This window comes from Hetaerina americana, unplaced genomic scaffold, assembly GCF_022747635.1.
Source record: "Hetaerina americana unplaced genomic scaffold, ioHetAmer1.1.p SCAF_4, whole genome shotgun sequence".
Taxonomy (NCBI): Eukaryota; Metazoa; Arthropoda; class Insecta; order Odonata; family Calopterygidae; genus Hetaerina; species Hetaerina americana.
Window position 1 is genome coordinate 48,393,975 of NW_027286985.1, and position 267,223 is coordinate 48,661,197.

The following is a 267,223-nucleotide window of genomic DNA, read 5'->3' on the forward strand; positions in this document are numbered from 1 at the left end:
GACCAATGTTAACATTTTGTGAACTACAAAGAGTGGTTTGGGGTGGGGGGGGGGGGGTGAATAAGAATGACCCCACAAATTTTCTCTATAAATCTTTGTGCATGGGAAAAGCTCTGGATAAAATAAATTCATTCCCCAAAAATTACCTTATGCAAGGTGTACATGAGCCTTAGTATAATAGAGTGCTTTCACAAGATCAATGGATTCTATAGGGATGCTTCCCATGTATGAAATCACCCAATGATAGACTTTTAGTCAGCATCATGTGCAGATCAGCAAAGTTCCTCATGGATATAGAGCCTAAGGAAATTTACAGAACACACATACTCATATTGATATTCAATTCTTGAATGGCATGTGACTTCTTGGTATGGAAAAAAGGATGTTTTATTATTGTTTAATGTTATATAGGTACTCCAATTCACTATTCCACCAAGTTGAAGTCACGTGTTCACTCAAATATAATTTCCTTCTAATTGATAGTGGGCTTCAGGTGTCACCTGCACATTTAACAGGTGTACTTTTGATGAATTACAAAAGAATGGGGCCAAGAATGGACCCCTGAGAAACATCTGCCTTAATTTTCTTTGGGCAGATATTAGTGGGGTGAGAACCATTCACTGCACTATAATTAGTAGCTAACATACTGGGACCTTTCACTCAGAAAAGGTATCAGCCAGCTGCATGCATTGTTACAAATTTCGAGGTATTTAAGTCAAATAATTTGGTGATCAACACAATCGAAGACATTTTTTAAATCAGAAATCTCCATCACTGTGTTTTTCAGTTGTTTCCTGGAGGATAAAATTCATGCATGTAATGAAAAATTGCTGTTGCTGTACATCTGCCTGTTCTGAATACATGTTGATGGTCATTTATAATATTGAAAGTTGAAAAAGATATTTGAAAAAACTGACAATACTTATTTCTGCTTTAATGCATTTTGGGAAGGCTATATGTAGATTGCATGAGTGAGGATAGAAATATCTGCGGTGGATAGGCCTTCAAAAGGGACATAATTCTATTGGAGATAGATCGACCTTGAGAGATTCTGATGGAGATAGATCAAACTTGCATTTTTTATAAATTAAGAAGCAGGCTTCAAGACCTTAAGTTGGCAGAACTTAGTGATGATTCAGGGTAAGAAGTTTCAGGCTGTAAGAAGATGCAGCTCTGAATGTAAGTAATGAATTTTGTGTTGGAGTGGTTGGAACGGGGTTTGGGAGATCCCAAAAACTATGCATCAATGATTTCGGCAGAAATTTAAGGAGTGTAAAAAGATGATCACTTAGTTAAATCTGGAAGAAAATGAAACCCTCCTGATAGCATGACATAGGTTTCATTAGAGTTCAAGTGTGGATGCAAGGTTTATCACCACTCTCTGATTAGTCCAGCACATTGTCTTGTAGCTTGGAGGGAAGGGATGAGGGATCATTTTTTTGGGGGTGCAATTTGAAAAAACTCGAGGTAATGGTAGGAGTGGGCAAGAATGGGTCCTAAGGCATTATGTAACTGTGAGGTGTGTGACCTTTCCTTAGAAACATCATATGAATAACAGTGGGTGAAAGGAGGCAAGTATGAGACTATGAGAGCAGTTTTTGCCACCTTGTCTGGCGAACGACGCTGTATATAAGTGGTGAGAAGCGTGATAATATATTGAGGAAACAGTTGGGATCAGGTTTGGAGAGGAAAAGTGTATGAGGGGAGGGTGGCTAAGCGTAATGTAATGAAAGTCCTTCGTAGAAGTTCGAAATGATTTTTTTAAATCCTGGATGCGTTTCATATATCATACGTGGCTAGAAAATGTTGTTGATGTTAATCATGTATTTAGAGTTTACAGCTGTCACATACGAAAACTATAAGGAATAGTTTTGAACTGGCTAGTTATTTTATATTCCTCAGGATGAGATAAAAATTTTAATACCTAGTATTATTTTACCTAGTTGAAATGTATTACGGCGGTCGAAAAAAACAATCATAAAAAGGAAATAGATGGGTATATTTGCCAGAGCTAGAAGAAAAACGCCTTGCCATTGAAAATATTTGAATATCCCGGGTCACTAACAAAAAAAAAGCGAAATGCGTTTGCATTGTTTACATATATTTTCGCATATAAGAGGTGATTTTGATATGCTAAATTCCTCTGGAATGTGAAAGTACGATGTAATTAGTATGATTTTTAAGTTCGGGAGATGAGTTGTTCTTTGATATAAAATGAGTATAATGTTGTTCAGCAAAAAGTAAAGCAGAAATACAAAATGCTTCGTATTAGGGCTTTAAACGAAGATTCATCTTCCGAAAGTGAAGACGATGCTACACAAATCAATACGAAGGAGGCCCTCGTGTGTTAATTTTCTTGATTTACATATTTTATATCGTAGAAATGAGTCCCAATATTAATTTGAATGAGTTTCACATTTTCAGGAGGAAAAAGCTATTGCCTGCTACAATGATGCCTTACAGTTTTTACGGGAGAACAAATATAAAGATGCTGAATTATTATTGCTCGAGTTGTTGGACAGTTCATTTCTGGCCGATGTAAGATGCAAATGGTTTTAAGGTTTTTTTATTTTTCAAAGTCTTGGGCTTAGTATGAGCACGTTAACTGTATCAAATTATGACATTAAATTTTATCAGGTTGTTCGACCCAGTGATACAAAAGGCCTATCACAGCCACCAGTATTATTGAAATATTTATGCTTGAAAAACTTGGGCGCTGTTTTATTTAAACAAAATGATCTGGAAAAGGCGTTGGATTACTACAAACAGGCGCGTAACTCAATCTCTTTTGACATCATGTTGTTTAAGTCATTTATCTATCTCACCGTTTTAATCCATATTAATAAATTCTTTATTTACAATATAGGCCCTTGAGCTCGATGACACTGACGTGACTATTTGGTTCAAAGTTGGAAGTGTTGCTCTGAAGGTGCTGAATTATGAGCTTGCCGGTGTTGCTTTTCAAGAGGGATTAAGATGTAGCCCAAATCACTGGCCTTGCTTGGATCAGTTGGTCACTGTTCTCTACGTTCTGAATGACTACATTGGTTGTCTTCACTACATTGCCAGAGGCTTACGAGCTGATCCAGAATTTTTAAAAGGGATAACTCTTCGTGATGAAATTTTGAAGGAACAGCCTTCAATTCTTCGAGACTACTGTTTATTTTTTCCCACAGAGTAAGCCTTCTATAAGTGTATGTGTATGGTTGGAACTAATGCACGAATAATTTCAATTCTGGTTTACAGTATGTTTTACTATTAGGCATTAAGGTTATTTTTTGAGGAATTAACTTCATGCTTCGATGCAGTAAGCATAAGCAAGAAATACTTAATGCATTTTATTTTATGAACTAGATAGTACCAGTCCATGCGTGTGTTCTTTTGTGCTCCTCATGTCATTGTCACATTATTTGCGTCTTGGTGTTTTGCTGTAGTCATTACATTTGTCATGGTTTGGGGAAATGGATTTGTGGGCTAATTCCTTCTTGAATCATGTGTCCCTAAACTTGACTGTTTAATTTTTATTTGCGATGTTAATGGCCAATATTTTGAAGCTCTATATCCCTTGGCCTTCTCTGCTCTTGTGTAGGATAAAAGTAATGAGAAATGACCACCCAGTTTAGCACCATCTTTTTTCTGAGGTATCCAAGAACCCGATAGTTTAAATTTCATCAGTTTTTACCAGTCTTAATTGTTCATGTAGTGCATAGTGCTATTGCCTGGCTCATAGAAGGTTCATAATTAGAAACATGCTTGCAGTTGTGCAATTTGCCGATGAATAAATGCATCATTTAATAATTTCTGTACTTACTACCTAGAAACTCTGCATTTAATGTTTTTATGGAAAAATTCCTCCCATCTGGTCTGACGCCATAATATCATTGCATTTACAGTGTTCTTAGTTCGTGTCCCAGCCCTGGCGGGTCCTTTTCAATTTGGAATTTGTGACATTTCATTTTGCTCACCAAGCCACATGGTCCTTTCCTTAGTGGCCTGTTTTACCTGAGTATGCGTTCATAGCAACATGAAATACTTTGTTTAAAAAAATAAAAGCATTACAAAGTGCATTGTATGAGAAATTAGTAATTTTTATGAGAAAACAAATTAGCACTTTTCCACAAGTTTATTGGTAACTTACTATGTGTTACGTGGAAATGTGCAAATTTGTGTTCTCATAATGACAAATTTCCATTCCATCTTGCTGGAATCTGTTGAAGTAATTTTAACTGAATAGTTTTTGGCAGTGGCACAATTAAAAAAAGTCGGCGGCCTTGTTTAAGGGCATTCCGCTAAGTCTTACACTGCTCTTCTCTGGATAGCATCCTAGCATGTGAACTGATCAATTAACATATTTTCCTTTCAACCTTAATGCATAAATTTGAATTCCTTGGTTGAAGTTTTTTCTTCCATTCTGTTAGACATGCTAAAGGTTTGTATAATTTAGAGATAAATATCAGGAATATAGCATAGGGGCAACTTATTGGATGTGTAACTGATTGCTCTTTGTGAAATGATGATGGTGCATGTGGCATTGGTCCCTTAAGAATCAGAGGCTTCTGATTCTCATGGGACCAATCATTACGTGGCTGTGGTGGGAGAGTATATTTCAGATTTTTTTGGCGGCATAATTTTCTGTAAGAGAATTAGTTCACCCTTCCATATTGTGTTAATAATCACAGGATTAGGTAATAACTTGAAGGCCACTTTTTGGTAGAAGATGGGTTAGTATTTATTGGCTTATCAGGACAATACTAATTGTCCGATTAACTATCACAATCAAATCACCACATATCTGTTACAAGTATAATATAATAGTAATAATGTTACTAACATCCAAAGTTAGGCAAAGGTGTCAACCCTAGGGTTTACACAGTTATTGAAAGTCTATGGGTATCAACATTCAGATTGAGGTACCATCTGCTGTAACCCACTTAAGACGGTGGCAACACAGTATTTGCAGAAGCTAAGGCTACCTCATGCAATGGCTTTGATTATGGGCTTTCAGAAACAACCTACATTGCAAGTGATGGAAGTAAACAACAGTTTGTGATTTCAAGAGATGGGAAGTAGGAAGAAAGGGTTTTTTTTCTCCCTCTTGGGGATGGAGGTTCCTTTTCTTCCTCTTCTGGTCCTGTGGACTTGTTTTCTTGCTGAATATACCCTATCCCATTCCAAGACCTTCTACATAATTGTTAGCAATGTATGTGTATTCAGTGTGATGCTATCCCCTTATACCATTCTAATACTTGACCATGAACCTGAATTCATGTCCAGTTCTTATCAATTATAAACAGAAGCCTTCTAACTGGTTGTTTATTATATTAATTTTGAGCTATCTTCTCCTCATAATCACCTTCTCCTCTGTATAAGTCTTCTTTTGAGCACCAGCCTAAGTTTTGGCTGCGAAATTGACCTCCCAGATATCGTAATGGTCTTTGTTTGTCTGATGAAGCTACTTCTTTTGGATCTTTTATCCCTCAAGACATTTAATGATGTGAATTTCTCTGCCTGAGGTGTCTCATGAGAGGGCAATATTTTTTTTTACTATAAGTCTTGAATGTTGATGATTCTCTACACATTTATTAGGGTTGGCCTGAAATGCTTCACTGTTATCTATAGATTTTGCTGGAGTATTTTTCTGGTAGTATGGTTTTCTGATGTAATAATTGGTATAGTAATTTGATATTGAAATATCTTTGTCAATAAGTGTTTGGTGTGCTCCTAAAGGTTTAACATACACAATGGAGTTAATGTTCATCAAATAACCATCTAAATCTCTTTTTATTTCATAAAAGGAGGTACCAATCAGCATATGTCTAGTCAATACTAAGAGCTCATGCGGTAGATTTGTTATTATCATTAATCACACTTAGTTATCAGATAATGGCCGCCAATGAACTGCCTATAATTGTATTTCCTAGAACCAAGTAATTTCTAGATGTGTTAGAAGTTTACTCAACTTGTCCTCGATCAAATGGCAGTGAACTGTGACCAGTTTAAAGTTCCTCCTTTCCTTCTGAGTCGATTCAGATAGCCAAAAAATCTTTTTGACAAAGTTAATGAAGTACTACTACCTGTCAATTTTTCGTTTGCCAATTAGCTCATGGTTTTAATGCTGGATTCTTTCTTTTCAGAAAAGTATCCTTTCATTGTTCCAAATATTTCATAATTTTGAATGTCATTATTTTTCATAATGGTGATAGTGGATTAAATATTACTCATCTCTAATTAATTTAAATGATGAATTTATGATTCATATTTAATTAAATTATTTAATCAGTTTTATTTATAGGTGGTGCTTGATTTACTGTCAGTTGGAATTGTTAAGCTTTTACAAAGAGAGAGTGTAATACTTTGAATTCATAGTGTTTAAGATTATAGCCCTGGTACTTTTATTGCGTAAAAAAAATTGTGATATGATAGAAAAATAACTTTCCAAGCATGTTTTGACCAATAGATAAGTGCCATGGAATTTAGCCAAGGTTCATCATTTCATTAATTATATAAATTTTGAGTTTTTTCAATCCAAAATATTCTCTGGCATATAACATTTCAAGAGTTCTAATCTGCACTCTGTATTGTTTATTCCAGTTTTGCATTTTGGAATAAACTACTAGCTGATGGCAGATTTGAATGTTCATTTTTATTACTCAATCTCCTTTTCCAAAGAATTATTTTTTCTAAAAGAAATATAATAATTTTAAATCAATATTACTCTGACTCTTTGACATTTCTTAATTTAATTATTAATTTGTAATTTTAATATTTTGTAAATATTTCAACCTGCACTGCTTCCATAGCTATAATTGAGACATCAAATGTTTCTTCTACACTTGAAAGTGATAGATTTCCATTTCCTTTTTTTTTAGCAAATATGGAAAGGAGTGGTTGGAATCAAAATCAACAATTGATGCCCAAAGTGAGGCTCAGACTATTATTGATGAAGCTTTAGAATTGAGGCAGTTGAGGAGGGATGCATTCAATGAGAGGTGCTTGCAGAAAAAAACAATAATTAATGCTCCAATGTCTATGAATGTTTCATCATGGCTGGCTCTTGGAAGATCCATTATTTCTCTCTATCAACATATAGTTAATTCACCTGATCCAAATGTTGTAAGTATCACATGAATAATATTAAGTAGCTATTTCCTTGTGTGATTAAAGTTGCATTTAGAAGTCATGAAATCAATATTACACTACTTTTTGTGTTAATTGTAGAAGGGAAGTAAAAGGTTAGCCATGTCAATACTACATGAAGACAAACCTCAACATTAAGATTATTTTCATTAGGAAAAATGCCTTGATTTTCTACTAACAATTGAAAACCATTATGATATAATGGACGTAGTGCTTCTTCCTTTAAACTCATTTTCTTTTTTCCACCCAGTGGTTCAAGTTATAATTGCCAATTTTAAGCCGTAGAAACTAACAAAAAACTTGATTTGCTTGCTAAAACTGATGAAAAAGAGCAAAATCTTAATCATGGAAATATGTTGCTAGACCTGGAAAAAAACCATGTTTACTAGTAAGATCAGCTAAAATAAAATAACTTAAAGAGGTATGATTTCATGGGGGTTAACTTGTTTTAAGAATGCCTTTGCATAAAGATGCCTTGAATGCATAAATATATTGTGGAAACAGAAAAGAAAGCATTTGCAACGTTTTCCACTTCATCCTCTTGTCTTATGACACTTTTGACAATGGTTGATAAATTACATGAATGATGTTGTCATCAATTTGAATAGTTAACTGAATCTTTTATCGCATAACATGTTGCTATCTCTTAGTAGGCATTTACTTTTCATTATTATCATTTTCATTCAATTATTACATGGCTAATTAGAAGGATTTTTTTAATAAAGAAATGAGTTTTTGTAAATATATGTTTACTTACCAAAATGGAGAACAAAATTGATTCTTCATGTCAGAATGAACTATCCAATCCCTATATTTTTATGTAGTATATATTAAAGTTAACCAAGTTCAAATGAACACCAAATTAAAGAAAGCTGAATTTTATTGTATTTTAAAGAGTAGTCTCCTGGTAAAGGTAGAATTTTAATGTATCCATTACCTAAGTACTGCCATGTTCCGAAGCCCTACCTTCATTATAAATAACATTTCTGAGCCTCATATTACAATAAACAGCATCTAAAATTTAGATAATTGAACATTAGTGGACTAAATATTATAGACACTTGTATTTTATTCACAGCTACCACTAAACAAATGATTGATAAAAGACAAAAATAGGGCACCAAAAGTGTTTTATGCATATATACTATGCTCAAATTTAGTATAAAATGTATTATTATCAAGTTTAAGATTTTATAAAGTATTTCGGAGTTAATATTTTAACTTATCAATTTTGTGTATGCAGTTTCCTTATGGTGTATATTTTCCTTTTTGGATTCTGCCACTTCACGTATTAATGGAGACTCTTTTTCTTTGGCAAGACCCTCAGTAGTGCAGTATGTTTTGTATCAAAGGACAATATGGTTAATTCGTCATCAATGAAGTCATTAGTAGAGGACAAGGGCACTACTGGAGGAGATCAACGAACTGAAGACTGCAATTTAGATGAAAACAAGGAGAATAGTAGCATGCCTGCTCAGGACGAAGAAATGTCTGAGCTTTCTGGTAAGTGTCATTCAGTTATAGGTCTTTCCTTTCAAAGACTTGTTCATGTGGGTATCTTTTGATACTGATACTAATGGCACTCATACTTACTGATATTCAGTGCATACAATCAGGGATTTCATTGAGTATTGCAACAATTTTCAGTAATGGTTAGTATAAGTCAGTGTAGAAAGCAAGAATATTGTTTTCTAACTTTGCATTTTGATGAGGTCTCTTATACACTTCACATTAGCTAACTACCGCCCCATTTCCATAGTCCCCGTTTTTGGTAAAATTTTTGAAGCTATTATGAAAGATCAAATATGTAATTTTTTTGAGTTAAATAATCTCTTTTCCAAATCCCAGTACGGCTTTCGATCTGGGAAATCTACAATTTTGGCAGTAGAGTCCATAGTTAATTATGTCATTAATGCATTTGAAGAAAAGGAATCAGTCTCAGTGACACTATGTGATCTTAGTAAGGCCTTCGACTGTGTTAATCATTCAATATTACTAACAAAGCTAGAATATTATGGTATTAAGGGTGTTGCACTGAAACTAATGAAGTCATATTTAGATGATCGCCACCAATTGGTTGAACTTGATGGCTGTCGGTCTGCAGCTCTTAAAGTAAAATGTGGTGTACCACAGGGCTCTGTGCTTGGCCCAGTACTTTTCATTATCATGATTAATGATTTGCCCTGTAATATGAATCCTAGATCTGTTTTATATGCTGATGACACTACTTTTGTGCAAAAGTGTCAACATCCAGAAGATGCAAAGTTACGATCTAGCGCTACCCAAAAACAGGCTAAGGAATGGTTTGATGTTAATCATTTACAATTAAATACTAACAAAACTCAGCATATTGTGTGCAGTCTTAAATCAAAAATAACTGATATTGAAACTGCTAAAATACTAGGAATTTATATTGATACAAAACTTAATTGGGAGACTCACATCAGTCAGACCTGTAATAAACTTAGTAAAGCTGTTTATATGTTAAGAAAGCTCAACTTTATCATTTCAAATGAGTATCGTTTAACACTTTACCATGCCTTCTTTCAATGTCATTTGAATTATGGTGTTGAGTTATGGGGTCATTCCCCTCATGTTAAACAAATTTTGCTACTGCAAAAGAGAGCTATTCGCTCTCTTGCTAATATACCACCACGTGATTCCTGCAAACCTTTTTTTATTAGGTATAGAATCATGACTGTATTTTGTTTGTATATCTTTAAGGCTCTGATTCATGTGAAAGTTAATCTAGAAACTTACCAATTAAGATCCAACCTCCATAACTATTCCACAAGAGGTAAATCGAATCTAAATACTACTTATTGTAGATTGTCATCAACTTACAACACATTTCACAATATGAACATACGACTGTATAACTATCTGCCTACTCAGTTGAAATCAGATGGTATCCAGAGTTTCAAGAATAGGGTATATACCTGGTTACTTGCTCACCCACTTTACTCATTGGATGAATTCTTTTGTGACAATCTTCATCACATTTAAGAAAGTATGTTTATATGTTAAATAATACTTATATTGACGACATTTAATATGGTTGTACCATTTTTAAAATGAATAAAGTATTATTATTATTATTCTCTACAAGGTATATTCATTCAATGTGGGTGCATGATTAAGAAACAGCATGATGGATATATGGGCTCAAGACCTGCTTGTACATTATTGACAAATAGCTTAAGAAGTATAGTTGGTGGTGAAGAAGTTGGAAAAAGTTGCATAGCATATTGTTACGAGCAAAAAAAAGCAATTAAAATACATCAAATTTCTTTTTATTTATTTGATCATGGATATTTTTATTCATGGTAATAAATTTTAAGATTTTTTGTTCAGGATTTTTACATTTATTTATAATAGGGTCATCAACATACAGGATACAGTCAGTAGGTATGTTACTTGGTAAGTCATTGATCATCAGGAGAAATACAGAGGACCAAATATAGACTCCTGGGGCACACCGTTTTTTAGTCGCCAAAATTTTGACTCACAGCCATTTACTTCTACCATTTGTTTACGGTTTTTTAAATATAAGGTCATGAATTTTACTGCCGAGCCCTGGATGCCAAATACTGCAGTTTTAGAATGAGGATTTGGTGGTCTACACAATTAAATGCTGAAGTTAGGTAAAAAAATGAGAGATAAGCACAGCCTATCTTCAAAAGCACACAGTATTTGTTTTAAGATATATTCAACAGCTTGCTTGTATGTTGAGAGTATTTTCACATTTTGCTCATTCAAACAGTGTTGCCTTATAATGTTATGTATAATAATCATGGTGAATAAAATGTAAGATTTTAGGAATGTGATAATTCAGGGGTAGAGCATTGGACTACTGACCGGAGGGCCCAGGTTCGATTCCTGGGCACCTTCAGCTCCACCCGAGCTGCATGATTTTTCGGTTGCCAGAACTTCCTGGGAAACCATAGGTGGCACAGGGAAAAGATCTGGCCCTGATATGTGAATCTCACATGCCATTGAGCTTAGTATTGGTTGAACTCCACCATCACCTGTCAACTCAACCTTTGGGTTGATAACTGTGTTTATGGTTTAATTAATTTACATCAAATACATGTAATGTATAAATAATAAAATCTATTATGTATCATACATAAATAATATACATACTAGAAATACATGGTGTTGTATATTTGTATTGAATGCGTTAGTTCAAAAGTTTTCATACTTTTACAGATTTCTTTACTGAGTAATTATTTTGTCATGTGGTGAGATAAATTTTTTTGTCAAAAAATTCTTATTGTTCACATATTGTCTAATCTTGATGGTCTGCCATATAAGGAGAATTGTTATATAGTAATTAGTAGTGAGTTAGTTTAATGTCATAAGATATACTGAAGGACTAATTGTCAAGAGACAAATATGTATTATAAATCACCATTTTCTTTATTGGTACTCACTCATATTGACTTCATTAGAACTCCCTTTCAACCCTTGACATGTTTTGAAATGGCCATGAATGAGACTACCTACAAGTATTGTATCAATTTTGTGGTCAGTTATTTGTGCTACATCAAGTGCATTCGTTTTGTCAATAGATGGTGAGAAGGGGATGGACATTGAAGAAGGAGCTGCAGAGCAACAAGGTGGGACTGGAGTGCAGACATGTGGGACAAGAAGAGGTCCAAAGAGGAGAAGGAGCCCAAGTTTTGTCGAAGAGTGGATGTGGGCTGGGAAGCGTAGGTCAGCTCGTGTCAGGAGTACGGCAAGGAGAGAGATTGAGAGGGATGAACCTTCCCTGAGAGAGGCACTCAGGAGACTCATTCCATCATCCCTAGCGTATGTGTTCATGATTATGACTTTTCTCCTTTTCTCTTTTGCTCTACTGCCTGTTGGTTTAGGCAACTTTTGGAACAAATAAAAGTATTTTATGCTTATATTGGCACCAAGAAAAGTAATTCTCCTAATCTTGGTTACCTTGTGATTTCAAAATTCATGAGACCAAAAAAGAGTTGGGATTCCAAATATCTGGGCTTGAAACAAACAAACTTGCATATCAACCTTTTGCTATTCCATATTTGACTGATAAAATTACAATGTACCTTTATCTGTACTTAAAGTATTAGGTAAATTGGGCTGACTAGCTTGTAATCAAATGTGTTCACTATATTTGGAAAGTAAGTACTTGCTTCTAAAAATATTTAGCAGAGTCGGTGTCTGTTTCTGAGTTTATGTCTGTCATCCAGAAATGAAAATGACTCTCATGGATTCATGGATGTAAAAGAGTGAAATTTGGACTGCTGTCCTCTGGGTTGAACCCACAAAAGTAAAATAACTAATATTTTCAGAGTATACCTGTATTTTGAAAATATTGTATTTTTCTTTGGTTATGCTCACTCCTGTTACAATGGCTTTGGTGTATCATTCTACATGGAGGGCTTATGGATCCTATTTCAAGGTCATCCAGCATGTACATCCTCCAGGACCATCTTTCTCATAGTGCTGGGTCATGCTTGCTTACATTCTTACTTAATGTTTTTCAAAGGAGATGAATTTGTTAACTTTTGCTGTGTTTGATCCTCTACAAAGTTCAATTGTTTCTGGCTCAACCTTGTGGAAATTCATGTTAATGAAATTAAGAATACAAAGTAACTTTCCACTGTTCTTTATTAGCGTACAACCGGTTTCAACGCTCAAGCGTCATCATCAGGTACAAAATAAATCAGTCGCAGTTCACTTATATACTAATCATGAGGGAGAGGAGCGGTGGGTGAGAGAGGGGGGAGAAGGAGGCGAAAGAAAATGGAGTTGCGATCGGCGTTGATGGGGAGGGGGGAGAGGGGTGTTAAGCATCAGGACAGGTGCTTGGTTGGTTTACAGTGGGGTGGGGTGGGGGGGTTTGTCGGGTCTATCTGTGAGGGAAAGGGGTACTTCCAGGATTGGGGAGAGGTATTCAAACAGTAAATCGTTAACCACATGACCCGTTTTTAAGTTCTTTTTGATTTCAAATTCTTCCCACTTGGCCATCCTCATTCCTTTTTCACTCTTGTGTAACAGTTCTGGGTTGAAATCACTCCCATAGTTTTCTTCCCATAAATGTTTAGCGAAGTGCAATTGTTTGAGGTCACAAGTTCTTAAACAGTGTTTGTGTTCCTCCGCCCGTGTCTTTAATGACCTCCCCGTTTGACCTATATATATATAGCACTACAGTCCCCACAAGTTAACTTATACACACTCACTCTACAAAGTTGTTCGATTTGGATAATGTTTAATGACAATCTCCCATAAACATGAATAGATCCTTAATTATATAACAGATTCAGAGGTTACAGTATTTTACAATAAATTTAAGTTACACTAGATTGACAAATCACAAAAGTGAATTAAAATAAAATTTGGTTACAAAGCACTTTTTATTTTTTATGAATACTTCCACATTACCCATAATTTTTTTGATTTCTTAATCACACAAATTATTCTGCCTTAGATTAGTTTCTCAATGGAAGGCCTGTGACTGATTTTGCTGTTGATCGCTATGAAAATATTATGTCTTATTCAAGCTCATAGAATTATGTCATCAGTACTATGGCAATATTTGCTGGACATTTTGTTATCTGTCACAAATGTGCAAAAAAAGTTCAACTTCATTATCTTTGTTTTGATTTATTTGATTTGTATTTGATTTGCTTTGATTTTGGTTTATTCAGTGCTGAAAATAGGTGTACATTTTACACGAGCATGCATAAGATTACATGATACATGTATGATGTGGAGTTCAATAATTACTTGTTAAAGCATATGGCAGCCAAAACAGTGCATATTGAATTATAGAATAGAATCAACTAGACTGAAACTGCTATTGAAGTACATTAAATCCTCTAAGATACATAATGCATTTAGAAGGAAAAATTTAAGGCCCTTAATGTCTATACTTATTTGACTTTTCTCCTGCATTAAAATTTTATCTATAGAGAAAATCTGTTGACTCTTTCTTATAGCCTGGATAGCAATACTGAAGAAGAGAACCACCCAGTTAAGTCCAAGCAAGTAAAGGAAAACTTTGTTCATTTAATGGATGACTCTATGGATACTATGGATCTTTATAAGTTATTTGAGTGCAGAGATGGAAAAAGTGCAGGAGAAGATGGAAAGCCTACCAATGATGTAGAAGGTGGAGGTGATGATGCGGCAGACTGTGAATACTTTGGCAGCCAAAAAGAAAAATCTGATGTTATGAAGTTTGTTGAAGAATGCAGGTCAGTGGAATCACTAGTGAGAGAGAATTCCAAATGGATAACAAAGAGAATGAGTGAATTATATCAAATAGATGTAGGATTAAGTTACTTTAAAATAATCACATGATATTATTGTTTTGTTCATATTTCTATCTAGTTGCAATTAACAGTACTATTTAACTTTTGATGAAACTAATGACAGTGACCCTAGTGATACTTACTTGAAGCAAAATCTTTATACCTTGAAAAAGCAAATTATTTTAACCAAATCATCTTATGCAATACAGCCATATGATCTGTAGAATGAGAATAGCAATTTTCACTCAAAATGTATACTTGTGTGAAGATGACATTCCCAAGCTGTCTGAATGCCTATAGTTATCTCGTGGTTGTCATTTATTATTTACTCCTGATGGTATAATATTTTCAATCAATAATTAATATCATAAGACTTTTAATGGGTGTAACTGCTGTGACAGCTTTCTTGGATCTTGTATGGAGATAATAGATTATATGCTTCTTTTAAAAAAGCAATTTTTCTTTTAATGTACAATCAGGTTGGAAGATGGAGTACTGCCAATTATTAAGAGTTATGTGCTTAAGTTGATGAGGATGGAGAAAATAAAATGGCCTCTTTCCCTCATTACATTGTATATGGAATCTTATGAATTGATGAGGTATGTACAAGTAATCATTTTCATATTCTTTAAAAATTTCCTATGACAATTACATGCTGGTGTTGTATTGATCTATTCATGAAATGTTTTTACAGAGTTTTGGATAAATAAAAATTTTCTGTTTTGTGTATTTTGCTGTTATCAAATTTTTTTTGCCTAAGAAATGAATAAATCATTATTAGGGTAATAATTTAAGATTTTAATGTCTGAAAGCATGGTGGTTGTTGTATCATTGATGTATCATTGAGATGCAAACATTGGAAAGTAAGGTCTTCAAAAGATTAGTTGTATTGATGCAAGAGAAGTCAAATTTCATTTTTAATGTATTTATTCATTCACAAAACTGGACTGTTGCAGCTACAATGGTCAATGCAAAATTACCTCATATGTACATTAGGCAAAATGATGGTAATAAAAATTAATGAGAAAAATTTGATTGATTTGCAAACAAGCTGCAGAAGTAACAAAAACATGCTTGGAAAGTTGAAACAAAAGTTATTACCATTTCAGTAACGCAGATCTTGGCCATTGTTAATTGCATCCAGGCTCAATGGGAATGATTCTCATGCATGGCGAAGCCCAGTGGGATGTGTTAGGTACTAAAAGCAGTAAGTGGAGAATTTATAGAGGGGAATTTTGGTTACTCGAATTGGATTAAAGGATAAATGAGTGAGCTACTGTCTTTAAAGAACTACTGATTGCATGTGTATTTTTAATATTGTTGTCAAATATCTTGGGAACTGGCCCTAGGAATGTTCTTAGAACTGACCTGGCAAATCTCCTACTGGGAGGCAGTAGTAGCATGGACTAAGACTCAATTAAGCTCTTTGTCATTCCATGAAGACCTCATGAGGAAACAACCTTGTGGCTCACTTAGAGAGCCACCAACAGTGATCAGGTCATCATTGTTGGAAAACAAATGGAAAGGTTAACCCTCGGTGACCATTGTTTTCATGCCAGAGGATTATATAGTCCATAAATATGAGCAAAAGAGGTTTGGCAACACAGCTCACATAATTATGGAGTTTATCCTTAGAGATCTGGGAGATACTAAATTTCCTAGAAGCTAGATCCCACCTAATTAATCCTTTTTGGTCCTTTCAAAGTCACACGCCTAGAAAGTTTCTCTTAATTAAATGAAGAATACAATGTGTCTTTCCACTGTCCTTTATTTGCATACAACGGGTTTCAACACTCAAGCGTCTTCATCAGGTACAAATTAAACAAGTCTCAGTCCACTTATATACCAATCATGAGGGAGAGGAGGGGTGGGTGAGAGAGGGGGGAGAAGGAGGCGAAAGAAAATGGAGTTGCGATCGGCGTTGATGGGGAGGGGGGAGAGGGGTGTTAAGCATCAGGACAGGTGCTTGGTTGGTTTACAGTGGGGTGGGGTGGGGGGGTTTGTCGGGTCTATCTGTGAGGGAAAGGGGTACTTCCAGGATTGGGGAGAGGTATTCAAACAATAAATCGTTAACCAAATGACCCATTTTTAAATTCTTCCTGATTTTGAGCTCTTCCCACTTGTCCATCCTCATTCCTTTTTCACTCGGGTGTAAGAGTTCCGGGATGAAATCACTCCCATGGTTTTCTTCCCATGATGTTTGGCGAAGTGTGATTGCTTGAGGTCACAAGTTCTAAAACAGCATTCATGTTCCTCCGCCCGTGTTTTTAATGACCTCCCCGTTTGACCTATATATATAGCACCACAGTCCCAACAAGTTAGCTTATAAATGCTACTTTTATTTTGTGTACATATGTTGTCTTTAGTGGTACTCAAGAATGATTTTTAAGTTATTAGTATAGTAAAAAGCTATTCCCCACCCCACCCCACCCCACTGTAAACCAACCAAGCACCTGTCCTGATGCTTAACCCCCCCTCTCCCCCCTCCCCATCAACGCCGATCGCCACTCCATTTTCTTTCGCCTCCTTCTCCCCCCTCTCTCACCCACCCCTCCTCTCCCTCATGATTGGTATATAAGTGGACTGCGACTTGTTTAATTTGTACCTGATGATGACGCTTGAGCATTTAAACCGGTTGTACGCAAATAAAGACAGTGGAAAGATACATTGTATTCTTCATTTAATTAAAATGAATTTCCACAAGGTTGAGCTGGGAACAATTGAATATTTAAAGTTTCTCTTCTCCCAACCCCCCCTAAATAACTAGGGTTAGCCTCTCAGTTCCCAAAATATTTGAATTGGATAATAAAAATGTTATTTTCTTAGTTGTCTGTTTATTTGGTTAATTTTATTTTCAGGCGCCATTTTCCTCATCCTGATAGTTATAACCCCAATGAAGACCCAGTATGGGTATTTACAAGTGCTCAAACATCTTTGCTCTATGCTGAACTTTTTATGAGAAGATATTTCGAGGCTCGAGACACTCTTCTGCATACGTACGTATGATTAAAATTTTACTATTCATAGTGATAAGAGAAATACCAGACATTTGACACTTCAGTATGATTCCTCTTCTGAATGAGATTGCAACAGTGCAATACATAGTTATTGTTGACACTCTTTCTCTTAAACATATTGATGAAATTAGCTATCAATGTTGCAATAATTGTGATTGACATGATTGCCCTCTCATTCAGAGTAATAGCAGTGGCAGGAAATTGAAATTTACTATTAATTCCGTAGATGTATTTTTATTTTGTATTATTGCTTTAATTTTTTGGTGGATTGTTTGCAGTTTTGTAATTTTGTGTCACGCCCACACCCACACAAACTGTGTCATTCAGCTAAAGCCGATTATTCTTATTTGAAATAAAAATAAGTTTTGAGAGTACATCTAAAATCATATTTTTCAAAAACTTGTGTACAACAGGCACTGCCATAAAAAATTACTAACTATAACTACACACAAGTGAAAGAGAGAATGGAAATTTGAAGCAAATCAAACGTTAGTCCTTCTGAATGCAATGGGGAATGGCATAACTTGGTGGAACTCCTTAATGATGCGTAAGAAAGAAAAACTCTGCCAATCCACTAAAATATAAATTTACTGTGGCCGGTTTATACAGCTGAAGCTACTCTGTATTTAAACCAGTTACTGTAAATTTATATTTTTGTTGAATAGTACAGTGTTTTTCTTTCCTATGCAGTTCTTCTGAAGAAAATTCACCTTGGCAAAACTAAACTTCTTTTTAAATACTTATCTAAGGTGCAGGTAAGGATGAGTAAAATCAATGAATAGTTTCATATAAATCAATAGCACATAAGCAGGCATGCAAGTAGGATAATTGTGAAAACAGTGTACTAATGTGTTATAGTGCAGTATTTTTGTATTTTGTTCATTCAAACAAGTGTGCCTTGTTATGTAAATATTCAGATAATCATTGTGAATATAATATAATATATACATGATATATATCTAACACATTTGATACATAAATAATACAATCTAAAGTGTATTATGCATACATAATGTAGTGGAACCTCGCTTAATGAGCTCCTAACATAGCGGTGCTCATAGCCTAATTTGCATAATATTCAAAAGTATTGGTGCTGAAAATGACTTGCTTAGCGGGGGACTGTGCGCATAATGAGTGATGAGGAGAGGGGAATTCCTGCATTCATTGTGCGTCTGCTACTGCAGTTTGTCTTTATCACTCGTTCCGCTCTAGCATCTTAGCATTGTTAGTGATAACACATTTTTCCAAACTTGTGTTGAAACATAAAATTAGTAATTTTTATAGGCAAAGTTTAATAATATTTTGTGCACAGTTTTAAAAATGACCCCGAAGAAAATTCCTTAATAAGAAATCCGTAAGGGAATAAAAATTAGAGTAAAAATGAAAATTAAAATCATTGAAAATTGGTAAAAAGGTATGAGCGTGGATAATATAGTACGCGCATCAACAATTGGTCGGCATCAAAGATTGGCCTTCTCTTGAAGAATGCAGACAGGACTTAGGAGATAATAGTTTCAAATAGAAGGACTAGAGTATCTACGCTATGGTTACATATCCTCAATGATGTTGAAAGGTTGCTTCTCATATGCATAGACGAAAATTAATTGCAGTGCGACCCTTTAATGAGAATATAACTTGTGAGAAGGGGAAAGTGATTTTTGCCATCCTTAATAATCAGATGTCAGGATCGTCAATGGCTGAACAAGTATTTAAGGGGAGCCGTGCGTTGTTCAAGAAGTTAAAGAGAAGAACCATCATCCACATTGTCATGAAGCAGAAAGCTCTGAGTCAAAGGCAGCAGAGAACTTCAACAGGGACTTCAAAAAGTTGGTAGATTCTGAGGGTTGCCTGCCACAGCATGTTTTTAATTCTGACAAGACGGGTCTCTTCTAGAAGAAGATGCCAAAGGAAAGCTATAATTGTATGTGTAACAGTAGAGGAGAATACATTGCCTGACCACAAGCCAATGATAGGCCATCTTATGCCGTCTTTTGAAAATGAAATACCCGCTTCCTAATCATTCAGAAACTCCACGAGCCTTCAAGAAGTGTTAAGTGCAAAACAGAAGGCTAAATGTGATATGAAGATCACAGGAAACTGTTGCATTATAACATGTATATGAGCATTAGAAATTTATTAAATGATAATCAAGAGTTGCATTTTTATGACATTTTGAAGCATCAGCAAAAATGAACATCTCTAGATAGTTTTCTCCTGAAAAGGAATTAGGTATGTATCATGTATAGTAAACTATTTATTTTGGTTCTTTTTTGCTTTTACAAATCGTGTTTGCATTCCCTTCATTTTGCGAAAGAAGAAAAGATGAACATGATCCATGGTCCTAAAATATGTGGGTAAAAATTTTTTTAATAAGCCTGCCACGTAATTAATTTTTTGTGACATGGAATGCATTATCATATTTTAAATCAATTTATAGGCAGAAAGTTGTTTCACTACGGAAGTGTTTCGCTTTACGTGAAAACTCCCGGAACAAATTATGCTCGTTGTGCGAGGTTCCACGATACATATAATGAAAAGACAGTTTTGTATATATGTATTGCATGTATTAATTAACAAGTTTTCCTTCTTTTATAAATATCTTTTTCAATAATTGGTATTTTTTGGATCATCATTCAAGGTATTCTTCACTTGATCCAGGACAAGTGTTGGCTGAAGATTTGGCAATGGTTGCTTTTGTATCATCCAAAGATTGGCCAGAGGAACTCTCTCAAGTACCTGATAAAGATCCTTGTTTTATTAAAAGTGAAAGTGATGAGGCAAGGGAACCTATGCAGACAAAGCCAGTTCTTGTAGATATGTTCTTACGTCTCCATTGGTTAGACTGTCATATTTTCCTCAATGAAGGAGACATATCATCAGCTATTCATTCTTTGAAGATAGTAAGTAATTAATTTTCATAAAATAACATAGCTGTAAATGCCGAGTAATATCATGGCAGATGCTTATGAAACTACAGTAAATTGATCACAACTCTTGTTCTGATGCATTAGCATTACCATCAAATCTGCAGTTGCTTGAAATAATAATAATATTATAATAATTTTTTTGCTTGACCTGATAATAATGGTAACATATTGAAACCCGGATCATGACTGTTTTATTTTGGTTTTCTGAAAGTTTGCATATTAATAATTTTTAATGGGATCCTACTAAATGAATGAACAGTATAAATTAACTGTTTCATTTAATTTCACATACCTTACTAGAGTTTTCATGTAGTTGCTAATTTACATTTGTGAAAACGTTTGGCTTTCACCCCCCTTAAGTTCTAGTTTACATTCAGATGCACTTAAACTGATTTACGCCAAGAATATATTCCTGAAAGTTAAAATCTAACTGGTGCATTCATAATTATTTTAGCAATAAATTGAAATTATCTGTGACTAAGAATTAACACCAGTAAGGCAGAATATTCAGCAAAGCTCCCTGAAGTTTTCTTCCTAAATTCTTGGGGATTGATTTAGGATTGCAACATAAGGCATATGTTTAAGAGTGTACATGGCCTTCCCACTCTTCCATTTTAGGACAGACTGTGTTTATAAAATTATGATTGTAAGTTATGGAAGAAAAAATTATCTTTTTTTATTAATTTCATCCCTTAAACCCCTGTCCATGCATTCTCCTTTTGCTTTTGTCTCATGCATACTATGTTTGATACACGGTCTTCTGTTTCTGAGAAATCCAATGTTTAGTCTTAAAAATCTCTTCATCCACATTCATCCACAACTTTCTTGGTCTAATCCTTAATCTTAATCATTCTCTCTTCTCTCATATTCTTGTTTCATGATTCAATTATGATTCATTCCCTGAAAATGACCAAATCAGGATAGCATTCTACTTTCATATTAATTGCTGGAGCATCCAATCGACATTCATTCATGACCCACCAATTCCTCACTTTATTGCTCATTTTTTACCCCAAGCACACTGCAAGTGCCAAATACCCACTGCTCTTCTTTGCTATCGATGCTTATCCTGGAATAACTAAGGTTTACTTCCATGAAATAGTGTAGAGAAAGGAGATAGCTTCAGGCGTCACTTTGTGGAAACGATACATATTGCAAAGGAAACACTTGGTTTTTCCACATAAAATATTTATTCACGACCTAGGTTTCGACGCTCAGCGTCATCTTCAGGTGAAATACAGGCCAAAATCTTTCTTTATATAACAGAAGGAATGGGGAGGTGGGGGGGGGTGTGTATGGATGTAAGAAAGGAAGAGGAGATGGTGGGGGAGGGAAAGGAGCGGGATTGGGGTATTACTGAGAAGGAGGAGTCAAGGTTAGTCTCCGGGGGGGGGAGGGGGGGGGGGAGGTTAAGGAAGCATGGTAGGGAAAGGGTTGCCTGGCGGGGGTCCGCCTTGGGGTTAGTGGAGATAGGACAAAGAGTTTGGGAGTTTAAGGTTGAGGAGGGGTGACCGGGAGTTACATAGCACGTCGTTCACTATATTATATAACAGAAGGAATGGGGAGGGGGGGGGTGTATGGAAGAGGAGATGGTGGGGGAGGGAAAGGAGCGGGATTGGGGTATTACTGAGAAGGAGGAGTCAAGGTTAGTCTCTGGGGGGGGGAGGGGGGGGGAGGTTAAGGAAGCATGGTAGGGAAAGGGTTGCCTGGCGGGGGTCCGCCTTGGGGTTAGTGGAGATAGGACAAAGAGTTTGGGAGTTTAAGGTTGAGGAGGGGTGACCGGGAGTTACAAAGCACGTCGTTCACTATATTACAGGAAGAATTTGCTCTTTTCAATATCTCCATATTTTCCAAAATGTCCAACCGGGGGCCTTTTCTTTCGAAATGGAGAAACTCCACGCTGAAATCACTCTTATGGTTCTGGTCAATCAAATGCTTGGCAAATTGAGATTTTCCATTACCGTTCTTCAGGCAGGCCTGGTGCTCCTTCACACGTTCACGGAACTTCCTTCCCGTCTGGCCTACGTAGACGGCGGAGCATTCACAGGTTAGCTTGTACACTCCGCTCCTTTCCGATTTTGGGATTTCGTCTTTGTTATTTGCGAGGATGTTTCGCAAGTTGCGTCTATTGTAAAAGGCTGGCTTTATCCGTTTTTTTGGTAACACTTTAGCAACCGAGAGAGAAAACTGTCCTAGGAAGGGAAGCCTGCGCCACTTGGCTTCTGAAAAAACATTATGATTGAAACCATATATTAACAGCGTGCTTAGTTTTTTTCTTTTACACTGGTATAAACGGTCAATTAATTGGGGCGTGTAACCATTGCTGTGCGCTATCTGTTTAATAATAGACAGTTCTTTCGCAATATTGCGCGAAGACATGGGCACGTTAATTACTCTATTAATCATTGCATGAAAAGAAGACAGTTTTTGAGAAAAGTGGTGCCTGGATGTGGCATGGATTACTTGATCTGTGTAAGATTTTTTTCTGTAGATTGCAAATTCCAATTTCTGAATGACTCTAGTTACTACTAAGTCTAGAAAATTAAGAGAGCCATTGCTCTCCTTTTCTAAAGTGAATTTAATGGATTTGTTGATTGAGTTAATGAACATTAAAAAATTGTCAAGTTGTCTCTCCGATCCTGACCATATACAAAAAACGTCGTCGACATAACGGAACCAGCGGTAGACGTTATTCACTAAGGAGTTGTGGTGAGCAAAAATGTCTCTTTCCACCTGACACATAAAGATATCGGCTAATAATGGAGATAGGGGTGACCCCATCGCCAGCCCTTTTGGTTGTTTATATATTCTCCCATTGAATTTAAAATAATTTTGCGCAACACATGTTTTTAGACCTGAGCACACTTCACTTATAATGGGGAACGGAACCGCCTTCTGTATGAGGAGGTCTTCGGCGAGCTGAACGGCTTCTTTCACAGGAACACTGGGAAACAGATTCACCACGTCAAAGGAAACCAGGATGCATTTAGGAGGGAGGACCACTGAGGATAAACGGTTGGCTAAATCTGAGGAGTTGACTACCCCATGTTTGGGGGAGAATTTGGAGTGCTGCCTAAAGATGTCATTGAGTTTCCTAGCTAGGAGATGGTTCGGGGCTGTAACGTTTGAAACTACTGGCCTTATGGGCACATCAGGTTTATGCACTTTAGGTAGTCCGAAGAACCGGGGAACAGAGGGATTCATTTGCACTAATTTATATACATCACTCGGTTTAAACAAAAGCTGGCAGGATTTGATGGTGTCCCTACAATACCTTTGGAATTGGGTAGTTGGATCCTTAGGTAATTCTATGATATTATTTTCCTTGATGAACTCTTCGCACTTCCTGTTGTAGCTATTCTGCTCCATCACCACTACTGCGTTGCCCTTATCTGCTTTTTGGACAATCAGATTATTCGTAGCTAAACTACGTCTGATTGATTTTAGTGCCGATAAATCGGAAGGGAAATTTTTTCCTTTCCTAGACCGGGATTTTTGCAAACATTTTTCTATTTCACGCGCCACCAGTTGTTTCTCACCCAGGTTTTCTTTACTGAGAGCTACTTCACAGTCCACTGCAAGGCTCTTCACCTCGTTGACCGTAATAGGGAGGTTGGGGACGTATTTCAACCCTTTCTCCAACATGGCTGTTTCGTCTGGTTTAAATTGGTGCTCTGATAAGTTCACTAATCTCTCCCCGAATTGGTGATTACCAAGAATTGGTAAGGTACTATATTTACTGTTAAAGGCCGACTTCTTATTTTGCACCAAGGATTTGAGTTTCTGAGAGATATTACCTCTTTTTTTATGGGCGATTTCACTGGCTTTTTGCCTGACCATGTCGTCAAAGCAGAGCCATTCGGTCCATTCCAGCTCATGGGTTAATTCAAGGTATAGCAGGAGTAGATAATGTGATATGGCGTCCCTTTTTACATACCACTCGTGGAGTTCCCTTTTAAGCCAGGCCCGTCTTCCAACTCCCACCGCGTAGCTTCCAGCGGAAGACCAACTCTCCTTCCCTTTCAGGCTGATGTACTTCGGGAGGACACCGAGGACGATACACTGGCTATTGAAGAATATATTCAACGATGCTATTCTGTATTTGATCGATAATTTCCTGTAGAGAAATGCCTTTTTCGCGTTACAAGCGCACTTGATAAAGGAGATAGCTTCAGGCGTCACTTTGTGGAAACGATACATATTGCAAAGGAAACACTTGGTTTTTCCACATAAAATATTTATTCACGACCTAGGTTTCGACGCTCAGCGTCATCTTCAGGTGAAATACAGGCCAAAATCTTTCTTTATATAACAGAAGGAATGGGGAGGTGGGGGGGGTGTGTATGGATGTAAGAAAGGAAGTTATTCTGTATTTCACCTGAAGATGACGCTGAGCGTCGAAACCTAGGTCGTGAATAAATATTTTATGTGGAAAAACCAAGTGTTTCCTTTGCAATAGTGTAGAGAAGATTACATGTTAATGTAATGTCATCCATGCTTTTTTGGGCAAATATTCTACCAACCACTATACTATTGGTATTTCCATGTCTTTTAATCGCTTCATCTATCCTGTTATCTGATGGAAGTATGCTGCATAGGTATAAAAATTCTTTGAGTTCTTAATTTATTTTTTCATTTACATTCAGTATGCAACCATTCTTCCTATTTTCTCTATCAAAACCAACTGCAGTGGAGAGATAATTATCTGGCATCCCATTATCCAATGGGCTGACTACCCATTTCTCCCAGCAAAAGGCATTCCATCTACTCCCATTCTGTCCCCTCCTGCCACAATGCTTTTGGCTGATGGCATTTAATTCACTAGAAAAAAATATCTTTTGACAAACTCAAGCAATTTACTTATGTAACTTACATGTTTAGAGTTGCACCCTAAACAAAGTTTCAAATTTTAACCATCTTAAGCTTTTGTCTGCATCATAATGACCCCAGTGAGTGACTGCATATGTTGTTTCAACTAAGTTAACTCATTAATATGTGCTCAAGAATAATTTTAGAAAACAATCAGTGCCTAAAATAGATGTGAAAACTTTGAAAAACATGCAATGATTTCTTTCCAAGACTAACATCACCAAATTTTCAATAATATGGAAGGTTGGTGTCCTTGATCACTATCTTGGGGAGAGGGTTGTGGTAATAAGGATTAGAGGTAGACTTCCCTGACAGGCAGTTCAGTCATTTTCCATCAGACCCAGATGGAATTTCTCTCTGCCAGTGTTCCCTGATAAATATCTATTTTTGCAGGTAGCATGAAGTGTAAATTGCACCTCCTTGAAACACATGCTGTCAGAATTCTGTGTGCGCTAGGGAAATAGTATTGCATGAATTTTGTGACTGATGAAACAACTGTTGACATTTTTCAGATGGTTAAATGGAATGAAGCATTAAATTATGAATATTTTAAGGCTAATATCCATATGAAAAGATTTTATACTTTTCCTCTGGTTTTATTTTAAGATACAATACAAGGGCCTATGGTTGGAGGATGAGGAAATTCGGGATGTTGAAGGTGAGGGTCAGGGTTATTTGAGTAAGGGAAGAGAAAGAAGCGGAGGTGCCATGGCTATGGCGTGGCATGGGGTAGAGGGGTATGGGAAGGGTCGGGGTGATCAGGTACATTGAAGGGTTGGTTTTGTTTTCCCATTAAGGTTAGTTCCTCTGAAAGGAGTGGGTAGGGTTTTGGGTGCAATTACTCATCACAAACGATCATTTTGGGGTCTGCCTAGTGCCTTCTTATCTCAATTTGCTCATTCTCATTTAATCCTATTGGCTGGATGTGTAGAATTATTTTTTTTTTAATTCTGTGAGGTGTTTTGCATAGAGGAAATTGGCATTTTGATTTCTGTGACTTCTAGTATGTTCTTTGGCTTGTGTCTTGAAATTTCTCCCCATTTGATCAAAATAAGAGATGTTGCAACTGTTACATTTCAATTTTTAAATGTCTGATTTGATAAGTATTTCCTGTTTTTCTTTGCCATTAGTTTGGATAGATTAAGGGCTGGGTAAAAGGCTGCTTTGAGTGAGGTAAGGAGGTAATTGGAGGTCCTACAGGAGATATCTCCCAGGAATGGGATCAAACTCCTCTTGAAGTCTTTTGATTTTATGGACTGAGAGGAAGAAATACTTATGACTATTGCCTTTTGCTTTTTCCAAGGCATTTTTTTCAACTAGGTTTGGGTTTTACCCATTGTTGGATAAGTTTGAGAAGGATATTGAAGGGTACTAATGAAATAGTGTGATGTGGGAGAACGGTGGAAAAATTAATTTTAGGAGATTAACGGTTGAAATGTAATGAAATAATTGACTTTGTAATTCCACACACTTTATTTAAAAACACACGACCCAGGTTTCGACGTTGAACGTCATCATCAGGTGGTCCTCATAGAAGCACGCTGGCTATATATACCTTCTGATCATAGGAGGGGGGGGTTGGTCAGAGAGGGAGGTCGGAGGGGTAAAAAAGGTTACAATGTAGCTGGGAAGAAAAGAGAATTACATTTTTGATTTAGAAGAGTGGTAGGTCTAGGAGTGGGGAGTGGGAGGGATACAAAATTTCGTTGGCAAGATCATCTTTCCAACGGACACATTTCAAAATTTCTAACTGCTCCAAAGCATCGAGCCTTTGACCTTTTTCTTCAAAATGAATAATTTTTGTCACAAAGTCACTTTTGTGATCACTTTCGATGAGGTGTTTTGCAAAGAGGGATGTTATGTTCTTATTTTTTACACATGTTTGGTGTTCTTTAATCCTTTCTTTAAATTTCCGTCCTGTTTGTCCAATATACTTTGTGCTACAATCCGAGCACTTTAACTCATACACTCCACTCCTCTCGTTTTCGGGGACTTTGTCCTTAGTGTGAGAGATCAGGTTCTTAAGGCATGAACGACTGTAAAAGGCACATTTAATTTTTTCTTTAGGTAAACTTTTAATTACTTTTTGAGAAATAGTCCCAAGATATAGTATTCTCCGCCATTTGGCAGTGGGATCTTTTACATGTTCGGGGTTGTAAATGTGGCTTAAGGCTATTTTTGTAAGTTTATTCCGGTAAAGTTTATTTATTAGATCTTCTGAATACCCATTGTTTACTGCTAACGTTTTAATTACATTAAGTTCCTTATTTACATTGAATTTTGACATAGGGATAGCGGTCAAACGGTGGATCATTGCATGAAATGCCGAAAGCTTTTGGGTGAAGCAATGCCTTGAAGAGGAATTAATTAATTGGTCTGTATACATTTCTTTCCTAAAAATGGAATACTGTAACCCATCTTTGTCTTTAGAAATGGATAGGTCGAGGAAATTCAGGGAACCTTTTTCCTCTTTTTCACACGTGAATTGTACATTAGAATTGATAGAATTTAGATGTGCTAGAAACTGATCTAGTTGCCTATCAGAACCTGTCCACACACAGAAGACATCGTCTACATATCTTAACCAACAAAATACATTATTAATGAGAGGGTAGGCTGAGGAGAACAAAACTTTTTCAAAATTGTCCATATACATATCGGCCAGGAGTGGGGACAAGGGCGAGCCCATGGCTAAACCATTGGGTTGTTGGAAATAGGTACCATTAAAAATGAAATAATTTTGGGAAACACACGTCTTAAGTAATGCACAAAGTTCACTTATAACTGGAACTGGGATGGATTTCCGGATGAGGATGTCTTCGGCAAGGTTCACCGCTTCCATGGGTGGCACGTTGGTGAAAAGGTTGCGTACATCAAAGGAAACAAGCATGCACTTTTTCGGGATGACCTTTTTCATAAGTTTGTTCACAAGGTCCAAGGAATTCACTACACCATATTCCGTGGAAAATTTGGAAACCTCCCTGAAGAGTACATTAAGCCTTTTCGCTAGTATGTGGTTGGGAGCTGACATATTTGATACTACAGGCCTGATCGGAATCCCATTTTTATGAACTTTAGGTAGCCCGAAAAACCGTGGTGCTGAGGGATTCATTTGCACTAGTTTCAACATTTCACAACTTTTGAATAACGTGTTACAAGATTTAATCACTTTCTTAATTTCTTGTTGAAACTTGGGGGTTGGGTCTGAACGAAGTACTTCAATGTTATTGTCCCTGATGAAGTCTTCGCATTTCGTGATGTAGGTATTTCGTTCTAATACAACCACTGCGCTCCCTTTGTCTGCTTTCTGGATGATCAAATTTTTCTCTGTCACTGAATGTTTAATGGACTTTAAGGCCTCGTACTCGGTAGAATACTTCATCTTTTTTACTCCAAGTTTTGAGAATTTAAGGAGCTCCTGGGAAACAGGAGTTGCCCTTCTGAAGTTGCCCTTCAGAAAGAAAATATCGCGGTTAAACAAGTTGTTTCCCAGGAGCTCCTTAAATTCTCAAAACTTGGAGTAAAAAAGATGAAGTATTCTACCGAGTACGAGGCCTTAAAGTCCATTAAACATTCAGTGACAGAGAAAAATTTGATCATCCAGAAAGCAGACAAAGGGAGCGCAGTGGTTGTATTAGAACGAAATACCTACATCACGAAATGCGAAGACTTCATCAGGGACAATAACATTGAAGTACTTCGTTCAGACCCAACCCCCAAGTTTCAACAAGAAATTAAGAAAGTGATTAAATCTTGTAACACGTTATTCAAAAGTTGTGAAATGTTGAAACTAGTGCAAATGAATCCCTCAGCACCACGGTTTTTCGGGCTACCTAAAGTTCATAAAAATGGGATTCCGATCAGGCCTGTAGTATCAAATATGTCAGCTCCCAACCACATACTAGCGAAAAGGCTTAATGTACTCTTCAGGGAGGTTTCCAAATTTTCCACGGAATATGGTGTAGTGAATTCCTTGGACCTTGTGAACAAACTTATGAAAAAGGTCATCCCGAAAAAGTGCATGCTTGTTTCCTTTGATGTACGCAACCTTTTCACCAACGTGCCACCCATGGAAGCGGTGAACCTTGCCGAAGACATCCTCATCCGGAAATCCATCCCAGTTCCAGTTATAAGTGAACTTTGTGCATTACTTAAGACGTGTGTTTCCCAAAATTATTTCATTTTTAATGGTACCTATTTCCAACAACCCAATGGTTTAGCCATGGGCTCGCCCTTGTCCCCACTCCTGGCCGATATGTATATGGACAATTTTGAAAAAGTTTTGTTCTCCTCAGCCTACCCTCTCATTAATAATGTATTTTGTTGGTTAAGATATGTAGACGATGTCTTCTGTGTGTGGACAGGTTCTGATAGGCAACTAGATCAGTTTCTAGCACATCTAAATTCTATCAATTCTAATGTACAATTCACGTGTGAAAAAGAGGAAAAAGGTTCCCTGAATTTCCTCGACCTATCCATTTCTAAAGACAAAGATGGGTTACAGTATTCCATTTTTAGGAAAGAAATGTATACAGACCAATTAATTAATTCCTCTTCAAGGCATTGCTTCACCCAAAAGCTTTCGGCATTTCATGCAATGATCCACCGTTTGACCGCTATCCCTATGTCAAAATTCAATGTAAATAAGGAACTTAATGTAATTAAAACGTTAGCAGTAAACAATGGGTATTCAGAAGATCTAATAAATAAACTTTACCGGAATAAACTTACAAAAATAGCCTTAAGCCACATTTACAACCCCGAACATGTAAAAGATCCCACTGCCAAATGGCGGAGAATACTATATCTTGGGACTATTTCTCAAAAAGTAATTAAAAGTTTACCTAAAGAAAAAATTAAATGTGCCTTTTACAGTCGTTCATGCCTTAAGAACCTGATCTCTCACACTAAGGACAAAGTCCCCGAAAACGAGAGGAGTGGAGTGTATGAGTTAAAGTGCTCGGATTGTAGCACAAAGTATATTGGACAAACAGGACGGAAATTTAAAGAAAGGATTAAAGAACACCAAACATGTGTAAAAAATAAGAACATAACATCCCTCTTTGCAAAACACCTCATCGAAAGTGATCACAAAAGTGACTTTGTGACAAAAATTATTCATTTTGAAGAAAAAGGTCAAAGGCTCGATGCTTTGGAGCAGTTAGAAATTTTGAAATGTGTCCGTTGGAAAGATGATCTTGCCAACGAAATTTTGTATCCCTCCCACTCCCCACTCCTAGACCTACCCCCTCCTATGATCAGAAGGTATATATAGCCAGCGTGCTTCTATGAGGACCACCTGATGATGACGTTCAACGTCGAAACCTGGGTCGTGTGTTTTTAAATAAAGTGTGTGGAATTACAAAGTCAATTATTTCATTACATTTCAATATGTTATGCAAATTCCACAAAGTTACGCCTGAGACAACAAATTAGATTAACGGTTCTTTAATCGGAGGGGAAATACATAGCTTTACATTTTGCATGCACTAAAGTATCTACATAAATTGCATTGTGTTACTCAATTAAAGGGGCATTTTCCATTAGATAAACTCGGATCATGTTGATTCAGATGGAGTGCATGAGAGGGCAGGTTTTGTAGCTCACTTGTTCCCATCCCTTATGAATAAAGGGGGATTAATATAAGGGATTTTTAAGGGCATAGGATACATTGCTTTTCTATTGTCTAATTATTATTTAATTTTTTATAGGTTTTAACAAATTTGAAGTCTAATTCGGATTCTGCTGAGAAGGATGGAGATTTTGAAGTTAAATTAGTTAATACCAAATATAATAAAATTATAAGCAAGCCAGTGACAAAGAAATTGCTGCTGACTTTAGAGAGGTATTCTCACAGTATTTTAATTTCTTTATTCCTAATGTTTATCCACAATTATAATGTTTAACCATTTGTATGCACATATTCTCATTTACACTGTATTTGTTGTGAAGGTGGAATCCAGTTTTCTTTTTACATTTCTGAAACATATAAAAGCCATATTAAAACGTCACTATTTTTAAAAAGTGAACAGTTTTAAAATGATTTAGCCTCACCTGTAGTTTATCACATATGGTGCTCTTGGACTAATGTGACACTTTTAACTCCATTTTTCCAAAATTAGTTGTGATCAAAGTAATCCCAAAAAATGATTTTATCATAAAGTGGAAAATTTGAATATATGTATGTATTAGCAAAGAAAATATGCTCCCCAGTCATCGATAACATCTTTTCAATAACACAAGACATTCAAAAGTAATTCCAGCCATTAACGTAATATTTTGCTGCATTTAACATATTATTTATAGAGCCTCGCATTGTATTTTACATTTTTAAATTTTTCACTTTTTATATTCAAAAACTCATGGTGTAAATTGCCATCAGCTGATATGTTACAGTAGTGAAATCTATTTAGCTCTGCATACTTCTTATCTCCCTTAATTGCATCCAAAATGCCTGTTATTTCCCCCCCCCTACCTTGCTTTCCTAGCATTCTTCTCTCTATCATTGCCTTCCTCCACATCCCAATCTCTCAGTATATCCTGTATGCACATGTTCTGCCTTCATCAAATTTATTCCAACCACTTTTAAAGCAAATTGACCATAGCTGTTGACACATACTAAAACCTTAATCCAACCTCCTTCTCTCTACTCCTACCATGCTTAGGATTTCATGATTTCTTTTCTTTTCTGTCTGTTTATTTTTTCCAATCTTCTCCACACCCAAATCTTGAAAGCCTATGCTTATCTTCATATCTCAAGGAACTAATTTCCAAGCAATTCCAAACTACACTGCGTATTAAAGTTTTCACAAGATGAAAGAAGACCCTTTGCTTTTCCACGTTAAAAGTTTTATTTACGACCTAGGTTTCATGACAGCATAACATCTTCAATTGCAAATAAAACTTTTTATGTTGAAAAGCGAAGTGTCTTCTTTCATCACGAAGGATTTCCACCATGTCACACCAGAAACTGTATGGTTTTCACCAGTGTTTTCTTTACATCTTTATTCATGGTTCCTTCAACCTCTACCTCTACAAAATCTTCCTTACGTAATTCAATCCTTCTTATAATGGCCTTACTACTTTGTCCAACTTCTTTTAAAACACTAAGTAGGTAACTATTCTGTTTGTGCTAGTTTATGTCCACAAAAATTAATATTTATCTTAGCCTTCATATTTCTTGAGAATCTCATTAATTTAATTTCCTTGTGATTAATTTTCATGCCATATTTATCACGCTGACTGTGTAATGTACTTATCAATGCTTATAACCCTGTGGCTGGATGGCTAACTTACACTTGATTATCCAAAAATCTAACTAATTTGATGAGTTTCCCTCCTTCTTTCTCTCCTGCCTCCAGCCCGCCCCATGCCTCCTCTACTATTTCATCTACATTTACAGTGGAATCTCACTTAACGAGTTTCATATGCAGTCCTTCTGAAGAAAATTCACCTTGGCAAAACTGAACTTATTTTCAAATACTTATCTAAGGTGTAGGTAAGGTTGAGGATAATCAATGTATAGTTTCATATCTTTCAATAGCAGGTATGCAAGCAGGAAAATTGTAAAAACATAGTGTGCTATGGTGTTATAATGTAGTATTTTGTTCATTCAAATAGGTGTGCCTCGTCATGTAAATAATCAGATAATCATTGTGAATATAATATTATTCCTTAGGCTTCTGCGACGTCTATCTGATGATGGATCCACATACAGGTCTTGCAATGAATCCAAAATCTTCCAGAAATCATTGTTTATGGTTCAGATATGGGTCTAGAGGATAAATTTCCCAGAGATGCCCTCTTCATTTATGTAGAATCAGATGCAGATGCTGGAACACTACAAGACTATATGAAGTCTTCTTCTAAGGGCACATGTCTTTCTGTCATATTTCAGGAACTTGAGCTTGGAAAAAGTTAAAGACTTGTTTGAGGAGGGGCAGTATTCTGAAGTTGCTGACATTCTGGAGACAACCTTTCATTTATTTTCCCAACATCAACATTCCAAAGGTGGTCAGCAGCCATGGATTCCTAATCAGATGGTTTTAGAAGAAGGAACTATTCCAGACAGACCAGCTCAGCTGGCAATGTTTCTTGATGCACTTTGGCAAATGAAGGAATATTCGGTATGGGAAAAAATCTAATGATTCTTTTATTCTCTTTTTAAATAATTTTTCCGCCAACATATAATTTCCTCTGAATATTTATGTAATATCACAAATAGTAAAATGTGAGTTACACCTTTGGGATGGGAAAACACTAATGTCAATACCACTGCTACATATAAGACCTTTGCTATGTATTTACTGGGTATTGGTCAGCGCACATAACCTGCTAAAAGTGTGACTTTAAAAAGATTCATTTAAATGTTAAAGTGGACATTTAATAGAAAATAATTAAATATATCTCAATGCAATAAAATCTGACTAGTATTAGCAAAACTGCCTCTCAGTTCATCAGCCTTGCTGAGTGTAGTGCACATTTGAGAACTTTACTTTCCAATGTTTACATTATTCTCATTTCAACAATGTATATTCTTTTATAACGACTCTGTGATATGCATTTTATTGTTGAAATTGGAGACCTATCATTCTTTTCTCCCATTCATATTCTATCATAGCCTTTTCTCAGACTGATTGAGAATAAATGAGAGTAGTGACATTTAGTCATCGGGAAATAAGCCTCTCTAAGGGAGTAAACATCAAGTACAAATCCTGGCTCACCAGGTTGGGGTGGGGTGTAGGGCTAGCAATACCATTCTGTAACAAGCATTCTTGCAATGAAACTTTTAAATGTGCCTTTTATGGATAAGGAGAGATTCTCAATATATCAACCTGGCTACCTGATGAGGGCTCTGAATAAATGGAAATCAGCAACCTGGAATTTGAAAACAATGGTAAAACCTGGTAACATGATGGAAATTACCAATGAAATATTGAAATATGGCCTGGATGTTATATCTATCTAAGTAGTGAGATAGACATGATTAGGAAATGATAGAGTCACTGCGATGGATTTCATGGTATTGTAAAGTGACCCTAGCCATAGAATTGGATTGTATTAGACTAGGTTCATAATCAATTTAAAGATAGGGAATAGTTTGATAAATTTTGAGCCACTATGCGATAGACTATGTAAAATAACTTTGAATGGATAAATACCGTATTTCCATGCCCATAAGATGCCCTTTTTTTATTCGAAATGAGCTCTAAAACCAGTCTGCATCTTATGGGCTGAGGGTATACAGGTCTTCCTTTTAGTTGCCAGTCGATTCCGTAGGAAAAATACTATCAAGTAATTTTTCCTTCAACAGGCATAGAAAATGGCTGTATTTATTACAAATTTCGATAATAACACTGTTTTGAACCAGTAATAAGCAAATAGAGCTATAATATTTCCTTGACAATGCTTCCCAAAAAAAGGTTCCCAATTAAATTGTAAAGTATATAATGTAGAATGTAGTTTCATGTCATATGTGATACTGCTATGAAACGTTAATGCATTAGGCTAATGGGGATGTCAGCTCTCTCTGCTCAAACATTGTATCTTTCACAGTAAACTCAAGAGTCTAGCCGGCATTAAGACCTATTTTGCTAATGTTTCTCTCCTTAAATCTCAACCTTTGTTTATAAAAATAAAATTGAATAATAAGAGCCTCATAAAACTTGTTGTGACATAAGGATCAAAGGCATCGGTCATATGCAAGAATGTTGGAGAAACATTAAGGAAATTTGATAGGAAAATAATTAGGAGACTTTGTGGACCAGTCAGAGAAGGACAGATGTAGAGAATTGGAATCAACTTGGAGATTGATAAATGAATTATTAGAAGGAGAAAATAAAGTTGTTCTCCAAGTCATTGTGACTGGCATGGCTGGGCCACATTGAAATAATGAATGAACACAGAATATCCAAATTACTGCTCAATAGCAGTAGGCGTCAGGAAGAGAGGATGACCATGGAAATGATGGCTGCAGGATGTTTAAGATCTGAGGGTAATCATAGTTGCAAGAAGTACAGTTGAATGGAGGCATATCATAGAGAAAGCCAAGGTCCACCCAAGGCCAATAAGTTAAGTTAGTTTATGCTTAGATTTAGTTGGAATAACCATGTTGGCCCTTATTTAAAATTCTTTAGGTTTTTCAGCAATGCTTTTAGAAAAAAAAGTAAACTGGGCTTTCATTTTGGGGAATATAAGGGTCAAGAATGGAAGTGACTTGAAACCTTAAAGGCATTTGATAATACCTTGCAAAGGGCAATAGTCTTGGAGAGAATAGGCTCTTTATCTTCTAAAGATGCTGTATATTGTGCCTGTTTTAAGACTCAGATTTACTTTTCCAGCGTTGTTTTATGTGGGGAGAAGCCTGTTGCAATGAAGCTCTGGGTAAATACATCAATGCTGAGGATGAGCCTGAGCAGCAGAAATGGGCTAACACTTTGGTTAAGTTGTTTGCTGGATTAGAATCATGTATCGACAAAGCTGGACTCTCAGTCTGTAAGTTATTTCAAGATTTTATCTTTGATCTATCTGTTATGTGGAAACACTTTGTTTGTTTTAATGACCTGCAAATGTAAACTATATGCATTCCTATTTATAAATACATATATCATAAGTAAACTGTTGTTTTGAATATTTGGTTTACTGTGTGGTGTACAGGTTGCCATTAATGCATATTGCAAGGGTAGTTTGAAAGGTTCTCAGAATCACCACCAGATGCTAGATCACCGCTAGTGCAATGGGTTTCTGCATAGTAATAGGTAACCCTTTAAGAGTAAACACCTAAAATGTCAGTGCTTGGGAAGAGATCCGTGGTGCGGATGCCTTTCTGTTGTTATTCCCTTGTAGTGATTTGTGAAGATGAAAATAATTGAGATTTGAGCAGTGATTAAAAGACTCGTAAAGAAAGGTATGAAAGCAAAGGAAATTCATGCCAACTTTCAGAACACTCCGGGAGACTCTGCACCTTCATATTCAACCATTTCTAAGTGGATATTCGAGTTAAAGTTTGGTTGGGACAGCTGAGATGATGACTTGCGCAAAGGTCGACCAAAATGTGCCACTACCCCATAAATTTTTGCAAAAGTGGATAAAATGGTTTTGGAGGATCACCGACTGAAAGTGCAAGAAATTGCTAAAGCCATAGGGATGTCATCTGAATGGGTATATCACATTTTAACAGTTGACTTGGATATGAAAAAATTATCTGCTAGATGTGTGCAGCGACTCTTGATGCAGGATCACAAATGTATTATAATGGAAATTTCTGAACAATGTTTGACCTGTTTTAAGAGCAACGAACAAGATTTTTGGCACTAGTTTGTAAATGAAAGTTGTGTCCACTACAATACCCCAGAGACAAAGCAGTGGAAACATATTCCAAAGAAACTGTGGGAGTTACCACAACAGTAACTTTTAACGTAGTCATCTGCTAATGTGCATTTCAATGCAACAATTTCAGACTGTAAAAATCATTCGCCTTGACTGGGATTCGAACCCAGATCCCTCAATATCCAGTCGAGTGCTTTAGCCACCTAAGCTATTAAGGCGTCCTCTTGTTGCATTGAAATGCACATTAGCGGATGACTCTGTTAAAAGTTACCGTTGCGGTATCTCCCGCAGTTTCTTTGGAATTTGTCAAGGTATAAACAGCATAAGTGTTTAAAAGTTGGCTTTAACCTCGTGGACTGTGGCACGTTGCACGCGACTACGAATGCCTGTGACATTGTATGTACGGTAATTCATCACAACATCTTGTTCCTTTAAAAGCCCCAAAAATTTCAGTTTAAGAGGATGCCTCGATAGCTTAAGTGGCTAAAGCACTCGACCGGATATTGAGGGATCTGGGTTCGAATCCCAGTCAAGGCAAATGATTTTTACACTCTGAAATTGTTGCATTGATTATCAGTGGAAACATATTGATTCACCACCGCCAAATAAAGCAAAGGCAATACAATCAGCTGGAAAAGTGATGGCTTCAATATTCTGGGATGCAAAAGGGATTCTGCTGATAGACTATATTCCCACTGGTCAAACAATTACTGGACAATACTACACTAACCTCCAGGACCAATTACAGCAAAAGATGCATGAAAAAAGGCCAGGTTTGGCAAGGAAGAACGTCATCTTTCATCACGACTACACACAAGTGTTGTTGCCATGGCAAAAATACGTGAACTAACATATGAATATCACCACACCTACCTTATTCACCTGATTTGGCTTCATCTGATTTCCATCTCTTCTCCAAAATAAAGTTTGAGCTGAAAAAACTTAACTGGTTTTATTTTCATGAATTCTCTTTTTACAAGTAGTTAGATATCTTCTGTGATGATTCTTTGGTTGTCACAGTCTTAGCAATTCTGTAAATTAATCCTGCGTGTACAATTTCTTCTGCAGTAAATGGATTGAGCAGTAATAAACTAGCTCGGTTAGTGCAGACTCTTACTCAAGTAGTTTGTCATCAGCTTACTTCAGATAATGTATATGAGCTTCCCATTGAAACAATTACACCATGGATCCTTCTTCACCACATCATAGCATAGTGAGTATTTATGTTTGGTTTTCATTTACTTAAGCCATTTCATTTTCATTGAAATGTTTATTTCTCTTTCATTATAAATTGGAGCATTATATGGAGTAAATTTGAACTCACTTTGAAGTACTCTGCATTGTCGGGTTTCACCGCGTCGTTGTTTGATTCAGACAACAGTTTCGCCGAAGTTGCATTCGGCGTCTTCAGGTTGAAGACGCCGAATGCAACTTTGAACCCGACAATGCAGAGTACTTCAAACCACCGCCGCGAAAACCCACGCAGCCTTGAACTCACTTTGTTATTGTATATAGCAAATGCTTAACATGCAATGGACAAGTTATTAGATTTGGAATTCGTGTGCCTTAAAAAATTTTGATGATACATCCAATCCATTGCTCACTGGTACAACAGGACTTTTTAGCTATGACCAAGAATTTTATATGTTTTGGCCTAGCATAAGCTGCATTACTCTCAATGGATGAATATTTTTCTTACTGCTTCTATTCTTGTTTTTTAATGTTCATTTTGCCTCTACGTTTGTATCTTTGCCTCTTGATGAAGTTTTTTTTATCTTGAATATTTAGTGACCAATAAATTGTTATTATTATATTATAATAATGGCAAGATCTTTAATCTAACATTTTTTGTCATTTTTGCATACAAAATGAATTCTTATTATCATAGAGGACTTTGTTTTTTTTGGGTTTGGTCAAGTGATTTCATAAAATTATTTTGTCCTAATATGTATATCTATTCAAAAATGACTTATCCACAGCATGGCATCCATTGTGATGAGATTTCTCCAGCAAGTTGACTTTTGTTTCTGTGAATGAACTATTCTATTAAATAATCAGAAACTTTTTCTTTGATGTGAATTTAATAACTGTAGGTCTAATTTAATGTCTAAAAAGAGAATGCTTCTGTGTTTGACACTATACATCACTTACCTACTCAACCTTGGGTGTAGAGTTTGCTTGGCCTTTGGCTTCTGTCATCGCTCATTTGATTTTTATGTTTGAAGAGTGGCTTGCTTTGGACTACACTGATATTTAGGGTTGCCATGGTGTTGCTTAGCTGACCCCAGCACACTTTTGAACTAATGAAAATAATGGAAGGCTTTATACACATTTGCGTGGAAATTAGTGTTTTGTTAAAGTCTCTGTGAAGGCAATGAGATAGATCTTTTCTTTTCTTTGATGTAAACAAATTTCTATTTCATCAGACAGTTTACGTCAATTTAAACTGCTTTTTGTTCACTTCGAACCCCTGCCTTTCCTTGAATCATCATGTATCTGATAAACTGTAGAATTTCTTGTAATTTCCAGAAGGTTAAGTGTGTGCAAGTTTAAACTAATCCAAGTTATACCCAAGAAGTAGATATTCTGTTTTCAATCTTATTACTTTCTTCACCATTGAATAGGGAAAGTAATGTTTTCAAGAAAAACTTTTACTTTAGAATTTCAATGGGAATACAAACAAATTCTCCCATTTGCGAAATGATTTCTATGTTTATGATAGGCTTTTTGTGGCACAAAAACTAAAAAACTATTACCCTGAGCTGGACAAAATTTTATATATTAAACTTTAATTAAGGGAAAATTAACTCATTGTATATGGTTAAAAATCACCCCTCCCCTGGAAGTGATCATTTGGACCTTTTTCAAAATATGTTCGTGATGCTGCCACTAAAAAAAACTATTTAAGTGTAAAAGGATATCTGAAAAATTTTTTTTCAGCATAAAAATTATTTTACAATCTGAAATCTTTATAATAATTGGTATACAAATAATAGCTTGAGTATGCGTTTCACTTTCAGTGCTGAGACGAAAGAAAGAGGTAACCATGACAAAGCAGTGAATGCAGAGGAGGAGGAGAAGAAGTTGCCTCCTGCACTCGAAGAAATCCCTGCATCCATATTAATTCTCTTTACTGCTCATATTTACTTGGGAAGGTATGTTGAACCTTGATTTTAATTTTTTTGACCATTCAGAAGCTTGTTGTAAACTCGTTTTAAAATTGAAATTTTCACTGGGCTATTGAAAATCTTCGCCACATCATTAGTAAATACTTGGAACTATCACAAAAAGAAATGGTGGATGGTGGCTCTTGACCCTCACCTATTCAGAAAACCTGAAAGTACTATTACCCAGACTTATTCAGCAATAAAATGCACCCAGCGGTAGCATTAGTGATGTAAGATGTACTGCATAGTTACTATGCAATCTCAGAAAAGGCTTAATTGGGTTAGTAGTTATTATTGCTGTTATGCGGGTAATTTGAAAAGTTCTCCAAATGGAATAGATATTAATGGCTTACCTCAGCGCAACTTTTTTATTGTTGAAATATAGTCTCCCTAATAATACTAATCACTTGGTCCAGCAATGTTCCAATGTCTTGATCCCATCTCAAAAATTAGATACCCTCAGGCCTGCAAAATACCCATCTAATTTGGCTCTTAGTTCTTTGTTTGAAATGAATCTCCGTCCACGGAGGAAAATTTTGAGCTTTGGGAAAGGATGGAAATCTGATGGAGCCAAATAGCAGGTGTGGCAACAATTCATATTTTAGATCACGTATTTTTGCCCTGGCAATAATACTTGTGTGTGGGCATGGCAAATCTGGCCTTTTTCATGTTTCTTTTGCAGTAGTTGGTCCTGGAGGTTAGCGTAGTATTGTCCAGTAATTGATTGACCATTGGGAATATAGTCTATCAGCAGAATCCCTTTTGCATCCCAGAAAATTGAAGCCATCAATTTTCCAGCTGACTGTATTGCCTTTGCTTTCTTTGGTGGTGGTGAATCAATATGTTTCCACTGCTTTGACTACTGATTCGTCTCTGGGGTGTTGTAGTGGACACAAGTTTCGTTTATGGTCACCAACCGGTGCCGATAATCTTGGTGATTACTCTTGAAACAGGTTAACCATTGTGCAGGAATTGCCATTATAATGCATTTGTGATCCTGTATCAAGAGTCGCTGCACACATCTAGCAGATAATTTTTTCATATTCAAGTCCACCGTTAAAATGTCATGCCTAATAGTGGAGGAGGCAAGGCTTCCATGGTCGTTATCTCATGTAATCCTTGCAAATCAAAAGTTACAGGACCAGCCCAAGTATGATGAAGCATAGTAAACATAGAGCAAGTGACTGATAGAATATTACTAGTAGAAGTAAAAGTGGAACCAAAAAACTTGGTCATTGTTCAGATATATGTGTCACCAGGCAAACATAGAGAAGAAAAAATCAATAGGGTATACAGTCAGTTACATCAATACATACATCAATCAGTATACAATCAGAGGATATAATCGAGGGGGTTTCTGGAGGGAAACATCTGATAGTAATGGAGAATTGAAATGGGATAATGATGAGGAATTGGTAGGTGAAGGAAGGGATGGTAGTGAGGTTGGGGATTAAGGTTTAGGAGCAAATGACCTCAGCGAGAAAGTAATAAAGTTCTGCGGAAGACAGTGATTAGTCATTACCAACACTTGGTTTAGACACCTCAAAAACAAAGGATATACATGGAAAATGCCAGATGTCTCAGAACTGTATAAGTTAGATTATATTATGGCTAGGCACCAATTAAGGAACAACGTGATCAATTTGCGCAGTATCCTTGGAGCGGATGTGGACTCTGATCACAATTTAGTATTTAGTATGAGTCAGAATAGGGAGATGTGGACGGGGGTGGTGTTAGTGCTGGAGGGGAAGGATGCACATGTTTTCAAGAGCACACTTGGTACACAATGGGTTAGGTGCGGTACATCATTTAACAAAATGTAAAAGCCCCAAATGACTTTTTTTCGAGCATATTTATCCATGGGAGACAGCCTGACAACCTTTGTGGAAGTGAAAAGAAGGGGTGTGAGTGCAACTTGAGGACCTCAATACCTTCTTTTTTATTTTTCTTTGTCTTAATCATTTCAAAGGCTGTTCAAAATCCATTATGATGAAATTCTTGGTTTGGTTATTTTTAGGTGACTTGTAACTTTCTTTGTAGAAAAAATTCTTCTCCTATTCTCTTTTAGGCGGTCCTGGTGCTGTCTAAATGAAGGTGCCTTGTTGTTTCACATACTGGATACAGTTACTTCAAAACTACGGTTGCCATCTTTGGCCCCATTTCGAGATTACCTCAACCAGAATATAGAGCAAGTCCTATTTTGCCTGTACTCTCACCCAAGCAAAAAAACTAAGGTAATGTTAAAATACATATGAAATTTGATTTGATATAATAAAAGCCACTCTTCTTTTCCTCCTATATCCATTCTCAGTTGTATAAGTCCTACGCTATTTTGTAATATGATTTGACAGTTTATTGAATTAAGGCATGCAGAGTATTTAATTTTTTTTCTTTGCATGAACATAGGAATCTGTATATAAGCAAGCAAAATCTCCGTGATTGGCAAAGCTTTCTGATGAAAATAGTTTTGCATTTGTTTTGCTTGATGCACATAAATATAAGCATCGTAATTGTGTGTCATTCGCATGTTTTGCTACTAAAAATAGTGCCCTGAAGGTGTTTTTGCTCATTTAATGTGACATCTAAAGATAGTTGTGGCTTGGTGAAATATTTATAATGAATGCATTAAAATTAGTTTATTATTATAAAAAGTAAATTGTTACCAATGAATATTTGTTTGTATATGTCATTCTTGAATGGCAATGTGCTAAAAATACTCAGATGATATTGCTGGCTATGATACAGAGAAAAATTCTTCCCAATATTAATTTTTCATACTTTTTCTACTTGATACCAGTATCAAGCAATCATACCTTCGGGTATTTCAGGAAAATAAAAACTAGGTATATTTTCAATAACTTTAGTGGTCTAAGTGTTTATATTTTATGTGAACATGTCTTGAGAATTATGAAAGATAAACAATAAATCTTATAGGCCCTTTAATAATATTTAGTAAACTTAATTTCATATTATTATCATTATATTTATTTAGATACATATTCATTTATTGCCTTTATTAGTTTAACTTTTTGGCTGTTTTATTCCTTCATCTCTCCTGGTTCTGTTTTACTCTTCAGGCTTGTGTCTTAAAGCTTGCATCTATTTTATATCTTTTACTAGCTTTCTTACCCGATATCTCCGTAAGACTACCTACTGTTCCTTATCATTTCTGTCATCAGCAGTCTGTGATTGAAACGTATAACCAATACTTGCTCGTAAATGTTTGTTAGAGGATATGGAACAATCTGGAATACTGGAAATATTCCCATGAAAACTAAACAAATTTCTCGAAGTTAGATAGTGGATACTGAGTAGTAATGAAGTCACATTGTCCTGTGAACCAGGGAGTTTCCAAAGCCATCACCAAGATTTAAACCCTCTAATTCTGTACCAATGGCTCCTAACAAAGGCTTGTTTCATATTATTTATACATATGCACTTCGTTTTGGTTCCTAACTCTAATAGAAAAGGTAGTACCTCCATATGTAGTTGATGACATTTTCATCATTTTTTGTTTTGAAACTTAGGAGTGCTTTTTCAGATTTTGTCACTTCATTCTCATTACATTGATTTTTTAATGCTTTGCTTAAGCGCTACTCCAAGTACCCTAGTTTTCACCACTGATACTTGGAAAAACACGTGTATTATTATTATTATAAAATGAATAAATAATATGTCTCTCTGAAAAAACAATGTTTGTCTCTCAGAAAGACTTCTTCCTGTTTTTAAAATTTTGTTCTAATTACTCAAAAAAATATTTTTTTCCAATTTTTACAGGCACGCTACTTAATTGACCATGGGGTTCCTCCCTTGCCGCTAACATGGGAGCGTGCCAAACAGGTTTTTGAATGCCTTAAGCCAGATGCCTTACCAGAATTTGACTCTTACCAAGTAGGCTCCATTTCTGTGGAAGTAGAACAGCTGTTTCGAAGAATAACTGCCCTTGTTCCACCGGAGTGTGACTCAAGTGAGTTTAGTGCAAAAGATGTTGTCCATGGAGATTGTTTCAAAATTTTGTAATGTGTCATTTCTTGCATTATGGTTAAGTCTGTGTATCTGAAGATAATGATGCATCACAACCTAAGTGAGCAAATCATGAAGGACGTGAGAAAATTTAGTAATATGTCACTCTCATTTTTTGCAAAACCAACAATCACAGTTATTAACCTAAAGGCTGGTTTGATAAGGGAAGGTAGAGATCATGTAGGCAGATCACAGTGGCATGTGAAATTTATACATCAAGGTAGGGGGGCCAGTTCCTTTCTCTGTGCCATTCTTGGTTTCCCAGGAAGATCTGCTACCCAAAAAATTGTAGTAGTAGTATTTAGGGGAGGCGACCGACTGCTGAGGTCATTTGCGCCATAGGGGATGGACAGGAAAGGATGAAGGGTGGAGAGAAACCAGACGTCGGCATTAGCCTACTCTTTACGAAAGGCGCCAAGGGGTCTGCAGTTTAACATCCCATCTGACGGACGGTGTACTCACTCAAAGTGCCCTCCACAAAGCACCTCAAGTAGGGATCGAGATACCTCTGAAAAATATTCAACACAGCCGGGATTTGAACGCGGGCCCTCTGGGTGGCCCAAAAAATTATACAGCTTGGGTGAAGCTGAGGGTTCCCAGAGGCACCACATTTGGTAGGACATAACAAAATATACTTTGTGAAACAATAATTCTGGTGGAAATGTCATGAAGAATTTTTATAATAAAATTCACTGTTGTCCAATTCATATACTAATGTGCCAAAATTTGCTTTTGACACAATCATTGGTTATGCTGCTCTGAAAAAAAAAATTGAATTTCCATACCCTAGCCATCTCACATTGGTGTAATCTACTTAAATGTAGCACATTTAAATTCTGGTGTACCCACGAACTGAGGACACAATTAATAATACGTATTTGCAAAATTTTTCTATGGTTAATTATTTTGAAATTATAACCTCCATTTTTTTTCAAAATTACTTTTATTTGCAAAGAGTCATATCATATGACTATATTACAGATAATGTTATCGTCATATAGTATATATGCTGTGGATTTTTATGCAATTGGCAAATGTGAACTATCCTGTTAATATAACATTTATTTGATCAAAGAATGGTTTATAAACCCCACATCGTAAGTAGTTCTCAGGTAGTTCTAATTTTTTTCTTATATTACCCAGTTTTACTTCATTAGGAAAAAATTGAACTTGAGGATATAATGTAAATAATTGTAAATCACTACTCTGCACATTCAGTTATGTGATTTCTGTTGATCACTAACAACTCAAGAACTAACTTTTAACCTGTGTGTAGTGGATACAATTTCAACTTCTCCGGAAGCTGACTCCTAAAACTCCTTTACCATGGCTTTTATATTGACTTTGAAGTTCTAAAACTATTTTATTAAATCCAAACTTAAAATTTCTTTACTAACTATGTGTATGCTTCAAGCAATTTAACTTGGGGCATGGCCTGATTAGCTAGTTTTATCAGAAAAAGCAACAGAAGTTCTAAGAAGCTTTTAATAATGTGCAAAATGAAAGGAGTTCTGTAAACTAACCTTAAATTCTTAATATTTAATGTTCAAGGTTTATTTTATCCAATATTTTCTTTCAGCTCAATTAATGGAGAAAATGACAGATTATATAAATGGGGACAGGAAAATACTTCCCACCAGGGAGGGTGAGTCTGTACCGTTTCCAAAGGAAGTTTCCAGCATATATTACCTCCTGGGTGACTATTACTTTAAAAATAATGAATGGGTAAGAAAATATTATTTTTAATAAGTTCTTGAATAAAGTTTTAGCTTCAAAGGTTTCACTTAAATATCAGAGAAGAGATTACATGGCTGCTACTCACCAAAAATTAACCAAGCAATTTTTTATCTAATTGTTTATCCTGGCTTTATACTTTTTGTTCAAAATGAACGGTTGCGATGGATTACTAAACTGTTATGGAAGTGTGCCTGTGTCCATGGTGATGTTTGCTAATAGGGGGCCCTGGTGTCTTCAGAACACTTATCGTCAATTTTGTGGGACAACTTTCACTGCTTTAAGGCATTTCTCATGTGTTTGCTTTAGCCTCAGGATGAACATTCTTACCCAAGCCAATTCTTCATTCTTCAAAAACTAATGTGTACACTTTTTTAGGTAACTACAGACTGTTTTGAATGATCATCTGAGGAACTGGTCTATTTATATATTTTTGAGATCTTGTTTCTAAAGAGTTAAGTAAGATAATTAGAAAAAATATGACACACATCCAGATTATAACTGTCACAGAATGTGCAAAATTTGGAGCTTAGTGTTCTTGATTAATTTATAATGTGCTTGTTATATACCAGTTATTAAACCATTGCTAATACTCATGAAATAGAAATTTATATCCAAAGCCATTTTATGGGTTTATTGCAATTTTTAAGGATTGCTCCGACCATTTTATCGCTGGAATAAATGTAAAATGATAACTCTTCTATTAGGAGTTCAAATAATATATTATCAAGGAGTCAACTCTGTTGAAGTATGAGGTATGATTGTACTTATATTTTTGCAATTCCTAGCTTCTCGTACTAAATGCTTCCACCATAAATAATGTTTTTGAGCATAGAATTTTGAAAATCAAAATCTGCCAAATTAGAATAGGCATCAAGAAATCATTGTGTGTTAAATCTATACATATTTGTTCCTTTTGAATTTTTTCAGGAAAAAGCAATAAAAAATTACTTGCTTGATGTGTGCATAAATCCATTGCGTGTTGATTCATGGGCAGGAATGGCCTTAGCAAAAGGGAGTCAGCTGGAAACAAAACTGAATTCTGTGAGTAGAAATGTAAATTAAGGAATTGTAAATCATCACCTGGTGAATATTATGAATGGTCCTTTTTTCTAAACATTGATTAGATAATTTCTGCATGTAACATGTGAAGTTCTGATAACTGCAACCATGTCAATAATAATAATTCTTATCATCCCTAGTGATGATACCATATCATACCATAATACACATATCATACCATAATGATTAGTTTACTACCTAAATATTGGATGAATGAATTAATGTGGTAAATATACTAGCTAAAGCTGTTGTCAATTAGTAGTATTTTAATTATAACGATTCTATTACTATGGTGTAAAGTTTACTCTATTAGCCATTCAATATTTGTAAAGGAAATATGAACTTCTATTCAGGAAGTAAGAATGAAATAGAATTTTGAGACAAAATGGATGTCAGGAGCATAATAAAAGGGATTTTCTAACCAGGAAGACTGAGGGGTAAATTCTTTGGCTAAATAAATAGGCTTGTTGGAAAGAATGGAGTATAAGAAAATCACATTGGATGGAAAAGACTATTGGGAAGCTGTCAACTAATCTGAAATCAAAACACTAATGAAAGAATGTTCATTATTGACATTAATGGTATTTTTATTATTACATGATTCTTTGTTAGTGCTAGTCAAAGCACAAAAATTGAAATTAATGTGCATTTGTTTTGTCACCCAATAGTGAAATGCAATTAGTTTCCCTCCCAGGTAGCCATTAAAGTATACAACCATTTGCCATCTGGCATAAACAATTCCTCTTCTACAGAATAATTCAAAAAGAAGCTTAAACAATTTCTTTTAGAAAAGGGCTACTACAACACACAAGACTTTCTGGAAGAGTTTTCTGGACTTTGAAATTTGTTATATACATTCTATGTTCTTCTGGTAATGTGCCATGTTTTCATATGACCTATCCTACATTTTATGCATGTAAAATATTTTAATCAATAGATATTATTATGTTATTTTCCTTGCAAGAATTTGCACTTTCATTTCACTTGGCAGAAAATATTCATCCATTTCATGTCCCTAGTAAATTGGTTTCTGACCAGTTTTTTCTGAAGTAATTATTCCTATTGTGTCAAATATTGGACTGATTGCATGCTTCTCTTTTTGCTAATTTTCAGTTAAAATAAAATAATGTATGCTAAGCTCCTAATGTGCAATGATCTATTTCAGTGCGAAGTTTTAAAGAGTGAAAATGAATTTTTACGAAATGCTGCAGCTGCCCATAGATGCTACCGCCGAGCTGTTGAATTGGACTATACTCATTCCCTAGTTTGGATTGAATATGGATCATTTGTTTACATGATACACTCATTTTGTTCCAGATTGTTGAAGCAGGTATGACTATTATTTCTTGGTCATGTTGTGACTGTAACAGTGTAGTTAACTCGCAGCTTCAGGTTTAACTCTTACTCTGCCCTCATTGATTGATCAATCAATTTTTGGGGTAAGTATAGATATTTCTTAAGGTTTTCTGAGGGCAATTCGAAAAGTAAGGTCCCCTATTTTTTTCATGAAAAATCAGATTTATTATCAGCTTTGTGTACATCTTTGGAAAGTGACTCATGGTTGAGGCCGAGACTTTGTGGAAATCCATTGCGAACAGGAGTTTCAGAAATAACTTTGCAGCTTCCACATAAAATAACTTATTTATTTTCTACTAGTTTCGCTACACTGTAGCATCTTCAGGAACATACAAAGAAAATATTCTTTTTTCACACATATATATACTAGTCCAAGTTGGTGTGGGTTGGGTGGGTGGGGGGGGGGGGGAAACTGACGCGCTGCCTGGGTGGGGGTGGTCAGAGTGGGTGAGAGTGGTTGACTGTGAGTAGCGGGGGCTAGGGAAGGATTATGGAGGGACGGTTATTCGCAGGGGGGTAGATTGGCCGTAGGCGTCATTAGGGATGAGTTGTGGAATGTCCAGGAGAGGGGAATGGAAGGGAAAGAGGTGGTCGTTTGTTAATGTTTTCTTCTCCCTTAAGGCGGTTAAGATCTCCAATTGTTCCTTAATGTCCAACCTCTTTCCTTTCTCCTCTTTGTGTAGTAGCTTTGGTATGAAGTCTGCGTTGTGGCCTGCGCTGATGAGGTGAGCTGCAAATTGGGAATTCCCTTTTTTGGTACTGAAGTCCCGCTGATGTTCCGCTGCCCGGACGCGGAGGCTCCTTCCCGTTTGTCCTATGTAGGATGCCGCGCAGTCCGCGCACTCCAAGCTGTAGACTCCACTTTGGTCCAACTTGTTAGTGGAGTCCTTCACTTTGGGGAGCAGGTTCTTCATATTGTTTTCACTGTAATATGCCGGTCTTATGTTAAGGTCCTTAAGGAGTTTGCCTATTTTTCCGGAGGTAGGACCTAAATATCTAATACGTCGCCATTTTTCTTTTTCGGTGGGTGGAGGGGGAGTGTAAAACTGTTTTATGGCTAACTTTTTTCGTTTTTTGTCTAATAATGTGTCAATTAATGTCTCAGTGTAGCCATTATTGATAGCTATTTGTTTGATGAGGGATATTTCTTTAGTGAGTTCTTCGTTAGACAGTGGTATGCTGAGTGTTCATAGCATGCTACACAGAGCACTCAGCATACCACTGTCTAACGAAGAACTCACTAAAGAAATATCCCTCATCAAACAAATAGCTATCAATAATGGCTACACTGAGACATTAATTGACACATTATTAGACAAAAAACGAAAAAAGTTAGCCATAAAACAGTTTTACACTCCCCCTCCACCCACCGAAAAAGAAAAATGGCGACGTATTAGATATTTAGGTCCTACCTCCGGAAAAATAGGCAAACTCCTTAAGGACCTTAACATAAGACCGGCATATTACAGTGAAAACAATATGAAGAACCTGCTCCCCAAAGTGAAGGACTCCACTAACAAGTTGGACCAAAGTGGAGTCTACAGCTTGGAGTGCGCGGACTGCGCGGCATCCTACATAGGACAAACGGGAAGGAGCCTCCGCGTCCGGGCAGCGGAACATCAGCGGGACTTCAGTACCAAAAAAGGGAATTCCCAATTTGCAGCTCACCTCATCAGCGCAGGCCACAACGCAGACTTCATACCAAAGCTACTACACAAAGAGGAGAAAGGAAAGAGGTTGGACATCAAGGAACAATTGGAGATCTTAACCGCCTTAAGGGAGAAGAAAACATTAACAAACGACCACCTCTTTCCCTTCCATTCCCCTCTCCTGGACATTCCACAACTCATCCCTAATGACGCCTACGGCCAATCTACCCCCCTGCGAATAACCGTCCCTCCATAATCCTTCCCTAGCCCCCGCTACTCACAGTCAACCACTCTCACCCACTCTGACCACCCCCACCCAGGCAGCGCGTCAGTTTCCCCCCCCCCCCCCACCCACCCAACCCACACCAACTTGGACTAGTATATATATGTGTGAAAAAAGAATATTTTCTTTGTATGTTCCTACAGTGTAGCGAAACTAGTAGAAAATAAATAAGTTATTTTATGTGGAAGCTGCAAAGTTATATCTGAAACTCCTGATCTTTGGAAAGGTTGAGCATTTAGCTATTTTTCTGCATAGTCCCCTTGACGATCAATCACTTTTTGCATCTTAGGAAGCAGCTCTTTAATACCAGCGTCATACCTTTCTCCCTCTGCATCGCGAAGCCAACTGATGACTGCTTCTCCAATATAAATTCATCGCCATTTAGTGGAAGTGTACCGTGAGAAGTGTATGGACATCAAAAATGTGCGGAAGTGGTGCAGGGAGTTTTTTGATGCCCGGGATAACGTCAGCAGTGAGCGGTGGTCAGGGTGGCCGAGTTTGCTGGAATCAAAGGTGGCTCCAATTGACAAGATGGTGTGCAATAACCAGAGAATTACTCTTCATGAGATAAAGGAAGGTCATAATGAAGAGTGTGGCTAATTCTCCATGCAGAATATTGTGTCGGAGGTCCTCAGTTACAACAAGTTGTCTTACCGAAGGAGTGTGTTTGCATCATGACAATGGACGTCCACACCAACATGTACGTGTCACATCAAATGATCACCCTACCCAATGAATTTGGCTGGGCTATCATTGACCACCCTCCTTACACCCTGGGCGTTGCCCCCAGCAACTATTACTTGTTTCCCGCTCTCAAAAAACACCTTGGAGGATAGAAATTCAAGTCAAACAAGGAAGTACCAGAAGCAGTCGTCAGTTGGCTTCGTGACGTGGTGGGAGAAAGGTACAACGCTGGTATTAAAAAGCTGCTTGCAAGGATGTAAAAAGTGATTGATCGTCAAGGCGACTATGTGGAAAAATAGCTAAATGCTCAGCCTTTGGAGGTGGGATGTTGAAGACAGTGATAGAGGGGAGAACATTAGGCAAAGGAGGAAGGGGATGGAACAGGATAGGTATGTTGAATGGAATGAAGGGAGAAAAGAAGTATGCGAAATTGTAGAGGGTTTACCTCTGGTGTCCAACGTTAGGTTGTTTTTTTTTTGTAAGGAAATGCAAGTAAATGTGTTGTTGTGCAATTTTGTTGGCTGTGTCTATCCAAATGTTACTTTAACCGGTAGGATACAAATGATGATAATGATGACAGTAACAATGTTGATTATAAGCATCATTAAATATGATTTGATTGCAATTCATTTTAGTAAAATAATTTATCCTCTGGGAAAATATCATTTAATATTGGTACTCTTATTTTGGAATTGTTTTGCATGATCTATTTGGGAGAAAATAGGTAATCATTCCATGTAAATAAAAAAAGATATGCAAACAAAATCCTTTTAAATTATGGGTTAACTGTGTTTGCATTGTAGAAAATATGTGGTATGTATTTCAAAATACTTTAGATAGAATTCTGCAACAACTTTAGAAAATACTAGTTGGCAAATTCTAAATTTTTAGCATGTTATTTTACATTATACTAATTTTTAATCTCTATCTCTCTCCGTCAAAAAATAGGAAACTCACAGCTTGAGTCTAGAAATGTTTGAGTTTCTGGAAAAAGAGAAAGAAGAAATGTTGGACCAAGCTTTCAAGTGCTTTACTACTGCCAATCAGGTTAGTGTATGCTTTAAATATTCACCTTTCACTGTGTTTTCACTGTCTTAGTACAAAGTTAAGGAATATTTCTATGAGAAAATGGATTAATGGATTAAATGGATAGTATAAATGTTTGAACTTTTTCTACAGTTTTTTCTCCCCTTATCTTCCAGCTTTCAAACCTTTCAAAATCTCATTGGTTCAGCTGTGTAACACATAAATCCTTATTGCTTCAAACAGTTCATTTGAATTGAATTAGTGTAAGACTCAGGTGCAGTGCTAGACCCAAGTGCTACATATTTTTGCAGTGAGTCTCTGTTTTATGATGTTAATCAATTCCATAGGGCTGATCATCAAGTCAAAATATTGTAAAATGAAGTCAAAAGTATTTTGATTGCTTCTTATATGTTCTGGATGATCTATTTGGTTTTATAAATACATATTTTAAAGTGTGCTAATATAGGTCAAAAAATTAGAAATACTGTAAATCGTCCTTCTGAAAAGAGTCATTAATATTTGAGGAAACACCAATGTTAAAGTTTTATACTGACAGAGTAAAATTTAGGGGAAGAAATTAAGGTACCACTCTATTTTTTTCAAAAATATATGGTGTAAATGGGAGTCTTCATAGAATATGCTTGCTATCTAACTTTTCACAATTGCATCAGGAGAAATAATTTTCCTATCTTGCTGCTTCTGAAAAAAACATGAGAACTGTCAGTAATTTTGTTCAAAAAGAGGTATCCCAAATTAAATAAATAAAAATTCTGGGGCATGCGTTATGGAATCTAATAGTCATATATTATCCATTTTGTTTTTTGCTAAAAACATGGAATGAACTGCTAAATTGTATGAGCAATAGATGTTAAGGGATCAGATTGGTGCCGAGTCTATTGTACTGGATTCCCAGCCCAATGTCTCAGGTTCCATTCTTTGTAGTAGAAGACTTTTTCAATAGTTATCCCTGCCCCTCCTATCAATTTTGTTTTCTATTTTTCCCAGTTTGAATGTATTGGCAAATTGGAGTGGTAATTCTGAATTAAACCTCAAAATAATCCTATGGCTTCTGTATGTAGCATTGCGGTTCACTTATTTATTCAGTTTAAACATATCCGGTCCAGTCTCCTGAGGTGAAAGATGATGATGATACAAATGCAGTGACTTCAGATTGGGAAGAAGTTCACTTGCCTGTGCTTGGGAATGACATTTTATCTGCCTTAATTTTGGAAGTGAATCAATTTGATAGCTAATGGTGGAATATTCCATAGATTTATGGTTAGCTGTGAAATGAGTCAATAATGTTCTACAAGCATGCACATATAGAGTATTAGCACAGTACTAACTCTTTAAGTAATGGATGTATGCATCCAACTTGAATTAGTCATGTTTATCAAATAAATGAAGGTACCTTCATTGAGCAATGGACACTATCACCCAATTCTTAAATCTGAAGGTTTATTTGATCGGCGAGAATTGAGTTCACCTGGTATTAAACCTTACTGTATGTAAAATTCAAAGAGTTGGGGACCTGTGAAATGTGAATTCCCAGAATGATTTCGTTATCATCAGTATTTCTATCTTAAGATTGGGTTGTTGAAGCCCTCCATTTTTCCCTCGTCAGTGTTAACTCCTTTACATATTCTAACTAATCCATTTCACCTCAGGGTGTGTCCAATTCATGTAGTTATTCTTTGCCTTAGTGTTCACCAAATTGTTCTTTCCGCTGCTTCTCTTCTATATACTTCCTTGTTCCTCATATTGTATTTCCTTTTAAGAAAGAAATTGCGTCTTGAAAATCTCCGTTTTGGTGAAGCTAAGATTATCTAGAGACTTCCCATGCATTTGAAACTAAGAACTTTTGGTTCATAGGTGGATGCTGCATCATTCACTACGTCACAAATATTGAAGAGGAGTAGGTGGCAGCTCTCCTTTATACAAATCAGAGTAGATTCCAGCAGTCACTTATTATACTACAGATTTGGCAGAATTTTCTTCAGTGTTTATAATGTTTTGATAATGGAAGAGCAGTGATAATTTAAAGTATTCACCACTTTTGAAGAATTAAGATTCAATTTGACCATTTGTTCAAACTGCATCCACTCCCATAGTGATCGATTCTATTTATTTAATATTCCATGTTTTTTTCTGTATTTCTGCTGTATTACAATAAAATAGAATTCAAATATGTAGATGAACTAGATTGTAGATCTAAATATCTATTTTGTGAAGCTGTACATCTAAATTGGATTGTTCTTTTCATCGAGAACATGAGTATTGCAAGCTGACCCCTCACGTTTGCGACTGCATATTAAGTCTCACTCTGAGTGAGCTAGCAGAGTGTTCTTAATATCAAAATCAGCATCAACAACATTAGAATGGAAGAGTGAATATCAAATTTTCATACTTGGTGTATTGTTACTCAGCCACACAACTCAAATCACTGTAATCATGGCTTGGAATCAATCATACCTAAAGGGATATAAACAATCAGGTAGAGCCAAGAATAATCTGCTAAGATTTAATAAGAATATATTTTCACATGTTAGATGAATCTGAATAAAATCTAACCTATCAAATTTAAGGGTTCATGCCGTGAATATCATTGTAAACTTTTTCAGTTAGCCTGCATTATTTTGTTCTTGATACTTAATGAATAAGGTGGTGGAATATATGGATAATATTGTTCGTAATTTCAATATTTTTATTACCTATGGTTTTTGTGAACAATATTTGAGTAGTGTTATTTTTAAACCTGCAGATTTGGTATCGGTATGGAGTAGAGCATGGCCTTCAGGATGAGAGGTGGCTTCATCACTACATGCTCGGAAAGATAGCTGAAAAAAGAAGTGAATCTCCATCAGTTTATCTTGAACATTACTGCAAGGTATAATAATTTGGAATATGGTTTGGATTCATTGGTCCATTTGCAAAGTTTTTGGAATGTGGAATATTTTGTGGACCACTGTTTCTCTCGTAGCACAGTCAACATGACCAGGAGTGAAATATGATGCTTTCATTCTGCCATCTCTAAATCCTCTTTCCAATTTTTTTCTCTGTTATGCTATATTTTTTACTTTAGTTTCACTATTTAAATAAATTTTTATTTTAACTGTTAATCTTGACAAGAGTCTATCATATCAATTTTCAACGGTGGAGAATAAATTTCCATGCATGAGACTGTTGGAAATAATTATACTACCTTGATCAAAAAGTTCCCGGAATAACCACCGTGTGGCGCTACCATCGTTCCGATTTGAGTTCTGTTTTTTTTGTTAAATTGGTACATCTGTTGTTGATATTCCCTTTAAATCTTAGTGTCTTGATAACTTGACATTTGCAAAAGTTACGGTCGGTTTTCGGTATGTCCATCAGTGCTTCCTGCGATTTTTCCATTACTTCCTCTCGGCTGCTAAAACGCGTTCCCCGTAATGGTTTTTTAACTCGATTGAACAGAAAGAAGTCACAGGGAGCCAAATTAGGTGAATTCGGTGGCTGTTGGATGGTATTTGTTGCATTTTTCGTCAAAAAATTACGAATAATGATAGCACTGTGCGACGGTGCGTTATCATGGTGCAAAATCCACGAGTTTTCTGCCCACATTTCTGGTCTCTTTCGGCGAATTGCTTCACGCAAACGTCTCATAACGCCCAAATAATACTCTTTGTTTACTGTCTGGCCTTCTGGCAAAAATTCATGATGCACTACACCGTTGTAATCCATGAAAACCGTCAGCATTGCCTTCTTTTTTGACTGAAAACGACGTGGTTTTTTTGGTCTCGGCTCATTTGGTGAACGCCATTCACTTGCCTGATGTCTGGATTGCGTGTCGTGCTCATAAACCCACGTCTCGTCTCCAGTAATGATCCTTTTGATGAATGTGGGATCGGATTCAGCCTCGCAAATCATGTCTTTTGCGACGTCAACACGGTCTCTTTTTTGCATGAAATTGAGGTCTTTTGGCACCAACTTTGCTGCTACACGACGGAAACCCAAATCATTAACCACAATGTCTTGGGCGGATCCATAGGCAATGTTCAAGTCCTCCGCTTTTTCTCTGATGGTTAATTTGCGGTTATTGACCAACATTTCTTTTACTTTATCAATTTTTTCACCGACTTTCGATGTCGATGGTCTGCCACTGCGTTCATCATCTTCGATTGACTCACGACCACTTCTGAACCGCTCGTGCCACTGGTAAACGACCGTTTTTTTTAGAGAATCGTTGCCGAAACACTTTTCCAACATTTCCAACGTCCGTGCGCCACTAAATCCGTTTTTTACGCAAAATTTAATACAAGTTCGTTGTTGCAAATTTAAATCCATTTCTGAAATTGTAAAAAATCGCCAACACACACAGAGATAGATGTACTCTTGGCTACGTAACTTTTGCAAATGTCAAGTTATGACACTAAGATTTAAAGGGAATATCAACAACAGATGTACCAATTTAACAAAAAAAACAGAACTCAAATCGGAACGATGGGAGCGCCACACGGTGGTTATTCCGGGAACTTTTTGTTCAAGGTAGTATGTGCCAATCAAAAATGTTTATTTGTTATTAACTCTTTAGAATGTTAGATTATGTATGGAAAAAAGAACACAATTCATCAAAATATTATTTTTTAAATCCCTGTGATTGTCAACATTCTGAAATCATATACTCAGCAGTGATTGATGTTTGCCTTCCTATATTGTGAATATTTAAAAAAATATGTATAATTTTTATCAACCAAAACATTTTAGGAATGTCAATGTATTTCTTGGCTTCATGGTCAAGATTAGCCACTCCTAATGTATACCATAGTATTTAAATTTAACAGTTAGTTAAAACTCAATATAAAGAAAGATAGTACCATAATTTCATTCAATTGACCCTGGTTTCTAAATTCACATCAGATTGTTGCTGGTGGGATATAATTATAAAGATGGCTCTTGATAGGGCACTTAAGTTTTCCAATCAAAGCCCAATTTAAAGAAATAAGCTGGTGAAAATGAAAAAACTTTTACTTGAGAATTATTTTTACTATGGATAATTTATATAAATAAATAGCTTTGAGCCTAGCTTTCAATTTGCTTTACTACATTTTTTCTCTATTAATTCTTCCTCCTTCCAGATTTTGTTCACTATTTCATGCATGCCCAATTCTAGTCTGATATGACATATTGCACTTACCTGCAATGCCAGTTTTACTTGTTAATATTTTGGTACTCGGTAACCTCTTCTATTGGTTAGATGTCTATTTAGTTTTATAATTATTAAGTTACGGCGTGTTTAAACAGCCAGTAATGGCTGTTTTTTGTGTAAGTAACAAATAAAAAGCAAATAACCTAGACCATTACTTGGTAGGAGTATCCATATGCAAATTGTTTGACAGAAAACCAAGTACACTGCATAATAATTCTAAAAACACTTGTTTCTTGGTAAACTCCATAATTCAGAAAATGGGAATATTTAGTCATTCTATGCACTTAAGTGTTGTCCTACAGAGAGTGTATCTGCTGATATAACTAATTATTTTTTTCATCCTTCTAACAGGCAGCTGAATTTTTATATCAATGTAATGCTAATTATCCTCGGAAAATTTGCTACAACAATCCTCCTGATTATTCCATGGAATCTCTTGAGGTGTGTATGTATTAAATGTTGTATAATGTTGTCATGTTTATGTGCCTGTGCTCTGCAGTTTGCAATAACATTAATAGTGAATTAAAAATTTAAATTGAATGGTAGAAGGCATATTTGCGACTTGATCTATAGGGGTTACCAAATATTAATACGCATATGTGAACATTACATTTAGATGTAAATTAAATTTTATGCACCTGTCTGTTGGGAAAATCAATTCATATCATAACTTGTGTTATTCATAGGAGGGTGCTAGTATATAGTACAGAACTATATTATTCTTATAAATATTGTTTTACCCCTATAATGTCAATGATTACATGCATATTTTAGCTTGGTAGACATCCTGTGGTATTAAATTATGATATTCATTTCAAAGGTTCATTATCGTATTCATGCAAGTATACTGAAATGGCTTGAACAGCATGAGGATAAAGCATTACCCAATGACCTGAGGAATGTTTTTGAGAAGCACATATCCGGTGCTTTGCAGAGCCCTTTTGCTACATTTAAAACTAAGGCTGCATCTGCAAGTGCTCCACCTACAGTTGAAGATAATGATGATGTGTAAGTATTTTCTCATTTAGCAATTTCATAACAAACTGTATACATTGTATTATCAGACTGTTTGGTTCCATAATATTTTGTTAACATAAAATCACTTCCTCTAAGTTTTTTTAGTAAAGATAAATCAAACTATGTCTTTCTAATATTATTAGTTAATGATTCATTGTCCTCTCATTATCCTAGTCACGGAATAGGATGTTGTATGGTAAGAAGGGAAGAAGGAAGTACTCAGAGATGAAGAAGAGACTTGTTTTAGAGTAGGATGATGAGTTAGGAGTCACAAAATATTTATTTGGCAGCTGTGTCCATCCAAAACCTATCTTAACCCGGTAGATTACCTTAAAAAAATAAATACTTGTGCATACACGTATGGGCAGCACTATTGAGAAAATGACCATGTTCCTGGGACCTTTAAAGTTGTATATCCATTGGAAGCCCTGAAGTTGACTTTTTGACAGTGGCTCTTTATGTGGTGCTAATTTCTGCCTTCTTCATAAATATTGATATATGTAAAAGTTAGATTCTTGACTTAGGCATTGTTTCCACATTATAGTTGAATATCCTGTGATTGTTTAGGTTAAATACATAAACATTTTGTAGTTGTCGAGCCATGCCTTTGAAGGATATACTTCTCTATTTTTTGTGTTCTCACCATGCAGATGATTTGGCATTGTATTTAAAATATTTGGGTATCATTATTATCATCATTTCCATGGCTAGTGTACTAAGGAATGATGATAACTTCACCTAATGAATTTGAATTATTTTATTTTTTGTAATATTTATTGGTGCACTTCAGAAAAATTGACGTGGTTACAACAGAAGAGGCTGATGCTGAAAACATGGAAAAATCAAGTAGGAAACGGCTTGCTGGAGACATGTCCAATGAAGTGGATAGTGAACCTGCATGTGGAAACAAAACCCCAAACATTCCATCTGCTGTGAGTTATAGCTGTGTAATACTTAATTATTTAGTTTCGAATATATTCAGCTGAGAAGTTTTCCTTTTTGATTGAAATACTATTAATAATTCTGATGTAGTTCAACTGAAGTTTCAGTGATTCATTCGCTGAATTCTTTCTATCTTAACTTAAACAACGGTAGATTAAAAGTTCATTTTCTGTTAATTGATTGCATCTTAGAAATTGTTAAACTCATAACATATGGATTAATCTAATTCCCTCGCATAATTAAAATTCTTGCATTATTTTAAAATGCCTTGAATCTTGTCCCTTTCTTTATTTGCCTCTCAGGATGCAGCACTGATGCAGGATGTTATTGACGTGATAGATTCTATTGTTGGAAAGGTTGTTGAAATGGACAAGGAAGCTTCTTTGAGGCCAACAGAGGCAAAGAAGTTGAGTAACCCCGTGGACATCCCAGCTGACTCTTCTCTACATGGTGAGGGCAAGGGATGTAAACTGAGGGAAGCAGGAAATGAACAGGAGAAGAAACCCAAGGGGGAAGAGAGCAACTCAATGACAGTGGCAAAGGTTGACCCCCCAAAGCGAAGAAATTCCCAGGAGAGTGCAACATCGGTGGACTTAGGCACTGGGGGAGAGGATGGAAATGATGACGACGGTGATGAGGAGGAAGAAGATGAGGAAGAAGAGGAGGAGGAGATGGTCACAGAGGCGGCTGGAGCATCGGAAGGTGGCAACAATGTCGGGAGTGTTCCCATTTCCTCATCTGCATCTTCGGACTCTTCCTCAACGTCATCATCTTCGTCCTCCTCATCATCATCTTCGTCTTCGCCTTCATCCTCTGCCTCGAATGAATCTAGTAGCTCCTCGAGTGAAAGTGAATCGGAGGAGGACCAGTCAAGCAACACCGACTCCAGTAAAGTGACCACTTCTAAGAAGAAGGCATCGGTGGCGACTACTCTGGAGAGTAAGAAGAGTTCTGGTGAGAGAATTAGTGCAGCTTTAATGTCAGCCCAAGGGGATGTGCCCAAATTTGATGGAAAAAAGAAATCAAGTCATGGGAACAATGGTGAGAGGTTATGTTAGAATTTTTTCTGATTACTAAATATTTTTATGCATATGGCCATGACAGTTGGCAATAAATATTTGCCATGGAAAAGCAATATTAAAAAAAAATGCAAATATGTCTCTTGCCATTTTCCAACAGGTGTAATGACAGGTGTTAATGATGGTTTCATCAAATTTTGGCATATAATTGTAGCATGCCAATAATTTCAGTGTTGTCTTGTACAGAGAAGGTTTTTGTCATTCAATTTTAATTTTATTTCCCTCCCCTAAGTAGTGAAACAAAATTTCTGTTATAATGACTACAATTACCAAACTAGGTTATGTTTAACTTAAGGGTAGCTTGTACTCCACAAACTTATATTTAAATAATCAGTAATGCAATGGATCTGAAATCTAAGGCACGTACATGAGAGCTTTTTGAATAGAAATGAATACAGCTATCTTATAAAAATAATTTTCTGTATTTAATTTAATTATTAGCAGATGACTCCATTAAAAGTTACTGTTGTGGCATCTCCCGCAGTTTCTTTGGAATTTGTTTAATGTGTATTGTCAATTTTTAATGACACAGTAAGAGTATATGCACTGCAGCACCCTGATGAAGATGATCAATAAAATTAATTGCTGAAGATTGCCACTTTAATATAAGTTGATTTGCATTGCTGATTAGAATGTCGTTAAAAGTCTAGTGAGCCTAGGAGACTACTTTATAGTTTTACTGAACCACTCACAACTGCTATCATTCATGATTTGCCATTGGTGAAACAGAACTGAAAACATCTCCACTATGTTAAATCATCTAAGCTTATTCAGTTTCCTAATGTTTAAGGTGTATAGCTTGCCAAATCTGTATGTATTTCACAGTATTAGTTGACCATTGCTATTTTATTTTTACTATGAAATGGATCCCCCTTTCTTATCAGTGTGTAAAGAATTTTGATGAAAAAACGTGTTTCATCAATGTTTTATATCTATCGTACTGGCTTATTGTTTTTGAGATCTGGCATACTCTTTGTTTGCCAAAACCCCATGGTTGCTGAGACCACAGTGCTCCAAATAACTTTCTGTTAATTAAATGAAGAACACAATCTGTTTTTCCACTGTTCTTTATTTACATACTAAATAAAGAACAGTGGAAATATACATTTATGTTCTCCATTTGATGAATATGAACTTCCACAAAGTTGAGCTGGGAACAATTGAAAACTTTCTGTAAATGTGAAATGAAGTTTCATCCCCTCCTATTTATTACAAATTACAATACAGATACATGGGATGTCTCCCACAGTCGGCAGGTGGAATTACCTGTTGGCTCATGATCAGTTGCCTTAATAGCCGAACCCTCTGAACACTAGGCCTCAGTTCTTCAATGTAAAGATCAATCTGCCTACCTTAGACCCTTCATGGTATTACAGAACATTTAAGTGCTGGATTTCCTCTCTTTAATCTCAGATAAAGCTGTTGCTGAAATGATGGACCGGATTAGTTCTTGACCAATTGGGTCATGACTACCATCTTCATTTACCAATACTGTATTTTCCAGCCCATAAGATGCAATGTGATTTTTCAGGAAAAAATTTACAAAATATACTTGGATCAAATAGAAAAGGATCAAAGGATTTGTTACATTAGAAATTAGAAGCTCTCTCAACATCTATTTATTGTAGAATCCCAGAAATTCATTATCACGGCTGCTAAATCATTTCCGCAATTTTTTATAGGATTGTCACTTTCCTCATTCACAGTGTCAACTTAACTTTCATCTAGTGCTTGGTATTTTCATTTCTCAAAAAGATATTATTATAGTCTCCCTTTTAACTTTCTGCCCGGACTATTTTCAGCCAATCACAAATAAGCACTAGAAATCAACAGCCATTTCATTCTTCCTAATGGTACGACATCATGAATTCGTGGCTTATAAATTTTCGTTAAAATTCAGGTGGCATATTTTCACTAATGATCTGGTTTGAATGTACAGATCATTTCTCTTCAAGAATCTCTAGGAGCTTCATTATTCCTGATTATGTGGCTTACGTATCAATACATATACTGCATCGAGGCCCCAGTGTCGATATACTCCTACTAAGAATTTTAGGTTTAATCTTGCCTACTTTTGTATCTCATTTGAAATTGGACTTAATGTGCTGATTTCAGTCTATATCTTTGGCCAGAGTGCCACACAATTAAGCTGTACCCATCAAATGATAGTCGAGCTCCAGCCAGTCCTTTTGCCTTTTATTGTTAATAAAAAAGTGGAATGAGATGATACAAAAAAATTTGTCCTGATTGTAATGAACTTTTGATTGTTATATTATTTTGAAATTTTTAACTTATCTTTAATAGCACCAAATATTTAAGCAATTTGATGCATTTAATGGAATGTCAGTATAATGTGACATTTATATTAAAATTTTCTTGGATTTCTATGTTATCAAGATTTTTTTTTCAGATGAGAAACAGCAGGTGGATTATGAGATTGGAGATCACTTTGATCTTATAGAGCGGTGTCTTTCTGCCTTGGAAGAATGTGTGCATCGTTTTCCACAGCACTATAAATCAGTGTATCGAATCACACACTTCTACTTTAGATCGAAGAAACACCGTGATGTGGGCCACTGTCGTCACCTTTTACTAGGCCCAGCCAATCCCCCTCTAGGCTATGAAAATCATTTTGGTGGAGCTCCTTCCTCTTACTCTTCAATTCCCGCAGGCGGGCAAACCAACTCTTCAACATTATCTTCCAGTAGACAGAATGTGCCTGGACTTTTTGCTGATCGGAAGAACAATAACTTTTTCAATGTAAGTCTTTGTTTTTAATGATTGGCTTTTTGGCGTGACATACTCAGTCGTTAGTTTTATATTTTTTTTTCTGAGAGATCCAAGCTATTTTGTACATTGTCTAGATAGTAAAACATCATTCAATTTTCTGCTTGATATAATTTTGTGATTCATTTGTGGTTTTGGTCGGAAATAAGTTATTGCTGATCACTGTTTAAATTCATTTCCATGAACTCTTATGAAGTTTGACTTTTTGGTACAGCTTTATTTTGATCAGCTCAAATGAAAAAAATACAAGTATGTACCTTTTGGTTGACTTCTTTCATTCTTCCTTTATTGGTAGCCATTGTGGTTAATATAAAAAAAGAGGGCATGGCTTCATTTTCAATTATAAAAAAGATTATTTTACATTGGACTTTGTTATGTTAGACTCAAAATTCTTGATTTGCTTACACAATGCTATTTTTCAAAAGACCTATTTTCTAATCCTATGCTGCATGGTGAAGCATTGTTCACACTCAACTCAGAGTTTGTAAAAAAAATAAAATAATTTTATTTTATTACAAGTGTGATACATTTCCATTTGAAGTAGACAGATTCAATTTTTTCACCCATCATTTGAGCTAAATACATCTTTTGGTGTTTATTGAAATATTTTATTTTGGGCTTTTCATTACTTGTAAGCTTTTGTATATCAAGATTTGGAGTACCCCTGATGCTGTGGTAATTCTCTTAAATGTTTTCTGAGCTCTTGCGAAAACAATAGTCGCATCTTAGGCAAGTAATGGTATTTTGCGGGACTCTTAAATGGCTTTCATTAATTAATGGGTCATATTTGTCCTCTCATGTGTCATTAGCCCATGGTAAAAAGAAATCAAGTGATAAATAAGGATTGATACTTTTTTAGTACAAGAGATAATGAACCAATATTGGAAGGGTAGTGTTGTGGCTGCACATTGATTTGGAGTGGGGAGAACATCACATAGCACCTGAAAATCAGTCAATTAACAAAGTCATTATGGGAATTAACTGCCATATTCTAATAAAAAATGAGATACCTGCCTCTGATCACTGCTTAACATTAATTTTCAAAACTGCAGCTCTTGCTCTTGACTGACTAACATTTCCCTGTGACTAAAAGTTTAAAAGAATCTTGCCATCCTCACTTTATTTTTACTTAATTTTCTGAATCTGCATGGAAATATTGTTTGTTAATTCAACAGTCATTAAGTATGATATCTAGTTTAACCCTCAAGCAATATGCATCATGATACATGCTCTAACTGACATTTTAAAAATTTCGACTGTGAATTAATTAAGGGATATTAAACTATGTGCTTTAATTATAAAGTGCATGATATAAATATATATATACAGGGTCGCACCCAAAAGTGGTAGGACTGATTTTTTTACAAGAATTTTATTGACGATATACTTACATCGACTTAATAATCTTCAAAGTATGCTCCTGGAGCTGCTACACACTTAGTATAACGTTGCTCCCATTCCACGCTGGAAATTTTCTTTGGGGATGATGTTGATGACCCTCGTCGAAGCCTCTTGAACGGCCTTTATCGAGTCAAAACGTCGTCCCTTGAGCTGTCTTTTCATCTGGGGGAAGAAGAATAAGTCTGGTGGTGCCAGATCGGGAGAATAGGGCGGGTGCGGCAACGTGGCAACGCCGTATTTGGCCAGGAGCTGTCTGACAACGAGCGCGCTATGGCAGAATTTTCAGCACCATCTTGGCGCACACCTTGCGCATGGCCAAATCCTGTGAAATAATGCGTTGGACGTTAAGTGCAGACAGACCCAACTGGTCTGCAATTTCTTCACTGGTTAAGCGTCGGTCTGTGTTCAGCAGTGTCCTCACTCTGTCCACATTCGTGTCGGTTCTTGCTGTCGACGGCCGTCCGGAGCGATGGTCGTCTTCAACGAGCTCCCTACCCTCTTTAAACAACTTGTGCCACTCAAATACTGTGGAACGGCTTAAGGCAGTGTCCCCATAAGCCTGGTTGATCATATCGAGGGTCTCAGTTGCCGTCTTCCTGAGTTTCGCACAAAACTTCACGAAATAACGTTGCTCTAAATTCAGATTCATTTTGTTTTTCGACGCGGACAAAAAACTTGCTTCACTAAAAAACGGTGTCCTCACTCAACGACAGCCCGCATGCGACTGAGGTTGGTGTCGGTCTGTTGCTAAGAGCCCCCTCCACCTTACCCTGCCAAGCCGACCCCCCTCCACCGCTCCAGAAAAAATCAGTCCTACTACTTTTGGGTGCGACCCTAATATAATATATATTTATATCATGCACTGTATATAATATAGTTATAATAAATAAATAATAGATAATGCAGTTATCAATAAATATATAGTTATTATATTTAGTTTTAATCACCAAAAAAATAATTGTGTGCATATTTTTTGTGTCCTCTAAAATAATGCAAATTCCATATGACAATTTGCAGAATTTAGTTAAGTCTTTAAAAAATGTTCCTCTTGAGCTTCTAATTGAAGTAAGTGGCAGACCTTTGTCACAGCCATTAGTTACCAGTGTTATCATTTTCATGTTAAATGTTTATTTTTCTCCAGAGAGATTGACAAAAATTTATCCAAAGAGAGCAGTTAAGTGAAAATCATAATACTTTCTTTCCTCTTAGGGAGTTTGGAGAATACCTGTCACCGAAATTGACCGACCAGGTAGCTTTGCTTCTCACATGAGTCGTTGTGTGTTGCTTCTTATGGAAGTTCTCCGGGAATTAAAGGACTATTCTATGCTGCTTGAATTATCACTTCAACTTCAAAGAACTCCTGAGAGTGACAAGTGAGTCTTTGTAATGCATATATTTTTGATATTGTATTCATAATCCCTTTTTGATTTCTTGAAAGTCTATCCATTTCAGATGCAATTAATTATATTGAATTTTTCTACAAAGAAATTTATTTTCTTGGATTTCTATTTTGGTATTAAATAAACATTCAATTGGGGTGCAGGAAGTACCTGAGGGATACCGAGAGGGAGCAGCTATCTCAGGAAGCACTGACTCTAGCCATGCAGTCTATTAGAAATCATCTTAAATTATTTACTCAAGCCAATCATGCACAAGAAGATGAAAGCATGACCCTTGGCTCCTTGAAGTCTGTGGAATTTCTACTTGGTGTTTATCGTTGCTTTGTTAGAGTACAGAAGCATTTTCCACATAAAGAATCAATGTTTTCCCAACTTTTAGTGGAAGTTTACAAAGCTATAGGAAAGAAGAAGGTATGTGGTTCTGTTGTTTTTAATTAGCACTTTTCTTTTTTTAACAAAAAGCACTCTTGCATAGCAGCAGTAGAAATCAGCTATTTTAAATTCCTTAGATTTTTTCAGATTTAGTGATAAATTATATCATTTACTGTTATAGTTTTTAAAATAATCTGCTTTATGCTAATGGGGATGTCCAACTTTATGTTTATTTATATCTAGAAGAAGTAGTGACAACATTCATTTTACTCATCCAAGGACAAAGTTCTCTTGCTTCAGCACTTTACGAGTGTACAAAAATGTATAACTCCCTTCCAAAATTCATATCATCTAAAGATTCAATACATTTATTTAAGAGCAAATTAAACATTTTCCTGCTGATGTAGCATTATCATACTGTTGATGACTTCAGACCGGAAAGTGTAACTATTTACATTGTCTCAGTACCTGTTGTAATTTCTGTATCATTATTTCTTTTCTTGATGAATAATATACCTGATTGCAGTCAATGTATTGTCTCCGGATTATAATAATTAATGCCTTTGGTATTTCCAAATACCCATGCACAGAAATCTCAATTATCCCTGCTGGTCTTTCTTCCCAGTACCTCAAAAATTTATTAATTACAACCATAAAAATAATTTAAAAAAATGGTGTGAAACTTTGATATACTTTTAAAAAAAGTACAAGTTTGAAGTACCCCGGTTTTCTGAAAAGTTTTTAGTTTTGACCACAAAATCAAATATTTTCAATAGTTTGAATGTTTTTATTTTAACATGTTGGTACTATCTATGTACACTTGGCCTTTATCTTTTCCCTAGCATTCTTTAGCTCTCAGAATACTATGCAACAATAAAATATCAGCATAATCACTGCATAATTTAAATGGTATCATGTGACAAATATGGAACAGATATTAGCGATACTTGGCCCATCCTGTTTTGTCCTGGCTACATGATTGGTAGTTTTCCATGGAAAATATGTTCTGCTGTTCACTTTATGATAGTTCTGAGTTCTTGTAAAACCATAATCCTACCCATAAGAAAATGGCAAAAATTCTATTTCCCATTGCTGAAAAACTTGTATTAATCACAACAAACAAAAAAAGGAGAATTTGTTTCTTCGTAATTGCAGTCAATACTTTTTAAAAACTTATTTGATTAATTCAAAATAAATCCATTTTATGTCACAGCCATATTTTGGCTATCCTAGTTCATTGTGTATTCATTATCATGGATAATTGTGTGTTTATTGCATATAGCTTTGGTGGGTACATGTGCCATTAATTTTTTTGTATTTAAGATCAAGCTCTTTCTGCTTTAGTGTTGGGATGGTTTGAAGAAGTATTTATATTGTATATTAAATTTTTATGTTGCCTAAAATTGTTTCCTCATGGTATGGTGTGTCAGGCTTCAAGTAAGAAATCGAATATAAGGCAAAGTTTCAACAAATCGATTGCAGTTATTACTCAAGGTTGTTTGGTTCCATTTTTTTGACTTAAATAAATGTTTGATTTGAAAGCATACCTCATTTGTTGCATTTGAAAATTTACCTTGAGAATACATAGCACTGGTTTTAATTCTCAGGGAAGTTAGGTAGAATGAATTATTATATTGACCTATCCAATAACTCTTATCAGTCGTTTATAGAGTTACTAAGAATGAAAAGGGTTGGCCGTCTTTAAAATTTGCTGTGAAAAGGTGGAATAGGTATTAAAAATTATAATTTCAAATGGATTCATCCCAGATCAAATTATGTAGTTTGTTATGAAGCAGTTATTTGATGAACTAATCATCAAAATAAAACTTTGTAAATCCAAATGAAAAATAAACTTAAATATGACCCAGGCTTCATTGTACAAGGATGGTCCCTGGAGTACATGACCTGATCAAGAGATGGCAGTAGTTTTTTGAAAAATATCCCTGTATTAGGAAGTATGCAATCTGTAAAGCATATGCTTCAAGTTTGAAGATACCATGTTGTTTAGTATTTGTTTAGCAGCCATCAAGAGTGAACGTTTTCAGTGAATTTCTGGAACTGGAGAAAATTGGTCATCGTTATGTGATACAATACTTTCATTTGAAAGGCCTCAGCCTAGCCAATATAAAAGCTGAACTGGATTGTACTCAGGGTGAGTCTGCTCTTTAGTTTACAACAGTAAAATATTGGGTAGCAGAGTTTAAACGAGGTTGTACAAGCTGTCAAGACCAGCATCGCTTTGGTCGACCAAATGAGGTGATGACTGCAGAAACAGAAAGAAAATCCACAAAGTGATACTGATGATCGTCGACTGAAATTGCACAAGCTAGCAGACATAGTAGGCATTGCAAAAAGTGCGGTATATTGCATATTAAATGAAAATTTGGAGATGAGAAAGCTGAGTGCAAGATGGGTGCCGCGTTCACTCACACTCGAGCACAACCAGTATCGTGAAAATATTTCAATTGAGTGTTTAGCAAAGTTTCACAGCAACAAAGCAGAATTTTTGCGCAGTTTCATAACCATGGATGAAACATGGGTCCATTACTTCACACCCGAAACAAAAGAGCAATAAAAACAATGGATTCAAAAGGGAGAACTGGCTCCAAAGAAGATGAAGGTCTGCTTGCAAGGTCATGGGGTCGGTATTTTTGGGCTGGGCATGGGATAATTTTCATTAACTATCTTGAAAAAGGAAAAACTATCAACGGCGAGTATTGTGCGAATTTATTGCTATGTTTGAGCGAAGAAGACCATTTCATCTGCAGGCAAGGTCATGGTATCGGTTTGCTATGATAATTTTCATTGACAATCTGGAAAAAGGAAAAACCATCAATGGCGAATATTTGAACTTATTGCATCATTTGAGCAAAGATATTAAGCAAAAGCGGCTGCATTTGGCTAAGAGGAAAGTGTTGTTTCATCTAGAAAATGCAGCAGCTAACAAATCTGTTATCGCAATGGCCAAAATTCATGAATTTAAGTTTGAATTGCTTCCTCATGCACCCTATTTGCCAGATTTAGCCCCCTTGAATAATTTTCTGTTTGCGAACTTGAAAAAATGGCTTGGTGGTCAAAGATTCTCCAAGCATGAAGAAGTGATGCCGGCAGTTAATGGCTATTTTGAGGAGCAAGACAGTTCTTATTATAAAATGGGTTCTGAAATTATTGAACATCGCTGGGAAACATGTGTATAGAGCTGAAAGGAGATTATGTTGAAAAATAAATGCATTTTTTTCCAAAAATTTTGAATTTTCTATGTTGGGTCGGGTACTTCTAGGACCACCCTCGAGGTGCAGCATCATCAGGTAGTGAAACCTGGGTCGCATTAAAGTTTATTATTCATGTGGATTTACAAAGTTTTATTTTGACATTATTCATCATGGAACAATTCCACAAAGTTACAACCGAAACAATAAATGAACTAATCATGATTCACTCATTCTACTGATTGCATTTTAATCTCTTTCAAACTGAAGTTGGAGGTATCCAGTTTACCCTCACAAGTTGACCAAGTAGTGAAGTTCTGCCAGCATGAGATACAATTGAGCCGAGCTGCAGCATCTGCTGCTGCATCAGCCGCCGCTGCTACAGCTACAGCCTTGAGTAATGTGGCGTCCACTCTAACAGGATCAGCCACTATACCATCTGTTGGTTCATTTCCAATGTTCAACATGCCTGTGAGTGTAGTTTGAAGGATTAAAAATCATTCATATCAATTAACCTTAAATTCAGGATGTGTATTTCATGTGTGATGTGAGCTGTTTCAATTTTGAAGGTTAAGGCCATTCAACTTACTTACAATGACCATCTTTGAGACAAATGTTAAGGAGATGCAAGAAATGATAATTGAAATCTCTGGACCCTAGTGATCCTTTGTGGTTTCAACTTTCAAGCATATGCAAAATTCATGCTGAGAATAAATAACTTAAAAATGACAGCTCTTGGCCACTGTGTTGGGTTAAATTTATCTCTTCTCATGTAGTGATTCTATGAACTCTTTATTATTTAGGCCCCACATCAGCAAGTCTCTCAGCAGCAGACGCCAACACCACCAAGAAAGCCTTCGTACAGTGGTGCATCAGGAAAGCTATCCACTACGACTACCGCTGCTGCTGGTAGTGTCCCAAGTGTGAGGCAGAGCAGTGGGTCAAGAGGACGCCCCAGTACTAGTGGGAGTTGGGCAAGAGGGGGGAGATACTCATATCCTCATGCAAGTCAGACAAAGGGCAAGAGTGGAGGGCTACCGAGGGGAGGCAGTTCAACGATTCCCTCTCAGAATCCATTCCTTCCCCCAGCAATATCTCCTACAATGCAATCATTATTCTCAGATCCTAACCTTTTGACTGCTGCTGTCCAAGCTCATCTTCCCTCAATGGACACATTACTTCATCTGCAGGCTCAGTATTCAGAAATTAGAGACCATCTCATTAGACAGATGGCATCTGTTGCAGCTACGGCAGCTGCTGCTGTGTCTTCCAGTTCACCTTCTATTTTGACACCTATGCCATCTCGGGGATATCGTGGACGAGGTCGTGGTTTAAGCAGAGCAAACTCTGTTCCATCCTCTATCGGAAATCCATCTCAGCAAAATGTGAACCTTCTTCCCCCCTATTCATCACCAACATCTACCAACGTACAGAAAGCAATCAAAGATAGGCCAAACATTTCCATCACACCAATAGGGCAGAATGTGACACCACAGTCCACACTTTCATACCAGCAGCCTTCAGGGTCTTATCAGCAATTGACTCCACCATCTTCCCAATTGAAAATGAATACAAGTGCTGGATACAAATCCCCTATTAATAAGTCACTGCCTCCAGTCAACAGACCATCTTCTTCTGCAAACAGGCAGCCTTCAGGAATTGGCAAACAAGTAATGCCAATGGCCCACCAGAAGCAGCTTCCCCAGGCAAGTAGGCAAAACCCTACCCCTGGCCGGCCAGCACAAACAGCAGTGAACAAAATGACCCCACCCCAAAATAAGTCTGCACCTGCAAACCGATCAAATCCTTCAAGTCGGCAGATGTCTCCTATGAGCCGGACTTCTCCTTTAAGCAGGTCTACCCCACCTCCCCCTGGCCAGCCGGTGTCACCGGTTGGCAAGTCCCCACTGTCATCCTTGCATAAGCCACAAACAGTACCTACTGGCATGCTGAAGCAAATTCCTCCACCAACACTCAGCAACAGGCAAACATCACCTATGATTGGTGTCAAGCAAGGACCAGTGCCTGTCAGCAGACATGCTTCCGCTCAGGGTAGGACTTCATCTGGTAGTCCTCATGGTAGTTCTCTCTCCTCTCCGATTGGCCTCACTGAGAGACCCCATATACAGCAGCAACCACCACCCCAGTTACCCCCTCCTCCTCCATTGCAGCCTATGCTGCAACAAAGTCAGCCCCCAAGGAAGCATTCACTTGGCATTAAAGACCCTTACAAGAAGGTTAATATGGGCTTCAGGCAGGATGGGAATAACCTTCCTACAATGAGCAGTCCATCTACTCTATCAATGCCCGGTGCACCCCCCTCTCTTGGGGCAGGGGTGGCTGCCACCTTGGCTCGTCTTCCTAGTACACAACTGGAGATAATACCCTCAGGTGCTGCAGCTACAGGTGGTAGTGCCACCAGCAACATTCCTCAAAGGACAAGTGCTATTGTGACACCTTCTTCCCTCTTGCCCACTCTTACTTTACCTTCATCTATTACAATCACCACTAAGCAGAGCTCTAGCAGTGCATTCTCCAGACCTTGCAATATTGGAAAAAAAGACGTTTTAGTACCACCTACTGAAGCCTCATCAAGAGGTTTTGACGAAAAAGGAAGTAAAGAAGCTAAGCCAGGTAAAGGAGTTGAAGTTATTACAATTGAATGAAATTAGGTCTTGTATTTAGAATTTTACTTATCAGTCAGCTGTGAACATTTGTAATTTCTATCAAGTAGGCTGTATAAATGATATAATATATAAAGGTGGCAAAGTATTACCTATGTGTATATAAACGAAAGTTTTGTTTCTGATCACAATTTTATGAAATCTTTGCTACTTATTTTGTTTTAAGATCTATTTTTCTGTATGGATTGTGATCACCTCACATGAATTTTTGTATTTGAAAATGAGTTCATTTATGTGTGAGTGTTTGCCTGTAGCAAAATGATTGTAAATTATAGTTTATGAAATATACAATTTTTCTAAATGTTCTCATTTACTACCCATCTTATTTGTTACAGTTCACTGATTTACTGAGCTTGATGCATCATGAGGCAATTTAGTGTATCCATATCCCAAAATATTTGATGTTGCACCATCGAGGAAAAGACCAGCCAGTCTCCAAGCCAGCCATTGGCCACGCAATTTATAAGCTAATTTAATGGCTTGACATTTCTTCTCCAGACTGCATTGAGTAGCATTTTTTTCATCATTACTGGTGTATTCCATGTCATCATCTTCAGTGATTTTTTCTTGTTCATCATTAAAGGGCAGTGCAACATGAGAATCTTCTCTAGTCATAATTGTAAATAATTTTTGATTGTTCACAACTTCCTTTTCTGAATTTCTGTTCAATAACTTGCTGTCTGTTGAGTTCCCCTTGCTCTCATCTCCATCTCTTGTTTCCAGTGAGATAGGGCTGGTAACTAAATTGTACTTCTTTTGTACATCTTTTTTGCCATCCTCTGTTGTTAACTCTGGTGTACAAATATTTTTTGACTGTGGGGAAGGAATATATATTGTTATTTGCATAAAAATGAGTCTATTAATGAAAAAATTGTTATAAATGTCTATTCCACGAGAATTTTAGATTTTTTACCAATATTTTCATTTAAATCTAATGGAATAAGTTTATTTTTTACTTCCGAATACTTATCAATAACAGGTATATACTAACTGTGCCAATGCAATTGTTACGTAGTTTAATATACACTTTTCTCTTGATAGGATAGGATACATTCACATAGAATATTAATTTTGGGCCAAAATAGCTCAAAGTGGTCTTTATAAGGTTTGTGAATATCAAAAGATCAACTACTTGAAACACTCTTCTGATATGTTATCAAGAATTCTGTAGAACAAGAATGTTTCTCAGAAATTGAAGGAACCTATGAGATAAATCAGCAATGCATGGGCCATTTTTTAGAGTGTTGGATTGGGCATATATTTCCAGAATGTCTTCTATGTGCATGTTAAACTCTTTTGTGCACAATAGAAAATAGATATTATGTAAATTAGGGATGCAGCAATATTGGGTAATTAGCTTTTTATCCAGGCAGATATAAGACGTGAAATTGAAAAATGCTGAGTAAATTCAATTTTCAAACTTTTGATATATTTCACTTTTCTAACACTGAACATTAGCATTTTGATAAAACATCCCCAAAGCTCAAAATTAATTTAATTAATTTAATGTGTGCCATATTTCTACTAAGTTTTAAATGTATCGTTTTGCCAAAGTTGTTGTAAAAATGAAGACTTATTTATCCAAATTTTTAAATAAATTCAACGTTCACACTGAAATCAAATTGAATCCAATATTATTACGGACAGTTTGTGATAAAATGAGTCAAATACCTGTGTGTAATGTAAAATGAAAGTCAAGTTTAGCCAATATATATTACATAATAGAATAGCATCTCATGCAAGTAAATCACTAACAACAAAGACATGAAGCACAGGGATCTTTATATGCGGCCCGATGAATTATTTTAGCATGTAATGGGATTGAATTAGTTTTTGGTAGATTGTCAGAAAAGTGCTGATGTAAAAATAAATTACCTGTGTAGTTATTCTGTGAGAAAATACTTAGTACATATTTAATGAATAGCTAGTAAAATTTGGATCATGGAATGTAGATTCTGATCACCTATTGAAAGCATCTATTTTGCTAACAGGCCATTATGCCTATTGCTTCAAATTTCAAAAAATGAAGCATTTTGAGGAATGACCCCTAAAAATCTATTAGAATCCATATTATACTAACTGAGGCAGTTTATTGCCTTCATTTTTATGCATAAAGATGTTCTCATTAAAACACAAATGTACAAATGAAACCTAAATGATAGCCTCTTGAGTATTGGGGAAAAATAGTGGTACATATTCATTTTCTAAAACTGACTTAATACATTTTTTGGTAATGCCTGTGAAACTTACCATGAGAAAAGGTGGTCGTTGAAGATTGTCTGACTTGGGACCATATGTCCCAGAAAGTGGGATTTCCAAATCTTCTGAAGTTACTTTGTTCACCTTTTGGGAAGTTTCCCTAGTTTCATGTAATTCTTCAGCACCAATACCAGCTGTCTTGGAAACTGAGGATTTCAGATCTTCTGAAATTGCCTTTTTTACTATCAAGTAAATTCCTTCATTTGTATGTAACTTCTTGCAATCAAGACCATCTGTCTCAGAAGATGGAGATTTCAGATCTTCTGACATTACTTTTATCATGACTGAGGGAGGCTGCATGATTTCCCCATTTCCACATAACTTTTCAGAATTAAGGATGTATGGCTTGGAAAGCTGGGCTTCCAAATCTTCTGAAATTACTTTTGTTGTTTCTGGGGAGGTTCTCCTCTTTTTATGCAATTTCTCAGAGTCAAGGCCATCAGTCTTGGTTAGTGGGGTTTTCAGATCTTCTGAAATTACTTTTTTCCCTGTAAGGGAGGTCAGCCTCTTTGATTGTTGTTCAAGAATGGAAACACTTGAGGATGAATCAAATATTAATTGCGCATCATTGCGAGTCTCTTGTCTTTTACAAATTGCTTGTATTTCAGGAAGATTATGGCAAAGGTAGCAAAGAACAATTCGACACTCCTTGTCCTCCTGAAAAATCAAAAAAATTTAAAGTCCTCAAGAGGGCGGCAAATGATTTTTTAACATGTTATTTGGTATTTCTTCAATCTTAATTATTTAGGTTCAACCAGAAAATAAAAATCAGGCAAATGAAACAAGAGCAACAAGTGTGTGTGTTTGTTTTAAATGTTTACATTGTTACTGGGGACCTATAATAAAAAGAAAAATGCAATCTAAAATTACATTCTTTTCATTGATAATTATTAACTTATTCATTTATTTTGCATACATTTGCAATTATGAATGCAGTATTGCAAGAGTAATCATAATAATCTCTGATACCTACTCAATGCACCTATCCCAAGTGACACTAACTCACATTTCCATGAAGAAATCAACTTCCTCCTGAAAAAGAAAAACCCAGATGATGGGTTCTTGAAACTGGCATGCACGTGCCTATTTCTATCTACAAATCAAACAAACCCAGAATCCCATAGTTCCATCTCACAACTCCCCTAAAGACCAGTATTATTTATTTTATTTGTTGACCAGTATTTCTAACCCATAGTTCACTTGTGGCCCTTATATATCCAAGATACCTGTGACTTCCTAAGTAATCTCCGCACATGAACATCAATGGCAACCGTTGATGCTACATATTCTTTTCCTTATAATAAAGGCCTCAAATATCTTCTTTCCCAACCTTCTACCTCACACATTCGTAGGGCTGATTTCCTTCTAGATCTCTCCTCTCTATTCTTGTCCATGACACTTTTTGTTTTGAAAAAACCCACCAGCTCCATATTAAATGCCGCACTGTAAGAAGTACATAGGTTATTTCTTCTTTATCGCCTTCCAAGTACACAACTTCCTGCCTAACAACCCTCTGATCTGGATAAGATACATACATGATGTTTCCTTCTCTGTCAGCAAGGTATGGGCTACTTTAACTCTTTTTTTTTCTCCTTTCAATGCTCCCTCTTCTACCTCCACTATCTTATCCTAACAAATTTTATTTTTACATGTAAACAATCCTAATCTCAACCATTTCCCTAGCCCATAACCAATGGTAAAGTTTACCAGTAAAGCATATTATATCCATTTGAATAGCTGCCACTTCTTCCTTCCCCAACCCTACAGACCCTTCACCCTCATGCTTAAAAAATCCGGTGGCTGTGTTCTGAAAACTTGAAAAAAAGTGAATGCCTTCTTTAAATGCTTCAATTTTTTTGTCCCTGTTACATCTAATAATATGCATCATTGCCTCGGTACATTTTTGTCAATTAACAAATTAGCTATTTCATTAACTATTATAAAATAATGTGTGCAAACAGAAAAGATGTGTATAGTTATGTCATCACTAGAGGAAATTGTCAGTGTAAATGCTGACTTGCTTCTCTCAGTTACAATCCTTCTTATTTTCATTCCCATTTGATTTTGGTTCCCATTATCACGTATTTTACTCAAGGTAGTTGTCACTTTTTAATTCCTCCCATCACTTCCTTCATCAGACTCATTTTCCACACCATACACGTTGTCATTACACAATATTATTACCCTAATAAATAGCGTCAACATATATCTATAACATGGCATCATATGCATTAGTTTTTGGAATCACATAATTAAATTTCATTCTTCAATGTAGTATTTTTGCAACAAAGAATATTGTTAACTCTATGAAGAATTAAAATAACCATCATAATTCAAGATAGCTGAATTCATCATTTAGTAAATACTTATAAATGCAATAGATATGGCTTGAAATAGCAAATATTTTACCTTACATAAAATGATAAAGATATTGTTCCTCATGTCACACAATTGTTTCTTAGGCTCAACCAAAGCAATACCAAAAATGGAAGGTAATATGTATGTGGTTCCAGATTGGGTTTGGCAAACACATTCAAAGATTTGGCTCCCTCATCCCACTTTTTCCCTCTGTTACCATTCAGCCATTTGATAAGAACTGAAATCTAGTCTTAGAATCTATGATGACATCACCACTTATGGAAAAATAAATCCAAGGAAAAACAGGAAGCCTGATTGCATAAAAACTACAATCCATTCATTAATATACACATATAATAGGTACATAATCACTTTACATGACTTTTTACTAACCTTTGTGAAATAACCAGGCCGATAAGGGCGGCTGATCAAAGCAGGCACAAAGTAATCTACCAATGCCTTCACTGCTTGCTTATCAATCCAATCTTGGGTTGGTTCATAGGAGAGGTTGCGTATGAGTGTGGTTAAGGAAATCAGGGTTAAACATGCTTCAAGTTGCATTTCTTCCATTACTCTGGAATTCAAAATAAGATACTCTAAGAGACCAATTTTAAAATCTACAAGTCCCCTAAAAACAGTCTCAAATGTAATACATAACTATTACAGGTTGGCCTGTATATTAAGTTGCTGTGTATTGTAGGCAGGTAACAAATTTTGAATCATTTATTACCACCAGGAGATTGTGTATTCAAAATTATAAGGACTTTTAAACTGACTTGTAGCTTTGAGAAACAGGTTTTGACACATTATTCAGTGCCTCCATTCTGCTTAAAGATAAAGAATTCCTTAAGTGGAATACATTTTTCAGAATTGTAAAAGCAAATTCAAGGTTGATAAACAGTAAAGTAGTTTTATTGGTAATGTCAAAAAGGTCTGTTGTGAAAAATAATTTAAAAAACCATAAACACAGTAATCAACCCCAAGGTCAGTCTACTCGCTACTATGCTTTACCCCTGGACTAATGTAAAAACTAAAAAGAAACCTGTAGTAATTCTTCAAATATTAATAAATATCAGAATCAAATCAATCAAATGCCAATTTAAGCAGCATATAGTTACACATATAATAAAAATAAATCCTTGGTATTTTGGTAAGACCAAATCAAAGAATTGATTAATCAGCACAAGGGGCTACATTACTAAACTGCAATATGGCAGTACCTACCAAATTAGAACATTTTCAACATTCCAGGGACATTAGGATCATTTTTATTAATATGGTAAGTGTATGTAAAAAATATTTTATGAAAGACTGAACCACAGTCCCTTAGAACCCAGCATGTGGGAAGGAAAAGGTATAATTATATTGAAATGAAGTAATTTTGAATGGATGGAGAATCCTAACAGACCTAATTTATATTCACTGTAAATACAAATCGTTTCAAGAAGGAAATTGCTGTTAATTTAATTATAGGTAAGGCTGGGAAGAGAAATAGTGTTACCTACTCACTCTGTGGTATTGTTGGCTCCTAAGTCAATGATGGAGGTAGGTGTCATAATAGTTGGTAAAATTTACTGTCAACTGTTCTTGATATGCCAGTTTCCACTGATATAATCTTATCATACAGACTGAATCAGTTCTACAGTTGAGAGCAGTCTATTTTGTGCATTGCAGTAATATTGTGTAGCATCATTTGCAGGAGTTCATAAAATAATAATTTGACATATAATTATCGATATTACATACCTATGTTATCATGTAGGGATTTGGTAGTCCCTGGTAGAATATTGGTCTACTAACCAGAGGGCCAGCGTTCAAATCCTGGGCACGCTCAGCTGCACCTAAGCTACATGATGTTTCAGGTGTCAGAACTTCCTGGGAAACCATAGACGCCATAGGGAAAGGATCTGCCCCCCTTACCCGAAGTGTGATTTTCACATGCCACTGGGCTTAGTATTGGGCAAACTCTATTGGCACCTATCCGGCAACCCCGGGTTTGTAACTGTGTTTATGATTTTTTGCTATCATTATGTTTATGATGTTTTGAATGACTATGAAATTTTTTGAATGTCACTAAATTAAAATACTCTGAACTCGGATGAAACTAGAAAAGTACTCCCATTAGTTTAGGTTCCAATTCTTATCTAAGAGATACACTATGCCCATAAGTATATCTTAGCCAAGGTGATTGTTGCTAGGAAATTAAAGTATTATTAGAGATATTGCTGCTGGGCACGACATATGGCTGATTGGGCCAGGTCCCATAGTTGCCAGGTCTTATAATAATAAAGAATAATCTCTTTACCGTCTATTATTATATCCTAGGGAATGATATTTGAGGTGGTTTCCCATTACCTTCCTCAATATTAGTAATATCTTATATTAACCAGGTAATCAAATGTTTTAATAATAACATAGCGAAAATTCAAATGGGAATGCATTAGAAAGGTGTGATAGAAAGTGAGAGCATTATACTTACTCTGCAATTTTTGTTCGAATTTGAAGATGAATTTCGTGGTTAAATGTGTGGTAACACATGGCTGCATGGCAATCCTTAGATAACAGAATCCATCTCTGTTTGAAGGCTTCTGTTTCACCTACAATATATAAAGTGAAAAGGGGTGGCATGAAAGCTTATCCAATCATATGGATGTGCCAATAACTCTGAGGATCCACTAAAAGTCTCAGAAATAATGCTTCTAGACCCACTGAGAATACATGCAACAAATCCAGGAAAGTTATAAGGAGAACCATAGTCTCTTTCTAAGAAAACTGTAGTCTTGGAGATTTTCAGTATTGCAAATGTATTCAAATTGGTCAATTGCACGTGTGTAAAAAATTTAAAAGAATTAGGATAAAACAAGATGTTGACTTTGGGGGAAGAGGATCTATGAAGATTAAAATATTTAATCATCATTCTTGAGCAAACTGGTTTTGACACATTTTTACTGTAAGTATATTACAGTCTTCACAAACCTTTGATAAAAGCATCGTGTACAGCTCACTTGATACATATAGTAATAGTTCATTGTCACTTTTGTTTTTTTTCCAAAATTACCACCTCTGAAAAATATATTATAAATAATGGTAATGTCCGTTTGCTTTATGTTTTCCAGAGGCAGTTATGGATTGGGAATGGTTATTTCGCCTAAAAAGTTTTAAATATATCAGCTTCCAACGTCCACAAGGTTTTATTCCTTCCAATTTTTTATATGTAAGATATTATAATTATGGTGAAGCACTATATGCAAAGCTACTAAACATAAATGGTCGTGAAATTCCAAATTAAGGTAATTTTTATCTCTCCAACATCATTTTCCATTTTGAATTGAGGAATCAAATCACGAAGTAAATAAGGTAACACAAATCACAAGCATAATGCAAGGTAAGTTTCAAAACTAATTATTCTGCAATACCAATGCATTATTATGTTGAGAAATAACTATATGAAAACACAATGATTATAATCAGTCTCAATAATAGTAAGTTAAGGTCAATTAATAATTAATGAACTAAATCAATACTTAAATTCATTAGTAATAACTTTTCTATTCATCCAGTACAATGAGGGAGACATAAGTACCCATCCTATAATATGAGACTACTGATTTGATCATTTAAGAAATAGATCCTAATGACCTTGGGCAGGTATTATGTCTGTGAATTTTTTTGCTTTTTGAGAGAGTTAATTAAGAAAATATTGTGCCTATTTATTAAACTAGATTCTTACTCAGAGTAGAGTTTCTCTTCCAGAAAATATCCACCTCCATCAAGTATCCCCACACCCTCATGAATTCACAAACACTTAAATATACTATTTCCCTGTGGAACATGTATGTTGCATCCGTGAAAATATTTTATAAAATTCTAAAGAAAATTATTTAATATCCAATTTTTTTTACTATTGAGTCATGTTTAAGGCTATTGAAAATTTTAAGTTAAAAACTGCCTGTGCAAATAAGATATGGTGGACTAGATTTTATCAATTAAGTTTGTCATTATATACCACTATGACATTTATTCTCAATTCATTTACTTACACGTTCCGGTGATGTGACAGAATATTAACGGGGTCCGCAAACGCCCCAGAAAATGTCTTATCAGCCATAATGGTGCAGCTGGTGGAACTTGAAGAGGCATGAGCCAGCGGCCTGTTTCCAGCCTCCTCTTTAAAGATAATCGCAAAGCAACATCGCCCTGGGCAAATTTCAAAATAGTTAATATCCATGCTCCGGGTGACGACTTTAAATTTTCTTCCAATATGCCGTCATCGTCAATTAAGCATTCATTTGGATGTGCCGAAAAATATGCCTTGGTGAATAATTCCTAGAAAATAACCATTTTATGGGCAATTTTGAGTCACGTTCAAGGGAATATCTTTTCTATTTCATTTCTATTAACCTGTTACTAATCGTCCAAGCACTCTCAAATTCATGTCCATTAGATTTTAAGAGACTTTAGACAGGTACTAACCTTAAGACCAGGATGCAAACGTCCTCGTGTACATACGTTTTCAATAGACTCCCCAAAGATTAATCTGAAAAAAATCAAATCCATTTAGATTAACAAAATTGGTTGACTACATACATGAAAGGGTCTCGAATGTTTTCGGGTATTAGGAAAGAAAAAAGAGCTTTTCTGTACCTTGGATTAATAGGAATTCTCGGGAAAGACGCCATACCGTTACTTCGATCACCAGGAAACCTATTTCAAATATGAAGAAACAACGTAAGGTAGTCGTTCCCGGGAATGGAAATCGAATTAGTCGCTTTTATTTGGTGACAAAGAAGTTCAATCGGCGTACAACGTACGCCGCCTACAAACGACTACAGCAAAATGCAACAATGTATGTTAGATACTCATAGGTATAGTTGGTCTGGCAGGAGGGGAAAACCTAACCAGAGGACTGGGCGGCTATTCCGTGGGCTTAATGAAATAGCTTTATGATAGTAGATATGGATATTGCATGGAAATCTCATCTATGCTTAAAAACGGCACATTTCATCTTCTTTAATTATGGAACCATGCGAATACGGGAGACAAGAGAATTTCATCAGAGACCCGAGTAAGTACCAATATGAATTGAGGAAAAAGGAAACCTCAGTATTCATTATTATTATAGAAACAAGTATTTTGTCCAGATATTCAATGGGCAAGTTAAATGAATATCAGACGGAATTGGAAAGCTTACTTTCACCAAGAAAATCCTAAAATTACTCGCTAAGCTAGAAGCATATGGCGCAGATAAATATTCGGGGTTGGGTTAAAGACTTTTTAAAAGGTTGAGTACAAAGAGTAGTGATAGATGGAGTTAGCTCAGTAAAAGTTACTTCATGTGCTCAGCAGGGAAGTGTCATCGGACCGTACGTTTATTCATCAACAATGCAGAGGCTAACTGTGTTATCCGTGATCCTGAGGACCCAGTAGCTTTATCAGATGACCTTAATGCTATACAACGCTGTTGCGACATTTAGCAATTAGAACTAAACTTAAAAGAGTGCGGAGTCATAAATATTTGGAAACAGAGCAATTCCCACCCGGACGTCTACTGTATTGGGAACACCACAATGGAATGTGTAGACTCAATTAAATACCTAGGCGTTACCCTCACTGATGATCTTTCCTGGGTGAAACACATATGGGGAATATGTGGATAAGGTAAAGAAAAATTAGGAGTTATTGGAAAAGTATTAAGTAAATGTGATGAAAAGGTCATAGATAAATGTTTTATGTCGCTGGTTAGGCCTTATTTAGAATATGCTGCAAGTATGTGGGATCCTCCCGAAGTAGGATAAATTGCCGTATTGGATCGCGTGAGCTAGATTTGTAAAACGTTGTTATGATAAATTTAGTAACGTATCTAAAAGAGATCAATTTAATAAAATTAGATAGATTTAGTGAGAACAGATAAATTTAAGATGTCATTTTTTCCACGAACGATGGGGGATTATAATACCATTGCCGTGCGCTAAACGCGCACCCAGCAGAAAAAGTCTGAGTCAGTTTTCAAAATTTTATGTGAATAAGTATGTATTATGATTCTATTATAAATGAGGTATTAATTATTAGCTTTTGATTGAGTGGCAAGACTTTTAAAAAATGGGAACAGAAATGCCTAGTAAGCTGATGCAAATTTGATGAATGTTTTGCTGTTTTCAACAATATTTTTTGCCCTCAAATACGCATGATGCTTCTTTGTATCCTTTCGATTAACATTTAGATTACAATCATACCCATATACTTAATGTGATATTGATTGACTCAGAGCAATATCTTCAGTATTCTAATTTTTTTATCCAAGAGTATCACATCCAGAATTTAAACGAGAAGCGGTGTGATACCTTTGTTGCGCATTTCGGACGTTTTTCGCTGAACGAAACGCGAAAAGTTGAAAAACAATATAAACAACAGCGACTAACCATGGCGGCGGGACCGATTGCTGAGAGAAATCAAGGTATCTGAAATGAAAGAATGACAATTTTGAAGCACTTCCATGTGTATAATTTTTAAATGTAACTTTATAAGGCATGCGCTGACATAAGAACGATATTTTATACCATTTTTGTGGTTGAGATTCTTTGGATGTCAGAACCGGCTCTTCATGAGTTGAGTATGCGTAAATACATTGTTAGAATGATATATTAAGTTAATATCAGGGTTATTTTTTCAAATCAAGTAGAGGAACGTATTTTAATTAGGATTTTTTGTCTTATTGGGTAGATGCCACCATCTATGTTGGAGGGCTCGATGAAAAAGTTTCGGAAGCTTTGTTGTGGGAGCTGTTCGTACAATCCGGACCAGTCGGTAAGTAATTAATGCATTGATTGATGAGAAATTTATGCAAATGGAAGAGAAACTTGAAGAAAAATTTTAAATATCAAGCCTTAGAGCCGAACCTTGCCAATACCCAATAATGTGGTTTCCAGTTGATATCCAACATTTGGTGGAGAAGAGTGTAGGCCCTACGTCCTGAAAGAATGAAATGTAATCGTGTTCAAAACTATGAATGAAGTTTTACTTACATGTTCAATGAATTACGTCCCGAATAATCGCAAAAGGTTTAGTTCTAAAGGATGTCATAATTATTCCACTATAATCGATTAACCCCGGGAAAGTGTTTTGTGCTCACAAATGATGGAATATAAAGAAATATATTGGAACGTATGGACAACTAGAGGTAAAATTATTCCTATGTGTATACAGTTTTCGTGATTTATTAATTTGTTTAGCTTTCACCCAATGTTTCTAGACCTCGCTGATAGTTATACTAAAAAATAAATATCTATGCATCGATGAATCAATATTACGCATGAGCGAAATCAAGCTTATTTTTCCGGGGATAGTTAGTTGTAATAAAAAATATTCTCATTGACGAGAATTGTAAGAGCAAGTACATTTCTGAAAATGGTAAACATAAATGTCATATAAATATAATGAAGTATGGTGACCTCTTACTTCAAACGTTTGAGTGGACACCGATTTTACTCTGTAATTAAGGTAATGATAGTTAGCCGTATACATAAAATGCCATCATTATCCGTAGTCCTGCTAATATTCTACTCGGTATAATTTATTTTTATGTGTCTGCCACTTTCTTCCTGCGGAATGACCTATAATGTAAAACTAAGATAATCATTCCTTGTTTGACCAGGGACAAGTATTAACATAAATGTTAAATTTCTAGATATCGTCATTGCTATGCACCTGTATTGGCAAACATTAATGAATCACATTAATAACTTGCCGCAAGTATATTTATGGTCAAAAGACTCGAATCTATTATTTCTACTGGCATCCGGAAAGCATTCTATGCTTAATCTTTTATCTCTAACAGAATCATATGTTGGGAGCATAGCGATCTCACCGGAAAAGCGATCCTCCATCAAAAGGAAGCAATGAAAGCCATGCTCCAGCTACTTGTCTACCCTGGTTGTCCACTTCCCAAACCAATATTATATTATTATTTCTCTCGTATATAATTATGTCTTGCTTTATTTGCCGAAGAAAGGCTCCACATGCTATCTACAAACTACAATATCAATTCTCATATGGTAATTTTAACGTAAACATTAAAAAATGATCACCCCTCTTTCTTATTAAAAGAATATCACCACAAAGGGAATGCAATCTTAAAATAACTGTGAAAAGACCTATCATAAAATCAATACCATCCATTGCCATATTCAAAGACCATTGTAAAGGAATTTAAATTAGTGTAGGGTCCTCAAGTATCTCTGAATTTCCTTAAGTCAAATGTTCATACTGTGGGGATATCTATTTAGGAATTGGTAGCTATTTGGTACTAGTTTGTATCAGCCATAATTTATGTACTTTTTAATTGACATGGTAATTGTTACCTGTCTGACAAGTTGTGAATCAAAATTGTGTAACTGAAGGAAATAAACAATGTTACATATTATGAAATACATTGTTTAAGGAATATCTGTATCAGAGTATTTTAGTGAACAAATAATTGAACATACAAAGGGAACAATTTAAAATATGCAATAGAAAAATAATGTTAATTAAATGTCTCTGATATTAGCATGGATAAGTGATACAATAATGTAACTGTACAGGGGTGGCAACATAAATTCCTTTTTTGATAGCATTTTGTGTTTAAAAAAGGAATCTATGTTGCCGCACCCTGTAATTTGGAAGCAATAAAGGAAGAGCATTTATAGTTTGTCATGTTAGTACATGAAATACATTTTGAATGCTGGAAATTTTAAATTTCAAACTTACAGTTTCAATGCATTATTAATACTTGTTTTGATTTTGGTTATAAATTTTACAACTGTTGTAATGCACTTTGAATTGGGATATTGTTTTATTTAGATTTCTCTAAATGATTTTATGTAGCCTGCATGAGTCAGGATTGATATCCTATGTACGTATGTTTCATAAATGTTGTCAATCGTTTGATAGTTTAAATATGTGTATTTTAATATTTAGGTATGAGCCTCAAATTTTTTGATTGAGCTGCATTTTTAGCAAGGCTCGCCTCTTTTTAGACTTTTGCTATAGAATTATACATGTTTATTTTTAACCTCAGGGTATACTAGTAGTATAATGCATGATGAATTTCAGTGTTAACTGAAATTATTATTAGCTATGCTTAATTTTGTTTTGGTATTCTATTTATGTTAACTTTAGGGAATCCTTTATTATTTTCTGAGAGTCCTAGCTATGTACTCGTACTCTTTCAACGATTTGGGAACATAATATAGTATTGAAAATGGGCTTAGTGTAGTTTTGGATGTTAGTTTGTGTTTTGTTAGAAGAGGTAAGGGAATTACCGATGTGCCATTTGATAGTTTTTGTCCATCCAAAACCCACGTTAACCTGTAAATTACTGATGTTAATTATAATATTACTTTCAAAGTCATATACCAGCATATAATCAACTGATCCCTCCCATGGACTATAACCTTGACGCGGTGGAAGTACTTGTGCGTTCCGATGACCCCTAGAGCTGTGCGGGCGGCAGTAATAATAATTACTCCTGTTAGGGCCACCCATGCCTGATAGGTCGAAGGTTAGGAAAGGTAGTCCACGCAGCATCTGTTCCTCAGTGAGGCGGCTGCAAAGGCATCTGACCCTAGTGTGGCGGTGTTGGTGTCACATTAAAAAACTATTGAGGTAGGCAATGGGAAACAACCTCAATTGTTATTCCCGTAGATTGAAGGCTTTTGAAATGTGGGTGTGGAGAAGAATGGAGAAGGTGAAATGGACTGAGAAGAAAACAAATGAGGAAGTACTTGGTATGGTGGGCAAAGAAAGGGGTTTGTTGGGAGAAATCCTATGGAGGCAGGAAAAATGGATGAAGGGCGTATTGACAGGCATTGGGATGCTGAAAACTATAACAGAGGGGAAAATGTTAGGCAAATGAGGAAAGGGCAGGAACAGGATAGGGATGTTGGACAGGATGAAGGGAGGAAGGAAGTACTCAGAGATGAAGAGGGGCCTGATGTGGAGTAGGTTGCTGAATTGTGTTTTGTTAAGAGTCACAAAATATTTATTTGGTAGTTGTGTCCATCCAAAAACCTACTTACCGGTAGATTACCTGATAATAATAATGATCAACTGATGTTCATTGTCTTTCCAGTCAATGTGCACATGCCCAAAGATAGAGTAACTCAACAGCATCAAGGATATGGATTTGTTGAATTTATGGGAGAAGAAGATGCTGACTATGCTATAAAGATAATGAACATGATTAAACTTTATGGGAAACCAATTAGAGTAAATAAGGTAAAGTTTCAAAAGTTGTCTTGATTTAGTCAATTTTGATTTTTTAGTTCATAAATAATTGTTTTAATGACAAACTCTGTATTTTGTAGGCATCTGCTCATCAAAAAAATCTTGATGTTGGTGCAAACATATTCATTGGGAATTTGGACCCTGAGGTTGATGAAAAACTTCTCTATGACACATTTTCTGCATTTGGTGTAATTCTACAAACACCCAAGGTTTGTACTCCACTAAGTTTTGTTTCTGTTGCTGTGTATGGTGCTTATTTAAAAGCCATATAAAATGTACAACTAAAATGTGTTAATGCAATGGTGAATGTCTTCTATTCTATTCTGTTCTCTTTTCATTTGATTTCTATTCCTATAGTCACTATTTTAAATATTACCTTGCTAATTTAATCTAAATAATCAATTTTTAATGATTGGTGCTTCACAGTAGATTTGATAAGTGGCACTTGAACAGTGTTAAACTAAATGTTTAAATTCACTCATGTTTTTTGAAAAAAGGAAGTGAGTAGGGAAAGTGATGAGAACTGTTGGGAAGCATTCAACACCATGTGATGCTTTACTTTCAAATATTTGTGTGGCATCTGCTGTTACAATGAAATATATATTTTCATAGCAGTATAGATTTGTTTTGTAGAGGTTGATTTGCCCAGAATCCCATTCCCTTCAATGAGATTTGCCCATTGCAAATCATTTTGAAGGGAATGGGAGTTCGAGATGTTGTTATTGTCTGTTTAAAGTATGGAATGGAATTCAAAATGGAGTCCAGTTTCTATTAAGTAAATAAAATGTGGCCATAAATTGAAATAGTTTTTCAGCCGTGGAAAATGTTTTAGCTAAATTCTAAGTAAATTAGGTTTAGTTTGCCAGAGGTTGAATTTCCTGACAGAATGGAGGTATGTGTGTGGGGCTCATAATTATTATTAAACTGGTCAAGTAAGGTTAACCAATTTATGTGTGAAATCAGCACATACTTTTCTGTATGCACAAATGATGTCATATTGATTTTATCTATGTAAACCCAATCCTCTCACATCACCATTTATCGCAGTGATTCTATACCCTTCCTGTTGCATTGCAAATTAATGCACAATACTTAAAGAAAAGTATAATGTATTTTTTTAATCAATAGCTAAAGTGAATGTTGTTTAATAGTGTAATTCTGGCCATCAACTTATTGTTTTATCACAAGATTAGAAACCTTTGCCAATTTGTTTTGAGTAGTAATCAACAAACATTGTTGGTCACTTTGTAAACTTTGTTGACTTGGCCCTACTAAATGCAGTTTTAATGAATTGTGATATGCCTACTTGGTCGGCTCTATTTTTGAACTGAAAAAGGGTTAATGTCGTCCGTTTCATTCATTATGGCGCATTGAATGGTGAAAACCATTTTGGTGGTACATGCTCATATCAAGCTCCACTTCTCATAAAACGACATATACCTCTGCTTACCAGATTGTCAGCCGAGGAATAATGAGGACCTTGATATGTTCTCTTAAGTGGTTCAAAACCAAAAATAGAATGATAAAATAGCTCTATCTTGAGTACAGCACATCACATCAATTTGCATTTAATTGGTATTGAAATACATTGGAATGAATTTGAACTTATTTTTGGATTCGTTTTTCTGCCTTACTGATCTAAGTTTTCCCTTCCATCCATTGCATGATACTAGATAATGAGAGATCCAGAAACAGGCAACTCCAAAGGCTATGCGTTCATCAACTTTGCCAGCTTTGAGGCATCAGACGCGGCCATTGAGGCAATGAATGGCCAATATTTGTGCAATCGACCCATTACCGTCTCATATGCATTCAAGAAAGATGCCAAAGGAGAGCGTCATGGCTCTGCGGCTGAGCGACTCCTTGCAGCCCAGAATCCACTTTCCCAGGCAGACCGTCCTCATCAGCTGTTTGCCGATGCTCCCCCTCCCATGCAGGCAACACTTCCACCGGCGCCACCCCCACCTCCATCTTCCCTTGCAATGCATGGTCTGACCATCGTGCCCCCGCCACCCCCAGCTATGCCCTCTGGCACCAATATTCCACCCCCACCCCCTGTGCCGCCTCCTGCCGGCGTGCCTCCCCCTCCCATGATGCCTCCAATGTCCATGGCTTCAGGGCCACCCCTGCCCCCAGGTGGCCAGCCTCCCTTACCCCCGATGCCACCGCCGCCACCCCCTGGGGGGAGCATGCGGCCACCAATGCCTGGAATGCCCCCCATTCCCCCCTCTGGCGTGCCTCCATCAAACCAAATGGGTGGTATGCCTCCCATGCCCCCACCACCTCCCTCAGGTGGTCCACCGCCCAGGATGATGCCACCATGGCAAGGTGGGGGTAATGTGCCACCCCCACCACCACCGCACCCTGGGATGCATCATCCACAGGGCATGCCTCCTCCTCCAGGTGAGTTTTCCAGCACATGGGACTGCTGTCATGATTTGACTGCATTGCAGAGTCATTATGTTAGTATCTGGAGAATGAATAGTTAACTAGGGAGAAACGTGTTGCTTTAACTATTCAAAAGTCTGCTGGACATTTTTTCTTTTGTTTTTTTTTATCCGTCTTGTTATCTCTGTCTTCAAAACCTTGATGAGTCTCTTTTATTTTGTTGTATCTTTGAGACCCCTTGGCTGACCGTCAGATAGTTATTTTATGGAGTGAATTGCACCTGGTCATGATTATTGTTAATTTTATATGGACAGCTCAATTCACGATAGTTTTACTGTGGCCAGTCTCCTGTTATCATTTTTATTGTGCATAATATGGCTATAATTGAATAACGACCTTCAAAGAATGCTGTGACAGTTATTGGAATGGAGTCATCCACAAATGTGCCCTGAAATGCTAGAATTTGACTGTGTAAAAATCATTCACCTTGACAGGCATTTAGTTCTTGACCAATTAATCCTTGGGTATGTCCATTTGTAGAACATTTGCTGGTATTCCTGTTGTTTGTATAGATATAATTTTTGATAGAGAAGCTTCACAGTTATAATTTGAAAAAATTTGAAATAGGATGTAATTCAGCCTTTTTTATTTTTCACCAATTTCAAAACTAAATATTAATTTCTACATTTTACTAAATAATCCTTGTGTAATCAGGGAATTATTGAAGTGAAAAATTACTCTCTTTCTCCGTCTGATTATATTTTTTCCTGATTAATTTCCAGGTGGAATGCCACCACCAGGCTGGAGGCCCCCTCCTCCTGTGCGGCCACCATATGGACGACCCCCATTCCCACCTAGGGGCCCACCACCCCCTCCTAGGGGAATGCGTCCACCTCCACCCCCTCGAAACATGAGACCACTCCTGCCAAATCAGCAAGGTTCAAATGAGGCTAATTACTAAGGGTTGAGTAGCGTTTTATATCACAAGGTATGTCAAGTATCCTTGGAGATTAGACTCTTAAGCTGCAAAAGAACATAATGTGATTTTACATGAAGCTAAATAAAGAGTCTTTACTTTTGTTGGTCTAACATCAATGTTAAATGGAAACCATAAGTGAAATTGAAACAAGTAATTGTGTTAGATTAAAAGAAATGGTTATTAAAATTATTGTGTACATAATTGGTTCTATGGATTCTGCCATAAGGTTCCAGTTGGCTCGTCAATGTTGATTCCGTAGCTTATGTGTTCAAGACTGGGTGAGTCATTAATTTTTGTATTGTATTAGCATCAATTTTTTTTAAAATTTGGAATTCATTGCATTTACTCATCTATCAGAAATGATTGGTTATGAAGATAAATATATTTTGTTACATAAGTTTGCTAAGTGGCTGTAAGTGAAAATCAGTCATTGCTCCATTTCCTGTAAGGTAGTTCTTTTCATTGTGTACAATTTGTACTCAGTGCACCTTTTAAGGAGTGTATCATTCCTTCACTTCCAAGAAAAGTCATGTTACTGTGTAAATACCAAAAGTAAAAAATAATTATGCGGTGTACATTTTTAATTTGTGTGAAAATTTCTTAAAACAATAGTTCATGGTGAATTTTATAATCATTTAATGTTTGTACCTATATATATACAAATATGTGCACCTACATACACTGGCATATAACGTACACGGATACATACATATTTTTGGAATATCAATGTTGATATGTGGTGTAAATAGTATGATGAGAAATATAAACCAATGAAGAAATAAACAATGTGTGATTCATCATTACTTCATTTGACTGTTGTGGTGTATTTGGAACGTGCAATGCAGGTTTTTATTCTGAGAGTCATTCACAAATTGGATGTTAAATGAAAAATTATTATTGATTGATCAAAGTTGGACAAAAAATGTTGTTCCACTATCAACCACAATAGTGCTGGTTTGATGGGTGAGGGTACAACTCACCTGTTAATGAGCCTTAAAACCATGTAAAATTCACACCCAAGTATAGAGGGCCAGTTTCTTCCCCTGGGCTACATTTGATTTCACAGGAAGATCTGGTACCAGAAAAGTCTTTAGCAAAAGCTTAAGTGAAAACAGGGGTGTAAAAAATTGCCTGGAGTTGAATCTGGAACCTCCAGTAAGACTCTTTAATTAATTAATTGGTTAAACCTGTGTATGCAAGATGAAAAGAAAACCTATTCATGGTTGTAATTTTGGAATCGTAGGTAGTTTTACTGACTTACTGTAGTGTGGTAAATGTAATAGATCCCCTTCAGACTATTTAACTCATACGTTTGAATTCAGTTTTAATTTGCAACCTGTGGAGAAAATCATGATGTACCTCCATTGTTATATAATGCACTGATCTAGGTGCATCATCGTATGCATGAAAGTATGGTTTTTATGATATATTTATAATTTGTTGTTGGCTATTGCCAACAATCGCTCTCGTCTTCTGTACGTGAACTGCAAAATGCCATCGAAGATACTACAGCAGCCATTCATTGACTGTGTCCTGCAGTCTTTGCACCACGATCTCCTTCCTTCAGAATCTGCATAGCGCCACGTCGTCTGCATACAGGGACAGGATTTCACAATTCTCACACAGTGAAGGAAGTTCATGGGAGTAGATGTTAAAAAAGCAAAAGCCCTAATATGGACCCTTGAGGCATGCTGGCGGAGAACTGTTGTACCCTATAGTCCACCTCGCACAGTGAAAGTCCTGTCCCATCAATAGAAGTGGGCCAACTTGATTACCCAAGTTGGGAAATGGAGTCGTCGCTTCTTCAATAAGAGTACTGCGTGCCAGACGCGATGGAACACCTTTCTGACATCGAAAAATGCTCCAGCCACCAACATCTTCCTGTCAAAGGCCTTCGTGATTGAATCCGCCCTTCTCATTAGCTGATGGACTGTAGAATGCTGCTCGCGGAAGCAAAAGTTCCTCTGGGAGATTGTGAGTCTAACGGATGGAATCAGATATAGGCCACTGCCTTTGAATATCTTGCCGAATGCATCGAGAAGGGTAATGGGCCAGAAGTCTCCGGGACCCACCTCTGATCTCTCCGTCTTTGGCAGACATACAACTCTCGCTCTCTTCCAAGAGGTCGGGAAGTAGTATATTTTGATGCAGCCATTTATGATACTGGTCAGATACGTATCCACCGCCTTTGGGAGCTCCCAGATGACAACATTAGGAATGCCATCAGAGCCGGCGGCTTATATGGCCAGATATGTATCGCCCCAATTACGTGCTTCTGCTCGAACTCGGGAATATCCGCGGCATCTTCTGATGCAGCATCCCATGCTTCCTCAGGTGCCAAGATCTCCGCTTTGATCTTGGCAGAATCCTCATTCTCGGGGTTCTACTAGAAACTACTTGCAAGATAGTTCGCTAGCAGTTTAACCTTCTCCTCGGGAGCCTGTGCCATATCCTTGCTGATGACGATCGGATCGAGTGTCCGGGGCATTTGATCAGCCATCTCTGATGATGTTGGCAGTGACTGCTCCTTAAACAGCTCTCGGACAGGAAACCAAGGCGGCGTGTTGGAGGCATAATAGGTTCTCTCGTTTCCACCAATAGCAGTGTAGGTTTAATATGGTCTGATGTCAATTCTACGCATGAGTACATGCTCTAGGATGTACTGACACCACGAGCGATTGCGATTTCAAGAATGCCCTCTCGCATATGCGTCGGTGTCGTTGGGCCCTAAACCCCAGCCCTTCTCCACAAGCCAGCTCGCACAGGTCTTTTCATCTTGGATTGGGCCACTGTGGGAACTTAGTAGGTTTTTTTAGCAACCTCTGGCAAAGCCCCTAGAGGAGACTTACTTAAAAAGTTTTTATGTTTTATTCATTTGAACTATATGGCAATTTGAAACTTTGAAAATTACCTTTGCTGTATTGACATTCATTTACCATCGATACACACTTTTTAATAGCATGTATTTATTAAATAAAAAAAGAAAACTACTTGGCCATCCAGTTATTGTGACCTGTCATCTTTAGGTAAACATGTTCACCACTCTGACTAATACTGGGTTCTTCAAACCATAGGTTATGCATTACTATGTGATAAAGCATAGTAAACAAGTTTCCTCACATTAATAGTTACATAGCTGAACTTATTGTTTTAATTTTAGCAATATAATCTATTTATTGTTTACCATTATCCAATTTTCGCACTGTTACACCACCATAATTCAGTGATCACCCTTTATCTTCTATCGCCCAGGCACAGCAGTCCTGGGTTTAACTCTGGGGTGGCTCTGTACTCTCTCCAATTTACCCAGATAGAACAACGGGACCTAACTTAGTTTTCAGGTTTCACATTGACCTGGAAAACCGCATAAATAAGAAACTTTACGCTGCTCCCCTAATGTATGGATTTTACTACACGTAGAGTTTAATATGCCCATATACTACCGATATTCATTAATAAAATAAAATAGATTTTAATGTTTAATAAAACCATCTTTACTTTTGGATTTATTAGATCAACTATAACAGTTATTAACATTTGTACATTTTGACAGTTTTTGTACACGATGTAATTGGTATGGGTTGAGCTATATGCAACATATACCCAGCCAATGGAGTCAATGAAAATCCTCAAGGAAGACAAAACGTTTACCATTATATTCCTTGCAATAACATCCCTAGCTTAAATTTCATTACCAGGAGATGGTGAGCAAAATTCTTGCCCTTCTGTGCATCCATGACATCAGCAATACTTCTTTTCACAGAATTCCCTGACTCGAATGAGGAACACCTTATCCAATGATGTGGCAATCAAGGGAGTGCATTCACATGGAATAAAGGCAGGCTACATTTGATGTCCAAGACTATGTTGCTTTCAATGCAGTAGCCAATCGGCTTGGAGCCAACCAAAGCTCCTCAAAGCTTTTGAATTTCTTAAGCACATCTTGAATTCTCAAGATCAGTTTTGGGTCACTGAACTGGTGGTGGTCGTGGGGGAGCCCTTGAGGATAAATTGTTTCCTTCTCCTGAAGTAACTGCCCTAGTTGCCTCCTCAGGAAGTCGAGAGGGATCTGAGAGGATCTCTGTAGCTGTACACAGATAGCGAAGTGAGTTCAGCACCACTGAAATCACACAAAAGTGCAAGTCTCATCTTAGTCTTTTCCTATTCAATAATAATAAAAAATGATACATTTATTATTCAATTGCCTTTTTCATTTACGTACTTTTTTAGCAATTTGAAAGGAAGGGAATTGTTCCCAGTAATGAAAGTGATTTAGAGTAAAACTGACATTTGGTTTTTGAAAGAATGTGTATTGCTTCCAAAGAACAAATACTTTCTAAAGTGCTTTTCATTATTTGCAGAAAAAATTAAAATGAGACATTTTGTAAAACATTGATGTAAACAGGCAATTACAAGGAAATAGTAGAAATATAAAATTAAACATTCACTTGCTCATGGTGTTCAGCATACGAGTACACTTTTTTTCTGAATGGAATCATTCATTTATATGTGACATATTTGAATCAAATTAGATCTCAATAGTAGTCACTTTTCGGCAACAATATTTGAGGTTTTTGAGCAAATTAAGTTAATGTCTCTCTTTCAAAGCACATGGCAACTATACACCCCACCATCTAACATTGAAAAGATCCATATATTTTAAATTAGCAGTAGCATGAGTAATGAACTAACAGTATGTAATTACAAATATTAGAGGGAAATCAAAGGAAAGAGAACTTTTTATTAATATTATCAGTTATTGAAGTGAAACATCCTAAACAGTGTTCAATGATGTATCTGACATTTAATTATCCATCCGATCAAATTATTAAGTATTATATCTATGATAATATGGAAATAAATCATAAAAGATTTCTCATAAACTGCTTGTCATGGTTCAAACTGGTTATCACAAGAAAGGAAAATATTTTATCAGCACATCAAGGCTTTTACTTATGATTAAGTTTCATTCACGGCATAAAAAATGAAATAAATCATAAAAGATTTCTCATAAACTGCTTGTCATGGTTCAAACTGGTTATCACAAGAAAGGAAAATATTTTATCAGCACATCAAGGCTTTTACTTATGATTAAGTTTCATTCACGGCATAAAAAATGAAATAAATCATAAAAGATTTCTCATAAACTGCTTGTCATGGTTCAAACTGGTTATCACAAGAAAGGAAAATATTTTATCAGCACATCAAGGCTTTTACTTATGATTAAGTTTCATTCACGGCATAAAAAATGATTGCTATTAAAAAGAATGAACTAAGTTTGAATGTAAAGCTCTTAATAAGGCCTGAAAACAAAAATCAAAATATCATAGACAAATACGGCCCACTTAATATCATTAAATGGAGTGTTTGATTCAAGAGAGAGCCTTGAACTGACTACTATATATAAGAGGAAATCAACAGATTGTATTCTACATTTTCAAACTGAACTTAATAGAAACAACTAAAAATTATATCCCGTGGACTATTTAAAAATACCATTGCTTAAGAAATTATTTTGTCAGAGACTTATTTTTTTCAACCAAGTGAATTTTCCAGTGAAGACAAGAATAAAATATATTGCTTCAGACAAGTTGCTGGCCTCTTACAACACTAATTTTCTATTTATTGTGTATCTGCAACGCTCCACATGGATTTCAATTAATCTTAGTTGACAGGGTGTAGTTCATGGATTGAAAATAGGCTACATTGTCTGCTGCCCTGTCTTTTTCTCTCTCTAGCTTTACTGCATCTCATATAGCGGACAATTAAAAAGCTCATTATTCAAAATTATTTGCCTGTGGTAGCAAGTAATTTAGGGGTGCATGCACAATACTCAAGTTGAAATTGCATAGGAAGCCACTCACTTTCCCCGAAGACCATTTTTCAAAATATGAGGCGTTATATTTATAGAAGATCCATATCCCTAGGTAACAGTTTGTGCAGAGATAACATGACTTTTAAGTCATAAATAATGACATGTTTGATTAGGAAAGACATGTAGTTGGAACTCTGCGAAAGTTATATCTTCAAAAAAGACTGAAATGAAAGGATTGAATCAGGATTTTTAAGATGCCACTTCAGAAAAAAAAGTACCCCTAGGACAATTTCTGCACTACTTCTTTGGTGTGTATGAGAAGTATAGCTGCAGAAGCTTTACAGTGAACATTGTATACCATCATAAAATGATATCACATTAAACCACAACTGAGATTTTCTTCTACTATACATGAACTTGGCATACAGTTGTAATTTTCCTATACCTAAAAACTATAAAATTGTATGAAAGTACATTGTTAAACTCATTTGGGTACCTTATTTAAAGCTTTCTTCCTGTCTGCTTTTTTATTTCCCTTTGATTAACACCTTAGGTTTAAGGAATTAGAGTATTTTTATTCCATTCAGTAACTTTCATTAACTAAAAGGAAAATTTTATCTTATTTTTATTTAATAATCACATTTAATGATATTTTAAATTTAAAGATGAAACATTTTAATGTTCTCTTTGCAATTTTGAGAAATGATGGGTTGTCAAATCAAACTGAAATAATCTCATGCTAATATTGCAGTAAATCTTCTCAAAAGGATCTTATGTACATTTTACTCTAATTTTCAAGCTCACCTGGTCTCAGGTCAACTAATGAACAATGCTGTTCCACCCATGACAGAGTTGATCTACACAGATCTTCAAGACTTGCTGTTGAGACTGAAGAGTTGTATGAAACAAGCAGAGGTTCAAACAGAATACTAAACTGCTCCAACAATGTAATCAGAAGTAGATAAGGACTCATAACAGGCGTTATAAGAAATACTATTATGCAAAAACCTTATACTTAAACACATTTTGCACAAAAATTTAGAGGTGTGCAAAGCTATTGTTTTCAACTAATCATATATTAAACGAGTCTCGAATAGCAAATTATACCAGCCCATATTTCCCATTTAACTACAGTACTACTTAGCTAATTATGTATTGACCAAGTATGGCAAAATAAGATAGAGGAAAGAGTAACTATTAATGAAGCAATTGTAATACATGTATCATATAGCACAATGCAACAGGTAACAGGTACAGATAACTACTTAATGCTATTTTTTCAAAAGCCAAAATTATAAATTTCATGAACAAGTCATTTTATCATTGGTGAACACCACAAAATGAAAATTCTTTTGATGAAGTGGAGGAATATATGACTTTTACAGTATTTTAGATTTTTGCTCATATTTTAGCTTTGTTTGAGAAACAGTATACTTTCTCTTATTCTAGAAAAGATATCATTCATATGTAGTTAGATTGATTCACTTGGAAGTTCAAAAGACATAAAACAAGTCAATGAAAGATATTCAAGTTGTATATTGAATACATGAACTATAACTATTTTCATAGGGTAATGTAAGCATTTAAAAATGAAAAATATTTGTTGTCACCAGGATTTGAACCCGGGCCCTCTCTTTCAGTGGGAAGCCTGTATGATAGCCTCTACACCATCCAGTTTCCCATTAGACAAACATATAGATATGGACTTCACTATTAGGAAATCATGTTACATCAAGAGAAAATGCAACTTCTGAAATTGCACTTCTAATGGGCAGGACATTAATGAACAAACTGGTGAGGCATGATAAACAATGCTTACGTGAGTACATGAAATATGGACAAACTAAATTCATTTGTAAACATGTAATAATCCTGCAAAGTGTCTTAAAATTTGCTGAAGGCATAGTATTAATTAAGAAAACATACGATGCAAAAATCATCAGTTTAACATATAAATAGCTCTCAAGGATACAATCCAGAATTTCCAATTCTGCAATGTTCGAATCCGCACAAACTCATCAAACCTCTCTCTCATCTTCCCAGCCCTCTGTCTTGAAACAGGTGCACCAGTAGCTGGCAACATAGCTTGGCAATTACTGTAAATAACAAGAGATTTTCATGCAACATTTATTGAAATATGCTCACACAAAGAATTGAATATAGTCTGAATCAGCATCTTAATTCACACAATTTTTTCCTAATTATTTTTGTAAGTTTCAAACATTAGGTCACTTCATCTAGAATTCATTACCTTTCTCACTTTTCATTTTCTACTCTAAAAGAAAACTTGTTAAGATCATTTAGTGGAAATTACTTTGTTGTATTAAAGGTTATGATTCCATAATTAAGACAAAAATCACATAAATTTGCTCGCAAAAAGGCATAGCAAAGAGAAATTCATAAAAACTACCATATCAAAGTTTGTACCCAGTGCAGTTATTCATTTTACAATATTAGAAGTGGAATATAGTGAATCAATTTGAGTTCATAGATTTCAAACCCTTTTGATATAAAACAAAGGAAGTGACATTCTCTAATTTGTTCATCGTATCAGGGAAACTAGAGAATAAAAATTATTTATTTTCTAGTTTTACCCAGCTCTAGAGACTTTTTCCCTATTTATTATACTTGATGTCTGATTTGTAATCGATAAGCAAGTGATCAATGAGATTGCACACAGAACAAGGAGAATTTAGTGTAAAAAATCAACTTACTTAAAAAGTTATCTCTGTTCTATTGCATGAGCCTAAAGCAGTCATTAGTTGAATGATTGATATTTATTGGTTCCCAAAAGACATGTATGGAACACGTCATATTGATTACAATATTCCAGATAGACACAAATGCAATTGGAGTTGGAAAGATTTTATCCATTGGTTGGCTTTCCCAGAGATTCTATCTTCCACAGTAGTATTACATGATTAACTGAGTCAAAGGCCTTTTTTAAGTCACAGAAAACACCAATTACATTATTCCTTTAGTCAAGTTCAAGCAGGATATCATGAATGAATTTATACATTGCACTGTTGATTTATTTTTCATGAAGCCAAACTGAGAATCAGAAAGAATATTGAGTATACTTAAGGAGTATTACAATCTATTGTACATTACTTGATCCAGAGTTTGAAGAAAGCAGACAATTTGGAAATAGGTCTATCATTGTTCATGTTATCCCGGTCACCTCCTTTGAGCACTGGAAATGGTTTCGCTACTTTAAATCTATTTGGGAAGGTGTCTGAAGATAGGGTTTCATTGACTAAATGTGTAATAACATGGATATTTTAAGAATTATGAAAGCCTTTTAGTAGAGAGCATGGTATATCATCACATCCAGCTTAGTGCTTCTTGCTTATTTTTTTAATTATATCGTCAATTTCTCTGTCATCCACGGTTAACCCACCATCAGGTTCCAAAGGTCAGCAAAAAAAGTACCTAATTCCGCCAACAACACTTTCAAACACAACAAAGTTTGAAGGAGGCAGTGATTAACCCAAATCTGCAAGATTTTTCACTCACCCAAAAATTCATAAGCAGGAGCACCAGGGTGGACATACCAACTAGGAAACTCAAAAGAGCCCACCTGAATTATTCTTTCTTCAAATAATTCAAAGGTTTTCTAAGAAACAGTATGAAGAATTGAAAGAGATTTTTGCAATGAGCTTACTAGTAGGTGAGCTTGTTGCAAAACAGGCACGAGCTCACCCCTACCCTCAAACTGCAACCCAGTATCCTTCGATGCCATACCTTTCTTTAATACTATCATAATTTATGAAGTAGTGAAAGTGACAGAAAATGTACTCAAGAATACAGTTATATAATGTATTAGATAATATTAAATACAAAATGGGCAATGCTTACAAATTGCAACACATTAACAACCAGCAACTAATAAATGCTATATGATAGGGTGAACATTTACCTGATGGCAGCATTAAGTCCTTCAATTTCCTGCCTCAAGTTGGCCATATCATTTTTTAGCTGCTCCCTTTCAGCTCTCAGCTGTCGAATGTAATCTGCCCCCTTTTGAAGCATAGCAGCTTTGCTTAACTGTAATGTGAGCAAAGAATTAAAATAAGGCAAGCCTCTGGGTATATAATAAAAGCAATATAACTCTTTTACTACCAATAGTCATTATGCACAACTAAACCATTAAATTTTATGAAATTACTCAATATTGCTCAAATAATTTTGAGAGAGTGTGATTGAGAACCAAAATATTTTGGTCTGTAAAGGTGTTTTTGCTCCTTTTACTTTCAAAGGACTCGGTTGCCGGATAAATACACATATTTCTATTTAAGATTTCATCCACACAATGTTTATAACAAAACACATTGGTTTTGTCAGTGTTCTAATCAGCTTCATCTGAATAAGTCCATTGGAATGGCAGAACAACTTTTGCATTTTTATTAATCTTATATGCGGACAAGACCCCAAACAAATTCATCAGAACATTTATATAAATATAATATAAAGAAATAAATATTCATCAGAACCATTATGACACTGTCATAGAACTCAGTTCATAATAAAATTATTTACCTGACTCCATTTACATAGGAAATAAGGTGCATTAGGTACTTAATGGTGCACTTTGATGGTGATTACATGCCTTGATGAATGGCATATTTTGCTCTGAAAGAAAAGGCTATCAGTTTCTAATCATTCCAAATATACTTATCATATTTTCATCTATTTCTTATATTATTTCTACTCTGGGTCCACTGGTGGGTAAGGAAAATTTTGTTGGTATCAATTAGGATAGGAATGGAATACTCCAGTCTTCTTCACAAATTTTCAATGGTTTATATGCAGGAAACAAATTCCATTAATCATTTTATTACTTTTTATAGCTCTTGCTTTTCTTTGCCCATGATTGGTTTTGTAGCGACAGGTTTTGCTACATATCTGGGAAATGATTAAAGTTATTTGAAAAGTTTTAGGAATATACACCAACAGATCAAAATACTTTTAAAATGTAATCTTTAAAATTTCCAGACAACTTTTCTCAGAAACAAATTGCCCAAGGAATGCCTCACATTTGTTTAATTAAATCCTGAAAAATGATTTCTTTTAGGGATTGTGTAGGGGTTAGCAGCAGTAATTAAATTGTTTGGTACCTCACCTTATGATATCATTTGCAAGGGATTTTAATTTGTTTGTCCACTGAAAAGGTTCATATTGATGCCATGTCACATTTTTCTTTTTTGCATTAGAACACTAATAAATGTAATCATCAGCCATTTAAATACCATACTACTCCACTGTAGTTCCAAGGGCAGCCTACTATCACAAATTGAAAAAATCCTTCTATCAATATGGTTCAACTTCAATTTAAAATATGAATGGCATGTTTTTGAAACTGATAGAAGCAACATAGAAGATCCAATCATTATAGGGACAATAAACCAACAATTAAAGGATCAAAATGCATAGGACCCTATCATAACTTTCTTTAACAACATCCTTCAAGATATACAGCTGAATGGCCCCCTATTTCTGCATGATGATCAATAAATAATGAATGTTTTTACATAGACAAGAATATTTAAGTAATAATATGTAGACATTTTATATTTATATGATATGCATCAAATAGTACTCACTTTTGTATTAGGGTTTTGGCTGAGCTGTGGAATGAGAGAATGGAGCATATCAAATCCATTTTTAATATTACACCGTCGCTTTTGTTCAGCATTTATATGGCAAACCCTTCGGTGTTCCTGCAAGAAGCAAAAATAGAAAAAAATTAGTATTATTCACAAAAAAGTTCAAGGTTAGTTTATGAATTCATTACTATATCATCATCAATTTCCATTTCTTGAACATATGAAATAAATGGGAAAACCAACAAGAAAATATGAATACAGTTTCACAAAGCAGAGTAATTGCTCAAAGGTTAAATTCATATGCACACTTTTACTTAAAGACCAAACTCTCGTTTTCTGTAAAATACAATTTTGAAAATAATGTGCTGCCACGTGAACCATGCAAATGATGCAGCAGCTGTCGACTCAAATATCACAGGTATGAAACATAATGAGCTATAATGCTCAGTAATAGTGGTATCACAGCCGAGAAAAAGCTGTTGACAGGTGATTACTAGGCCATGAGGCTTACAGCAAATCAGTAGCACTGACCAGTCAAAAATATAAGGAAATAATTTTCATTTAAAAATTGCCCTCAAAAGCTATGTGTTAAAACCTTCACTTCCTAAGTAAATCATAATTTACATGCACGACCACACAATATCCAAATATATTTGGACGAAAAATCTCTGAATTTGATATTATTCATTATCACTGCATAGGATTTTCAATTACTTAATTATCACTTTGAGTAAATATTAATAAACTTAATAAGTTTGTTACATTGACTTTTTTATGACTAGTGCATGGTTATTTAAAATACATAACTTTACCCTAGCCCTCAGGCTGGTTTCAAAATAGTGTGTTGTCGACAGGGCTACAAGCTATGTACATACAATAAACCTCTTATCCAAGCACTGAAGGACCAGACTGATCCAAACCTGCTTGAATAAAAAATGATTTTTAATTTGAAAACATAATCAAAGCATCATTTCTATGAATTAAATATAATTTTTTTTTCATGTTTGATAATTTTTATCATCATAAAGGAGAGGAATATAGACAAAAATATATTTTTCAATAAAATGCAATGAAATGTTTTCCGTCTTTTCAAATTTAGAGTAATTCTAATAGCCAATTCACTGTTACCACATCATAAACAAAATACATTTAAAATAAGTTTCAGTTCTACCATTTTCAGACAAGACAAACACCTTATTTTTACTCTGTTCTGGCTTCTGAGATGATAAAAGCAATAATCCCTCAACAATCTCCCCCAAACCACTGCTATTTTTGCCAAAATGTTGTTTACTCATACAATTATGTAACACATGAATTTTTGTGATTCATTCTCTGAAGATACTAAGATCAAATAAAGTATCAGATAGTCCAAGCAACATCAAATGAGGACATTGCTGAGCAGTCACACCACCATGCTGATTGTCTCTCGCACTGTGCAGGGAAAATTACCATCTACGGGCTCAAGGGATTATTTCTTGTCCGTAACCATGCAACATAGATGCTTAATTTGGACAGAAATGATTGTTTTCATGGAACTATAAATCGAAAATGAGCCGACATTTGAAATGCCTGTTGATATTAATATTTCAACAAACAGAGTTGAGTCGGACTTCAATATGGACTTCAGTTCCCATTACAACGACGTGTGAGGTCAAAAACCTTACATTCAAGTACTTCTGGGTCACTCGACCTCCACTTCATTTCACCAGAAACCTATTTGCATGAGACAAGCCATATAGATACCTATATTTATTGTGCTGCATGGATGACAGAGCAATCATGTCATAATCCAAATCAAATTGTTCACATAAAAAGTTTTGAGGATTATCATATGTAATGAGCTACTTCTTAGGAAATGAGAACTGCATCATGGGATGAACATTAATAGAATACAAATAATGTAAGGGGGCAATGGATATTATTCAAATATATAATTTACAAAATCCATCAGAATATCATAAGGAAGGATTCTAGACTGGTGAAAAAAATGAAAATCAAAGCAAAAACTTGGTTTTCATGCATCAAAAATAAAGTGAGTAATTAATTGCACATGCACCTACATACACACACACATATCATGTCATCATTTTCATGCATACTCATACACACAAAACAAACACACACAAAACACAAGCACACCCCCATGCGCACACACCCACAAGTGTATAAAAAGTAACTGTAACAATTTTTTCCTGACATGTGTATTATGTGCTGAATTCAGACCATCCATTAAGTAAGCGCATGAAAGCAGCTTGTATTGGCATTGATAAGATGACAGTGAATACCATTACCACTGAAAATTTGTCACTGTGAAAGATCTGAGCTAAATTTTTCCTGAAGGTCTTGATGGATGACCAAGAGTAAAGTTGAGTGTCCGTTTGCAAAGGCCTTCTGCAACGGCATCAAAACGATACCCCAAAACCCGCACTGTCCTGATTTGGCACCAACAGACTATTTCCAAAAGTGAAATCCTCCCACAACCACCATGAGGCCCTAAGAGCCATCAAAGAAGCTTGCATGCATTCCCTTACGGAACTTCCGGAATCTTCCTTCCAGGGAGCCTTCAAGTCTTGGATAAGCTGCTGGCAAAAGTAAGTCAATGCTCAAGGGATGTACTTTGAACAATTTTGAGGCATTGCAGCAATATCTGATATAAATCTAGTTTTCCTAAACTTTTCCTGATACTTTGTATACAAACCATGTTTTTTTATGTTAATTCAAGAATATTCATCACAAGAGCACACAATATCCTTTACTGAGGTCCAATCTGAGCCATAGAAGGTAGTTTCAATACAAGTATCTCACTACACAAACATGATCAAAAGAATTACGTTTACTGTAGAGATGTCCGAGAACAAACAATTTGATAAATGTGTTGAGTGTTTGGAATTGCACTTTGAATTTAATAGTGATACTGAAAAAGATTAAAGTTTCTACAAGGTTGGCAAGATTTGGAACCAAACATGGTTTTGAAGAATTCATTGAATCCTCAAAGTTGAAGAGACAAATCATTCAGTGTTGGTGGATGCAATAAATAAAACTTATCCACTATGGAATCCAGTTATTGTAAGCTCTACAAATACTAAAGCAAGAGATTAAGGTTTTACAACATTTTCTAACATTTAGAAACTAGGAATGCAAATAGGATAAAAGCCAATCAAAGGTACCAAAGGAGATGTCCTCAACAATATAATCACTACTGAAAATAAACTTTTAAATAGCATTGGTGAAATGCAATTCATAAACATAAATGTCACTAAAAAGGTAGAAAATGAGCCACTGAATAGAATTATAACTACCTAAGTGTTTCTGATAATGAAGAGTTTATGATATCTCTGAAAGTATCCATGCTCTGTCCTTCCAGATTAGATGTCCATTAATGCAAGCATGCATTCAGAGTCATGAACATTCAGACTCAGGCACATTAAGTAGACATTAACCAATGACTCAAGCATCAATTTGGACATTAACCAATGTAGGATGTTGAAGAACTACTTCCAGTCCAACAACCTGGGGATGAAAGTTTTTTAACAAGCTACCAAGCAAAGCCTGCTCGGTAAGCAACTTTAGATTTCCATATGTCGTCGAGAAATGGTTGTGCACCAGTAAATTATACTCCACACATGAACATTATAATCTCAACAGGGAGTATCGTTTTTTTTTAAATGTATTATGCCTGCTCACATGCACATCCTCCTACCATGTAATGCGTTATCAATGTGCTGTTTTGATTACATCCACAAGGATCTCTTCATGGCATAGATGAATAATAATTATTATTATAATGCCCTGTCACTGATAAAATGCCAATACTGTAACAGGGTGTATTCAGTGATAGTTGAAAGTCTGGGTAGATGGGTAATGTTCAACAGCTTAAGTCCATGGGTATATGTTTAGACACATGCATAACATTCACAATGGGTACTCGGGTACCTATCATCATTTCTAGTGATTATATGTAACAATATTAATGGCAAGGGTCTATATACTTTCACAAAATGAGAGATATTACAATGTTGCAACAGGATATTCAAAATGAAGTTTCATTCCATCTATTACATGGAGTTAGTTGCTTCAGGGTGTTATTTTAAGAGGTACACACTAAAAAATAACCTCTAAGTCATCAGGGATAGGATAAAACACCTCAAACACCAATAATATTACAGAAATTACTACAATTACATTTACTATTTTAACTGTCACTACAATTATTGCTTTTACTGCTAATTCTACTACTATTCAATCTATTATATTGCATATTAGCATAGCTACAAAAATCTAATGTATCTCCACAAAGATCCAAATATTTAATAACAAGTTTCCTTGAAATAAATCCTCATAATGTCTCACATGAACAGTAAGGAGGGAGAAAAGCAGATTACATTAAATTTTCTCATAATTAATGCAAACGTTAACAATCACTGGACATTATTTTTTCCTAATTCAGATACTTAACAAAACAATAAAATAAAGAGGTAATATTACTTTAAAAAAAACAATGCACATGCTAATGAATGAAGTAAAATAAGATATGAGAGTAATGAATAACTGATCGAAGCACTTTTCCACTTGATAAAATTTTTATCAAGTGGAAAAGTACTACGATCAGTTATTCATTATGTTCGACTTCCACCACATCACGCCTGAAGCTACTCAATTTGTTAAGACATGAGAGCTTGTTCATTAAACAGCACTGTTTGAAACTTGTTATAAGAATTCAAAGGATCTTTTACAAAAAATAGAGTCAGATACATTAGAGATGCACACTTAATACACTAGCCTTTCCCTCATAATAAATATCCAACCTCTAAAAAGATGCAACCTTTATATATTCAACTAAGACAACCTTGTAATGCACTCGCTCTGTGTCTGTCTTGGGTCGGAACGGACGAGGGGGCGACAGCGGGCCCCCTGGGATGCCTTCAGACTGCCGTCCCGGAGACGGAGATTGCACAGGTGACGAAAACCCGCTTCCCCTTTGTCCCGCCCCGTCCCCGGGAGAATCAGGACTCTCCAACATCATTGGGCTCGCCACCTGACCCATGGGAGGAGGATGACTTATTGAATAGCTGCACATGTATACAACCACATCAGTTAATATGCATTGAAAGTAGCTCACTTTTGTAACCCATCAAAACACTTATGGTTACAGTTAGAAAAAAATCAAGAGCCTAAAATTTTTTACTGATTGTCATATGACTCATATGGCATTGATTGTTTAAAAATAGCTATAGTTGACTCAATGAAAGTCATATTTTCAGTTTGGCCTTCTGCTTGAGGTCAGAAAACAAACAACTGATTTTGATACTAAAAAGTTACCGAAATTTAAAAAGACACTGTGCCTTTTAACCAACATGAATGAGATAATAAAGAGGACTTAACCTTTCTTCAGAATTAAAGATAAAAATGAATGCACATTTTGTTCATACTATGAAGAGGCAATATCCCAAGCAACACTTGGATTGGTGAGAGCTTTTTTGCTGGAAATGAGCATCCATCTACAACAGTAGTTTGAAAGGTTCTCGGAATCATCACCAGATGTCAGCACTTGCACAAAAAGTTTCCCGCGTAGTAATAGGTAATCCTTTATGAGTAAACACAATACATCAGTCCTCTAAGAAGACATCTGTGTTGTGGATGCCCCTCTGTTGTTATTCCTATTTAGTAAATTGCAAGAATGGAAAAAATTGAGATTCGAGCGGTGATTAAATACTTTGTAAAGAAAGGTATGAAAGCCAACAAAATTCATGTCAACTTTCAGAACACTCTGAAGGACTCTGCTCCTGCATATTCAACCATTGCCAAGGAAACATGAACTTTTAAGCTTGGTCAGGATAGCTTAGATGATGATCCTCAAAGTGGTGGGCTAAAATGTGCCACTACCCTAGAAATTATTGCAAAAGTGCATAAAATGGTCTTAGAGGATCACTGCCTGAAAGTGCGAGAAATTTCTGAAGCTAGCGTTGCTACACCTGCCTTATTAGGCTCCATCAGATTTCCATCTCTTCTTCAAGCTCAAAATTTTTTATGGTGGACTGAGATTCTCTTCAAACAAAGCATTAACAGTGAAATGTCAATCACTAAGCAAGTTATTCTTGGACCCAACTATTTTGCTCGTCATGCAAATTACTTGCTATCTGAGGTGCTTGTTAAGCAAGGTTCCACTGTAATAACTAAGTAATCCTCCAAGTTATCCTAAAATTCCAGTATGCAACTGGGAACAATTTTGTACTGCCAAAGGAGTGTTTGAGACAAATGCAATCATAACACTTTTTAACTCCATAACATTTCTAGAAAAAAAGATCTAATTTTAATTTCAGGGTATTGACCGAGGTTCCTCTTCATACTAGATTTCCACAGAATCACTGAATCACGATAAATTGTGTGCAATTCACATTCTCAAGCCTCAGAATATTCCTGCCTTGGACATTGCTCTGACTACCCATGTACAAGTGCATTAATAGATTAAAGAGCTGTCATCAATTAAATTAACTGCATTCTCCGAGTAAATCTATAGAACCATTTGTGATGTATTTGAAGGTAGGCCAGTGAGTGAAGTCAATAAGCCCAGAGTACCCACCCACCTGTCTTTGAACTGGAACCACTTCACTCCTGAGCGTTGGGCTCACGGAGGGTGTTGTCTCAATGCCAGCTGCCATGGTGATGGGTGTTGTGATGAGAACAGTTGTGGTGGTGGGTTGGCCTATCCTTGCATGGGTTTGCGGAGGACGGTGAATCGGCATGGGAAGGATTGGTATATGAGTTGTGGTAGTGGAACCACTCCCAGATGTTGTAGTGGTTGATTGGGTGCTGGCAGGCTGGCTCAGTGAGATGGAACCCACCATGTGAGTGGATGAACTGCGTGGCACACTAGCTGGGGATGAATTTTTGTCACCTCCAGCACTGTACGTTCCTGAGAGAATGAGACAAGCTACACATCAGAAAAATACCAACTGATAAAAAAAAGTTTTTGATCGTTCCATGAAATGATTCCAATATGAATTTCCATTATGGGAAATTTAAAAACATCTTTGAGACTTTTTCCCCACCCATCATGAGATAAATTTAAAAATTAAATCAAAAAAGGGCTTCTGAGACAATATTTAGCATATTCAGATTTCTATGAAAATGGACAAATTAAGAAACATACTTTTATGAAATAATATTACATTTAGAGCATTAATCATATTTGTATAGGAAAATGTATACTGTGGTAGACATCAATTGACTGGAGAAAACAAAACAAAATAAAACATGAGTTATAATCAATAGCAGAGGACCCAAGTGTGAATAGTATAGGACCTAAGTAAGTAATTTTCCCAATAGATGAATTGCATTAACATTTCAAATTATGTAATGCAGACAACTTTATTTCCAAAACCTTGTTGTCAACGATGGGTAGGGTTTAATCATGTAGTCAGCTTTCCATTACCCTAAAATGCCATACCAATAAAAAAACCATTCATACTAGTAAAAATATTACACTAATCCCATATTTCTTCCCCTTGCATAACATGAGCATTCAAAGCTTTTGTCTCATATATTAGAAAAAATGTATTATCATTTAATTTACCCTGACTTAGGTTTGAAAATAAGCATAAAATCACCCACATTGGTGAACATATTGTAATCCCGCATCATTGAATAATTCATACTGGTAACTCAGCCATCACTACGAACAGTGACATTAGATTTGGCAAAGCACTATTCAAGCAAACTACATGCAGCCATCCATGTATCCAAGGTGCACCATAGTCAAACTGCCTGCTGTATCACAAAAACAATGTAGCCGTATATGGAAATGGATTGGTATCACTGCTTGCTCTTTAACAGAAAAAATCATAATGGATTTTACCTCAGAGCTTTTCGGGACCCCATACTGCCTGCTTTGAGCTATGAGGAGCCAAATAGCTCTCAGAATGACCACTTTCAATGTAATGAGTATAGAACAGGGGGTTATTGAAAGAGCTTTCAACTGGTATTTAAGCAATACATTCAAAAAAGAAATTAGTTCGTTTTCATCCCACTTTTTTCCACAAAGTTCCTGTTGATTAGTTAATTCCCATTAGCTAGATGCCTTGGCTAGTTCCTGGCCTTCTTTGCGATTTTGGCGCATCATGATTAAAAATAACAGGATCATAATAGATCAGCCAACTCATCTTATTTTACAATTCTATTGTATTTAGAATTGTAAAATAAGGCGTTACAAGTCTTATTTTACAAAAGTACGACAGTTTCTTTAGTAAATGAAAAGTATTATCCCTAAATGCTTTTAGCAAGCGGTGTTGTCCCTTAATTTACCCTATAAATTCATGGTGATCATTTATGAAAAACATCTAAACCACTGACTTTGAAAAAGTACAACCCATTAATAATATTTTAGCTAGAAGTGAATAGAATATAATGAAAGAATAAAAATTATAAGAATAAATCAGAGAATAAAAGAGACATATTTCCCAATCATTACCTAGGTACACCAATTAATTGATTATTTTACACTGTTTTAAAGCTTTAATTAAACAAAGTTGATGAATTCAGAGAGGTGAAATGTAAATAAAAGTACATGACATTTTTAAGAAACAATTTCACTATTTTTATAAATTATTTCCAAGCTAAAGAAATCCAAAATTTGAAGTTATTTTAGGAAAAAGTCCAGCTTCACATATTAGATATATTTTTAAGAATCCTTTTTTTATGAACTTGAAGCCCTTTTCATCATTTAGAGAGTACATGAATTACATGATGCTTTTTACAAATGATGAGGGAGATTTCAAGTAATGGTTTCTTCAAGATTTTCAGGTCACAGGGAGATATTCTCTCCAATAATTGATTCTCTTCATTTTGTTATAAAATAGGGCTACAGGTACCCAAATTTCGTAATTACAGCTTTTGTAATGAATAAAGGAGGGTAATGAACAATAGTGTGTCAATTAATGGGCATAGAAAGTAAAATAAAGACTAAAATAATTGGCGATGAAATTGATGATGGTCTTAATGGGTAAACCTCACTGTTAGGTGAGGTTTGGGAGGTAAGTATACAGCTCCAGTCAGTATTCTTCAGAAAGCACCAGAGGTAGTGCAAATTATGGTTCAATACAGTTCACAGGCATCAAGATTGTTGTCAGACTGCATGCCATTCACTAATTACCTGGATGAACACCTTAAATCCAAGATATGTTCATGATTTTTCCAATTTGGAGATTTTCCGAGATTTCTTGTTTCAGTGGAGAACCTTAGCATGTGATTATTATTAAAACATGATGAAACTGAAAAACCAGTATTCTGATAAGCTGCTTAGCTATTCATAACTTACTGGACGTGAGTAGCTGCGTGAGCAAGGCACTTTGGCTCAAGGTGGTGAGGGATGGATCGCTGGCAACAGAGACAAGTTGAGATGAGCTTTGTTGACTTGTCCCTGATGAATTACTGCAAGTCACCAGAGATGAACCACTTCTCCACCGCCCCCTGGGCTTTCCATGGTACTAGAAAGGCGAGAATAGTAATAAAACATCCTAAATTATAATGACTAAAGCTAACTGAATAAAAGAACTATGAATACCACTGACCGAGACCAAAGAGGAAAATAAAATGCACAGAGGTACCCACTATAACTTAGAGATGCCTCAAAGCAGAGAGGTGATTTATAGAGTAGTTTATGAAGGCATTAATAAAGGAGCCTAAAGTAGAAAAAAACAGCACAAATGTGCACTTGATTTATAGATGGAAACATTGCAATGATTTCAAACCTACATCTGGGATCCCAAATACTTTCCTCTCTTGGTTTAGGCTGCCTGACTGACTGAATTATCAATATCACAGGATTGTTTCTCTTCCAATGCCTCACTTGACTATAAGCAGGTACTTCTTAGCCAATAGCTCACATGTTGTTCTTTAGAAAAACGGGAGGAAAATAACTTATTGAAATGGACAATAACTAATGAAAACAAATAAATATAATTTTTGAACAAATATTTAACGTAGTTTTTCCCTTCCTTTTCTCCTTAATTAAAGATGAACATATTTTCTAGGCGTCAATGAGCAAAGCATTTTCTTAAATGATAGACCAATGAATATGATGTAAAAACTATTAAAACCAGTTTCCTTTTATTTCCAAGGGTGGAATTAAATTTTACCCATGGAAGTTTACCAACTAGGTGTGATATCTACCTTGTAGTTTTTGTTATGTTTAGCTATCTGACTATTGGAGTACCATCACTGAGCTCCAAAAAAATTAATCAATATCACTGCTTGCAAGGGACTGCAATAAAGCTATCCATTAAGCAATCAACATAAAACTTCCAAAAAATATATCATAACCATAATTTATTGATATGTTAACCAAGATTATTGAAGTTTAACGTGGAGATTAAATTAATTTATACAATACATAATAATAATGTTAATTGGTCCCTATAAGGCATGTTTGTAACAAGTATGGAACATCCACTATGCTATCCTGTTTCATATAGCCTACTAATGTCACAGAAAATTGTAGGATTTCTTGCAATCAAGTCAAACAGCCAAAGAATATTAATTCACAACAAACTACACCACAAATTCACACCTTAGGGACAGTTAAAAGAAAACCATAAACAATAATAGTTGTCAATTAAAAACAAAATGAGGTTCGATTTTCATCAGCATATGCAAAAAGTATTTCACTCATTCAGCTAAAATGGTATGCATTATTTATGCAATTTTCAACATCATTGGCTCATTTGAATCATTAGAAAGCTATTTTATCTTCAAATAAAACAATTTAGTCTCTATGCAGGGTAACACAGTTAACTATGTTATAAGACCATTATTATTTTACGGTAATAAATATATATCAATCATATCAAGGGGAGATGATACCAGAAAAAAATTATATTTACCAGACATTTACTGGGATTTATGTATTAAAAAAAATCAAAGGTCACCAACATGCAAAAATAGCTACAAGAGATGAAAAATAAGACTAATAGTAAAATATGCATACAATTTAAATGTTACCTTTGGAATCACAAATATTTCCTCTTTCTCTCCTGGTGTAGAGGCTCTCCTTGGAAGAGATTTCAAATTGACTGAACTATCCACTGGTGGAGTAGTCCTTATAACACCTTCATGGGTATCATAGACATCCAAACTAATTCGCTGGATGGGCACTGATCCCACTGCCTGGCCAACACTTGACACAGTTAAACTGCCTGGAGATGATGTGCCACATGCTCCCGCAGATATATCCTCCCCTACAGACACATTTACGGCAACCCCAATGTCACCTGTGAAGGACGTAGATGCTTGCCGATAAGCAGAGAAATTGTTCCCAGAGTTTAAGCTCATGCTATTTCCTCCTACTCTCCGAATTATTTTATTTTTCATAATATCACGTGCAGAACCCTCACTTCGAGTCTGCTGAATCCTATGCCGAGGAGAATGGTGCACTACAGGACGATGAGACATGCTACTTGACGTGCACGTACTGCTGGGTTCAGCAAACACAGTTTGAGGAATGCAGTTTTCCCCAAAGTTTTCACTGCCGTCGGCGGCCAATTGGATTTCTCCAAATCCTGAGATGGCTTCCGAGGAGAACTCCTTCTCTTGATATGGTCTCTCCCTAGTAACTTCCATCTGCTGGTTTGCCTGGCTCAGGGGGGCTGTGGAGGGAGCTGAGCCAACGTCAAGTACTGCCAAGTCAACAAACTCATCCATCAAACCCGGTTCTGTTTGTGATGCATTGGTGCTGCGAAACAGGTCATCTGCTGCTGATTCTTCTGGTACAGGAGGTAGTTTTGAATACAGGAGCTCTGAGAAGGAGGAGAAAATATAAAAGAGACACAGAATTTTGTACATAAAAAAATTCACACTCTAATAAAGTCTAATTATGAATATGCCTTTTTTATACGTTAGAAAGATAATGCATCACCGCCATTGTTGCATGCCTTGAAAGAGCAATGTGAAAAGTAAGGGATAACCATTAATCCTCAGAAAACCAAAGTAATGAGATTTGCAAGATGTAGGAGAGTAAATTTAAAAATTAAAGTAGATGGGAATTACCTGGAGCAGGTAGAGCATTTGATGTATAGGAAAGGATTTTGGATGAAAATGGGCCTAGCAGTATTGAAATTAGGAGAATAATTTCACTGATGAAAGAAGAATTTGTAAGGATAGACTGATAACAGATGTACTAAATTAAGACGTACAGAAATACTTAAGAGACTTAAATAAGGAGTAGAGCACTGTATCAGTCCTAAAACCTGTCTTTGAAGCTAGAAGATAGGCATATAGAGGCTTTTGAATTGAGGGTAAGCATAAGGATTGAAATAATAAGATAGACAAGTGGGATAACTAATGAATAGGTATTGGATTTGGTAGGAAAAGAGAGGAAGCTATTGAGAAGTAGTAGAATGTTAAAGGCATTAATACCAAGGAGAATGCTAAGAAAGCAGGGAAGGAAGAAAATTTGATTGTTTGGACAGCCTGAAGGCAGGTATAGTGCATGAATAACTTGATAATGGAATGAATGTAGAACCAACAATACCATGGAATATGCCAGGCATAAACAATTACATCGGGAATTATCCAAGTCCTTATCTTTAATAGGTGACTTAATTTGGGAAGATGATTCAAATATGTACTCGGGTAGTTTCAGAGTTATTAAAAATTAAAAAGCTTGTCTCTAAACTTTAACAATATATAAACAGCTGGTGGTTTCTACATTGCTAAACAAATTCTAGTAGCTTTTCTACTGTTCCCACCGTGATCAACAGTAGAAACTATACGACGTAAGGTCAGAATAGATACTCAGATTATGATTAACAGTGCAGATACAAAATAAATGGATTAATTAAAATATCAGCTACTATCTGATGTTTACAAAATAATTCCAGTATAGACAGACAACATTGTCCTCATCTCAGAAAATCAGCAACAACTATTTATTTACCCATTTTCTATAAATAAAAATGCACTCAGATATTTAACCTAGTATTTATTATGAATACTAATAGTATTTTAAAAAGATCTACAAAAAAGTTCCTTACCTTGAAGTGGCTCAAGGGTGTCCATAAAATCATCCAAATTTGGTTGAAGTTGTACCAGACTAGGTTGAATAAAATCAGCAAGTCCAGCTCCACGTGCTACAAAGAGGATAAATATAAACAAAACATTCTACTAACTAAAGTATATGAACAATTAGAAATAAAAAGATAAAATTGGTATTACTATACCTCTGCTTAATACTTAATAAATATTTGAAAGGGAATCCAAATTAAGAAATGTAACTTTATGAACTGAGTGCTATCATACATGACAACTCTGAAGAATTTCTGCGCATGCAAAAAGAAAACTTCTCTACAAAGCATCTTTCTAAAAAACCTTATTGTAATAGGAAGTAGTCGACCAATTTGTTCACTGCCTGTAATACCCACACTGTCTCTTTGCTCTCCCTCATTCCCGACTCATGAAGAAGAAGAGACCATTAGGTCTCAATTTTGCCCAAATAAAGACCTCTATCTATCTATCTACCATGAATGGCCAATGTTTAATCATTGCCATTTAATGTCAAATTCACAATGGCCATACTTCTGTGGTTATTTCATAGTAATATGACTTCCACATTATATGACACACCTTTGAAAGACTGAATGCAAAAGACAAATTGGTGCTGACATTAGTCTCAAAAATGTTGTTGGAAATTCAGCTTAACCCCCAAATTTGTTGATAGAATCCATTTTCTTACCAACTACACAGAATTTAAAAAAATAAATAAATTTAAATCACATAATTTGCACATAAAAAACAAAAAAAGTAGGACTATGAAATACACCTTAAAAAAACACCATCATTTTATCGATATCCAAAAGTTGGATATTTCAAATTCAATTTCTGCCAGGTATTATAACCGAAATTTCATAATAACAATGACCACAAATGCACTAATATTTCCTTTTCCACTACGCATAATTTCTCTCAATTACACCTAAACTGAGCACTTTCTTACTCTCCCTTTCTCCACATATCATTAATAAAAAGAATGCCACTGATTTAGCTCAAGATAATTTTCTTACCAAATATATAGCAAACCAATGACTTTCTGACCTTCATATTACTTCTTATTCGATTTACACAACAGAAATCACTTTTCATTATTTTACTTCCTCATAAATTACCTTCTCTCTGGTCCGTCATAGTGCAATAGTTATAACTTACATATTACAATACCAATATAACATACTGTATCCTTAAAGTACAGATTTCTGAAACTATTACCTACAGCTCATAATATTTCTCAAAGTCCAAAAAGAAATAAGAAATAGATATGACTTCACTGTATCTCTCTGACAAGGTTTTTCATAAATTTTAAAACAGAGACCACTGAGACATATGTAAGTTTTATTTCTGTAAATAATACATTTTAATTACTACTTTATAAATGTAATTGACAGTAGAAAATATATTAGCAGCAAGTAATGAAAAATATATGAGATGTGGTTCTAAAAATATGGCAGTATATGCAATTTAAGAGCTGCTTGCTCACCTATTTCTCTAGGGTTTGGAAATGCAAACGGTTGATTCGATGTTATTGTAGAAAACAGAGTGTCACTCATAAAATCCATATAATCTTCATCCACCATCATGGAGCCAATGGAATGGACACTGTCATTGCTACGAGGCTGCCAATCAAAGGCATCCATTTCAGAGAGCTAGTAAAAAATAGAGGAGAAAACAAAATTGCATAAACTTATAAATACTTTAAAATAACTGGCTCACAATAGACATACAGACATATCTGAAACTTTATTTTAAACTCTTTAAGAGGTAATTACATAAAAATCATATGACCAATGAACTCGTAAATGATTTCAAATACACTGAGATGAATTATTAGGCGGATATGAAAAACAAATCATGCTGAACATAAAAATAGTAATATCTTCCATCAACAGTGAATAATTGAAAACGACATGTCTCATTACTAGCAATAGTACATTTCTTGAGAGAAGCAGTTAATTACCACATCTGGAATCTCCTTGCCAGTCCAACCCATAATTTTATTTTTATAAAACATCCTCCATTTTTTGTATTCTGCAGTCACTGTAGCCAACTTCCGTTTCCAGTATTTTCCTTCTAGCACAACAGCCTGAAAGGAAAAGTGGGTGACAATTTGTGAGTAATATGAAATATTTTGAATAAAAAATTATTATTTGGAACTCATATGAAATCAGGTCTCGAGCAAAATAATTTCACTCTGAATTTCTCACACAGTAATAAACACACTAAATATAGTTTAATGGCAAAACCATCATGTGTTCAATTATTTTACTTGTGATCATCCTGGATAAAACCTTTACATTTTATCTGAAATACATCCAACTACTCAAAACATTTGAATCCTCCATTGTGCGCGAGGGCTAAAATGAGTGATAACATTTGTGAGTTCATAACAGACAGAAGATTACCTAATTCACATTTAATAACTACACCACTTCTAAATTCGAATTATATCTTCTCTTGCAATTAACCTCAGTGACATAAATGGAAACTGTGCAAGACATCATTGGGCACTTTTTTTAAATTTTGGTATTATTTCATTTATATTCAGTCATAATTAGAAAAGATGTAATCATTCATATGCATATATATATTTTTTCCAAATTGTATTCTTTTCTTTAGGAGTAAGCCTAGTAGGTCCATTCTAATTCTACAGAGGAAAAGCGATGTCTTATGAGGATTCCACTTGGATTCCAATATCCTCATTCCTTCCTGCATCATTATGGGATACTAAAAGAAGATACACTAAGGGCATACTTTAAATTCCCACACCCTTTCCTAATGGGAATCCTGACCTAAATTAATTCTATTGCAAAGTTATTTTTTATTCTTTCAACAATAACTACCTGCATTATTCCAGGATGCTCTTATTCTTATGCGCATTTTGTTATTTCATGATAATTTGCAGCGGGTTTGCATTATGAGTTGTAACTTCTGTAAAGATAAATGCCATTATTTTCAAATGAGAGAAGGTTGTAGGTATTTTGCAGATGAAATGACAAATTATAATGACTCCAAGTTGAAGGCATAACATTGTGTCATTTTTGTAAATGGAAATGAAGCCCATGCTAATTAGCATGTTGACTATCTATTTCTGGCCTGAGTAAAATCACTACTTGCTCCCAGAAATACGAACAAGTCAGCACATTGCATCTTCTAGGAAACCATTCCCATACTAGACCATGCACCTTTCTACAGCATGGACTTGGGATACATGTGGGAAGAATGATCTTCCCATTACATAAGAAGTCTTGGTAAGTACTTTCTAAACACCAGTATCCAAAGCTGCAGCTGAATTCCATTCAATTTTCTGGGTATTGTCAGGAAGTTCAGGATCATACAAAAATTCCTGTGAATCCCTGTAGGATATGCTTGTGCTACCAGCCCAAAGATCTTTTTACAAGTTCAAATTTTGATTTCATGCATTTAAATATAGCATCAAAAAGAAGTGAGCTATTAATCTGTGATCTGAAAATTAGCAGCACAATGCATATTGAATAAACTTGTTACCCTAAGAAGTATTTATGTAAATGAATTGAAGATTACATCACATTAATGGCAACTCAGATGAAACACTGACAGAATAATTCAACTGAAATATATGTGCCCACACATTGCTTTAAGGATGGCAAAATTTAAAAAAATTTAGGCCACTGGCTGTATAGGGAATATGTGGCATCCACACAATGTGATTGTGAATTAAGAATGGGTTCACAACAGATCTTTGAAAATATATTAGGGGCGAGATAAAGGCAGCCAACTAAGGGACAGAAATGCTTTGTTTATAGCATACTTTGATCTCTACTCACTTCTGGCTTGTTGTGCGTATCGACATCCAATGGTGATGCAAATTGGCATACTAGAGTGTTCTGCTTCATGATGACTGAAATGAAAAAAAATAGAGCAATGAATTTCCATGGAAATACGTTCTCATTGAGATGTTAATACAGCCAATTGCTCTGTTTTGGACTGTGGCCCACATCTCCATTAATATGACTGTGAAAAAGTATCATGTCTCAGAGATGGATTCACCTTTACTGACCTGAAACTATTGACAGGACCTGAACTTATTACAACCTTTTTTCTTTCATTTCAATTCCTCAAATCAACAACGTTATGTCCTCATTAAGCACAAAAGTGAAGATTTTCACTCATTCAAAAGCATTGGTGCAGTTGACAGCGTGTACTGATGCTGAAGGCCTGTGTTTCAATACAGCAATAATGATATATCAGTGGAGTTCTCGCTGGGACATGTTAGTCCAATGAGTGGAGGACTGGACTACTGACCAGAGGACCCATGCTCAAATCTGGGTAATACCTCTTGGTCTCCTAAGCTTCAACCAAGCTGCTTAACTTCTTGGATACCAGATCTTTTTGAGAAACAACATGTGACAAAAGGAATGAGGCAGGCCTCATATCCCTAAGTATGTATTCCACATGCATTAGGGCTCAATATTTCACAACTCTACCCTCATTACAGTTGATTATTATGGTTTTATTTTTACTTGGATCCCATGCAGAGAGGTTTTTACCAAAGGCATCACAGCCTGTTGATTGTGAAGATAACTGTCACCCATGAAGCTTTTAATTAAAGTGAGGGTTAACATCAGCAGTCAGTATAATTAATGATTTCAAGCGTAACTTTGTGACATTTTTCTAGGATGAATAATGTCAAAATTAATATAAAAGGAATTACAAAGTTTTATTTCAACATTGTTCGTCAGCATTCAAAATTCCTCTCATCCTTCTTAAGCTCCTTAAAACCTTAAAGTAACCCTGTTTACGACTTCAAATTGTTTAATCAAACACCATCTTGAAACAACAAAAGAGTAATCAAAATTGATCTCTATGCTACATGCATAATTCTTAAAGAAAAGCTTTAAGTTAAAAAGCTAAAACTTAAAGAAAACCCAATCCTGTGCAAAATCGAGGGAAATGTTTGTAAAATCTATATTCATTTGCATCAAGTTTGCACGAGTTTGATTTCCTCATTCCCATTCTAGATGCATGTCATGGAAGGGAGGAAGGAATTCGTGTATCGCCGGCGCTTTCAAAACTTTCTTCACCCTTACATTATTCACGTATTTTTGCCGGGAGTAATGGAATTCTTAATACACTGGCAAAACTTTGGTTTCTCAATTTGACTGCGGTTGCCGGAAACCAGAGTCATGCATCTGCTGTATGTTGTCATGAATCCTCCGTCAGCTGCAGCGGAGCCCACTTTTTCTACCCTCACGGGAAGGGCGTGATGCGGAAGATCCAAAAATAACGTCGAAATACAGGAAGAATACTCGTAAAGAAGAACTTTGGAACAATATAACGCAATTCCTGCTCCCATGATTTAGAAATATTTTAAAGCCAAGTGTATAAAGTTTTCAGACAAAAATTAATAAACGTGATAAAGGATTAGTGAACGCATCGATTAAAAAAATGCTTTTACCCGAGGACGTAAACACACATTAATAAACTGTTTACTTTAATTTAAGAATGCACTGATATCCCTTCAAATAATAGATATTTCTTCATCATTTAGGCATCGCTTGACTCTGTGTAGAGTCAAGTTCACAGTTTTCTTTATACAATGGTGAGATAGCGCACTTCGATTAATTTTTCGTCCCCCGTCCGTGTTTTTTTCCTCGTTAACAGCAATAGGAGTACAATTTAAGGTATTATTATGACTCCGAATATAGTGCAAACACAAAGCTTTCAGAATCTGTTGAATACCTGACAAAAGTGATCGGAGCAACGCACTTTCATATTCCATCATACTATCATTTTAAAACCCACAGTAGGCTGCTAAGTAGTTTCTTCCACCGTCGGACTTAACGGCAGTGCAATGTCGACAAACAAATTGATAAATTAGAGAAAAGGATACCATAATTTACGCTCGGGTACAATTCTATTAGTATTTACTTAATACGAGGATTTGAATTTTCAACCACATCGTAAGGCGTAAATCACGGGAATTCAAAAACATCGAAAAAGAGATGGTGGCTTCAAATATTTTCAGATTAATTTTTTAAATCCCTGAATTTTCCAGGTTATTGATACAATTTCCAAATTCTTGACTATTCTTGGCTCGCTCGTTTTTTTAAAGATTTTTGGCAAGCCTGAAACATTTTGGAGCAAAACTTGTTTGAACAGTATAGATCACAATCAATGAAATGTCGATTTAAAAACGAAGAGACTTTGAGGAATGCAACCCGAGTCATAGGACCAACGGTGTAAAATTAAATTTAGTTTAGCATTTTCGTCAGATGAAAGCCTTCAACATGACTTCATCCACCATTGGAATGTACTCAGCTTTTCACATTTGACTTGCAAGTGCTGAGACTGCATTCCCCTATATTTCAGATGGGACATCATACACATACTCGTGATCTGAATCTAATGATTAAAATTGACGGGAGAATCAAGGATCAAAATCTGAGATTCCTTAAAACAACAACTCCTAGCAAGGTAGTCAGCGATCGTATACTTCGTCATCGAGGTTCGATATAGATTTTTCTGGACAAAAACCATTTCTCGGGACAACATTATTTTAATCTAAAAAAATATAACAAAATACACAGAAAATCATTTAGCTTCTCATTCCCACACAGGCATGTTACCACCAGATTAAAAGTCACTTGTATTTATTGAATAAAATGTCAGGGTTACATTCGTAAAAAGTAATTAAAATGGTTAAAGCATTAGGCTCTCCATATTTTAATACTGAATACTTGATTTACTTGGGAAGCATAATTTATTAAAAACGGCTCAAACTAGCGACAAGAAATCGATACTTGGATATTTTTGGGCACGGTATTATTTAGTACGAAATGTAACTCTTAAAAACCTGCCTTGTTAAACATTGTTGTACTGCCATACTAAAGATAACTGATTACCATAGGTAAGGTGCTAGTTAACTTGCTCCGCATTTGTATGTACTTCAATATACCATTAAAAGAATACAGACGTCTCCTCGGGACGATTTCCTCTGGAATTTAATACTGAATAAATTTGGTTCCGTGAATTTCAACGCCAGACATTAAAAAATTCCCTTCACAGAAATGCTCCCCCAATTTTACACCATTCTCGTTTTCATTTTTATGAGATCGACATTCATTACGTAACCTCCTTGGGTTTGGCAAGAATGTTTTTTTAGTAGAGGGAGGGGAGTGGTGACCAGCTTGATGTAGTGCGAGGTTCATTTCTATTTTGGTATCCAAATCCTATAACACAATTTCAACCGGCGCGACTTCCAAAGCCACAGAAGACGACTTCATCGTTATCCTCATTTCACTGATATTCACCAGGGTCATCGAATATCAATGGCTATAACTTGAAACTAAGAAATTTTAGAGACGTAAAAATATAAACTACTATCAATACAATACTTTGGTTTAAAGAGAAAAATATACGGCAATAATGAAATTTTGTAGGGATGACTTTAGGCCTTCGTGGCCTGGGGGCGACTTGGGCCCGTTTCTCCTAGCTGCAAGTTGATGTACCCACAAATCACCTGGAAACCGCCTTAAATGCAAAATAAAATTATTAAATTCGCACGCTGTGTAATTTAGGCAAGTAAAAAGTGCTGCACCATTTATTACCATAGACGGACTCCGTGTGTGCAAATTACAAGGACTTACAAACTGATTTATAGCAACACCACCGCACCAAACACGTACTAAACTAACATATAGCTTCTACAAATTATCCAGAGAAATTACCAGTCCCATTAGCGGACTTGGGTCAAAGATTTCGTAAGGTCTGATCATTTTGCATTTGTTTTTTGGTATATGAGAAATTTTAAAATATCCGAAATTCATTTCTCGGAACGGGAGTAAATAAACCATAAAAAATCTATGGAAAAACATACCACATATATTAAAGCCAAAATCATCAACAAAAGGATAGAGAGTAGGGCAAATGATTACTTAGTGGATGATCAGTTTGGGTTTAGGAAGGGGAGAGGTACGCGTGATGCTATTGCAGTAATGAGATTATTAATCGCGAGGAATATACTATATAATACAATCAGGAAGTATTTGCCTGTTTCGTATATTTCGAAAAAGCATTTGATAGAGTGAACTGGGAAAAACTAACGAGTACACTGAAGAAAATAGGAATAGATTGGAGGGAAAGGAGGCTAATCCGCAACCTATACATGTCTCAGACTGATCAGGTGCGAGCGGGGAACGGGGAGTCCGGATGGGCAGTGTTAGGAAGAGGTGTAAGGCAGGGATGCCCATTATCACCGTTGCTATTCAACCTATACGTAGAGGAAATGATTAAAGAGGCATGGGAAGACCTGGAGGTAGGAATGAAAGTGGGCGGGGAATTCGTAAAATCAGTTCGGTTCGCTGATGACCAATAATGTACACCGACTTTATAATATAAATTTTCCTCTTAACTGATATTCCGTAATCTCCCTGAAGCCACCCATACCTCGAAAAATGAAAACTTACATAAAATGTACGTAAACTTTTAGTGAGAACTACCCTTAATGCTTGCATACACCCCAGCAAAGTTTTTTGGAAGAAATGATGCGCTTCCCTACACTCCCAATAATCCAGGCACTCCGCCTAGTGGCCCCAGCTCGATAAAGATAGGGGGAACGTAGTGATGCATGATAACTACATTGAAAACATGTTTTTGAAGCATTGGAGGAGAGCATTGACAATAGATGCTTCATTACGATGTGGATTTTGAAATTCAATTCACCAATAACTAAAGTTGTTTAAGAGATAAAATAGCGCGGATTAATTATTAGTTCGGACGGACTACTATGAAAATCTGTATAAATTGTTTAGAAGGCCCGAAAGAAACGTCCATATTAATTTTCACACTATAGACCCAATATAATCAGGCCTGCCACAAAAATGCTCACTGAAAAGGAATTTAGAGGGTATTCTCCAGTAACAAGCAGATATTTTCCTATGTATACACATAACACTTGGAAGTATGTAAAATGGTTTGACCAAACTTTTTTCAAATTTGCATTATCCAAGCAAACGCATTTATATTCTGACAGTAGACTTGAGCTTAGCTCGGTGAAACTTTTCATACCATTTCATCGTCATTTGGTGACATTTTTTTTCAGCTTTCTTATACAGGAATTGGGAGTTTTCATAGCCTTACTGAATTATTCATTATATGCAACTACAGTCCGAGGGCTTCTTATACTGCGAACAATAATGATTTCTTTTCCTCGCGGCTTCAAAATAACCAATAATTTAGAAAAATAGGAATGGCAGAGACTCAATGAGAAGCCTGAAACGGTCCCTCGAACATCAGCATCTTTCGGACAAACCAAATAAAAGCGGAGAAAGCGTCGTTGGATAGGAAAGATTTCTAGCTCTGTACATAATCTGACTAATTGCTCTCCCTCCATTCATGACCATTTACAATCCATCTCTGTGTATCAGAGGCAGGTTTCAAATAAATGGGAACTCTTCCACGGCTATAATTGACGATTCACAAGAGGGAGTCCATTCGATGCTGCTGCCACCTCTAGAGCCGGGGTGATTAACCGGGCGAGGAGGGGCAGAGCGATGGGTTTGTATCACGGGAACCCGCAGGAATGCTTTCAGGAAATTGAAGCGAGAAGCCCACTAGTCGAAATTTTTCCCTTCAGAGCGATTTCCACAAAAGACAAAAAAAGTCTCCCACTACACGCAAACAAGATGTTCATTAAAAAGTCTACCCAGACTGTTGATTCATTTATCGTTCGAAGGACATAAGGCTTCCTTCCTAAAGAGGTGAGGGCAACTTTTAAGTGGCTTCTGGAATTCAACGAAATTGGAAAAAATAAATGATTCCAGGAGTTTCATGCTGGTTTTCAAGGATAATAGCTATTATTTCAGGGACAAAAAATCGATTTTTCGAGTATTCAAAAACAAAATTTCTTTCGACTTTCACCGCATGAATTCACTTTACTGTAGTAATTAATGCCTACTTTAAATTTTTGCCAAATTTGTATCGATAAATTTAATTCCAAGTAGTTGGACTATATGGTATCCGAGCGATAGTTTATCGGGTGGAGCATTTTTCTGAAGATTTGTGGGTGCCGAATTAAATAACGGCCTATGCTTCTGGATACTTCCACAAATGAAAAGGATCAATCACACGCATGGGAATGTCTTCTAGACATTCCCATGCCAAACCATCTGGCTGCGAATACACAGAGAAATTACTTAACTCGAATTCGGAAGATTTTATGTTAATATTATGAAAAATATCTATTCGGGAAGCCCATAAGAACAGGATATTCCGAAGGATGTATTCAGAAGGCTACAAGTTTCAAGGGAATAAGATTCCTCACAATTGCTTTATCTTCCTTCAAAATGGGCACCTTTCCCGCGAAATAATGATGTATTGAAACGCCTACGAGCGTTGGAAGAGAGGAAAGAGTGATCAACTTCCGCCTAGTATCACGCCTGCGAACCTAGTCTAGTGTCACAAACTCCCGCGTGCAAAAAACTGTGAAATCGTATCGCTATGAATATTTGCACTCAGACAAAGACACAACAAAGCAGAGAAATCTATTAGGAACAGAATAAATAAGTACAGCGTAACATGTAACTTTTCGTGGACGTTTCCAAATCATTTGACCGTGTGTTTTGGTAAGATGGATTTCTCCAGAAAAGAGACACATGGTATTCCCCACGACGGAGAATTAGGATGACACACACACACATAATAGCTCACTTCGGGGTGAAGTGGAGACAGGATAAGCGCGAAATAAATATCAACCATGAGGAGGCTTTCCTGAGCTCACCACTATTAACCCACCGCCTTTTAATGTGCATTTTCTCACATTCACGTGAATGCAGCGGTGTTTTCAATTTAAAACGACTGGAACAAATAATTTCCATGAATTGTAGATTCGTCGACGATGAGTGAATCCCTTATGAAGCAAAGGTATAACATTAAGAATCCATCTATTACTGAATAAGAAGGCCGTTTGGTCGCTGGAGAATGAATATTGAAAAACTCAGGCAGTGGCATTGAAAAAATCTGGCAGGGAACAAATAACAGCAGCAAAATCGAATGAAATAGGGCCAAGTGGTGGCATAGAAAAAATACACTGTCTCAGGCGTTACTTGGTGGAAGTCTTTCATAATAGGAGTAAATGAAGGAAGACTAGCTTGGCAGATTCCAATAGAATTTTTTTTTCACGACCATGGTTTCGTCGATAGACAACATCATCAGGTGTGACCATCACCACCTGATGATGCTACCTAGTAACTAAACCACGGTCGTGAAGAATAAAAAATCTAGTGGACTCAGCCAAGTTAGTTTAACTTCCTTTACGCCTGGATAGAAAAAAAACAGAGAAATATCTAAGACGTATTCATGGACGAAAACCTTAGCTTTAGCACATTAAAAAAGCATAATGTGCAAGAAGCATGGTCGAGAGCACACCTCTCACCAATATTTAGCAACCTTGCGATGCCAAAATAGCATAAAGACGAGAATGCATAATGAAGCAACTCGTTCTATACCAAAATAAGCGGTAAGTTTTAGCGAATTCCATTACAGAGACAATATGAAAAAGAATGTGTAATGTTGAAGGTACTCGGGTAATGCAAACCAGGGAAGGGTTTAAAATAGCCCCAGGTATTTTCAAACCTGGGCTTGGGTTTTTCCCCAACCACGTGCGCTTCGCAGGAGTCAACGTTCGGGTACTCAACGGACTGAGATACGGGTAATGAGCCCAGATTTTGAAATTCATGTAAACACGCTTATTTTACCATCCATTCCTTTAAAAAAAACCGGGCCTCGACAGCACTAGTTCTAGAAGGCCTTGAAAAGGCGGACGTTGGCTCCAGGATTGGATGGAAGAGATAAGTCACAGGCCATGAGAATATCGATTAGGAAGCTAATAAAACTGCGACGATAATATATTAAGTCGCACCGACAGCACATTTCATAAAAGTGTTCACAAAACAGACCTCAGGGTGGGATATAAGTTAATCTCTCCGTTATATGAATCCATGCAGGGCCAGGCACTAAAGAAAGAAAAAATGAATGAAACAGAGGTGCGAATAGAATTATAATGGTAAAATATGAAGACTTTGGAATATATTAAATGAATACTAACGTTATGTAGACCTTTGAAAAAAAATTAAATGCTTGTGACATCGTATAAAATAAGAGCCGAGAGATATGCGAGGGGAGTCGAACCTTGAGAACATTGCTAGGTGTGTTTAAAATGCCATCGGAATACTCAGCTGAAAAATGGAAGAGAACATTGAAGACAACCGTAATAAGACTATTACCAATTCTGAAAGAGAGATGGAAACAGGAAAAAAATACTCTACCTAAGGACGCTGACAGAAAAACAAACCATAAACAATATCAGAATACATTTAAATACAGCAATACGCATTAACAAGCTAATGTACGCGGAATTCGTGGATTTGGCTAAGACCTTTGACATCGTTGAAATGTACAAGATACTGAAATTACTGGATAGAATGGATCGTAACGACAAAAGAATAGCCAATCGACTTGACTAAAAATCAAGTCGTGATGGTTTAAATGAAATTTGAAAGAAAATAAAATGAATATAGGAGTAGGAAAAGGTGCATTCTCTGACCTTACCGGTCAGCATAAATTTGTGCCTGTAAACAAAACACAATAAAAGAGAACCAAAGAGGCTAAGGCGAATTTGAAAGAAATAGGTAAAAACCTAATGTCCGAAAAACCGAAGCTGAGGACACGCGATGAGAAATTAGATCACGTAGAAAACTTTAACTGAGCGGGAAGCAGCCAAAAAAAAAGGTTAGGCACGGAGCCCAGAATAGCTCAAGTTAAGAGGGCGTTTATTATGAAGTGAACACTACTCTGCTCAGAGAAGACAGTTCAAGATACGGCTAAAACAAGGCGGCCGACTGAAAAAATAAATGACACGAGGGGTGCATCGCTCCATGGAGGAACATGGAACAGTGAAGAACAAACTAATGAAGACTAAGTGACTATTAAATGAAGAATACAATGTATCTTTCCACTGTCCTTTATTCACGTGCAACTAGTTTCAACGCTCAAGCGTCATCATCAGACGCTTGAGCGTTGAAACTAGTTGTACGTGAATGAAGGACAGCGGAAAGATACACTGTATTCTTCACTTAATTAACATGCATTTCCACAAAGTTCAGCCGGGAACAAGACTAAGTGACTTCGAAACATGACACAGAAAATAGAGGAGCAGATGAAATTTGAAACGAAGAGGTACAAAGAAGAGCAAAGGAGGGAAACATAATACGGAGCACTATAAAGGAAATAAGAAACATACGTGCTATGACACACCATGGGACACAATGGATCTGTTATCAACGTAAAAAGACGGAAGAGTAGAAGCAAATCTATCGAGGCGTATCAGCATTGTTAAGAGAATAATAGACGGCCGCGGTCAATCACCGGATTGAAAGACTCAAGAAGTCCACCATTCCCAGGTAAAAAATATTAATTCCCTATCCCCAGTTAGGGATTGGGAAAAAAGGATTTGTCCTATTTTTCAAGGATATTTCCAATTCCCGTTCTTTCCCATGATTTAAATTCGAAGAGGCGGAGATGCACTGCTCACCCAAGTATATCACACGTTTCTACAGAAAATTTAACGAGACCTTTGTTTTAGATTCGCATACTATTTGGAATTATACTCTAACTTTGATTTGCAGCCAACTCTTCCCACTGCCCCAACCCCCTTCCAAAGAAATTATTTTATGCTATGCTAATATGCTAAAATTATTTTACCTTCCGTAGTCATCAGACGCGTCCGTTCGCCTTTCCGAAAATCGAAGTTTCTATTATACAGTTAATCGAGACTAATACATATATGGTTCAATTTTAACCATCTTCCCAATCAAAATGTAACTAATTAGGAACATATATCTCCATTACAAATCATTTAACCAAAGGGTAGTCTCTGCTTAATACGAATCCACTAATTTCGGCGACTTCTTCATTGCCTTTACATACGAATTAGGAGTACCATCAGGATTTGAAGAGCAAAAACAAAACACCATCATTATTGATTAATGGCCTACCGTTTAAGGGAGGTTTTGCATTTCTTCTCATCCAATACCTATACTTTCTAATGCGCTCAGCAATGATTATGACCCCTTGGTTGACTGGCTAATCCAGCTATATTATCCGTTAATGTAACTACTTTTTATGAGTTAAACTCCCTGCCGAATATCATTCCTATCTCCAGTTCTTACCCTTCACCATTTCCTCCACGTTAAATCTCGTAAAAAGCAAATGGAACAGAATCCGTATGAAGCACAAATAAAACCACATGGACGCCCCTGCTTCAACCCTCTTCTTAATACTGCCCAAGCCGACTCTGCATCCGCCATCCGCACCTGAGCAGTCTGCGGAGAAGTCTTTTATTCCTCCAATCTGCTCCTATTTTCCGCAGTTACTCTCTACTCATTAATTCTACCCGATTCACTCTATCAAACATCTTTTAAAAATCTACAAAACAGATAAATTTTCGTCGATATCCCTTCCGCAGGCCATACTGTTCACTACTCACACTGCATGTGCCAGCACCGCCAAATGACGTTGTTGAGACGGATCTTGTCCTTCCAGCGCAGCCTTATACCCTTGAAGCGGTTCCACTTAGGAGAGGTCAGCTTCTGCCTGAAAAGAAAAGGAAAATATTTCCAATTACATTTCTCTAAAACCGTGAGAATATTTACCACTACTATTTACTTGTTTCCACCTGAAACAAATCACAACAATCTACATATAATTCTATGACGAGAGAAAACAGTACTTCAAGATAGTACTGAGTTGAAAAAACGGCGAAAAGTTGAAAATAAATTAATAAATGAGGGGAGAAATAAATTAATTGCCAAATTAAAAACGCTGAGTGGATATAAGATACAGATGGGATAGATTAAGAGCGACATTTTTAAATGAAAAATTACACTGGAAGGCAATTAGTCGCGAGTTGAACTCTGCCATCTTTCTTTTTCTTCTTCCGCAGCTTTTCTCACCGCCACCTGGGGTCGCGGAATGTAATCAGCTTCCTCTGCTTCACTTCCCCTGCACACTATTCCCTTCGCATATCCCCAGATCACCTCCCCTTCTTAAGATCGCCCTTCACGCGGTCCAATCACTTTTCCCTCGGTCTCCCTTTTCCGCCACACTTCCATATCCCATATTCCTCTCCCGACCTACCTTTCCTCCCTTCCCATTAAATGCCCACACCATTTCAGCCCCTCTCTTGAACTTTCTTTTATAATCCTCCCACCTTTTTAATTCCGTAACACGTAATCAATCAGTCCACCCGTCTTAGCATCCTTATTTCTGCCTCTGATTATCTTATTACTAATTCCGTAACACATAATCAATCAGTCCACCCGTCTATCTTAGCATCCTTATTTCTGCCACATCCATTTTCTTCTCATATGCTTTATTTTCCTGCCATGTTTCTGCTATTCATATTTATGCTGTTCTGACTATTTTCTTGTACACCTTACCCTACTCTCACACCCACCTCATCACAAAATACCCATGAGAGCTTTTCGTAATTTATCCAACCCGATTGCATCCTATGACTTAATTGCAGCCACTATATATCTCTAAAGTATTTAAACTTTCTCACTCTTTGGCAATTCCTCCCTATGTAGGTACATTTGGTCATCATGGCCATTACTCATATGACATATCCAGCCTTCTCCCTACTAATTTTAAGAACCCTATCTCCAATAGATATGATCCACTTTTCCAATTTCCTTTCCAGATTTTGCCTAATTGTTTTTTCATAACACAGAGTCATCTTTAAATAGTATACAGCACGGGCTTCGTTCAGCCACTCTATCATGATAACATACATCACCGACGCAAAGATATAAGGGCTTAAGGGGGAGGATCCCTGATGCAGTCTTACTCTAACTGGGAAACTCTCCGATGCCCCAACATTACTCCTTACCAAAGGAGTGAGCTCCTAGATCTCTTAACAACTTCCCATAGCCAGTCTAAATGCGAATATTGCTTACGTAGTCCTTATTCTTGGTGCAAACCCAAACCGTTCCTCCCCGACCATCATTTCCTCTCGAACCATTGGTTCCATTATTCTTCGCGAAATTTTAATCGCTTGCGCCATCAACTCAATCCCTCTACAACTTCCGCACATCACATTTCATCTTGTACATAGATACAATCACACTACCTCCTGTCTACCCATTCCCCGTTCCATTTACATCATCTTCATCAAGTCCCAGAGCAAATTTACTCCTTCATCCTCTAAAATCTTCCAATTCTCCATTGGCACGTAAACTCTTCCAATCTTCCAACCCTGTGGCATTTTTAATTCTCCCTAATCTTTCTTCATGCATCTATCCGGTATCATCTGTACTGGTATTAGACTTTTTAAATTAAGGGAGTAAATTAATAATTCTAATTATTTCACCATAGACATTAGCAAGTTTGAAAAAGTGTCGCCAATGCAGTTAACTGCATGAAGACGTACACTTACGTGTTTGGTTTTGGAGTTACAAATCCATCACCTTTGTGAATAGTATATTCGCAGCCTACATGGCTCTTGATAACTGTTCTGAGGTTAACCCTACATTATATTATCATGCCAAGATAGCGTTCAAAAATGAGTTCAAGATAAGAATTTAGGGCAATTAAAGCGGCTGCATTTATTTAGGTTAGACGTTATTTTTAATTTATGGAGAAAATACCAATTCAAATGTGGGCCCTTGAAATGTTTTTTTTGATAGTTTGGAAACCCATCAGAGAGTGAAGTTTTGCCAAAAATTATAGGAGCTATTTTTTCAAATTTCTTTGGATAAGTACATTTTTGGAGTGATTACAAGGAAAAAATTCTCATTCGGCGATTCACAGCTTCCAACGATGTGCAATAAATAATAAGTTTGGTGGCGTTGAAGTGCTCGAGGTTAACCGTATAAAGTTCTCTGGCACAGAAAATGAAAATAATTTCCCTGCCAGTGTAATTATCACAACTATGGAATTAGAAGCAATCTCCTATATTTATTTTTTAAGTCCGATTGAAGATTGTCACAGAAACTCCTTTAATAACATTGTACGTATTAATGATTCTTAAATCACCCACAGAAACATTTAATGAACCTATTCCACTCGGGCTAATGTGGAAAATAATAATTACAAAAATTGTCATAAAGTAATACAATGAAAACTGTTGTCTCCGTCGTAACTTTATGGAATTTACAAAGCATATTGAAATGAAATTATTGACTTTGTAATTCCACACACTTAATTTTAAAACACGACCCAGGTTTTTAAATATCGTAGTGTGTGGAAATACAAAGTCAATAATTTAATTTCAATATAATGCAGTATGAGAATGCGGGGGTCGGTATGGAGCGGTGGCCAACGTACAGGCTTCCCACCGAGAGGGACAGGGTTCAAATCCTGGAGAAAACAAATATTTTTCATCCCTACTTGAGGTGCTTTGAGGAGAGCACTTTGAGTGAGTACGACGTCCGTCGGATGGGACGTTAATCTTCGGACAAGAGTAGGCTAATGCCGCAGCCGGGTTTCCCTCATCCCTTCCTTTCCCATCCACCTATAATGGCGCAAACGACCGTAGCTGCCGGTCGCCTCCCATAAAAATTATTACTAAAAATGATACAAAAACTACTGATACCAGCGTAAAAATTGACGCGCAATAAAATAATAGGGACAATTATTTATAAAAAATATACTATGAAATATTCACGAGCAACTAGCTATGAAGCTTAAGGGGCTAGTAGAAATAAAAGTGAGGGAAAATATTTCCTTCAAATACATTTCGTACACGATGGGTTTTACGACAAGATAATATAACGTATATGAAATCAGTCTCAGTGCGCCAATGAGAAAATAGCTACGGTTTTATTAGATTTGGAATGAACAAACGCTTGATGTCTGGTATCCTCACATATGCTACACTTAATATTCGCGTCACGCGTGGTACGACGTGAATCAGGTCCCCTAATCTTTGGCTTGCGGGCAACAAATTCCACACACGAATATTTGAATTGCACTCGAAGATAGTCGTAATGAGAACAGAGTATGTTGCGCGCATTAAGTAAACCTTTTAAGAACAACCCTAAAGTGGACAAACCTGAGGCACATACGTCATCACGTTGATTAAGCAGGTTTATCCGTAGATGGATCCCCACTTGATAAATCAGCTATAGGGAAATTGTTACAACAGAAATAGTAATCTTGTAATGAATATAATTTTAATTTAAGCCCATACCCCTTTGCTTTAGAAAATAACTACTCCCGCAGGGGTAGGGTTGTAACTTCGGAGAAACTGAACTGTATGCATAGGACTTTAAAGTTGCCACTCGCCCACTACCTCAGTTGCCATACGTCTCCAAGACACCTCCAAGACGACTCAATCCCGACGGCGGCCCCCTCATGACGTCCCGTCGTCCAAAAACACGGCCGTGACGGGCAGGCAGGACCTCCGACCACGGAGAAGGGACCATCCGGTACCGAAGGGGCATGCCCATGGAGGCAACAGCCGAGCGTCCACGCTTCTGGCCTGCCTCCTGCGTCCGCCTTCGGGCGTCGGATCCGCCCTCCACTGCCCACCACGTCTATGGCCTCCAACCATCTCGCCACCGACTCGACGGCGTCCACTCCGCTTGGATTCTCTTTGAACAGCAGTTTTCCGAGGAAAATGTCCAAGTTGTCCGGGGGCTTCCCGTCGATGCCACCACCGACGATTCCTTCTCTCCAATCCTCGTCGTGCTGGCCTGCACGCAGCCCATCGCTCAGGGAGCGACCTTCTGGCGCCTCTGGTGATGTTACATTGAAGACGGACCATTCGTGATCCCGTTTGGTGCGCCCATGAGGGTGTGCCATCTTACCCTGTATCCTCTTGGGGTCGATGGTGGCAGGCCAACACGCGCCACTTTGACTTGCCGATAACCAAGGTTTCCTCGCGAATTTGAAAGCTCTTCTCAATGTCCGTTAAAGTACTTCACACGTGGTAAAGTATTTTGGAGATCATACTAGAAAGAGCATATCTATCAATCACTCTTGGCAGTATCAATCACTCTTACGGCATTGTTTCAACAAAGAAAAATTTAAGTAGTAATTCAAAATTATTTGCCGAGTAGAGAACAAAATAAGCGAAGAAAAGTTAGCACTTTGCGTGACCGTTTTCACATAGCAGAGCACCCCGTCAAAAAGTGTGTAACAACCATTGTGAACAGGCAGAATGACGTCAAGCGTGAAAAATAAAATTTAAACAAGTAGTATGACTTCGATAGCCTAGCGTCATTACAATTTAATTTGGCTTAAACGAACATATTCATTAATAGGCACCAACGTTTCAGAGCGTTCCCCCATCACACATACGACGTGCTGTGAAAAACAAATAGGTTTAGAGCCATCGAATACATTTACGTGTATATTAAATCGAAAACACATTGGAAGGGACTAATAAATGAAACGCGAGCTTTAGTGTTCCAAACAAGAAAAAACATCCAACACAAATCAGGCGGTCTAAGGGACAACGAAATTTCTCAGCTATGTTCACTTTAATCCGCTTTTCCGATGCATGTAAAGTTTGCGTGCACGCCCACGAACTGCCTAATATCCGTCGAGAGAGGCGGCCGGGAGAAAGAAACACGGCGTGGCCCGGGCCGAGAACAAAGGAAGAGGAGACTGTCTCAGACGATTTTATCCACGGAGAATGGTGGACATATTTCACGCACACTTGAAGACACCCGATGGAACGTACGCGGGGAGACGTGAACGAAGCCACCGGACCGTGGTGAGCATCGGTGTGAGGGAAGCGGGGATGGGGACTTGCGCGTGCGCCGGGAAGGCGGGAGACATCGGGAGGCGGCGACAAAAGTTGACAGGAGTTTGGGGGGGCGGCGAGTTTCGGAGGTGAGGGGCACGGGCACAAGAGATAAGACTCCCTGCAGTATGTATACATGGGGGTGGGGAAGGAGGTATCAGCTCTCCCAGTGTCCACCGGAAAACTAACGAAAACCCATCTTAAAAGATAGCAACCTCCAAAACCCTGTCGCAATCCATTAAAATTAACATGGAGAACTTATCAAATGTTTACACGACCGAGTGTTAATGGGCTGCTGATTAAGACCAGCAATGAGCACCATGAAACATGTCAGAATTTTGGAGGCATCGTCGTAACATCAAATCTAACAAATTTAACACACTGAGAGCTAATTATGGGTAATTCGTGCGGGTCTGCAAACGTTTTCCATGATGAACAAGTTTCCGTGATACACAGGTTTTTTCAGTACCGGAAAAGAAACGCAATATGCCGTAAATCAACTTCTTTTTAGTATAGTAATGATATAATGTCATTATCAAAAGGTATACACGATAAAGGTATAAACGATATTACATACAAAAATTATCGTATGGAATTCGAGCAGATGAATAAACGATACATAGTTACTATATATCTGCATAATATTGAATATTAAGAAAAACTTTTACGCATGCACACGTACATCTCTATGGTCATACCTGTACAACTTGAGAAATAAGACAAACTTTGTAAATTCTCAAATATTTATCGATAAGGTACTACCGGTTTCATCACATAGGTGATATGTTCAGGTACCTCCTTCAGATGTCACCTTTGTAATGTAACCGGTTGTACCGGATTAATAAATTTTTGTGAATTTACAAATTTTTGTCTTTTTCCGCCAGATGAATGTTCACGAGGTGAGCCTGATACCACTGAGAAGTCATAAAACTTGATTATGGCATGTAAGAATTTTAACATGCACCATCGTTTGGACAATAAAATCACTTACAATGAATTGCCTGATTGCTAAATTTTTTTTTCCTCTCGGCGTGATTATTAGGCATTTATCAAACTTTCATCATTCCAACATCGTTTTCAATGTGATAAAAATATCTTTTCACGTAAATTATATGCAATCAATTGTTTTATTGTATTATTTTCTTAAACTTCGTCCTCCCCGTAATTTTCACTGCATTCCATTTGCAGACTCTCTGGAGAATTAATATTAAATGAATGGAAGTGAACATTAAGTTTTCGTCATTCATAAAAAATTGGCAATTTTCCACAAAATAATTTTTGGGGCAAAATAGCCAATTTTCCAAATAGCCAAGTTTTCGTCAATCTTAAACCAAGTCTGTCACCCATGTTCCATCACATCCTTGACGGATATGAGGTCATTGATGCAGGTGATTACAGCATAGGTTTATTGACACTTTCTTCTCAATAGAAAATAAATACAACTTAGCGTATTTTGTGGGTTTTAGCTAAAACTTGAAATTTCTTCATACAAAAAAGGCGTTTTTGGTTCAAAAAACATTTCGTGACCACTTTCAACAGGTTTCGTCCAATCCAGATTCAATAAAAGGAACTTACAACACTGCAGGTAAGCGAACCCTGGTATTTCCAGGGAGATTTTGAATAAGATGCCCATCCCTCTAACCTACATTCTGCAATATGCTCACTACCATCGCGTACTCCATATTGTCAATTGCCTTCTAGTAGTCTACGAAGAAAAATATTATCTATGCTTTATACTTCTCTCATCGTGGTTCTAAATACAGCTATGGTGCGACGCGTTTCTCTACCCTTATTGCACAACGTTATCAGATAAAAACATTATCAAGCGAATTTTGAACGAATATATTAAGTATACAAACCATAAACAAAGTTATCAACCCGAAGATGGGTTAAATAGGCGAGTGCAGAACTCAACCATGCTAAGTCCAACAGCGTGTCAAATTCACACATCAGAGTATCATACAATTTATATATTGTATAATTCACAAAGCAGTTCCTTTCCCAAGGTCACATGTGCTTTAAATTATGGTCTTTGAAGAATCACACAGCCTGGTTGAAGCTGAGGGTGCCCAAAGGCGTGCCCGGGAATCAAACCCTGGCCCTACAGGCAGTCCAATGCTGTACCCTAAAATGATTTTCCGATCACAACAGCCTGATATTTAAAAATGTATGGTAATTCTCGTTTTTTTTTCATTTTAGTACCCAGCAAGCCACCGCTAGGGTGTGTGGCAGAGGTCCCAATGGTCTGGCTGGTCTTTCCCTGCCTGAAAAGGGATTTTACGCTACCAAAAATATCGCAAAATGACCAAACGCCTTATACTATCCGTGTAAATTCATACTGGCAGAAATATTAATGACACAATTAATTCCATCACAGATGAATTGTCGAAAGCATGCCCAAGATAAACGTGTTTCCAGAATTGGTAGCTTAATATAATCCAATATAAAAGATGGTAATCGATCGTTCATTTTGCATGCTAACCTAAAAATATATATTTAACATTTCTTCTACGCATTCTTCCATTGAAATAAAGCGCGACGGCCGGCTTCGTCTTCCTCCGTATCAATGGAGGAATATTTGATTAAGGGTCAATAAAATGTCATAGGTACCTCCATTGGATTATGTATTATTTTGTCTGTCTCGCCCAAGGTTTATATCCCTGCTCTCTAGGATTGTCGTTTTTTATTGTTTGGCTATTGATTCGGGTATATGAAATCGATCCTTTCGCAGCTATTCTGAATTCTCACCGCATGCAAACCAGTGGGGGAAGGACTGAAGCTTTAAGGAGAATTTTAGTTCATCCTGAAAATAAAAACTGATATTAGTACCTTCAATGACGTCAGCAATAGATCCGACAACATCGGTTTGTACCTCTTTTTCAAGATTTGTAAATCAGCCATAGTGAATTAATAATCGATATTACCGCAAGAAGAAAGAATCAAAGACTTTGTCTTTCCGCAGGAAAGTGGAAACGCAAAGTCTTTGATTCTTTCTTCGTGAGTTGCCAATGGATTTCCAAAAAGTATCGGCCTCAACCATCTCTCTGATCGATGCTAATGGGACGCACGTACGCAGGTGACAGACCTGTCTATTATCTACCGAACTAATTGCTTACTTAAAACTATTCTACACCTACACAAAACCCGTCACCAGCTATACATGCACAATCGAAATCAAGCCACCTCCACACAGACATTAGTCAGATCATGCACTCGAAAAATTTTAATCACACGAAAGAAAGTACTCGCATGCAACACTATTCAATAATGACAAAATTTGTAAAAAATATTTGGCTAACTTCACGAAAAAAAACTTGATCGGCAACAACGGAGAGAAAAGACTATATGAAAATTTTCTTCGCGTTAGAAGGATACCTTGTGTTGTGACACAACCGGTATAATAACTAAACATTCCAAAGTTAATTCCATTCAATTTTAAATAAAATTCAATGATATAAGTTCATGCATTATCTATATTCTCGAATAGATGGACATTCTTCATAAATCCAAAATTATACTTCCTCAAATCCAAGATTTTGACAATTTCAAGCATGCTTTAAGATACCAATACGCACAAAACAGAAAAAAAACACAAGTACAGAACGTTGTCTACTTCATATAAGAGTTTCAAAGGTACCAATTGCTCCATAAATGGCGGATTTAATTACCTGATTATTTTCCCATTTATTTGTGCACTAAGGAAATTACAGAAATGTGGAAGTTTAGTGTATGAGTTCGTGAGAGCAATGAGTCTAAACACTCATTACGACATCGCCTCCAGAATAGGAATCATTAATGAGACAGTGAGCCAAAACAAATGAATGATTCCGAGGAGAAGAAAGGCACGTAGGCCTGGATTAAAGTCTCTTCTGCAAGACACAATCAAATGTATCATTATTGTTTGATAGTCTACCATTAAGGTAAGCTTCTAGATGGACACAGAGTTTACACTTATACATTTTCTTTCCCTCGCCTAATAAGAAAACACTTGGCACCCCACACTAAAATAAACTGTTATTCAATGTACACGGAATTGAAGAACAATTTATTTTAGAGTGAGGTGCCAGGTTTTGTATGCCTAGGCGAGGCTAAGAAATGTGAGACGGTACAAGTATTGTATGAATCCAAAACCTACCTTGAAAGGGAGACAACAAAATACATTCACCAAGCAGAGAAAAACTCTTCTTCAATTCCGCATACATTTATATCCTTTTATTTCGTCCAAAATGTATTCCTATCATTTTCACGCCCCTTCCTCGCTTGCCCAGCATTCTCCCCTATACTACAGTCTTCAGCATTCCATCACCAATCGAAATGCTCTGCATTCGTCTTTCCTGCCTTCTTTGGATTGCTTCCAAGAACGCTCTCCCCTCCCCCACCACGCCTAGTACGTTTGATTTCCTATCCATCCATTTCATCTATCCCATCCTTCTCCACACCAACATCTATCATCTATCTTCGACGACGAAGTTTCCGAGCTTCGTACCCAAGTTTCCATTAGTCTTTTCTCAACCTCCTTACTTATCGTCTCTGTATAACGGGAATTCAAAAGTCCCGTCAATCAAATGTATGTGCAATCTACATTATCGCTTTTACGCCCATTTAAACCCGCAACTTATCACGGAAGTTACGGATACGGAAAACTGTAACTTAGCTCACCGATAGCTCATTTATGTAAACTGGAATTCCGCTTTATCGTCATCAAACAGTCATCGGTGCATATCGCGATGAATCTAGGCATTTATTTAGCATTCAACAGTAGCGCCTGACCGAAAGAGTTACACAACGCGATCTTAGGCTGCTACATATTAATTCCAGGTTCATTATTGCTTTTTGCTAAATTCGAACCACCAATCGGGTAATTCGAGCAACCGTGTGCGTCATTGGTACACAAGCCATGGTTACGGGAATCACCACGTTATAATTTCCAGTTACCCAGTCACTATTTCCCTTTCGATGGATAGGAAACAATAGTTGCTAAGACCGCTGCGCAATTTAACTTTCTAATTGTGAACTCTATAATTCATGGACCATTTCGACAATGGGATTATACGTACACATGCACCATTCAATTTAAAATCATAGATTTCAGTTTTTAGGAAATATTTAAAAACTACAAAAAAACAAATTCTGAGGAGAATAACAATTATTAAACAACGACAAAACGGCTGAGGAAATAATATATAATGTTGCGCTATTCGAAAAAATCGCTAATTATATCAACATTTTACGTACATATCTTATGAACATCATTTCATAATTCCCCAAACTAAATCTCACATGGAAATCTCAATGAATTCCTTCGATAATATCGTCATTCCTGGGCGACGTGATACGTAACTAAACCGATGTTTTCAAGTGGGGGCGAAAAGATTGAAACAATGTAGATAACTAAAAATGATCATTCCTATCTCATATATTTCATCCATTGTAAATTAATCAATGAAAAAAGTGTAGATATCATTAAGATACACAAGAAGAATGAACAGCTGACGAGAGATAAATCCATATATTAATAGTATACAATATAACTAAAAAACATGATGCAAGGAGTCGCTAAGGATACCAGTTCAACTGTGTGCTGTTTTCATCCTTTTCTAACAATTTACTTATTGTAACATTGGATCAAACCTATGTCTCGTGTGATTTTACCAATAAAGGGCAATACAAAATCAAAATGCCGCTGAAACGAAGCACCCCCATATTATCCAAATTGAAGGCTGTCTGCCACCAAGCAGGGCCTCCTTAAGGAGACGAGGGGTAGTAGCAGAGCCTCTTGGCTCTGGTCTCACATCTTTAGAGGACCTAGATCCTTGCCCTTAAATTTACACTTTTAACTGTATTCGGTAAAAATCAATGAGACGGGATAAAATCGAGAATTAATAAAGAATTTCGACAAAGACGCAACCGCACACCAGCACTACTCAACAAACTGGTATACTTGGACGGTGCAATAAAATAAATACAAGGGAATAGAATATTTATTTTAAGTAAAAAAATGTAAGGAATCAAGCGGGAAGACATTAATGTGGCCCATTAAACCGATAACAGCACATCAATAGCGGAGGACTCAGGAGACCTGCAGACAACATGGAGCTAATTGAACTAAGTTCTACAGGGATTTGAGAAGAAGGTGGAGATTGAGGAAACTAAAATCTTGGCATGAGGAAGAGAGAAGGTGCAGGAAAAAGCTTCGCTGAAAGAGGAGATACATTAGAACGAGAGGAAACTTTCACGCATCTCGGATATAGTAATAACATGAATGGGGATCGACGGATATCAAGCAGAGAAGAGAATAAAATAGACCAATGTTCAGCGCGATGACATTGGTCAATAATTCAAATATGGAACAAGATCGTTTTGGCGGCCTTTCCGAGCTTAATGCATTTGATGAAATCTTAGAAAACTATGCTTTCAATGGACGGATTGGTCCCATAAAGTTTTTGGGATACTTAGACGCAGCGTTTTTTATTCCAGAAACTATATAATTACTTCACACAAAATACACTGAGAAAATGTTCATTTTACAAGTTATGATTGGCAGAGTGGTATCTATCAGTAGTAATACTGTCGTTAGTATTGCTAGGAGTAGTACCATCATCATCTAAATACATACTGAAGTACAGCTTACAAGTTACGATTTTATGCATCATATAATTTATCGTCGTTACGTATAATATGATGTTCCCATAATGCCGTTAATTGTTAACAATTTACAATTTGTACATCATACAAGATATGACTTACACAATCAGCATCATCATAGATCATATTTATTTTTATGTACCCCTTTAAGGTTCTGCTAAGCCATGAGGGCTTGTCGGTAGGTACCCTTTAAAATCAAACAGACAAACACAAACCTATTCATAAGAGTATATCATACTCAATACGTATATTAAGTAAACATGGTCATCACAGTAAGCAACGGAAGGGTAAATAGAGTCTCAACAACAAGTGGTTCGAACCACAACATGGAGTTAAGGATACAACAAAGGAGAATGCATAAGAATCAAGGAAAGGAGAAAGGTTAATAATAAAAAAAATTCGAAAAAAAATTAATTCATTTCTTTTCCCATTTTCCGTTTCGGATTTTCCCTTAATAAGGCGAAAATAAGGCATCTTAATAAGGCAAATATACGGCATCTTTAGAACTTACAAGTTTAATTAAATAAACGAGTCCATCTGCTCGCGGCATTTAGCGAAATTCATTTTCTTCCATCACCTGTTATTCTCACATTAAGATAAGGCAGGCACAAACACACACACACACGCACATCAATGTTTCTTATACATACTTCAATTACTATAGGCCAGGAAAAATTTATAAACTAGCCAAAATATAACTTGCATGAGGGATCAAAAACATGCAGTTAGTACCATAACCACAGCAGAAGACAATGAATAAAGTAAAAAAAAGCTAATGCACAGAATTAGAGTGGAGCTGCGGACATACTGCAAGATGATTCTAATTGAGCGAATGAGTACGGCAAAAAGTCGAAATAAAGGATGAGGAGTTGTTTCATTGTTTTCAAGCGCTTTGAAAAGACGCCAAGGGATGGAAGTCGCTTCTTCGGGAACAACACCGCTCTAAAACCATTGTCTCCAAACAACCCTATTAAAAACATTTTGGGAGTCCGGAATAGCAAGAAGAATCACCAAAGACAATAGAGAAAAGGGTCACAGCGAGGATAGAAAAAGGAGATCGAGGAAACGAATGGAATGCGAAAATATTTTAACGGAAAACTCAAAAATGTTATCCTCGTGGATGTGTTCGCGAGTGGGGCCGCACAAGACAGGCGAAAACAGGACTGTTGCCTACTTCGGAGAAATAAGAACATTTGTTTCCGCCCGGTTTTCCCAAAGAGTATCGCAGTACTGGTGTCTCAAAACCAAAAATACGAAGTAACCGTTCGGCGCCTTAAAAACCGATAAGGTGATAACATTTGAAAACGCAACGGGAGAATACCAAATCATTATAGTATGTAAGTCACTTAGCACAGAAATATTACATGAACACGTATACACGCAATATTTGAACGCAAAATAACATAAAAGAGCGTTGATTTTCCGAACGTCGGATATCCAAAACGTCCGTCAACCAAACCCCGTCTATTATTAATATCGTAGAAGGGATACGTCGATCTTGCCAAGCTCTTTCTGGCGATACTCTTACCGGTGAAGATTTTCCAGATGAATTTCTTGCGTTTGTAGAAAAAGAGGGCTATTCCCTTGATAATGTATACGACACTGATGAAACTGGTTTAGAGACTGGAGGTCTTTGCCCAGAAAATTACCAGAAAAGCACAAAATGAAGCCTGGATGAACTTTGAAATATTATACGACTGGTATAAGAATGGATTCGACCCTAATGTCAAAGAAGTCAAAGCGAAGAGAAAGATAGTAGGAAAGTTTCATTTAATCTTGGATAAAGCCTGATCCCACAAGAGGCAAAGAAACAGTGATTGCTACTGAAATCAGTAGACGAAGATTTCCAAGCCGTTCGGAAAAAGCCATAACTCGCACATGTTGCAAATCATACCGGCTCATAAAGTAGGCAAGTCTCAATTTTCTACCACGGTTCGTTTGCACACATTTTATACAGCCCCAAAAACTATACACAAACATTGTAGTACATAAGAGAACGTCATATCGACTCAACAACGATGAACTAATGCATGAAAACAGAACGCCTATACCGAAGCTGACTTCGAGTTAGCGTATGGGATACCTTCCCACTGCAATACCCAAATCAAAACAAAGACATTTTGAATCGGACCTCCTCAATATGGACTCTTCCCTCATGCAGTTGCAATTCTGGGAAATACGATAGAAGTAAAAAAGGAAAAACCCAAATTCATGTTTAAAAAAGCCCATCGAGAGATCCAAAACAGAATGCTACACGACTTCCATGTGTCGTTTAAGATAGCGACGCAATCTTAGCTGCACACTTGACAACGTGTTTGTGTCAATAAAACATGAAGCAAAGGAAACCAAAATGACCTCTAGAGGCAGCTATTCTAGCAGAGATCGGACTTTGGACTCCCATGCTTGGCCATTAGGAAATCCCTTGACCACCTCTCTCTATCTCTTTTCCCGATTGTCAAAGATTAAATCAAATAAGTATAAAGAATTGCGTCGAGTGCTTCGGTCGGTCTTCTCCAATACAAATTTCAAAATGCTTCATTTTTTTATCGATAGATTACTTATTCTATGTATCTCATGCAGGTGTGGTGGGCATCATGCATCCCACTCTTGACAAGTCTCTTGAACTGAGATTAAATATTCGAGTTTCTCTAAATCCGAAATCATCAAATTAATTAGTTAAACATCACAAAAATTCAATTTCAAAATGTAATTTACCCATCAACTTTTAGATGAACCGAACCAACCAACCATTGTATATCATACAAAAAAAGACCGATGACTCGTATTTATGGCATATAAATACATACAATTTCTACAATCGAACAATAACCTTGTACTGTGGACATCCGCTACCATGAACAGGACGTACAAAAGAAAAGACAAACCTTTTGTAACTAATTGTTGTTGTGCATGCATTGTAAGCAATAAATATAAAATTTGCTGCCACGTAAATACGAAAAAGGAAAATACTAAGCAGAATATTGAACTGATCTCCGTTTCATTATTAAGAGCATTGCAAAATGTTAATGTGAAGCATTAAACCTATTTTACATATACAATCCATTCAAATATGAATTTGCCGTCCTAAAAAATAAATAGCCAACATTGCACAATAACGAAATGAAAAGTTTTGGAAAATTGAGTATACCTTAGCATATCTCAGAGACAAAGATCAGGGATTTGAGCCTGACTCTCACGCCAGATGAGGGGGCATTTCGGGGGACTGAGAAAAACCAGGGATGACAAAGAGGGCTAATGTCAAGAGAGAGAGAGAGAGGGACGTGAGATTACCCATGATAGTACGAGCGCACCGCTCGTATAAAGCGGTGAATTATAATAATCGTGTACCCATATCCGTCCACAATTCATTTATTATTTCACTTGCTCCATTATAAATACAAATATTCTTACTACATCTTCAGGTTATAATAATGGTTGAGCTAATTCCCCCAGGCAGTTAACAACGACGAATTAATCGCAATTATCCAATAGCATAAGAATATTCTCCGCAGACCAATTATAAGACCAGCGTTGCTTCCAAAATTATTTTATTGCTGCCATCGACTTCGATAATTTTTTATTTTATTTAATTAATTTATTTTTTATTAGTCTGAAAACAGCACTTCGGCCTTTACATCTGACTTTGAACAACGATATAACAATTAGTCATTTGTCAATACACCCAGCCCTCGGTGAAGTAAAACTCGCCTAGGCGGGAATATAACCCGCGACCTCTGGGTTGGGTTGCCAAGAATGCCAGAATTCTCACTGACCATTGGAATGAATCAAAACATTAAACCACGGCCTCGATCAATCGAGGTTCTTCGGTAACTTTAAGGATGTTGAATTCAAAGTACAATCGTCCAGCATCAGTGGATGTGAGTGACACTAGCAAATGCAGTTCAAGGCATTACCCTGCCAAAAGGATCAGCTGGCGTCCTATCTTTTATTAGGAGTTCCAAGAATGCGTAAGCAGATAGGTTCAAATAATATTACCTGTTTTGTCGACGAATAGATACTGCATCTTTATGTCATACTCGCTGATAACAGTTAATCTCGCCACAATCCTTTAATGGAATTGCGCTCGAGGGCTTGAAAGTACATACCTATTTATAACAAAATGTATCCAGATTTAACGATTCCATCCATTTGACGAATTTATTTCATGGAAACTTAATCGAAATTCTAGGGAATTGAAATGGCCAAATGCAAGTTTAGGCGAGTTGACTAAGAAAATCGATCATTAAACATTACAGACGAGGTATATTCGAAAAGAAATGGCCGTTTTCTTATATTTACATACTGGCGGGCCAGAACGAAATTGCACGCATGCAGCGCCCTCTATTGATAAATTCCGAAGAGACGGAAGTTATAATTTTGATTAAGCAGTAGTTTACCTGCCGGTGAATTCATATAACAATGCCCGAAAAAATCATTGCTCCTTCTAGTTGCGCTATGCGTGCTTTGGTTATTTTTCTGTGTACTAAGGGACCATCAGCTGCCCAAATTCATCGGGAGTCGTGCCTAGTTTATGGACCAAAAGCAATGAGTGAAGGGAAGGTTAGGCGATTTGACCCAATTGCCTAAATACTTGAGCAGACTGAAAAAATACCGCAAAATGTGCATGACGAAGAGCGAAAAGGCAGCCCCAGTATCCAGACCGATGAAATCATTCAACGAGTGGGCCAAGAACTGCAATCTGATGGACGATTAGTGAGTGCTCTGGCTGATAAATTTCCACTTGTTGGACCCACGACTTAATTTTTACGATTGTTACGAAAAAGCTTCTATATCACAAATTGTGCTCAGGGTGGACACCGAAAATGCTTACCGACCAAAACAAAGAGCAATGAACATTGAGTGGATGACAGAGATTTTGGACAGTTATCGACATTCCAGACCTTGCACCCAGCGAAAAATTCCTCGTCTTACACTTGAAGCATACCTCTTCTTACCACTTCGCGGACAGTGGTTTGAACACGAGGAGGAACTCAAGAACTAGGTTTGTAGGACACTAAAACCGCGTAAAAACCTTTCCAACGAATGCATTTTTTATAACCACACGGCCCTTACTTTTCGAATATGCCTCGTAGCTAACTAGAAGATTCTGAAATAATTACGCTCTTTGAAAATAAAAACAGATTTTAAGTTTTTAACGGACAGTAAATTGAAAAGCTAGTTCCAGTTTAAAAACAAAGCTCAGCCTCCCAAGCACTTTTTACGACGGTAGTATGAAAGGTTCTTGAAATCACCACCAGATGTTAGCGCTAGTGCAACGAGTTTACCGAGTAGTAATAGGCAATCTTTTACAAGTAAACAGGTAACGCGTCAGTGCTCTGAGAAGAGATCCGTGGTACGGACGCCTCTCTGTTGTTGTTCCAGTGTCGTAATTTGTGAAGACGGAAAATAGTGAGATTCGAGCAGTGATTTAATACTTCGTAAAGAAAGGTATGAAAGCAAGGGAATTCGTGCCCACATTCAGAACACTCTGGGAGACTCCGCTCCTTCATATTCAACGGTACCAAGTGGACCAATGAGTTTAAGTTTGGCAGGGACAGCTTACATGATTATCCGCGTAGTGGTCAGCCAAAATGTGCCACTGCCACAGAAATTATCACAAAAGTGCATAAAATAGTAAAGGAGGATCGCCGACTGAAAGTGCGAGAAATCGCTGAAGCTGTAGGAATGTCATCTGAACGGGCAATTCACATTTTAAAAGTGGATTTGGATATGAGAAAATTATCCGCCACATGGGAGCCGAAATTCTTGACGCATGATCTCAAACGAGAAAGAATGAAAATTTCCGAGCAATGCTTTTCAAGAGCAAACAACAAGATTTTCTGCGCCGGGTCGTGACCGGTGAAAAAACACAGAAACACAAAGAGAGGTCACTCATACATGCAGTTTTGATGATTCGACGGCACGGCCGTCATCATCAGAATCTGATATGAGACCTCCGAAAGTGTTATTCAGACATTTTCAAGCCTCCTACTGATGATGGCACGATTCTTCCATCAAGCATTAGAGTTGCCACACATTACCTCCGCGTATCAAGTCACTTTTCAGAAAACGGTACCATCAGGCTATTCCATTTAACACTGCCCGAGATCTGCTCCCCATGCCCCCACACGCATCGCATGTCCCGGTTGGCGGAACGGTTGTCCATCAGACCTATACAGCTGTACCATGGGCCCAAAAAGAACCTCGGAGGGTTCCCGACGGTGTCGGCCTCCCACTCGCCTTCAGCGATTTTAATTTCCGGGGGAGGCTGCTGAACATCCCACTTCCAGACTCTTTCCATTACTTTAACCTTTCCGCACACACGAGAAACCAAAGACAGACACATTGTGTTTCAGCACCTATTTAATTACCCACATCAATCGCAACAAAAATACTTAATTAGTAACTTTTAGCATGATTTCCATATTCTTTCCGTGCACCACTCGTCTACTTTTACCTCTCTTTAACTTGGCAAACATTATGTAGGCAAGAGTAATACAGAAGAGCCCAAGGCTAGGGAAGAGGGACCAGAGTTGTAACATCCAGGACAGGTAGAAAGAAGCAATAAATTGGATCAAAGAAATTCCGAATCAAAAATTTAAAAAAAATGACTAGAATGAAAAACGAATGGGAAGTGGCGAATTTCATTAACAGAAGAAAACATCGTCGCGTAATATGTGGAGGAGAAGGAGAGATACATGTATGACGGAAGGCCAAATAATTCCGGTGGAAGTGGGGTGCAAAATTATCTCCTCCAAGAACATACTGCACTCGAGATAACTATTTCGGGCCTTAGTATGATAACGTTTATCAAGCCTGACGGAAAATTATTATTCCCTTCAGAATAACCCCATTTATATAAAATTAGAGGGCTTATTACAATAAATACTGGGCCACCTATTTGGTTTGATGGAAATACTTGCTATTTCTGCCTTTTTACAGTTAACCATTGTCACGGGGTCACTGGGTTTTAGTGCCATTAATATACCTCGATACTCTCCTCCATTTACTGCCACGAAGCATTAATGACCAAAAGAGATAACTAGAACTACATGAATACGTGGAAATGGAGAAAGAGGATGGGGAAAATAGGGAAAAATGAGTAACGCGAAAAGCACCTGTTCAGCTTTAAGTGGAATGAGTCCAATTCTATTTTTAAAATTCCTTCTCTGAGCGACTGACGGTTGAGCACATTCGCGGCCTCTTCCCATAGAATCCAAATATTGATCCACCGGCACTTAGGCGAAGGATCCGTTATTGAAAATTTGTATGAGTGAGAAAAGGCTACTTGAAAATAAATAAGCTTTAACGCTGAAAAAAAAACACTCAACAATAGTGAAGCAAGCGCAATAGAAAACTGCGCGAAGTCACGCATACAGGCAAGTACATTATAATATACTCGCACTATTATATGAGGCTTGCCCCATAAAAGAAATCAATTGACAGAATTGGAACAAATCACACGCAGCTGACCGCCAGGTGTGTCAAATAGTAATTGTCATACCAAATTTACTTCGAATCAAATTAAGGGGAAAACCTAGACACTAAATATTCAACCAGTTAGCACACTTTATAGGCAACTGGGAAACCAGTGCACGCATCTCGGTGAAGCCAACAGATATTTTGTGCAAATCCACGCACATGAGCTAATTAAAAAAAAAGAACGCTGGCATCTTGATGTTTTTGCAACGCACCTTATATCAGTGAAAACAGAATCCCCAAATGGCAAAAACCCATACTGATCGAATCCATTTGACGTGTATTTCTGTGGCAACAGAAAAGGACGAGCCACAGAGCAAGGGGAGGATGAAGAGGAGTCGAATATGCCTTCGTGAAACGGGGACCTCGCGAGAGTGATGTGGAGAGGAGAAGGGGAGGGAGGGAGAGCCGCCGGCAACAGCGTTGCTATTTCTGTTTCACCGAAGAGCGAACCCCGGTGCCAAGAGGAGAGAGGAAGCGGGGCGAAAGGGAGCGAGCGTGTACACACACACGCACAGACATCTACCGCGCCTTCCTCACGCCTCCCTTCCTTCCGGCGTGCCCCCCATTTCCACGCCCACCAACTGCGACCAATCAAACGAGGCCGCCACTGGAGGCAGGCATTCCCACCTCGAAGGACATTCGCTCCAGAGGCAGAGGGGCTCGGAGGGGGATAGCGCGAATCTCCGAAATGATCGCGGGCACGAGGAAGGGGGGATCGGCGAGGGTGTGCGCACCGGCTGTCGTGGGTGACCGCACTGTGTGCGGTACGCGTCACGCGTGATATTTATCCGCTCATTTCCACCGCCTCACTTTCCGGTAGACCGTGGCCGCACTAGACATTCAAACCGAAGTTGAGCGCGATGATTTGGGAGATATGACCTCAAATGACTTCAATGTCGCTTCAGATTAAACTGATGAAACCTTCGAAACAGATAACAAAAACTTAGGAACGTAAAAGTAGAATTCACGAAATCGAGTGTATTTTTTCCCAGTTTCGATCATTTGCTAAAAAAAAGGTTTGCAGTTCCTCGAAAGCCTAACTAATTTGTCTGTATTCATCAATCAAAAGTTTAATCCCATCTGGAAACAATGTTGGAATAAGCCATGATGTAAAAAGCAGAAAAGAAAAAAATGGGAGAGTTTTCCCGAGCTAAAAAGGCATTCCACCAAAATAAAATCTTATGAAAACGATCTTTGACGGAAAGAAGTACTTCAGTGAGAAGTAAAAAGGCATTGCATAGGAAAACATACGATTGGAAGCGTCCTATAACTAGAGCTACAGTAGCATGCTGAGGATAAAAAGGACGAATGGAATTATTATATTACAGTATACAGGGTGCGTACCGATCCGAAATAAGTATAATAGTGTAAGCAATATGTATAGTAAATAGCAGACAGGTCAAGGAGTGCTTGATGAAAACGGAGACTTAACCACTGCTATAGTTATAAACCTCTCCTAATACGTCACCAAAACCTTAACACCCAGCACCACAATAACCCATTCAGCTCCACATACTTTCTACCTACCTTCATTCCGTCCAGCATACCTAAAAGTTTTGTTTTTTGAGTTCAATTGAAAATACAAACAAGTGGACGGTCGGGTGATGGGATCCCCACTTTCACCGCTCTTAGCGGATATTCATAAAAACAATTTCGAGAAAACATCACACATCAAGCCACCCTCCAATGAAAAACATTCTCCCCTGGTTTAGATAGAGTAATGATGTGCTTCCTATAAATACAGGATCCTTCACAATAGACGAGGATATCAAATTAACCGGCGGAGTAGAATCAGCAGGGCCCTTTATTTTTTAGATTTAACTCTCAACTATCCTGACATCAAATTCGACTTTCCATTTTTAGAAAACTGAGCTACACTGATCAAATAATTCATTTCCATTTCAACCGCCACTTCGCGCAAATAATGCGTGCTTTCACAACGAGCCTCATACATAAAAAATAGCATTTATATGTCAGATGCAAGCAAACAATAAAACTTAACATTCACAAACAAAACGCAAACAACCAGACCCTAACCAAACTAGCTGATACACCAAACGGGAAGAAACGATTACAAATAACAATAACAGATACTCGCAGTGCCAATTGTCCAAAAGATACCAAAACGCAGTAGAAGAAGCTTCCATTCTTAGGGAAGATTTCTCAAAAGTACAAAGATTACTTCCCGAGGAGATAAGCGCTGCATTATATCATCATCAGTATTTCAATCTTAAGATTGATTTACTGCAGCCCCCCATTCTTCCATGTTTAGCGTTAATTCCCTCACCCTCTGATAGGTTCCCTGTTTTAGTTTAGGTCCTTCTTAATTTTCCCTGTGTACTTGTCTCTGGGCTTTCCTCGTGGGATCTTTCCTTCAATTTTTCCTTCTATTGTGTTTCTAACTGATCCATTGCGCCTCAAGTTATATCCACTCCATCAAGCTCTTCTTTACCGTAGAGCTGTCCATATGGTCCTTTCCTCTCCTGCTCTTCTTTATGCTTCATCGTTCCTCACTTTGTCTGTCCATTTCATTTTCAGCATTCTCCTCCAGCGCCAGTCCAACAACTCGGCAGTCCAACGCTCTACCCTCTAGACTACCGCGACCCCCTAGTCTTGCTAGTATACCGTTAAAGGCAATATTCGGATAAACACATGCTGAACATCACTACATTACTCCGCTATGTTTAATAAGATAACCTAGCATCCCAAACTGCATTATACGTACTCTCCTTCAATTCAGCATGCCTCCCACCTCCTTTGAAAAGTTTCCGACCTAACAAAGATACAAGACATTTTTTCTGAAATTTTTGAGGTCGGAAACCTTTCAGACCACCCATGTACATCAAAACCAAATTGAGCAACCCTTTCTGTTTCACCAAACACCGCGTGAATTCCTTCCACAAAACTAGAGCGCCCAGACTACATTGCACGGATTTCCAATAGGTCTAAATAGAACAAATATTGATTTCATGCCAAAAATGTTACGGAAGGACAATAGGAAACCGCGGCTTGAAGTCGTGGAGATTTTGGAAAGATTTCATCACATGGACTCAAAAGAATGTTTGCTTTGAGTAATGAACAATTTTATCTCCCTCGCTCCCCCGTTTTGGAGTTCCAGCATTTAAGTCGTCCCTCTTCCCTCACCTTTCCATAACCACCAGTTTTTGTACCCGTGTCTTCATTGCTAGTCGCTTCCGTAACCCCCACCAGCCATAAATGGCATAACAACCGCAGCGCGTCAATCCACCGCGCGTAGCTCAATATCCTCCGCAGCCCAACCTATGATGATTCACGGGCGTCCATGCCAAGAAAGAACCCCCATCTCCCCCTACAGTTCATCTCCCATTCACTTTTGCCCACCTCCACCCAGGCTGAGCACATATAATTGGGTGACTTCGGTGCATTGTTCACAACACGATGTTACTCTGCAACAAAATCTGGGCGTGCAATAAATACATTTGTACCTGGAAAGGCAAAGTGTCGTTTTAGCTCATTAGAATCGTAAAGGAGAGACAAAAAAGAAGAGCCATAAACAGTTTTATTATATATATAAATATATGTGTGTATATATACACATATATATATATATATATATACATATATATATATATATATATATATATTTCATGTAATATAAAAAAGGGGAGGGACGAGCTGTTACGGCCTAATTTTTTTATACGCGGAAAACTATCCCTTAGTCAAAACTTAGTCACTTCACGGCAAAAAAACGATTTTTTTCCACTTTGTGTAAATACTCCGCGTGGAAAATTTCAGGGATAACTAGAAAGCTTGCCAATCAAATAAATAGTAGAGAGGTTAAAGCTGAAATAACAGCCGGGTACCTCTCACAATTAATTCCTCATCGCCATTTGTGGCCGTTGCATCCCATACCAACAAACGCCGCCGTGATATGATTCTTGCAAGATGGTTCACAGTAACACTTCAAAATTTACGTGCTTCGGTTTCGAAACGCAAATTTAACGACGCATCCCCTGCAAGGGCAGCATTCCAGCCACCACAGCAAGGAGGCGGGAAAAACTGAACGTTAATGAAAGCGATTCCGGATGTCCAACGTGCGAAACATGAACCCGCTAGGATCATTTGGCTCACCTCGGAGAACTTGAATGGAGGTGAAGGAAGGTGGAAAAAGTTCACGGAGCAAGGGTCTCGGAGAATATCACCTCGAAAGATAGGCACCCCGGCAGTCGGGAAAGCACTGCGGTGCCACCGCCGCGACCTTGCACTCCCAGGCGCAGGGTGAGCCATCAGCAATGGAGGATACCGATTGAACGAGTCACTAAAATTCGTAAAAGGCAAACGTGAAGAATTTATACTTACTCATCTCAGTGTACGCACGCTGAAAATGCAATCGGGAAAATCTAACGGCCGACATCGTGATCGTCACACACAGAAAATGAGAATTGAAATCTTTGATGGATGAGTTCAAAGTTATCTTCTTACTTAACCCTATGGCGGGTGAGATTCGCACATCAGGGTAAGGGGTTCAGTTAATTTTCTTTCAGTTCTTTTGTGCCTTGTTTCAGCGTTGAATTCTTAAATGATTTTTGCAAAACAATCAAGAATTATTTATGATTGTTTAAGCAAGACGATAAGAGGAGACTGGAAGCAAATAAAATTTGGGCGAGAAGAAGGATGGAAAAGGTGAAATGGATAGAAAGGAAAACGAACGAGGAAATGATAAGCACGATGAGAGAGGAGGAAAGATTGTTGGGAGTAATCCACAGGTGATAGGAAAAATGGATGCAGAGCATTTTGATTAGTGATGAGATGTTGAAGATTGTCACAGAGGGGACAACGTCACCCAAGAGAGGAAGGCAAAGGAAAATGATGGGTATAATTGTATTGAGCGGAATGAAAGGAGGTGGGAGGCATGCTGAATTGAAAAAGAGTAGGTATAATGCAGTTTGGGGTGCTAGGTTATCTTATTAAACATAGCTGAATAATGCAGTGATGCTCAGCATGTGTTCATCCGAATATTGCCTTTAACGGTAGACTACCATAAAAATAATAAAAATAGAGAATTATCCTTTAGATTTACTTCGATAAATCAAATCATCACTTGTGTACTTTTGCATGGCTCGTTTTTTCGGATTACCTGCATAATGTACATTTTCATAAATATAAATATATATATATATATAAATATATATATATATATATATATATATATATGAAAATTATAAATGTTATATATTATTATATTATATATATAATTATATAGATATGAGTCAAGGTAGTCCAGGGGGTAGAGCGTTGGACTGCTGACGGGAGGGGCCCAGGTTCGATTCCCAGGCAAAGTCTCCGAGCACCTGAAGCTCCACCCAAGCTATGTGATTTTTCGGGTACCAGATCTTCCTCAGAAACCATAACCGGCACAGGGAAAGGAACTGGCCCCCTTACCCTGATGTGTGTATTTCACACGCCGTCGGGCTTAGTACTGGGCGAACTCTACCATCACCTACCAAACCGACCTTCGGGTTGATTACTGTTTTATGATATATATATATATATATATATATATATATATGGTATATATATACCTGTATATATACATGTGTGTATGTGTGTATATATATATGTGCGTATATATATATATATACGCACATTAAAATTTAAATCTCTTCGTCTAACTATTAAATCAAATCATCTCATGAATAAAATAGCTGAAACAAGCTCTGGAATAATTAAGATGCATGATTTTAATATAACTTTCACAAAAAACAATTCAATTATTTAAATTTCGAAATGATATTTATATTAAAACCTTCCTATATTACTGTGCTTTAACATAAATGTAATTTTACAAATAAACGAAACTTTTGCTAACGTCTACCTGTGAATCTTGAAAATTGCGTTTTCCGGGTAACCCACATGATTTCGAAAAGCAAAAGAGTGCATATCGCGCAATCCTTTGAAGAGACACCGAAAGAGAATAAAGGTATTTTAATCAAGCTCCTGAAATTAGTACTATGTTATTCGAAGTACAACATATTGCATACATATTTAAGCCACACATCTTTTCACAACCATTCTATCACGTTACACAAAATCGCCATTTCGCCGAAGTTTTGCTATGCCGCTCACCTTGAAAAGTAAAATATCTCGTCTGAAATTACTACTCGAGTTCATTACACGAAAGGGATCTTTAGTAAAGGTGGCTTCTGTCTCATGGGCCAAGCTATTGGGGCCAATTGAATACAGAAACTAAGGCTAAGAAGTCCCAAAACTGCATCACGAATACCGGACTCTGGCACCGAAGACCTGCCACCACCCTCAATTCCGGTCAGTCTTAGGAACGCTCAGCTGCTCAGTTGCTCGACCGGAATATCTCTTCACTTCAACATGTTCTTCCGCTTTCACTTTAGTCTTCCATTTTTTCGTGTGTCATACGGTGGCTTCCTCCTCTGCAGTCCTTTCCGCCCAGTTCTTCTTCAAATTCCCTCTCAACATCTATATCTTAGCGTTACTTTCAAAGTACTTATTTGAGGCCATCCGCTAAGGCTTGAAACATGAACTTTGAAAAATGTCAACCATGCACAAAGCCATAATACAAGGAACAAGAACAAGTTGGAGTATCCAACCCACAGACTAAAAATGCATGAGAAAAGTTCATAAATACATTGTAAATGAAGTTTATGGAACGTCGCCACCTAAATTTAGAGAAGTTCTTACAAAAATAGGTCGAAAAAACAGTCCAGCACTAGAACCATTGCTTTTGAAGAAATATCACAGTCATATGTTCAAATTTGTTGGACATTATCAAGAAAGAAGAATTTTTATTAGAATTTATTTCCATTTATCGGATCTTCACCGCGCACGCTGACAAATTTCATTGGTACTTCAACCAGTATCTTCAGATCGAAAATTTCACTGATAAACGCCGCAAAACCAATGCAACCAACCAACGTTAGCATTGTTACTTTAGCTCAGTTCTGGTCATTTGAGTACACTGTATTTCCGGCCAAATTTGATTTATGTTACATGTTTCTACCCAATATTTTACTGACAAAATTTACATGCAATCTCTAGCGATGCTGCATTTTTTCCAAATATAAACGCATTATTTAAAGATATTTGATTTCATTCAGTGGACCATCATCCCATTAACTGTGTTTCTCTTTCCAATATTCTTCATGGTACTCTTTTAACTTTCTCTCCGCATATTTTTTTCGCTAATTACTCCATTCGCCCACTTGACCTCGATCATCATTCTCCTCGTGATCACCGTCGCATTGAATAAAATCTACTTTTCTCTATTTATTCTACCGCCTAACTTCCAACACCCCCAGGGAAGTTGAAAGTCAAGTGTGACTGCCTGGAATGTTTTCTATTTTTAACTCCCCAATGTTGGCTCTATAAAGATTTGTTTTCTTGCAGAATACCTAACACGCTCAATTATTTCGCATAACTGTGCGTGCTATGCTTATTCTATTGGTGGTAACCCTGTATGCCAGCGAGCGAAACACTTTCACTTCTTCCAGTCTTTGATTACTCCGTTTTATATTTATATTGACTTCTGACCTTCTGGCATGGACCATTACCTCACGCTTACCTAATTTAAAAGATGAACTTATTTTCGACTTCCCCTTTTACGCGATCCTTCCATTCCCCTACGTCTGCCATTATGGCTGTCTCATCGGCAAAGCAGAACATGGCCAGCTCCATGGGTCCGAATTCTAGCAGCGATTCATTTGCTATCATCAACCATTGAATGCCTCCTTTAAGTAGACAGCGAGGATGAAGAGGGCTCCTTCCTTCATTCCCATATTATTCTATATCCTCAATTTCCGAGTTTACACGCAATTGGACATTCTATTTACATTATAGAGAATGAGGTCCACTCTTATTTAAATTTAAGACAAGCCCTCGGAATAGGAAAGTCTCTTCCAGTAGGCATTAACGAATCCCTTATCGAAATCCAAAGTGTGGTGAATGCCTGTTGAATACATTCCATTTTCTACTCTACACGTAGCCTAAGAGATGAAATGATTACCTAAAATGATTCTTTGACCGTTTTGGCTGAATTCACTTGGTTCTTCACGGTCAGCGTTAATGCAGCTCCAAAGAGCCCATATAATAAACAATGGTTGATTTTCATATTCTACGTTTCCATTGTGCAATAAATATCCGCCGAACGCGACTTGTTTTCGGATTGTGGTGAGGAATGCGCTGGGGCAGGGTTGGTAATTACACAAAAAAAATGAGGCAGCGTTCCCCTTGGGAATTAGCCCGCACCGGATTGAAAATTTCATAGCGACCCTAGATGGTAAACCATACCGTAGTTACTTCGAAATTCTAACTAGATTTCCGAGTTTCGCGACACATGGAGTATTGTGAGACTCATGAACGCTTCTCTCGTGTTGCAGCGAGTATCAGCGATTTGGGAACAGCTCTTGGTGACGCTCTCTCCATCTCAAGGGAAACTTTGACCCAAGATACGCTTCATTTGCAGCCAACGACGGTGCCCACCTTGACATCATTGAATCGCTGTGTACGCTGACGATCATCGATGTCTCCTCTTGAATATAGAAGGATATCGGTTGAAAAATGATGTCAGCATTTCGACGGATGCCAAACGCTTAAGGATACAAACTATCACTCGATACCAAATCTGCCTAATTACGGTGGAACAAGAATTCGACCTATCAGTGTCCACATTTCTATGTCGCACATAATCAAACAGGGAATTTGTTTCAAATACTATACATCAAAACCCTCAAGTTGAAATCCTAAAATGTCTCATACCAATTACTGAGATCCTTCATAATATTCATGGTCTGCCCCACAAATAAGTAGAACGATATTTTCAGAAATTTTTTTGGATAATGATGTCTGTGTCTGATGGAACAGAGAGTGAACAGTAATTTTTACGTTGAAGTCCAAGAAAGTTTGCGGAAAAAAGTGCAAAGTGTCAGGAAGGAGATCTTTGCCAACTGGAAGATGCACCAAGACAGCCCGTCGTCCCACATCATTTTACTCGTGAACAAGTAACTGGCCAAGAACAAGGTGGCAATGCTGCCCCAGCCACCCTGAAGCCCCTATGTGGCACCTTCGGACTTGTTTTGTTCCCAAAAATAAAAAGACATCGAGAGGCACCCATTTTGGAACGCTGAATAACGCCAAAGAGGCCGTGACGAGGTGTTTGGACAAGGTCCCGTCGATGCCTTCCTGGAAACGTACCGCGACTGGCGCCGTTGCACCGAGCGGATCCTATTCTGTAGAATTTCAGTAATTTGTAAACGAACGGCGATAGACGATCATCAATGAGGGTAAATGTTAATTCATCCAAATGGACTGCAGTGAAACTAATTTGAGTGGCAAATAAATAAGCTACGGACTCTATTAATATAAAGATGCTTCAAGAAGATGTATTTCAATACGGTTTCCTTTCGAGGCGATAAGATACAAACGCTTAAGCAGGGAATTAATTCAAGACAAAAAGATACGGTTTCCGGTGGACTGTCGACATATGAGAGATTCTCTGAGAATCCAAACGAGATGCTTACAATTCTCAAATTATTTTTCTCCATAAATTTACGCTTTCGGAAAATTCTGCGATACCGCATCATGCCTCGGCTCTAAAATTCCACGAACTAGGAGGCCTATGGTATGCACCCACACCGCAAGGGCCGTCAACACAGAAGTTCCTGAGTTAGGTATAAAAATTCTTTTGTCAAGTATTACATGCAAAACTTATCTCGTAAGGAATAAACGTGGGTTCACAAAAATTACATTACTTGAATTAAAATACGGAAAAAAATTAATACAATCGAAATACTGAAAAAAATAATGACTGAGAAAGTTTGAGTCTCGAACACCCGCATTACTTTCTATTGTACCGTCATTATTGGGCGGAAGTAAAGGAACGATAATAAGCGGAAGGTAACCGAAAACAAAGTGACTCCTACATTTTACATGATCAGTATTTTACATGAATAGAGAACTACTAGAAATGAATGTAAGTTCAAGTTTCGTTGTATTGTGGGAAAGCCTTTCTTGTTCACGGTGCATAAAAAACATACTTATGACATTCTGTGCAGGTCGTAAAAGTCTATTCCATTATAGGTGCTAACATTTTCTAAGTACCTATCACTGTTTTTTTCTAAGAAACTGCCGGAGAATTTATTTTTCCGTTTTTTTGACTCAATTAAAACTATTTCCAGCAATATAATATTCTGTTTTACCCATTAACGGCTACAAGCCACTGGGGAAAATAATAGGTTAAACCACGGTTGAATTTAAATATTAAATTGACACATAATTTTTGACTAAATCGGTAATTATGGTATAAAAAAATAATAAATCATATTAAAAAAAGAAAGGCTCATAATTATACATTCTAATGCTCATGTGCATAGAGAATTTACGCATTAAAAAAAATGCTTTTGGATTTAATTTTATTTCAGACTGAGGAAATCAAATGCCTATTCGCAACATGGGTAAAAAGTTCCAGTAATGAGGAAATCCAATAGTTATGGACCCTCATTTCTAAGAAAAAATTCCTGATTTTTTTATATCATGTTCCCGACGCACATGATATATTTTCCATATTTCACTCGTCCTTTTCCTTTGCACTACAACGGTATGCGGAATGATGAATACGAGATCCATCGTTTTCAATTCGTTTTGCTACTTAAACGCTAGTGTTTTTGATAAAAACTTCGAAAACTCAAAAGTTTAGAGTCTATGAATGTTGTCCCTTTGAAATGGGAAAGAAACAAAATTCCTCCTCAAACTAACGTATCGAAGTTCTCCAAACAGCAACGCTCATTTGTCAATGCTCTGATGATTCCGGTATAAACGTTACAAATTTTGAGTGCTATATATACGTGTGAGTATGAGTGCTACACATATATTTCACTTTCATCTCTAAAATGATATTGCCCTTAACGATGGTTATATTTTTTCGTCGATGTGAACGTCTGCACGCACCCTAAGAAGGATATATTCTATGGACGGCACCGAATTGATACATTAATATGTGAAAACACAGCATAATCACGTGTATACAATCAGTTTCACAGAGCAGACAAAATCTGAAAGCGATACTCTCAATTCAATACGTTTTAAATATTAAAAAATCTTCAAATATATCCGCTGCTAGCCTGAACTTCAATTTTTTATTATCTTATACCTAACTGAATGAAATAGACCGCATAAACAGCAGCGGTTTCTGCGAAAGAAAGCATCCTTTTATTCATTCGGATTTTTCAGCGGATGAGTATTTCATGCAAAACTATGATAAGAAACATGCAGATGGCACAAAGCACGATAAAATTTGAAAACATTTTTATGTGACGGTGAAATTGGCATTGGAATAATTTCCTTACGCATGAAAACTACTGCGAAATCTCAATAACTTCGTGAGCATCCATTGACTAACTACTAGGTATAATTCCCGACTTACCTCATCGCCTGACATCTTACCAAAGTGATTCCTGATACAATTCAAATGCACCAAACATTCTCGGGAGTTATAAAACAATTTGCCAACGAAATACCAGGGGTGAAAAATGGAATACTGGGAATTGAATCGAAACTGGGAATTAGCGGGCTGCAAAAAGAATTTAGCAAAGCGAAATTCATGCTTTTAAATGACTTGCCAAGACAATTGGATATTTAAAAAAAAATGTTGTTATTGGCGTCCTATGTCTGTGGAGAGCTAATGTCCCAAAAGGTTTTAAGCATTCAATCAAAATGGATTTTCGCCGACCAATCATTAACAAAATCCTACCAAGAATATCTCCTCAAGAAGGAAGAACGTTCGGAAAGCGACGCAAGGGGCAGGAAAAGAATAGACATGTTGGATGGAATGAAATAAGGTAGGAAGAATGCGATATCGAAGAAACGTTTCATGCAGTTCGGGGTGTCAGGTTGCGCATTGTTAGACGAAGCTAAGAAATGAACCGATGTTCAGTCTTTGTCCATCCAAAACTTACGTCAAACAGTTTACTATCAATCAATACCAAAAGTACATGTATATACAATGCTATTTTATTTTTTAATTTCTTTCTTGCTGAACCGATAACCAACCATTTCTCATCTTACCAAGAAACTCGTCATACACTTATTCGATGGTTTCTGGCTCAACTTTGTGGAAGTTCATCCTCGTTTAATGGAGAACACAATGTATTTTTCCACAATACTTTATTTTGGTGCAACTAATTTCAACGTTTAGGTGTCATCATCAGGTACCAAAAAAAAGAACGGTGGAAAATACACTGTGTTCTTCATTTAATCGTCATAAACGCTTTGCAAGTCGAAAAACGCCTCATAAGAACGGGGGAGCTAGGATGTGACGCCCAAGGCAAAATATTCCAAAAACAATCTCAAGATAAAGCGTATTCCATCCGTAGTAGATTCAACCAAGATAATACACTAAGAATGATAAGACCTCATCACAGACAGATTCAAGTACTCGTTCTTCCCGGCGATATAAGCAGCCGTGACAAAATCGAATGTAAGAATCCGAAAAAGATTAAATTAACCTAAACACTTAAATTTAATGAATTAGTAAACACAACAAATATTTCTTGATCTGTATAGACGTAAGAGTATTTTTTTGAGCTAACATTTATTCAAGTGAATGTAATGTATAAATAAATAATACTGGAGATATGGCTGGTGCCATAACACCCCCCGCCACACGTCTTTGCGTTGTATTATGTAGACGTAGTGGCGCAAAACCGCTGATCATAAACAAAGACCAACGAGCAGGAACGCCGAGCAGGCTGCTCTCAAAAGAAACCAGTTCCGAAGCCTTTCTTATGGGGCTATACGCACAAGACATGCGCAGTTTCGAAACGGTTCAGGAAGTTCGGTGTGGAGCGGGAAAATCCAGAGCTACGACCTTAGAAAAGGTGAGTTGAGATGTTTCCAAGAAGAAGAAAGGCTGGAGGAAAAAGCCTCGACAAAAATGAACTCTAAAACTGGAAAAGAAAAAGTGATGGACGGCGAGAGAGAGACGAATTTCGGCATGAGGAAACTATGAAATTTATTCCACGGTAACGGCAATGTATTCTATCTGACCCCTGTGCATAGATCCTTTCCCCGTCAAGTATATCAAGGATTCCTACCTTTCAACACCATGCGTACTGATGCTTCACACGGTAAATTTGTGGACTACAAATAACACCCTACAAGAGGTTTCCATTTCTCATTACTTTTTGCAAGAACTAGCGTGTGTTTGGTGTGCTGCTAATATTACGATACAGGTAAGATTAGGCCAGGCCCAAACTCATAATATTATAACGACTGATTTCAGTGTAAAGTGACCTATCACTCTACAATGTGTTCTTTCGATCGTAAGGACTCAGTTTAGATGAAGCCTAATCCAGAAAAATGAAAATTTTACGAATAAGATCAAAGGAACAAGTCCACATTTTTAATAAGAACTATATACAGGTCATCTTTGCTATCCCACCCAACACAATATCATTTCCAGTAAAATCCTGATAAACCACACGATTTTCCTCGTAAATTAAATATTTTAGAGTAACAAGCAATCCGTTGAGGTAAAAACGGATTCAGTGAAGAATCCGTTTTTATATTTTTGTCCCAAGGAGCTGTATGAGATATTACGAAAGAGCTCGCGAAGCAAACGTCTTCGTCAACCTATACCTATTGACAGCAGAGGGGGCGGGAACGGAGGACAGTGTGTGCGGCATAAATGGGTTATGCGGTCTAATTCACACCAGAAAACTAGCCAATATCTTTTACGTCGAGTATCGAGTATAGACAGCTTGAAGTCTTCGCTGAAAATTTAATGAAAGTTCTGGTTACGGACTAAACCTGTATTCGAATTCATTCAAACATTTAGGGGGTAGACATGCTTCAATGTATGTTCCATGCTGCTTCCGGGAATTATCATCGCGTAGGTTGGCTTGCTGGACTCAAGTTTCGCCCCCAGACCTGGAGGCGCCTTCAGGTTGAAGTGATCGTCGTTAAGTTTCAGTTTAAAGGTTTTTATTTTGGTAATGTACAGAAACAAGGTGTGATCAATAAAAGACCGGACTGATTTTAATCAGCACAAACCGTTCAACGGGTCGAAACGAGAAACAGTGCGCCATCTAGCGACACATCTGACGACTAAAACGAGAGGTGTTGCGCTTGTTTACGTCGAGTCGCTACGCAGCAGCAGCTGCGGTACGTGTCTTAACCTGTTCGTCGCCGCAGGCAACGGCAGCAATGAAGGAGCTAGAGGGACATGGGTGTGCGTGAAATTTTGTTTCAAACTTGGCAAAAATGCTACGGAGACATTAGGAATGATTCCGCAAGCCTTTGTTAATGAAGCTATGAGCCGAAGCCAGTGTTTTGAGTGGTACAGTCGTTTTAAATCGGGCAGAACATCCACAGATGAAGATTCGCGAACGGGGCGGCCTTCCACTTCGACAAACCCCATCCATGTCAAATTGGTGAACGACTTGAATTGCCGTTTAACCTTCAGGGAGATAGCCGAGGAACTGAACATTAGTTTTGGATCCTGTCAGACAATTTTGTCAGACATTTTGGGCATGACGGGCCCCGCATCAAAATTCGTCCCGCGAGTGCTGACTGATAAACAGGGAAAAACGTATGGACATTTGCCCATAACTCCTGGATCGAGCCAATGCCGACTAATAATTTCTTAAAACCATCGTAACCGGTGACGAAACGTGGGGTTACCGTAAGGATGTTGAGGCTAAGGCCCAGTCTTCTCAGTGGAAAGGCTATAAAAACGGTCTTGTCTTTTTTTGATCGCACCTTATAAACAGTGAAATAAGAGATACATTTCTTCGATCTTCGTTCCAATTTGGCCGCTATATACGAGGTATATCCAATAAATACGCGAACTGATGCAATCTGCGGCCATGACGCGGACTATAGCCCCGTTCACTAGCGGCGCTAGTAGCCTGAGACCCAATGAGCCGTCTGTGCTAGGCGGATCGTCGAGCTGTGCGCATGGTGCCAGTTATGATAGTTTCTGTTGTCCTTGTTTTCACTGTTTTCCGAAAATGGAAATTGACAAAATCACGGAACAACGAATCAACATCAAGTTTCTGGTGAAGTGCGGTAAAAGTTATCAAGAAATTACTGAAATGTTGGCAGCTGCTTACGGTGATAATGCTCTGAAGAAAACATCCATTTTCAAGTGAATTAAGTGTCTTAAACATGGCCGATAAGACGCCACGGATGATGCAAGGCCGGGACGATCTTCAACCACCTGCAATGACGACAACATTGACCGTGCGCGGACCCTTGTCCTTACCGATCGTCAAAAAAAAAATATATCCGAAAAATAGCTGATGACCTGAATTGAGGAAAATCAACAGTGCACACTATTTTAACCGAACATTTGGGTTTGAAAAAATGTGTGCAAAAATCGTGCCCAAGCTGCTTGTTCGCCAGTTTCTGGCAAAAACTCAATCACCACCCTTGATAATCCACCTCATTCGCCAGATTTCGCCCCCTGCGACTTTTTCCTATTCCCAAAATGCAAAAATGTGATGAGGGGACACCACTGGGAAGATATGGACACAACCTCGTTTCTATATATGTACATAGATATAGCATCTACGAGGGTCATCCGGAAAGTAGTACCCGTTCGTGAAATAAAGACACAAAAGTAAATATTAACAAACATAAAAAATTTTATTTGAAAGAGGATACTTTAAACTACTTCTCAACATAATCTCCAAGCAAATTAAGGCATTTGTCATAACGTGTGACAAGTTTCTGTATTCCTGCTGCATAGTCCTTCGCCGCCAGCTCATTGAGATACGCGAGGGACCCATCTTGCACAAATTTTTGCATAATGCAGATGGTGTTTAACAATTTCATGAACAATTTTTCGAGAAACATTGGGAAAATGCTCACAGATGTCATCAATTGTGACGCGCCGATCGTTCCTCACGAATTCGTCAACTGAGCTCACCAGTTGGTCTGTAATGACAGACGGTCTCTCCGAACGCTCATCGTCGTGTGTGTTCCCCCTCCCCATGTTGAAGTTGCGACACCACCGCCGAACAGACGACTCGTCCATTACATTGTCTCCATACACCTCCTTTAATTGGCGATGAATATCACATGGGCGAACGTTTCTTGCATTGAGGAATTTAATCACTGCCCTCACTTCACAACTGGCGGCGTTCTCAATTTTTTTTAAACATTGTAAACAATCACAGAAACAACACAGGCAATGCTAGCGTCACGCAACTTGGCTCAGAGAAGGCAGACAAGCCACTGAAGCTATCTGACCTCGTCCAGCGGCTACTCGCGTCGTCAGCACTTCATGCGGCACGAACGGGTACTACTTTCCGGATGACCCTCGTATATCATAATTACGTTTGAAAGTCTTATACTGGCTATCGCGTCATGCTTCCGACCTGCAACGGTTTGTGGAACTCTCCATAACAATAGTTTTAGTTCAGTATTTTTAGTATCCTCCAAGCCACCGCTAGGGTGTGCGGCAGGGGGTGATTACACACCATACTACCCCTGACCCAAAACACCTAGTGCAGTAGAAGAACAGTCGTAGAACAGTAGTAGAACAGTAGTAAAATATTAGAATAATACCAAGATGCAGAGGTTATGCAGGAAGCTTACGCATAAATTATTCAGGGAAAATCAGCTTAGCCAACTGCCAAACACTAACTAGGTAAAACTAGAGTTAAAAAGAGTGTAGGCAACTATGAAATCGTCACAAATATCGATTATACAGCGCAAAAAGAGGCCAATGATTTCAGAACTCAACACCCTCCACTTCCAAAATTACTAATTGGGTTATCCCGGCTGGAATTCAGGTAGAAAGAAAGTGATGTGCAGCAAGTTTAAAATCTAACTATAACTACATACTTCAATTGATTTAAGGCATCAATAAAATTGATTTCGTCTGGACAACATTTCATCAGTTCAAGAAGAAGAGCCAAATTGTGCTGTCAGTGTAACCACCTCGGAGTTGAAATAATAGAATTAGCTAAGCTAATTCACCCGAATCTCTTGACAACTTTCATTTTTATAATATAAGAATACACTGACTACACTTCCTACCTCCTGGCTACGCTTTTCCATCCGACGACATAGTTGAGACTTGGTATTCATTCCTCAACAAGGAGGATAGCTTTGGTAGCAGGAATCCGGGGCAAGGGAGTTGGGACGGATGGAGAGGGGGCAAGAAGGGGTGAGGCCGCAGGGAGAATGGCGGTGGAATTCCAGACCGATCAGCTGTGTTTAGAGTAGCCTACAGTGATGCCATCGGAGAATAGTGGAGCCACCTGGCGGGAAGAACGTGCAATTCCCCGAATACATACGTCAGCGGAGGGAGAGAAAGGAAGGAGGAAGAGCAAAGGCGGAAGTGACGTATGATGGAGGCGCGGCCGCCGACGACCACTCTCCTCAGATCTGGACGGAGAGAGGTTCTAAGCACGAGTCGTGCGCCAGTGCTTTCGCCTCTATTCCACCTCTATCCCCCATCCTCCCAAGCTCCCGGTATAGACACCACGGAGAGGGTCTGACCCCCCCCCCCCTCAGATCCTCCCCGCGCTGACGAGGGTGACGCGGTGACTCGCAGGGAGGACGGTGAATCGTGGGCCGCGAGCATGTGCCACCCTCTACGCGGCTGTCGCCTCGCCGTGGAGAGGAGAAGGCCAGATGAAGGGAGAGATGCGGTTTGAGGAGCAGAGGAGTGGATCAGCTGAGTGGCCGGAGGGGATTCGACGACGCCGGGGGGTGGGGAATGAAGAGCAAGAGATTATTCCGACTACGGATGCATGTGCACGCATGGGAGAGGGAGACTCACCCCGATGCCGCCTCGCCTTGAGCAGCGGAGAGGCATGCACGGGAACTGGCACTGCGCAGGCGCTCCCTACTCTCTGGATTTGGAGCGAAAATAAGCTGAAATTTACAATGAGCCGAACTTCGAGTGGAATTGAATTGTTTCCCAAAAATCCACTGCTCTCATAAGGAAAACTCAAGCGATGATTGATTGATTGCACTCGAATACTCTCTTTCTTTCTCAGTCTTTCAATTCAAAAATTGACGAACTTCAGCGTTCACTTAATGCTTAACAAAATGTTACTCTTCTTTCTCATAATTTCTCTTTATTTTGTCGATGTATCTATCTCTTTTGACCTCTCTTCTATTAAATCCAAGCCTTTCTCTGTCCAAGGATAATTGCCTAATCAATACTTATTTTCTTCTTGGCCAAATTTTCTTTTATTTGGTGAATGGACCTCACCTTAGTCTTCCTCGTAAAGTTTTATATTTCCCCATAATGTTTCTTATAAATAAATCGTGTCTCAAGGAGAGTCCAGCCCCTTAATTTCCTCATATTACTACATTAAGTCATCTTTCCCTCTAGCTTTCCCTATACTTCCTCGTTTCTCATCAATATTCATTTGATTACCTTTAATTCTTATGCCACGCATTCCTTCAATCCTTACCACGCATATGGTTCTGGCTTGATTTTTCATCCTTCTACATAATGCGCAAAATACAAGTTCACTAACGCGATTGGCTTTACAAGATGAGGGTGGAAATATTTGTAGTTAATATTGTGGTCCTGTATGTCTGTTTTACGTATATGATCCATAATAAAATAGTTCCATATCGTTCGGTCTGGCACTTATACATTCACGACAAGACGGTACTGAATGGAATTACAACCTGCTTTAATAATTAGGGCCTCGAATTCGGTTTATTTATCTTTCGTGGGGTTTCGCAGATACATTATTTCTATCTTCTAAATGAATTAGTACATTAAGACTAGTCTTTTTGGGAAAATAAAAAGAAAATACGAATGGAGGAAAACGGACATACATTTTCAATTACACACATTATTTCTGGACGCAATTTCCTAAAAGCCCCTTTTTCAATATATGCACGTAGGTAAACACATAACGATATCACATAGGCAGCCAAACGTGCATGAACATATAAATAAGCCTATTATTCCCAATGCTGACTGCATAAGCCCTTCGCGTACCGTCGCCTACTGTACATGAATGCTTATTCGTCGAGTATCACTCACTTATTACGCAGTTAACAAATACATCTAGAGGTCGAATCTCCATCCGCAATCCGGTGGATGGGATGGGTACCTTAAAGCCCACGGAAACACAATAACAGTCCGACAACACTTACTACCGTGTCCATGTTGGTTACAAGTTTAGAAGTTTTAGGGCGAATATGAACTAATTTTAGGGCGAATATGATTAAGAAGTCCTACCTAAACGAGTGCAGTCTTTACAGCGTATATTTTTAGATACACTGAATTTAATTAAAAGCTTGGATTAGAAACAAATAATGTATATTTTGGACGGTAAGAATCCGTGGAAACGTATGATATTGAAATTCAAGTGAATTATCACGGAGAATTGAATTTTGGTAAAGCAATTTAAAAAAAGAGTTTATAAAATTAGTCGAAAGTAACGAAACTAACATATCCTGACTAAACACGGTACAATTCTTTAGATTTGGGTGAACAAATTAATGCCGTTTCATTTTTCAAAGCAAATTTACCAATAAATCTTTTCATTTTCCGGGTAACTGGTCTATCTTTCTGGTGTTCCGAGATTCTCAGGTATTTTATTCCGAAAAAATCGAATAACTTATTTCGAAATACTCAGAAATTAGAATACCGCAGACTTGGTATTCCTTTTGATGGTGGCATAAGATACATACCGTTTCTATTATTTACCATTGTAATTTAATAAACAAAGACCAGAACGGCCCTTCTCTTGGGGAACGCAAAATTCTTCAGTTAGCCCGCCATATTGAAAAAAAAACGCTAATATCAATCATATCCCCAATCATTCAAATGAGTGGAACGTATTATTTTAAATATTCATTCTGAACCTGCAATCATATGCTGTGCAAACTTAAGTCGCATAAGGTTAAGTTGTTTAGAGAATTTTCAAGGAAATAACATGAGAATAGACTTCCTTCGAAATCAATCATCAAAAATTGATCCGAGAGCACAAATACGGTAACAGGCTCCGTCGATAGTGGCATGGTATTACCGGTAGATAAGGCCTTCGAGATTCCTGATGGCAACCTCCGAGAGGTGAGTAAACAATCAATAACTCAAGAGCTCTCCTCAAACAGTAGGAAAACTCGCGGAAAAAATGAGGTCAACGCCGCAATACGGATGTATACTAATACAACAAAAATCTTTAAAATGTAGTTCCTAAGCAAGCAGCTAACAAGAGGAATTGGAAGCATCCGTGTAAGCTATTGGCGGCGCTCGCCGAAAGGAAAATTCATCCGCCGAGTTCATTCTTGGAAAACAAGGAATTTTCTTCATGCAAGCGGAAAAGAGAACCGACTTCCCTTCATGCCCATCGGTGGTAGGTCATCATATATAAGGCCAGTGATTCCATCCTTATAATGATAAATGACACCATGGTGTGAGGAGCTCAAGATAGACCTTCACTCTTCGCTAATTTAGAGTAAAAGACATTTTGAACTTTTCTCATCGGGAAAAATAAAAATGGGGTATGTTTCCCGGATAGGACAATTACAGCAGGCCTGATCCGAAAGTTACCTACTATTCTGTTCATTTAAGGTGTATTTCCGAGTTCTTTGAATGTGCCGATAGAAAACTGTGGTAAATACCGTTTTTACGACCATGAAATGGTCGATGGTCGTGATGTTACGACCATGAAATGGTCGATGGACCATGGTCGCACTTGTAATACATGGTCGTATACGGCTTGTGAGTATGACCTCCGATCCAAAAATTCTTAAGATTCGCCCCACAAAAGCTGTTGGGGAAAGGCAGTGGTAGGATTTTATTTCTTAGAGCACGCAAAGAATTCGCTAGACAATTTCGAATCATCGACCGACGGAAACAATTCATGGTGGACATCTATTTTGTGAATTTCTGTTCCCGATTTTTGGCCGATTGTCCCGTCCTTTTTTTCAGATCGTTTCCCGACTCCACATATCACAATCCCGACAAAAAAATGCAGCACTTTTCCCTAACTCCCGAAGAAGTTGACTCATTCCCGACATTCTATAGATTTTCCCAAGTGGCCTCCCTGCACTCGTATTTACAGGCAAAACTCTTTATTTCACGATTTAGGTTTCGACTGAGTAAAGCGTCATTAGGTTGAGAGCACAAAAGAGTTTGGCTTGTTCACCATTTTATTGAGGGGAGATTCGAAGAGACGATGGGGCATGTGGGTCACGTCACTTCTTCCATCTCTTATTCGACAGCGGGAGCGGGGAAACCAAAGGACTATTTACGAAATTGAAGAATAAAACTTCGAGCGATATATCTTCATTAATGAAGACGCTTAAAACAAATAATTCCTTATTCATGATTTTCTCTTTTGAGTCATAAGGCACTGAGTGAGGATTTTTTCCCAATAATCAAATACAACAGTCACATTTGTATTGATTAAGGTCTAAATTAAGACTTTAATGACATGGGAAAAGAGGGTTTGGAGGGATGAAACTAACTGTTCGGGGTGCCTGGATGGTATTTCTCCACGAGAGAGCACCAATATTACTTGGCACACTATCACAGCAAATTTCGCAAATTAGCTTTTATTGGTTTCAAGTTGTTATATCAAACCACCACTTAAACTCACTACCACTACTAAATAGTGAGTCTACCAAAACTCACGATAAAAGATATTACCGAAACCAACCAGATAATCTTTAAACAAAAACTGTTGTTCGACTGACACTATTGCAGGAACGATTAAGTATGGTGAACAATAATACAATACAAACAAAACAATTAAATTTCAGGTAACGTCATTTAAGTACCAAGGCTGTTTTCTTTCGAACAAATGAATATCCTTTGTAACGCACCATTGTACCTGTATGCACGATTTCGTACATACAATTGTGCATCGCAATTTTCGATCGATGCGTCTCGTATTTTCATTGTTGTCTAGGACAGTTTCCTGAGAGGGTTGAGTGATAACTTTCACGTAAATATTAATACGGGTAAATGACACAATTATACCAATCCAAGATTCCTTTCTTTTGCTAAGAATGCTATTATTTAGCATCAGGAAGATGAAATGTATGACTGTCCTCTGAAAAAACAAGCTTCGTGACCGTTCGCGAAGAGACGCATCAGATACGAACCGATGCGCCCATGGAAACCCGAGATGGATCACAACAATGACATAAGTCGTCCGTGGCTCAAGTAAAATGATCGCGGGTATTCTCTTCCTCGTGCGGTGGCAAAAGACCACAACCTCACTACACACCGCTCATGATCTATTCCCACTGGACCGCGGCCGAACCGCGTCCATAACTCCGGGCGAGAGGTCTCCCCGATAGGCAAGGGATATTCCACCCCCTTAATAAGGATACATTACATCCGCAGGATCATATTGTCAATCAACTGAGGAAGAAGGGCTTCGAAAATATACCATCAACCTCCCATAGCTAATCAATCACCGTAGCCAACCAGGTGACCATAAATATTTTAGTCCGGTTACGAAATATCCACGCCTGGATTCCCACGAGCCTCTGTGGTGAACAATACCGACACCCAGTTTACTCCATTAAAAGCTCCCATTAAATTAACTTCCTATTCAAAATGTCGCAAATAGCTGTAGCTGTTGATCGCTTCACCCGAATGACTACTAATAAAAAATACAATTCGCACATTGTATGCAAACACACGTTTTAGACATCATACGAGAACGCTCGCAGAACGTTCAACACATTTGAAGACCAGCAACAAGGATATGGAATGAGAATTCTCACGAATGATTCCCGTAAAATGCACTCCCCACCATTGGCTAGTTTCTTGTCTACAATTTACATCAAATGAAAAACGACTAAAAATGAGTAGTTTCAGGCGTGATGTGGTGGAAATTTATTTTACGACCGGGTTTCGACGTATTACATCACCTGATGACGATGTAACATCGAAACCCGGTCGTAAAATAAATTTTATCCAGTGGAATAGTACTACGTGATCAGTTATTCATTAAAAACGACTACTTACAAAGCGACCAAAAATGTTCGATTGCAGTCAATAAGATACTTGTTCAATTAATCGCGGTAGTCATAAATTTATAAGAGTTTACAGGGCTATATTAGCTATTTGCACTATGGTAACAAAAACGCCACGGTACATAGTCGATTTCAGCGAAACATTCAATTAACTCAAACATAAAATATCATAATTGTTTTTTACACAAAATACGTCGATCTTTCTCCAGTTCATTATTATTTCATACCCTGTTTATGATTCCATTAAATATATTCCGCGTTATATTGAAGTTATTGATTACAGCGATGTTATTTACTTGCACTCCCCGATCCCTCGTTGGCAAATCCCAGTTTATATTTCGAATTTCATATGATCGTCAATCTGACAGTACGATTTGAACAGAGTAATCACATATCACTTTTCCGATTTCCACTTCCTGTGCGATTGATGCCCTTGGTTAGACATCAATCATTTTTAAATAAGTGTATCTTTCGCAATTCCCTCGTTTAGATTGAAAATCGATTGTGGTAAAAATCGATTTTCGATTCGATTGGGCCACAGTGGAGAATTCAGCAGGAAAAATTAGTCCCATAAAATTAGGGCATGGTGTATGTATATTGAAATAATGCGAAAACAGAATTTTAAGAATACGTGCACTGTAGTAAGGTCGTAATGAAATTTCATCGAGGGAAACTAAAAATGTAACAAATACATGAGCTTCACGATACAGATTTGATGAAACTCGATTAAAGGGTTCGGTCCCACCAAAAAGAAATTTCACTCCCTCCATCAAACGACTCTCGCTTCCCTAACTCCATCCGTCTCTTCCTTCACCTTCTTAGGTATGACATGGCACTCACAAGTAACAATTTATCCATTTCTCACAATCCCGTTATCATGTCCGAGAATTGACATGAAAAACCAAAAATCAAATAATTTCCAGTCACTTGGAGGCATCTCGTTTTCCTCTCTGGCACCTGAAATTGCCCTCCAATACTCCGTTTTGTTTCCCGTCCGCGTATAAAAGCGCTTTTATAGAAGATTCGCCATGTATTTGATTAGCAAACAAATTCAAGGGATTCGCTGCCCTGTAAGAATAAGCAACATTTTATTAAAGCTGACTATTGAATTGACCTCAACCCATCAGCTAACTGTTTGATAATCCCGGTGGACTGATGTGAATTTTTCCAATGCTTTTAAACTACATAGGCCGAAAAAGGGCAGCCAACATTAACAAGACATCATGCTCTTAACCCAAGAGATAATGTTACCAGAAAAAACATATAGATAACTATTGACCCTTGACGTATTTTGTCATGCTTTGAAATGATAATACTCCCACGCCTGAAGCTCTCGGCTCTTGTTATGCTAGATAAAGGATGTGAAAATTAGGAATTTCAAAGGAATGAGATATGGACGGAAAATCATTTGGCAGGAAACCAAAGGCAAGCACTTCATCCATTTTTAATGACTCTGGTACCCTCTCAGAGTCAGCACAGCAGAAGGCTAGATAATTTCCAGTTCTTTGGTGAAATTTCTGTTCTTCCCCGCGAATTTTAAATTCCCGTTGGAGGCTCGAAAAGGAAAAATCAGACGGATGAAATTTCAATGCACAAAAAATGTCCCATTGAGATAACCGATAGCCTGCTAAACGTCTTCATTTAAACCACTATAACTTGAGGGCACTATATGGTCAGCGTACTACTTAAGTGCTGCTGCTTACGCACTGCATGCTATCAATACGTTTCGGACCCTAGAAGCCATGTTACTTTGAGTTGAACTCTTTAAAAAGGGCACAAAATGATGTTAATGTACAACATAAATATTTTAATCTATCAATTTAAAAATTTGACAAAGAAAAGTAACAGTAAAAATGGGCCACCGGTGAAAAAATATGATAAAAAGCTGATTTAAAGCATTATACAGTAACTAAACTCTTGCTCATTGCTACTCAGACATAAATATGTTGACTCTTATTCAATCGATATGATTTTACAGAAGATGAGGACGTCTACATCTTTTTTCTTCAACAACGGAACGTTTTGACCCGAATACGTGCATTTATGAACGAGAACGTGAACGTGTATGCTACTTTGGAGTTATTTTTCAAATGTAGTACTGCAGTTGAAATATTTAAATTGGATTTTGGCCCGGAAAATGTCACTTTAATATACGCTGCCTTTTGCCTGTCCTATAAAATAGCCATTATCATAATCGCAACCAGAAAATTGAGGCATAATAAAAAAAAGAGTCTGGCCTGGAAATACTATGTCTCGTATCGCTTCAGTAGATCAAAGTTTCAATAAAAAGAGATTAAGATCTTATTACGAAGTATATATATATATATATATATATATATATATATATATATATATATATATATATATATATATATATATATATATGACGCATATTTCTCACGGGACCAGCAACTACCGAAGGTTTGTTAAAAGAAAAAAATAGAAAGGGCAATAAAACTGCGTAAAGGAATTAATTATTTCACTTACAAGAATTAGAGGTAATAATAAAATTATTATACCTTCAGCCACGGGAAAGATTTTCCGCCGGTCAAAAACTCGTACTCACCTGAAAAAGGAAATGAACAACTGTTAATATACCATTGAATTATGACTTTATGCACGAAAGGGCCATTAACTGTACGAATACATGTAATTAGATATTTTCGACTTACATGCATATACGAACTTATACTCGTTCAATAAGTGGCACAAATTCTTAATAAACAACCTTCTAGCGTTACAAAAAGTACGGTTAGTCATAGATTTTTCACATGCACGAAAACTTAAATATTGTGTACATTGTGACGTTGTGCTTGGCGCAGCGTCACCTGCCCAGTTCGAATACGCGCGCCCCTCTCGCGAGCCGTAGAACGGCGGGGCGCTATCTGTTGGCGCCGACAACGTATGTAAGAAAAAAGAAGAGCGGAGCGCGCCGCGCGCGGAGAGTGCCGGCCAACACGTGGTAAGGAGAGTTCGTTGTGAGATGTCCGAGAGAGAAGGTGGTGTGCTATCATCGTCGAGTCACCGACAGCCTGCGAACACCGGGGGTGCGCGTGCCAGCAACCGACCTCGCCGTGTGGGCCCCCCGCAGGCCCCGACCGGAACATCGGGAGCCAGCAGTCGACAGCGAGGCGGCCATCTTCGGCTGCAGCCGAGCGGCCACCCAACATCGTGGCCCAGCAGGCGTCGGCACCGCGCGTCATGTTTGCTTGGGAGCGCCCACACCTTTTCTTGTGATAATAAATAGTTCTTGTGAAGTTTACTCGTCGTAGTCCATTTTTATGCGCCTCCTAGCGTCCCTCGTGATTTCAGCTGAAGAGCCGCTGCCCACCCCGGGGCACATAAAAGGTGAGCGAGCCCTCCCCTGGGACGAGGAGTGTGATGGGCCAGGTGACAGCCAGCGGCGTGACTCTGCGGCTAGCCATGCGGCTAGCCTGGCGCCCTCAAAACAAGTAGAGTCGCGGCCTCCCTTGTCTCGCGGTATCGGGGAAAATTTATCTATGAATTAAATACCGCGTCACAAATGGCGCCCAACGTGGGGCAGCCTTTCTATTGTTGTGCGAGAAAAGTGACAATTATATTTCGAGAGTGCGCATGAGGCGCGAGTGTAAAATGGCGTCGCGTCGGCCTTGACGAGGCAACAATGGTGTGAAGGAGAGCGAGCGGAGTGATACCGGCATGGTGTGCATAGCGTGTGTGTGAGCGGGAACGATGCGTGAGTAACATCGCGCGAGCGCCAGTTATTACGTACAGCTCTTTCGCGAGCGGTATACAATTTTTCTATTTGATTTATAAATTAGTCCTTTTTTTTCGCTATACATTTTCATGAAATAAAAAAATTTAAAATTCTTTGTGAGGGAAGCAGTAAATAAGAGATTATAATTTCTACTCAATCTTTTGTACTTGAATGTGGTTTGTGCGGTTGCTTTGAGTGGTTGCTTGGCGTTGAGTGTGGGATGAAAGCTGTGAACATTCCCGAGGCGACTTGTTTCCAGTTAAGTTGCGGAGGGACGATCGGTTTCTAAGATTAACTACTATTATTGGCGTGAGGGAAGCTCCGTGCGTGGCCACGTATCCCCAGAGTGGCAGAGGATCCTTTGAAAAGAGGAAGTGGAGTTTGTAATTTTTGAATTTTGAGGTTAGGTTATGCTTTTAATATAGAATTCTGATTTATTCTACCCTATTTGTTATAATAACTGTAGAACAGGGAAATATCTTTAGATTAGGATTAAATTTTTGCAGTAAGCGTATTTTAGGTTAGGTGGGGCAAATCCTTTAATTATTCTATAGGTTAAGAATTGTCTTCTTCCTAATTTACAATGGAGGGTGACACTGGATTTTTGGCGAGATATCAGAGAGATATGAGGGCACTGCTACGGCATTCAGCGGTAAAGGCAGAATTTGAAATAATTAAGCAAATGAGTGAAGAAGAGGTGGAAAATGAGTTGTCAAGTAAAGGACACTCCTTGGTAGGGCCACTCTTAGTGCGCAAAGAGCGATCATTGCGGGCTAAGCTTCTTTTGGCACAACCACGGTTAGGGACACCATGGTCAAAGAATTGGACGAGGATGTGCAGCCTGACGATGTAACCCTCTCAGGAGCTTTATACGCCTTAAACTGGGACGAAGACCTAGATGCAGGGCGGAAAATGAAACGAGCATGCAGTAAGGGGCATAAAAAGAAGCACATCGAGACGGAGAAAGTTGCCGCAAGTGACGGAGAAATTAATGAGGAACTGAACCCCATTCGGACCATTACAGCAAACGCAGCGGGGGGCCCTCAGCCCAAACTGCCGCTGATGGACTCATATGATTTTCCGCCGCTGGGGGAAAGGAAAGAAGCGTCAGATTTGACCAGAGAAAAGGAAAAACTGCGCATTCTGCCTTCGGAAGCGAAATCAAATCAGAAAGAGATACCAGTACAGAGCGACCGCAACTCTGAGGAAATAAAGGAGTTGCGGAGTCAATTGCAACAGCAGAACGAGATGATCAACAACCTAACGGATGGAATTAGCCGAATTTTACAAAAATTGGGCAGTGAGAAGAACGATAAGGAAGTGAACTTGAGAAAGGGTTCCAAGAAAAAGTATCGGAGGGAAATAACATCCACTTCGTCATCTTCTTCAGAGTCGGAGGTAACGAGCGGGTCGTTATCTACTGACAGCAGTGATGACTCGGACGATGCATCAGGGGACGATGGACATAGACAGAGCATCAGCTATGAGTTAGGAAGGGCCATAACGAGACCTACGTGGTCTAGGCCTTCACAGGCGAGAGACCAGGGACCGGGCTTTGACGGAGCTTGTTATTCCTGCGGAGAGTCGGGACATAGGGCAAATGCGTGCCCGAGAGTCCAGTGTTTCAGCTGTGGCGCAAGAGGGCATATCGGTGTCAATTGCCCCAGTCGACAGGGTAGGACACGAGAAAAGTGCCAAGCGGGGAGTCGCCTAGCCCAAGCGGCTTCCCCGCAAACCAATCCGTCGAACATAAATCGGCTGAATTAGATTTAGATAATCATAGGAATAAGTCGATTAGGTTAGGAAATGGTGATTCGATTTTGGAAAAGCCGAGTTGGACAGCCAAATTCTGCGAACCAAATTCGATCAAGGGAGATGTAAATAGTGGAATAAAGGATTGTATAGGGAAAGGAAGGGAGATAAACTCAGATGGGCCAGATGAAACATCTGCTCCTAGGTCGAGTTGGACAGCCAACATCCACCACCCATCTGAGGCGTTGGCAAAGATCAAGGATGAAGAAATCTACAGATCGAGGTGGACAGCCAACCTCTATCTATCTGGCCAATGCAATGGAGCTATCAGGAAAAGCTCTCCAGCTGAGCAGTCGAGACGGACGGCCGACCTCCACTGCAAAGCTGATATTTGCTGTCCAGCCGTTGATTTCGCCGAGCCGAGCGGGTCAGCCCGTCTCCGCCCATCAAATCAACCGCATATGGGGCAGAAGGCGCATTGGTCGACGGAGTCAGCTCCGCTCTGCCAATCCGTTAGGTCGGAAAAAAGCGAAAGGGTCAAGTCTTTGGTAGGATCGAACAGGCCAGCCTGTCTCCAGCCGCCAAAGCAAGCAGAGAGTGAGAGAATGAGTGGGAGGCCTCAGAGCATCTCGTCGGTGCCACAAAGCCCGCTGAGACATGCGTGGAATGTAGATTCTGCCCAGTCGCTTCACGCGGGCCAGAAATCAGAACAGGAGAGCGATTATGAGAAATTACCTCAAGTACTGTTCACTCTGGATCGGTTGTGTTCCGACAAAGGGACGGGCCGTAATGAGTCGAGTGAGAGTGTGATATACCCTGTAACCATTGAGGACAAACCTGATAGGCTATGTCCGGTTCAGGGAGGGGGAGTCGGCGTGGAGTCCACGCCTAGAGTGAGTTTAGCGAGTGTGACGGCAGAGAATAGAGACCAAGTCTCAGTCCTGATCGGGGGAAAAGAGTACATTGCGCTCTATGACCCCGGGGCTCAAGTGACCATAGTAGGTCTCGAGGTGGTGCATCGTCGAAGTAAAATCCATGATTTGCCTGATGCACTATCTTGTATGTACGAGCAACTTTCTGGCGAAGAAAAGATCGCTGAAATTACGGAAGTAAAGGATGAGGACTACCAACGCAGAGTCGAGGAAGTCAGCAAATATCCGGAGAGGTATAAAAATTGGAAGGTCGAAGCGGGCCACTTGTATCGTTACAAGTACGATGAGCTGCTCGATCCAATCGCTGATTGTGAAGAGGGCTGGAAACTCGTGGTTCCAAAAGAATGTCGAGAGCGGGTCATAAGGGATGCCCATTGTGAACCTTCATCGGGCCACCTCGGAGTGGAAAAGACGTTCGATCGAGTCGTACGAGATTACTATTGGAGAGGGGCCTATCACGACATTCACAACTTTGTGAGGCAATGTCAGGACTGTCAACAGTTCAAAACGTCGCAGCAAGCGCCTCAGGGACTATTGGGTAAAAGAACGGTAGAGAGACCATGGAGCGTCGTAGCAGCAGATCTCATGGAGTTTCCGCTTAGCAAAGCCAAGAACAAGTACTTAATAATCTTTCAGGACTTATTTTCAAGATGGGTGGAGCTAAAGGCGGTCAGAGCTGCTACGGGGGCCAACGTGGTTAAAGCACTTGAGGAGCTTGTCCTATTTCGCTGGGGAACGCCGGAGTATCTCTTGACAGATAATGGAAAAGAGTTTGATAACAAATGCGTAAGAGAAGCATTGGCAGAGTATGGAATAACGCATACAACAACGCCTCCATACCATGCTCAGGCAAACCCAGTGGAAAGATCCAATCGAACGCTGAAGACGGCCATCGCGATGTTTGTAGAAAAAGACCATAGAGACTGGGATCAGCATTTACACGAACTAAGGCATGCAGTCAACACCGCGAAGCAGGCCTCGACTAAGATCTCGCCAGCCTACTTGAACTTCGGAAGGCATCCACTGCCAGTGAAGAGTTTGCGGCGCGAGCTTGAGAAGGGGGAAGGCATAGAGAGCAGATTGGATCCACAAGCGTGGAAAAAGAGGGCCGATAGGTTAGGCTTATTACGAGATCTAGTAGCCGAGAACATAGAGAAAGCTCAGGAAAAACAGGCGCGAGCGTATAATAAGGGTAGAAGAAACATCGAATTTAATGTAGGAGACCTAGTAATGCGTAGGACCCACCATCTGTCCAGTGGGATTGATAGGTTTTCAGCCAAGCTAGCCCCTAAATTTGAAGGACCAATCGCGATACTAAAAAAACTGTCTCCAACAGTTTATATCGTAGAAACGCGTTCCAATAAGCAAAACGCGAAAGTAGATATTGGCGACTTGAAAAGATATATAGCACCAAGATCCACTCGTAAAAGTGGTGAGTCCTCCGAGCGCCAAGCCCACGCAGCACACTCTTAAAAAAAATTCCTTATGAATTTTGATATTATGTAATAGGTCAGCATTGTGTGTTTGCCTCATGTTATCTTGTCTGTGTGTCAAAGTGAGCGATTTATTTTTCAATGATGTGAAAATCTCTGTCGGACATTATTGTTGTTATGGCACATAGCCCTTGAATTGTGGTGAATGAAAGTTTGCAAACGAGGTGTGATGTGTTTGAGCTGAGGACGTACTGCCTTTTATAGAGTGAATTATCTGAGCGAGTGATGCTTTTGTTGAAATTTTGTGAGAAATTCCCTTGGAATGTATGAAAGATTCATGCCAAAAGTTTGTTCATACCAAATGTATTACTTGATGTTCATAGAGAATGTGGTTAAAATTAGAAAAAGTTGTGCTATCCATTTTCTATCCAATAGCTGAAGACAGAATCTCAAAACTGAGTGAACTACTGGTAGAAATCTGTGAAATTGTTGTTATTATATTGTGTTCATAGGTTTCAGTTGCAGGCTCGTCTGTAAGCGGTCCACTCGGACGAGTGTCCGGCTTAGGGAGGGGGTATGTGACGTTGTGCTTGGCGCAGCGTCACCTGCCCAGTTCGAATACGCGCGCCCCTCTCGCGAGCCGTAGAACGGCGGGGCGCTATCTGTTGGCGCCGACAACGTATGTAAGAAAAAAGAAGAGCGGAGCGCGCCGCGCGCGGAGAGTGCCGGCCAACACGTGGTAAGGAGAGTTCGTTGTGAGATGTCCGAGAGAGAAGGTGGTGTGCTATCATCGTCGAGTCACCGACAGCCTGCGAACACCGGGGGTGCGCGTGCCAGCAACCGACCTCGCCGTGTGGGCCCCCCGCAGGCCCCGACCGGAACATCGGGAGCCAGCAGTCGACAGCGAGGCGGCCATCTTCGGCTGCAGCCGAGCGGCCACCCAACATCGTGGCCCAGCAGGCGTCGGCACCGCGCGTCATGTTTGCTTGGGAGCGCCCACACCTTTTCTTGTGATAATAAATAGTTCTTGTGAAGTTTACTCGTCGTAGTCCATTTTTATGCGCCTCCTAGCGTCCCTCGTGATTTCAGCTGAAGAGCCGCTGCCCACCCCGGGGCACATAAAAGGTGAGCGAGCCCTCCCCTGGGACGAGGAGTGTGATGGGCCAGGTGACAGCCAGCGGCGTGACTCTGCGGCTAGCCATGCGGCTAGCCTGGCGCCCTCAAAACAAGTAGAGTCGCGGCCTCCCTTGTCTCGCGGTATCGGGGAAAATTTATCTATGAATTAAATACCGCGTCACAACATCACTGCTAACTTTTTATTGAATTAACCAAATAGCACAGAGAAGATTTAAAATATGAACAAAGCCTCCCTCTCATTAGCCATCTTTTCATTCCATTTGATAATAAAGAACAAAAGAAACCACAATAAACAGAGTCACGCACAGTCAAACCACAATCAACCCGAAGGTCGGTTTGATAGGCGAGGGAAGAGCTCACCCAATACTAAGCCCAACGGCTCGTGAAATGCACACATTATTGTAGGGTTGGGGGGCATTCCCTTTCCCAGGGAAAAACACACAGTTTGCGCGAAGCTGACGGTGCCCAAAGGCATTACCCGCAATCGAATTCGGGCCCTCCGGTGAGCAGCCCAGTAATGTAGTCGCTGGTCTACCACATTCTAACAGTCTTCAAACCAATATTCGATAGTTGCTATAAGGTGATGGAGAGATATCAACAACTACGAAACAAAGTCTAACGAACATTACCAAGATAATGAAGCCGTTACAAAAAAACAATGCCACACAACGCTCATGCCACATGTCCTCGTACACACCCGCGTCTGATACCAGTATTTCACAGCGAGCGTCATCGAGGAACAAGCCAATTCATGACGGTAACGACTGACGAGGGACATTAGTATGCTCAAGGCTTCTTCGTATTATTCTTGGAAACAATCTCAGTAGAAAGCCAATAACGTATCCTCTGAAATATCCAAAGCATCATTTGCTCAACATTCTTCCCTTCCGAACGCATGAGGCTCTAAAAATGTAATTATCCGCGACAAAGAGATGGTTCATTTCCCAAAACACGAATCTTATCTAACGCCAACTTAATCCAGTTCACATTTGAATTGGATTGGTAGATTGGTCCCTCAAAGAAAAAGTCCCTCAGTTACTTTCAAACGCCCCGCCAACCTATCCGATCTCCTCAAATCTACCAATCCACTCCTTAAATCCTCAACCCGTCCCAAAACCACTACCACGCCATGCAATAAACCCATATGCAAAACATGCCCTATTTTCAAAACCAAAATCCCATCCCTCTCCCACCCGCTTTTTAACTCTCTCCCACCAATTCCCTCCTCTACTTGCACATCTAGCAATGTAGTGTACCTCCTGAAGTGCCAACTTTGCCCTGCCTATTATATTGGGCAGTGCACCACACCCCTCAATATCAGAATCAACAACCACCGAGCCTCATGCAAAAACTCTTCCCTAATTGATATGCTTATATGATATGCTCTCCTCCTTGATAAAGGTGGCAACGACCACCGAAAATTCGAAAAATAGTGAGTCTCTTTTTTTGTGTGTTTCTGTGTTTTTGTCTGTGTCCACTAGTGCTAAGTGTTATACATTATTATTCACGTCCGTGAGTCTTTCAAAAAGTGTTATATATACGAGGGTCATCCGGAAAGTAGTACCCGTTCGTGCCGCATGAAGTGCTGACGACGCGAGTAGCCGCTGGACGAGGTCAGATAGCTTCAGTGGCTTGTCTGCCTTCTCTGAGCCAAGTTGCGTGACGCTAGCATTGCCTGTGTTGTTTCTGTGATTGTTTACAATGTTTAAAAAAATTGAGAACGCCGCCAGTTGTGAAGTGAGGGCAGTGATTAAATTCCTCAATGCAAGAAACGTTCGCCCATGTGATATTCATCGCCAATTAAAGGAGGTGTATGGAGACAATGTAATGGACGAGTCGTCTGTTCGGCGGTGGTGTCGCAACTTCAACATGGGGAGGGGGAACACACACGACGATGAGCGTTCGGAGAGACCGTCTGTCATTACAGACCAACTGGTGAGCTCAGTTGACGAATTCGTGAGGAACGATCGGCGCGTCACAATTGATGACATCTGTGAGCATTTTCCCAATGTTTCTCGAACAATTGTTCATGAAATTGTTAAACACCATCTGCATTATGCAAAAATTTGTGCAAGATGGGTCCCTCGCGTATCTCAATGAGCTGGCGGCGAAGGACTATGCAGCAGGAATACAGAAACTTGTCACACGTTATGACAAATGCCTTAATTTGCTTGGAGATTATGTTGAGAAGTAGTTTAAAGTATCCTCTTTCAAATAAAATTTTTTATGTTTGTTAATATTTACTTTTGTGTCTTTATTTCACGAACGGGTACTACTTTCCGGATGACCCTCGTATATATATATATATATATATATATATATATATATGGCTGACACAACATAACACAAATAGAAAAGAATAGACACATATAAAAGAACACTTACACGGTAAATTGTTCGAGCTTTCGGCCCTCTCAGGGGCCTTCTTCAAGAGAGACTCTGTGGACATATATATATATATATATATATATATATATATATATATATATATATATATATATATCGTCGTGCACTTTTAGAAGAATGACGATAACAGATATGGAAGTGATTCTCAACAATTGTCGAAATATCGAATTTTATCCGTTAGAAATTAAATAAATGTAAACGTACATAGAAATATAATGTTTTATCAAGTTTACTCTAATCTAACGATATGCTTGAGTGATGGAACCCAAAATCCTTCACTGAAAGTGATCTTATCTTTCGGTCAAGTACTATTACAGACTTCGGGAAGGCAATAAGACTTCTCCAGTATCTCGAACGAAGCGTATTATTGCCCAGTAAATACAGTAAACTCGAAAAAAAAGACCTAGCGACCGCCAAAGATAATTAAATTTGAACCATTTAACGCATGGGACTCGGCGCCCTGGCGCTTGGACGACAATAGTCTTCTCCTCATGCATGTCTTTACACCACGAACTGAGGACCTTGCAGACGAGACTTAAAGCAGGGGTTAATAACTTCAACACACTGTTTTGTCAGCTGACATGATGCAAAATGAAATATATCTCTTAGCGCATCAATAACATTCTAACTTTGAATTTTTTGGGATCTTTGTACAGATCCAAACCAAGAACCATGCATCACGTGTGGGAGACCATGGAAGTAGGAAAGGAGATGGAGAAAACCTGTCATCCTATTTTCAAAATTTGCGTATTCAAAATCATTCCGCAACGAGAGACTTCTCTCTTATTTCAGATTTATAGGCAAAAAATTGCGATACAGTTCACATTTTGTAGTTATGGCACGCTGTATCCACAGAACTGCTGGTTTTTGTTCAGATGAATCGCAAAAGCGGCAACAAAATTTCCCCTACATATATCCGATTAAAATTTAAAATGAATTTCTTTTTCTGTGGAGCAATTTATCAAAGTTAAGGCTATTTACAAATCCTAAAAAAAACTAACAAATGTACCAAAAACATCAAAAATCAATACGATAAAATTCAAGCATAAAATTTTTCGCAGAGTTTCTTTGCCATTAGAAGTGTATACACGAGGAATCTGCTTACAGTTATAAATTCAGTAGCCCTTTTAATTGACTGCCTCCAGAAATGGAGACGGGCTGATCCCCAAATAAATCCATCTACCTCGTTACATTACTTGGGTACTAACTACATCGTATACAATCTGTAAAGTCACTGTAATTCAGCTTATGAAAAATAAATCGGGTACACAAAAAATGTAACTCGATAAAATCACCAAAGAGACACCTAGGTTCTCTAGAATGTAGCTTGAGCCTCGCTTAAATAGAATTGGGGAAATATGCATAGGACAAGAATTCAATGACATTCACCTGTCAGACCTTCATGCCGGATTAAACCATTTCCCTCTTAGCGATGAATCTCGATTTCGGGGTGTGAAGACAGATCGCCATATTATACAATAGCCGGAAAAATAAGTGTGCTAATTCAAAAGATGTTGCGACAATTACTCCAATGGGTTCATCTGCTAATGTACATCGAAAATGCAGAAATTTCGGCGTTAAAATCATTCGCCAAGCGGAACGGTTCCGAAATACCGGTTAAGGTGAACGATTTTCAAATTGATATTCATGAATTTATTAATATTTTAGTTTTTCCGGAATAATTTAAAGACATCAGCGCACTTACCGTCAGTACACTGGAGTTACATGGTATACGATTCATTTAATGGGGCGCGGAAGTCAAGGAGTTGGGCTGCCCACCGGAGAACCCGGGTTCGATTCGGCTCGACCCAAGCTGTGTGTTTTTTCGGCGTCCAGTTCGTCCTGGGAAACCACAGCCGGCACAGGGCAAGGCACTGGCCCCCCTACCCGGGTGTGTGAATTTGCACACGCCGTCAGGCTTAGGACCCGGTGAACTACCTACACCTAGCAAACCGAACTTCGGGTGGATTTACTGCGTTATGATTTTTTACGTTTCATTTTACCCATGGGTTTAGAAAAATGATGTTAGATGTTAACGAAACAACTGACAATTTATTTTTATGTTTCATAGTGATGAATTGTATTCTATTTTTACTCCATAAAATATCCGAGTAATCACCGGTGCAATATCATTAGTATTTTTAATGACTAGTTTTCAGGATTCTAGGCACTAAATTGCCAAATTTAAAAAATAGGTTAAGTTTATAATCATATTCCCATTTTTTCGAAACACTTCAAGTCGAATTGGAGATATGCATTCCAGCTGGGCGATAAGCTAAAACTTGGGTTGAAAAAAATCGTTATTGAGCCACCACGGTCATTTTCGCGTACCGTGAAGGCGAATGTGAATTTGTGCTTTTTGAAAGCAGGCTAATCAGTTTTCTTCAAATTACGACATTCAACATTAATTTAGATGAAGTCTGTAGGACAACGAAAAAACGGTACAGAAGATGACTTATAGTATGCGCTTGTTTACAGCGCACCACTGGTAACAACATATACAGAGACTCTAACTTCATTATGATATACAGCTTAGGCATTTCATTAGAAGTTGAATGAACAAATATGTATCCAACAGTGTTTGAAGTTCATTCCACGTTTCCATTTACTTGTGTCTCTTTTAAATTAACTATGGCTCATGCTACAAAAGGTATGGTACGCCAAGGTTCATGCTCACAAAATGTACGGAAACAACATAATATTGGAGATCGTAGGCCTTTTTACTTTAACTGACCTGCACTCGAAAGAATTCTCGAGGCTGGTTAAACGCATACCTTAGTTCAAATTACAAGGCATAAATATCCCTATTTAGGGATATTTGTGCCATGTATGACACTGATAACCAAAGAATCATCAAATTCATAGTTTTACCGATGATTTCAGTTGCACGAGAACGAGTGAATTCATTAACAAGTGAAATGTAAACCACTAGAACAATCCAAAATTTTGGAATGGAGCACAATTGCGAGAGTAATTGATTTTTATACTTGCGTCCAAAAAAATTGAAGAAACCTGCTTTTGATCAGAATAAAAATTTGAAAACAGTCTTTTTGACAATTTGAACATAGTTTTATCATTTTAAATTTGGTTACGATACACTTATCAGGAAATGAGGCAGTTTCGTGTTTTTTTTACTTTGTAGGGATATCCAGGTTACATTTTTTCCAGAAACATTACACTTAAAACCTTTTTAAATTTTCAATCCAAAATTCGTGTATTATGGAAAGTTTCAGACCCAATTTTTTATCAGAGCATAGCAAAAATATTTTTCAGGACTAAAATCGTAGGTCTGTTTGACTTGACGAGTAGAGTATAGATTTTCGTAGACTTCTCCTCGGTCAATGAAAAGGGCAATTACGATAGCATTAAGAAAGAAACAATCGGAATGAAGGCAAGGAGTGTCATTTAAAAAAAGGATATTTTCATAAATTGACGAATGGGATCGGTGAATCCAGACCAAGTGGAGACAAACGCCGAGCTACCCCAGAAGAGTCGAGCAACATACTAATATTAGTTAGCAAAATATTTTCACACAAAAACAAATGAGCCGATTGGCACAGCCCTTTTTTTTTAAAGTGTAGCATGACGATTCTTCTCGCATTTCTTTCGCAGTGCTACGTATATATACTAGTTTCCATGGTACAGAATTTTTAATGTAGCCATACCGTACCTATCACACAATTCTTGCTCCATTGTCGACTCTCCGGAGATCCATGCGTGCGTGGGTGGACGGCAGAATGCATACGCTTGATGGGGTAAATTTTGACAGGAAGAGCGTGACGTTAATAAAATGGAGAACTACCACTGAAAATGTTTAGTGAGTATTGCCCTGCAATCATTTCCCGAGTTAAATAATGCGAAGGGCTTCCTTTTCATCGGACAAGCACTAACCCATCGCCATGTTGGAGCGAAAATGAGCTTCTGCAGCACGACATATCGCGCCGCAATGACCTCTTCACCTTATTGGGGAAGAAGTCCAAAACGAGGCGACGGATGACGCAAACGTCCGATTTCCACCAGCAAATCCGAGTAAACATGGCGAGGAAAAGACAACTGAACGGGCGGAGGGACACGATGCTACTTAAGACCACTATCTAGATAAGATAACGCGATTTACGAGCGGAAAATGAATATCCCCTCGTTTGTACTGCTAACGGTAAGGGCGAACAGAAGGCCCCCTTCGGTGAGCATCCTAATGAGACTTCGAAAAACGTCCCGAGAAACAAAGATAGTTAATATCAGAGGCGTTTATTAAAATGTTGGCGATTTAAGCGAAATTCGCATGACAACGTAAAACCAATTAACGAAAAAAAAATTGCAGTTTTTATATGATTCCTTAGTTGATAATAGAAAAACTAAAAACATGACAGCAACCGACTTAGATGGCAAGTCGCCTCCGCGATATGCTCCGTAACCGACTGGTGAATAAATAACTCATTTCTAGCAATGCCCATGATACGACGAGCGTAACATTTATAACCCCATTACCACAGGGTGCAAAATTGCACTTCAGTCACTTAACTGTTACACACACAGAAGGAATTCCTTTGGAAGCAATTATAGGTCACAGATGTGTCCCAATTACAATTAATAAAGCTCCTTCATGAATTCTTAAGACCATTGAGTTTGTCCACACAAATGATTCATAAAATTTACATACTTTTTCCATCGCTAATGGTACTTCGCGTGAAGAGAGACTCCTAGTCAAATTGAAATGCGCTTGGGTTTCTACTTTCAACTCAAACTGCTTATTTAAACTTCCAAGTATGGGTTTCTATCAATCCTTCATACTCTTTCGAGATTTCTTTCCCGCCCTCTCTCAACAATACAATTCATACGGGTCAGATTGGCATGCAGGGCGGTCACATTTCAACTCCAAGGTCACATGTTATTGCCCCACCACAGATATGGACGAAAAAAATTACAATACAGACGGCATTACCCTTGCTATCCACTTAGTTACGGGGGTAAAAAAGAGTAGCCTTATCTATTTCAACACACAATTCAGCACACCTCTTTCCTAATTCATAACTAACCCGAATATATTTATCCTCGATCAAACAATCATAAAAAATATCTGTCCAAAACCCTCCTGTGCCGGCCCGATCTACACATGAATTTTTCTAAATTTCGTTTCCAAATTTAACTTTTAACATCGCAAAAAATGACTGACTCCTCTCATTGCCCAACTATATTTTGCTCATTAATCATCAGACACATATGCGCTAACGTACATATAAGTGTATATATATATATATATATATATATATATATATATAAATATATATATATATATAAATATCTATATATATATATATATATATATATATATATATAAAACCTAATTCAATGCTTTTCTTGAGCAAATAAAATTAAGATAAAACAAAAGCGTAAACAAAATAGAGATCGGAAAAAGCACTTTCGTATCCGTGCCAAATTTCATCCTCCCAGCCCATCTCGCAATGCCTAAAAATACGTTCCAGAAAGACGGAATGGCAGTGTATGATAATAATAATGTTCCCTCTTTGCTCAACTATGTATAAGTTACATGATATGCCACTTCCTTTGACTGGCGTTATCGCAATATATCTTACAAAAGATGTAGCGTTCAAAGCAGATATAAAAATTTTCTGGCATAATATATACTGAAATTTCCCCATTGCTATAAAACGTGATCGCAATGGTATGCCATACAATGGCTATTAACAAGTGACCGCACACTTTCTTAAGAGTTTTCTCCATGTCTTATCATAACCAAGGCAAAAATTATACGCATATACAACCTCTAAAAAAATGTCGCATTGATAAGGTTCATATCAATACCCTCACACATGAAACTTCAAAACTAAAAACAAAAATAATTTTAAAAACACACAGTGACCGTCAAAACGAAGTAAAAGCTAAAAGTTGGTTCAAAAATCACAAATTCTGAATACAAACACGACCCAAAGTTCGCAGGTTCAAATCACTTCTAGTGGAGAGTGTGCTTTGTTTTGATGGCGAGGATTCGCATAAATTGTGTAACTGACAAAATTCGGTTAAGTAGTGTTCCCCACTCCATTCTGTGGTGTCCCTAGAAAAATTATAAAATAATATTACGCCTGTGGTCACTTTTTAAAAATACTGATTTGAAACATTCGTCATGGTCCTCATAAAATGAACCTGCTACCGGTAAGAGCACACTCGCAGATTAAACACAAATTCAAGGTTTCGAATCTTAGGTCGCAAATTTATGGCACTTTATGGTATTTATTGTAAATTTGTGGCAGTTTATGGTCGAATGTTTTTGGTCGAATCTTGATTTCACTGTTCACGCAACTGCCACTACGACGCGCTGTCTGTTACAGGCAAAGCCTCCCTAAGAGTTGGCGTCTTTAGTCCAAGGAATATGAACATAACTTAACCATGAAAGTAATATTACTGTAGGAAATATATCACAAAAACCACGATGCTGCCCAAACCGTTGCGAAAATCATGAAGAACAGCCGCGAAAGCCTTCAAGCAAAAGTTACTTAATTATGCTCACAGTGCTCACTTGTGCACCAGTCAGATAGCCTAGCATGTTAGCATGATAAATTCCATCATTGACGCAAGGAAAAAATAAAAGGCAAATATCCCTAAAATCCTACATCATTCCCCACTTGACTTCAAGAACAATAAGGATGCACACCATCGCAGTTAGCATTGCCTAACACTTATTTTCTGCAAAAAAAAAGTTCAACGTTATCTCTTTGGGGCAATACCATCAAGACATCTGACAATTAGTGCACACCGCGAGCGATATAGGAGCGGGGCACTACGTATATCGCCGGCCTTACGTAAGCAAGGGTTGACAGTCAACGTGAGACGCCTCGACCTCGCATTCAGCCTCAGCCGGGAAAAGGAGAACATTGGGCTGACCCAGCGAGATGATCTCGCTGGCGAGACGCCTATCTTCAACGCCCTAGCAACTTGTACCCAGGACGAATCCACTTTTTCTTCTGCCCCTCCACCTCCATGCATTTACTTAACAGTTATTCATTAACATGAACACGGTACACTCGCAGTCATCAACGGAATGAAAGTCTCCGCAATATCCGCAAGTTCACCCATTGCACGAAATATTTACCCACAAAGTGTCGAGAGAACGGGAAAACTTCCACAGTGAATTTTCTCTCGGTCACCGATGGAAACGAAATATCATCACGCATTTCGAACGTTTCAAAATTTCTAAAAAACGAAATATTTTATTTGAAATGGTTTCCATTCGCGAAGAATCGAGTAGGAGTTGAAAATATAACTCTATATAACAACATCTTGGCTATTAGCAAGTTGAAAGCTCATTATGGAATTTCAATACACGCAGCATCCGAAATATATCCATTTATAATACACTATTCTCCGCTCAACCAACTCAAAATACTCCGATACTTTTCCTGTCCCAAAACGCTTGAAGACAAAACTGAAGATAAGCAAATGCACCACTTCGAATTGTAAATACACTATGAATACTATAAAGTACCCTTTTAAAGGTGGTATTGAATAATGGTAATACACTGAATGAAATTTCAAATGAATGCAATGTTTAATTATAAAGGACCTCGATTTGGGAAAAGTTTATCAATCCGGGACCAATTGAATAAAGATTAAATATTAATACGTGAACGTCATCAAATATATTTCTAGCATAGCACACAATTGGAAATTGTAAATTGATAAGCAGTATTTAAAAAATCCAGCCTTCTAAATAATCCACGAACTAGCTAGTGCTTTGATTCTTACGACAAGATTAATCACGACATTACTATCTATAAATTACAATAAACTGATAATATAATCAGAACGAAATAGCTACATTTTCACAGACCTGGTCCAAAACCAGACGCTTGCTTAGGACACCACTTGTCCAGAACAAACACATTTCGACAATAAGTGACCATTTGGTGAGCTCCTACTTTCAGCACACGAGAGCTGATTTCGTTGACAGATTTTGGTTTAAAGCATTTCAGCAATGCCACCCCTGACCAATGGACCAGCAGTCCCCGTAGCTTCCCGTCGTACCCCATCGGTTTGTCCATCCATCCCTCTTGGTGGAACTGCCATGGGAAGAGCTTCTTAGCCTTTGAAGGACACTAGATTAAGGAGCTCTGACGTCACTGGGTCGTCTTGATAAGGAGTGGGGGGGGGTTTGAGTGTAACGAGAACTGATGTGAGGTTAAGGATACCGGTGGGGGGCGAAGAAGGGGCCAAGGAGGGAGCGAGAAGGGAATGGCTGCAGAAGTGGGATGAGCGGAATGAGAAGGGACAGTGTGAAAAAACTCGAGAAGACAGCACGCTTACAAAGATATTTCTACTGAAGAGAATCTTTCAAACAGACGTCGGGAATAGAACATGGCTGAGTGAAGTTCAACTTCTGGCTTTTTGTACGACTACCAGCCATTTAGTCTTAACCTGGGATGATTTCGGTATTCATTAAGTGCCCTTGACTTCGGGACAGTGCGAAATTCAACCTTGTGAAAAGCTTCACGAAAAATCGCAGCGATTTTTCAACAAGGGCTTGTTTTCGACTAGGCACGACATAAATTTACAGCACTTCCTATATCCTTTCCTTATTAACTATCAAACCGCATTTAACACCCAATATTGCTGTGCTTAACTCTTTTTCTTCCAATTCATTGTTACAGAATCATTCAACATGTGAGTCGCCGTTATGCGCGAAAAGAGAACAAGTTCTACTGTTATACTCGTAATCAAAGTCGTGCGCTTATCAGCATTTACAATGGACTGATGGATGCCATGGATAATTTTTAAGTACGGAATCATTGAGCTGTTGAAAGATAGGGTGGGATAGACTTCCTTCAACGGAATCATTGACCTTTACAAAGCGGACTTCTGGCCCGAGTCCTAAGACTTACTAGCGAAGCCAGCCTTGTTCTTTTAGGTAATGCTAAAAAATTTCCGAATCCTTCCTTTTGAACAACACTCCGCACACCAATTTCCAGGTTCTGGCTCCACCACTCATCATCTAGTTCACAGAAATCTCTTCTCAAAAAGAAATCACTTCTGACTCCAAATATCGAAACGACTTTCAAAATCCTACTTCATTTTTCAGCTTCGTCAATCACACTTTCGTTGCGGAATGGATAAACTTCATCGGAAATATTGCTCATAATCCTCGATAATCTTCGCAGCCTTGATCCGCTGACATCTGCTAGACGCCTTAATTATTAAACAAAATTTCACTGGTGGCGAACAAGACATACCCTTTTGGGGGGGGGGGGGAGGTGGGTTGGTGAAGTCTATCAGTGGGATGTAAAATTTCATGACTTAGCCAAAGGAGGATTATTACAGGGAGGGTTAATCAAAGTGTTACAGCATTTAAATAACTTTTGGCACATTATAACAATTTACTGTTCGCAATTTTCTTTTTTAAATTAGATTATTGAGCCTAAATATATCTGTTATAGTCGCCTTAGAATATGCTAAATTCGAATCGTACACTACCTTTTCGACTAATGTCATTTGAAGGAGTTCCGAGTGGAACCGAAAAACATGTTTTGCAAGATTTTCCGACAGAATAAGCAAAGAAGAATGGAAAAATATGGGAACCCCTCTCCGAAATATTTTGTCATGGGATCATTCTGGTCATACCCAGAAATCTAAAATCTGGCAGTGATGATGAGATAACAGAGGGCTTGGCCCTGAGGATTTGTATTCCACGTTCAAAAACGCCACCATTTCTAATACAAAATCAATCGAGCTGAAAGTAAGATTAAAATTCTATAACTAAAAGCGGAAAATGAAAACTATTTCCTGCTCCACAGCACAGAAATTAAAGAAAAAAATACTGAAAGGATTACTTGATGAAAACCCCATGGCATATACGCCAGGGAGTTAAAGAATTAATACCTACATTTGTTGTCAAAATATATGCAATGTGGAGACGTAATTAGATAGTGTAAACAAGGCAAACGTCTTGAAAAAATATTTAGAGAGCGGATGCAAAAACGACGACTCAAAAGCAAAGGAAAATCTCCAAGGTATCAATCAGGCATCGATGGGAAACGCATTGAAAAACTGTTAGCTCTATTATTCAGCCTAGAAACCGAGACGCCCGGGAATTTCACGGGCAAGGCGAATGATTTTTCATCTGTGAAATTCCTGCATTTTAATACCCATTGGCAGGTGACTCCGTTGAAGTCCCTGCCCCGGTATCTCCAGCAGTTCTCTGAATTAAGAAAAGTAGGTGTGCAATTTACTCCTTGAGCAAACAAACATAAATAACTGACGGAATTAACACCTCCCACAAGGAGCCTCTGACGTTCCCCTCTGAGATGCGAGTTCAATCCCCTTTATCTCATTTATACCCATGGCAAAAATTCTACAACAACCAGCAATTATCAAATTATTTACCGATGTCAGGGTCACCTAACGAGACAAAATATATAGCACGGAATCACTATATTTTTAGTAATCTCATTAATACGAGTATTTTTAGTATGCAATGTCAATATTTTTCGTATTTAAGGTCAGTGAAACATGATAAAATACGCACTAATGGATTTCTGGGGACAGAAATCCACATATCCTTATAACTATAGAAAACTTCAATTGAACTGATAAGCAGGGAAAGCATCAGAACATACAGGTACTGCACTTGGTAATTACATTAACATCGGACTTAATATTGGGAAAAAAATTCAGAATATGAGCGGAGCTGCACTAAAGGAGCGGCTTCATCAAAAGAATACCGGGGAAATATTGGAATGAAAATTTGAAAGCGCTACTTCGCACGGGTTAAGCCTCGACCTTATTACGCGTAGTGTTTGTGACCCTATAAAGAAGGACATGATCTCACAAATAAACAAGACACAAGAAAAATGGGCAGTGTATAGTGTCAGGTCTCACCAAAAACCAACCATAAGCCATTACACTGCTTATAATAATATTGAACAAAAAAAGTTGACCTCTGAGTGAAAAATCTTTGTGACCTAACAGAAAGTGTCACCGAATTATAAAACTCCAGCCAGGGAAACAATGGAAGTACCAAGATGATGTGCAGGAATTATAAATACCAGTTGAGTACAAATGCCATAAGTGTAATGCAGACACAACAAATTTTAGCGCCTCGCTACATTACTAGGCAAAACCATAACGAGATGTGAAGGTATATCGACCGCCAAACAGACCAATAGAAGGAATTGTTTTCTCATTTGCACAATTCGTGATCAGAACAGTATCAAACAGCAAACACTATAATTCTAACTACCTAAAAGTAAAATGATACGGACTACTAATAATTACCCCAATGACAGGCGACCTTACCCAAAACACCATCGGACTGGCAGAGTGAGATGAAGATTACCTTGAGCGGTATTAATGTGGCTAATTTTCTATGAAAAAAATAAAATTAATCTAAATCTAAAAGCTTTCAAGGGTAAATAAATTAGTTTATCGTATTGTATACCAGTATGTTTTAAGTATCTTAAGGGTTGGTCCTTTATCTACTTCGTAATTGAGACGCACGCATCAACTATACACTGGCATTTCGTGTAAGCTCTGATCTATTGGATCACACAAAAAGGTCTTTCAAATGGCACAATGCCATTCGGGAATTTCGAATGTGGGTTTTTACCTGTATTACGAGCGGTTTCCCAACAGAGCTCGAAACTTTGTTGCATTTCCTCTCAGCCAAGCCCTTGCATCCCCGAAGGCGATATTTTTGCATGCTACTCGGGAAAATATCACTCGAAGCATGCGAAGCCTTTTAAAGTGTAACCACAGCAAGAGGAGAAAATGTAAGAAAAAATTATTCATGCACATATCCCTCCTAAGAGCGAAGTGGTACCCAATAGATATAAGTAAACGCTGCAAATATTACAGTACATAGAGAAAACAACCCACACTTGCCAAAGGAAATCGCTTTAAAACATACTGAGTTGTGGCAATTATTGATTCACAAATTTCTTCGATTTCCCAAGGTTATCCCGATCGATTCTCGGTTCAATAATGGTAAAATTTGTATTGAGGACAAAAACTTGGCAAGGAACTGCGGCGCTATTTCGCTATCCAAGACGTATGACACACTATATAATCCGTGCAGAAAAATGTGTAATAATGTCTGGATCATCATCATCAATAGAGATCAGTTAGTTATGGACGGTCTCTACCAGCTATTACGAATTGCGTTTCGCGGAACATTCCTCTTGTTTGCCCAGCATCATGTCTTTCTTCAAATCTTTCTATCCACCTTTGTGCCGTCCAGAAAGCCTCTCCCTTTCCTTCCTTTTCCCAAGTTAACCTCTCTCTTCCAGTATTACCTTCATTAAAACGGATACGTCCCAAATATCCTCCATCTGCTTTATTCTGCCTCCTTCGAATGTCACCTATCAATTTTCTGTCTACTCTCTCCAGCGTTAAAGATACATCTTCTCCATCCTACTTATTTCCTTAACTCCTCTCCCCAGCCATGCACCGGGCGCACGCCTGTATCTCGTAATGGCAAGATTCGAATGGTCAACTTGAAGTTTCCCAGAGTGACTACAGCATTTAATGCATTGCTTTCTGCAAAAAGGTTGACCTAAATATTTAATGTTAGAAAGTTGGATAAATATTTTTTGCCGCTGCACGACACTGGTTTCCAATAGCCATAAGATATAATAATGTAATGTAACGAAAAAGTCACTGTTTGACGGCGTCACATTTTTAAGGCATTAATACCTAGCTCCCTTTGTTTTTGTTCAACCCCACACTAAATTTGGACCACATTAACTTATTTTTAGCTAATAAACAACCGAGCAGAGCCATTCTTAAGGGCAAAATGCAGATTTAAGAAACTTGCCAATTAGCGTACCATTACAAATTTCTAGTTTATATTAAGACAAGTGTCTCCACTCATTTTCTCGATCGCCCATCTCGATTTTTTTTCCTGACTTTCCTGGAGTCCGCGACGTCTTTTTCCCAGGCGTGTCTCCTAATTGTTTGGATTCTAAATGAAAATTTCTTGTGGAGCATCCATCAGCACTTCGCGTGCCGCTAAATTCACCGTGGTCCGAGGTCTGTCCTAGTCTTGTTTCGGGTTTTGACCTGGCCTGCTCGTGCGATGAATCACCGCAAACTAGTAACTTATCTCGCAACCAAAAGAAACATTATTGCCATCGAAACTTCCAATTCCCATGCGAAATCCCCGGTTCGAACATCGAATTCTATTTGTTTTAAATACGCCCATTATCGATATTTTGAAAGTAATTTCAGAAAACCCCGACTTTATTCAATTTTCCTGAGTGATTGGCCGACATCTAATGGAACGAAATTTGGAGGAAAATTTACCTTAAAAAAGGAATGATCTTCTATGTGAATTGGTTACTGCTTTCGTACGGACAAGAAGAATGAAATTTAGGTTCCTCCTAAACCATTGGTCTGTGCCAAGATATATGCGTCTCCGGTATGGACAATACTTAACTGTATTGTTTGACCGTCAGCTAATACAAGCATGAACGCAAAATACAAGCACTAATTTAATCACTCAAGGTAATCCACCTATTAGAGACAGGTTGTGGCCGGTCAACAAACACTACGTTATCGCGCGAACTTTAAGCATCGTTTCTACCAATATTCTACCAGTCTTCATGCCGTCTTAAATACTATTCCTTTCCTCCGTTAACTTTCTCCTCTTTATCACAGCCTCCAACATCCCACCATCTCTCCATATTTCCTTCGCCCACTTCTCTGTGAAAACTTCCTCTCTTCGCCCATCATAGTTAAAACGTCGCCGTTTGTCTCGCTCACTGTCCAGACTACGTACATTCTTTTCCGGACCCAATTCTCAAAATCCTCCATTCTACGGCCATCCCATTGATCAAGTTTCAGATCAATAATGGCTTCGCTCAACATTAAGTCGTTGCGAATCTTTTCTTTACTTAATTACCGAGCGTACCTGACATCAACTCCCTTCTTATTAATGCCAACGCTATTCTTCGTATGCCCCCACCGCTACGCCCACTGTCCTCTAAAATACTACTCAAATGCTTGAACTGCCCCCCGTGCTCTAGTTAATTATCTCCCACCACCATATTTAAATAACCTCCCCTATTTCAAGGGAATCTCGTTACTTTCGTTTCCTTTAGGTTGATCTTTGTCCTATATTACTCGGATTACTCCTGCAAAGGGCTCGATAATAAATGCAACCCCTTGGCTCTCTGATTAATTACTTATTGATAAGCTGTAAACCTGAATAAACCACCTCGTCGCCCAATTTTATCCCCAGCTCAAGCCTTTCCCAAGCCACTTTGAACACTTTCTCAGCTGAGTCGGCATTTGAAATCTAATCTTTCAGCTGTCATGCTAACAAGCACCGGTGAAAACTGACAACCCTGTCCTCATCCCTGGCCTCTCATCGCCCATCCTGATGCTTCCTCCACAGTCCTTGATTGTGCAGTCTGATTCATGCACAGATTTAGAATAAACCGCCTATCCCTTCAGTCTCCGCGATGTTTCCACCAATTTTGCCTACGCTACTCGGTCGAACGCCTTTTCAAAATTCACGAAGCATACAAAGACATCCTGAATATGTTGTATGTTCCTTTCTACTTACGCTTTCATCATTGCGATAGCCTCATGAGTCCCCATGCCATTTCTAAATCCTAACAGAGTTTCACGTAGGTAGTTCTTTAAGCTATTAAGTAAATTTATTGTGACGATTCTCAGAACTACCTTAATTGCATATGAAAATATCGTCCCATAATCCACACTCACTGCTGCTTCAGTCTTTTTCGGAATGGAGATCGAAATTGATTCAATGAAGTCTTCTGGCCAACATCCTCGTATGTATTGCGTGTTAGTCCAATTATTCTCTTCCTTTCGCTTTCACTGAGATTCTTCATCAAAACTGCCGGGATATTGACTATTCCTATTGCCATCACGGCTGGGTGGAAACGTTACAACAGGCCGTAACGAGCGAGCTTAGCAGCATTCCGGGCGACACCTCCCAAAAGGCGTACGAGGAGTGGAAAACCCTCTGGAAGTGGTGCTTGGACGCACAATGGTACTACTTCGAGGACTTTTGAGAGGATGTATTAATTCTGGAAATATTTTTTTTTATTCGACTCAGTGCTAATACTTTCGGGACAGAATTTGTATAGCTAACCTGCTGTTTAATCGCTACCCTTCTCCCCAGTTTTCCATTCAAGGCTACAACTACAACACGTTGACTCATTTCCAACTTATAGTAATATAGTAGTACACGCGAATGAAATTTTAGATAAGACAATAAACCCAGTTACCCTGAGAGGGATAATTCTTATTTTTGGGTAGCCATTCTTTGATGACAAGGTCTTCCCCAAAATGAAGTGGAATATTTCTTTTTCGCCGACGCGGGCGGCTGAAGTGAAGAGATTTGTATTGAGAGAGGTGGTGGGAGGTTTTATGATAGTAATGTGACCCACGCCAGTTGTCTACGTCTGTCCTAGACGTCCGTCAATGACATAGTGCAACGAAAATACACAAAAAGTGAGAGACATGCTCAATTCCGATCGACGCCTGACTATCATAATGTTAGCAGAAGAGAGCAATATTCCAAAATCCACAGTTCATCGTATTCTTACAGAAGATTTAGCCATGAGAAAGGTGTGTGCCAAGATAATTCCCAAGGTGTTATCGAAAGATCAGGAGGCTAGTCTTGTGACAATCTCGCGTGATGACTTGGATCGCTGTGAAAGTGACCTACAGCCCCAATGTGGCACCGCAGGGCTTCTTTACGGTCCTAAGAATAAAAAGGAGCTTGAAAGGTAACCATTTTGGAACGCTGAATAACGTCAAAGATGCCGTGACGAGGTGCCTGAACGACATTACCGTGGACGCCTTCCAGGAAGCGTACCGTAACTAGCAGAGACGCTGGAAACGGTGTGTAGATGCACAAGGGGGATATCGTGCAGGAATTTTGTAATTTGTACTTATGATTTTTTTAGAATTAATTTTACCTTTTTTGGGAGGGATACTGTACATTAGTTTTTGTTCGGCAGTTATCATGCATTCAAATAATAAAATTAGGCATATTTACATTAACAAAAAATGGTTTTAGCTCGTGGCAAAGCGTGATATCAATAAAATCCATCGCTCAAGTAATTCCCGCACTGTCTACATCTCACCTCACAAATTTAATAGATTCATCTACAATACATTCAGCAGAACATACGCTGTGTAGAATACCTTCCGCCCGGCTCCTACCCTTTGACCAGTAGGTGATCATATCCATCACCATTAAGCAACCATCATTGGCCTAGACAGGTCATGGTAACGCTCAAACCCTTCCCCCACGTCAAGGTCGGCATCCACACGAAACAAGCACCAAGTCAAAATCTAATGACGGCCAATATCCCTCAGGAAAGTCTCATGACTGATATCGTAACCTCAGGTAGTTTGCATAAAGTTACAGTTTAAAGGTAGGATATAAAGAATAATTAGTTGAGCATCGAACAGAATTTGATAGCTTAATTCTTCCAGGCAAGAGCAGAAGCGACGGCACAATGATATAGAAGTTTGCCGAATATTGAGAAACTTCATGAACAAGGAGAGAAATAATTTATCAACAACGCATATTTTTTCTCACTGACTGCAATTGCTGCCAGTTAAAATACTGGGATAAATTTATATTCTTCATCAAATTACACTTGAATAACGGTTTAGTAAAACTACTCTCACCGCCATCAAAAATGTGAATAGGAAATTGCTGAGGATTAACTGCAATTTGCTCGTTTTTCGAAGAGTTAAAAGCTTGAAAATTGAACGAATTAAAGTCATGTTCGAAGAATGGTGCATCTCTAGCATAGGAATAATGAAGGGGGTGAAAGTACCCACCAAGTAATATTACCTATACTCAAATGAATTCCGATGAAATTGGATAGCAAAGAAACGTTTTTAGTGAAATAGTTTTCAACGAAATAGCATTCGACAAATTTTCTTTGAGTGAATACGCTTAAATATATTGATTGCAGTCAGTCCAATGCTCTGGCATTTTTACTCTAGCGCTTCATCAAACAGCACAGTTGATGAGGTAACTACATGGTGACAACCGACGCCGAGAACTAGGACTCAAAGCCAGGAGTGACTCCTGTAAGCGTTTTGCTGCACGTTTCAAACCGTTGCAGGCTTCACACCAATGTGTCTTTTCTTTGGACGAGAACTATTTTAAGAATCGTCTGCCAGTCGCGGTTAAAATGTATACTCTTTGAAAACTAGTGTAAGAACAATATTATGAGTGGTTTTCACTTCATCGCGAATTGCGAGGGCGAAAGAGATTTTCACTGTGAGCTGTTGTCTAATATGGTGTGAATTCTTAGGATTCCTCCTAAACCAACCGCCCCAAATACCGAAGAATCTAAGACGGTATTGATTAAAAACGTCATCGCCGGATGAAACAAGGAGTGACTCGCTAAGTGGTATCCTAAAATGGTTGGAAGCCACACTCGCCAAGATTGACCAAAAATATAGCTGCTTTTAAAAAGAGCTAAGGGTTCTATTCCGGCCGTGTGAACGAGTGGTGTGGTGCGTTTCGAAGTTGAGGAGGCGAACTACGTACTCCTTTTGAAATGCTCTCCACATGGCACACAACGTAAGGATCGGGATGTCTGAAAAATTATGCCGGGATTTGAAACCAGTCTTGCAGCGGGAAGACTTAACTAACCACCGCACCAACCCGTTCCCCTCTTTATGCTCTCATTGTGACTTTGAAAATAGGGTACAGGTACTAAAATCTCCAAAATATTTGCACAAATTTGAACACATAAATTTTAATTAACTTGGAATCTGTTCGAACCTTAAGCCCATGAACTATATCCAATTATGGTAAGTACTGTCATAACGTATACATCAGGGCGAATGAAAAACTGGCACCTCTCCAATGCAGAGCAAAATCCTGGTTCGATATCTAACATTAACCATCTTTTAAATACCGACGAATAACTTATTTTAATAAAATTCTACATTCACTAAAAATCATTTTTAAATGTTTGGTTGCGCATATCTACCAGCTGAAACTCAGCATAAATGTGTCTCAATCACTGGAAGCTCAAAGCTTAGGATTTAAGATACGAGGCCAATTCAATCAAATTCGATGATAAATAACAGTACATGTTCGCATACAAAATTCTGCTAAGATAATTATTTCTCAGAACATGAGAATCTGAAGAGCCGAAAGAATATTTTCTTTCGTGGTTACCTTATTGCCGCTGGAGTGTCAAATGATTCCTTGAAGGATGGAGCCATAAACGTTGGTCCTGGGTAAGCTTCAATAATTAAAACACTCTAAAAGAAATGATTTATTTATTTATAGAGGTATTATTCGTATTCTTATACTTATGCACCAAGACTCAAAGTGTTTATTATTCATTAGTTCGATTTCTAATGTCCTCTTTATCAATTTATCATACGTCTACAGTCACAATATCTAGTAATTCCCGAAAAATCAACAGTTGAGGAGAGAAATAAATTTGGAGAAAGAGTGTCTCCTTACTACCTCCCGGGCCGTTACAAAAAGTAGGGATATTGTTGGAGAATATGGTTTATACGGGAAAAGTGAAGTACGTCCATGGGCAACTAAAACCGCCAAAATAAAATGTTCCAACAAAAATATTTTTAATGACCAAACAAACCTAACTTAAAAAAATAACCTACATAGGTACGAAGGCGAATCACCATCCTGAGGGCCCTTGCCTGCTTCGTACAGACATTGCTGTTGGAAGTAAGACCACAGTAGGAAGTAGCTAAAAATTACGACCAGGATTTATTTCCCCATCAAAATGTATTTTTATACATCAGGGAGAATGACGGTTGTTAGTTCAATCCGTAGGAGATTCGGACAGCACCGCATAAATCGATATCCTCTCTCTAGATTGATCGAGCGACCTCCAAATCGAACCGCCCGCATGCATGAAACCCCATCCTTAATCATGTCCCTCCTCGCTCGATGTGCACGATGCGGGTGTTTCCTAAATTACTCTACAAGCATTGAATATAATTATGCATTGCACAGGAATGCCAAAGGCATCTAGAAACAAGACAACCAACCACCATGTAACTGAACAATTTGCTGCCGAAAGAGCAATTAAAATAAGACATAAACATAAATAATATGCTTGAATATAAGAAACGCTGGCTTGAGATTTCAGGCAACGCATTAGACCTCCAGACGATGACAAAAACAAACTTCCATTATCATTCCTTTGATCAAGTTTGTAGTGCTTCCAAACGGAAGAGCAAAGAAAACAGTAATAGCATCTAACTGAAATGATTACAAAAAGAGGAGAATAATTATCCACTGCATGCCTATACATTTGTGTGTACACATCATCAGGCGTGAAGAAATAATATTGCTTCACCTCGTGCATTTTTTTCCACGTTCTTTCGACTCAGCCTAGGCCACTTTTCATTTAAGTTCCAACGTTTCCGGTTACTCATATTTAAAGAATATTTATAATAAACCTGGAAAAAAATTCTCTACATGTACTATCGCGTTTTCTTTCCTAAGCTAATACCTGAGAAGACGCTGGCAATTACACAAGCTGTCCGCATACTGCTAAATTTACCAGAAGCATATTCAAGCCAGATATTTTTCGGGCACATGAGAGTAGCAATTGATTTTAGCTTACACCTAATGTAGCCCAAAACTTTTTTAAATACATGGTACCATATGCTGCAAATTTATGACGCACCAAATTGTGTAGGAATATAATTAAATAATTTAAATCGATGCAAGTCATCTCTCTTTCGGATGCTTTTACTACGTAATTACCGGCAAGTAAATGGTTCTCATTCATTATCATAGGGTGCGTCGATACGACTTGAGAGAATCAATCATATCATGGATTGCGTCTGAGAATAGCGTACGAAAATTTGTGAGAAGATAGCTTCACGTGGCTTGTGTGCAAACCCATTTTTCTAATAATTACTGTTTCTGGACCACAAAAGAGAAAACGCCAAAATATCCCGGAAACAAATTCCCAATGCCAAAGATAATATCATAACGTCGACGTGAGGAATGTAAAATTCAGCAAGTTTAAGAAAATTATATGAATGCTTCAATGTCTTGTCGTACTTACGTGAGGAGTGAAAAGCAGCATTTTCCATTAATAAACGAACCAATGACTTTATTACGGTGATGTCCACACATCAATAGTAAAATGTCTTCATGTCAAATAACATACCTCATTCGAGTCCAGGGAAATATTTCCCTCAATTTATGAAGCCATTTCATATTCTCACATCGGAGCAAATACATAATACAAAATTGAAAACGGTGCCAAACATCATGTCTCGTCCAGTCTATCCACTCGTACTACCAATACGTATTATCTCTTCAGCCACTACAAATATAATCGAGGTTTTTCTTCTGTAAAAGTTAACGAAGTATACTATAAAAGTTCCACAGTACTTCCTGCCACCTTTTTTCGTAAAGAACTGCAGGTTTATTTCAATAAAAATTTTCCAAAAAATTATGGTTATATTATTGATTTCCTCTAAAACGCTATAACCCTATACAAGTATATTTGAAGTATATACTTGTATATTTGCGACCAAATTTCCCGGAATCAAAAAAGTATCTTTTATTCCACTCAGATAGGGAGGGGGTCCCGATATAATTTGGAATTACTTAAATCTCTGTTAAAATAAAATTTTAAACTTCGCGCGAATCGACACATACCTTTAATCTCAAATCACATACTTTGAAGCGAAAGTGCAACGAAAGTACATGAATATTTGAAAAAATATGAATAAGTTCCACGACAAAACTAAAATTTGGGTTCAGCTTCATATTACAACCTTGTTATACGTATGTCATCATAATCCTGGGCCGTAAAAAAATGTCTGTATTCATAGCTCTGTCACACCAAAAACCGGAAAACAATTGCATAAATGCCATTGAAAGACAATAACGGTAAAAAAGAATTATTTTCACCATTATGATATAATTGGGCGTTATATCCATAGCAACACCTTCAAGCACGTCCGTATTCAACCTCCACGCTAAACTTAAAAGCAGTACCGTTAAGGAAGCCATAAATACTTGGCCGTAACCACTTCTGGCAATAAAGATACGCCCAAACAAGGAACTGAAATTCGAATCTCCAAAATAACCGAGGAAATCGAATTTTACATTCATAATTCAATTTAAGTGGGGCGTGGTAGTTCAGTGGGTGGAGCGTTCGACTACTGATCGGAGGAATCCAGCTTCAACTCCCCGGTAGCTTCAGCTTCACCGAAGTTGTGTGATTTTTCGGGTACCAGATCTTCCGGGATACCATTCAGAAAGAACTGGCCCCTTAACTTGATGTGTGAATCTCACACGCCGATGGGCTTAGTACTAGGAGAGCACTACCGATCCAACCAACCTTCGAGTTGATAATTATAGTTATGGCTATTTTAATTTTCCTCGATTACACGAAGAAATAGGTTATTTGAACAGTCCGTCGAACTGAACAAAGGATTCGAATTACTCACACAAAGTTAACAGGTACATTTAAGTTATTCCTTCAAATATTTTTAAATTAAAACAAAGACATTCTACAATTTTTTTTGGAAAGAACGCATTTATGTATATTTTTTCTAATTTAGCCTTCGCAGATTCGGGAAGAAACACCTTAATTACTAACGCTTGGGCAAGAAGCTTCAAAAAACTAACTTTAGGTTTCCTAAACATACGGTTATCATTTATTTGGGTTAATTCGAGCAGTAACCATTACCCAATCCATTATTTGAACGAACAGGGCAAAAAACAACGTTCGGAGCAAAACGCTTTTAATTCACTCGAATTACTAATTCCTTGAGCTATCTGAATTGAAAAATCCTACCGAAGACCAACAGTGAAACTCTACATACCCCTTTTTTCGATGAGATGATGAGATTAGGGCTCCCCTCACTCCGGCGGCGAGTAAAGAACAGTAAAATTTAACATTTAAAACCCACTAAAAGGAACGAAGAAATCTTTATTCACAGTGATATTATTCACTGATCCTTATTCTTCGGAGGCAAATCCATCGGTTCACTGAGTATTCATTATTTCGACTCCCAGCTTCCTCGTTAAAAATCCGTTATATATATGCCTACCGTCACAATTTCGCGCAACTCATGATTGGGAGTTCTACCAGGAGTCCTCATTCTACGCTCGACCAGGAACGGATGGACTGCCGGTATCAGCCAAAAGATATCAGAAGTTACGCGGTTAAGAATTCAAATTACCCAAGCCGAAGGGTATAATAAGCATGATTTTACTTCTACTGTTAGCATACATGTTTGTTTAGGAGAGACTGACCACTTGCGGCGACTTCGATTATCAATCGATGAGATACGATGGAAGAACGACAATGAGTCAGATATAATCATTGACAACTGTGTGCTTCAACCACGTCCTCTCTGAATATGCCACTCATTTCCAATTATTAACGCCATAAACTGTTCACATCTTTGCAAAATGTGGATTATTGCAAGTGTACACTGCATTTTTCATTGACTAGGGTAAAACTATGTTTTTAACCGAAAAACATACAGATTATTGCCATTTCATCTTGACATAACCATGCCCATCCTCCATCCAGAAGGAAATTGTTTTTCCAAGAAACTGCGGGAAATACCACAGCAGTAACCTTTAATGGAGTCATCCGCTAACATGCATTTCAATGCAAAAATGTCAAAGTGTAAATATCGTTAAAAATCACAAGTTTAAGAGGACGCCTCGATAGTTAAACTAGCTCAAGCAATCGACCGGACATCGAGGTATCCGGGTTCAAATCCCGGTCAAGGCGAATGATTTTTACGCTCTGAAATTGCTTTTATAGGAGAATAAATGATAACATTTCCTCGTATGCCACTGACCCGAGCCATGAAATCAAGACAGCGAAAAATGGTGCCCTTGAGTTTTTAAGAACCTTTGACGGTTGGAATTTTGCTATTAGAATTTAACCCTTCCGCCCTAAAATTGAAAAGACCTCTACGGAATAGTCGTCAAGCTTTATGAAACAAACTCCAAAACTATTAATATCCCTTAGATTTGTAAGTGAGTTAAGACCTGCACAAACAGCTCTTGCCCTTGAACTTTTAACACTTGAAATCGGCAAACTTTTGATGCCAGAAGAAAAGCGCGCACGATCCCACCAAAAGGTTTGAAAGGAAACAAATTCATATACCTAAGGCTAACATTTTCTAAAACTGAAGGGATGGGTCGTACGAATGAATATCGACGCGAATAACCAATATAAGTTTCAATTAATTTCACAAACACATAGGAAAAACATTAGCCCAATCTGTCGGGCATTCTTCATACAGCAAATCGACAGTCATACAGCCCAAAGCAAGCACTGGGCGGGTTTTAACTTCAACACGCCGTAAAATCATATGCATAAGCAGTATCTGAACGTCTCCAACATTAACCTATCTAAGTTGGAAGTTATCTCACGATTAAACCTGTTTGGACAGCAAGTATCGAAATTCTAGGTAGTTAGTGATCTCTAAAACAACCCGCGATCCTTAACAGCCGGGACCATTTGCCCCAGCTGTGAATTCAGAATATGCATTTTATTTTGCGAAACAAAGAAAACGATACAAACTATAAATGAGAGCCGCACGAAGTCCGTCCATGTACTTTAGTATGCGCTGAGCCTAATTTAAGATTTACGAGGTCTTCGGCGGAGGCCGGCTTGATCCTCTCTATGCAAAAATATCTGAAAAAACCTGGTATTTCCACAGAAAGGTTACAACAGTAAAGGCAAAGGCTGATACTAACTGTCTTTCCCAGTACTGTTAGGAGAGCATCAAAGCGAGTACCAAAACTCTCGAAACACCGTTTATTAAGCAGCAGAGACAACATACAAGACCACAAGGAAATAATTAGACGAAAAAGATGTGTGAGAGGAAATATTTTCATTACTGCGCTCCGCCAATAAATCCAAAGATGCCAACTCAAAAATACATTTTTTTCGCGATTTGAAATACACTAAACCGGTCCTCGACACATGGCGCGATGTTGCCAAAGTGGTAAAACAATCGTCAGGAAAACAAATTCAGATCAAACCTCAAGGCTGGGAAGCATGTTTGCTCTGATCCCTTCGTAACTGGATTCAAGTCAAGACAGACCCTACTTGATGCACAGTTTATCTGCGCGTATTCTACAGAGTATATTCAACATAATGGTCAACATTAAAATATTAATGGTATTTACATAAATGCTATTATCAAAGTTCCCTAATAAAGAACTAATTCCTGCGCTATTCACAACGATGAATAAAAAAGTAGCAGGAAAGGAGAATAATCGAATATCAAATAATGTTTATGAATACACACACTATTTCCAATACCGTTATGACAATGGAAACAGCTGGCATTCTGCTAAATATATGCGAAGCATTGCTAAGACTGGGGATATAATTATTGTCATAGCTCTTTATTAATAACTTATATTAGAAAATGAGCTAACCTGTATGCTAAAGACATGCACTGGAATAATTTTGTGAGGGATGTCTCAATGGTAAGGTGCTGCCCAGGCTTTTCCACTTGTGCCACTGTTGTTGGGACTTGTATTACTCCAGAAGAAGAGTTTGACACAACACCCATTTTATTTGCTTCCTCTTCGGGCACTGGAACTGCCACTTCATCTTCATCATCCTGTGCTTCGGCTTCAAAATCTGAAACCATGAAGTGGCCCGAGTGTATTGCTTCTCTTCCAACCTTATTTTTCTGAGACATATTGTCCGATATGTCGGATCCTTGGGTCATGATGGTCACTTTGCGATACATGAACTCTCAGAAACTGTCTTGATTAGTTTGTCAACAAAAAACACGCAAATTCCCTCCCGTTAAAGGAGTGTCACAATACGTTAACACTACCACCGCCATATTAAATCTTTCTATGACGTCTGCGCATACATCCAGCGACATCGCCTCGGAGCATGAAAACAGCAACTTTCTGTTAACAAATGAAAAGCCAACAGCGTCAGCATGTCAATATCATCATCTCGTTGGTGAAATGTAACGAAATCTGAAGTGCCGTTGAAATGTTTTTTAAATTGAACCATTTGTAAGGTACGGCTTCAGTTTACGTCTCTAACCGTTTCTTAAACGTGATAATTTTACTGTGTCTCTGGAAAATATTTCAGAAGCCCACAATTTTCAATTTCGTTGTACCAAACGTCTAACATTTAATTAGCATTTGTCGTAGATGTGCTCCTGGTTTACGAACAAATTTGAGTGGAACATAATACATTCATCAGATAAAAAGAAAATATGGAGGAAGCTGAACAGGAAACTGTAGCCGATATATCGAGTAAAACATGGAATGTAATGCAGTGTTCTCTGAAAAAGGAGGGCTATCGAGAAGGAGCCGCATCAGGGAGGGAGACGGCCGTGCAGTCCAGTTTTGATATGGGATACAGTGAAGGCTTTAAATTGGCTTATGCCAAAGGGATAATTCATGGTTTACTGACAGTTTTAGAAAATCAGGAAAAATCCGACATGTTTAAAATACCTGAAGTGAAGAACGAATTGCAGAATAATATGAACTGTGTCATTTGTAATTCGGATAACTCGGAAATAAGGAATGGAAACGTCAAAAGTGCCCAGAGTTATGTTCAACAAACTGCAGATACTGAAATTAATTCGTTGAAAGACAAGTATGGGCAATTGCTACGAAGTTTGAATCTTGAACCCGATATAATATGTAAGAAAAATTGAATTCTTTTATTTTTTAATGGGCAAAGTGGCAGGTTGGAAGTGGATTTGATATTTAAAAATCAAATATATTTCGTATGTTATTGAGATTAAATTACAGTGGATGGGTTATTAATACTTTTAATCATTTTTACCATTTTTCAGTACTTACCTCGTGAAATTGAGTGTTTCTGGAGCGAATGAATCTAGAATATTTTTGACCCGAAAACGGGTGATTTTTATAAGCCTTTTTGAGGTTCCCACTGCGGCATTATATTTCAACTTCATGCTTTATTCACTTAAGGAGCTCTAGGAAAATATTCGTAATGTGAATGCAGTTAGCAACATGACATTTAAAATTGGAATTGAGTAGCTAATACGCGAACGCTTATCTTCCCAAAGGTGTCAGCTAATATTGTATTGCCGATTACCCAATTTTTTAATATAAAAGTACATCTATGATCATGTTGAGGAAACCACGCCCTCGCCTAGGCATGAAATGCAAACATGCTAATCCTGCGACAGTTGCGTCCCGTAAGTGGACCACCCTGGTCAACCCAACGGCGGGCTTACCATGATAAATAATGAAGTTCCGCCAATGACTTAAGTTCAAAGATAAATTGCTCTTTTCCATGTACAAGTGTATACCGTATACTGGCTGTCACCGGCATTCAATGACTAATGAAATTCTGAAGAAATTATTCTCCCTTTTTTTCAAATGGCTTAGTATAGGTTGGATTGACAAGCATTTCTGATATGACGGTATTTTTCAATGTACGGTGCTTGATCAGAATGCTCACAATATTACTTGCTCTAGAATTTATTAAATACTCTTGAATATCTCATGAATGAATTGTTGTTGGTGTCTCAATATTTTTCTTATGTCTTCTGTTACCTCTATCATCAAAGCCTAAGAGTCTAGTCTGTTTTCTTGGGTATAACGACTTGAAAATATTCGATTCTAGTTATATTAGAAGCACAAATGCCCCCGAAACTGACTTAATTGTTTAGATCCATGTAATAGTAAAAATACTGACGTTTTCGAAAACATGTTTTTTATGTTGAGAGGTAAAATTAGTTTTGAAGAAAGAATTTTCGCATTTGATATTATATTCCCTATGTATTTCTGTCCGAACCGTAATCCCTGCATGTAGTGTCACAGGGTTGGGTAGTGAAAAATGAGCTCTAATGGAAATCAAATAAGTACACACATGCCAAGGAAACCATAATCCTTGAAATTTGTCTCACCAGGATTCACCTAAAGCCTGTGGTGTTCACTGTGTGCATCGAACTGAAGTAATCACTGTGTATGTGAAACATCACTGAAAGAGCGGTAATAAGTTGGAGGGAATCACAGTAACAAAGTTGTTGTAAATTTAAGTGAAAATAAGCATTAGGAGCCTATTAGGCTCATTGTGAGTTTCCTATGGTTAACATTTTTTCCCATTCTCTCCATATAAGAGTCCAAATTCTTGCAATGATTTAATTGTTAATGTAAAAAAACCATAAACACAATAATGAATCTGAAGGTCAATTAGGTAGGTATCAGTAGTCCCATATTGTTTGGTGGGGGTCGGTAACTGCATATTGTTGGTATTTGTTCATGTAAAATACTAGAAGCCTGTCGTGCATAAATTACCTCTACATGAAGCCCAAAGGCTGGTTGATTGTAGAGGTATTTTTTTATAAAGCTCCAGATCAATTAAAATTAATACAGTTTAGTTAGGGATACAGTTCCTTCTGTATCATGTAGTTTTCCCAAAAAAATTATTTGTCATAAATGGTACAGCTTTGGCTTAAAATGGAATGGAAATATGACTGAAGCCAAAAATAAATCAATCTGAAAGTATGCCAACATCACTAATCTGAAGTTTGAGATGATAAAATATTGAAAAAGCATGCATACACTGCTCTACAGGAAGCAGCACTTCCCACATGTTGAGAAAGTCCCAGCAGTATTGACATAAATAGTTTATGGCTAAGAATATTGGCTTAATATAGAACTGCTGTTTGGTTTTTTAACCAAATTATATTTGTGATAAAATAAAAATATGTATTTATTAGTCCAGCAATCTCAACATGATATAAGGTATGTCAAGTACTAATACAACATAAGACACAGACTGTAGCATGTATTAAAGAAGTGTACATCCTTTAGCTAAAATTAGGACAAATAAGGATAACCTAAATTGCAGCTTCACAGACATCCCTGTATATTTGAAGTTAAAAAACTCATTAGCAGAATTAAAATTTGGTCCTAAGTCTTCATTGTTTTTGAAAACTCAAGATGCTGGCTTCTTTTCTATTTTTACTTAGTTTGTCAAATATTATAATGTCTCTAGTCTTGGGGCAAGGGCATTTGTTTTTATCTTTATCAAGGAATGGCAAACATTAGTGCCAGATTATTTTAAGGAACACAAGACTTTTTGTCTTGTATGAGTCACGGTAACCCATATATAGGCATGGTGGATTGGCAAGATATTCAGCTGATGAAGCAGGTTCTAGCCAACACCTCTTGCCTACCTTACGCAAGGGGTATTGGCAAGAACAGCAGAAATAAGGCGAACATTTTTTATTTGGATATTCAAAATTGCAACAGCTTATGGGGAGGACCACAAAAGCAAGATGCTTTCTTAAAGTTGAGAATTAAATTTGCCCTAAAATAGCATCAAGGAATACCATAATCCCAAGGAGAAAACAATTGCCAGTGAGTTAGTGGCACAATTTACTAGCACGGCTGATTGATATTTAATAATTTAGTATAATAATATAATTTAATATAATAAGCATAGATATTCAAGTATTTAGTATAATTTCCAGGAATATAGAATATAGGGATTACCCGGTTTCACAAATATTGATAAATGGATTCATTTCTTTTATTCTTGTGACCCGAGTACAAAAACTACGACTTGGCCACATTCAACTTGAGAAAATCTTTCACAAACCAATCAATTTCTAATTTACCTACCTATAAGCTTAATGATGATGATTAACTCATCATATAGAGGTTGATATGTACATGTCATTGACAAAAACTGGTGATTTGGTACCCAAAACTGCCTGTTTCCTAGGAAGATGATGAATGTACAGCAAAAATAAGGCTTAAGGCATCCCTCAGTGACAGTTCTATCTGTGGATAAATACTTATGGCCTTCGCCAGTCATCAACACATATTAATGTCTTAAATGTCAAATTAATTTTCTTTGGGTATGATATAATCCATTTAATGCAAATCCATTCAATGTTAAATGTTCAATTCAATGTTCAATCTGTTTAATCCATTTAATCCCCAGTGAACATGTTTATTCTGTATATATTGATTGACATAGTAAAGGGTTTGATAAGTTAAGGAATATTCCTGAAGATTTAGCTCTGTTATCCAATGCAGGCAGTACAATATATATGGGTTGATATATGGCAGTGAGGTAATTGCCTTTTTGGAACCCATGTTGAAACAGGAGAAGAGATTATTGGCATATAAATGTGAGGATTGAAACTTGAGGAATACTTTTTCATAAATGTTATGGAATTGATTTAAAATAGAGATGAGTCAATTTGTTTCCAAATCATACTTGTTGCATTCGTTATTTTACTGGAGAATGAATTTGGCTGTTATAAAAAGTAAGTGAAAATGTATCATATCTCATAGATTCTACTATGAGAGGGTTATTGTATGTGCAAGAAATATTTAGCAATGATGCAACAGGAATACTATTGATGCCTGGACTAAATGTGCATACAGAATTTGTTCAAGTATTATTGCCTCATGGCCATTATAGGAAGACAAAAATAAGGCAGAGCAGATATTTGATGAGTTGGTACATTATTGTGCGAGGGTATAATTAGGGGTAGTAATTTGAGGAGACTAGAAAATATTTACCAAGCACTGGGATTTGCAAACTGAGCCTTTTCTTCTGGATCATATCCAGTGGAAAATATTACAGATTTAAAATTCAGGCTCAGTTCTAAATTCAGTTCAGTGTGGTGAAAAAATGTCATAAAATCAAATTGTTTATTATTTTTACAATGGATAACTTAGGAAAAATAAATTTTGAAACCATTTTCTCCATGCTCCTCAGTATGTAATGGAAATAAGGTTCATTATTAAAAATAATCAAATACTAAACTAAAGAAGAACAATTCAAATAGAAATGGATGCATTTCGTCATCTAGAAAAGCTGCTTTATTTCATATCAGGCCGACTCGATCATTAATTACTAGATAACTAATATAATCAACTTAGATCAGTTGAATTATTTTTGCGTTTTATCATTTGATTTTTTGCCTTTATACATATTACTTTTTTACACAATTAATCTATGCAGATTTTTTTACAATAAAATTGTAAAAAATACACCTACTTGTTGAGTAATTACTCAATTTTAATTACTCAATTAATTCAAGATTGAGATGTACTTGATGTCCATCCCCAGATTTTAAATATTTATATTTGTTCCTTCCATTTCTCTTGGATCTTTTCTGGTTCAATACTGCCTAACATACAGGGCCTGTAATAATTATGGAATGAATAATTGAAGTGGTGTTCATTGGAAAAGTTGACTTTGAGTAGAATTGAAAGGGGACATTGAGTAGGATGTTAAGAAAAGGCTGGTTAAAACTTTGATGCTGAATATATTTATGTCCGGCACGGAAACATTGTCATTGAAACAGGATGATAGGCTTCTGAAATGTGGGTGGAATAGAGGGATTAGTGGATGGAGTAGAGGGAATTGTTGGGAGAAATCATAAGGAAACAGGAAAAATGGACGCAATGCATATTGATTCGCAGTGGGATTTTGAAATCTGTGATAGAGGGTAGAATGTTGGACAAACGAGGAAGAGGCAGGAATAGATTAGGGATGTTGGATGGAATGGAGGAAGTATGCAGAGTTAAAACCTACCGTAAATGGTAAATAAACTAATAAATAATACTATTTGATCCTACTTTTCCAACATTTAGATCTAGGTTATAAAAAATGCTGTTATAATGACAAATTTGACGCACTAGTTTGTGAAACAGTATTAGAATTTCAGTCTAAACTTCTCTCGTTTAACTAAAGTATTCCTTTAGATATAAATGAGGAGCCATTATCTCAAAGTTACCATTTATTTATCACAAAAAAATTAAAAGAAATAATACGTATTACAAACTCCATATTTTTCAATGATGAGTGTTGCAGCATGAATAAAAATTTAACAATAAATATAAAAATGTTCCATATAAGATATTTATTGCCGTCATAAGACTCTATACGAATAAAATAAGAGAATTTCGTATGTACTATTCAAATAAAGCGCAAATGCTTTCTGTGATCCAATTAGTTCATGAGATTCAATCGAGAGAGATCCATAGCCACTGGGAGCCAAGGATTGGTCTCCAAGCGTGAGAGGATTCGCTTCCGACTTAAAACATGATCATAATTGACGGTCAGATGTTTAGTAAAATAAAAAAAGGAAGGAATTTTCCCCACACGAGCAATACATACATATAGGAAAGCGTCAAAAAGACTAACACACAAGACTATACTAAAAGGCCAAGTAAGTTCTCTGAATAAATTGAAGTTGATTCTTGAACGAGTAATTAAAAAGAAGCAAATCAATGGAACAAAGTCAAAATGAAAACATTAATTCACGGCTTTCTAAGAGTTCACGGAACTTCGCCCGTGGCTAACTAGACCACGACTGATTCACCGCCCGTTCAGGCTTAAGGTTTTTCAGTGGTACCAATGCATACAATTTTCATCCACAAAGTAAAGGGATTCTTAAAATTCAGCATAAATGCAAAGCACTGTTCCTTCTATGTGCATTTGAACGGTAACCGTATGCTCACGGCATAGTATAGCATACAAGCCCCTTCGAAGGTGACTACGACACTACACTGAACTTGGCTCATGATAACACGTCTCTCAGCGGATTTTGCGAGCATTATACTAAATCTCCGAAACTTGAAATCAATTTTTTTTCTAGTAATTTCGCATAAATAATAGGCACTCTCTCGGCGTCCTCGTCACCTAGCGCGGACATCGTTACCACGTCGAAAACTTCGAATGGATGGCGGGAAGGGGAGAACACAGTGATGCGCTTGCGTTCTACGCCATTGCTTGGTACAAACAGCTATCATGCTAAAGGCTAATATCCAACCGCGAAAAATCGTGCAATTCTATAAATGAAGATTTCTTATGATTATTAACAAAGGTCAGGAATGGCACAAGAGGTTTTTCTGGATTTCTTTACGACCAACAATGAAGTGGAAATTCACGTATTGATATTGATTCAATACAATATGTTTTACGTTTTTGCGGATTGTACACCCCAAAGGAAAGCGGAAGGACATGGTACATCTAAATGATTACGGTATACTATATACATCCTGTTAAAAAAATAAAATAGGAGTTTATCCCTCAGAATGGGGCGAGAGAGGTTCCTTGTCTAATAAGAAGGAAGGACGAACGATTTCTCACATGCCGCCAGGGGATCTTCTTCGCTCGAACCTTATCCAAGCATTAAGAGAAACGCATCTAGCGAGGTACCTCTTCGGGTAATGTGATATAACTCGCAGATTCAGCAAAATCATAAGGTACTTATGAATATTAATGTTCTCCATCCATACCACCAGCAAACTTTTCATCAAATACCATGTTTACAACTCCAGGCTTCAGTAAAGGAGACTGATAGCAGTGAAGAAACTTTGGAAAAGAGGAAATGATGGGTAGTAAATGGTGCAACAATGAAAACAAAACAAACTGGGTGAATTCTTCTCAGGTCTTCCACCGGGTCAATGGCTCCATAGCTGCCGACGTTTCGATTCCCGACTCGGTCATCGTCATCAGGGCTGATTGCCGTTCCGCCAGAAGTTTTTCGGCGGAACGGCAATCAGCCCTGATGACGATGACCGAGTCGGGAATCGAAACGTCGGCAGCTATGGAGCCATTGACCCGGTGGAAGACCCGAGAAGAATTCACCCAACTAATACGCCGGGAAAGTACCAGATCTTTCATTAACAAAACAAACTGTTTGTACTGAGTACGAAATATGATCGATGAAGAAGGGTACATTTCAGAAAAACACCTCTCTACTGTTCGATGTTCAGGAAAAACAGAGAGTAGTATTAGAGATAATATACAGGACATATTACTACTTAGTTGAAAAGTAACTGCCAACGTGAGCTAAGTCCAGTGTAGTGTCTTAATCACCTTCGGTGGGTCCGGTATGCTCTACTAGGCCATGAGCATAGGGTTATTGTTCACATGCACGCATACGGAGTACAGATTTGCGTCAAGACTGAATTTCAAGGAAAAAATCTTCTAGTTTAAGAGACATTGTCTAGCACTTGTGGAGATACTGCCTGTGATTTGTGCTTGAACAGGCGATTCGTTAGGAAGAGTGGGGTCCTGTATTCTGAACTAGCGTATGAGCATGGAGTAACAGTATAAATACCAATAGAGGAAGCAGTGCTTAGCTTACTGGGTAAATTTGAAGCAAAAAATGTTGTAGCTTAGGAGATTTTGTCCAATAATTGGAAAATCCACTGAGAGAGAACTGTTATCGAGTTATTCGGAGTCGAACTTATTCGGTGTAGCGTCATAGTCACCTTCGGTGGGCTTTGTATCCTATACTAGGCCATGAGCATATGTTAACCGTGTACATGCAAATAGAGGGAATACTGTTGACAGTGCTGGTTAAATTTGAAGAAAAGTAATATTCCAGTTTAGGGGATATTTTCTGGTACTTTCTGATCTGTGCTTGAAAGGTCGTCTCTCATGACGAATAGTGGGCCCTGAATCTTATATGAGAGCATGAGCATAGGATGGATGTACTATTTAGTATGCTGGTTAAATTTCAACAAATAAAATGAGCTCATTTTGGAGATATTGTGTAAAACTTTGGAGTTTTGCTATAAAAGACGACTGTCCGCTTGGACTGCTTCAATTCTCAGTTCAGTTATTTTCGCAGGGCCCTGGATCATATACTTCGTTATAATTATACGGTTTAGCGATTACTAGTGAATAAAGGGAGTAGTATTGAGTTTATAATTTCCATTTTAGAGAGATATACTACCTTGATCAAAAATTTCCCGGAATTTATTCAGAAAATTAAAAATACAAGTTTATTCATCTAAATCTATATTGTCCCCTTCAAAGTAATCCCCATCGACTGCAACACACTTATGCCAGCGCTTGATCCAATCCTCGAAACATTTTTTATATTCGGTTTTCGGTATGTCCATCAGTGCTTCCTGCGATTTTTCCATTACTTCCTCTCGGCTGCTAAAACGCGTTCCCCGTAATGGTTTTTTAACTCGATTGAACAGAAAGAAGTCACAGGGAGCCAAATCAGGTGAATTCGGTGGCTGTTGGATGGTATTTGTTGCATTTTTCGTCAAAAAATTACGAATAATGATAGCACTGTGCGACGGTGCCTTATCATTGGTGCAAAATCCACGAGTTTTCTGCCCACATTTCTGGTCTCTTTCGGCGAATTGCTTCACGCAAACGTCTCATAACGCCCAAATAATACTCTTTGTTTACTGTCTGGCCTTCTGGCAAAAATTCATGATGCACTACACCGTTGTAATCCATGAAAACCGTCAGCATTGCCTTCTTTTTTGACTGAAAACGACGTGGTTTTTTTGGTCTCGGCTCATTTGGTGAACGCCATTCACTTGCCTGATGTCTGGATTGCGTGTCGTACTCATAAACCCACGTCTCGTCTCCAGTAATGATCCTTTTGATGAATGTGGGATCGGATTCAGCCTCGCAAATCATGTCTTTTGCGACGTCAACACGGTCTCTTTTTTGCATGAAATTGAGGTCTTTTGGCACCAACTTTGCTGCTACACGACGGAAACCCAAATCATTAACCACAATGTCTTGGGCGGATCCATAGGCAATGTTCAAGTCCTCCGCTATTTCTCTGATGGTTAATTTGCGGTTATTGACCAACATTTCTTTTACTTTATCAATTTTTTCACCGACTTTCGATGTCGATGGTCTGCCACTGCGTTCATCATCTTCGATTGACTCACGACCACTTCTGAACCGCTCGTGCCACTGGTAAACGACCGTTTTTTTAGAGAATCGTTGCCGAAACATTTTTCCAACATTTCCAACGTCCGTGCGCCACTAAATCCGTTTTTTACGCAAAATTTAATACAAGTTCGTTGTTGCAAATTTAAATCCATTTCTGAAATTGTAAAAAATCGCCAACACACACAGAGATAGATGTACTCTTGGCTACGTAACTTTTGCAAATGTCAAGTTATGACACTAAGATTTAAAGGGAATTTCAACAACAGATGTACCAATTTAACAAAAAAAACAGAACTCAAATCGGAACGATGGGAGCGCCACAAGGTGGTTATTCCGGGAACTTTTTGATCAAGGTAGTATGTACTGGTTTAGGAAACCGGGGCATATATCTTAGACCCTTTACTTCATGGAAATATGTGCGTGTTGGTGTCACTGAATAATCTTCAGTTTGTAGCGGCCGAGATGCAGTCATGGGCTAAGTTCAGGTTACTTTTCTGAAGTACGGCGCGGGGAAAGAATTATTTCGGATCGGCCTTGGCTAATTGCACTCCTTTGTGTTAGATGTCAATATTTACCCTTGTGAAAGTTCCCTTGAAGTGATAAACGACTTTGAAAACATTATTACAACTTGGAAGATACTATAATAGAATTGCCATCATGTTTTATCTCGTAGGAATTGGATTGGGAGATGCAAAAGATATAACTGTGAAGGGTTTAGAAATTGTGAGAAATGCCAAAAGAGCGTATTTGGAATCATATACTTCAATTCTCTCAGTGGGAAAAGAAGAGTTGGTAATATCTTATGCCGATGATATCATAGGCAATTGTAGCCCCGAGTATAGTATGACAACTTGCGTTGAATGTTATATCTTTTGTTTTGCAGGAAAAATTTTATGGCCGTGAGTTGATTATTGCTGATCGAGATATGGTGGAACAAGACAGCGAAGAAATATTAAATGGTGCCGACGCAGTCGACGTAGTTCTTCTCGTTGTCGGGGATCCTTTTGGTGCTACTACGCATTTAGATTTCATTATTCGTGCCAAGCAGAAAAACATACCATTTCAAGTAGTTCATAATGCATCTATATTAAATGCCATAGGATGTTGCGGACTTCAGGTGTCTGTGCTACTGTTACTTAGAATTCGGCAGTAGAGTTTCCCGAAGGAAAGGATTGTATGTTTTTATTCAAATTACATTTCAGCTGTACAGCTTTGGAGAAACAATTTCTATCCCATACTGGACAGACACTTGGCGGCCTGACAGTTTTTATGACAAAATCCGCGAGAATAGGAAAAGGGGGCTTCATACATTATGTCTACTAGGTAAGAAACGATATGAGTGATGGTTACATAAAACATGGAGTGAAATCTAACATATAATTCAGTTAGTTCTTCATGCATCGAGGTAATTGGAAACACACATTAATAATTCCTTTCATTATCATCACGATGTATTAATGCAGTAATGGGTTTGTTGCTTCTCTCTAAACTATCCTTATGCTGCCTAATCTTTTCATTCTCTTGTAACTCTTTGCACTGTAATTTTCTATTACTTGTTTTGCATATTTCATTCTCAGCCTTCTATAATCCTTTCCAGCTTTGCTTCCTCTAATTATGGTCTTGTGAAAGCTATCATACCTGGGCGTATTTCAGATTAGTCTTTTCTTCTTGTGAATGTCCTCTATAATATTCCCTCACTCTTTGGATTACTTCCTTTTCTGTTCATCCATTTTATTTTCAATTGCACCACATTTCTATCCCTGCTGGCCCTGTTGTCCATGCCTCAAATCCATAGAAAAGGAAGCTCCATGGATAAGTTTTAATGAATAACCTTCAATTCCATTCTTATTTGCCTTACTATATCCATCTTGCTTCTTCAGTTACTAGTGATCTTGTCTCCCAAATAGCAAAATCCTGCGGCTTGTTCCAGCCGTCTTTTCCTAGTGTATGTGAGGAAAGTATTCCCAACATGAACTGCTGACTGTTAACCTAATTTTTAAACTTGTTTATCTTGGGGTCGTGCCTTTTCATTCCCTTCTCCTTACTGGTAGCATCCTTATTAGGCATTCTTTCTTTACTACAAGTATAGCTATGTAATCTGTCAATTTAGTACATGTATCATTTCTCCCTGAATTCGTATGTCACCTCCGATTTCTTTTATGGCCTTAATAATTATTTTCTCAATATACATATCAAATATCATGGGTGAAAATGGGCAATCCTGCCTTAATCTTTTCTTTGTTTGAGCATTTTTTTCCCTTTTTTCACTATATCTGACCACTCATGTCATCCGTCTATGTAGTATTGTTTGGGAATCTCATGTCATTGCAGTTCTCTGCTATGTCATCTGGAATGCATAGCATCATGTTCCAACTCTCATTGCCTTGCCTGTATCCAGATTAATGAATGCAATAAAGTTTGGTAGACATTTCTGTATCCTCTTCTCTACATACAATGATTCTGAGAACCAGAATAGCTTCTTGTGCTCCTCTATTTCTTAAGCCAAACTGATTATTCTATAAATACCCTTCTACTTTCTTCTCTATTCTTCATTATATTACTCTTAGTAGTAGTTTTAGGGGAGGCGACCTTCAGCTAAGGTCATTTGCACCATTAGGGATGGATGGGAAAGGAAGGGTAGAGAGAAATGCACCATCGGTATTATCGTACTCTTGCTGAAAGCTGTCAAGGGGTCTGCAGTGTAATGTCCCATCTGATGGATGTCGTACTCACTCAAAGTGCTTGGGATACCACTGAAAAAAATCTGATCTCTGGGATATTTTTTGCGGTGGTATCTTGATCCCTATACGAGGTGCTTTGTGGAGAGCACTTTGAGTGAGTACAACGTCCATCGGATGGGACGTTAAATTGCAGACCCCTTGGTGCCTTTCGATAAGGGCAAGCTAATGCCAATGCCGGGTTTCTCCACCGTTTCTCTCCTCTGTTTGAGGAGCAGTAGTTTTCCTGATCCAATCCCCAATCTTTCTGGAATGGACTGGATTTTGGCATGAAATAAATTGAATCTTCCACCAATCATCCATGAAATTTTTGATGGCTTTCTTTATTTACATTGAGGTATACAGGATCTGTCCCAAAAATAAGTATTGCTATGTTCAGTATTCATTGGATTAATCCTAATCTGTAAATCTAGGTTTCGTTTAGTATCAACTTCATGAAGTAAATGTTTCTGCTCATTGTTAAAATTCTCATTCACACTGTTTAAGTGTTCAAGTTCTCATTCTAATCCTTGTTTGATTTTTCTAGATTGACGACTCTTTCATTTTGCAATTGTGACCCTCTTTTAGAATCTTGATTTCTTCCAATTGGTTAGCATTTTCTTTTTTGTTTGCAAGGAAAAATGTTTTTTAAACATTTGAAACAGGCCATTCACAGACCTTAGAGCCATGATCATTGAATGAAGTGTTTAAATATGAACCTTTTTTTGGATCCATAATTTCCTTTTAAAGTTGATTACCAAATCATAGTTCTACATCTGGCTTAAATGTAATATAATTTTGGTAAATTTCATAATTGAACCTTAATTTCAGATATCAAAGTGAAGGAACCAACTTTAGAAAGTTTGATGAAGCGTAAAAGAGAATATGAGCCACCACGATTCATGTCTGTTGCTGAAGCAGCTGATCAGTTGCTCCAAATTCTGAAGACTAATTCTGATAGACATGACCAAGGTATTCATAAATCACTTGTTATATTCACCATCATAAGTTAATTTACCATAGTCAACCCTAAAAAATGGAATTATTATTGCTATTAAAAACTTGACCAAAATTCTATATCCTGATCTAACTGCATTATTGTATCACAAGTCTTCTGCATTTCTGAATAGCAATTAAAAATGGCAATGGCCTTTGTGCCTTTTTTTCTTGATTTTTTAAATGTTATTAATTTTTCATTTTCATATTTTTAAGGTATGTATTAGGTAAATATCTGTTATGATAAGAAACATTGCATGTCTAACCTTTCAAAAGTTTACAAACTATAATGCATTAAAATATTAAAATTAAACATGGCAGTCCCTTCTTTCCATGTTAATGGAAATGTTTTGTTCAGTTAATAGTACACGGGCAAATAGCTGCAATTAAGAATGACCATGGGATAGTGATGCCAGTACCCTCTCTCATGGTTCTGTGATATGGGGAAACATGAGCTTTAAATCTAGTGCAGAAACAAATAACTTCTCCGTGTGGTATTGGTGATTACAGTTATATTATAGATGATTTTTGCTAATCAATGGTAAACATAATATCTAATGTCATTATATGAGGAGAATTCTGTACCAGGTTTCTTTGGGAAATTAATCAAAGTCCTAAGGATATATTTTGGACCATTGTCCTCCTTAAAAATTACTACTTTTCATCTTGGAAAATTCTTTAACTTTCCTCGATAAGAATTTGATATATGAAACAAAGTTATTAATCACCACAGTACAATAACCACATTGTCATCATCATCAGCTGCCGTATCAAAGGTATTATCACTTGTACCTAGGGAGGCCAAAGAGTTATTTATTGTCAGACTTTCACCCAATACTGAGAGTAAACTTACTGTTTTTTATTTTTACCAGTTTGGTTCACCAACATCTCTCCAAAGGATCTGTTTAGTTTTTGTTTTGCTCAAATATAGTTGCTTAGTATATTAGGGACCTCCTAAAAACTGTAAATGGTAGAATACCAGAAAATACCTCTATAATGACCAAAATGGTTGGTATCTTAAATTAATTGTGAATATTGATATCCTTTTATAAAAATGGAAATCTTTTCATAAGACAACACCTGAAACTGTCTTGAGATACTAGGGTGAGATACAATTCATATTAGACTAACAGGAAGAAACGCTTTTGCTTATACTAATAAGCACATTTGCTACTTAATACACACACGTACAGAAATCCCATTTAGGCTAAGATTTAATGGAGCCAGGCCACTGGATTGATTTAAACAGCCCAGCAGTGAATTGGAATGAGTGCTTATAGATGACATAAGGTGTGGGCCATTGCCATTTGAAATGGCTGTGTTCAGCACCATTTAAGTCATATTTGTTAACTGGGCATCCCCCTGAGGTATGAATCAGTCATGCATTGTAGCAATTATATTACTCCACCAGAATTTTAACCGAGCAAATGGCCTACATCCCGACACATTAAGGCATGATAGAAGTAACCCTCTTAGAAAAATATTTCCAAAAACAATGCCTCAGAAAGTACATGTGTACTGCAGTAGTAATTACTAGAAGATGATTGGGGAAAGAATTCAAATTGCATCAAAAATACTTAAACGTTTCATAATAGATGAGATGGTCGAAAGGTTTGTCCTGAGTGAAACAGTGTGAATGTCCCTATAAAATGAATTTCAAGCAAACAATGAAGAGGAAATTTAGGTGCCACTCAAAGAAATAATAGGTTTTGACATGTGCTATATAATGTAAATTACATAGCAAAATAGGAATATGGTATTCCAGCATGGGTAGAACACTAGGACTGACTGATGGGCTTGGGTCTAATTTCACGTGATGTCGGTGGGCACTCTCAACTTCACCCAAACAGTAATTTTTTGGATACCAGAATTCCCTAGGAAATTGCTGTCAGAACAGGAGAAGGAACTAATCAGACATGTGATTATTATATGCTGTTTGGCTTGTATCAAGTGAGTTCTACCCTCACCTATCCAGTCGACCTTTATGTTGATAACTGTGGTTTATAATAGAATAATATTTTTATAACATTTAATTTATTCTCCTACAATTTTGAATATACTCATGTTTCACATTGTACATGTAAGGAAGGATATTGGTCACTGGTAAAATATCCTGACTGTATCTAATTTGTTATTATGTATTATGCCCAGCAGTAAATTTGTTGTAAAAGGATATTATTGTCAAAAATATATCTTCTCTATTCTTATAATAATTATATCTAATTTTCTTTCCATTCTGATGGCAATTTAAAAATTGTACATGTACAGCTTAGGTTAAATTGGATAAATTAAATAAATAGCTTGAGTTGATTAAGTAATACATTATGTGTCACATTAAAAATTTTTGTAGAAATGGTGGTGATCATTACAAAATAATTTTATTTGAATTAAATGCTGCTGCATAAGGAAGAGTCCTTAGATTGGAAGCTATTGACCACATATTCTCTTTTCAGCTTATTCTGAAGATACATTGTGTATAGGAGTGGCCAGAGTTGGATCATCAACGCAGCAAATAGTGAGCTGTTCGCTAAGAGAAATGAAAGAAATAGACTTGGGTAAACCATTGCACTCACTTGTGATAACTGGTGGGAAGCTCCATCCATTGGAAGAAGAATACCTAAATGCCTTCAGTAATCCATCTAAAGTTTGTGAAGTCAACAATTGAGAATTGGATGTATTAAAAATAGTTAACTTCACTATTTTGTACTAATTCTCTTAACCCCTATCATTCATATGAATTTGAAGATATGCGATTTAGAAGCTGTAATGATTAGCTACAACATCTATGCAGTTCAACATGAATTGAAGGCGTCTCAGGCTTGAATGTATGAAGCTCTACAGATTCTCTTTTCAATGCAATAGATCTCTTTTCCATGAATATGTGTATATAAAATTAAAATTCATCTATCATTAGTGAAAGTCACACTAATGCATTCATAATATTACTGATCAATGACATTACCTGTATCCCCAGAAGATAAAATTTACCAAATATGAAGGAATTATTGATGCATTGTTAAACTTTGCTCAACAATGCCAAAAGAACTTTTATCGTTTCAGGTGAAAGCAGTATGTATCAATATCAAATTACATTTTAATGATATATTCCAGAAATAGATCCTAAATAGGGTAAATTTTGTGTTATTCAACTATAAAAAATATACAGGCTATTTCGGCACTAATGATCAATTACTTTAACTGATAAACTTGCCAGCAAATGCCAAATTTGTTTGAGTGAAAAATCATTCTTTTGCTTTACAATGAGAAATTAGGAAAAATTGACACACCGAACACTTATCTCCCAAGGTAATGTGGGATGGTGTACATTTTTTTCACTTAAATAAAAATATTGCAATAATCTGTTAAATTTTAATGTTTTAAATGAAGTATTCCGTTACTCTTTTAAATATTGTTTCGCTGAATGAATTAGAATCACCCATAAGATCAGATACTGAGCTTACAAGATATGTTTCCGTAAAATGAGTCTCACTAGTACAAATTTGAGTAGTGTCAGGCGTGATGTGGTGGAATTCGAACATAATGAAGAAAATATAAAAAAAATTTTCTAGATAATATCATTTTTTTAGCCGAGATCTAGTTAATTTTCCACTAGATTTTATCAAGTGTAAAATTGTAACTATCTATTCTTTATTATGTTTCGCAAGCTTATGAAAGGTTAAGGCACTTAGTAGAAGGTAACTTGATGGTAGTATCGAAAATTGAATCATTTTTCCGGACAAATATCATTTTTTAATATTATTACCCCTCTTCTTGTGAAAAAAATATGCTTTACAAATCTTTCCGATCAAAGTCATCTAATTTAAAACCAGTTAACAATTTTCTATATCAAGGGGCTTACGAGATCAATTAATACTGAGACCTCTTAATGCTAAGTCTTATTGGGTCAATAATTAATGATATTTAAAAATAACATTAAAACATTTTGTCATTTTATAATGCCAATTTAGGGATGAAAAGGGAATTTTTAACCATTTCAGTTGAATAAATATAAACAATTTCAGCAGTAATAAATAGTAAGTACAAGACCACATAAGATGCAATGTCTGTCACTTGCTTTGATGGTGCACAAGATTGATAATATGTATGTTCAGAGGTAGGTAACTAATGACGTTACTTCAGTGCATCAATTAGGGTACATTCCAATTCTCACTTCAACAATGAGGCCCCCAAGAAACTTTGGAACAATGGAGGAATTAATCAGGTTTCTTCAAATATTCAGGAAAAAGGGTGGACTTCTTTCTTTGAAAGTCTCAACTACGATGTGCAAACTGGGACCCCCTCATGATGATGTTCCTCATTGTTGTGGGACCACTATGTGTTTGGTATAGGCCACTATGCATGCGGAATCTACTAAAAACCAAAATTTTAGTGTGTTGGCTCTAGTGTGGCTAATACCATGCACAGCAATGACATATGATTCACTAGAGGTACTCAATAATTTTTAAAATTCAGGAGAAAAATCAGGTAAAGAATGACATATTTGTCAGGAAAAAGTAGGAGCCTTGAAAATGAGTCTCTCTTATTCTTTTAGAGCACCAGTGTATTTGATTTCTATTTTTTTGCTGTATCCATGATCCCAGATGTTTAAGTGTCATCAATCTTCAATTGGATTGCTTCGTGCGATAAATACAAGCATTCATGCTTCATCTAGGGAAGCATAAAAAGTAGCATAGCAGCACATTACTGATAGAATCACGTAATTAAAAAAAGTGTCTCGATTTAATAGGTAGGCTGATGATATTAATGTAATATTATCAATGCACTCATCTCAGCCTTGTGGAAAAATCAAGGCCTGTTACACTTGCAAGAAACAAGTGGTGTACAAAAAACTATCTAGACTCAAATGTAATTAACAGTAAAATGGTACACTTTCACACAATAAGAATGTGACAGATAGCCTGCCGGTGAAAATTAATGTATGGATCAATTGAACAAGTGATGGAATATAAAATTTTTAGATTTTTCTTTTTGTGCTAATATTTCTTAGGAAACTTATGTACCATAAAAGCACTTCAGCATAAGCTCAGTTCCATTGTAGCATGATATTTTAGGGCTCTGCTGCCATTTCTTGAACCATCTTTAAAATTCAAACGAAAGCCATCAGAATTATCACTGGCAAACCTTAGAATGCACCTTCGAGGCCTATATCCAGGAACTAAATTTCCTACAACTCCTGAGCATTTATATGATTTTTTTAAATTTGTACATAAAAAACAGCATTGGCAACTATTCCCTAACTCCATTATCATCATTACACCAGAGAGAGGCACAAGATCTGTCATGGCAATATTAGAACTAAAGCATTAAAATTAGGGCCTAAGAAAATGGACATCAGATTATATGACAAATTACCCAAAATTATAGAGAATACTTAGGGAACTACTGAATTCAAACATTTATTAAAAATATATCTACAATGTGATATATTCTACTTGGTTGACGAATATCTCAACAATATTCTTGATCTTTGAGTCCATACTTTTAGTTTATAGCAATTTTTTTGGTCTAGTTCATATTAATGCTCTGTGATTTTTGCTGGATATTTGTGTGTACGTTACATTTAATGTGTGTATATGTTTGTGCTACATTTAATGTAATTATTAGTACCATATTTTGTATCTCAATTGAGCCTATTTGCATTTTACTCCTTTTCTACATGCCTTATATCATGTACATACACCATCTACCTAATACTTATTTATCTGATATTGGTAAAAATAAAATGTGTTTTCATTATCATTTACTGCTTCATGAACATTCTCATGGTAGATTTTCAGTGCATGCTATGCCATTACACATATTATTGGAAGTGGGCCATTTCCCTTTCTGAGAAAATCGTATTTTTTTATTTCCTTTCACCGGGCTTTAATGGTTATTTACTCTCAACACCAACACAATCTGATGCAACCTAAACCTTAAAAGAAGCAATAGGCTTAGGAATTCTTAGACATAGTACGTTCACAACCTACAATATTTTGAGAAAAATTTGAAATCTAAAACATAGTTACTAGATAAAATTAGCATGAATGTCTTGTGTCTAATTAATAACCAAGTTGTATTACATAACCGAATATACATGGTATAATTGAACCCATTCTATAAAAGGGCACATTTGCTAATATGCGTTGACATTCATTTGCAACAGAAAAAAATATGTTCATTACATAAAACAAAATCAGGTCATTATTAAATTTTTCCTTTTTAACCGTTGATACCGGTATAAAAATAGATAATACTCCCGGATCAATGTAAAAAGTGGGGTTTAAAACTTACGTTTTAATATTCACCGCTTCCTTATCATGAAGAGCTACATCCAATCATGTTCGAATCCTGCTCTGACACTTTCATCAGCATAGGCAACTAAAAAGGTTTTTTGAATTAGCGCAATTTCGGTTGAAAGTTTTTCAACCGTTTTCAACTATTTTTTCTGATATAACCTTAAGTTATTTATTGAATCATATTTATTCATCGTCTAATAATACTCTCGACAAGTTTATGAATGATAAAATATTAAGAGTGTGCTAGCCCGTGCGAATAACAGGTAATTCCCAAGAAGTACTTTTTAGGTTGGCATTAGTCTCTTAGTGTGGTTCAATATTGTAACTAATGTGTGGTTAATTCAAGTTATTTAGCAAAACTCTTCTAGTGTGAAATGATCTTGTATTAATTAAATCGGGCAGTATTTGTTATAGTAATCTGACTTGCTAGAAATATCAACACAGTGTTGACTTCCCCTCTTGCAGGTGCCGTCTGAAGTTGCTCTGTTTCGTAGAATAAAATTTTAATGTTCAATTGTGATCAGTCCTGAGGTTCCTATATTATTATTTACAAAAAACTAACCATAATTCTTAATGGCTATCACTGGAGGCTGCAACAAACGACGTCCGTAATATTTTAATTATCAAAATGAGTGTGACGTGGAAGTTTTCTTCCCGGCAAAAACAAATACCTGCATGAGTGGTCATTATATGTATTTTGAAGAGTAATTGTGATATGAAAGTTAGCTGTTGAATCAAAGAAAATGTTTGAAGTCACGGAAATGCAAAGTAAGCACTTAACTCTACGTTTATTACAGGTCTATATTTTCTCTAAATGCCATCAACTGTTCCCGGTGGTTTATCTCATTGTTATTACATATTTTGATGTTAATCATGTCAACTGATGCATCCTATACATTGGTAGAGGCTGGCTTCTGGTGGATTAATGTACCCCTTATTTAATTTTCAGAGATTGGGGTGGGCCTTGCAGGATTTGGCATTGGCTTTTTATTTTTAGGTGTACTCCTTCTATTTGACAAAGGTTTATTAGCCATTGGGAATGTGAGTTCTTATTTTATAGGGTTATATGTTGCTTCATCTTGTTATTAATTTTTCATAGCCATTTCATGAGATTTGTGAATGAATAATTTCAGTACATGATGTAGAATTTATGCCATATATTAACATCTTTCAGATATTATTTATCGCCGGTTTGGCATGTGTTATTGGATTAGAAAGGACTTTCAGGTTTTTTTTCCAAAAGCATAAAGTTAAGGGCTCTTTGGCATTCTTCGGTGGAATCGTTATTGTCCTGTGGGGGTGGCCATTTACAGGAATGATTATTGAAACCTATGGTTTTGTGTTGTTATTTAGGTGAGTTAATCCCCTATATATATTAATGATGTTAATCAAAGCATCTCATTTATTACTTGAAGCTTACTTTTTGTGTCCATGAGTGAATGTTGTTATTTGCATTATGTATTTTTTTGTCCACAGTGGATTTTTTCCTGCGGCTATCAACTTCCTACGGCGTGTTCCTGTTCTTGGGACACTTTTAAATCTTCCAGTTATTGGAGGGGTCAGTCTTATCCTTTTTAATCCTTTTATACCTACACATTTTTCAATGTTGTTTGCATGATACCATACCATGTCATGGCAATGGATGTCATAATTATAGATCCTAGAGAAAACGAAAATATTCCTTGAGTTTCTTATTGCAGTTTCAATTGGAACATCGATACTGCTGTATTACTTACAGCGTAAAGGTTGCAATTTGAGAAATGTTGTGTTATCCAGTTAAATGGATGCAGCACTTATATTCCCCAAATGCCTGAGTTGAAATTCTTTGCATAGTAATCCCCTTGTTATCACCAACCAGTTAATCACTAGCCGCAGCTTTTCCCTTGAATAAAAATTGATAGCAGATGTGGTAGTATTTTTATGATCGCTGATTTTGGGTTTTATTAGGCATTTCAGATGTCACCCATTTGACTTACTTACTTTATATTTTTCAGTTGAGAAATATGTAATAAATTTCCTTGTGGTAGGACATAAAACTTGGACTTGTAAAAACCGAGCAATGAAGTAGCAAATATATAATTCTTGAATGGAAAATATATCTAGCATGAGCAAGCAAAATTATTACATTTAATCCTAAAATTTTAAACTACCAACTCAATTATAGCTATTTTGCCTAGCTGCAAATATTTTTTCTCTCAGGAAATGCAATCTAATATCCATAGTGCCAGTACAGATAAGAAAAATGTTTTTTGCCTGTAGTTCAGAACACTGGCTTTAATAATGAATTTTGAAGTGCTCTGTCATGCTCATTGTGAATTTATTACTTGTTTCTGGTGGTCTGATGTTATGACAAGGTGCTGATGCTATGATTGGGGGAACATTGAGCTATTTTTCCCCGAATTAATTAGTTATTAAAATACGTTTTAATCAGTTATTAAGTGCCAAAAATGGCTACAAGTTAGTGGCACATAGCCTGATTAATCAGCTGGCCATTAGCCAGTGCTGTAGTTGATTGATTTTTCTGAGGTCTATGATGTGAACACACTCATGATTGTTTACCCATTTTTGCTGTTTAATTTTGAATCAGTGTTCACAGAAATGCTTACATCTTATTACAATCCTATTTAAATGAAGGTAGCCAACTAAACTTTACAAAAAAATAATCTTGTCTAAGTACTATCAGTCTTTTCTCATCTGTGTTGTCATAATTATTAATGTTCAAACCTGAACGTCTGTTGCTAAAGAAAGTTGTATGGGTTACTTTTTGGATATCAACTCAGATTTTTCAAATAATTGGCCATATGCTTGCTTGATTATAATTAATGTAGTATTGCAACATTGATCTGCATGTATGTATGGCAATATATATATATATATATATATATATATATATATATATATATATATATATATATATACTATATATATATATATACTATATATATATATATATAATATTTAAATACCGCAAACCGTTTGCGGTATTTAAATATTTCAATTATTTTCAGTTTTTTACTATATTTATTGTTAGTCTTATTTTCAGTTAATTATTTAATTTTATAATTTTTATCGATTTACTGTTTCTATTTTCTCCAATATCCCCCACCCATCCTTTGCCCATTTATAAGAGTACGGCTGGGGTGAACTCTTCCCATTATATTTATACGGCCGTAGTTACCGTTCGCTTTGTATATTCACATAGATATTCATAGAAATGACTTTGTAAAACATAACTTAGGCTCTAAATGCTAATTCTATAGACATTCACCCCAACAACATTATTATTTCCATTAAATCTGTTTTATTCTTAAAAGCAAAGCAACAAACTTTTATAAAGTGCCTATTTTGTCGTAAATGAAAGGTAGCATTCATCATCAACTGTCATAATTAGAATAAATGAAAAATGTACTTTTCACTCAACCTTACTGGATTTGAGATTGATGTATATCTGCAAAACCTTCTATACTTGACTCATATATTTTCACTCATATATTTTTGTACATCATTAATTTTTTATTGCAATTTGACCAGAAAAGCATTACTTACACGTTTTCATAATTTGGACTTATCTTTACATCCATTCATATTTACTTCCAATGATTTTTCATGAAAAAAATATCATTTATGTTTTGTGCTTCCTCATTTTCCTGTAAAGTAATTGTCATTGCTTTTTCTAAATCTGCAAGAAAGCCATTAAAAATCTCACCATATCCAAATCTCCCTTATATTTAGAATATATGCAAATTTTTTATTGTAGTTTTCTCCAATTTTGCTAGTAGAATGTTTTATAATAGAGGCTTATATTTATATGGAAAATTGATTTATGACTTTTTAGATATTTCCGTATCAATGCATCACTTCGCACTAGAAGCGAAGCAGAAAATTATCTTTTATTTGTCAAAAAGTACCTAAATATTGGTTATTGAATATTTTTTTTATTTCTATGTATTATCATATGTATATTTTTCTGGGGTATCTTTTATTGTTATCTCCATACAATTACAGAAATGGAATGGAATCATGACTGTATTTAGTTTATATATCTTTAAAAGTCTGATTAATGTGAAAGTTAATGTAGAAACAAAAAAATTTAGATATCACATCCATAACTACACCACAAGAGGTAAAGCAAATCTAAATACTACTTATTGTAGATTGTCATCAAATTACAACACATTTCATAATATGAACATACAACTGTATAATCTGCCTACTAAGTTGAAATCGGACTTCATCTAGAGTTTCAAGAATGGGTTATATATCTGGTTACTTGCTCACCCACTTCACTCATTGGATGGATTCTCTTGTGACAATTTTCATCGCATTTAATAATTAATATTAATATATTAAGTAATATTTATATTGACAACATTTAATATGGTTGCACCATTTTTCAAAATGAATAAAGTATTATTTTATTAAAGTAGTTGCCAATACTTAATGGGGAGCTAATGCTAAATGGGTTGGAGGCTGAAGTATGATCTTCTGCTTTCCCGGTGAATTGCTGTGGAAAAGCCTATTCAGGTCTTCCACCGGGTGAGTTCCCCCATTGAAGACGCCAACATTTTGGTAAACGAGTCGTTTGCCATCAGCCCTGAGGATGGTAAATGACTTGTTTTTTAATGTTGGGGTTATCTATGGAGAAACTGATGCGGTGGAAATTACAAATAACCTTTTCCATGGATAGGAGACTCTTTGGTTAACCCAAAAGAATCAAAGAGGAAATAGGTGAATATATATTTTGAAATACTAAATACAAAAATTGATTAGTGCGGCAACCAAAAATTAATGTATAGGTGTAGGAAGTATTTTTCATGCATGATTTTGGAAACTAAAAAAGAAAAATTTGAGTCCATCCACAACTTACTGTAAAATAAGCAGATCATTGGATGAATCTGAAAGTCTTAAACCTGGTGCCCTGTGAAATTAAATATTCACGTACTTATTCAGTATTTTATTACATAATTCACAATTTTATAAATATACTAGTGGTAGCCAAAAATCGGAAGGTAATTATTATTTTGTAAATGGTGTTAATTTGATATCCTCAGTGATTATCAAATTGTATGATGATATTTAACTCAATTATTACATCCAGATGCACTTAAATCATAGGAAGAATGTAATTATTGTGTGAAAAAGATTTTTCTTATAAATGTAGAGAAATATTTATTGAGTGCAATATTGTTTACTGGTTTTAGAATTGATATAAAAAGCACTTTTGAAAAAATTCATCAGCTAAAGAACTTAAGTGTTACTATGTATGTGTACATACATTTATATACACTACAGAGTGAAGTTAAAGGAGATACATTATTTAGCCAAAATTCTCAACATTGAAGTGCTAGGTAAAATCATTATAAATATTTTAAGAAATTTAATTACTTTTATTGAGCTTCTAATATCTATTTTATCATATCAGAATCTCATTGAAATAAAAATTTCTAATTTTTTGCAGCTTGTTGACAAACTTGCTGGGGACTCCAATAGAACAACAGTATGATGAAATACACACTCACCGAATCAAGGCTCTATATATGTGCTAAGTGCTCAGAGAAGGATGCAATCACTTCTCAAGACTGCTGGAAAAATAATGGAATTACCCATTATATGTTACGTGATAATTTAATAGGAGTTATTGTTCTCATTTTCCTGTGAATCTAAAGTGTGGAAACAATTAAACATTTGTGAGCAAAAGCACTCTTGTTTACAAATCTACTTTCAGTTTATATTATACATATCATATACCATTTCATCCTGACCTTTAGCTAATTTTTGGTTTATTGTGACCGTTTTATTTGCATTAATCTCAATGACATATAATCAACTTTTTCATAATTCCCTCAGCGCTGAATTTTTGAGGATTTTTGTACTTGTGCATATTGCTACCTCTTAGTAACATAGATGACAAGAAGTGAGTGTCTTCAGACTACTGCCAAGTGGATAACAGATTCCCTCTCTCAAAATAACACGTAAATACCATCAAGGTATGCCTTATAAATCCTTTTCCAATTTTTTCATATTTCTCATTATGTGTAATAAAAAATGCCTAAGTTATACTTTTTATAATGGTGTATTTTATTTTTAGTTCCAACATTCATATATTACTTGTAACTATTATTTACCTTGCTAATTTTCAACTTGCCCTCATGACCCACTCCAGTAGTATATCAGAATTTGATGCTAGTCAGTGTGCTATGTGGTATTAAAAGATGTATCCAGGCTAGATGGTGATAGGGTCACACTGAAGCACAGAAGGAAAGGGACAGACACAAGACTATATCTACTACATTCTTTACTCAGCAGTTCATCTGCATTTTCTCACATGAGGAACAGTTACAGTGAAGTCAAGTGGTAGTGTATCAAGGTTGCCATCACTTGCCGAAGAGTATTTTACTAAAGTAATAAATGGTGTCCTGCCCTCAGCTGTTTGAGACCTAGTGTTTCCCTTCCTATGTGTGTTTATAGTCACATATAGCTGTCTTATTAATGGTGGATTCACATGAAGACACCTGTATTATTATTATTGTTCGTATTCTACAGGTTAAGGTAGGTTTAGGATAGAAACAGCCTATACAACTCCAGCAATACATTTACTTGCCTCTCCTAAAGAAACAACCTGACTTTCGAAAATAAGTCCCTCTTCAATTCATCGAATGTACTTATTTCCTCCCTTCTTTCTGCCCAACATGCCTTTTCAAATCCTAACCCTTCATAATTTGTGTAATGTTTTCTGCCTCCCACCATGCCTAGCTCTTCTACATTTGTTTTCCTTTTTTGTCCATTTCCCCTTTTCCATACTTCTCCACATTTCAAAAACCTCCAACCTATGCCTATCATCTTCCGTAAATGACCCTTGTTCTGTGCCATGTCAATGTTCTGACGAGCCATTTCTTAACATGCTTACTCAACATCCCAGTCATTGATTCCCTCCTTGTGAAAGCTTTTTGGCTAAATAAAATTTGCTCCAATCAATATAAGAAATAATATAGCCTTCTCTAAATTTTCTAACTCATTCCAGCCAAAATCCGTAGTGTCTGCTCTATCACATGTATCAAAATGGCACTCAATCCCTTACATCTAATCCAACTGATATGTGCCATCATGCTCTCTACATTCTGATTGTTGTAAGGGGACTGCTGTATTTCATAAGAATCCCCTTACCACCTTTGCAGCATTCATTGTGATGGCCATTGATGATGAACTAAGATGCTAACCTTATTTAACTTGAGTTAAATTATAATATATTTATTCTTGTCATAGAAAACACTTTTATAATAAATAACACTGAAACTTTTCACAAGGGCTGGTGTGATGTACAATGGCTTAAGAATAATCTTTACTGGTGCCCTTTTAACATTCAAGATACTTAATGAGAGCTTTATTGAGAATCATGCTACAGCCGATTAAGTCCTTATTTTGGGATCACAATAAACTATTTGAAATTTAAACTCAATTTAAGATATCAGGGGGATGATGCACATGGAAAACCTATTGATGTTCTTGAAGGGTAAAGTATCTGGAAAACTTAGAAATGTCCTGGAAAATCACAAAAGTTTTCTATAATTTTGCAGTTACAGTGGCATTTCTTTCTTTATTTACTAGTAAATCAGCGCTGCAGTGTTGTTTCAGAGTGAGATTACCTCACATGTGCCACATTGTGTTTGAATTACCTGCCAGCAATGTTAACAAGCAACAAGTTACCTTGTTTTTTCATTATACAAAATTTTTCACATAGCATAAAGAAACTTGCTCAGTTAAAAAGAAATGTTATGCTTCCCTTTCATAAGAAATTGGTTTCCCATAAAAGCAAGACTATATTTTCTATAAGGAAACATTTTTAGTATGGTTCCAAGAGGTTATCTATGTTATAAATCGCAAAAAAAAAAAAAAAAAACCAGGTAAGAGGGGGATCGAGATGGTGCGGGGTCTAACGTACTGGCTTCCCACCGTGAGGGCGCGGGTTCAAATCCCGGCGGTGTTGAATATTTTTCAGAGGTATCTCGATCCCTACTTGAGGTGCTTTGTGGAGGGCACTTTGAGTGAGTACGCCGTCCGTCGGATGGGACGTTAAACTGTGGACCCCTTGGCGCCTTTCGTAAAGAGTAGGCTAATGCCGACGCCGGGTTTCTCTCCACCCTTCATCCTTTCCTGTCCATCCCCTATGGCGCAAATGACCTTAGCTGCCGGTCGCCTCCCCTCAAAACTACTACTACTACTACCAGGTAAGAGTGAAAATTTGGTCTGGAAAATCTGAAAATGTCCTGGATTGTTGTCATTAAATTTCTGTGGCTAATATTGAAATATTCTTTACTTGTGGAATTCAAAGCATAAATTTCAATGAATGAATGAATATCATTCTCTTGTCAACCTATTTTTTTCCATAGTAATTCTGCTCGCCTTAGACTTATTGCAACTTATATACACAAACTTGTGTGTTTGGGTCATGAGCTAAGATACATGTATGTGTATAGTAAATGGAGCATGGTAAAAACTGCAAGCATTTTCCTCTTGCATATAGGAAGATTTCATTTAACTGGGCCTGGATTTGATCCCCCATCCTTTGTTGATGATCCTGAGAACCACTTTAGCTGCATAGGAAATCAAACTTATTGTTCTCTAGTCCTCTCATGTTGTAGCCTTTATCTTTTTTGGAATAGGAACTAACATTAATCTCACAAAGTCTTCCGGCCAGATTCATTTCTCATAGATGCTACGAATCAGTCCATATAGTCTCTTACTACCACATTTTCCAAAGCTTTTTAGTAGTTTTGCACAATGTTGTCTATCCCCACGGCCTTATTTGATTTCATCTCTCTTAATGCCCCTCCTAACTCATCATCCAGTTTGCCTAAATCTAAGCTATTTTCCTCTACGTCATGTTCTCTTTCTATGTCTAACTTTGTTGGCCTAAGTTCTTTACCATACAATTCTACTATTTATTCCTTCCATCTCTCTTAGATCTTGTCTGTTTCAACTAATATCTTACCCAACTTATCCCTAACTGTTAGCACATTCCCTTCTTAGTTACCGATAGTGATTTAACCTTGCTGTACACTGCGCCAATTTCACCCTTCTGCTGCAAATTGTCCATATCCTCGCACTGAGTCTTCCACCATGCTTCTTTTTCTTAATTTATTGCCCGTCTCAAATTTATTATTCAAATCTTTCTACCTCCTCCTACCTAGCTCTGTGTTTACATTCTTCCATTTTCTTCTCTCATTTATCTTTGTAATAATCTCATCCATGATCTGTGGTTTCCTTGTCCATTTCCCATTAACAGTTCCTATAGTTTCATTTCTGGTTTTCGACGTCCCTTGTTTTATGTATTCCCATTTTTCCTCGACACAACTCAGCTCTTTACCCTCATCCATCATTTTCTCTACAGCCAACTGATACTCCTTCCTTGTAAATCCATATAATGCTTCTAGATTCCATTTCCTAACCCACCACCCCTGCCTTATCCGCTCCTGGGAAGCTGTGCAAATTGGTCACGCTGTTCCTAAACCCATGCCTAACCATAATATAATCTATCTGATACCATTCTGAGTCGCCTGGCATTTTCCTTGTATACCTATGCCTTTTGTGGTATCTAAACCAAGTGTTAGTGATGACTAACCTTTATCTCCTGCAGAACTCAATTGCTTTCTACCCGCAGTCATTCCTTGTACCTAAATTGTAGTACCACCAGGGATGGTGATGAGGTGGGGGAATCCCTGTTCCCTTTTCCTCCCCCTAAACTTAAAGTCTCCAGCTGTAATGATTCATGCCTTGAAATAAGACATGAAAAGTGTTTCTGTGAAATAAGAACATCAGCCCCTAAGCAGAACTACATTGCACTGCAAAATCTAGTAGCCAACCCTGAGACTTTTGGCTCTGTTTATTGCAGATAGAAATAGTCATGATAATGAGATCAAAATTATTATTTGTTCAGTTGAACTATCATATGTACCTTTACCTTAGTGGGAATAGACAAATTAGTGGTAGTAGTTTATAGGGGAGGCAACTCACAGCTTAGATCATTTGCCCCGTTAGGGATGGACAGGAAAGGCTGAAGGGTGGAGAGAAACCCGGTGTCGGCATCAGCCTACTCTTAACAAAAGGTGCAAAGGGGTCTGCAGCTTAACGCCCCATCCAACGGACAGCGTACCCACTCTAAGTGCCCTCCACAAAGCACCTCAAGGAGGGGTTGGGGTATCACTGAGAAATATCTGCCACCTCCAGAATTCGATCTCGGGCCCTCTGAGGTGGGAAGCCAGTACATTAGCCAATACAACATCTTGATTCCCCGGAATTAGTTAGCTTATATAAGTACTATATAGTTGAGATGGGAAAGTCTGTGGCATCACAAGCTGAAGATCTGTCTCCCCTCTAAAATAAAAACTGTCCTATGGTATTATGTGTTCAAAAGTAAGATCACCAGTGAAGTAGGAAGGTCTGAGGTTCAGAAAATGGATACAGGGACAGATCACCCATCTGAAGCTCTTTCTAGAGGTTCTGTGGCCAACTTGAGTGTTGCTAGGTCTCATATGAGTTAAGTGAATCATTCTTCACATGCAGTGATGAAAATGTTTCATGTGAGAAATGAAGGGTTATTTGGCTCAGCAATATACAATAGTCGTACATTGGGTTTAATTTGTTGGTCACTACATCTAACCCCTCCATTCAATTCAAATCATGTCCACACTCTTCTTTCCTCACTATTTCACATGTTAGTACCAGGCAGCAGCTAAGGAAATGGATCCTTAGAACATCTTTCTTATTAAAAAAATGTAGACACGTAATATTCCCAAACCTGAAAATTTAAAAGTTTGGAAGTGATGGTTCAATGAAAAACTGAACGCGATATTTACACATTTATTACCTAATCCTCAATTAATAAGTAATAAATCTTATTATTTATTATATTATAACCATAGTTTATATTTAAATACCATGTTTTGACTGTCTCAGGCTTAACCATGTGAAATTTATCCATATTCCAAGGATGGTAAAAGAAGTGGAATCCACAATTTATGTGTATTTATCACAAGACCATGGTTTCACTGCTATACAGCATCATCAGGAATTTAACGGAGAATGGAATATCAATACTGTATTTCAACCCTTTCTTGAGTAGACAAACTTCTACCAGTTAAAAGATGTTTTGGGAAAAGGCTGATTATGCTTGTTAAATGCATGCACTGAAGATCTCTCTTCAAAAGGGTTATATTTTGCTTTTGATAGTTCCTCAATTTTTTGATGCATGGTAATCCTTTTCTTCAAGGCAATCTAACTGGCTCTCTGTCAAACTATACAATCCAAGGTTATGCATTCTGCTCCATGTAATGAGCTTATCAATGCCATGAAGAGTAATAATAGGTACAGTGAAATGCTAGCCCTCTTCACATACCATTCATGGAATTCCATTCAATCAAAGTTTGTATGTCTCTTGTCAATTTCAAAAATTTGAGGTGCTCCATTTCATTGTATGGATTTTACCCTGGAACATCTGGTAAATACATGAGATAAACCAGCATTCTCAAATGATGATTCACACGAGTGCCATGATGGACAACATCCTTTGTAAATTGTACAATAATTTCCTTTGTTGCTATAAATCAAGTGATTTGGCCACTCAAAGTATCTCCGTTAGTTGTGGTTTACTAGTTTAGGATAATTTAATCTTCCACATTTGCATCATTCTCATGAACTCTTCATAAATCAAAAGAACGAACGAATTACAAAATTTCATTGAGGGAACTCGTGAATATTAAACTGGGAATGTAATTTGAGAACACTTAAGCAGCTTTTAATGATGTATAGGTACTAAGATTACCGGCGGGCGTGGTAGTCCAGTGGGTATAGTGCTGGGCTACTGACTGAATGGCCCAGGTAATGCCTCATGGTAGCCTCAGTTCCACCCAAGTCGTGTAACTTTTCAGGTAACATATTTCTGGGAAACCACCAGCAGCACTGGGTTTTTAACGTGATTACCACCTTGATCCTGCGTCAAATGTTTTATCTGATAATTTAATAGGAAAATAATACGAATGAAATACCATCATGACATTTATAAATTATTCTTCAATCCGTCCCGATCAAGTTAGATTATGTTGGACCGCATATCTTTTGAACTACTCGGACGAAAACATGAGTCAGTGCGTCGTTCCTACTCTGGTTTCCCGCTCAACTCCCCCGGCAAAAGGAATGTTTTCCTCAATTACGACCGAAAGAGATTTTAAATTATTGATTTTGATCAATGCCTTTCTCACGTCACAAAAATGTAAGATTCTGTTATATTTGTTAATGTTTCTTCGTGTTTTGTTGAATTATTAGATATCTTCTTCATCTTGAACAAACATGAAAAATATCTATGCAATATTCAAAGTAGAGGATTCTGCATCGGAAGTCCTTCTCCTCTTCTGTACGATATATTTTAGAAAGTCAGAATCAGTTATCCGATAAAAATATTAGTAAGTATTTAGTATGGCATTGGTAAATGTCATTGTTTAAGCTTACTGCACGAAGATGAGGTATGGTTACCAAAAATTCAAATCGATAAGTGTTGTCTTCAAATATTCTAAGTTAATAGTTAATATAATAATATATCCTAAATAATTTAGTCTAATATGAGAAACAAGCAACTACACCCATCTCAATGATGTATTAAGTGCAACTGGCGTCCACCCGTATGGAAGGTGGGGGAGATGGTGGGTAAGTGGGGGAAAGAAATTTCCTAAAAAACCGGGTAAAAGTTTGTGTTAAAAATTAAGGCGTGCAGGAAAAACGATATTACCCTCTACCTAGTACCAATACTACAGTTCCATTTCATATTAAATCACACTGCACTTCAAAAGTCAAGTAAAAACTTTCATTTTTAAGATCTACTTGTCTTTGGAAATACTCTCCAAATAAGCTATAGGCACTTATATATTGACACAATAACTTGTATAATATAAAATGCTGGTTGACATGGCTTCAGCATTAATAACATAGCACCAAATACATAAATACTTACATAGTACATACATTGCGCGGACTGAAACCAGGATCAAATAACCATCCAGCTGGTGACGCGATAAGAAAAAAAAACAATCACGAACCTACGACATTTACTTCAATTCCCTTCTCCTGGGTCTACATTGCGAACGGAAAGAACAGCGACATTTTCTGCTGTTTGGAGGTAGGACACTGAAAAACAGTCAATAACTGCAGGAAAACCTTCATTAGTGACACCTCCGTTTGGGCGTGAGAGAATTTCCTCCCTGGCAGTAACGTATCATTAGGTTCATCAAAACTGGTAGCTTCGTCTGTTTTCATATCTGTTAACGTATTGAATTTCAGGAGTTCCTATGAGTAAGCGATATTTTTCTTCTGTGCAAACCCATCGTCGACGTATGTACTTCACCGATAAAATTCTTAGGCGTTTCTGCTCGCACGAGTAAAAAAACAATTAAGTTCCTCATAACGATTTATAATACGAGGTCGTATCGTAGATCGAGATCGTATGTATGAAAATGCAAAGTGATGTAAAGAATATTAAAGCCTTTCTGCTCCTTAAAGAACATTATAAGCATGTAAAAGGGAGGATGTTTTACTATGGCGCACTTAGTAGTGACAAATGCCATTTCCCTGATAGTGAACATAGCAGCAGACAACATGGAAAGCAAAAAAATTTCAGTTTTTTTCAGAACCCCACTGATTTTAGCAGGGGAATACAGTGTAACTTTTTATTCAATTATTTTGACATATTGAAAGGGGTGATTCGTTTTCGTAATCGACGCCAATAATATACGATGGTCGCTTCTGTCATGTTTACTTACGCTGGTTACAGTTATTTTTCTCATATGCCACCATTTAAAGAGAACCAAATATCAGCATGGGAGGATGAATCCACTTCCAAGCCGTCCTTTCACGAGACGTATAATGGGTGTGGAGGAGTATATTTTGCCGCAGCATCGCTTGCCTACGCCAGGTAAATTTAATTAAGAAACATTTTACATTTTAAAAGTGCTGGGAACTGGATGAGCAAAATTAATTTTGACTAACGTATAATTTTTATCTAGACATATATGGTACTGCACTCGCTTTAATTTATGATGAGTTTCATCGCATCGCAAAAATAGTATTTTAATGGAATGATTTCGCTAAATATTAAAAATATATTAATTATGGGTTGAACTTCGCACACCGTAAAGTCAAGTAATTTGCATCATGAACGGTGAGTTGGAAGATTGGACACAAAACATGGAAATGTTTAGATTTTGGGCGGTTTAGAATACATACAATACCTGAACATTCGTCTCATAAGTTTCGACGATAAATATTATTGATTTCACATAAATCATAAACACAGTAGTCAACCCGAAAGTCGGTTTGGTAGGTGACGGTAGAGAGAGTTCACCCAGTACTAAGCCCGACAGCGTGTGAAATTCACCCATCAGGGTAGGGGGGTCAGTTTCTGTCCCTGTGCCGGTTATGGTTTCCCAGGAAGATCTGGTACCCGAAAAATCACATAGCTTGGGTGGAACTTGCCCGGGAATCGAACCCGGGTCCTACAGTCAGTCGTCCAACGCTATACCCCTGGACTACCATGACCCACTGATTAAAAATATGTTTATGAAATGAAATTTAATTCCATAAAATATAATGTTTATGCTTATAACATAGAGTGTAGTCATTATAAGCCAAAATTCAGATTGCTGTTTACAAACTGTATTCGTCGGACAATTCGATGAGCATCCGAATCCTAACGTACTAAACACCGCTGTGTGAACTTGTAGAATAAATTCACCCGTATGAAAACCCCAAATACAATAAATTCTTCTTACAGTGATTTCCTAATTTAAGTAATTTTATATGGTTCGCTTTCAGGGGAATGAAATCAGTGGAAGGACAGTCGACGCGAAAAAAATGAGGCGAAATTAAAGATGCCTAATTAATTTTTCAATTTCATAAACTAATAATATGGTTGGGAGTTTTAGCCTTAGTGTTTATATTTTTCATTTAGCTTTAAGATTTGCCGAGAAAGAGAATAAATAAGGACTAACTTCAAACTTGCGGAGTTTGGTCTAGATATCGGACAAAGGCGCGTGACCGATTTAGTTGCTATTTACGTCTACCTCTGACGCCTGCCAAAAAATCTCTTCGAAGGGGTGTGTGCTACGGGGAGGTGGCTTCTGCAAATGGAACAAGCGAGGGAGAAGACTTCTCACTCCTTCTTCCTTAGCACATCTCGGTGACCCTTTTCCAGCGTTTTCGTGTCCTATAACGCACGTTTTTGCTCAAGTGTGAACTCTTTCTTGCGTTGCTAGTACATGGCACATGGGAGGGCAAAGATCGTATCTCATCATGGTACAACCGTTTTACTAGAGATAAATGAAATGAGTAAAAAACACCTACAGTGTTTATAACTGTCACTTTATTACCTATTAATCGCGTGATTTTTCACGAATCAGAACGCAAGAACCTTTTCAGCTGAAGTCTCTCTGATAACAGTGATCTTAACATAGCCATGCATTATAAACCAGATTCGCTTCAAACAAACAGGATGATATTCTAAAGGAAATGTGGAAAAATAAGTATTCTCTCCTTCGCATTCTTTCAAGAACTGGCAAAGCTTGGTTGCACCACACTACTTAAAATAAAATCCAGTTGAAACCAATACTTTAGATTGGGAACGGAGGATGCAGGCAAGCAGTAAAATCTGATTGATTTAAGCAAATTACAAATTTTTAATTCACAGTTACACACCGTAGTGCATTCCCCTACTCAAGTAGAAGATGCACTACGGTGGATTCTTGATTCTGCCTATTTCTAGCCATTTTCTTCTCTCCCTCAAAAACTTTCTTTAAAAATCGACTCTTCTTAACACATACACAATCTAAGTCGCTTTTCCCTCACCTGACATTCCCTCAAAAACGCACTCTCTTCCTTAACAAAACTTCCTCATTTCCCATCCAATCATTCCAAATGACCTTCAAAATTTCCCATCACAATTCCACATGCTTCAACACTCTTTTCCTCAGTTTTCATTCATGTCCACGCCTATGTCCCAGAAATCCGTTGCATAAAAGTGAGTTTGCAATGCAAACGTTCCACAGTTCTTTTCCAGTTTATTGACCGCCCTTGTTAAGTCCATCTACCAGTATTGCCAAGTCATCTAAAAATCGAACACTCTTTTTCCTCATCTTGCCTATCTCAATGCATAAACTCCCGAGTTTTTTTTAAAAATTACCTATCCTGTCTATGTATACCGAGTTATACTTGTGATAAACAGTACCCGCGTCCCACCCCTCTTCATAGTGCCACTATTCGAGACTCTTTGCCCTATATTGCCTATTCAAAATACCTGTCAGTTGCCATGAGTAGCCTTAAGTTAGGCACTGAAGTACAGGTCACCCATGAGCGATGCTCGAAAAACTCTCGGAAAGGCGAACAAAACGAAGTTCTAATCTTGCCGTTACAAGATGTGGCCACAAAATGGTAATTGTTGAAATCTAAGTCACCTTATAAAAAAATAACTTTAAAAAACTCATCAAAAATGTGATATTTCCGTGATATTCTGAAGAAATCAGTAGAATTCCGCCGGCACTAATTTGCATTCGCTGCGGTAATTTATCTTAAGATGCATCAATTATACCTGAATTTTAATCATTGACCAGTTTTGAGTAGGGAAATCTATTTAATAATAAACGTAGAGAAAATATTGTTCTCGGATGTTAATGTAATACCGTATTCGAAAATAATCAACTTCAAAAGAATTAAAACGCGATTTTAGCGAGAGCTAAACGGCAAAATTACCCCTGACAGAGTATTTGAAAATATAAAACACCACAATTCATTAGCAATGTCTGAATTGAAAAAGTATTCAACTCAATATGATGAACATGAAATTTCCCACGCACCAGCACCTTGATTGGGGGGGCTATGACCGTTAGCAGGGACATCACTGAGCAAATAGTACGTCTCTCGGCCGGGGAAGCACTACATCAATCGGTGCTAATTGAAAGCCTAACGCAGCCGTCATTCACACCTATCTCTGGTGTTAGGCGATTTGCTCTTGGCAGGACGAAAATGCATCCGCACCATATAAGAGTTTTCGGTCAAGAATTCTGCATGCACGCTGCCGTCCACAAAACATATGTAGTAGACGTCTAAAAAGGGAGAATAGGCAGATAACCCAACTTATTTATGTTATTCAATGAATCACTACAAATAAATGATATTTATAATCATACGGGGACCACCGAAATTATCCGTTCACAAATCACGAACTTGACCTTATGCTTTGACCCCTGAAAAGCGCATTCGGCTACGAGGGCCGCATAACTTACAGGATACGCGCACAGCCAGATATACTAGCAATCATTATCCTCTTTGCTATAGTATTTACACACAGAAAAGCCAATGAAAATGTTTTTATTCATTATTTAAGTACTAATTTGAGTTAGGTACGAATTTAGATAATTTAAACTGCGAATTCATCGTATATTAAAACAAGGAACCAGTTAATTCTACTACCACCTTCTTAAAAACGCGATCACTAGATTGGTAATTATTTATTACTGCTATCCATCTACTTAGGGAAATTTTAGCACCGTATACAGTAATTTATTTTATGGATGTTTTAGGGCATTTTGTTTAAATCATTTTAATATTATCCTAAGCTATTGGCGCACGTTGTTCCATCGGGATCATTGCTCAAAATAGATAGTGCACGAATGTAAACTTTCCTGCTTGTTGGTAGAACCGATACTAAATGTATTGATTTATTTTTAACCAGCCCATTTAGTCGAAAAAGAAATTAGCCCGCCGGAAAAATATTCTAATTCTTCCAATCAACATCGAGGATGCATCGGCCTGTGATATAATGGCTTTCTTGCACTGAACCTAAGTTACCACTTGGCTTCGGCTTTCACGAGAACGTGAAACCCAAGTCTTCGCACAGCTATCTTTCATTTTAGCCATTAGTATACAGTTCAACTAAACCGAATAGTCATTTGTACCAGAATCGCATTATTATAACGGGATACAATTTTCCCTTGAGTGTGATCTCTTGGGTGACTAACACCTGTCGCATTTCAGAAATGCCATTTTTCATTTAATCCACATCATAAATTACATATCCATGGTAGCAGCGTTTTTATGTATTTTAGAGGATATTGAAAGTCTTATTTGCGCTATTCAACTTTTTTCTACTGGAAAATTGCCATTATTTGCTTCTCAGGTGTCGTGCATTCACCGACCGTACCGGTTGATTAATGATGTTTCCTCCACATTGTCCTCCTTTTACCGCTGTTTCGCGCTCGAATTCATTTCCTTATGTACGTAAAGAGAAATTACATGCATATAAAAGTCGAAGGAGGGAATGTGAGACCCAGGATACAACTCGAGGCAAGGGCGAAAGAAGAAATTGAAATGGTAGGAGAATGACAGGTTAACTATTGCGGGAATGCTACGGACGAAACCTATGCAAATCAGACACTGTTCTAATTCAACGAGAAGATAGCTACAGAGAATCACAATAACACCTGAATGAAAGGGGTACAGAGACACAAACAGCTATGGTAAACGTTACAGATGTTAGGCCCTAGAATTGCATATGATTAATTACATTGTCTCAGGTGAGAGAAGCAAGTTAACCACCAATTTTATTCGCATAGACATGGCTTAGCAGAGCAAATTGGAACACTGGGAAAGAAATTACGGCGTTCCTCTAAGACGACAAAAGATATGGTAGCAAAGCCAAGGCAGTCCATGGATAAAATCAGGGTACTTTTCTAAATCACCTAAACATTTTAAAAATACGGTCTGTCGCGCATTTAAAGTATCGTTGTCGGCTGTTGTGAATATTATCAAATCGCCAATAAAACATCTCTCACGAGGTCGAGAGCCTTACTGGCCTCCCCACGAGTTTAATGGTCCCACTTTATGCATTTCGGCTGAATATAAAGAGCACCCACCCAAGATCTCAAGGCATACGACATCGGCGTATCCTTCAACCGTTTGACACTACTAGAGTCCACTCCCCTCCTCTTGTGAGTATTCTCGGTTTCGCTTTGCACACGTGATCAAAAGGCGTCACTTATGAGGTCACAAGCGCGGGCCTCTCTCAATCAGTCTCGCCTACGAAACGGTAGGAGGAGGGGACTGGACAGAGATTTGGCATCGCGGCGAAGATTGCGCACAGGGGAGGCCGCTTTCTTGCCGGAGCAACGAATTCCTCGTGACTCCAACACGCGCCGGCTACCTAAAAACGCTCTGCGAATGAATTCACTGTCACAAATCGGCGATACCGATTGAATTGAGCTTGCAAGTGCAAGTAATCCGAAGATGGTGGGAGGAAGGAATTTTATTCTGGGATCGCAAAAATGGAATAAAGGCTATGAAACACTCGACCCTTTGGATAAGGATATAATTGCCGTTGAGGTGACATCTTGATGAAACGTCTTCCTCGAGAATGACTTTTAATGCAATTGTTTTCAAGTTACATCTCGGGGAATTATTCCATGAAAGGAATAGAAGTATATTTTCCATGACCAACAAAAATAATTATCAGAAGCAGGAAATCTCCAAATTATACTTCCTATACGTATGAATTTTTATTTAATTTTGTCAATAAGATAAACAATTTTTTTAAAAAGAAGATATATGATATTTGATCGGAAATTGCCTGAACAAATAAGTCTGCATACATACGTGCAGTGTAGGTGCCTCGATCATTTTGCCGGACCATCAATATGTTCTGCAATTCGAGAAATTCCAAGGCCATACTGTGGACATTCAATACTTTGTCAGAGGTAGATCGACGAAGGCAGAGAGTGCAGACACCAGCAAGTGAAAACTTATCGGTCAGTCAATAAATGAACCTGCGTACCAGCGGGATAAAATATCACTTCGAGCACCATCCTTAGAAGAAAATGATGATCCTGCATCTGAAAGAGTGACTTGAGATACCATGCTACAAAAATCTGACGAGACATTCCTTTTTTGATTAAATGAAATATTTATATGGAACGATCCCTCTTTAAGAACCAATGGGCCATTATGGTCCTTGCCATCAACATATGCAAACATACACAATAGCGCGGGTATAAAAAGACTCATACGTGTACTACATCCATACATATTTAGGAAGAGAACCAAGAGGATCAACTATCAGCCATATCGATTAAATAGTAAAAAGCGAAGAGTAAATTTCCCGTAATCAGTGAATTAAAAAGAAGGATAAAAATTTTGAAAGTATCAGATATTCGCCTTAAGCTACAGTAGAAAATAAACTCCTCCAGCACCAACTTCCCTGACTAGAAAAATGTGAAGTACTAACAAACGGTTTTGAATCTTTCACGACGGATAACATTCGCTATCATTGGTCAAACCTAACCAAGCAGAGATTATCTTTCGCTGGACGCTATCATCTTGGCTATTCTGTAGATAACTAAAAATAGAAACTAATAGACTTTCGCTGAACAGTGCATGCGGATGTAATGGCGGGGAAAATCTACTTAGGCGGTGGGTCACTATCGGTCTCAGTAGATTGGAATTATCATGGGCAGAGCAATAGGAAAAATATTTTACCATCGATCCCTAAAGTTGTGAACGAAACGAAGGGGAAGAAGTTTTCTAGAAGGCGGAAGGCTAATTTAAACGTTCAATTTGGAGGGTAAAATCTAGAACAGGTAGAACAATTTACCCATCTTGGAAGTGTTTTGGACCTAGATGGTCAAAGTGATACGGCTATCAGAAGAAGAATTGTGATGGGCAAAGGTGCTTTCACGAGAAGGAGAGACTTGATGACAGGGATGCTGAATAAGGGTGTTAAGATAAGATTAGTGAATACTTGGACATGGAGTGTGGTTTGCAAAAATGGTTTAGGAGAGCGAAAAATTGGTCGTAAAAAGCTGATAAGATGGAGGCTTTTGAGACGTGAGTGTGGGGGGAACGATAAAAAAATGGACGGAAAAGAAAACAAAGTAGGAAGTACCTCGCATGAAGGGGGAGAGAGGATTGACGCGAGAAATCAAAGGAGATAGTAATTGTGGACGTACGGAATTTTAATTGGAGATGGAATTTTGACGTCCGCGACACATGGGGGAACATTAGGAAAGCGAGAAAAAGGGAGAAAAGGAAGGCATCTAGGACGGAATGAAGGGAAGTAGAATGTCTGCGGAATTGAAGTGTTGAGTATAGTGTGGGTTCAGATTATCTTTTGGGCGAGACTAAGAAATGTAGGGCTGTTAAGTTTGTGTCCATCTACCTTAAACGGAGGACTACCTAAGAATAATAATATCCAATACGAAATTTCACCTCACGGCACATTCCCAGATCACATTTTTCCTGGCACGGGCATTTTCCATGTCTCGATCATAGGGAGGTAAGGTAGAGGGGCAGATAACCTCAGAGAACAACTCAGGATAATATTGAAATGTTGTTCTTCGAGATTAAAGCAAATATTAGTCTCGCAATAGTTCAAATCACAACATAATTAATTTACGCATTATGAGGACAAAAATATGTTGATCCTGTTAACTTTCGAGGAAGTGATTATTTATTTAATACTAAAAATTGATCAATCAGTATCTTCAACTATAACGTAATATGGACACGCACCCATTTGATTGCACTACTGAAAAACGAGGTCGCCGATCAGGTTTCATATCTACTATAGGAATGACGATGATAACATTTCCCCTATCATGCCCGTTATCACACACTCGTACGTGCAATATAGACGAGTCGATTGTGATCTTTAAATTAAAAGCGTTCCTTCGTTCTTTATAGGCTCTTATTCTTCAAAGAAGCTTAAATAATCTCTATTATTATTAAATAGTTATACTAATAAAATAATAAGGTCATATTATTAAAAATTAGACGCTAAATACCCAGTGCTTTTCGTGTTTATTGCATATCCAAACCCAGAATTTGGAAAATATTTCGAGATAGAAACCAAAGAAGTTATTATCACTAAGTTCATTAAATCGTCTGACACTAACTAAACATAAACCCGCAGGTCTAAAGGAATCTTGGGGAACTCATTGCAAAACTTCAGGAAATCCATTGTTATTGCTTTCTTTTTTGTAAAAGTTGATGTATTGAAATATTTAACTTCACAGACACCTAGAAAAAGAGTTAAAGGTAATTTAAGTAGAGTGATAAACCTAGCCAGTGGCTTTTCAACCTTGTAACACAAGAGACTTAAGTATGTCAGTTCTCCATTAAGAGTGGTTTTCTCCCTATTATGTAGTTTTCTCCCCATGTAGTTTTCCTCAACAGGCTTCAGCTGAGTAGGTAAACTTTTAACAGGCATTGTTTATTGCGATTTCGAAATTTTAGAAAAAAGTTTCTGTTAGCTCTCAGAGAGGATACTTATATTTAGCAGTCTTTCACTAGCTGAAACATATTAGGCTAATACTGTATTGCAAGAAGGCAAGAACGATTGAAGTAACTGAAACGAAATCACTTTAGCATAAAATTAAAATGGATAATTTTCATTTCTAATAGAAAATTGACCACTAGCCTTTACAACTAAATGCCATAATTGGCCATGAAGACTTATGCTCAAATTCAATCTCTTTTATTCCACAAAAAGATTTGGTATAAGAAAATGAAAACACTTGCTTTGAGCTCAAATTATTTGGATTGTAATAAATCTAGACACTTCACGTTGGGATTGGGACCGACCAGCAAATACAGGTAGTTACCTCGCAGGAGCGTGGTTATAAAAAGCTAAGGAAGTACGTATGGTGCTACTCGGAAGTGAAGGACACACATGTGCACGTGGACAGGGAGATTTAGCACCGATGATGAAAAAATGTGGGACCAAGAGACGATTATATTTTTTTTAATCACGCAAAATGAATCCAATGCTGCGACTGGCTGCATAATGAAGACCCAAGACGAATTAGTGAACTCAGGTCTTTCATTGAGCCAAGCGAGAAAAACAATGGAGAAATAGGGGAGAGATGACGATCAGGCGAGAGACAGTCGCAGTAAAAATCCCAGTTCACCTAAAATCAGACTTGGGGGAGGGTCACTGCAGGTAGCTACAGTGATTACGGTGGAAAGCGCTAGCATCACTGTTGCCATTAATAACAACACAGAAAAACTCCAAAAACAGGGAGACCAATTCCCAAACCAGCAAAACTCCAACAGCGCTGGCAGCAGCGAGTGATGAACGGTCACCTACCCAGCTTTTTCAAAAACAATAAGTAATTTAATAGTTATCACATTAAATAAATATGCACTGGATTTAGAGCCTGCGTACTCATTCGGGGATCCATACCGTTTAGACAACATGAAAATGCGTGATGCCTAAAAGGTTGTGGTTCCCTCTCCGCCACGTTCCGAGGGCGGCAGCTGCCGTGGGTTCGCCTGCTTTAATAAGGATAGACGTGGCTTATTGCCGTGAGTAGATATCGTAAAGGAGATCCCTGCCCTGATGGGTGCTACGAGGGCGTACGCTAGGAGAAATGATGCCCAATCGTCACACACTGAAAGGCTAGCCTTGGGAGTCGTAGTCATTTTAATAATTAAATGTCGTACCAAACAACCCGACAACAATCCAGTATCTTAAAAATAGATGTTTCGGAGGATAGATCACTCTACCACGACATGTAATGGTCAAGGAATTCGTCCACAAGGACGCATCAGAACACCACTTCGTGCACTCCTCAAACCGGCGGCAAAGTTCCCCAGACAGAGGGGTGTAACCGGAAAGAATAGTGTACTCCAGCTGTACAAGAATGTTTTAGATTCATGACATCCTAATAGCAAAGTTTTGCACAGGGACAGGAGAGAAACAATAAAGAGCTACTCATACGAGGAATTGGCAACTTAAAATTGCAATAATTCAATTATCAATCAGAGCGGTTTGCGTTTTGTTCCCAGGGTAGAAAGAAGCGCAATGAATTCAAGAGGCGAGTAGGAGAGGGCGGATAACAGAACGTGGTCTACCATAAAGAGGTTTGTTGGGGTGCTCCTTGCTCTCAAGGTCAGATTGAAGAGAATATACTGCCGATTCTTCGCAATAACGAAAAATGTGCTCACGTAATCATCTGAAGTACATAAAATCTTTTTGTTGGGTTATGAGGGCGATATCGTACGGAAATTTTAAGCCATCGCAAGAGGCAAAATCGACAATAATGATATTAATCAGCATTACCTTGCCGAAAATATGACACAATCCCTTATAAACTCAAAAATTTCATAGATGACTTGAGTCAAAATTATGGTCTTCAGTGTAACATTACATGACGGGTCAGGCTAATGAAGAAATTTCCCTAGATGGAATTCCCATTCATGTGAACCCGGCACCATTCACTTTACCCAGAAAACCGATCCACAACGGCGGCCAAGTGCTTTCGCAAGATGCAGTTATAATGCAATTATTTTATCCTACGAACTGTCGAGTGGCAGATTAACGTGCAAGACTAATTTAAGATAAAGGATTGTCAGCTGATTGGGCGCAGACGAAACTGCAAAACTGATAGACTTTCGACGGAGAATGAGTACCAATTTAAAAAAATGTCGGCGATTCTGTTGTTTTATTTATGACTCAATCTGACAGAGTCCTATTTTATTTGCCATTCACACATGTACTTAAGCCTGCCGATGGGGTACCAGACGAGGTTTTGCGCTCCAACCAATCATATTAGCACGTTCTCGGGATTCAGTGGAGGTACGTGATACCTAGAATTGACGGAAACAAAACATTACCATAGAGGCGATTATGTAGAAATTATCATGGCCATTCAAGTTAATCACATTTACCTACCGTGAATATCATAAGTTCGTCGAATATATCCGTGACTGCGCTATATAAAAGCTCTATCTAAAAAGCAGTTTTGAATCCTACCACAGCCAAATAATTGTGTTCGACCACTTACCACACATTACCGACCCTAAACAACTTAAATTCAGTTTGTAAGCTACGAGGGCAATTATAAAACTGAGGTCTCCACTTTATTTTTGAAAATAGAACGTGTCTTCAGAGACGATGACAGGTGTTCCTTCAACTTAGGGAAACAAGTGGTAGTCACTGGGTGCCAAGTGTGGACTATAGGGAGGGTGATGATGCCCCACCTAAACAGTTGTGGCTTGAAAGTGACAATATGACGGGCGACGGTGGGGGGAGCATTGTCAGCAGCAGCAATGAGCAGGTTTACGACCTTGCTCAAAATTCCTCTCCTCCGGTTCTGAAACGCCCGTCTCAGCATTTAAAGTGTTTCACAATACCTGCCAGTGTTCGTTGTGGTCCCAGGAGCCATGGAGTCGACCAACACTACCCCTATCGATCCAAAACACCGCGGCTCGGGCAAGGAGGAATGCTTTCTACTCCTGAAAAATTGGGAGACTACAATTTTGTCATTACTTTCGTACTTTTCTTATACCATCCAGGCGACAGTCGCAAACAATACACACTACGCAATTATCACAGAAACAACCATGCCTAGTTTAAAGAATGAATTTAGGCATCAAATTGGTGCATAGACACGAGGATACGAACAGTATAGTTCATACGTCCCTTAAAGAGAATTGAGATAAATCTGAATACATGTAGCAAATTTGACTTTCTGCGCCAGAAAAAAATACCTAAGTGCTGCCATCACTGACGCCATCGGTGCACCAACAGCGTTAGTACGCCAAGAAACCCCCCATGACATTTACTCAACGTACTAAGCTGACGTATTTAAGTTACTTAAGAAGCAGAAATTAAAACAATGAAAGATTTGAAAAGGAATGGACTATAAAAGCAACAAAAATAACGCAGACATATATTTATTATTACTGCATAGTACCCTGCAAGCCATCGCTAGGGTTAGTGGCAAGGGATGACTACAATTCACAGATAATACATATCCTTTCCTCACATGCACGTTTGTAAATAAGTTTAATTGGTAAATACAAATTGGACTAGGAAGATTTAAACAAGGTCCATGGATTGCATATTAAATATCAATGCTACAGGGTTTTCAATTTCTGTGTTGAGAATTCGGGGGCGGGAAACTAGTTATATTTCATGGAGGTTTGTATAATCCGCGTTTGCCCACCAAATTATTGTGTTTAAATTTCCCCTTAATTCAAAAGTGAATTCTTGTTTCCTGCAGAGGACATAGACATGGGGCCATTGGTAATGGATATGTATCTATACTGCCAAACCATAAAACCTAGTAGGGAAACATTACTTACGTAATTCTGATACCTTATCGTTCGTGGGAAAAATGGCTTCTCACATATTATCTGTTCTACTCTTAATTTCTTTAATTTTATTTACATGATCTCCCCTAACGTGGTACGATTGGGCTTATAATACTTTTTGAACATCACTGAAGGGGCAAACCTTTAATTTATGCAAGAGGTATAATTGTAATTCAACATTCGCTCCGTGAGTAATTCCCTTATAATTAATTATGATGCGCTATTCAGTTTATCAAAACGTTCCACAATTCTAGCTCGCTCTACGCTGCTCGCGATCTAATTCCCCAATCAATCCGACTTCATGGGGATCCCATATACTAGCAACATATTCTAAACTAGGCCTTGGGGAAGAAAAGATAACTCCAAGAAAAATATTATACGTTGATCCAGAACATGCACGGTACGCCTACACTTAACTAATGATGAAAAGGCCAACTAATGTAAGTTAATTCATTCAAGAAGATGCCGTAAATTTTGGGGTTTATGGTTTGCCTGTATAGGTACATATCCATTTACAATTGTCCATGTCGACGTCCTCTGCAGGAAACAAGAATTTATTTACTTCTGGCATATCTGGGACATGCAAACGCATAATTATTTGGTGGGCAAACACGGATAATACGAGCCTCCATGAACTATGACTTGCGTTTCCCTCGAATTCGCAAGATCAGAAATTGAAAACGCGGCAAGTTTGATATTTTATTTATAAAACTTATTTATTTCTACCTAGTCCAATTTGCATTTACGCACAGTATTAAATCAACTTATTTAGAAACGACATACAAATTCACACAATGAAATCACGAGGTGTAATGTAGACTGCGATACTCCTAACCTTGCGCAAGTACGACGGGCGTAACAATGGTCAGGCCCAGAGTTAATTGACTTACTATCCAGATTTTGAACAATACCAGTTCCTAGAAAGTTACGACAAAAATAAACTGATTACACGAAATCTGAACGAAGTGCAAGATCGGAGGAAGTACTAACTTTTGATCTTACCTGATGTAAACCATATATGAATCATCTAAGACTATACGAAGTTTCTGTTTACCTGGACCTACGAGCGAAAAACATTTCCTTTGTCAAATTAAATATTCACACACTCAGTAGGTGGCCCAAATTTATTATTATTGCAGAGCACCTTGCAAGCCACCGCTAGGGTGCGACTAGGAACGTGCCAGTACATGTTGATCACAATCTCAGCATCGCCCTAAAAGGCCCATCACCTCGCAGTGAATATGATATAGACGATACGTCTAAAGAGCGTTAAGTTCCCTCCAGTCCGTAATCAATTAGTAGAAACCCAAAACAGACGTGTCCATTTAGAAGTATGATTATACCTCGACGGCGGTAAAATATAATGAAAATACTGACATTGCTGACGTTTAAGTAAGGAACATCCGCAGACATAATTCGAGTACTGACATCACGAGTTAAATTGCGCGCCTTGCCCGACCACTGACTTCGTCATTATCAGTAGTTTTCGGGCAGGCCATGACAATGATCCGACTCACGGGGACTACCGATACAAAATTGTACGTACTCACTAGCTGAAGAAATAAGACCCGTGAACATCAAATTCACCTTCACCACATTCGAGGAATTCAAAACAATTCCATTATCTCGGTGACCTTGCGTACTGATAATTTCACATACGCGTTTCACTCGAAGGGTAGTTTCAGGACAGAAATCGCGCATCTCATACGTCAGCGGATTCCTAAAAAAAAGAGTAACAATACCAACAAACGGGAGAATCGTCACTGCAGGACTTCTGCGGTGTAACCTTTTACAATGTGACTACAAGGTCAACTTCCTTAACTAACAAGGTAAATCTTTTTCAGTACGGCCTCGTCACAAATTAGATACACGGCCACGATGTGAAGCACTTTGCCATCTAAGAGAAAAACGCGCTGATATCCTGAAAATAAATTTAGACAACGATTGCATGTATTACTGCAATGATTTCAGTTTTCTTGTAAGGCATGAATGGAATTAAAATAGTAGTTTAGGGCCTAAAAAATAGTTACCAAAAGCATTGCATCTAATTTTGTAACAAAGGCATAAACACCATGATCTGCGAACTAAATATCAAGTGAAAACCACAGTTCAATCACGAATACCCTACAAGTCGAATCAGTTATTCTATTAAAAAAAAACAAAATATTTCACCCAATTATGACGGCCGTCTACCAGTTAAACTTCTAAGGGAGGCTAAACAACAGCACGGCATTGGGCAACATTTATAGCAGCGACCCGAGAAGCCCGGCGAGGAATCGCTGCCACGCGCTTGGCGGCCATTCAAATGCTCCACGTAACAGCTGGCAACGAGAGGCAAATTGTGTCATCGAGGCACGCGTAGCCCTTCAACGATGTCGTAACTTAGCCCCAATTCAGCATCTCCAAATAGATCAAAAAGCAAATTTACTATACTGAAAGGAAAAATATTACGGGCCACAGAACCAGACTGACCAAAACTGCTTTCGGTGTTTGTAGGCGCCACGCCCGATTGGTTCAACACCTGTCCAACGTAAGGTCATTTGCTCCTAGGATTTTTTCGTTGGCAACGGCATTAACCCACTGAACATGAACAATCAAACAATTGATAAGGCAAGTGGCCAAGATCAGTTCTGGCGCTTGCGGCGGCATTTCATCTCAGACACGTGGATGGATGAAAACTTGCACCGACGCACATAAGTAGGCGAATTGATACCCGTCAAATCAAGCAAAGCAATTAGGTCAACGTAATTATTGTAAGGAATGTAGGAAAGAACCTACGAATAAGTAGGGGTCATTGTAAACTAGCCCAACTAAACAGATTCAAGCACTTTCGCTATCTAATTCGATTCTCATCTCAAATTCCCTAAAAAAAAATAAAAGGCAAAATCAATGGTTATCTTAACATGGGGCACCGTTCACAACCCGATGTCAGTAACATTACCGAACGACTCGGCGACCACGGTGAAACTAGAGTTAATCCTAGTAGTAACCCTCTCTATATGAACGCTTCGTGATTGACTAATGGCTTATCATGCTGACGTTAATACCAATATTGAGACGAATAATTTAGATGCGCCTGGTGCCTTTTCTACATAACTTTGCTAACGAGAGAATGTTCCCCCATCCGAGTGCCGGCAACAAAGTTTCGAAAGCTGTTTGCCCACATACCTGGATCAACAACTTTGAAAACTAACCGCGACTAATAATTCAATATTTGCTTGAGTGTTCACCGAACAAATTTCGATCACGTACGACGTCACTTAACTACTTTTTACAAGTAATAGGGATGAATAAATGAATAAGGGTAAGAAATAAAAGCACAGTTGGGTCTTTCTATTTTTATTGTCATCGAAGACTTTGACAGCAATATATATACATATTATTTAACTCCTACCTTTTTTACGACAACGCTCCCAAATGGAGATGGAATTTTTTCTGTACTGAAGAGGTGGTAAGGCGGGAGGTACGGAGGTAGACAAACAACGGAGGAGGTGGCAGTTTTTTAAATATCATTCGTCGATTGTCCGACTCATTGGGGGAAACTCGCAGGACCTGCTGCGATGCGAGAGAGATGAAACGGGAAAGAAGTGTCGTGGAGCCGGACTCCAGCAGTTGGATTTTCAATAGGCGAGCAGGAGACGAGGCGACACTACCACGGTGACCGTTCTTTCTCCAACTCGAAGGGCCGACTCTAACACCGTCCACACACACTTAGGCAACAGTGAATGCGCGCGCGAGCGAAGGCATCATTCAACGGAACACTACACACACACACACACCCACCGAAGATGGACCCAACTGGGTATTAACTCCCTTTTTTCCTTCCTCTCTCACTCTCCGGGATACTGCTCGATTGTGGCCAAAATGGGGACTGCCGTGTCGTCTGAAGGGGAAAAACGATGACACTTCAAAAAAACGAATGGAAAAGACGAAATCAAAGCGCTTGCTTGGGCATCCTCACAGATGCCAAAATATTGTGGTGCGCGTAAGCCCCCGCTCGCTCCTAAAGAACATTTAAAAGTGGTAAAGAACAACTACACATGCCCCCTACGTTCCCCCTCCCTCCCGAGCCCCCCAAAGTCAACTTTTGCTGCCGCCCCCACCAACTTCCCTCCGCACCATCCCGCGGACTGCTGCTTCCGCGCTCCCTCTTCCCATATCTCTCTCTCCCTATTCCCATCCTCCCGTCTGCATCCACATTGCCCGACTTCTTCAAAAGTGCTCCTCCCGCCTGTCTCGGTGCTGTTCAGTGGCAAGGGGTGGCAGGCTGGTGGTGGTAGTGTTGGGAGGGCGGGTTGGGAAGGACGGAGGGCCGAGAAGACGCCCTTTAGAAGATAAAGGCCTTGATCTCGTCGTACAGCACGAGAACCAACGCTCCACCAGTTCCTCGAAGGACGTTGGAGAAGGCTCCCTTGAAGAAAGCTCCACCACCTTCACTGCGGTAGATCTTACCCCAGCAGTCAATGGTGCTCTTGTACATGACCTCACCCTTTGCCCTTCCAGACTGCATCATCATTCTCCTCCTCACGGTATCGAATGGGTATGACACGATACCAGCGACGGTGGTCACGGTCTGAAAAAAGCCACCAAAAAAACGACTGAAATATTACTGGGGGAACCCAATGAGACTACTGAAATAATAAAGGACAGCTACCCAACCTAAATCAATGAAAACTATGGTTCATAAAGGTGCTGTATTTCAATAGTTTACCCGTTTGGCAAACATTGTGCATGCTTTCGCTTGACATGAAAAGGAATGACCCTGATTCCCTTTCTACCAATTTTTTTAATCTGGTATTTGGCCTGGCCAGTTATGGCTTACTAAAAAATTATCCCCTAGCATAAATATTAACGGAGTACGACAATTCAATACTTGAAAAAAAATATCAACAAGCACTAAGATTGTGGAATTTTGCAAAACTTTAAATCAAATATTGTCAACTGTTTACCATGGTCCATGTCTTCTAATGCACATGAAAGGCACCTACAGAAATTTGTCAATTAAAATAAGTCAACCATCACATCACCAAACGGGGAAAAGTGAGTCAAAGGATGGGAAAATAAAATGTAAGCAACTAAAAAAACCAATAGCCACATCAAGGGAATAGAGGAAATTTAGGGAGATAGAGGAAAGAAACATTCATGATACTGAGGGCATGAAAAGCTAAAGAATGTTAGGCAACCTGGTAAGGAGAGAAAATAGGAATGTAAGATTGATTGAAGGTGACTAATCAAAATTGCAGTGTTCATTGTCAAAACGTTTTACTTCGCCTTGTTCCGTAAGGCTCTGAGGTATACTGGTGGTTAGTATGACCATTTAAAATTCCAATGAACTGATATTGTTTAGTTTTCTGCATCATTTAAGCCACCATTGAAATTGATAACTTGGTTAATTAAGGACTAAAATCTACCATGATGATAGTTGATTGTGTCCTCAGTGCAGCTGATGTTTGGACAATTATGTCACAGTAATAGATTTGTGACGAACTTCATCTAATGTTACAGAGAGAAGATGTCATGAATTGAGGTGAATATTAAATGGAGCTACAGAACAAGTTGTTGTAAAACTTAGGTGTACGGAGTTAGTTAAGTAGGGTACCTATATCCTACCCTATGAGGTCAAGGGGACCACCAAAATTCTGCTATATGGAGGAAGAGCAATGCATTTAAATTTGGCATGAAATACAGACGGACCAGTTCAGTATCTCAAGTGACTTAGTACACCAGAATGTCCAAGGCTAAAAAAAAACAATCAGAAATTTTAATTGGGATCTCAGTGTGCAGTCAGTGTAATGCATATTAGTTTTTACCTTCAGTATTGACTATTGTTATTGAAAGTATGCCATTCCTTCATCATGGCATTCCTTCATTCATCCTGGAATTCGAAACAAATAAAATATATGTAGCAAGAGAGAAGAACCAACAAAAGAAACTCTTAGGGGGCCTAATTTAATGGAACAAAAACCCCCCACAATTCATAACCCGAAACCATATGGCTGCATTTTCATTATAATAAGCTAATTAGCAATTTATTATGAAGAATTAGACCCAATTGATTCGACTATAAGGAAAATTTCATTTAAATATCAAACAACTTATGGCTGTCTGAGAATTCTCCTCCACTATAAAAAATCTCTGCATCGAAGTTTGCTAAGTGTGACGACATCCAATTAAAGAAATTATTTTGAATAAAAAATTTTTTCCACAAATTTACCTCAACAGCTTTTCTAGTAACTTTGATTATATAATGACTTAATTTTTCTTGAAAACTTTCGAAAACTCACCGTTACAAGTTATCAGTTTTGAATAGGTTTAATTTCAAACACATTTATAAAAAACCAATGAGAAGCTACTACCCCAAATATTTTATGCTCCACATGGCCTTCCAATCCTCAATACCCCAAAGGACGTTCTTCTCTAATTGCATCCCGATTTCTGGAATAAGTTTATCACTGAAAAACCAGTATGCACTGTGAGTTACATTGACATTATTTTGACTCTGCTCCTACAATAACATTGAGACTATATTCAACAATTGAATTAACGCTATAAATTGATATTATGGTGTTTTAATCCTCTGCAAAAAACTAATTGGTTTAATGGCAATCATTTATCAGCAACATAAAAAATCAGCAGGGTTATCCTCTGTAGTTGACCAATCGAACTTAACACTAAAAAACCACAGCCGTTCTGCTGATGTTACAAGACATCAAAATTTAAGCTAGTAGCCCTCCAATTGGCATCCTATTCAAGACATTACGAAACTTTTACTCCTGGTTGACATTTAAAGTCAAGGGAGTCTACCATGTAACAGTTAAAAATCAAGAATCCACCAAACTATTTCTGACAAAGGAATGAGGACAATTTTGGGCTACTTTAGGCTTAAATGAAAACATTTTTGCTAAGCACTTATTAAAGAACTTTCATAATTTACTTGTTAAGGTTATGACAACCAATGTAACATCTTATTAACAACTTTGGCACCTGTATTATTTTACTCCCAGTCTTCAAACTTCCACCTTTAGTTGGGAATGATTTTAAAACTTAGTTATTTAATGTTTACTGAATAGCGTGATGTTTGTCAGCATTTGAACATCAAGTTCATACTTTTATGTGCACATGCTGAAAAGTCATGCTGCTAACTTTTACTGAGTTTATATATCTTTCCTCGTCTCTGAAGATCTTAACAATAGCATTTTCTCTTGGAAACAGGCCAAATGCATTTGGTGGCCTCCCCAATCAAACTGTCTAGGTAAAATCAATCCATGGATATTGGAGTTAACACATGGACTTGAGCTTTAAACCTTTTTTCCACCTTTTCCCTGCATGCATGGAAATATGTAACCATGAAGAGCGTAATTAGGTCGTCCATTGTCACTACCATAATTGTGGATTTCACCCTAGATTCTTCACTACTACACTTTTTAAAACATTGTAGGCCAAGGCAAAAACGCGATAATTTGAAAAAATAACAGATGTAAGATCACATCTACCCAGAGAAACCTAAGTTGATGCCAGGTCAAGGTATGGCGTAGCTATAGACAAAAATAATACAAGAAAATGTGCCAATTCTAAGTTGTGCGACACCTTAATCACCCTATTTCCTCACACGGGAATGAAATTCGAATCAAGATCTAAAAACCGAACATCCACAGACAAATCCAACCAACTGCACAACACGAAAGGATGGTACAGAAAATGAATTTGCCCACAAAATCCCTCTTCTTAATTTGCAATTACTACTAACCTGTGCGATGGCCCAAGATACGAGGAATGGAGTTGTTTTGGGGTTTGGCAGCATTCCCTTGGCTGTGTCAAAGAAACCGAAGTACGCAGCACGGTAGATGATGATACCCTGTACGGACACTCCAAAGCCACGGTATAAACCAGTGAGTCCATCAGACTTGAAGATCTTGGCCAAGCAGTTTCCCAGCCCACTGAATTCTCGCTCTCCCCCTGACTTGCCGATATCGGCAGCCAACCTGTGCAAATGAAAAACGTTAGCATTTCCTTTCACAGCTACTTATTTAAAAAACCACCGATGAAACAAAGTACCTTGTTCGGGCGAAGTCAAGAGGATACACAAAGCAGAGAGACGTTGCACCAGCAGCACCACCAGATGCAAGGTTTCCCAAGAAATAACGCCAAAACTGGGTGTTCTTATCAACTCCTCCAAGGAAGACCTGCTTGTACTTATCCTTAAAGGCGAAGTTGAGTGCTTGGGTTGGGAAATATCTGATCACATTGGCCAAGTTACCTCTCCAGAAGCTGAGAAATCCTTGTTCCCTAGGGATACGAACGAAACAATCGACCATACCTGGAAAAGGAAAGTGTTTTATTAGAAACGCGAACCGTTAATATTTATCATTGATCATTAACTTTTCCCTAAATCAGCACCAACGCTTAACTAAAATATAGCTTGTACTCACACAGCTTCTGTACAAGTGGTGACAATTAAGTTTGAACAATTTCAGTGACAGTTTCACTCCGAGTAAGTAATGGCATAACACGAGAATAATCAGATTGACCAAATTTCCACATGCAGTACCACTTGGCTACCTCAATATCGGGTTTCTGTCATAATAAAACAGATGTACAAATATCTCGCATGAACAAGAAAGACAATAGCTGACATTGGTAGGCGTAATACAGGGTCCGGCCATTGCGGAAACTAAAAACGGCACTCATGCCATCTGAACTGTTCTCCAAGAAAAGAATCATTATTGCACTGGTGTGCTGTAGAAACAAACCTCGGCACTTAAATGCATGAGTTTCCATCAACAAAACTGAATCTTAATAATTGAGAACACCTAGGTAAAAAAACGTTTCGCATGCATATCAGGTAGTACAAATTAGATTGATCTTTGTTGAACAACAACATGGCCACAAATACTTCAGCAAAAATCTATTAGAACGTCCTCTTCTCCACTAAAACATTATAATATACTTTTTTTTTTAATTTCCCTTTTTGCAGTAAACGTGGGCCTTCGTTAAAACCTTTCCAATATGGCTGCGCCGGTAATACTACCAAATTCACTAGAATACAAGTAGCGCTAAACCTAACCTTTTAAACATTAACACATCTCATAATCTCAGTTAATCCACTTACCCTTGTACTGCATTTCTTTGGAAATTTGCTTGGATGCATGTTGAACCTGAAGTAGCAGCTTCACACGCTCAATGGGAGCGACAACAGTTTTTGATATGGCGGCAGATATTCCACCGGCAACAAAATCCTTCATAAAGGCAACGGGATCCGTGAGGGACGTCATTTTCGGTTCTAAAAGAGGTAAACTAACGATTACACTTTGAATAAACTATATAATCAAGGATTAAGTACTTGAATATAATAGTACTTCCAGCACCTGGTGTTCGTACGTCTGCTCTGGACGAAGAGAGTGCAGCGAAAGGAAGAGGAATTCGTAGGTCGGGTGGTGTTCGAAGCGCTGTCTGTGTGACGTGTTAGATATCGACGAATGCGGAGAGCCCTTCCCCTACTTCTCCCTCCAGTCCCTTCTGCTTCCAGCCGTGGCCTCATTCCTATATCGTACAACTTAACACACGTTTCCCCATGCTCGGTATCCTGGCAGCAATTTCCCCTCCGCGGTTTAGGTGTTACGTCACTTCCCTTTCTTAAGTCTGCAAAGGTAGAAAAGTGGGGGAAATTATAGTTAAAATCCAATTATCATTAATGGTGACCCGTAATTGTTAATTTTATAAAGAATTATTCTCGCACTTTTGTTGCATTCAATTACTTTGAGGTGCCATAAGGCTCTGATTGCACTCCTGACCCACTTAAATGTCTAGTCTTGTTTGTAGTTAAGGTCCAAAAAAACAACTAGATCGATCTTTACAGGCGTATTAGTGTTTAAAGATCGTTGCGTCTAATATCCACGTGACGAAAAGTAATCTTTGCTCTTTGGTGACCATGTATATCATTGAACTGTCTGGGGTGTGAGTGCTAGCGTGAAAATATACTACGCCATGGTATTAATATATTATGCTCGTTTTAGGGGTAAAACTTGTATTTGTGTGCATAATAATATTTGAGCGTAGCTTCTAACGGATTATGGCAATCGATGGAGTATTACTTCATTGACCTAGTCTTAAGTGGGTTAGTCGGCTATATTTAATTTTAACAAGCCATATCCAAGTTAGTTGGTCGATTGCATTAATTGTTTTTGTTGTAGGACTAGTTATTTCCGTATGTTCACACAATGACTCTATTCCATTAATTTGTGTACATATAATTGCGTCTCCGTCGTTACTTATGCCATATTTTTACGGATTCGGGTTTTTTTTTCTTTAAAACAGCTATGGTCGACGCGATAAGTGCAAGAAAAGTATGTTCAACGGTTCAATCCTTTCCGTTTCGTATTTCCCAATGCGTAAGTTTGTGTTGTTACGCATTGATTAGATACTGCATTATTGTAGTGTAGTGGCGACAAGCGGATTGCAGTGATGCGAAAGAATTTCATGATCAGTCGTGACCTCTCAAGGTTGTAAACGTAATTTGTAAGTCATTATCCCCGTGAATTGTTTATCTTTCTTACTACGGCCGGGGTATTTAATAAACTTTCGATTTTAATGAGTACTCTGCTGATGTTTTATTAGTTAGTTTCATGATAAACTAGAAGTCAATACTTTAACTTTGGTGTGTTGTCTTATGTTGAAATTTCCTGTTAATAGTGTGCTGTTCAATGCAGTCTTGGTATACTTAATTAGTGCGTGATGCCTAGTCGAAGAACAGGAAATGAAATTTTTGTTCATCATTGACTTTTTACGATTTTTGAACTCAGTCCGTTGTGGCAGTTAAGTTTAGAGTTTAGGGACCAGAATATCTTAGAAATTAAAGTGGTATTGTATTTAGAATTTGCAGTCTTGCGTATGTTCATATAAGAAGAACAGCCTGCGCTCGCAATAGTTATGTTGTAAGGTCTTCACGGGAAGGGTTTGTTCTTTTGTGCTCTTACCTCACCTAACCAAAACTATTTTGGGTAGATATCAATCTGGCCTTTATTAATCCCCTTCCCTAGTTTTCCATTAAATAATGAATGTGAAATACTTTTTTCTTTTATATATATATATATATATATATATATATATATATATATATATATATATATGTGTGTGTGTATATATATGTATATATATTTATTTATTTATCTCTGCTAATTTTGCTAGATTTTTCATCAGTTGCAGTACATTATTGTATTCATGTAATAGCTTCTCTTCAGGTGATTTTATGTTACTCGGTAAGGAAAATATAATGTCTGTCTCTCACTTCTTTGATTCTGTTTATGTGCAAGTTCTAATGAAACTCGCACTTTAAATTTTTAACTTTAATTATTATCTGAATTATTATCCATTTAAATGAGAGGAGAGAAGTTTTGATGAATTAATGGGGAAAATACTCTGAGGGAAATTGTTAATCTGTACATTCCAGGAATTCCAACCCATGAAGGATTCCACTAGTAATCCATGAATGTGTCAATGGAATACAGTATTTTCTTGGGGGAAAACATTAAAAAAGAATATAGGTGAGGATTTAATGTGATGAGAATGTTAGGAGATAAGACTGAGTATTAGATGTGTATAGTTTTCGTCACTTACCTAGTTGAACAAGTATTCCCATGGAACACAATGCATTTGATGTGGGATAAATCATCTAGCACCCTATTTGAGAACATCATAAACAAGGTTTGCAAATCCTGAACATTAAAGAACTCCCTTTTTATGTGTTATCAGGTCTTGTAGTTGATGAACCTGGCCATCAGTATGCTATGTCAGAATGCAAAACATCATTGGGTACAAGTTGAAATTCACTCTGATTGTTGTGCCAGTTTGAATTGATTGGATCCCTTTTTATCCCATTACTCAGACATGCAACCCTTGAATGTTTATGAACATTGCATTTCTGCATGAAGAATCAATGTCAATGTACTCTGCCTTAGTTGATGGTAGAGTCACACTTAGCACTTGACTTCACCTCCGGAATTCATGCATCATATCCAGTTACCGTGAATGTCTACAAGTCCACAAATATCAGATATACCTTCACCGTTCATTAACTCTATACCCAGTCCACAATTCAGACCTCAACACTTTTATTAAACGTCAGTGCTCTTTAGTATGGCATTTGCTAAATTGACTGACTGAGGTAATTAGTCACAAAATAAATATCAATTCAGATGTATACAGAAAGATAGAGTAAACTACCATTTTGTTGTTGATTGATCCTTTTACAAAATTTATCTTTATATCTAGCACATGGAATTGTTTTTTAGTAGTAGCCTACCAGTTAGGATAGAATTTTGATGAATCCTGGAACTATACGCTACTGTTCCTGTAAGGCCTTATTAAATTACTACAAACATCTATAAATCCTGGGCTATACTTTTCAGTAGTGTTCTTTAGCTCTGCACACTTTCTGTCCCCTTATTCTTCTATTATTGAATGAAATTATTTTAAATCATCCACGTAAACAGGTGAGAGAGCAATGGACGAAATGCATAGAGTACAAATAGAGGATCTTTTAATGTCAAACAATGATTTCTCAAATGAAATAACCTATCTTCATAGCTCATTAAACATTTTTGCTTCCCAATTATGGTACCATGATCCAACAGTTTACGACCTGCTTGTTTCATTTGTGATAATTGCCATTTAACAAGTTTAACATTTTTACTTGTTATACATTAGTGCCAAAAATTGAGTGACAAACATAATTTTTCATTGATTTTACACCAATCTGGGTTTGAGGAAGAGTTTTCAATGTAAAATCAATTATAAATTTATTGAATCTAGGCATAAATTTTTTTGTGATAGAAAACCATTTGCACATGTATGACTTGGATCATAGAAAATAGTTCCTTACAATTATGAAGGGAAAGATTGTGCTGTTGTACCTTTGATACCCTAAGGTTTGATTCAAGTTGAAAACATAGCATTGAAATACTTGATTTTTGAATATGCTAATGTCTCTACTGGAAAGCATTATGAATATGGGAAAAGTAGGTTAAGTGGGATGCATTCCTTGTAAATTGTATACATCTCCTCTCTGCAAATCTCATACAATTCACTGTAGGTTACATCTGTAATGTGATTGGAAGTCTTTTGAGAAATTGAATACAATTCTTTGGTTTTTTAATTTTTCCACCAGGGTTAGTTTCTGAGTTCTACTACCCTAAACTGAGTTTAGTTGAGTCTGAAGCCCTCTATCCAGCCCTGAGTATCTGTGTCACTAATCTCAAACTAAGATCATTTCATTTTCTCTATTATACATTTCATGATTGCTATGGTATGTTGCAGGCCACCATGGCTTCCCATGTTCTCAACCTATCTATTTCTCTATAAGTTCATCTTTCTCTTCTCTCTCTGTACCTAAACTACTATGCACAATGATACACAATTATGATATGCTCATGTTTCAAGGAAAGTGATGATAGAAACTGATGTGCAACGGAGAAATGAGGCCTAGTCTGCTGCAGGAAATGAGAGATAAGGAAACAGACTTAGATACATTTATAATATAGCAATGTGTAATAAAGTCTACACAGCTACGCAAAGAGCCAGCTGGTGCTCTTCCCTTCCATACTGTAACTCTGGCTTCCTCTGCGTATGTATGGTGCATGCTGTGATGTTCAGCTCAAATCATGCAAAGCCAGCTCAATGATGTACCAAATAGGAAGTTTCACTG

The 267,223-nt window shown here is 37.5% G+C and overlaps 7 protein-coding genes across 9 annotated transcripts; 4 read left to right on the forward strand and 3 right to left on the reverse strand.

Moving 5' to 3' along the window:
* The first annotated feature begins 2,151 nt into the window (after window positions 1-2,151).
* On the forward strand, window positions 2,152-72,386 carry LOC139692020 (calcineurin-binding protein cabin-1-like). Of its 2 annotated transcripts, none has more exons than XM_071590026.1 (32): window positions 2,152-2,342; window positions 2,425-2,538; window positions 2,638-2,769; window positions 2,867-3,177; window positions 6,870-7,113; window positions 8,457-8,640; window positions 11,712-11,952; window positions 14,112-14,369; window positions 14,906-15,025; window positions 17,285-17,422; window positions 20,082-20,343; window positions 30,951-31,084; window positions 33,137-33,365; window positions 35,580-35,733; window positions 37,636-37,780; window positions 39,588-39,722; window positions 41,803-41,968; window positions 43,512-43,701; window positions 45,337-45,482; window positions 46,422-46,535; window positions 47,719-47,883; window positions 51,474-51,572; window positions 54,313-54,438; window positions 57,091-57,180; window positions 57,560-57,747; window positions 58,547-58,688; window positions 59,001-59,739; window positions 62,188-62,537; window positions 65,175-65,338; window positions 65,509-65,776; window positions 69,217-69,417; window positions 69,750-72,386. In XM_071590026.1, the coding sequence occupies exons 1-32, from the start codon at window positions 2,259-2,261 to the stop codon at window positions 71,610-71,612; spliced, it is 7,896 nt and encodes a 2,631-aa protein (XP_071446127.1). In that variant the 5' UTR covers window positions 2,152-2,258; the 3' UTR covers window positions 71,613-72,386. The 2 variants fall into 2 exon arrangements, with proteins under 2 accessions (XP_071446127.1, XP_071446128.1); XM_071590027.1 differs by having other exon boundaries at window positions 59,001-59,652.
* LOC139692192 (uncharacterized) lies at window positions 71,967-80,975 on the reverse strand. Its single transcript, XM_071590254.1, has 7 exons — window positions 80,892-80,975; window positions 80,721-80,784; window positions 80,288-80,573; window positions 78,727-78,844; window positions 76,641-76,821; window positions 73,881-74,546; window positions 71,967-72,443 (listed from the first exon to the last, which is right to left on the reverse strand). Exons 1-7 carry the CDS (start codon window positions 80,924-80,926, stop codon window positions 71,967-71,969), a joined length of 1,827 nt encoding a protein of 608 aa, XP_071446355.1. The 5' UTR covers window positions 80,927-80,975.
* Window positions 80,976-82,664: 1,689 nt separating this feature from the next.
* On the forward strand, window positions 82,665-90,800 carry Spx (Spliceosomal protein on the X). The gene is made up of 6 exons (XM_071589960.1): window positions 82,665-82,701; window positions 82,968-83,051; window positions 86,356-86,501; window positions 86,591-86,719; window positions 88,184-88,913; window positions 89,681-90,800. The coding sequence occupies exons 1-6, from the start codon at window positions 82,668-82,670 to the stop codon at window positions 89,857-89,859; spliced, it is 1,302 nt and encodes a 433-aa protein (XP_071446061.1). The 5' UTR covers window positions 82,665-82,667; the 3' UTR covers window positions 89,860-90,800.
* A 2,570-nt stretch (window positions 90,801-93,370) lies between these two features.
* Window positions 93,371-207,481, reverse strand: Mondo (MLX interacting protein mondo). Of its 2 annotated transcripts, XM_071590419.1 has the most exons (15): window positions 207,071-207,481; window positions 128,861-128,967; window positions 118,143-118,216; window positions 116,297-116,422; window positions 115,820-115,985; window positions 114,324-114,419; window positions 112,294-113,087; window positions 110,612-110,780; window positions 107,883-108,211; window positions 106,145-106,333; window positions 101,296-101,412; window positions 99,612-99,739; window positions 97,665-97,788; window positions 96,497-96,626; window positions 93,371-93,997 (listed from the first exon to the last, which is right to left on the reverse strand). In XM_071590419.1, the coding sequence occupies exons 1-15, from the start codon at window positions 207,388-207,390 to the stop codon at window positions 93,846-93,848; spliced, it is 3,021 nt and encodes a 1,006-aa protein (XP_071446520.1). In that variant the 5' UTR covers window positions 207,391-207,481; the 3' UTR covers window positions 93,371-93,845. The 2 variants fall into 2 exon arrangements, with proteins under 2 accessions (XP_071446520.1, XP_071446521.1); XM_071590420.1 differs by lacking the exon at window positions 106,145-106,333.
* Window positions 207,482-217,692: 10,211 nt separating this feature from the next.
* Dph5 (diphthine methyl ester synthase) lies at window positions 217,693-223,740 on the forward strand. The gene is made up of 5 exons (XM_071589886.1): window positions 217,693-218,123; window positions 218,215-218,448; window positions 218,534-218,654; window positions 220,880-221,020; window positions 223,498-223,740. Exons 1-5 carry the CDS (start codon window positions 217,989-217,991, stop codon window positions 223,707-223,709), a joined length of 843 nt encoding a protein of 280 aa, XP_071445987.1. The 5' UTR covers window positions 217,693-217,988; the 3' UTR covers window positions 223,710-223,740.
* Window positions 223,741-227,662: 3,922 nt separating this feature from the next.
* On the forward strand, window positions 227,663-233,413 carry LOC139692069 (vesicle transport protein GOT1B). Its single transcript, XM_071590098.1, has 6 exons — window positions 227,663-227,808; window positions 227,933-228,111; window positions 228,293-228,384; window positions 228,518-228,696; window positions 228,820-228,901; window positions 232,802-233,413. Exons 2-6 carry the CDS (start codon window positions 228,087-228,089, stop codon window positions 232,844-232,846), a joined length of 423 nt encoding a protein of 140 aa, XP_071446199.1. The 5' UTR covers window positions 227,663-227,808; window positions 227,933-228,086; the 3' UTR covers window positions 232,847-233,413.
* Window positions 233,414-256,928: 23,515 nt separating this feature from the next.
* On the reverse strand, window positions 256,929-263,004 carry sesB (stress-sensitive B). The gene is made up of 5 exons (XM_071589880.1): window positions 262,890-263,004; window positions 262,634-262,804; window positions 261,580-261,841; window positions 261,272-261,506; window positions 256,929-258,097 (listed from the first exon to the last, which is right to left on the reverse strand). Exons 2-5 carry the CDS (start codon window positions 262,794-262,796, stop codon window positions 257,852-257,854), a joined length of 906 nt encoding a protein of 301 aa, XP_071445981.1. The 5' UTR covers window positions 262,797-262,804; window positions 262,890-263,004; the 3' UTR covers window positions 256,929-257,851.
* Between the last annotated feature and the right edge of the window lie 4,219 nt (window positions 263,005-267,223).

Excerpts from the sequence above, each read along its gene's own strand:
- sesB (XM_071589880.1), bottom strand. The coding sequence starts at position 262,796 with ATGACGTCCCTCACGGATCCCGTTGCCTTTATGAAGGATTTTGTTGCC. Across the intron at positions 261,842-262,633 it reads CAAAGAAATGCAGTACAAGG|GTATGGTCGATTGTTTCGTT; the intron begins GTAAGTGGATTA and ends TTCCTTTTCCAG. Across the intron at positions 261,507-261,579 it reads CTTGACTTCGCCCGAACAAG|GTTGGCTGCCGATATCGGCA; the intron begins GTACTTTGTTTC and ends TCATTTGCACAG.
- LOC139692069 (XM_071590098.1), top strand. The coding sequence starts at position 228,087 with ATGTTTGAAGTCACGGAAATGCAAA. Across the intron at positions 228,112-228,292 it reads TGAAGTCACGGAAATGCAAA|AGATTGGGGTGGGCCTTGCA; the intron begins GTAAGCACTTAA and ends TTTAATTTTCAG. Across the intron at positions 228,697-228,819 it reads GGTTTTGTGTTGTTATTTAG|TGGATTTTTTCCTGCGGCTA; the intron begins GTGAGTTAATCC and ends TTTTGTCCACAG.
- Mondo (XM_071590419.1), bottom strand. The coding sequence starts at position 207,390 with ATGTATCGCAAAGTGACCATCATGACCCAAGGATCCGACATATCGGAC. Across the intron at positions 106,334-107,882 it reads TGGTTCCAGTTCAAAGACAG|GTGGCGAGCCCAATGATGTT; the intron begins GTGGGTGGGTAC and ends CCCATGGGTCAG. Across the intron at positions 101,413-106,144 it reads CAGAGCGAGTGCATTACAAG|GAACACCGAAGGGTTTGCCA; the intron begins GTTGTCTTAGTT and ends TGCTTCTTGCAG.
- Dph5 (XM_071589886.1), top strand. The coding sequence starts at position 217,989 with ATGTTTTATCTCGTAGGAATTGGATTGGGAGATGCAAAAGATATAACT. Across the intron at positions 218,655-220,879 it reads TCATACATTATGTCTACTAG|ATATCAAAGTGAAGGAACCA; the intron begins GTAAGAAACGAT and ends CCTTAATTTCAG. Across the intron at positions 221,021-223,497 it reads TTCTGATAGACATGACCAAG|CTTATTCTGAAGATACATTG; the intron begins GTATTCATAAAT and ends TTCTCTTTTCAG.
- LOC139692192 (XM_071590254.1), bottom strand. The coding sequence starts at position 80,926 with ATGGCGTCTTTCCCGAGAATTCCTATTAATCCAAG. Across the intron at positions 80,574-80,720 it reads GTTTGCATCCTGGTCTTAAG|GAATTATTCACCAAGGCATA; the intron begins GTTAGTACCTGT and ends GTTATTTTCTAG. Across the intron at positions 78,845-80,287 it reads CTGTCACATCACCGGAACGT|GTGAAACAGAAGCCTTCAAA; the intron begins GTAAGTAAATGA and ends TATATATTGTAG.
- LOC139692020 (XM_071590026.1), top strand. The coding sequence starts at position 2,259 with ATGCTTCGTATTAGGGCTTTAAACGAAGATTCATCTTCCGAAAGTGAA. Across the intron at positions 39,723-41,802 it reads GCTCATATTTACTTGGGAAG|GCGGTCCTGGTGCTGTCTAA; the intron begins GTATGTTGAACC and ends ATTCTCTTTTAG. Across the intron at positions 69,418-69,749 it reads TTCCAATGTTCAACATGCCT|GCCCCACATCAGCAAGTCTC; the intron begins GTGAGTGTAGTT and ends TTTATTATTTAG.
- Spx (XM_071589960.1), top strand. The coding sequence starts at position 82,668 with ATGGCGGCGGGACCGATTGCTGAGAGAAATCAAG. Across the intron at positions 86,502-86,590 it reads AACCAATTAGAGTAAATAAG|GCATCTGCTCATCAAAAAAA; the intron begins GTAAAGTTTCAA and ends TGTATTTTGTAG. Across the intron at positions 86,720-88,183 it reads TAATTCTACAAACACCCAAG|ATAATGAGAGATCCAGAAAC; the intron begins GTTTGTACTCCA and ends GCATGATACTAG.